General features: G+C 39.0%; 29 protein-coding genes and 1 long non-coding RNA gene across 59 annotated transcripts in view; 16 read left to right on the top strand and 14 right to left on the bottom strand.

The window, feature by feature from the left end:
• LOC135650010 (stress-response A/B barrel domain-containing protein At5g22580-like) overlaps window positions 1–250 on the bottom strand; it is a 432-nt gene extending 182 nt beyond the window's left edge. The window contains exons 1-2 of the mRNA XM_065169058.1: window positions 132–250; window positions 1–44 (exon numbers count right to left, since the gene is read on the bottom strand). The exon at window positions 1–44 is cut by the window's left edge and continues 182 nt beyond it. Coding sequence (XP_065025130.1) covers window positions 1–44; window positions 132–250 — 163 coding nt within the window. The remainder of the gene's footprint in view (window positions 45–131) is intronic.
• Window positions 251–9,684: 9,434 nt separating this feature from the next.
• On the top strand, window positions 9,685–10,305 carry LOC135648537 (stress-response A/B barrel domain-containing protein At5g22580-like). The gene is made up of 2 exons (XM_065166296.1): window positions 9,685–9,844; window positions 9,947–10,305. The coding sequence occupies exons 1-2, from the start codon at window positions 9,726–9,728 to the stop codon at window positions 10,143–10,145; spliced, it is 318 nt and encodes a 105-aa protein (XP_065022368.1). The 5' UTR covers window positions 9,685–9,725; the 3' UTR covers window positions 10,146–10,305.
• A 2,385-nt stretch (window positions 10,306–12,690) lies between these two features.
• LOC103997390 (uncharacterized) lies at window positions 12,691–21,006 on the bottom strand. Its single transcript, XM_009418588.3, has 14 exons — window positions 20,618–21,006; window positions 19,054–19,165; window positions 18,454–18,566; window positions 17,158–17,280; window positions 16,885–17,057; window positions 16,509–16,584; window positions 16,259–16,345; window positions 15,102–15,182; window positions 14,995–15,027; window positions 14,786–14,839; window positions 14,542–14,583; window positions 13,398–13,476; window positions 13,236–13,306; window positions 12,691–13,102 (listed from the first exon to the last, which is right to left on the bottom strand). The coding sequence occupies exons 1-14, from the start codon at window positions 20,795–20,797 to the stop codon at window positions 12,983–12,985; spliced, it is 1,344 nt and encodes a 447-aa protein (XP_009416863.2). The 5' UTR covers window positions 20,798–21,006; the 3' UTR covers window positions 12,691–12,982.
• A 657-nt stretch (window positions 21,007–21,663) lies between these two features.
• Window positions 21,664–27,520, top strand: LOC135649974 (protein ADP-ribosyltransferase PARP3-like). Its single transcript, XM_065168985.1, has 18 exons — window positions 21,664–23,246; window positions 23,545–23,849; window positions 23,940–24,135; window positions 24,221–24,331; window positions 24,421–24,478; window positions 24,550–24,619; window positions 24,740–24,914; window positions 24,995–25,128; window positions 25,214–25,451; window positions 25,551–25,678; window positions 25,771–25,847; window positions 25,927–26,087; window positions 26,176–26,385; window positions 26,458–26,560; window positions 26,641–26,723; window positions 26,798–26,941; window positions 27,015–27,197; window positions 27,286–27,520. The coding sequence occupies exons 1-18, from the start codon at window positions 23,241–23,243 to the stop codon at window positions 27,349–27,351; spliced, it is 2,448 nt and encodes an 815-aa protein (XP_065025057.1). The 5' UTR covers window positions 21,664–23,240; the 3' UTR covers window positions 27,352–27,520.
• Window positions 27,521–27,735: 215 nt separating this feature from the next.
• Window positions 27,736–38,903, bottom strand: LOC135649975 (probable apyrase 6). 2 transcript variants are annotated; one of them, XM_065168986.1, is made up of 8 exons: window positions 38,110–38,903; window positions 36,653–36,765; window positions 33,236–33,343; window positions 32,216–32,270; window positions 31,136–31,324; window positions 30,297–30,394; window positions 29,717–29,913; window positions 27,736–28,316 (listed from the first exon to the last, which is right to left on the bottom strand). In XM_065168986.1, exons 1-8 carry the CDS (start codon window positions 38,711–38,713, stop codon window positions 28,055–28,057), a joined length of 1,626 nt encoding a protein of 541 aa, XP_065025058.1. In that variant the 5' UTR covers window positions 38,714–38,903; the 3' UTR covers window positions 27,736–28,054. The 2 variants fall into 2 exon arrangements, with proteins under 2 accessions (XP_065025058.1, XP_065025059.1); XM_065168987.1 differs by having other exon boundaries at window positions 31,136–31,318.
• A 1,493-nt stretch (window positions 38,904–40,396) lies between these two features.
• LOC135582586 (probable arabinosyltransferase ARAD1) lies at window positions 40,397–46,307 on the bottom strand. 3 transcript variants are annotated; one of them, XR_010501010.1, is made up of 6 exons: window positions 46,134–46,307; window positions 44,878–46,048; window positions 43,822–44,489; window positions 43,027–43,356; window positions 41,593–42,945; window positions 40,397–40,740 (listed from the first exon to the last, which is right to left on the bottom strand). XR_010501010.1 is itself a non-coding variant. In XM_009418591.3 (3 exons), exons 2-3 carry the CDS (start codon window positions 45,814–45,816, stop codon window positions 43,968–43,970), a joined length of 1,461 nt encoding a protein of 486 aa, XP_009416866.2. In that variant the 5' UTR covers window positions 45,817–46,048; window positions 46,134–46,307; the 3' UTR covers window positions 43,804–43,967. The 3 variants fall into 3 exon arrangements, 1 of the variants encoding a protein (XP_009416866.2); XR_010501011.1 differs by having other exon boundaries at window positions 43,027–43,256; XM_009418591.3 differs by lacking the exons at window positions 40,397–40,740; window positions 41,593–42,945; window positions 43,027–43,356 and having other exon boundaries at window positions 43,804–44,489.
• A 1,709-nt stretch (window positions 46,308–48,016) lies between these two features.
• Window positions 48,017–54,102, top strand: LOC135649630 (glutamyl-tRNA(Gln) amidotransferase subunit A, chloroplastic/mitochondrial-like). Its single transcript, XM_065168193.1, has 10 exons — window positions 48,017–48,668; window positions 49,900–50,211; window positions 50,405–50,584; window positions 50,759–50,853; window positions 50,946–51,021; window positions 51,466–51,543; window positions 51,659–51,752; window positions 51,827–51,876; window positions 53,141–53,254; window positions 53,716–54,102. The coding sequence occupies exons 1-10, from the start codon at window positions 48,081–48,083 to the stop codon at window positions 53,791–53,793; spliced, it is 1,665 nt and encodes a 554-aa protein (XP_065024265.1). The 5' UTR covers window positions 48,017–48,080; the 3' UTR covers window positions 53,794–54,102.
• A 735-nt stretch (window positions 54,103–54,837) lies between these two features.
• LOC103997396 (uncharacterized) lies at window positions 54,838–59,804 on the top strand. Of its 6 annotated transcripts, none has more exons than XM_009418595.3 (8): window positions 54,838–55,215; window positions 55,543–55,781; window positions 55,898–56,035; window positions 56,237–56,315; window positions 58,918–58,989; window positions 59,133–59,205; window positions 59,286–59,354; window positions 59,505–59,804. In XM_009418595.3, the coding sequence occupies exons 2-8, from the start codon at window positions 55,614–55,616 to the stop codon at window positions 59,590–59,592; spliced, it is 687 nt and encodes a 228-aa protein (XP_009416870.2). In that variant the 5' UTR covers window positions 54,838–55,215; window positions 55,543–55,613; the 3' UTR covers window positions 59,593–59,804. The 6 variants fall into 6 exon arrangements, with proteins under 6 accessions (XP_009416870.2, XP_009416872.2, XP_009416869.2 ...); XM_009418597.3 differs by having other exon boundaries at window positions 54,842–55,215; window positions 55,532–55,781; XM_009418594.3 differs by having other exon boundaries at window positions 54,846–55,215; window positions 55,526–55,781.
• Window positions 59,805–60,913: 1,109 nt separating this feature from the next.
• Window positions 60,914–61,513, bottom strand: LOC135649156 (transcription factor ILI5-like). The gene is made up of 2 exons (XM_065167273.1): window positions 61,307–61,513; window positions 60,914–61,215 (listed from the first exon to the last, which is right to left on the bottom strand). The coding sequence occupies exons 1-2, from the start codon at window positions 61,406–61,408 to the stop codon at window positions 61,060–61,062; spliced, it is 258 nt and encodes an 85-aa protein (XP_065023345.1). The 5' UTR covers window positions 61,409–61,513; the 3' UTR covers window positions 60,914–61,059.
• Window positions 61,514–65,564: 4,051 nt separating this feature from the next.
• LOC135648736 (uncharacterized) lies at window positions 65,565–71,613 on the top strand. 2 transcript variants are annotated; one of them, XM_065166654.1, is made up of 10 exons: window positions 65,565–65,794; window positions 66,098–66,193; window positions 66,365–66,439; window positions 66,592–66,660; window positions 67,077–67,153; window positions 69,611–69,699; window positions 69,809–69,938; window positions 70,944–71,034; window positions 71,153–71,218; window positions 71,313–71,613. In XM_065166654.1, exons 1-10 carry the CDS (start codon window positions 65,627–65,629, stop codon window positions 71,430–71,432), a joined length of 981 nt encoding a protein of 326 aa, XP_065022726.1. In that variant the 5' UTR covers window positions 65,565–65,626; the 3' UTR covers window positions 71,433–71,613. The 2 variants fall into 2 exon arrangements, with proteins under 2 accessions (XP_065022726.1, XP_065022727.1); XM_065166655.1 differs by having other exon boundaries at window positions 65,656–65,794; window positions 66,063–66,193.
• Window positions 71,614–78,986: 7,373 nt separating this feature from the next.
• On the top strand, window positions 78,987–82,914 carry LOC103997399 (cationic amino acid transporter 7, chloroplastic). Its single transcript, XM_009418600.3, has 5 exons — window positions 78,987–79,485; window positions 79,964–80,186; window positions 80,732–81,083; window positions 81,382–81,613; window positions 82,148–82,914. The coding sequence occupies exons 1-5, from the start codon at window positions 79,059–79,061 to the stop codon at window positions 82,714–82,716; spliced, it is 1,803 nt and encodes a 600-aa protein (XP_009416875.3). The 5' UTR covers window positions 78,987–79,058; the 3' UTR covers window positions 82,717–82,914.
• Window positions 82,915–86,418: 3,504 nt separating this feature from the next.
• On the bottom strand, window positions 86,419–88,009 carry LOC135582576 (B3 domain-containing protein Os11g0156000-like). The gene is made up of 3 exons (XM_009418601.3): window positions 87,759–88,009; window positions 87,043–87,611; window positions 86,419–86,946 (listed from the first exon to the last, which is right to left on the bottom strand). The coding sequence occupies exons 2-3, from the start codon at window positions 87,596–87,598 to the stop codon at window positions 86,780–86,782; spliced, it is 723 nt and encodes a 240-aa protein (XP_009416876.2). The 5' UTR covers window positions 87,599–87,611; window positions 87,759–88,009; the 3' UTR covers window positions 86,419–86,779.
• A 4,589-nt stretch (window positions 88,010–92,598) lies between these two features.
• On the top strand, window positions 92,599–95,462 carry LOC135649384 (protein SMAX1-LIKE 3-like). Its single transcript, XM_065167670.1, has 3 exons — window positions 92,599–93,902; window positions 93,983–94,178; window positions 94,266–95,462. The coding sequence occupies exons 1-3, from the start codon at window positions 92,731–92,733 to the stop codon at window positions 95,406–95,408; spliced, it is 2,511 nt and encodes an 836-aa protein (XP_065023742.1). The 5' UTR covers window positions 92,599–92,730; the 3' UTR covers window positions 95,409–95,462.
• A 4,660-nt stretch (window positions 95,463–100,122) lies between these two features.
• Window positions 100,123–100,913, bottom strand: LOC135649681 (NDR1/HIN1-like protein 1). Its single transcript, XM_065168316.1, has one exon. It carries the CDS (start codon window positions 100,821–100,823, stop codon window positions 100,191–100,193), a length of 633 nt encoding a protein of 210 aa, XP_065024388.1. The 5' UTR covers window positions 100,824–100,913; the 3' UTR covers window positions 100,123–100,190.
• Window positions 100,914–103,886: 2,973 nt separating this feature from the next.
• LOC135649680 (NDR1/HIN1-like protein 10) lies at window positions 103,887–109,172 on the bottom strand. Of its 2 annotated transcripts, XR_010501365.1 has the most exons (3): window positions 108,171–109,172; window positions 104,465–104,564; window positions 103,887–104,330 (listed from the first exon to the last, which is right to left on the bottom strand). XR_010501365.1 is itself a non-coding variant. In XM_065168315.1 (1 exon), the coding sequence occupies exon 1, from the start codon at window positions 108,954–108,956 to the stop codon at window positions 108,171–108,173; it is 786 nt and encodes a 261-aa protein (XP_065024387.1). In that variant the 5' UTR covers window positions 108,957–109,172; the 3' UTR covers window positions 107,977–108,170. The 2 variants fall into 2 exon arrangements, 1 of the variants encoding a protein (XP_065024387.1); XM_065168315.1 differs by lacking the exons at window positions 103,887–104,330; window positions 104,465–104,564 and having other exon boundaries at window positions 107,977–109,172.
• Window positions 109,173–113,958: 4,786 nt separating this feature from the next.
• Window positions 113,959–118,969, top strand: LOC103997404 (two-component response regulator-like APRR3). 7 transcript variants are annotated; one of them, XR_010500894.1, is made up of 10 exons: window positions 113,959–114,679; window positions 114,763–114,924; window positions 115,382–115,512; window positions 115,630–115,740; window positions 115,874–116,006; window positions 116,105–116,552; window positions 117,394–118,105; window positions 118,210–118,379; window positions 118,495–118,588; window positions 118,669–118,969. XR_010500894.1 is itself a non-coding variant. In XM_065165838.1 (8 exons), exons 1-8 carry the CDS (start codon window positions 114,412–114,414, stop codon window positions 118,318–118,320), a joined length of 2,076 nt encoding a protein of 691 aa, XP_065021910.1. In that variant the 5' UTR covers window positions 113,959–114,411; the 3' UTR covers window positions 118,321–118,969. The 7 variants fall into 7 exon arrangements, 2 of the variants coding, with proteins under 2 accessions (XP_065021910.1, XP_009416880.2); XR_010500892.1 differs by having other exon boundaries at window positions 118,210–118,588; window positions 118,669–118,728; window positions 118,829–118,969; XR_010500893.1 differs by having other exon boundaries at window positions 118,495–118,969.
• A 3,699-nt stretch (window positions 118,970–122,668) lies between these two features.
• On the top strand, window positions 122,669–124,680 carry LOC135649219 (probable F-box protein At2g36090). Of its 3 annotated transcripts, none has more exons than XM_065167405.1 (2): window positions 122,669–124,093; window positions 124,209–124,680. In XM_065167405.1, exon 1 carries the CDS (start codon window positions 122,817–122,819, stop codon window positions 123,825–123,827), a length of 1,011 nt encoding a protein of 336 aa, XP_065023477.1. In that variant the 5' UTR covers window positions 122,669–122,816; the 3' UTR covers window positions 123,828–124,093; window positions 124,209–124,680. The 3 variants fall into 3 exon arrangements, with proteins under 3 accessions (XP_065023477.1, XP_065023479.1, XP_065023478.1); XM_065167407.1 differs by having other exon boundaries at window positions 124,206–124,680; XM_065167406.1 differs by having other exon boundaries at window positions 124,179–124,680.
• On the top strand, window positions 124,617–127,872 carry LOC135649221 (geranylgeranyl transferase type-2 subunit beta 1-like). The gene is made up of 9 exons (XM_065167408.1): window positions 124,617–124,755; window positions 124,835–124,988; window positions 125,064–125,180; window positions 126,287–126,353; window positions 126,518–126,666; window positions 126,894–127,027; window positions 127,101–127,199; window positions 127,307–127,382; window positions 127,562–127,872. Exons 1-9 carry the CDS (start codon window positions 124,702–124,704, stop codon window positions 127,654–127,656), a joined length of 945 nt encoding a protein of 314 aa, XP_065023480.1. The 5' UTR covers window positions 124,617–124,701; the 3' UTR covers window positions 127,657–127,872.
• A 3,968-nt stretch (window positions 127,873–131,840) lies between these two features.
• LOC103997408 (protein ORANGE-LIKE, chloroplastic) lies at window positions 131,841–137,681 on the bottom strand. The gene is made up of 8 exons (XM_009418610.3): window positions 137,437–137,681; window positions 136,728–136,842; window positions 136,530–136,643; window positions 136,369–136,455; window positions 134,198–134,274; window positions 133,991–134,118; window positions 132,771–132,907; window positions 131,841–132,098 (listed from the first exon to the last, which is right to left on the bottom strand). The coding sequence occupies exons 1-8, from the start codon at window positions 137,652–137,654 to the stop codon at window positions 132,021–132,023; spliced, it is 954 nt and encodes a 317-aa protein (XP_009416885.2). The 5' UTR covers window positions 137,655–137,681; the 3' UTR covers window positions 131,841–132,020.
• Window positions 137,682–138,092: 411 nt separating this feature from the next.
• LOC135649210 (protein TIC 100-like) lies at window positions 138,093–145,753 on the top strand. 2 transcript variants are annotated; one of them, XM_065167394.1, is made up of 11 exons: window positions 138,093–138,871; window positions 139,237–139,308; window positions 139,570–139,659; window positions 139,752–139,925; window positions 140,381–140,471; window positions 140,733–140,795; window positions 140,876–140,942; window positions 142,659–142,762; window positions 142,849–142,975; window positions 143,839–144,572; window positions 145,013–145,753. In XM_065167394.1, exons 1-11 carry the CDS (start codon window positions 138,219–138,221, stop codon window positions 145,358–145,360), a joined length of 2,523 nt encoding a protein of 840 aa, XP_065023466.1. In that variant the 5' UTR covers window positions 138,093–138,218; the 3' UTR covers window positions 145,361–145,753. The 2 variants fall into 2 exon arrangements, with proteins under 2 accessions (XP_065023466.1, XP_065023467.1); XM_065167395.1 differs by having other exon boundaries at window positions 138,095–138,871; window positions 145,016–145,753.
• A 1,536-nt stretch (window positions 145,754–147,289) lies between these two features.
• On the top strand, window positions 147,290–153,505 carry LOC135649365 (bZIP transcription factor 12-like). The gene is made up of 4 exons (XM_065167639.1): window positions 147,290–148,149; window positions 148,248–148,319; window positions 148,757–148,786; window positions 153,082–153,505. The coding sequence occupies exons 1-4, from the start codon at window positions 147,496–147,498 to the stop codon at window positions 153,160–153,162; spliced, it is 837 nt and encodes a 278-aa protein (XP_065023711.1). The 5' UTR covers window positions 147,290–147,495; the 3' UTR covers window positions 153,163–153,505.
• A 385-nt stretch (window positions 153,506–153,890) lies between these two features.
• LOC103997411 (uncharacterized) lies at window positions 153,891–158,671 on the top strand. Of its 5 annotated transcripts, none has more exons than XR_010501242.1 (10): window positions 153,891–154,306; window positions 154,404–154,502; window positions 154,632–154,791; window positions 155,026–155,205; window positions 155,306–155,440; window positions 156,507–156,589; window positions 156,892–156,985; window positions 157,081–157,180; window positions 158,066–158,107; window positions 158,240–158,378. XR_010501242.1 is itself a non-coding variant. In XM_009418615.3 (9 exons), the coding sequence occupies exons 1-8, from the start codon at window positions 154,029–154,031 to the stop codon at window positions 157,162–157,164; spliced, it is 1,113 nt and encodes a 370-aa protein (XP_009416890.2). In that variant the 5' UTR covers window positions 153,891–154,028; the 3' UTR covers window positions 157,165–157,180; window positions 158,240–158,671. The 5 variants fall into 5 exon arrangements, 3 of the variants coding, with proteins under 3 accessions (XP_009416890.2, XP_009416889.2, XP_065023710.1); XR_010501241.1 differs by having other exon boundaries at window positions 154,632–154,803; XM_009418615.3 differs by lacking the exon at window positions 158,066–158,107 and having other exon boundaries at window positions 158,240–158,671.
• A 1,081-nt stretch (window positions 158,672–159,752) lies between these two features.
• Window positions 159,753–172,944, top strand: LOC103997412 (uncharacterized). Of its 4 annotated transcripts, none has more exons than XM_009418619.3 (15): window positions 159,753–160,222; window positions 160,337–160,422; window positions 161,909–162,063; window positions 162,142–162,206; window positions 162,337–162,528; window positions 162,611–162,665; window positions 163,730–163,951; window positions 164,098–164,231; window positions 165,255–165,435; window positions 165,552–165,611; window positions 165,690–165,926; window positions 167,752–168,010; window positions 168,098–168,303; window positions 168,738–168,788; window positions 172,229–172,944. In XM_009418619.3, the coding sequence occupies exons 1-15, from the start codon at window positions 160,047–160,049 to the stop codon at window positions 172,517–172,519; spliced, it is 2,370 nt and encodes a 789-aa protein (XP_009416894.1). In that variant the 5' UTR covers window positions 159,753–160,046; the 3' UTR covers window positions 172,520–172,944. The 4 variants fall into 4 exon arrangements, with proteins under 4 accessions (XP_009416894.1, XP_009416893.1, XP_065023707.1 ...); XM_009418618.3 differs by having other exon boundaries at window positions 163,730–163,996; XM_065167635.1 differs by having other exon boundaries at window positions 159,903–160,222; window positions 163,730–163,996; window positions 168,741–168,788; window positions 172,229–172,654.
• A 5,957-nt stretch (window positions 172,945–178,901) lies between these two features.
• On the bottom strand, window positions 178,902–181,465 carry LOC135648811 (pentatricopeptide repeat-containing protein At5g16420, mitochondrial-like). Its single transcript, XM_065166778.1, has one exon. It carries the CDS (start codon window positions 181,211–181,213, stop codon window positions 179,570–179,572), a length of 1,644 nt encoding a protein of 547 aa, XP_065022850.1. The 5' UTR covers window positions 181,214–181,465; the 3' UTR covers window positions 178,902–179,569.
• A 214-nt stretch (window positions 181,466–181,679) lies between these two features.
• LOC103997414 (uncharacterized) lies at window positions 181,680–184,707 on the top strand. The gene is made up of 3 exons (XR_672652.3): window positions 181,680–181,871; window positions 182,083–182,332; window positions 184,428–184,707. It is a non-coding gene; the product is annotated as an uncharacterized LOC103997414 (long non-coding RNA).
• A 749-nt stretch (window positions 184,708–185,456) lies between these two features.
• LOC103997415 (tubby-like F-box protein 8) lies at window positions 185,457–190,567 on the bottom strand. Of its 3 annotated transcripts, none has more exons than XM_009418621.3 (6): window positions 190,323–190,567; window positions 189,491–189,547; window positions 188,924–189,365; window positions 188,617–188,704; window positions 186,521–186,653; window positions 185,457–186,440 (listed from the first exon to the last, which is right to left on the bottom strand). In XM_009418621.3, the coding sequence occupies exons 3-6, from the start codon at window positions 189,269–189,271 to the stop codon at window positions 185,711–185,713; spliced, it is 1,299 nt and encodes a 432-aa protein (XP_009416896.1). In that variant the 5' UTR covers window positions 189,272–189,365; window positions 189,491–189,547; window positions 190,323–190,567; the 3' UTR covers window positions 185,457–185,710. The 3 variants fall into 3 exon arrangements, with proteins under 3 accessions (XP_009416896.1, XP_009416897.1, XP_018673802.1); XM_009418622.3 differs by having other exon boundaries at window positions 189,491–189,509; XM_018818257.2 differs by lacking the exon at window positions 190,323–190,567 and having other exon boundaries at window positions 189,491–189,570.
• Window positions 190,568–194,116: 3,549 nt separating this feature from the next.
• LOC135650244 (actin-3) lies at window positions 194,117–196,384 on the bottom strand. The gene is made up of 5 exons (XM_065169507.1): window positions 196,295–196,384; window positions 195,702–195,771; window positions 195,222–195,615; window positions 194,527–195,140; window positions 194,117–194,374 (listed from the first exon to the last, which is right to left on the bottom strand). The coding sequence occupies exons 2-5, from the start codon at window positions 195,759–195,761 to the stop codon at window positions 194,309–194,311; spliced, it is 1,134 nt and encodes a 377-aa protein (XP_065025579.1). The 5' UTR covers window positions 195,762–195,771; window positions 196,295–196,384; the 3' UTR covers window positions 194,117–194,308.
• Window positions 196,385–197,709: 1,325 nt separating this feature from the next.
• Window positions 197,710–199,251, bottom strand: LOC103997417 (RING-H2 finger protein ATL78-like). Its single transcript, XM_065167497.1, has 2 exons — window positions 199,125–199,251; window positions 197,710–198,875 (listed from the first exon to the last, which is right to left on the bottom strand). The coding sequence occupies exon 2, from the start codon at window positions 198,577–198,579 to the stop codon at window positions 197,986–197,988; it is 594 nt and encodes a 197-aa protein (XP_065023569.1). The 5' UTR covers window positions 198,580–198,875; window positions 199,125–199,251; the 3' UTR covers window positions 197,710–197,985.
• LOC135649284 (serine decarboxylase 1-like) lies at window positions 199,104–201,990 on the bottom strand. Its single transcript, XM_065167496.1, has 6 exons — window positions 201,767–201,990; window positions 201,263–201,632; window positions 200,564–200,795; window positions 200,235–200,428; window positions 200,019–200,152; window positions 199,104–199,812 (listed from the first exon to the last, which is right to left on the bottom strand). The coding sequence occupies exons 2-6, from the start codon at window positions 201,570–201,572 to the stop codon at window positions 199,243–199,245; spliced, it is 1,440 nt and encodes a 479-aa protein (XP_065023568.1). The 5' UTR covers window positions 201,573–201,632; window positions 201,767–201,990; the 3' UTR covers window positions 199,104–199,242.
• A 2,036-nt stretch (window positions 201,991–204,026) lies between these two features.
• Window positions 204,027–223,496, top strand: LOC135650172 (serine/threonine-protein kinase STY17-like). 2 transcript variants are annotated; one of them, XM_065169364.1, is made up of 15 exons: window positions 204,030–204,426; window positions 204,736–204,850; window positions 206,456–206,538; window positions 207,612–207,684; window positions 211,722–211,832; window positions 212,804–212,854; window positions 214,570–214,706; window positions 214,806–214,913; window positions 215,170–215,243; window positions 217,376–217,551; window positions 219,527–219,622; window positions 221,178–221,258; window positions 221,363–221,413; window positions 222,095–222,235; window positions 222,389–223,496. In XM_065169364.1, exons 1-15 carry the CDS (start codon window positions 204,230–204,232, stop codon window positions 222,461–222,463), a joined length of 1,569 nt encoding a protein of 522 aa, XP_065025436.1. In that variant the 5' UTR covers window positions 204,030–204,229; the 3' UTR covers window positions 222,464–223,496. The 2 variants fall into 2 exon arrangements, with proteins under 2 accessions (XP_065025437.1, XP_065025436.1); XM_065169365.1 differs by lacking the exon at window positions 219,527–219,622 and having other exon boundaries at window positions 204,027–204,426.
• Window positions 223,497–225,522: the final 2,026 nt, after the last annotated feature.

Below are 225,522 nucleotides of genomic sequence, written 5' to 3'. Positions count from 1 at the left end.
TGAAGCCTTGGCCGAGCCTCTCGTCCTTGAGCACGTCCTCTCCCCTGAATAATTATTTCTGCCATCAGGAAAACAAGAGAGAGAGAGAGAGAGAGAGAGAGAGAGAGAGAGAGAGAGAGAGAGAGAGTTACCATTCGAAGGATTTGATAACGTCGATCTCCGAGACAAGATTCTGCAAGCCTTGCAGCAGCTCCTCCACCGCCGCTCCATCCTTGAACTTGGCGAGAACTAAATGCTTGATGTGTCCCATATGCTTTGCACTCTATGGATACTGAAACGAGGGATGGCGGAACACGAAGAGGATTGCATGGGTATTTATAGGCGAGCCAAGGCTTATCTCTCGACCAAGACGGACCACCGTGGATATGAATCACCTCTACAATCGCGCTGGTCGCCAGTGAACCGCAAGTGGTCTGAAGCACTCAAGTTTTCTTCGATTCCTTTAATGGTGAAAGGGATACATGAATGAATCACGTGCGTGATATTTGCAACTTGGCAATCAAACACTGCTCGTTACATTTGCATGCCATTAATCCATCATAAAACTGCTCTACCGAGTCGTCCATCTCTTGATGACATATAATTTCTCTCTCTAATATCGATACCCTTCCAAGAGAGAAGTTGGACGACAGCATTACGCAAAAATTCAAAGGGGACTAAAAGTTCAAATCAATAGGCCATAGAAGAGTCATATAATGTCCGTATATTGATGTGGTGGACGCCATGACGGATGACGTTGCACCTAATCCGTGTGATTCACGCCCTCTCGCGTTTCGTCTTGACCGCAATTTTGCGTACCACAGAGGTTTATAATACCTAACCTACTGTGCCAACGATGTTACAGAATCCACATGAATTTAATGCACTTCCTGACCTTTTCTCCACAAGGCTCCCATTGTTACTTGTCCGATGAAACGATGAACTGTTGATCCTCAGCTCTTTGGTTTCCATTTCACACGTCTCCGTAGAATCTTTTTTGAACTATAGGGCCATGCAATGAACTGTTCTTTGGCATGGAAACATGTGGATGTGATAAACGCGTTTTAGTCTAACATCAATTGAGAAATAGACAAACTACGAACTTATAAGAATAATATCTGATAAGGTCATTTAGTCTTACATTGATTGAGTAGTACGAGAATCAAGGGTTCATAAGTCCGTCAGATCTTCCTTACCCTCGAAGGCACTTTTTGAAACTCATATGCTTCGAAAGGATAAAATCGTGCGGGTATACCCTAATGAGATATAAAGTGAAATAAACTTTTGTATATGAACAAATACTAGCAGGCTATAACACGCAACGGAATTAAATGAAATTACAATAAAATAGAATACTAAGATATATATGAAAAACCCCTCCAATGTGAAGGGTAAAAATCACGGGGTAAAGTAGAGATAATCCACTATAAGAATAATGAATATATAAATCTCAATCTCTTGCCTAAAATCCTAGTAATAATCACAAGAGAATAACTGGGATACAAGGATCACGTCACTGTGCACAATATCTAAATCCTCCCTAATTCTCCCCAAGTAATCACAGTAAGAATCTACTGTAGATCTGATCTAACCTGAGATGAAAGCACTGCTAGATGATTGAGAATAGTCTCTCTGTGTTATCCTTATATTCTTCCATTTCTTTCTCTTCCTTTTCTGTCTTGTTCTCATCCTTTTCTTTGAAATTCCGTGGCTGTCAACCTTTTTTTTGAAATTCCGTGGCTGTCAAAAACTATCTCGTTGCTGTCTTTTTCTGCCTCTTTTTATAGCCACCACACCCTCCTAATATAAATTAGGGGGGTTAGGTTAAGAGGGGGTGAGCTGTGGGTTGATAAAGCCCACCTTGGGTTGAATATGGACTGTCAGCCCAATAACCTCCCCCTTCAGCCTATAAGGGGGGTTGTCCTATGACTCATCAATGTGAAGTCATGCCGATCAGTTGTCGGCATATCTCCTGTCATTCTTTTGGTAAAGTCTTTATCAACAAGTCTGCTCTGTTGTCATCTGTGTGAATTTTCTGAAACTAAAACTGCTTCTCTTCAAATACATTTCGAATCCAATGGTATCTAACATCTATATGCTTTGACTTGAAATGAAACATTGAGTTCTTACACAAATAGATGACACTCTAGCTATCACAATGCACCGCATATTTTTTCTATTTCACCCCCAATTCTTATAAGAATTATTTCATTCATAATATTTCTTTTCATACCTTAGCAAAATATTCTGCCTTTGTGGTGGAGAGAGTAATACACCTTTGCAATCTGGATTGTCATGACATAACTCTCCCTGTAAAAGTAAGTACATAACCTGATGTGGACTTCCTCGTATCTATATCTCTTGACATATCTGCATTTGTGTAACATGTCAACACAGGTGGTCTACCTCTAAAGCTTCAACAAACATTAGAGTTCCCTCTGAGATATCTCAAAATCCACTTCACTACTGCCCAGTACTCTTTGCCTGGATTTGCAAGAAATCTGCTAGTAACACCCACTGCATATGCGATGTTCGGCCTCATACATACCATCGCGTATATTAAACTTCCAACCGCTGAAGCATAAGGAACCTTTTGCATCTTTTCCTTCTCCTCATCACTTGATAGACTCTGTTCTGAGCATAACTTGAAGTGACCTGCAAGAGGAGACCCAACTGGTTTTGCATTGCTCATACTGAATCTTTCCAATACCTTCTCGATGTACTTCTCCGGTGATAACAAAATCTTTTTATTTTTTCAGTCACGAGAAATTTACATACCCAATATTTGCTTTGCTGGCCCCATGTCCTTCATTACAAAAAAACTCACTTAATTCCTTCTTCAACCTATTAATTTTAGACATATCTTTCTCAAGAATAAGTATGTCATCAACATAAAATAAGAGAATAATAAAATTCTCACCAAACCATTTGATGTACACATAATGATTTGAAATCGTTCTTTTATATCCATTTTCTATAGTAAATGAATTAAACTTTCTGTACCACTATCTTAGAGCTTGCTTCAGCCCATATAAGCTCTTCTTCAACTTACAAACAAAGTTCTCTTTACCTTTGACTTTGAAGCCTTCTGGTTGCTCCATATAAATTTCCTCCTCCAAATCACTATGAATGAAAGTTGTCTTCACATCTAACTATTCAACCTCCAAGTCTTGGCTAGCAGCAATACCAAGAGCAACACAAATAGAAGACATTTTAATAACAGGAGAAAAAATCTCTTCAAAGTCAATACATTTCTTTTGACTAAAGCCTTTCACAACCAATCTAGCTTTATACTTTGGTTGAGAATAATATTCTTGAGTCTTCAACTTAAAAACTCACTTGTTCTTCAAGACCTTCATTTCATTTGATAGTAGTACTAAATTATAAGTATGGTTCTTCTGAAAAGCATCCATCTCTTCCAAAATAGCAACTAACCACTTATCTTTCTACTCACTTTCAACTGCTTCTTGGTAACTCTCTGGTTCACTTACATCAGTAAACATCACATACTCATCTGTAGAGTATCTTATGGAAGGTTGACGTTGTCTAGAAGATCTTCTCAACTGAAGTTCTACGGGAAGTTGCTCTCCAACTTCTTCTTGCTCAACATTTTCCTACAGGTATATCAACATCAGGCTCTACACCATCTTCCTGCATATCTCCCCCATCACTCTGATATACTGGAGGAGTTACTGGGTCACAATCTGCTAATCCTTCTACAAAAGTCTTATCTGGTGTCTTCTTCTTCAAATCTTCAAAGGTTTGATCCTCAAGGAAGATTACATCTTTATTTCTGAACACCTTCTGTTTTTCTGGATCCCAAAGCCTGTAACCAAATTGATCATGCAAGTAACCAAGAAAAATATATTATTTTATCTTACCATCTAGCTTGGACCTCTCATTGTCTGGAACATGTACAAATGCATAACAACCAAACACTCTCAAATGCCTGTAGGAAATATCTTTCCCTGACCGTACATGCTATGTAACATCATCATCTAGGGCTATACATGATGACAAGTTGATCACATCAACTGTAGTCCTCAAAGCCTCATCTCAAAACTTTTTGAGTAGCTTGGCCTATGAAAGTATACATTTGATCTTTTTCATGATGGTGCGGTTCATCCTCTCTGCAATTGGATTATGCTGAGGTATACCAAGAATTGTAATCTCATGTTGGATCCCATGTGACCTACAATAATCATTAAATAATCCTATGTACTTACCACCATTATCTGATCTTATGCATTTCAATTGCCTTTCTATCTACCTTTCAACCCTGGCATGAAACTCTTTGAAAACATTAATCACCTGATCTTTGGTCTTCAAAGCATATGCCCAAACTTTCTTGAAAAAATCATCTATAAAAGTGATAAAATAAAATGCACCACTTATATCAGGAATATCAACATATCCACTCGGAGTTTTTGTCCTCAAAGGACCACATACATCTATATAAACACGGTATAAGACATGCATTTTTCTAGACACAGTAGGACTAGCAAATGAAACTCTATGTTGTTTACCAGCCAAACAATCAATACAAGGGTTCAAATGTGTACCTTTGAAGTCTAGTAATATCTCTCTCTTGGAAAGAGCTTGTAGCCCCTTCTCGCTCATATGTTCTAATCGCCTATACCACAACTCCATACTGTAGTCTTTCTCTTTAGCATTTAACTGCTCACCATAAGCTATAGCTTGCAACCTGTACAAAGTATGACATTTCTTTCCACTAGCTATAACAAGAGAACCCTTAATGAGCTTCCATTTACCCTTTGTAAAATCTGCTATCATAGTCTTCATCATCTAGTCTTCCAACTGAAATTAAATTCAGCCTCAAATCAACCATATGTCTCATATCCTTAAGTACCAACTTGCAGCCAAGGTTGGTCTTTAAATATATATCACCTATGTCAATGATATCTGCTGTGTCATAGTTGCCCATCTTGACAACACTAAAATTTCCACTTATATGTAGCAAAAAGCTCTCTTCGTGGTGTAGCATAATAAGAAGCACCTATGTCAATCACCCACTCAAGATCCTGACATACATAAAAAAAAGTATCATCAGAAGAAGACAAAATCAAATAATCACCACCCTGCACTATAGCTGTAGTATTATTCTTTGACTTTATAGACTCTACTTCTTTTCCCTTTTTCTTGCTCTTCTTAGGTTGCTTACATTGGTTCTTGTAATGTCCTTTCTCACCATAGTTATAGCAAACAATATTTTTTCTTGATCTTAACTTGCTCCTACGCGTTCTCTAAGATAAGTGCCTATGAATCATTCTGAGATGTTGCTGAATTCTTTCTTCTTAACTCATCATTCAACAAACTGCTTGTTACTTGACTCATGGTGACAACACCATCTGGCATAGAATTACTGAGGGAAACCACTAGTGTCTCCCAACTTTCTGTTAATGAATTGAGAAGTAATAATGCTTATAATTCATCATCAAGAGATATTTTCATAGAGGATATTTGGTTAGCAATACTCTGTATTTCATTCAAATGCTCAATAATAGAAGTACCTTCTCTATATTTTAGGTTCATAAGTTTTCTGATCAAAAAAGCTTTGTTACCAACTATTTTTCTTTCATAGAGACCTTTTAATTTTTTCCAAAGAGAATATACAGAACTTTCAGTAGAAACATGGTGAAAGATACTATCATCAAGCCACTGTCAAATAAACCCAACTATTTTTTGATCTAATCTCTTCTACTCATCATCTGTAATAGTTGTGGGTTTTGCACTATCCCCCTACAAAGGTTCATACAAATCTTTGAAATATAAGAGATCTTCCATTTTTGGTTTCCATATCATCTAATTGTTTCCATTTAAACTAATCATGTGAGAAACATTACTGGCCTCCATGTTCAAATACAAAAATTAAATCATCACAACTCTGCTCCGATACTAGTTGATAGGATATAAAGTGAAATAAACTTTTGTATATAAACAAATATTAGCAGGCTATAACACACAACGGAATTAAATGAAATCACAATCAAATAGAACATCAAGATATATGTGGAAAACCACTCCAATATGAAGGGTAAAAACCACGGGACAAACTAGAGATAATCCACTATAAGAATAATGAATATACAAATCTCAATCTCTTACCCAAAACCCTATGATCATGTCAATGTGCACAATATCTAAATCCTCCCTAATTCTTCTCAAGTAATCACAGTAAGAATCTACTATAGATCTGATCTAACCTGAGATGAAAGCACTACTAGATGATTGAGAACAGTCACTCTGTATTGTCCTTGTCTTCTTCCCTTTCTTTCTCTTACTTTTCTGTCTTGTTCTCCTCCTTTTCTTGGGAATCTCGTGCCTGCCAAAAACTACCTCGTTGCTATTTTTTTCTACCTCTTTTTATAACCACCACACCTCCCTAATATAAATTAGAATTAAGTTAAGAGGGGGTGAGCTATGGGTTGATAAAGCCCACCTTGGGTTGAATATGAGCTGTTAGTCCAACACGCCCATCGTCTAAAACGGACAATTCCTCGTGAGTCTATTGGTCGCATCAATAACCGAGTGACCAAATTATCCCTTATCAATATCATAAGGTAAAATCATGTTGGGCCCATCCAAAACAAATACTTGACTTATCGGAATACTAATAAGCTTATTTAGTTTCACGTTGTTTGGAAGAAAAAAAAGTTAAGATTGAGCAACATCATATGATACCCACCGAAAGCAAATTACTCACGATTTCGTATGATCGCGTTGATATCTATTTGTCATCTAATGAAATTTGTAGAACTTGATTACGTCAATTTAAGTCAAATTTATTGGGTTTAAGCTTGTGGAAAACGTGGAGAGCGACTTGCCTCGACTCGAGGCAAGTCAAATATTTTCGGTATCTCTTTGGTGTCCATATCTGTTTGACTTCTGACACGGGAATGCAGCTGTCTACTGTTGATAGGGTTATTAGTTTCTTCTTCTTCTTCTTCTTCTTCTTTTTCTGTATGATAAGGAAAGTTGATACATACGACAACTCTCCCTTCGTGGCCTGTCAAAGAGTGTGAGTCTAATACTGATTTCCATGTCCAATGAACAGCCTACAAAAATCTAAAAGTTGATATCAAAGTTGTGTCTGCTCGTCAAAACTTCAATGCTTTCCTTTTCCTTTCTTTGATACAATTGTGAATCATAAACTCTTTAAAAAAAGATTTAATATTTCTCCATAACTCCTTATCTATGTTTACGAAAAAGATCAAATTATTCGCCGTATGAAAGACTTACTTTAAATTATCACACTTTGGCATAATCCCTTTTTACGTTTCATAAATCATAAAAATTTTACTTATATATTTTCTCTTACCCTCTCTAAACATTTTAGGATGAAACTCGAGAGCACCCAAATATTCCTCGTATCTATCCCTTCATCAAAACTAAAAATACATATAATATTTATAGAATAATCAAAACCCTTATTACTATAATTTTCTCTCTTCACGAGGAATCATAAACTCTTTAAAAAAAAATTAATATTACTCGATAACTCCTTATCTACGAAAAAGATCAAATTATTAATATCAATTACAAGACTTACTTTAAATTATCGCATTTAAGCATAATCCCTTTTTACACTTCACAAATCATGAAAATTTTACTTATTATTTTCTCTTAGAGAGGCACCCAAATACTCCTCGCATCTCTCCCCCATCAAAACTAAAGATACATATAATATTTATAGAATAGTCAAACCCCGATTCCCTTATCAAACTAAAGATACATATAATATTTATAGAATAGTTGATTACTATAGGAGGATTAATTCTCATATTAGAATTTTTTTATTCTTCTAGGACACCCATTTCAAAAATCTCAAAATAATTATCAATCTCAGAACTAAACACATCTCTAATATTTTTAATTTATTCAATAGATATTCTTACGCTACATGCACACGTAAACATTTGAGTAACACCATTAATAATACTTTGATTCTCTCTCTTCCATTTATTGGCCTGAGACAGTAGACTACGTAGTCGCACAAAGTGTAGTACATGATTGCTACAGTGGCATCATTGAGAGCTTCCGGTCAATTAAAACGTGGAGCGAAAACTTCGTCCACTTCGGTCAATTAGTCCCTTTTTGTGGTGCATGCCGGACCTGTTTTGACTTCGCGTATGGCCGGCATGGCTGTTATGGGAGATCGGCCTCTTCGTTGTTGGCTTCTATACCTAATGCCGGTGGTGACCACCGATCGAAAGAGACGCATGAGAAGGGAAGTCCCTCCGTGGCCACTCATATAGTAAACGATAGGATACGCTTCCGGAAACTGATCTCCGTGTCGATGAAGATGTCGAAGCTGTCCTTTTATCAGAACTCCATGGCTCACTTTTTCCCGATCACACAATGTTTGCACGTGATATGAAGATCCCTTCGTCACCACTCATCGCCGTAATTCGAATAGACAGAAAATTATTGATATAGAAGCTGAGATAATGGTGGTTTTTGATTTATTTTATTAGAACTTCAAAGTTTTCTTTTGAGCGATTGAAAACGATCCATATTTGATTTACATAAACTTTATTGTCAAGTGCCTTCTTTTGAGGATGAAGCGTGGCATAGAGAGAGAAAGAAAAAGTAAGTGATAATATAAATATGCAGCCTTTAACTAAAGATTCTATAGTGGGATTAGGTAGGGTTTGCATCATGACACTTCCTAAGAGATAATATAAACTTACTTCATGCAGGACAACTTCTATGGCCTTACATGTTTGGCATTAATGGATCTCGTTCTTTACTAGCTTATGATCTGCATCGCTTGCTTTCTAATTTATTTATGTTGGAGGACATTAAAGAATTCAGGCTTGAGGGCTTCTTTTTCACTTGTCCATGGCAAATGCACTTAGAAAATATCATATCCACACTACACGTGTTATACATTGCCAATGTTTTTTTGTGGCCATTTCTGATATCCGAGTATACATTGCTATTGTAAGTCTTTATATTCGAAAGCTATTTCGTTTTCTCGAGTATAGAATAATGAGATTTACTGTGTGATGGCATATATTTATCATCTCAATTTTTTGGAAAACAATTTTTGATATTTATTTTTGTTAGGAAAGGATGGTTATGGAGAGACCCTCTACATCTTTCTTTTTTGAAGGTATCTTCCACAGAAAAATAACATAAATTCTTCTTAGAATCATCCATCACTCTTATCTTTTTTTTTTCTATATCAATTATCTTACCTTAGAATTGGGTTCAAAAATCCCCTCACCTCTTTTTTATCTGAAAAAATCGGTTAACATTAGCATATATGAGATATAATTTAAAATTGAAACTATTAAATTATTGATTATTCGACTCTCTTAATTCCTTTTTTTAATAGTAAAATATAGGAAAAAGATATGTCTATCGTGTTGAATGGATAAAATGCAGCAGCAGCAGACACACAGTGAGCGTCGGCCCCCTCTGTCAGGCAGAATAGTCAGTAATGGCACCATCATAATTGTAGCTGCAGGCATTATTATGAGAAGCATGATTGGCTCCTTTATTCAACATCGCCCGCTTTCTGGCTTCTCAAAGTCTCCTGCTCTTCGTACCATGGCATCCCCACCAGCTTGTAGTCGGAAGGCACGAGGGGCATTCCGGAAGCTGTGGCCAGCGACCTTCCACGGTGATCCCTATAGCCCTCTCCTTGCTTATAAATACCACTGCCATCCTCCCAGTCTTCCCCATCCCTCGCTCCAAGTATCCATAGAACACAATAACATATGGGGAGCATTAGGCATCTCGTTCTGGCCAAGTTCAAGGACGAGGCGGCGGTGGAGGAGCTGCTGCAAGGTTTGCAGAAACTCGTCTCGGAGATAGACGTCGTCAAATCCTTTGAATGGTAAGGAACTCATCCATAAATGCATTCCTCGTCTGTGCTATGTGTGTCTTAGTTAGGAGTTGCATGCATCGTTTAGCACATCGGTACCTGACCATTCTTCAGGGGAGAGGACGTGCTCAAGGACGAGAGGCTCGGCCAAGGCTTCACTCATGCGTTCCTCTTGACCTTCGGGAGTGCCGAAGACCTTGCCACCTACATAAAGCACCCCAGCCATGTGGCATTCGGGAAGGCATTCCGTGCAGCCATTGACAAGATTCTGGCCATTGATTTCCCGGTGGTCACCAACGAGATTAGCGCTTGAAGCCATCACTATGCCATGATTAGTTTGCAAGCATATGTCTACGTTGTCTCGAGTATTATTGTTGTCTCTGCCGTGTGTCAAAGGCTACGTATTGATAACGATGAAGTTATGTAGTAAACCGTGAAGTTAATACAGAATAAAACCTACCATTGTCGTATAATATTGCTTTAACCAAAACATATGATCATGCGAGGTTTAATTAAATCCTGTAACAGTTTGAAGTCATCGAAGTTGAAATCAGATATTACATGTATAACTATGCACTATGGATCTAATAACTAAAGATAAATCGTATCCAATACATTTCTTATGCTTCCAATGGGCAGATGAGGGTTCATACTGAGATCCAAATGGATTCGTCAGTAGTGTACAAATACGAGTTATAGGACTGAAGAGGGGCCATATTGAGACTTAGCCGCATGTGGAGAATGTGCTATACGTCATTGGCACGTGCAAAACATGTTAAATTACTCTTCAGACTCGAGATGGTATATGTCACATGTCAAATTCCATCAACTCAAGTAAATGAATCTTATATCATAAGTGGACTTTGTACCGTTGGTTGTTCAACAATCATACGCATGATTGTTTTTCTTATGCAATCAATAAAATACATGATAATACATGAACTTGATGCTTTGTTGAAAAGCATTTCCATGATTTCATGCATATTATGAGTGAGATTTACTTATTCTCTCACCATCAATTAATGGTTAGAATTAAAAATATTATTTTAATGATACCAAAAGTGAAACAGTTTATAGACTTTATGATTATCCTTCTCTTCAAAGAGAACTTTCACCTTCTCTCGTATAAGCTATGATTGATTTCTTTATTATTTTTAAAAAAATTATACCGTAGATCGGAAGTATTCGTCGTTACTTTTACTATCTTCTTTTCTTTCTTCTTGGAGTTCTATAGAAAATCAATATTTCGTAACCTAATGTGTTAGCTTATTCTCTTTCCGATAATTGTGTGATCACTAAAGAAATCAAAGTAATAAAAAATATTTCTACACATGCTCAGTTCACAATATAACTCAGAAGTAGAAATGATTAAGAGTATGTCGATGCTCGTAACACTGCAAGTCTTCTAATCCAGAATGGGAAGATTAGAACCATTTATTTCTGGCTCTTCTTTTCTTCCAAAGAGGTGGAGTTGTAAAGGTAACGTTGTTTGCGAAAGGCATGCACGACAGATTTGAGAGGCATCATAGCGTTTTCCAAAGAAGACTTCGCAAGGATAGGGCCGAGTTAGATTTGGAAAGACTATGGAACGCCGCTACATGTCCTATTCAAAATGATCAATGAGTCGTTGATGTATTCTTCTTTGTATCTTTTGAGTGCAACTTTTAGATCACGCTGCACGTATGAGAAGGATGGGAAGAAATGTACAGTACTAGTTTTCATTTTGTCTATTGAAGCTGAAGAGTTTGGTGGATCTCTATTTTTCTTTTGTTTTTTTAAATAAATATTTTAGATCAATGATTCAAGCTCGATGAATTTAATAATTTAATTATCCTATCAAATCTGATAATTAATATTGAAATAGACTAGAAAGGACTACTCTATTTGTGGCTGAGGGCTGGATAGCATTTCATTCATGACTTCTATTTCCACCCACAAAACAAATTGTGCATCTCTCCTCAAGAAAAACATGTGCTGCGACCTTTTATCTACTTCAACGATTCACTGACCTTTTTGTGCCGCATCTTTTCGAGGCTCGAGATGGCCGGGCCGGTTGGTGTTCGATAGATTGATGGGTCTCCTCGTTGTTGCTTCTGACCACCAACAGAAGGGAACACACGACAGGGAAAGTCCCTTCGTGGCCTCTCGAGTCGTCAAAAGTTGGCTTATGGCTGCTGGAGACTGATCTCCATGTCGAATGAACAGACAACAGATGAGTTAAAAGCTAACGTCAAAGTTGTCTATTTCTCTTGACTTACAATGCTCCCTTCTTTTTCTGTTTCTGATGGCATGATGTTGTTATACATGATATGGAAAGTTCTTTATGGCCATTCAAATTGTAAAGGATAATTTACTAAAAAGTCTTTGCCGATAGTTTCAATCTTTGAACGTCTTATATGTTATTTAATATATTTTTAATTTAAAAAATATTTATTTTCAAAAAAAATACTGGAAAGAAAACCAGATATTTTCACTTTCTCACAGCTACCATAGATCGCTCGTTTGATTTAAGAAAGATCTTTTGCCCTTAGATTATGGCCGGTCCAAGTTTATAATTATATTTTGGTCCGATTCAGTTCTCATTGATTTGTACGATATTTTCATATACTTTATTCTCAAAATTGTTTCCCATGTTTTCCATCCAATTTTCTTTATCCTATTGTTTATAAGATATTAAGGTTATCTATCCTTGATATATCAGATATATCAGTGGAGTAAAATTTCTATCTCTGCACTTAATCTCCCGTAAATGATATGTGATGTCACATTATATGATCTCATATAAGACGGAACAAATAGTCTAGTTTTTCTGCACTTAATCAAATTGATCATCATGAGATCTTTAATGACCTATAAAATGAATCTAAAACATGATAATAATATTATTCAAATAGAAGTGAAAATGTCCACCTTCTCTACATTACAAAACCAGGCAAAACCTCAATAGTCTACATTAATATGTACAGTATATTACTATGCTTTGACTAAGTTTACACTGGTCAATAATCACCCAGCGTGCAGATCCTTTTGCGTTTCACATGCATAAAACTCTTCTCCACTCTTGATAGAATAAAAGAATCATTTAAACTGATGACTTGCTTTGCTGAGATTCAAGTGATAGCAAAAGGCAAACTGCACAACTCAAGGAAATTAAGACTGTGCCAGAAGAGGTGCTTCTACAGCTTCATCCCCGCACTGGCTAGTCTCATGTTCAGGTGGTTTATCTGGATTCTCCGAGTTAAGCAGACAAGCATGGGCCAATGAGATGATCTACATACAAATGCAACTTTAGATCAGAATGCAAGTCTACAGTGTCGGTGCATACCTGAAATTTCTGTTGGGATGTTGAATCTGTGGAATTACAAGTGGAAATGTGTGTGCAGCAAAGGGAGATACAACATACCAAAGAAACTGAGGCAACCAGAATGCTGAAACCTTTGCAATTAAAAGGGGCCTTGTCCGAAATGAACAGAGCTGAATTCGAAAATTTTGCAGAGATAAAAATGTTAGATGTTAGAAATGCAACTCTGCAGTCTTACAAATCTGAGACAAATATTCTACTTACATGTTAGTGGACTCATTACAAGAGGTGATAGAAAGCTTGCAACTGACTGCACACCAGCAATAAGTCCTTGTGCCTTCCCCTGTAAATGAACCAAATTCCTCACTCAATCATGGACAACTAAATACTTGGACTGCAGGCAGTCCTTTTGTTCCCAATCAAACGTATAGCTTTATTTCTCATACAAAGAGATGGAGTGTTCCATTCACAATGAATATGTCTACAGGTCATAGCTTAAATCATGGTTTCAAATACTTATCGAACTAATGGACACAACCGGTATCAATCGGTAAACAATTAATGTTTATTCTATAATTGTTTTTGCAAGTAATACCGGATGTTATAGTTTGGCATATAACAACATATATGGGTAAGCCCAATTAACACCCCCGAACATAGCTTCCTACTTTCATTGTCCTCTCTCCAAAGAGGGGTGTGTAGGCCAGCTCCCTTGGGATTTTAGGTGATTAACTACCTGGTTTAAATTATTTAAAAATCAATAATAAAAATTACTTTCAAACAATTTGGGAACAACAAACTGGGCAAGAAAGACCCTAGCCCTGTGATTCTTAGATCAGCTAACCTTGATCACCGTTGACCAAGTTTGATCCTGATCCTCTCCCAGTTTTTCAGAGTCTCATTAGCCCTGACCAGAAATTGGCTGAAATCTACTGATGCCAGTCCAAACTGACTGAGCCCTGCTGTTACCAACTGACACTTCTGACTGATCCTGACAATTCAGCTAATTCCTAACTGATTGGGCAAAATTTGGTGAACTGTGATCTGGATTTCTGTTCCTTACCTTGTGAACCTTGTATAGTATCGTTGCTAAGAATTGAAAAAGAATTTTCTTTTTCTTTTTTATAAATGAGAAAGCCTCGTATTAAACAGATTTTTTGTTATGTAAAAAGCTAATTAGATTGATGTTAGATCTATAAGTTGAATGAGTACAACTTTTCTTTTGCTTTGGAATATCTACCTAACCATGCACCTATTTCACATAAAGGAACTCCATGAAATAAAAATTTTCAGTACTTGGCAAAGAAACCAGTTGATAAATTTATTTGGCATTTCCTTATGAACAGACATTTGCATTTTGCAATATCGTTAGAATATTTACTTAAAAACCAAAGTTTTAGCAATATACCTGATCACTTGAAATAGCTGCTTTTGAGATGATGGCGTATGTCTGCCAATGATGATATCTTAGCTTAGAATGTATAAGGTCACAAATATAAAACTATCCAAGCAGTGAAAAAAAAACAATTTTTACAAATAAATTTAATTAACAAATCTAAAGGTATAGTCATTAAATGTAAAGTTCTATGTATATTTAACATTTCAGTAAGACAAATTACAGAAACAAATTTTCTGAAAGTCGAGATGCTTACCGATGGTTTAACAAGGACATAGATGACTCCAAATGAAGCACTAAGATAAGGAACCTGTAGAAGTTATGTAATCAGAGCTAGAGATATCTTACACAACATGCAAATCACTTCATCTGCTAAATAGTTCTCTGCTTGAGTGGTATTTGGCTGTATAACAAAAACTGATAAAGGACACATAACTCAACATAAAGTATGGATAAAAATCATACCCAAGGCGCCCATGCCAAGCCATAAAGCATACCCTGTAAGAGAAAGATACATTAGGAATATGTAAACTAAAACAAATTCCAAAAGTTCGAAGAAGATTAAGACTAACATAAGCAATTGAAGCACCCAAAGCAATTAGAAGTACACCCTTTTCTCCCATAAGAGGATTGATAAGTGGAAGAACCAAGATCTACAAACAAAAGAATCAAATCAGCAACTTCAAGCACAACATAAAAAGTGATAAATTAATACATTATTACGTCCGGTTGCATTAGTAGCTGACTCAGTAGGAAATGTTTTCAGGAACTTACAACCTATCACAAATAAATCGTTTTGGCATTGAACACATCAATCACTTGAAAATAAAATTGATGCATAACATATGATAAAGAATTCATTGATCATGCCGAAATAGCCAATGCATATATGCAGCACAAATATAATATAACATCCTGTTAACTAATTAAAACAAAAAATTAGCTCCTCCTTTAGAGTATGTGCAATGATTATAAAATGCAAGGCAAAGGATGTTGTAATATGTCTACCATCTGACCAGAAGATATCTCCAATTAATGCGAAGATTTACAACAAATGATGGAGAATTATTATCAGAAGCAAGTGGATCAGAAAGAGAATCTCAAACCTGGTCTAGCTGAATAGTGACTCTGTGAAAATTAAGAAATTGAAATATCTACCAAATTTTGTTTTTTAGTAACTCTCTTTAAATTTCTCTGTAACGTAGACAGTTTTAGAGTTGGGTAAAATACATAAGATGCTTGCTGGTTCAGAAAACATTATGTTATACACAGCCAAAACTTGTTTGATGAACTGTAAATTACAACCAGCTATACTCAAGAAGTACATTTTTATGGTGATGGAGATGTTGCTATAGTGGAGAACTTCTATCTGCAAAAGACAAATTGATGTTGATTCTTTTTTATTGAATGACAATATAAATAAATTTATTACTATAACTCATAATATAAATTTATTGAATGACAATATAACTCATTTTCATGAATATATACACATAATTTTACATATATAGGCCAAGTTACCTGTCTGGTACTAGTCCAATCACTTGAAATATCTAATTCAGAGGATGACAAGTCATTGAAGATAGTAAATACAGTTTCCAGCATGAGAAAGTTCTTTCTACATCTAAAAGTTATATTTGATGCTTCACTAACAAAGAAAGGTAAAGAACTGATAGAGACAAATAGCAGATTAAGAATGAAGTGGTACAAACAAAAGCCATTGTGGCACCTGGGAAAATATAGACCCAAAGCTAACCATCAGTAGAATTTCCGAGAACTGGTTTTTGTTGAAACCAAAAGCTGACTTCAAATAGTACTGCAGAAAAAATTTATGTAAGAACCCACTTGTTCATATGTGATAATAGATCTAGAACATGAGAATATCTAGTGAAAGAATTTAGAAGACAAGGATGTAAACAAAAGTAAACTTTCACAAAAAGCTAAACAAATATTACTGGAGGACAATGAAAGAAATATACCAGTAAAACACTGCTTATGCCAGACATCCCCAACTCATAGAAGAAGGAAATGGATGAGATGCACTTGAGAGTTGCACTACATATTATATACAAGAAGATTAGTTAGTAAGAGATAACAATCATCATATTCCATGGATGTATCCATGAAAACAGATTAAAATTTAAGCTGCTGGACACACTAAAATTGTTGTCAGGGAGTCCAAATTGAGCAATGTTATTACTAAATACTAACAGACAAATGAATGATCAGTTCGTGTAAATTAATCATAAGAATGTGACCTGTACTCGGACACTGTAATAGGTGCAGCATAGAGGAAAGTTACAAAAATTGAATACACATACTTCAAATAAAAGGTTAAATGATCAAAATAATTACCTACTATTAATAACAAAAATATTATCTTTCATCGAATACCAACGTTCCACGAAGACTTTGAGAACAATGGATGAACACGATCTGTTTTCACTTTGTCTTGGAGACACCATGACCGTCTCGACGAGAAATATTTTCAAGTACAGTGTGGAACAAACCAACAAACATATTGACACCTATACATGATATCAAATAATAGAATGACAAATGATGGTAAACAAAGTTTCAATGCTGAAAAAAGAAAGTGAAGGCTTATAAATATGATCAAGAACATGCCTCAAATATCCACCCTTCAGGTAGAAAGCGAGCCAGGATATTTCCCAGTACATGTGCAGCAGAGAAAAGTCCAGTAATCCAGCCAAATGCAGCAGATCTCTTTCTGGCCTCAATTACATCAGCCTAGTTGAATTGCTGAATGGATCAATCCTTAGCATGGGCAGGAATATGTGCATGTATATGACACTTGAGATTCATATAGGAATCTATGTATATGTTCGCCAACTCAAAGCTTTTAATATGAGGCTCAACAGGAGATAGTTATATAATTCTTTATGTTTAGCAACAAGAACTTTTTTCTCAAGAAAGAGCTAACAAGAAAGATTGTTGATAGATAGGATAGTTATATATGTACCAACATTTTAAGTGAAAACACTCTTAACACACTTAATAGTTGATGTTAGAAAGTTAGACAATCTACACAGGAATATGGAAGGGATCTAGTGAATGAAACTGAAGAGGACATAATAAACTGGGATATACAATTTAAAAGATTTTAACTATCCCTTGCGTGTGAAATGGATTTGGCAACACACATGTAGGATAGACCTTTGTATATTCAGATATATAGATATTCTTATTTCAATAGGTGTCTTACAGTATGGTTTCTATTTGTTGGAAGAGTATTCTGAAGAAACAGGGGAAATTTTCAATTGTCAACTTTGCTATGAAGTAGTACAGCCCCAGGGTTTTGCATGAGCAGATAAGCACTTGAATTGCACTGATGGATGTGGCAAAATGAGACACAGTATTGCCAGATAAAAGTTGTAGTGAGGACTTTATTAATGATATATTTAAAAGGGTTAGTGGCCCATATAAGAAGGAAGCTAGTGCATAGGAAGTTACAAGGCTACTGCATATAACTTGACAAAACTTTTTAGGCTTTACCAAAGGCATCAATGGCCTCCAGCAATGGCTTGAGTCAGAAGCCGGATTCACCTTTGACACTCTAGCAGAGACGTTGCTAACCTCTAGTGGTGGCTCCACTAAAATTTTAAAATGAGTGCTTACTTGAAATATTGTTCAAAAGCGAATTAGTATCCCATTACTATGTTGCTAGTCTATCCTCTTCATTACCACAAAACTTCATTGTTGGATCACATATTAAATATCTACGAAGTTATTATTAGACATGCATGGAATAGAATTTAAGTGTTGTGAAAGATAATCTTTCATAAATTAGCAGAGTTAAGATAAGACAGTCATAAAACTGAACACCAACAGAAAACATATTATCAGTCTACTCTATTTGCATATAAAAGCAAAACAGAAAACCAAAGCAGGAGAACCTCTAACCGCATAAGCAATTGATATGCATAATATGCTTCCTTGACTTATGATATATGATATTGTGCGAAGTACAAAATACCAATAGACAGCTGCCCTGGAATCATCCCAAGCAAGTATGGCTGCAATTACAAGTACAAAGTGAATATTGAGAAATAAAAAGGAAAGAGATTTACCAAAATTCTACTTGATGAAAAATATTGACTAATTGGAAAATGAAAAGGTTAAAAAAATATGTGAGAGTTAACATAACAAATTAAGTTAGTTTAGGCATCAATACAACAATGCCATGAAATGTTAAATGAAATATCTAATAACTTCAAGTACTGTACTCACTGATAGTATAATTATGCTTCTTCATTTATCTTGGATGCGTTTATGATCATTAATAGACCATTAAGGAAAAGGAAAATATTTTTGACACTTATTTATCTTGGATGCCATGAGATGTGCTTATTTTCAGTCTACACTGACTGAAAATATAAAGCAAAAGGAAAATCTTTTTGACACTATGTTGTACACTAATAGACCATGCTCAACAACATAACTAAGTGATTTATAGTGATCGCCTGAATTATATGTCTAGGAAGGATTACAGAAGATTCATACCAAATGGGACTATAGATGTAGAAATAGTAATGAGAAGCAGCGGTTTACGCCCATATTCATCCGCTAGCTGGCCCAAAATAGGAAGCACCACCATTTTAAATACTCCAACAACCTACAAGGGCATTGAAGAATTTAAAATCAAGCCCAACAAGATATCAACCGCCTTTGATCTTAGAAGTTTCAACTAATCTCCTCAGAATTTATCTGAGAATCATGGATATATCAAATACCAAGCTTTATTTTATATTTTTAGATTCAAAAAGATGAGAAAAAAAAAAGAACGAAAACTCCAATGAACATCCAATAGCAAACATTTGTTTATGTACTGATATAAGACCAACTCCAGGAGACCATCTAAGTTGTATCAGACAATTCAATAAGTTCAAATTAATTTAATTCCATAATCCTACTGGAAGTACATAGCTATGAAGCAATGCTCATAAGTCTTACAGGGAGGTTAAATGATCCTATTCCCTACAGAAAATTATGCAAGTCAAAAATGGATTTTCTACTGCCACAGGTTGATTTGCAAGGAATATGCAACTTTGGAGTATAAATTGATTCCTTCTGCTTGCCATTGTGAAGTGTAATAATCAAGAGCAGAATGAGGATCTCATTTTTTGTGATCTGTTTCAGATTTCTAATTGTAATTTCTGATGAAGAAGCCACAAGGCTTCCCATACCTTTGGCCTTAACCACTTAACCTTTTGCTAATTTGTAATTGTTAGACTCGGGTTGGCCCTAAACCCCTAACGTGTTGGACAACCAAAATTTGTTGCGACAGCCTATAAAAAAAAGGAAAGAGTTTGCCTAACGACATTTTGTTTTGCCAATGTCAAGGTTATCATTGTAACTACAGAGATGGGAAGTGACTATTGACACATCCCGATGGTTAGAGAATTCATTCAAGTACAGGTAAGAGCATCTTGTCTGTAAACTAATGTGATTCTAACAGAAGGATATTAGTTTTTTCTTTAAAATAAAACTACAGACATGGGAATAATCCATTGCCAATCCAAGTGGAACAATGCTCTAAAGATTCACACAAGTGGTGCTGGCAACATATAAATTATAAGATTATTTATGAAAAGCTCATCAATCAAAGAGGCACTGTATGAGTTTAACAAATAAGAATGTGAAATCTTGATTCTTGAAAGCAGACTATATATTAACCAAATAATTCATCAACTTACAGCAAGCCCGTATTTTTTTATTCGGTCAACTTTGAATACAACTATAAACAAATCAAATTTAAAACGATACGAAAAAAAGTAACATAATTACGAGTGTCATCTAATCAAGTCACTTCTTGATCCAAGTCTGTAGTATAAACAGAGAACATCATTTACCGCAGGAAGCTAATCCCAACATAGCTAACTCACAGGAAAATTAACTCATGAAGCTATCCATCCCGTTTTCAGGGACATCAAAGATCTAACCCCAAAAACAGCTACTCGAGAGACCTGGGAAAATCGAAGGGCGAATATGCCCGGCGACTACAACTACAGTAAAAATTAAAGCCCGGATTCGGAAGAACAAAAATGATGGACATAAGAGAAGTCACCGTCTGTTGGAGGCCGGTGATGTAGATGGCCTCGGCACAGGACCTCTCACCGGGGCAGAGGGCTCCGGTGGTGACATCCACCAGCACAGACACCGTCATCTCCTCGGCGATCCAATGGATAAACAACGGCACCAACAAGTGAACCAACGGCCTCAAGATCCTGACATCACTCACCGCCATTATCAATCAACCCTCCTCTCCTCTCGTCTCCAACTCTCCTCCTTTCTGTTCCTTTTGCTTCTCTTTGTACTACTCCGCGCAAGAAGCGTCAAAGGTAGGGACGGCCCATTTGACGCTTAGCGGCTTCTTTCTTGCTCGGAGACGGCTGGTGGTTGGCGCTGATGATACAGATTTTTCACTTCGAGCTGAGGATGGATGTTACCAGATCGGCCCGGGTTGATGTGGCCTCCGCGGAGGGACTGCCACACCGCTCAGAACTCGTTTTAGGGATGACTAAGCATGACAAGTTGGCAGCCCCCACCGATGCGGGGCGATACCAGCCACGAGCGATCGCGTGGCAGACGCTGGACGGTGACCCTCGCACGCGTGGTCGCTCGTGCCCCGGGGGTGTCGATCGAATTGACGATGACGACGCACCGCCGCGAGCAGGGTTGGTGGCGATCATAGGTGATCACAAATTGCACGAAATTTGAATCTCCTTACGTGTCTGAACTCAAATCCGAATCCGATGTATCTTAGGTCGGTTCAAGCTAATGGAATAGATTCGGTACCAAAAATACTCACCCAATGCCTTTTACATATAATAATTAATTGTGGTGTATTTAAAATTAGAAAGTTGCATAGAGATGCCATCACCGTCAATCAAGTCCAATCTGCATTCAAGGCTGCCATACAGGTGGCCATCTTACAGTAATTGACCTTAAGAGTCCATTTCATATCGCACTCTCATTAATCTGACATTTGGGGACAGTTTTGGGAGGAAACTTGGTAGGCAAAAAATATCTATTTTTGATTTTTTTTTCCCCACAAAATATCTCTAATTTGATATTTTTTTCCTAAAACAAAGCTCCTACTATTTTAGTTAAAAATAATATTTTCAAGAATTAATTAATCTTTTTTCCTTGTTTCCTTCCATTCTAAGTCAGATCTAAATGAACAGTATGGTCTTCCGTTTCAATTGAGGCAGGAGTGCATGGTTCCGCTGGTTCAAGAGCTGTGCCTTCTTACACAGCCTCTCAGTCTCCTTCATCCCGCAGCAGTTCTGCCAAAACAGCAAGGTGTTGAGCCTCTCCATGACTCGTCTGCAGGAAAACATATGTAATGCCAGTTTAGAACAAGGAAAGACGAGTTTCTACCATAAAAATTGAAGCATGAGCAGAGAGTCTATAAAGATGCCGTTAAATCAACAGTGCTGCAAACATTAAAAGGCACTGCAGGCGCATGAAGATTCCATATAGCACGAACAGCACCTAACAAGAGGGGACATGGCGGAGCTTTATCTGATACGTGGATATAAGAATAGTAGCAGTGTGAGTACCACCTACTGGTCAAGAAAAGACGGGAAGAGTATGGGGGTGGTGGGGGTAGTGGCGGGACTGCTTATAGCGTGCAAGATGAGGAGAAGGTAACACCTTGCGTCCCATGCACAGTGGCGTGGCACCGGAATGATGCTAAAGGATAGGGGAGAGAGGGGGCTGGCGACCCGTGGTGCGGGCGCGAGCAATTAGTGTTGTACTCGTAAGCGAGCAGACGGTCATGCGGAGGATTATGTCTAAGTTTCTTATTGTGTTATCTTGTAGTATCCAACCATATTACTACATCAAATTCTCCAGTAAAAGTTGCTCGATCAAGGAGTGGAACAGGAAGAAAGCAGTAACGCAAACAGAGAACGGAACACTGTGCGGAGGATGTAATAGCAGATCCGGTATCAGGGTGTCAGCCGACGAGGCTCGGTTAAGATCAATTGTGGATTTCTTAGTTCGTCGTTTGAGATTGAGGAGACGTAGGTAGGGACTTTCCTGCACTCGTGGTTTGCGAGATTTGGGACCCTGCTTAAGCGTGATCCTGAACCATTTTGGATCTTCCTCTTCCTGGAGAAAGCCACTGTCGTTCTCTGCCATGCTATCCGCTGCTCTCCTGAATGCCTCGGTGACGCTATCAACCAAAAGCCCCGAAAGGATCGCCAGCTAAACTGCCCTTTGCGAGCGGTGCCTTGGGCGGGGTGCATGCGGCTCTTCCTCATGGCCCAAGGCCTCAAAAGGATTGGATATGAGGGCGGTAATTGGTTGGTATGTAGAGGGATTATGATGATGAGAGGACAAGGCAAAAGGTTTAAGACCATTCTGATGGATATCTCCAACACTATCCCCTGCGAATTGTGCACCGCTCATCGTCCGTCTCTTTACTCGAGGCGGTAAATCCTGACCATCTACCGTGTCGGGCGCCCGTGACCGCTGGCCACCGTCCGTGGAACACTCAGCGGCCCCGTGTCAGGATATGGCCGCAGGCGATACACTTGTTCGTCCGGGACGGGGACAGACACGAACGCCATAACAGGTGTCTCGGACGAGGATGTTCTTATTTATAGCCGCGGATAACGTTGCCGCTTGCCAAGCGTTGTTTCGAAGAGGGTAATTTTGGAGTGGTGTTTGCCGGAGACAACATGAAGGTGTGTCGTTTCTCCTTGTATATGCTTTGTGATGGTGGATCGGGAATGGACTTTGTCGAGGTTTCTCTTTGTTTCGTTTTTAGGAGAGTGCACCTAACGTGTTTTGTATTGGGAAGCCATGAACTGGTACTATAATTCAATTTCTACAGCAGCTACTCGGTGGCGACTGCGATTAATGACCGATAATATATGAACAGCAGCTTCTCTTCTTGTTTCCCTAACCATGTCGCAGTTACTTTTCCACTGTCGTGTACAACTGGAATAATACAATGGATGTTAATCGAGGACTCATGCACAGGTTCATGAGACAAGGTCCCATACACGCAGTTCCGCCGAGGAAGAAGGCAAGATCGGGAAAGGGAAACAGAAGGCGGAGAACGGAGGGCGAGATGGTGAACAGCATCAGGCATCTAAAAATAAGAAGGCGAAGGTCGAGGGGGAGAATCGAGATGCAAACGGCAAACCTGCAGTAGACGTTGCTGTCGAGTTTGAGGAGTTCTGCAAGGCTACGAGGCAGCATCTGTCGATGAACGAGATGCGCAGGATACTGGAAGCTAACGAGCAAGACCCTTCTGGTTCTGATGATGCAGTCGTCCCTCGATGGTAGTTCTGCATCCTAATACTACTCGAGCATTCTGATGTCTTGAGCTATGTATTCATTCTAACCCTTCTGCTTCCGTCGTTCCGCCACAGCCAAGATATGATGTTCTATGGGCCCTTGGAGAAATGCCCGGTCTGCCGTAACCAGGTGGATTGCAGCGGGAGCAACTACCTATGCAGAGGGGCTTACAGCGAATGGAGCACCTGTATATACACCACCACCGACGCGCGGAGGAGAGATCAGCCGGTGAGGATCCCCGAGGGGATTGGAGATGAGACGGTTAAGGAGGTGATATAGTCTCTCTACTCGCTTCATTCTCCTCTTCCACTTGTACGCACGAGAAACATGACCTGTTGGGTTCGTCTCATCGCAGTGGATCAAGAAACAAGAATCGAGAATCTACCCTCGCCGGGAGTTGACTTCGTCGAATAAGCCTTTGGCTGGATTGGTGATCTCCCTCTCCGGTCGTCTGTCTCGAACACATGTAACGTCTCTTTTTTCTCTCTATCTTTGAGTTCCTACGTATCCTACAGTCTGCTCCCCGGCGACCAACTTCTGAATTGACTGGTGTAGCAAACATGGAGGGAGGAAATTGAGAAGCATGGCGGAAAGGTCTCTAATAACATTATTGGTATGTAGGGACTTCTTCCTTCTCTCCTCTGCAAAAAAATGGTTGTGAACTCGGAAGTCTTGCCTTGACAGGTGCCAATTGCTTGGTTGTGTCCCCTGCGGAACGTGAAAGAGGAGGTTCATCCAGAGTGGCGGAGGCAATGTATACTCATCGACGAATCACACTCGTCGACTTGATTCTATTGTTTATTTTGAAGTCAAAACTTCAACTTTAGATGTATTATTATCTTTTACTCTGTTTCGTGGTGGAACATCAAAACAGGGAAAGGAACATTCCTGTAGTGAGTGAAAACTGGTTGATAGATAGCATCCAGAAGCAGCAGGCGCAGCCCCTCGATGCCTACGACGTCGTCTCTGATCTTATCCCCGAGGGAAGAGGAGTTCCATGGGACAAAATGGACCCGAACGAGGAAGCTCTCGAATCTTTGACGGCAGAAGTAAGCTGTTCTTGTTTCTTCTTCGTTTGGACTGAGAAAATGATCTCACCGCCAAGTGGAATTCCAACTGGTTTTGGCAGCTCAAGCTGTATGGAAAGAGGTGTGTCTACAAGGATAGCATGTTGCAGGAGCAAGGAGGGTTCATATTTGAGAAGGATGGAATCTTATACAACTGTGCGTTCTCCCTTTGTGATCTGGGGAGGGGAATCAACGAGTATATCTCGACCTTGCACATGATTTACTGGAAGCTCGTGTGTTTCGGATCATATGATATTCTCTGTCCATGCATCTTCTCGCAGATATTGCGTCTTGCAGCTGATTCAGGTTCCTGAGAAAAACGTGCATCTGTACTATAAGAAGGGCCGAGTAGGAGACGACCCCAAGGCAGATGAGAGGGTCGAGGAGTGGAACAACGTGGATGATGCGCTGAAAGAGTTTGTTCGCCTCTTCAAAGAGGTCACAGGGAACGAGTTTGAGACATGGGAGAGGGAGAAGAAGTTCCAGAAGATGCCTCTCAAGTTCTATCCTATCGACATGGTGAGGTTAATACTTGAGCTTCTTTTTGCGGCGATTTGTTGGTGTCCAAATCAAATTATTTCCGCAAATATATGCCAGTCAAGATCATTCGTGTTGCAGGACGATGGTATTGATGTGAGACGCGGGGGACTGAGTGCTCGGCAGCTGGGTGTTGCAGCTGCTCACTGTAAGCTGGAGCCGCTGGTGGCGAAGTTTATGAAGGTCTTGTGCAGCCAGGAGATCTACAGGTAGTTGTCATGCTGCTGGATTCTGTAGAACAGAATGCGAACTCCATGCATCAAAATCTCTGCCTTCCAACTCACAAGCATGTATTGAATAGATACGCAATGATGGAAATGGGATATGATGGTCCAGACCTACCCATGGGAATGGTCACCGATCTGCATCTAGAAAGATGTGAGTTAGCCATCCGACTCTTTTATGTCTACTGCTTCTACAAGATCCGATCATCCGATCAAGAATCTATTGCTCTCAGGTGAGGAGGAGCTGCTCAATTTCAGAGAGGACATCAAGAAAGCACCTGATTCGAGCGACAAGGCCAATGTCCTGTGGCTGGACTTCACCAACAAGTGGTTCACGCTCATGCACTCCGTCCGGCCGTTCATCATGAAGAATTTCCAGGAACTCGCGGATCACGTAAATGAACACGAACGCCTGTGTTGTATCGGGGAACGCTGTGGACGAGCGACATCGATTAACACGGCTTGGCTGCTGAAACTTGCAGGTGGCTGCAGGACTGGAGTGCATAAGGGACATCAACGTTGCGTCCCGCCTCGTCGGCGACATGTCTGGTGCGACCGTCGACGACCCCCTTTCCGATCGCTACGGCAGACTCGGCTGCTCTGTGGCACCTCTGGACAAGGAATCAGACGACCACAAGATGATCCTCAAGTACCTCGAGACCACATACGAGCCCATCAAAGTTGGAGACGTGGTTAGCAACTCTTGTGATTTCTCGAAAGCTTTCGTCGTGGATCTCACGCTGAAGATTCAATCTTTCTTACAGACGTACGGTGTATCGGTGGAGAACATATTTGCCGTCGAATCGGGCGCTGGTCCTTCGTACGAGGAAGTGAAGAAGCTGCCAAACAAGATCTTGTTGTGGTGTGGTATGTTGCAGTCCGATCTACGTCTGATTACGGAAAGGGAGCAATCGACGAGATTAATCGTTTCCCATTTACGATCGCAGGAACGAGGAGTTCTAGTTTGATTAGGCATTTACAGAAAGGACTGCTCCCATCAGTATGTCAGATACCAGCGCCTGGATACATGGTAAGCGGAGACTACGACTTCATGATCGGCAAATGGTGGGATCGGAATCATATTCTTGTTCTTTAATTTCTCAGTTTGGAAAAGCGATTGTTTGCTCAGATGCATCGGCCGAGGCCGCTAGATACGGATTCACCGCAGTTGACAGGCCAGATGGGTTCTTGCTCTTGGCCGTGGTTTCCCTGGGAGAGCAGATAACTGAGATGTCTACTGCACCAGATGTAAGAATGAGTCTTTCTTGGGTTTCTGCTGCAAGCTATCCGCACAATGAACTGATTCGTCTGTGGATAGCAGGACACGAAGGAACTGGAGGAGGAGAAGGTAAGCGTGAAAGGACTCGGCAGGAAGAAGCCCGATGAGTCGCAGCACTTCAACTGGGTGGACGACGTGAAGGTGCCTTGCGGACGTTTAGTTGCGTCCGAGCACACCGATAGGCCGCTCGAGTATAACGAGTATGCTGTTTACGATCGGGAACAGGTGATGATGTTTGTCTACTTCGGCTTTAGTTGCCGAGCAGCGTAAGTTCTCGACGGGGTTTGCTCAAATCTGGTGCGGTGACGTGCAGGTGTGCATGCGATTCGTGGTTGCCGTGAAGTACGAGGAGCAGAACGTGGTGATGGGTGAGGAATGATCATGCGGAGACTGTTGCGGGGGTCCTTTGTGAGGGAAACGTTTTCCTGTTTTGTAGAGAACCTGTTCTGTAAGAACTTTGAATGTGAATACGCTGCGGAGCAGGTGTAACGCTTGCTTGCTTCTGTACGGATGCTTACTTCATGTACTGTGGAGTAGATTTATGGCCATGCTTGGTAGAATGTAATGGCAAGACCATCGACCTACAGCAATGGCGAGAAATGGACGACTGCAATTAGAATGCATCGAGAAACTCGACACGGAAAGATAGGGCTACAGCTTCAATAACACACCGTTGAATCTAGTTTCACACGGTTACATAAGAGGAGCCTGTGTCAGCCAATGTTGGACATTGCCGAACTGGTACAACCATGTGAGTGCATACTGAATGCAAATGACTTTATATTCTATATTAAGAAATACAATGGACGTTACTACAACATTATCTAATAAATACAGAGGGACCTGTGAATCCCTGGCTACGATATGTCAATTCGCTAGGAGGGTAATACCCAAATACAATAATCAATCATTATTCGGTAAAGTGTGAAGCTATCTACCTCTTTTCAGGGACATACATCCACAAGTCAAGCAGGATCATCGGTTGACAGGAGTTAGGATGATACAATAATCACTATTTATTCGGTATAGTGTGAAGCTATCTACCTCTTCTTCAGGGACATACATCCAGAAGTCAAGCAGGATCATCGGTTGACAGGAGTTAGGATGTAACGGCCTCTCTCCAGGTCGTATATAATCTTCAGCTTTGGTTTCATCCATTTCAACACAGACCATGCTGTAAAGATTAGCATAATGGAGACGAATAGATAGAAGAACGCCGATGGGTCATCGCCTAATACAGCAAAGATCCAATCAGAGCTCTTTGGTCTTAATGCTTTTTGCGTTATGAAAGCACCCAATGCCCAGTCAAGTGGTATGTTAACAACCTGGTTTGCAAAAACAACCCTGCAGCATAGACAATATGTGGGTTATGTCTCCTTATTATATACAGCTAAAGTAAACCTAAATAAGATATTGTATCAACTTCAAGGTGGAATCTGCAAAGATCCTCGGGTGTCATCATCCATGTTTAAGCACACTCAACCTTGAATTGAATATCTACTTTAAGTCCCTTTTAATATGGAAAGTCTACAGGGCTTTCAGTGGATGATAATAGTCCTAAAATTTTAAATTTGGTGGATAAATCTCATGACATATGTTGTTTGTTCATGATATTATCTTAGACAATGATAGATAGATAGCATTTACTCGAAACTTCTGTAAAATTTTAGAAATTAAAGGTTTTAGATTAAGGAGTAACAACAATTACAAGTAACAAAGTTTTAATAATACTAAGAGAAGAATTGAAGTGTATTCAAGATGGATGAACAATTTCATGTAAGTAAAGGTTTTAGGTAAATTTGATCTATTATACAACAAAAAGAAGAAATTGACAAAGATATTATAATAAAGAAAAAAGTTAAGTGGTAAAAGTACAAAAAGAACTTTGAATTTTTATGTGATTCTTGTGTTTGTTAAGAACACATATATAAGGTAATTGTAAGATATATTATACAAATTTGATATATTATACAAATATGGGTTTTTAGGTAAATTTGATCTATTATACAACAAAAAGAAGAAATTGACAAAGATATTATCATAAAGAAAAAAGTTAAGTGGTAAAGTACAAAAAGAACTTTAAATTATGTGATTCTTGTGTTTGTTAAGAGCACATATATAAGGTAATTGTAAGATATATTATACAAATATGGGTTTTAGGTAAATTTGATCTATTATACAACAAAAAGAAGAAATTGACAAAGACATTATCATAAAGATAAAAGCTAAGTAGTAAAGTACAAAAGAACTTCGAATTTTTATGTGATTCTTGTGTTTGTTAAGAACACATATATAAGGTAGTTGTAAGATATATGCTCTATCGATTAGGGTATTGGGTAGTTAAGTAATTAATTATAGCCATATTGTCTTATATAGAAAAATGAACAGAAAACATTTATATAGTGAACCGCAAGATGTTACAGCTTGTTACTTTTCTTGTTGGTTGATGATGATATCTTCAGTTTAGAATATTAAGCTCATGGTAGATACTGCCTGGAACATAACCTCATGAGATTTTAGCATATATAAAACAAGAGCTAGAACTATGTACTGCTAAAATAAGTTTTTCTTTTTTTGCATATATGCAAGTTCAGCTAACAATTTAGAAGCTAAAAAAACCAAATTAAAGTAAAGTAACTTCAACAAGTAAAATATAATCTTACTATCTTCATGTTCTAATCTGAATTGGAAAAAGAACAAAACATAAATTACTCGCAGATATGCAATGGGCATAGCTCATATACCTTCCATCATCCATAGGAAATCCTAAAGTGTCATGTAGTAGAGCCACAATATATGCTGTAGAAAAGCAAAACCTCATGAGATCTTCCTCGTCATAAGTGTCATATTTCCTTTTGAGTCTCAGCCAATCTTCACCGCAAAATTGTTCCCCAGCCATTATCAAATCAGATAGTAATGGTGTTGGTCCCAAGCCCAAGAACTATCAAGTAGAAGAAAGAGACAAATGATGAGTCATAAACAAGCTTGGCCATGGAAAAACACCATAAAGAGCAATTTTCTCACTAAAACTTGCTGTAAGATCCCAAAATAATCACTGCTAAGCTCCAAAGAGCAAATGCATATCAGCACATGTGCACACAGAAAGGATACATATGCAGCCTATTTGAGCTTGCCATTGGGCAGATTCGACAAGAATCTTATTTTCCTTTCCATCATGTTCTATAGTTTTAAAACAAGTTTTGCAGTCATATCCAGCGTTATCTCATGCTGTTGGTTGAAGGCATTGCGGCATAAGTTGTTGCTGGCAAATCCTAGATTTGTCTATCGAAAACAATATGTGAACAGAAAACAAAATTAACTAACCTTTGAAGTATGAAAGAAATTCTCAGTTGCCAAAAATCTCCCTTGCAACTTGGGCATAGATGTCAGCCGAAAATGGCAGATCTGGGATAAGCATTTTTCTGCAGATATCAAAAAAATAAAAATTTTCTTTTACAAGAATAGCCACTAAATTCATTCTATACATAAGGATTTCTTCCCAAAAAGAAATCAATAATATGTGATTACTTATATATCATTGCTTAATATGGCATTCTGAACTGAACCTAGCTTAGTCTCTCTTTCAAAACTATACGGGAAAGAAATCAGATGAGGAGATAAAGAGGCCAGAATAAAACCTTTGACATCATCATGTGTGGTCCATAAGGCAAGATATACATTTTAAAATGGACTGACAAATCTTAAGATGTCCAAATAAGTAGAGAGCCCGTTGCTATTCTGATCATAATGATGGATACTGCAGATAACCACCCATTTTCCACATAAAGGTAATTGTGCCTATAAAATTTAATCTTCTTCTAGAAAAACTTGCAGTGGCTTTATTTCAAATGAGTCTTGAAAAATTGTATCAGAGAGTTCACAATTGTGAGGCTGTCAGCAAAGGCACATGACAGAACACCATTAATTTGACCTCCATAAATCAAAAGATCATGGTACAAATTTAAGGTTGTTTCTCTGATGACTGCCGTTGGAGTTATGGCAAACTGAAGTGGTAATCTCATATCTTAGTAGCTTAGGCCAAAAAAATGATATAACTAACTTAACATGGCTACATTTAAGAAGGTGAAAAAATAGAAAAAAGAAACCTTGTAAGATGGTGATAAAATGTGGTCTTCAGCAGTAGCAAAAAAACAACTAGTTACCTTTTTCCTTCTCTAGAAGCTTCAATGCAGCTAGTCTACATTCGGAGAAGTTACCAATTGCACGAGAAGACCTATATGTGGTCTTTGAATTTAGGAGACTGGTAGAAAGCTTTCCTGGTCCCCCACCACGCATATATCCTCTGGGAATACAAGGATCTATATAGGTTTCTTCCTGGATAAAAGCTGCAGCTGCATTCAGTAAACAAGTGTCCAAATATTACTATTTATCATTCCTAATATACTCATAGAGACACATGGCTTTAGAACCATAAACCTTAAAATTGATCTAACCTGAACTCTACATCTGCCAGAAAATGCAGTGACAGGTTGGATTATTGATTATTATCTATGCTACATGCCTTTTCATTTGTAACACTACTTGGATTAGATTGAGGGCATAACAAACATGATGAATCACTCTTATGTACATAATGCACTGCTGAACATTGAAGGATATCAAGATCAATTTAAACCTCAGAAACGAAAATGCATTGAACTTGCCATAACTTTTACATAGAGAAGTCCAATCATCCTCAAAATTCCGAACTTTCTTGTCATGGACCTTAAGGAGTCAAATACCTGGCATCACTTCCATGACAATTCTTTACCTAGAACTCTTCAAGATGAAGAGGGCAAACAACCACTAGAACAAGGCCCTGTTCATTCCTACAAAAGCTAAGGCTCATTTCAGGAACACCAGGTAGCAAGAATCTGAAATATGCATAAATTGCTTCAAAAGTTCAGCCACTCATTGAAACTTAACAAGTAACAACCACACATATTTTATGATATCTAAGGTATCATATTATCTCCAAATGTTAAATAACAAAAAGGACCAGCAAGCATAAGTAGGAAATGAATCCCAATATAGAAATTGCAAACTCCAACACTACTAACCCTCTATCTAGAGACCTATCTTTTACAAAGCATCAAAAAGATCTTTTAAGCTTATGCAAACCAATTTGGTAAGGAAGCTATGTTGTTATCATAGCAATAGGAAAAATCTGCATTTTCCCATGTAGAAACTCAACAAACAAAACTTAGTAGTAATCAGAAAGAAGAGTAAAAAAACTAACTTACATGATCTAAGGTCTCCTGAGCTAAGCAAGTTATGAAGTGAGTCATAAGCCACATTCTGCAGGATGACATCAGTTAGCTCCCTATATACAAGATTTCAATGAACGTATATTGCTGTACATATTTAACCCATCCAACATATATATAATGCCTTATGGAATAAGCAGCAAAAGTGGAAGCACAAGACTGGTTTCATTCAGCAATGTAAATAAAAAATTTAGATGAGTCTCTACAAGTACACGAATATTGATGAATCTCAGAACAGTGCCATTCTTACTAAAGAAAATTATAATGTGATTATGTGAACTCAAATAGCACCCAGATATCTTTTGGATAACATGGAACTGACATTTTTTTCGTTATTCAGAATTATTGATTAGCAACATCCAAATGGCTATACTCTCTGTCATTTATAATGTTTTGAAAGGAAAAGAACTTGGTAATACAAAGTTTTCTTTTTAATGTTATAGCATCTATGAGGATCAACCTTTTCAAATAATGGTGATGAGTTCTATGGTATCTTTTAGCTTTTCTCTTGTAGCATGGTTAAACTAGTCAATGGCACCATATTATCCCAAACTGACCAATGGTACCACAAAATGCCAGATTGATTGATGCACCTTATTCTGAAAATATGCAAATAACCTATTTAACTTTTCATGATATATTTCCATATTTGTTATTCAGAATCTATCACAACAAATCTTAATACTTTTATCTACTCAATTAAATTTGGAACACAATTTGATTCTATAAACTCTCCTGTGTAAATCAAATAACAAACATCTGAAATAGCAAATGCCTTATGATCTCTATTGACTATTCAAGTCATGACTTGTATGGAACTGTCCTGACAAAGTTTAGTGCAACTGGTCAATAGACTAACATATTCAATGTATAGATTTAGGCCATTAAGTGCATATTTGTGCACACAAGAATCTAGGGAAATAACTTCTCAAGTTATGGCAGTTATACATATTTAATAAGTAGAAATGATCAAGCTTATTATGGCAGGAAATTCACCTGACCGAGATACAGGAAGCTATTGCTGTAAAGGTTATATGTAATTTTTCCAAACTGAAGGACATGTGAGAGCTCTGGGGCCAAAGGTTCACTTGAAACAAAGGTTGCCTGAAATTGAGAATCAAGACAAAGTAACATAAATGGTGATCATAATTACAAAATTTTGAAACATTGAATGAAGGTCAATTATGCACTACAGAATAATTTTCATTCTGAAATACAATAAAATATTAATTACAAAAGTTTAAAATTTTGATCAAAGCTCAACCACATAGCATAATTTGCTTGTACTAGCATCTAGCATAATTTGCTTGTACTAGCATCTAGCTATTTACTAAAATTTCCTGAAATGAAGAAGCAACTATCATCATCCTACATCTGTTGTTTCAGGCAACATAATCATTAAAGTGATTATTAAAAATGGTAACTGGGCCCCTCTATCAAATACTTTCAATAATTTAGTGGTCATATTCATATTAAAACGAAAACTTTATTATGAGTTTAGCCTCCAATCAAGGATCCTAGCGTTCTCCCGTAAAATTGTCGAATTCCATCCTTAACAAAAATGTAGAAGAATTGCTCATCTTGGAATTTCCAGATTGTAGAATCTTCCAACTCAGGAATTTGCACAATTGCAAAATTCGCTCCTCAAGATGGAATGCTTGAAATGGCACCTTGATCTTGTTAGCTGTGTCCTTATGCTTAAGATTGCTTAGCTCTGAATAATTAACTGAACCTGGAAAAAAAATTGCATTTTCCAATGCAAAAGTCTGATGTAAGTTTGATGATCTACCAACAGCATCAATGGTGCAATATTGCTGATATTTGGTGTGGCCATCTGCTCAATTGTTTTGTTGTGCAGGCTGGTGAAGCAATATGTTTAGGATGTAGGCCAATCTAAAGGGACTACCATTGACTGCCCTTGACCTTTTTAGAGGCCATTCTAGGACTGGTGTTGCAATCGTAACAGATCCAGTACAGGCAAAGGCCAGAATTTACCATACTTGTGTCATGGGGTGTTACTGTAATTGGGTGTATGGATATATGGCATAGCTATCCTAAACGTGTTCCCTTCCCACCCACCTTTATGCACATAGATAAGAAGACCAACCTATTATAAGCAAGATCTTGGGAACTTTAAGGGCATAATCATCAGCATTATCAAATTTTTGACTTTTAAGTCGACGATAAAGAATCTGTTTATTACAAAATTTAAAATTTACCGCTGTTGATAATTCCATCTACAAATTAAGCACCACAACCAAGTTTGACGGGCAAGCCATATATAGCATGGCCACCTGCAGCTGTCTTAGTGTTTGTAACATTGCACCTTAAGACTGCATAAAATTTACAGAGATACAGCAATCAATTTGCCTCGTGCCCCAACTTTATCAGTGACAATGTTTGGGTAGAGCTAGCAACCATTGCTTTATAACAGAAGTAAATTGTAGCACATTCATCCATCAGATCCAAATGGATTGGAGTGAAAACCACAATCAATCTCTCCCTCTATCACTCAGCTTCTCAAGAAGATTGTCAGTCTTCATAGGCATCTTTAACCGAGATTAGGACTAATAGAATTGTTCAAGTTAGCCCTAGTTTAATTCCAAATAGAAGTTGACTGAGCTTCCTAGTCAAACCCTAACCAAAGCCAGTCTTCACTATCATACAAACCACAAGAGATTTACACTAGCTGTTTATGTGAGATGGACTAATGTGGCAAGCTCTCTCCCCTTGCCACCCATGACAGTAGACAGCAACAAGGCACTTGGCCACATGCATTGGGCCAATTAGGCCTGTGGCTTGGCTAGCCAAGCACCCTGCTTGGTTGGCCTTATCACATCAAAAATACAGAAACTATGACAACTCATGGCAATTCAGAGAAGAAAAGAAGCTTCTATGTCAACTGTCAACCCCGATGGCTCAGGAATAAGATTACAACTAAACTTCAACAAGAAACTCTCAAGTTCATAACAAAAGAAAATTGTTGACCCCATAAGGGACAAGACCAATCGGTGCTACTCCCACCTAAATTATGTACTAGCCACTGATATCCTAGTGCACCTGCACCAGCCCCATCATGGCCCAAAAAAGAAATCAGCTAAAGTAGGACAACATGAAGACTTATAAAGAGGCCCTTCCTATTTCAGTGAAGACAAGCATTTGGTCTAGAAAATGGTGCCGGAAAGAACCAACAGGTGATTGAACTCCTATTATTGATTTCCAGTACAATAGGAGCTTTATTTAACTCTAGTCAGGGTAATCCTAGACTAAGAACTCAAAAAGGGGAAAAGACAACTCTTGACATACCATCACACATAAAGGAGGCTATAAGCTGTGAAGCCCAATTGAACCACAGGCCTCCACTTATAATCTCCTTTTTGTGGAACAAACATGTAATCTGTCTGTAACAAGAACCAAATCAAAATTGAAATTATCTGTCATTTTCCACATAAAATGTCAAATGCCATTTCTCTAACCCTGAGGGTGTCATGCCTAATTTTCCTATATCTTGGATTACTTTAGTTGACTTCAACTGAGTACCTTAGTTCTTCTTTAAGCAACAGGATTTAACTAAATGGAGATTCAGTATTATAAAAAAAAAATTAACCAATGGTTGAAATTTTTTTACCTATGTTAGGGTTATTGTCACCTACCAGAGTCGAATGGTTTCAGTTACACATTAAATTTCCTAGAATCTTCAATTCCAGTCACACTGATAGGTCAAGAAAAAAGAAAATTCAGAAAGAGGAGAATAACCAAAACAAGGAAAGAAGAACAAATTCAGCAAAATAGCTGTTAAGAAAATAAACTTAGCTTCCTAAAAGAGTGTCCTATTACTGTTGTAGTTGTCGTTATCATTTTTTAAATAAAAAAAAAACAAATTTAAGATGTTAGAGTTTTTTAAATCCATTTAAGTTGCACAGCTTACATTTTGTATATATTTACATTCTTCAATGAAATCATGAAACCAAACTAAAGAACCAGTGCCTTAAACCAGGGATTAGGACATCAAAGAACTCAAAAATATTATTTACTTAAATTGCATATATAATGCAACTTATCCTTAATGGAGGTGAGCTAATATAGCAATTTTCACAACCCAGCAAAACATAAACAAATTGCAATACCTAGCTTATGTTTTTCTAAACTACCACAACTTTCTCTAAGAAATATAAGTCATAATGACAGAGAGTCATGCAAGTATTGCACTACATATTACTAACTGAAGTCGAGTACAAACCACATCTATAACGAGATTAACCTTTTTGAACAAATATCAGGCAGAACAACTTATTCGTTGTCTGAAAAACTTTTATCCATTAACCAAATTTTTACAATCAACACAGAAAATCCTAAGAAGAAAGAGCTTGCAGCAAGAGTTGATTTAGCTAACTTATGAAATGGTAAAAAAACCTGAATGGAAGCTCCTCCTAGTTCAAATATCCCAGTAGTTTTCTTAGGTTCACCTCCTAAACTACCCAGAGCATAGTTAGCTGCAACCCATGCATAGATGCCTTCATCAGAACCTGTAAGAAGATCGTTACAAGTTATACAACGTTACAAAACTAAAACTCATCTGGAGTCCTCCAAGAGGAGGATACTAAAGATATAATAATTTAGAGGTGTAATTTTCTAGTAAATGCAGGTTCACTTGACATTGAGTAGAAGGATAACCATAATATACAAAACAAGGCCAATTATGTTAGAGAAAATAGGTGACATTGAAACATTTTGATAACTAAAACAAATATAAAAGGAAATATAGCTTTCCTATCGGCACCTCAATAATGTTAGCCAGAGCAAGATTGTCAGGAACCCAAATCGAAACACACAAAGTATATATACAACCAGGGTGATAATGATCCAGACCATGGGCTTCTTTGACGCATCTAAACAAGCTAATCCATATAAGCCAGCTCAATAAAAAAATATAATCCATCTTAGTTAAGTACTAGGTTGACAACACGGAATAAAACCTAAGTCTTAAAAGGACAAGTACCATGACCAATTTTTTCTCTTAATAATGAAAGAATCATCAATAACAGCTTGATGCACCTTATGAGGTACATTTGGATCATTAAAATAGACCACTGTTCCTTTTCACAAGTTAGACGAAAGAAAATGTGTCATATTAAAATGCTTTGACCTCGGAGTTTAATCTTTTGGAAACTATGGAAGAATTAGCAACTTAGCATCTTAAGCCATTGAAACTTAAACTACTTGAATTTTACAAGAAACTTAGACTTCTAAGAAGATGATAAGTTCACTTGGGTCTAAAAGTAATTTAGTGAAGTTAATTTAGCACGGTAAGAAGGCAGCTAGCAGAAGAAGCAGCTGATATTTTGGGAAGACAGAGGTAACTCCTTTACAAGAAAAAAAAAACAAAAAAGAGAAAGCTAGTGACTGTTAGTTTTGCTTCCCGCTACTGGAGGCTGAAACATGGAGATGGGTCTCATGCAATAAGATTATCCAACTTAATTCAATTGAATTCACGTGAACTTCAGCTGCTTATACCTCGAACTGCTTTACTAGAGAACATATGCAGCTTATGCATTTGCATCCAAGTAAACAAAACGTTTATAAGATCCAGAGCTCAATAACAAGATTTGAATTTCTTAAGCCATAGTCTCACTTACAAAAATGCTTGTAAAGATTTGCACACTCAATTAACCATTATAAACTTGCATGCAAAAGAATTGAACTGACAAGCAATAGATAACAAACGTGAAAGGTAAAAAAGATAAATTAACAAATGTTCCAAAAGGAATGACTTGCACATAAATCTTCTGCTCTATACAACTTCTAATATGCTTAGAAACACCAAAAGAGCATTTCAAAAAGCAGCAATAGAGTTCTCTAGATTCACCTGCCTGAGATCACAGCTGCCCAATCATGCTGGAATTGGAAGCCCGAAGACCGCAGGACCTTTCTGCAAGACTCCAGTATCCTCTCCACAACTGCTACATCGAGCAACCTCAACCCTGCCGTTGCCATGAGTCTTACCTCCGTATCCTCCCACAGTTCCCCTGGAACTCTCTCCTTCGCAAACTCCAGCAGCTCCACCAGAGACTGCCCCGCGTTATCTGGGTCCGCTGCGTACGACGACAGCCCTGGGGAGACTTTCATGGACGCCGTCAGGCCAAGATCGAGCGTCGGCATCGATCCCCATCCGATCCTGTAGGCGAATACGTGGATCCGAGTCCCGGTGCTCCCGCCATCCAAAATGATCGCATATTTGCGAGAATCAGGGCCTCTTGTGACGATGAAGAGACATAGGAAGGCGGCCGCAAGGGCGATGACGGCGCAGCGGCGGCCACAGCCGTCGGCACGGCGGTGGTGCTTGGAATTCGAGGGAGATAAGAAGGAGAGGCGGGAGGATACGGATAAAGGGCGGAGCTGATGGGGCTTGGAGGCGCTCATCGTGTTCGAGGGCTCGGGCTCGACTGCCGGCGGTCGAGCATTCGATCGTCGCATCAATACGCAGGGTGAGGTCTAGGAAGTCTGGTCGGATCGCCAGAGTTCCTGGAAGAAGAAGAAGAAGAAGATGAAGAATAGGAACTTAGGGTTTGACCCTCCCTCCGCCGCCGATTCTCGCCGGAGCGCCTCCTCCTGCGGCGGATAGGACAAATGCCACGGATGGAGTTCTTGTAGTTTTTGGTTTGATTTTTGTCGCTGGAGAGGAAAAAGGACATGGACCAATTGGATCCAGCGCGACAGAGGGGACCCACGCATCAGACGGTCACGCTTTGAGCTGATGACCGCATTTCCGCAGTAGAGGATCTGTTATAACATCCGTCGTAGCAATTTCTGTCCAATGCTTACGTGGCCCTGCAAAGAGGGAAGCACGCGCCGAGTCTGAGACGGGCGTGACGCAGCACGTAATCGTTGGCAAGCGCAAGATTTGTGCCTCGTTGCAAGGAGCGTAAATTTGGGCATCCGAAGTGAACGGTGAATCCCCGCGCATGCGGCGCAGGTGCGGCTGGTGTGTGGTCTTTTTTATATTTTTTGTTTTATTTATCATTTATGGACTTTTAATGTTTTGGTTAATGATTATGATGTTGCAATCTCATTAATTACCAAATATAAAATATTTTTATTAATCAGTTATTTTACTTATCAACTATCTGGTAGATTCTTCAATCTTAGGGATCTGATTTTTGTAAAGACTCTAATTTTCATGTTTTTGCTACAACAATAGAATAAGGTGATTTTATTTTTTTAATTAATATATTTTTAAGAATATTATCATAAATATTATAATTTATTTTCAATAATATTATAAATTAAATCTTTTTCAAGGATTATATAAAATGTGGAATATAAATATTTAAAATTGATGGATGGTTTTGAAAATTATCTTTTTACAAATGTGATACGAGGTTTATATCATGAGTCCATTGACATCCCGAATGTAATTATAATTGTCAATCATGTTAGATTTAAATTTGAGAATAAACATTCTTTTCATTGAAGGCAATATTATAAGTATCTTAACTACCTTTCTCTAATCCTCAGGCTTTCATGAGAATCAAATATTTCTTGATTAAAAATTAAGAATTAGAAAGAGTTTTATGGAGTTATTTTCTTAGTTTTCATATGTTATATTTATAGTATGGATGATGTAAAGTTATATGATTAGTGGAGATACCTTTATTTGGGGAAGACAAGATAGTCGGAGAGTACTATGGTAGCGTCTCTTAGGAGGATAGTGGCATCTAAGAGAGGAATGTATGAGGGAAGTGATCTGATGTCAAACACATTATATTATCTCTACTAAAAAATAAAATTAGATTAGTCATCAATTAATAGGGTGAGGATAGAATGGACCTTACCACTAAGTTTAGCCCAAGCATTCGAGCATGGAATGATCAGCTTATAATTGCCATTGCAATTGATGAATGACTATAAATATAGATAGACAATCACAAAAGCTTTTAGATAAATATCCACGTAGCAGTCACAAAAGCAATGAAATGTGTAACCTTATTGTTACTCGAGAGCAATCCCAGACGCCTTTAAATTATCCAAGATGAAAAACATGAAATAGTGATTGAAGGATCCGAAGAAGATGATGATGCTTCCACTGATCCCAAAATCTAACATCAACGAGCATTACACTTAAACCATATCGACATGTACTTTTAGTACCTAAACAAGTTAAAAGAAAAAACACGAATTTCCTTGCGTCAATAACATATTCATACGATCGACTTGATACATACACAATTCAATCTACACCTCAAACTCCATTGAACATCTCACCCTCTTACATTTGCAATGATACTTTGTGACAAGATTCATAAAAAATGTTTACTAGTATAAACTCTCTGAACTGTGAGAAATTATTTGCTATGTGATATACGCCAAAAGATATCTTTTGGAGGGGGTCACTGCTTAGGCATCGCATTCCTTCCAATCTTCTTGGCATGGCAATTATTCGACTTCTTTGACAATGTGGAAACCCCATGAAGCTGAGATGATCATAACTTTGCACCTAAAAACTGAAATATCACATTGGCACAATCAGGACTCATATCACATACAAGAATATAATAAGCTTGTTCGGAGATCCATGAAGCAATTTTGTAGCTATTTGAACCTAATTAAATGATTAAGATCATGGTAGATGAGTGTACTAGACATAATTTAAAAGGGTTCACCAAAATGCCACCATAAATTCTCCATGAATATTGGTTTGATGTTCTTTTGGTGATGAGAGCCTCACCTCAAAGAAAATGCACACTTCTATCATGCTCTTCAAGAAGCATATGAAGAGGAGAGGCTTCAATATATAGTTCATGGAGCCTTTAAACTTCAACATCAATGGTCTTTCAACATAGGGCAACTAGAATTTTAATTTGAACCAAGCAGATGGCAAAATAAGAGGAAGACATGTTTTTATGGTAATGAGAATTTGGGAAATCATATAGCTAAGATAATTTCTAAAATATCTTGGAGTTCTGACAGATGGCTCAGTTCCTGTGATGATGCACATTAATATTATGAGTGCCTTTAACTATGCTAAAAATTATCACAGAAGGAGAGAGCCTATTGAGTTCAAATATCACTTCACGAGAAACAGACTCTGTTATTTTGGTTGATCACTTTTACACCATACAACTTCACCAAATATGAAATGGATGTAATTGATCCTATTTGAAGGACATCTGAGGCAAACTGGCTGAAGACCATGTGCAAATTCTACCTAAATTCCTCCAAGACCTGATATCTTTAGATCCACTCAATACTACATAAAATAGCTGTTAGGTAAATTAATGGAACAGTCAGCATTTGCACACTTGTTCTTTAGGGTGCTTTAAAACAAGTGTCCACATTAGCTAGGATTCACTTACTTTTCTGCCAGTTCTAATATAGAATTACTCAGTTGGGTCCCAAATATCTGATAGCCTGCTTCAAAAGTATATAAAAGCACTTGGGTGACATTAAGAAATTGCCCACTTTAGAAAACTAGTCTCCAGAGAGAAGACCAAATCATGATAATTCCCTGGATTTCCCTGCAGCTCTATTTCCTGTGTTCTTTCCTTCTTCTCCCTGTTCAATGATCACAAACTTGTGAGGTTTCCGAAGTACCATATATTAAGTAATAATAGATGAACACTTTTTAGCAAGAAAAATAAATAAATAAAAAGAACATCAGAGAGTTTATTTCAAAGTGACCAAGCATGCTTCTAGAATCAAAAATAAAATTGACATTGTGCATGATGTATGTATGAAAGGCACTTGAATATGGAGATAAATTTTTTATGTTGCATGAAACAATATTGTTTGAGTTTTTCTTCATGCAATGGGAGCATAGTCCTCCATGTGAGTTCTAGTCTTGTGCCCTTGGAAAGCAGCAGCATCCACTGTTGCTCTTTTGCTTTATTTCAAAGAGAAAAAGCAACAAACACCTGATGTGCGATACTTGAGTTGCTCGTAGTTTTTGTTGAAGTGAGGGAACCTGTGCTTTAGGAATCCTACGAGCTGCATGTGATACTGAGAAGCAATATAAATATGAAAAGAACAGTGAAAGAGGAATGTGTTCTCCATGGAAAAAGGAAAAAGAGGAAAATTAAAGAGTCATGGGAGAAGTAATGGATGAGATATAGGAAAAGTAGGGTATATAGCAGCAGGAATAACGCAGAAAAGCAAAAAGAAGCGCATTCAGCACGAGAAACCAAGTACTTGTTTTCTTTCATTTGGTGCATGGATAAGAGTGCTTCCTTGTTGTAAGAGGAAATCCTAAAGCACAGGATGATGATCACAGAAGAGAGATAAAGCAGGTGTTTCTTTCGCTGCTGCCGTACTCCCTGAACATCTCCTTTAGTGCTTGCTTAGTGAGGGGGGATTTGGAGGGGAGGGAAGGGAACCACCGGAAAGATACTTCGCTTCCCAAGGATGGCGTGCCAATCTCTTTATTCATACATGACAGAACCTTCTAAAACAGCCTTGGATTTGCTTGGGTTGCAGCCATATGATTGGAGTGAATCCGAATGCTCTAGGTGTTTTTTGCGTTACTGAGCTTTGTGCTTTTGGACCAAAACCCATATGCCGATGAATGAGAGGACTATATCTACAGGGATGGGGCCTTTTAAGGCCGAACCAGAAGGGCCTCTCACATCTCTGTGGCTAACTGGAGGACCGATGGGAATCTGCACTCGTAGGCTCCTCCTCCTTGTACTTCTCGTGTGCGTTTGGTTGTTTTCCTGCAAGCCAGAGGAGGTCTACGGCATCAGGTGGAACGAAGAAGAACATGCAAGGACAGTAAAGAAGGAACGCAGCCTTACCCATACTGGTGTCGTCAGCCTTGATGCGAGCAAGAAATCTGCAGCAGAGCCATCGCCTGTGGATCCTAACAAGATGAGCAAACGAAGAGTTCGAAGGGGATCAGATCCCATCCACAACCGGTGCTGAAGCTTCGTGAGCGCTCTTCCTTATCGTCGTCCAAAACTAGCTGGGAGGATGTTGCATCCATGAAGCAACTAAAGCCGGGAAAAGAAATCCATCACGCGAAGAACTGCAAGGAGATCATGAGGTTTCGTTGCTGCTTGTAATGCTTTGTTTCTTTCCTCATTTGACAGTTCAATCATCCAATGGTTTTGCTAGAGAGGAGGCATCTGTAAATAGCCGGTTAAAGGGAAAGAATGGAGGATTACAGTAAGACAACTTGGGCATCACAAATTTAGATCCCTTTGGGTCTGTCTTGCATTTCTTGGATAACACATCTTAAAAGCATGCATACATATATATAAAGACATTCATAAACAATTAAGACTTACTGTAAACTCAGCAGTGTGATTTTGTTCTAACAACAATCAACAGCTCCATGATTTATCATCTGAGAAACTAGATCTCAAGCATAGATTCCTACTCATTTATGCATAGGGACAGCTGAAGTTAGCTTTTAATGGCATTCATCTGTAGATCAGTTGATCCTCCTCAGTCTGATGTTTGAGTTTATTTATGAATAAAATTACAGGCATATTGGCAATGTCCTGTGTCAGTATTTCTCAGAGCATGGTTCACAATGGTTAGGAAAAGCAACAGAAACATAATGCATAGGATAGAAATAATAGACATACCAGAAAATTATATGCACTATTAACAAGCTTGCACATTCTTTATTGAACAAGTGAAGCACAATTCTATGATATTGATTTCCCCTGTGCCCAGAAAATAGCTTTCTAAGGTTTCAACCTGATGTACAAGAGTCCTCAAAAGTATTATCCTATTTGCTTTGCTTCACAAACTGTGATCTGTGTAATCTCTTCTCCTTGTTAAGGCTCAGACGAACATATGGGATTTTGCGAGCAACTTCTTCCCAGATCATCTGAACAGAATCCCCCTGCTTTGATGGGTACTGATACTCAAAGTGATGAGCTATTTGCTTCAACCTTTCCCACATCTTAGTCCATTCTGTTCTTTTGATTCCCCTGAGAAGGTCCAGAAGAAAACCCTTCTTAACAGCATCCGAGGTGCGTACAAAGATGCAAAAATCTGAATAGTCTAGGATATCTTCGAACGGGAGTTCAATGTCATCACTGATCACAATGGGAACACAATGGCTGACAATGGCATCGAAGAGACGATTTGAGGAGGGGGTGTCTCCAGCGATATTCAGGCAGAATTTCGATGAAGCCATTCCCTGACCAGAACTTCTTATTCCATTCTCCCTTACGCTACCATACGAAAAGTGCACATCTTTCTCATCTTTGAGAAGGTAATAGAGCTTTCGACGAATTTTACCGCCCTGATATATATTAGTCCAGTCAGGTATATCAAATTGACAAGGCAGTCAAATGAAATTAACATGTTAAAAGAACAGCATGTGCAGTCTGAAATGCTAAGGAAATGTTTGAAAACAAGTATCCACGACGAAAATAAGCTGCATGATGTAAGCACCAAAGGAATACCCTAACATGCATTCTATCATAAGATGACTTGCGATTGTACCTTAATTTGAGCTAATATGTTACCCTTGCCACATATTTGAGCTAAAATGCAAATTAAGTTTTCTAAAATTATTAAAAAGTTAATTATACCCATAGATGATTCAAACCGATTGATACCAACATATAAACCAAGATGTTAAAAGAAACAATCCAAAGAGCCGAATAAGGCAATTGTAATTAACTTACATCCTTCCTATTGATGGCTCCCTGGAAATATGCTAATATCGGACGCTCATCGAAGGTGGCAGAGTCATTGCCGACCGAACGAACTACATGCCTGTAAGGAGCAATGATATCCTTCTTGAGATTGGCTATCTTCGATGGGTACCTCCCAAAATCTGCAAGCAGAAACATAGCAGAACCAAGCTTCCTTCGAGCCTGCAACATGCTGTTGGGATGGTGAGCTACAATAACATGATCCTTCCCACCACCTCTATTCCACTCCTCTCTGCCCATTAAGTACCTCACCAACTCATCCTGCAAAATCCTGTTTTTGCTAGCTTTACCTTTCCCTTGTGGCTTCGAATGCCGGTTGTAACTCAAAGATGAGAAGAAGGGCACGAAGAACACATCCGCCGAGCTTGAATTTGTCACACGGACCACTGTGCAAGGCCTCGCCACAATGGGAACATTTGAAGCAAGAAGATCCAAGGTGAGCCAGTATTCTACACTATGCTGCAAATTTAATCCACCAGGGTAGGTCGGAATTCGATCCATTTCGGCGATATCCGGCCATGTCTGATCGGTTTTTCCCTTCCAACCCAACGATCCAAAATGAAACTCAGGAGGCAAATCATACATGTATACCTTGAGTAAAGACCGATCCAAGTCGCATCCTTTGCTGCTTGCTTCTCTAATGTCTTTCTCGGATCTTCCTCGTCTATCATTGACGACGATTGAGGAAGAAAAGGGAAATGGATCGGAATGGGGAAACTTGGTCCTATCTCTAGCTCCAAAGCTGTCATCTGAAGTCTTATTAGGAAGAACGAACATGAGCACTGTTTGAGGTACAAGGGGCCTACTGCGGGGCCTCAAAAGATCGGAACACGTAAACAACAACAAGAACAACGACGCAAACAGAACATAGAAGAGGAACCTTCTCGTCACCGAGATCGAGGGTTGCATCTTCCTCTCTGACACGGGTCCCAAAGAGCACGGTTTCAGCACTCCCAGATCGAGCAAGACATCAAGAATAAATGACGGTGACTTTATGATGAATCAGTTCATTGATATCTCATAATGCCCAACACGATCGGTGGATCCAAGAAGAAAAAACCAACATTGTTGCGAGGACAAAACCCTAAACCCAATTCCCGATGGATCTCAAGAATTTGTTAGACCTGTCTTCTTGTGAATCCTAATAAAAAGGTATCAAATTAGTTTATTCTTCTCATTCAAAGAAGAAGAGAAAAAGAAATAAATGAAAGATCTTGTAACCCTACCTCGAGCTGAATCACCCCCTCGATTCATGGTGATTTAGTGTTGGGAGGTGGTCAGGTGGAGGATACAAAAGGATGGGTGGAAAGAGAAACCTTCACCGAGGAGGAAGTACGATTGACCTGCAGTTGCGCCTCGTGGAGAGAGATCAACGATGCTACGTTGCGCCTCACTGGCGCGAGTCCCACGTGAATTGTCACTCTCTTTTTTATCATAGAATATTTATTGATGATATAATATATATATATATAATATTATTACTTAAGAAATATTGTAGGTTACTTTCATCCATGTCGATATACCGTGTGGATTAGATTCCAAACAAATATTACACACAGTATATTCAACGGAATATTCACCTCTTTTAACCACGAAATATTTTGCTAATATATAAATCATCACTTTCCATCTGTGTATCTGCATGGATAAAAATCCAATGAATATTGTATGGAATATTCTTACCTCGTAAAATATTTCATAGAATATTCAACCCCCTTAACACATCATTAATACAATGAGAAAATTATTCAACCACCTGTTTTAACCACGAAATATTTTGATAAGTATATATATAGTAGTAAAAAAATTTTAATTTTATTTAAAAATTTGATAAAGTTTCAAAACTGAATGTATTCTCACACAAAAATAGTACCATAAACTTTTGATTTAAATTTAATAATTCATAATCACATAAAAATTTTAATCCAATAAAATTGAATCAAAATCAAATTATCTAGATTCGATTTTGATTCAGTTTTCAACCGGTAAATTATTAAAAATTGATTAAATTTGAACGTATCAAATCCTAACATGATACATGTGAGACGTAACTCAATGATACATGTGAGACGTAACTCAATGATGACTCCATATCATGACGAGTCACTCCATTCACAAGTAATTATTTTCTACTCGGAGTCTTCTCATGCTTAAATACTATGTTAGCTATGATATCAAAAATTACGATCGGATGAGCTAACTAGTAAATCAATTTTGTTTGACCCAAATCACATACCTAAATATTTAAGTTAAAATTAAAATAATATATTTATCATATTCTTATAAATTAATTTTAATCTTACGCATGTGGACTAATTAAGATGTCATAGGATAGGAACAGTATTCAAGGTACATACTACTTTTAGCTTTAGGTCAAGAAGATAAGTAAAAATAAATATTTAATTTCATTTCTATTATTTTCATTCATATTACTTGGGAATCCGAGAAAATTCATCGTGGTTTGAATCAAAATCTTAACGTCTCGTAAATAAATTCGATACATCATCAATATAATAATAATAATTTTTTTATATCTTCAACTTTTTATAGATTGATACAAAAATTATGTGAGGTTTCCAATCATCGATATTTGACACGTGGATTTGGTACTTTCTCATCAGACCAATACTTGTACATGATAATGATAAATGTTTTATTATCAATATCACATTATACAATAATTTGGCCTTGCTGCAAAGAACAATGAATAATTCTAAATGCACCTTAATAATTTGTTTTTAGTGATATGTTAGGAACTGTTTACAATATATGTTCGTTCCTTTTTGTAATTTCCACTCTTGAATATTAGAACAAAATACTTTTTAGATGAATTATGCTTCAATTTTTTAAGGATTTTACTTTTTTTTATTAACTATTCAATTAAATAATTTATTTTGTTTACATAAAGTTATGTTATCTAAAAGGAAATATGCATCAAAAGTCGAGGATTCAGAATGTCAACTGATATATATTTTTTTAGGATATTAATTTAACTGATAAAGAAGTTAATAATTTATCATAAAATATTGAGATAGAATAAAAATAAATATTTTTATTTTTCTTTTTTGGAAAATAACCCCCAGACGCTTAACCGATCTAATTCTTGGCCCATCTTCATATCAGCCGACCTCGACCTATCCATCCTCTTCCCTTGGAGAGAGGGAGAGAAGACGATGCCGTGTCTCATTCAAAGCCCGCGCTTCCTCCTCTCCCACTGCCTTTCTCCTCTCCCACCGAATGCCCGCGCGGTTTTTTGCGGGCGCCTCTCCCATCGCTCCGCCGCCGCCGCCCTCTCGTCGGACGCCCAAACCATCGCCAGCAATCAGAGCTCCTCCTGTGCGCCACTGCCGCCTCCCCCTTCGTCCGAGATCCTTTCCGTGCGCGAATCCCTCCTCTCGCGGCGCAGGACGGCCGCGGAAATCGCTGAGGAGTACCTCGACAGGCTTCGCCGCACGGAGCCCCAAATCCGGAGCTTCCTCCACGTCTCGGAGACGGTGATGCGGGAGGCGGAGGAGCTGGACCGGTTGGTGGAAAGCGGGGCGGAGTTGGGGCCTTTGGCTGGGGTTCTTATTGGAGTGAAGGACAACATTTGCACTGTGGACATGCCGTCGACCGGTGGGTCAAGGATCCTGGAGGGATATCGACCAGCATTTGATGCGACGGCCGTGAGGAAGTTGAAGGAGGCGGGGGCGATTGTAATTGGAAAGACGAATTTGGATGAGTTTGGGATGGGGAGCACTACTGAAGGCTCAGGTTTTCAGGTTTGTTCCTAAGCTTATTATTATTGTTTTTGTTCTTCTTAAGAAGGAAAAAACGAGTTTTCTTTTAGGTTGGTGCATTTCTTCTTACTCGATTGACATTTCTGCCTCTGACACAAGAAAATCCCGGCTTTAAAATGTTTAATTTGATACTTATAGCAAATGTTGCTACTTTTCTGGTCCGATTTGCTCTAATCTGAATTTTAGAACGAGAAAATATTTGTGTAACAAATGATTAATTCAACTCAGAGGTTCCCGTGATGTGGAAAATAAGTCTACCGGAAGCTTCCGATAAATACATGCAAGAGAATCACTGCTGCTTTTGTTAAACTAGTAGTGGAAAGCTTAGCAGGAACAATATCTCAATTCATATGGATAAGAGCTGGCGATTCTCTTGCTGTAGACATGGAGGATGGATTGTCAGCTTGCCACATTGACAAACCCTAAACCTTTCAAATTGGCTAAACAAGACTTGAATACGGCTGGTTCAGCCCTAGGGCTGCACTTTTTGGCCAAATAGCCTCTGGCAAGGATTTATCCATTCCCAAATTTGGCCTGGCCCACCTATTGATATCAACGTCAATCATGTGGATGTTGAACTTGAGTCTTTAATTGTCTATTGTTTGATTTTATTTAAGGTCAAAGATGATGATCAAGTTGATTTCATATATAATTGTAGTATTGGTTGGACAAATTAGTGGTAGAGTTGCCAACCTAGACTTAAAAAATTATACAACCAAAATATTTTGGTATGATTAGATAAAGCTTTGGCCTGATTTGATTTGGTTGGGTAGGGGATGCATCATACTAGGTTTGTCTTCTAATCAAATTTTCATTTGAAAATTTCTAAATTGTTTGTAAATTTGTTATGTTATTTGTTACATTAAATAGAGTAAAAATTTTCATGTGCCCTTTAAAGTGGGTAATTCTGGTCTGACCCTTGAAATGTTAGGAGGAGTTGTATATTGCAAAAGATTATTAAAAACTATTATAGATATCCTTTTTCATGGGTACATATGAAAGTTCTTTTGTCTTCGATGTTTTTGTATATACCCCTGAAAAATGCTTTTTAAGGTTTTTCTGAAAGACATAATATTCGCTTAAGCATGTCAATGGTAAATCCATTATTCTCAACATCTGCAGGGTCACAAAGGAAACTACTCCTATCTGTGATGCAATAATGTTGCCAAATGTTAATATTTATGTTAATCTGCAGGCATCATTTTTTTGGTAGGTCACAGCAAACCCTTGGGATGTCTCACGAGTACCTGGAGGATCTTCAGGGGGTTCAGCTGCTGCAGTTTCAGCTCGGCAGTGTGCAGTGTCTTTGGGAAGTGATACTGGAGGTAGTGTGAGGCAGCCAGCATCTTTCTGTGGTGTTGTTGGGCTGAAACCAACTTATGGGCGTATCTCTCGATTTGGGCTCATGTCATATGCTTCATCTTTGGATGTCATTGGATGCTTTGGTTCATCAATCATTGATGCTGCCATCATTCTAAATGCTGTGGCTGGTCATGACAGATTCGATGCAACGAGTAGCATGAATGTGAGATTTATAAACTTTCTTTATCTTTATTCTTTCTACTAAAGTTGTTTATTATCAGTAACTTTCCTCGAAACTTGTATTCAAAAGCATGCAGTTGCTTAATATTTTATCAATATATTTCTTGTTTTCAGTGTAATAACATCTGATGATATACTTTTAATTTGAATTTTATTCCTTTTTCACTGCTGCGCAGGAAGTTCCTGACTACGCATCTTGTCTGATCTCAATCGATCAATTTGATTCTAAACCTCTAAAGGGACTAAGGGTTGGCATGATTATGGAGACTATGGGCGATGGCGTAGACATGGGGGTGGTATCCTCGATCAAAGCTGCTGCTTTACACTTGGAAGAGCTAGGGGCTGTGCTGACAGAGGTTACTAATTTGTGATTCATTTTCCATTCAGTTTCTAGATCTATCCTTCTAGAATGGGCAATGGGTACTTCTTACATTTGCTTCCAGTAGTAACATACTATTTACTTTTTAAGTCACTTATCTACTGATTTGCCTCCAGTATTGATATACAGTTCCTTTTTTATGCTCTTGCAGGTATCATTACCTTCATTTTCTCTTGGTCTTCCAGCCTACTACATTTTAGCATCATCTGAAGCTTCTTCAAATTTATCACGCTATGATGGTGTAAGGTGACTTTTTGAGAGTTACATTGGTTTATATATTGTCTTTGCACTAAGTTCTCTTGAGTATTTTGACCACAACTCTAGAAACTATTTACCAGGTATGGGAACCAAGTTGCAGCTGATGAATTAATTTCTCTATATGGAGATTCTCGAGCTATTGGGTTTGGGCCTGAGGTATATTACTATGTGCTTCTTTTATGTCTAATCTAAACCAGCTATAGTAGCAAACTGAAGATGCTGCTGAACTGCTTGGCCTCAGTTTGGTAATTTGCTTCTTCAAGGATTGTTTAATATGGAAACAAGCTGAATTCGAGCCATATATATTAATCAACCAAGCAGTTGCTGTCTAGAACAACTAAACACAAGGTCATTTCAGCTTGAGCACTCTTTTCAGTTAGTTGAACTGAAATTGATTGGATCCTTATCTGAACTTTATTATATTCTGCTTGACTGAGTTGAAGAATGCTCTCAGCTTTCCCAGTATATATTGTGTTCCCCAAAACCTATATTCTGTTTTGCCAGGATTTTAAGCTTGTCGTTTGAAGTTAAGATGCTCATCACACATTGAAAATGATGATTGGTTTCATTTGAAAATTAAGTCAAGTTTTACTTATGTAGGTCAAGATGAGAATTTTGATGGGGACATATGCCTTATCCGCTGGCTACTATGAGGCATACTACAAGCGTGCCCAGCAGGTAAGTTTAAACTTCAGCTGCCATTTTTAGGTTCCTAATTTCTATCATTACAAATAAAGACAAAATTTTAAAGAAGGCACATAGAGTAGAAATGCATGATTTTTAGGCCTTATAGGTGAGGACATTGGTTCGGAAAAGCTTCAAGGATGCATTGGAGACAAACGACATTCTTATCTCACCTGCAGCACCATCACCTGCTTTTAGAATAGGCAAGTTCGATGCCTCTTTTTTATGTACCACAGTCTTCTTTTTTGCTTGCTTATGTGTCATGTTATCTTTGCAGGAGAAAAGGTCAATGATCCTTTGGCTATGTATGCAGGCGATATCATGACTGTATGAATCTTGAATCACATTTTGTCAATTTATTCTCAAGTTAGACAAGCTTAATTTGATATTTTTTGTTGTTCTAAGACTTGCAGTGGTGCGTCAACATTCAAGACCACCTGCAATTTTGTACAGGAAACATAAATTCACAGAATGAATACACACACACACACAAGCATGTACAGCAGATGGTGGTTCGTTTCAACATAAGAAAAAAAGCACTCAACTATTGGAGATTTAATTGCAAGACTATATAGTTGAACGTTGTAGTTGAGGTAAGATTGGCAGGATTGTTATCAAGATTGGGATCAGCCTAGGTCTGAACTGGGATCAGCAAAATCTTTAAATCAGCAAGATAGGTTTGAGCTAGATTAGTAAAATGGCCAGATTGAACCACGATCAGCCATAAAAAGGTTAAAAATAAAGAAATTTGAAAAAAAATAAAGAAATAGGAATATCCAAATAATTATTTTTGTTATTTCTGATTTTGTGTTTTTAACCTCTTGTAGCTTCACTAATTCTAATGATTCACCTCATTCAATTGGTAGATCTATAGGTCCCCTTCTGATATGACAATACCAATTTAAACAATTGTATCTCATTATATGCTCAATTGAAACTCCCACTAATTGTTGACAACTTGAAATATTTCTTGTGAAGCCTCTCATTATCATTAGCTTTTAACTTAAAATTTCTTTGCCTTAGTTTTCCTTGTAATTTCCTGTATATTTCCAGTTTCCATATTTTATCTCACCAACAATCCCTCGTAATTTCCTCTCTTAATTTTTCTTTACCGTTATCATTGCATTTCAGTTGCTTTCAGCCTCCATTTAGCAAGCAATGAACAATTTTTTTTGGCTAAAGATCTAAGAGACCACACGGTTAGCGTGGTAGGTTGACTTGCACACCTATTACTAACTGCAATCAGGACAAGAATAGATGCATATTCTCATGACACTATGTAAGTATCAGAGGGCCAGTATCTGGTTTGTTTGGAAGGTTGTCTCATGATCTCAGTTGATGAGTATGGTCCTTGATAAAGCCTCACGCTCTGCTTTATATATTTGTCAAAAAGCATTTTACATCTTTACCTTCGTAGTATTTTGATCCAAAGTTTCTATAGCATTACATGATGAACACGCTTTGTTTTCTTGAATGTTCTTCAGTTGGTAGTGGCATTATTCAATGTAATCAGTAGTAGCATATCATATTTAAATGCCAGATTGTTACATTATTCTCTTTCTTCATAAGCAGCATCAATTATTCCATGCAGGTGAATGTTAACTTGGCTGGGGTTCCTGCACTGGTTGTGCCATGTGGTTTTGTTGAAGGTGGAATTGCAGGCCTTCCAGTTGGTCTTCAGATGATTGGCACTAGCTTCAGTGAGGTATGTAAGAGTTATGATCTAGCAATCCCATTGCTTGTAAAAACCAGTGGTCTCTTTGTGTCAATGTCAATAGTTAATACTGTTTGTTTTCCTCCATATCCTAACACCATCTGATTCTTTTAACCAAATGCCTTGATACATTACTTGTTTCAGTAGTGTTTTTATTTATTCATCCACTCTGAATAAATTTGTTCTTTAGCAGAAGTAAGAAAATGTAATTTCTATGGACGTTCTAATTGGGCATGGAAACACCTGTTGTTTTTTGCTTTTGTGACACTTGGGATGCAATTCTGCGGAGTTGTCTTGTTTCTTTCCATTCAACTTAAAGCAAGTTGGCTGCAAAATGTATAGGATTCCACTGGCAACTGTTGGAAAGCTATGTTCGATCAAGAACCACGAACTGTAGATATATATTTGAGATTGTCATGTCATTATCATTTAACCATCTGTCTCTTGTGCAGGAGAAGCTGCTGAGAGTTGGCCACATCTTTGAGCAGACACTGCAGAATCATAGATTTGTTCCACCATTGTTAGCATAGTGAAAGATTTGATCCCATGCAAACATCAGATACCATTCGCAAGTCATTCAATAGAAATTCCCAACAAATTATCATAAATTAGCCATGATGATTGCATAAAGCTGTCTTTGGTGGGATGTGGGTTATCCGAAGAATCAATGTCTTGTGCCCATTCAACATTAAGGTTCAGCTTGTAAAGAAGCCGATTTGTGTGTTTGATGGTCAATTAATAGGCATTGTAACCTACGATCTATTTATCTTGAACAATGCTTCTGTTTTGGCTAAAGATTCAATACTTGCAGCCCCAGCTGGTGGTTAGGCACCCATCAATTTTTGGCTGAAAGTAATTAATTCTACTTTTTTCGTACTCCTTGTTATTGTTAGACTGTGTCCTATCTTCAGTTAGCAGTGTATTTATATATCTAAGCTGACAAGATTTATTGCAGGAACTTTGTCCCAGTTCTTTAATTATGAATGCACAGCTCTTCTACTATGATCAATAGAGAAGCAGGGTTCTCCAAGATTGTCATTTTAAAAAGGTAGTATTTATTATGCTAAATTGGTATCAGTCATATGCATTTTAGATATTAATTCACTAGTGTGTCATAATTTTACTTGTCACTCGCGTAACTTAGATGAGAGATGCGATGAAAATTTACATGCTCTATGATGCTTGCATTTTATGGGCACAAATCCGTTCTTGAAGGCATGACTCGTTTTGTTTTTTGCTTGAGAACGGGAACATTTACTCCGCATTGGACAAAGATATCTACATACTAATAATGTTGTTGACAACGGGAATATTTCACCTTGCGTTCATTCCCATCTTGGGGGTGAATTTGATGAGACGGGACGGCGCATTCAACCCCGGCGTCGGGCCAAAGTCGCACCTTCGTCCAATCTAGAGCATAGTTTTGGGCTGTCTCGAATAAGCTGCATCGATTCCTATTTTGGATGGGCGGAGGAATCCAAACCTCCTTGGCCTGTAATTAACATTTTTGAAACATTACTTAAATATTTTTAAAAATATTAAATTTTTATTGAATTGGTTTTTGGAGTACAAGCTTTTTCTTTTCTATGTGTTTAAAGGAAAGTAATTAGGTGGCCAATTCGTTGCCCTAATTTTGTATATATCTGGATCGGGAGTGGCATTCGATGTGTTGGTTTCGATGTCTGTGATGCGAGAGGAGATTTCTCGTTCGCTCTGGTAATTGATAGTTTTCTTGTCTTTTCTTTTTCTGTTTCCCGGTCCTATGAATACGCGAGGATGACTCGCTGGCGGACGACGGCAGCACATCCGCCTTCTCCTTTCCTCTTCCTCCGAAGCGGGTGGTCGTATTTTGTAGCCCCTTTCTGTCGGTGATCCGCATGAGAAATAGAATACTATTAGAAATTAGGGTGCAGAGATCTCTTCTCTTCTCTTCTCCTCACGGAGATCTCGAGGTACGGTTTCTTCAACGATCTACTTCTCGTTTCGAATTTTGCGCTTTTATTTGAATCCTGTGGAACCAAAATTAGATTCCAATTTCCTCCATTCAATACCTTTTTGCAACTTTGTTCCGATAGCTGATTGATCCGATCATTCATTTGTTTCTCTTCGTCATATTACTGTTCTATAAAATTTACCTTCAATTTGACCTGGGTTCTATGGCTTTTTCTTCTTTTGATTATGTGCAGAGTGGCGGTTTTATTTGTTTGTGTCGTGTATTATCGTTAATTAAGAATCCAACCCGAATTTGTGTTTATAATGCAGAGATAGATGTTTTTCAGGGTATAGCTGCTCGCAAATATCCGGTTTGCAGGATCCAAACGGTTCGGTAGATCGGAATTTGTTGTGGTAGATGGAATTCCCCAGGAAAGTTCCCACCTTGGTCGAGCTTTGTTTGCAGACGGCAATCTCTAACCTTAGGTATATTGGAGATGTTGGAGAGGTGGACTTGTACCTATTGAAAGATATCTTACAGCACTGTAACATCGATCAGTTGACCCACATCGAGAACTCAACACAAGTGAGTCATGCATTGGTGTGGTTTTCTTTTGCGATTCTTTCTTGCTTCTGATTTCCATATTAATTTCTATGTTTATGGGTCACCATTCTCGTGGTTGTTTTACTATGACATTGTAGGGAAGAGATCTCAGTCCAGTGACAGATGCATTATGGAAAAGATTCTATGAGCAGCAATTTGGAGTGGAAAGTGCAAATACTGTGATCAAGCGGATGAAGCAGAAGAAGATAGTATTTAAATGGAGACAGCTTTTTGAGGTACTGTACCTATTTCTTAGAATTTTATGCTTTTACTGTGGTGAAGAATTGGAAAGACTGGCCAAGAATCATACCAACCACGTTCTTGGTGTAGAATCTTCACATGATGATAGAAAGATACTAAGTACCATGTGCTTATTGGATAAAAGATCTATATTATGATAGTAATTTGTCATGATGAATTTTGCATGACGCTTGTAGGCAAAGACAAAGGAGAGGGAAGAAGCTCAAAATAAAATGGGCGAGAAACTTAAACAGAGATATGCAGAAACACAAGCTAGTGAGTTGTCTACCAGTCTTTTTTTAATTTTTCTTTTACACACACATATATATATAGCTCACAGGGAGCAGCATCATGGTTACAAGATGCTGCTTTTATGATAGGTGATTTTTCATACTAGCACCATTGGGTAAATTGATTCACATAGATCAGATGCCTGTTTGCAAATATGTGCTTATATGTACCCAAGCACTTTCTTTGTTGTCCATTTCGTGATTATGCTTTATAAGCTTCTTGTTTGTAAGTTTCTTTTTAGCTGAACTTTTCCCTGTGGAAAAGATTTTGTTTCTGTTAACTGTCAAATTTATGAAGACTCTCAGGAATGAGAAATATAATACAACAGGACTTGAGGAGTTTCGGACCATCCATTCCTAAAGATCTTTCTCCTAAATACTGAATGGATCAGCACCTTCAGGAATTAAACAGTTCTTTCACGCACATTGTTTGGGACCAACGTAGAGAATATTGTGGCAACATGAAGTTGAACCATCATGTGGTCTGCACATACACACACAATACAGTTTCAAGATGTAGTTTCGGAAAGGCCTTTCTAGGTGTATGTGGCAATATCATATTTAGGAGTGCATATCATCCATTTTGATCAGTTTTTCTAAGAAGCTTTTCCTACTAGGTTAATAAAGTTTTCTTTCAATCATAAAAATGTCCTGTAGGCTCTACAAAATTTCTGTATTTACGTGAAATTCCACTTGTTGATATTCAGCGCATTTTGCCATCCCACAGAAGAGGAAGAGTATTAGTATACATATATAACTAAATTATATGAACAACAAAGACATGCATAGCATACATATCTAACTAAAATTTATGAACAATGAAGACATGTATAGCCTATGCTGCATAGATATTGGCTATGACGGTGTTAGGTGAGTCTGATTCAGTCATGATTAGGTTAGATTGATCTTCTTTAGGTCTATCTTGAGAGTTTTCTATTTTTGTGTTATTTTCCAAATGAGTTTTTGTCCTTTTTCTACTTTCAGTTTTTAGATCATATCATATTCAGACCCATTGTTGGAGTCGTATTGTCTCATTTGCTTCTTGCTTCCAATAGAGCTAAGGTTGAAAGGGTCTTCAAGTCACTAGGAGCCCTGCATTGAAAGCATCTTTTGACAGGATCTTAAGTAACAATGAGACTCCCCATAAAAGTTTTCTTATAAATCTTAGATTATGAAGTGTTTAAGTCTATAGAAAGATTTCTGTTGCCAGTCTTGTATGCCATGTTACAAGATGATTTTTGTAGAATTTGAGTTGAGCTTGGGACTGTTGTCTGGGTTTTCCCCTTTTCTTCTGTCTCTCCACTCTCTTTCTGTTCCTCTGCTCATTACAAAATTGGTATACTGCAGCATGGCAACAAGTAGAACTTTGCTTTTGTATAGATGATATTTATCATGAATTTTAGACTGTCTGAGAGAAGATCAAGAACATACAAGGAAATGTGACAATCAATGAAGACAGAGATCTTCAAACTATCCGAAGCAGTCCAAGCCTTCACAAAGCAACAAACACCATGCTCATCTATATGCAGAATAGAAGTTCTAGAGGTGAAAATTTTGCAGAAATAGTATCTTCATCATCAGTCCTAGCTTCATCAGTGTTAAAACACCCCTTACGCAACTTTCTCTTCAAATTCCTTTCCAAGCTTTACATGCATTCCTGTTTGTCAACAACAGGTAGACCAAGGCACCAAACTAGCAGTTCCGATATAATTGTTGAAATGCAGAAATTTCTTTGGATTGGGTCATTTACTATAAAGATTCTTTAGGTGATACGAGATTTCTGAGGATCAATTTTGTTTTTGTTCATGGCAAACTAAAATGAATGGATGAATCTGGAGGTCCAAGCAGCAATGGATCTATGGCAATACAATTCGTGCCTGGGCTGACATGAAAGCAGTCGTGACATGCCATTTTGTTCCTCTCAACTTCAGTGAGTATGGGTGAAGTTTTCTCTCGCGGTTGGAAACTACTCCCAAGTATGTATGATAAGTGACATCTTATATTTGAAGTTCAACATACAAGTTTATGCTGGTATCGACCAAAATCCTCTTGGTCCTGCTCATAATGTTATGTTATTTGAATCAGATCACTCTTACATAATCCTGTACTTTCTCTTTGAACTGGCTAGACTACCTTAAACGAATTTTCTCTTATCCTTTACAACAATGTCTCATGTTTACAATGCATAGCCAGTCGTTGCCTTTTCATCTCTATTGAAACCATTCAGTATTTTATGTCAGGTATACTAAGATTTTGCAACAATTTTTCATTGTTGCCTAAGATGCTAACCTACAAATTGTAGCTAGCCTCTTGGTTGTCTTTCAGTACTTCCTTTCTTATGGAGAGTATATGGAACTTGATCTTCTGGTGCTCTGAACTTCTAGAGGAATACTTTTCTGCAGAATTTAATATACAATAAATAACAAATAAGATTATCTTTTACATGTATTTTATAGAATGTGCACATGGATCTAGGGTAGTAAACTATCGTACCAAGTAATCTTGAAGTTATATTGCTAAAACATAATATTTTTACATTGTTATCGAAATGTTGTTACATGCTGAGTAATTGTTTTTGTTCCATGTAGAGAAGCAAAGTCGACAAATCCAAATCTGTTCTAAGATTCCACCCTCGGCCGGCAAAAGAAGCTACTGGGGAGGTAATTATTTTATTCCTACATATGATGTGCTATCTTGAGCCTTGTGAATGTCTAAACAAACTGCACTAAATGCCTATTGCTGAAACGTGTAGCTAAATTATGTGATCCATTGTCAAGTTAACATGTGTGATGACTGTTCACAGGAAGTGGACCAAGTGGTATGTCCAATGTGAAAGGTAACTTGATGAAGAAGGCAAAATTGGAGTATCTTAATAGGTGAGATACAAAATTGTTTTCTAAATCCAGATTTGATGTTGTATGAGTTCTAACAAAGCAACTTTATCTCGGGTCAACAGCCATGAAGCAAAAGTACATGCTCTGATGAGAAGAAATGCTTCACAGCAGAACAGCTTGTCTCAGACAAGGTGGATGACATTTTTCTAAATCTGTCAAAGCTTCCATACATCCTAGCTTACTAGATTGGTTGCAATTCGCCTTTTAAGTCATTGAACTACTTAAAATCATACATTCATTGCTTTTCTTATTGCTGATCATGTACTCTTCTTGTTTTGCAGCCTCCCTCGTTCTACAAGACAGAACAATTTTCTTCAAAGCAATTCTGCTTCAAGCTTGAAAAATGGTAAACCAGTAGCAAGAAAGTAACAGCTTTAGCTTGTCTTTCTAGATTTCTGCTGAGACGGAAAACCTTCGTTCCTATGGTGCTTCTCAGAGTTCCGACAGTTTTTTGCTGAGTCCCTCAGTTACCTTCTTGGCACTGACTTCTTATCTTAACATTCTCCTATGAGCATCATGTCTCAATAAAAGAATGTGTTCATTATAGTTATTCCCGTTTATAGCATTAAATTTTAGTTTTATGCATCGTAGCCTTTGTGTGTTTTTGACTTCAATTCACTTCCATATTTCGATTACAGCTAAATTTTCTTTTCGCAAAAAGAAATCTACTGCAACATTTTCCACCACATCTCAATATTTTAGGCTCTTGACAGAAACATTTCCCACCACAAAATAGCATGTATATCTAACAAGAACATATAGTTCTGTTGTCGTTCCATGACATTTGAGGTCCTTGAAACTCCCAATTTTCCAGGATTTTGAGGGCCAGAGCTTCTCCAGATGAGACTTATTTATCAAAATTTAGGGCTTTACATTGCCAAACTAACAAATTATTTTCTGAACAGAAAAATCGTCTTACCAAGTTTTTCTTCACCATGGAAATCAGATTAAATCATTTCTTCTCAGTTACTGAAGATGTCATCCGGTGTCTCCGATAAGATTAAGGGATAAAAATTAAAGATGTCATCTCTTATCCTTGAAATAAATCATGGTATTTTCTGGGTTACTTTTCAATAATTATTGAGTTTATCTTCCTTCGTTCTTAGAAACCTCGCTCATGTAATTCTGAGTTATTACGTTTCAATAATTTTTGCAAGTTCGCGAACTTTCTGGTGCATGACGTAAACATCGATGGCGTCTGGACCTTTCTCCTCGTAGATCGGGTAGATAAATCACTTCATGTCAGTGGACCATTCGCCGGTTCGTAAGTTTTTTCCACGTACCACCTCATATATGACAAAGTAACGCACCATTCCCATTACAACGCCATCATAAGCCAAATCCACAGTACAGCGTCTAATTTTAACTTCTTTCGGTCACTAACTTGCTCTTACTCTTCTTGTTTCGATGATGCACTTATCCTGAGAACAAAGACCCATGAGAAATGGATCTTGAAGATATATATATGGATGCTTATCTTCTTGATGGATCTCGTGGGGTGTCAGAAGAATAGGAACGGGCATATTATTCTGACCATAGCATGGGAGTCGATGCAGACCATCTTGTTAGTTAAGTGTTGAATAAAACAAGTGTTTCACTTGCCAAGGGATGAAACTGGGCATGAGAACAGGCATGAAGGGAAAGTAGATGCAGCGAGCAGATTATATATAGTGACCCAGTAAAAACTGCATGCATGGAGTACATGAATGCTTTTGCAAGTAGTGGTCGGTCGGTTGTTCATAGACAAAAGCAACTCGAGCCTGACCTCAAAGAAAATTTACATGAACAACAAGGAAGCAGCAGAGATGTCTCTTTTCTGATCACTCTTTAAGTAGCTCAGGAACGGAAGAGGCTCCGCACGATCTCGGCCTGGGCGCTGTCGACGTCCATGGTCGCCATCAGCTCCGAGAGGCGGTCGCTAAGGTCGTCCACCTCCCGGTGGAGGCTCTTGATGTAGTTGCACGTCTCCTTCAGTACCTTTGCTGCTGAAGCCTGCACCTCATGCATGCATGCGTGGAGCTCTCTCAGCTTACATGATAAGAAACAAGTTGAAAGTTTGGTGATACAGCGTTCGTGGGCTTACTCTGCTTGCGCCTCTGCGGCGGGTCTCGGGAAGAAGAGACTGGAGCTTGGAGATGAGCTCAGTGATCTCCTCCTCTGAGATCCTGGACCTTCTGCTTGACATCTTGGGACACACACACACACACACTCTCTCTCTCTCTCTCTCTCTTGCTTTAGCAAAAGGGGAAGTTGGAAAAGACAAGAGGAAGTTTGGGTGGGAGAGACAAGAAGGGAGAGTGGGAGAACTTTACAGGAGACAGACACTCAAGGGTGATATATAGCAGAAGAGGCTTGTGGAAGACAAACTAGGTTACGGTGAACATACATTAAGCAAGTGTGCACTGTGTATACTTCCAAGCCTCACAATAATCAACAACTTCTTACACACAAACCTCAAGAGATTCCCTGTCATGAGAGTCTTGTCTCATCCGTTGAACTATATCGTGTCATTTGGTGAGTGCATACATTTACTTGGACACTATATAATGTAGCTATTCGACGGAACAACAAAACAAAGAGTTTGGCAGTTGGTCACAAACCTTAAGGACGTAGCATTTATTGACCAAGTCAAGTCTGACATGGGAAGTTATCGTAGGTAGGAACGAGAATAAATCCTTAGTTGGATTAAGTCGACTAATCATTCACATACTTATACTTAATTCTCTATTTATCTATATTTTTTCGATCAGATTAATTAGTAGATAAACTGAAACGAAAAGAAGATGCGATCTGTGGAAAGGCTGGTCGGAGATGGATACGGACACCTGGAGTACATCCACGTGATTGGGTATGGCGAGCTGAGGATTCATGTGCCGTCGGCCATTAAGGCGATCATGTGATGCGCGTTTCAAGGCATGAAGAACAGTACCAATTTAGATCTGTCTTAAGCCATCGTTCCTGTGAGGTTTAGCGGCGAAAGGATGGAGACAAACCCCTCGTGGTCCTACGGAAAATTAAGTAAGTGTCAGGGGAGGGGAACAATCCCATTTGAAGCGCCTTACCATGCAATAAATTCCACCTGTAGGCACCCACATGGGGTTCCCTTCCCCACAGAACAACTCCGAGCGCTGCAGCCATGGATGATGATGCTCCATGAGGTGGTGGACATCGGTCCCATGTCACGAAGCTGTTCTCGCATGCAAATTTTCTTCTTCCAAAGAAGAGAGAACTCTGATACTTTTGCTGTAACTATCACTGCAAAGAGAGAACACAGTAGAGTCTTTGCGCATATCGCGCCTACAGAGACTGTACCTTCTGATGGGGAAGCATGAAGTCATCTATGGACTCACTCACATGGAGGCAGATGCAATTGGTTATGACCCTTCATTTTCCTAGGTACTGTTTCGCCTTACTTTTGGGGGGGAGAAGAGATCATATATTGTACATCTGGAGCGATACACCCTACAGACACGGCCATGTGTATTGACAGATGAGAATGGCAGTCGCTTGGTTTGCTAGAAATGGAGAACAGATCAAAGCAAGCTTTGGCAGGAGAGGAGGTGGTGGTGACAGATCAGATCAGATCAGGGAGATCATAAATGGTGCACCAAAACACATGAACGTGATTGCAGATGGGGGCGGCCTCTGGTTGCATGGTGTGGGCTGCTCCCTCCTCGTCGCCACCCACATGTGGTCGTGCCTCACGGCTGCGCATGCATGCATGCCTGCCTGCTTGCTCGCTCGCTCGCAGTACAACGGTGATGGCACCATTAATATTTAGTTTTCATGAAGCAGAGAAAAAGAATAGGATTCGGCATTGGGTTCTCAACCAAATTTGTACTCTACAAACTGTAAAAAGCTTCCAACTGACACTGGCAGTTGGTCACATTTTTAGATATATATATAATTGATTGTTGTGGAGAGTACAAGCAATAGCAGCTGACAATATCTTAAGAACTATGGGGTGTTTCTCAAAAATGAACTACTGAGATAAATAAAAAAGGAAAAACAAAGCAATGAACAAAAATTCAAAATTGAGTGATGCACCAAATGACAATCATTTCAGAAGTTCTGAAATAGGTAAAGGAAAGAGTAAGTGAAATGATTGATACATTTATACATATAATATATATACAATAGTTTCAGCTTATATAAAACTAAAATGAGATTTGAGTCATTGAAGTTTGAAATGGTGTGAAACTGAGGGTTGTTTATCATTTAGCCACTAACTTAATTTATGGATTTGAAGCCCATAAAGCTGGTTTAATATATTTATATAAAATTTTAGTATAAATTTGAACAAATAACTATTTATATTTAATAAAAATTCTTAATGAAAACCAGTGTAATTTAATCAATTTGAAGCAAAAAAAAAAAAAAACACTTAGCATGATCTAAAACTTTGAGAAATTAGTTCTGAAATAAGATTTGATTTTTTTTTTACATTTTTATTTTTATTTACATTTGATTTAATGGTCATATTTATTGGAAGTTCTAGAATAAATTTGAATGAAATAAAATCTTTCCAAGATAAGATCACATTAATTTTCAATTAGTTACACTGATCTCAACTGCTATACAAGACAACAGAAATATAAACTCCCATGAACACACACACACACACATGCATCTGTATACGTAAGATAAAAGATAACTTTTAGGTCAATGGTAGATCAGTAGGGGAGGGAAAGACTGACTAAGAAATCAATGCCCACTTAATTCAGGTCACTCAAAATTATCTGCTGGTATACGTAGTTAAAGTCAAACATAACTTTTCCGACATATGTAGTCCAACTTGCTCAAGGAGAGATGAAGACACTGTAATCTCAAGGTTTCTTACAGTCGATAGCTAGCAAGAATCTGAGCAATGCTGGCAATATGCATCCATCACTGCTCGGAAATTAATTTCTCACATTCAACAACAGTACCATGAAACATTGTCTTCGAATAATGTTAGGATTGGGCTAATGATGCAGCAGAAGCCTCAGAGACCTATCAAATGCATTTGACCCCACTGGATTCTGGTAGTTGGAGACATATAGCAGCCCTGCGCAGAGATCTTTCCATATGGACCACTGTGAGATCTGGTGGTCCTCTTCCCTGCTGAATATTTTGTGTTAGGAGATGCCCCAACAATGTTGGGATTGATACCAATACATGTATTTGACACTGGATCTCGACATGTATCGTCTCACTGGATTAGCTATCTTGCTTCAGTTGCCTTTGGAGAGACAACAGCATGGTATAAGTGGATAGTACCTATTTGGTCGATTCATTACAGTGATAATACTGGTCGGCACGTCGAACTTTGGCTGCAATCTTTAGAGGTCATCGAAGCCACCAGGATAAGCTGCATGGCTGCACATAGACGCAGTCTTCTCGACATTGCCATTTCATCGTTCCATACTCGGCAACACATGAACTGTCGGTAGGCTGACCATGGCGGCAAGATTCAATCTGTGGATAGGGATGCTGGATAGTTAGGAGAGCATTTCCCTTACGAAGTCATGTTCTCTGCATGAGTGAGTTAGCACAGACGGCAACCGATGCGGGGAATTGACTGACCCCAATAGTCGACAGGCCGAAGCCGGAGGCCTCTCTCCTGTGGTATTTGGCGGCCATGGATAACCTCGACAGCGGTGTTCACGTGCCACTGCCGACCATGCAGGCGAGTTCGCTTAGATTGCATAGAGGAGTAGACGTTATTAGGGTTCTTCGAACGTCGTCGGTTCAGATTACGTAGAAAATGAAACTCGAATCAGATCGATTCCAAGAAATCTCGAATCGAATTCTTCAGTTTAGATTCTGATTTTACGAGAATAGAATAAGAATCGAACCCTTCAGTGTCGATTCAATTCAAAACCGTAAAATCGATGATCGATTCTGATTTTGACTTTGACGGATTCGATTCTAGTTCGAATTGGACCGCGATCATGTCGTCTATATATGTACAATTAATTCTTTTTTCATATAATAGTTGCTAGGATGAGAAAATAAATTCAAAATAACAACTTTAAATTTTCTATCTGTCAATTTTACCATTTATATAATATAACATAAACCTATGTAATATCATCACGTAATATAAGACAGTCCAAATTTTCTTCCACGTTGGATATGGGTGTAAACAAGAATGTTACATTTTAATTATATAAATAACTTTTTTATATTTTATATGAATTCTTCTCTTTCAATTGCTTTGTGATGGATGAGAGGAAAAGAGTCGGTCAGCCGCAACATCGAGGGCAGCACGCCCCCTTCACGTGATCCTTCTCTCACGCACGCTGCACGTGAGCGGGTCCGTAAAGCGCCCTTACTGCCACATCGCGCTCAAACAACGTTATCCCTTCTTTCCCACTACCGACGGTCGGACGGCAACGAAGGAGAAGAAGAGGAGGGCGAGATGGTCATCCCCCTGGCCCCTCTCCTTCTTCCTCCGAACCCTCGTTCGTCTCCTCCTCCTCCCGATCCTTACCTGAGGAGCTCGCCTGTGCTCAAGAAATGGCGGATCGGGGCTTCTTCCGCCGCTCCTGGGGTTGATCTCAAGCCGCTAGAGACGGCCATCGCCAAGGTGGTTGAATCTCCATTCTCCTGAATTCCTTGTGGGCGTCATCTTAACTTAATGCTCTGCTCTTATTTGGGAATCCATAATCCCACAAACTCCTTGGGTTCTTCTGATCTTTTCTTCTTATCATGAATCTGTAAGTTGGATGCATGTTTCGGTCTACTTGATATCATTACATTAGGGCATAATGAGCTATCGACAAGCAGAGTGATATGTTATCTGAACATACATTGTTGAGAATCATGATTTGCCATGAGCTTCTGATGTCAAACAGGTCAACGATAGTTTGATAGAATTTTGCCGATGCAGAAGGATAGCGTTGCTGTTAAGGAGATTCTTGATCAGCTGAATCAAATAGGTTGGGCAAAGAAATGGAGCTCTCAGCCATATGTATCACGTCGTATGGTCAGTCCACCATCCCAGTGAAGTTCTGGGCAAGTACTGCTCAAACACTTGACACGTTTATGATGACATGTATACATAGCTTATCACACACACATATATATATTTGTTGATTTCCTTCCAACTCTTGTATGTCTTGATGATTATTGTGATGCGGTTATGGCTTGAATGCAGACATCCTTGCGGGAGCTTACCACTCTGGGAATAAAAAACGCAGAGAACCTTGCAATACCAAGTGTTAGGAATGATGTAATACTGTTTGTTTCAGCAATCACATTTGAGATTTCAAGTCGTGTGCATTGCAGAGTCTGAGTTCCTGACAAAAGGACCAAGTCCAAAAGCTCAATTCATCAGCTTGGCTCTTGTCATTTGCTGAATTGAAATTGTTGTTTGTGGTGCAGGCAGCTTTTCTATTCACAGTAGTGGGAACCACGAGTTTGCTTGCTGTCATTGCCGGTCAGCTTCCTGGGGTACTTCTCTCCACTCTTCAGACAAACTAACTTCTTATTTTGCTTGAGGGCCAGTCCACGGTCACCCTTTTTCTCAACATAAAATGAGTCTATCGCCTTCGGCACATCGGTTTTCAGCTAACTCGAGATCATTTTGGATGGTTACCTGTATCAAAGATCATGTTCAAGCCAACCCACTGAAATGGACTCACGATGTTCATCCAAAGCTGTCACTAAGAAGAAGATGCACCGATATGCTTTATTTGATACCGCACATTTGCAGAATTCTGGTTCTTCATCAGGCATCAGCTCACTAGTTATACTTTTAATGCAGCAGTTTAGTTGTCATCAACGCATTGCGTTCATATGCTTTAATTTTCATCGTCTCCTTTATGCTGAACTTGTATATCCTGCTGACTGACTCACGGAATTTGCAGGACTGGGGTTTCTTTGTGCCTTACTTAATTGGTAGCATTTCATTAATAGTACTGGCTGTTGGGAGCATTTCTCCTGGGTAAACACTTCATCCTGTCTATATCTTAATGCTCCTTCTGTTGTCAAGTAAATTTCAATTCAAATCATAACAGTTGGCTATAGAAATTTATGTTTAACTTTATTAAATAGTTTCAAAGTGGTTTTATGTAACCTTAAGAGAGAGTTGGTGGTGGTGGTGCAAGGAAGTTCAGAAAGTATTTTTTTTATTAAAAAATCATATTTTAAGGATTGATAAAATTATAAAAATTTAAAAAATATAATAAATCTTAAAAAAACTTAAAAAATGACTAGTCTGGTAAGATATAAAGCTTATGATAATTTTTATAATAAATTAGGTTAAAGAAGATATATATCGAATTGTTAATGCTAGAGAAAGAAAATGTAAGGATTTATATATTATTAGATTCATTAAAGGCAAAGATAAAATAACACTTGTTAATGATAATGACATTAAAAAGGATAGAAAAATTATTTTTATAAATTAATTATTTAATAAATATTTTATACAGGACTTAGATTTAATCATAATAATAATAGTATATTTAATAATCACATATTTATTCATAAAATTAGAGCTAGTGAAGCAAAATATGTATTAAAATAAAAAAAAAAGTAGCTAGGAGTGTGTGACCTAATAGTATCCCTATTGAGATCTAAAAAAATTTAGGGAATAAGAGAGTAACTTAGTTAACTAGCATATTTAACAAAATCATAAGATTAAGAAAGATATCTGATGAATAAAGAAAGAGTTTTTTAATATCAATTTACAAGAATAAGGATGACATACATTCAAATTATAAATGAATTATAATCATAAGTTATATTATCAAATTTTGGAAAAGAGTTGTAGAAAGTAGGATAAGACATGAAATAAATATATCTAAAAATTAATTTAGTTTTATATTTTGAAGATCAACCATAGAAGCTATTTATTTATTAAGATAATTAATAAAAATATAGGAAGAAAAAAACTTATATATATATATATATATATATATATATATATATATATATGAAAATTTATTATGATGTGTTTTAAAAAAGAAAGATGTGTCCACTAATTATATTGATGTTATATATATATATATATATATATATATATATATATATATATATATATGAACTATAAAAAGTGTGTATCCACTAATTATAATGTAGCTATCAATGTTAGAACTATAAGAAGTGTGTCTAGTGATTTTTTTATTAATATAGGATTACATCAAGGTTACACAGTAAGTCCTTATCTTTTCATATTAATAATGGATTAATTCACATTAAGTCCTTAACTTATATGATGAACCTCTAGTGTATATTATTTACTGATGATATTATCTTATTTAATGAGAACCAAAGTGAAATTAATTATAAACTTGAGTTACGAAGGTAATCCTTAGAAACCAAAGATTTTAAATTAGATAATACTAAGATTGAATATATGAGATATAATTATAGTAATATTAGAAATAGACAAGAGAATATAATTAAGTTAAATAGATAAGAAGTCTCTTTAAGTAAAAACTTTAGGTATCTTGAATCAATTATTCAACACGATGGAGAGATTAATGAAAATATTATTCATAATATAAAATATAATACTTAAAATGATCAACAACTTATGTGATCATTGGATACCTTTGAGATTATATATATATATATATATATATATATATATATATATATATATAATAATAATAATAATAATTATTATTATTGTTATTATAAGACCAATAATACTTTATGGATTTGAGTGTAGGATAGTTAAAAAATAACATATACAAAAAGTTTGTATTGTCAAGATGATAATATTGAGATATATATGTGGAGGTACTAGGAAAGACAAGAAAAAAATATTTTTATCCATGAACAATTATGTATCGCTTCGATAAAGGATATAATAAGAAAAAATCACTTAAAATAGTGTATGTCTGTGCTTAGAAAAGCTTCGAATACGATAGTCAAAAGATGTGAAATGATTAATACTAGTGATACGAAGAGAGACAGAAAAAGACCTAAAAAGATATTAGCAAAAATTATTAATAAAGATCTAAGTATTCTGAACTTGATTAAGCATATAACTTTTTACATATCTCATTATATTCAAAAAGATATCTTATAACTAATTTAATTTTTTTTTCTTTTTAATGAGACCTGAGGTGAGCTTCCTCATATGCAAGCCTTCCCGTTACTTGCTTTTTGTGAAATCCAATTGTGTGTTCCTCTTCTTTGAAGCTCTCCTTTATTTGTTTGGAAAAATAAATTGTTGCTCTGGTTTTAACTTTGTTCTGTCACATACATTGGCATATTCTCTTTCATTGCCTTGGTGAAATGACTGAATATATCTCCTCAAAAAGAAAAATTATATTGATGGATTAGATTAGCCCGAAAGTGGGACAAAACATGCCTGCTTTGTCCTTGATTCCATATGATCATAACAATTCTTTCGAACGATGAGCAATTTTTGTTCTCTTTGTTGTAGTCTTCTGCAGGCTGCGATTAATGGATTTTCTTCATTTTTTCCTGATTACCAAGAGAGGATTGCTAGACATGAAGCTGCTCATTTCTTGGGTGAGTTTCATCATATGTAAGACTGGCTACAGATTCATTTTATCCTTCTCTAATCATCTGTTGAGAATGTACGAGTTATCAATCTCACAAAGTGATTGCTGATTCTTAGTTGCCTACTTGATTGGCCTGCCTATCTTGGGATATTCGCTGGACATCGGAAAGGAGCACGTCAATTTGGTTGATGAGCGGCTTCAGAAACTACTATACAGTGGACAACTTGATGAGAAGGAATTGGACAGGTGAAAAGTTGAGCATTAGTAGATATACGTTTCAATTTAATCGCTATTGTTACATCTCATAGTGATGAGTTTTATAGTAAACTATCTCGTTTCATTTTGGGGTGCCTTTGGTTACAAAAGCATAAGTATTCCTTTTAATTGTAAATAAAATTAGGTCTTGATTATCCTTTACAGTTAGTTAATTTTATTCTAATTCTTATATTTTAAAAAGTTACATTAGTATCCTTATAGTTACAAAAATAAAATATCTAGATTCATTTAACATCGATTTTATCAATGAAAATATGAAAACAAATAACAAAAAGGTAATTTTAACGTTCCAATTAGTAGTGACGGATGACGACGTTGTTAGGAGCTGCGGGTGGCTATTGTAGATGAGGAGAGTGATAACGAGAGGTAAGGATCGCTCGGAAACGACATCAACGTTAATGCAGTTATCGAGTGGTGAAAGGGCTACTGATACAGATGCAAAGCAACAAAAGAATCACTCGGCAATTGCATCGGCGTTGACACAGCTGCAAAGCAACCCTCACCTCTTGCTGTCACTCTCCTCATCCATAATAGCCATCAATGGCTCTCAGCAACGTCGTTGTCCGTCACCGTCCATTTAAATATTAAAATTATCTTTTTATCCATTATCTTTTTTATTTTATTGGTAAAACTGATAACATTATGATTAATAAACCTAGATGTTTCACTTTCGTAACTATAGAGATGTCAATATAACTTTTTAAAGTATATGGATCAAAATATTATATGTAACTAAAATAATTTATAATTAGCACTCTTTTTTGACATATTAAAAATTGAGGATTACTCTAAACCATTCCTCATGTTGTCAATGGTGCTATGATAAACCAAGAATCTGACCCCATATAAGATATGAATGTTTCTTGCATAAGCAGCAGAGCCAGCTATACGTAATCAGCGATTACATGGAGCTCTGAATTGGTAATTATCTACTTCTTGATCAATTGTATTGGTTGGCGATTCAACCATCACCAGGTTGGCTGCTGTGTCGATGGCTGGACTTGCAGCTGAAGGTCTGAAATATGATAAGGTGATTGGTCAATCAGCAGACCTTTTCACGCTTCAGGTACTAAATATAGATAATATTCATCTTCAATTCATCTACTTGTGCTAAATCGTCCTCATTGATCAGCCACAGCTCAGTCTATTGGTCAGCAACTCACAGTGTCTCTTTGCTTCTCCAGAGGTTTATAAATAGGAGTAAGCCACGGATTAGCAAGGAACAGCAGCAAAACCTTACAAGATGGGCTGTGAGTCCCGTATCTTCTTCCTATACTCAACATAGTCGATTGATCGTAAGGTGTGACTGCAGATGTAAATCTATTGTGATGAATGACCATGCAGGTGTTGTTTGCTGGATCTCTCCTCAAGAACAATGCAGTAGAGCATCAAGCTCTTATGGCAGCAATGTCGAGGAAAGCTGGCGTGCTCGAGTGCATCGAAGCGATAGAGAATGCTGCTTAATTAATTTGTATAGCTTGATCATTCGTAGTGGAGCTCATGATTCATTCGTTGGCTATCAACTGTCTCCAGAAATTGAAAACTCTGCTGTGAGCCAAAATTCATAAGCTTCCTTTTTAGTTTGTAAATGACGATATCATATTGTTACAGTCGAATAATCGTATGTTTATACATTTACCTCTAAGATGTGTAAATATTTATATCATCATCTCAATGTAGGAGTGATCACGATTCGATTCGAATTGAAACCAAATCGATCCGCAACTAGAAGCGAACCGAGTCCACGGTTCGACGATAGCAAATCAAATTGGAACCGGGGTTGAAAATATATTTTCAAGAGTTCAAGATTTATTTTCACATCTCATAATTTTAATAGATCGATTAGTCCTTTCATTTGTGTTGCATAAGCTATTGTTATGTACTCTTTTGAAAATGATGATTTTAGTTCAAACTATACTAGTCCGTGCACGATTATAGGTTTCGTGTTCGAATCCATACGAGAATGTCGATCATAGTTGTCGATACCACATAGTTTGTTGATCGAACTCTATCTAAATCAAGCTTTATAATCGTAAATAAGCATTGGAAGAAGGAAATGAGTGAAGTAGTTATAGGGTATTTGAGAGTTTTTATGATGATGGACTTGATAGAAGATATCCCATCATTTGAAACGCCTATTGGCATTCGAATCCTTCCTTTTAGTTGTTTACTTCCTACCCTTTGAGGTCGCGGAATAACAATGAGGAGATCTTATTCCAACGCAATTCATTAAACAAACACTACCTTTATATCGGATTGGATATAATCCCGTAAACTGTTTCTTTATCTCAACTTGCAAAAGCATTTCTAAACCACAACGTCATCAGATCAGCACTAACTCGATTTGGAGTTGCACAACATAAGAATGGGAGCTTCTGCCGACATTATAAGTTGATCGTATGCACTGAGATGTAAATAATTAGATTAAAGGGCTTTAATTCTAATACACCAATAATTTAGGATGTCATGTACGAATTTTTTTGATACTTCATTAAGTTTTTCTCTTAAAAATAGATTAAACGTAAGCAAACTTATCCCCGTGATTTGTGACAAAAGATTTCCAAAAATTATAAGGGATACATTATTTGTTAATCATCCAAGTCATTGGCGCCCAAAGATAAAGAAGAAGACGAAGCTCTCTTTTTATCATTTATTACCATAAACATAATCATAAACTTCTTCTTATCCATTGAATATAAAAATTTATTTTAACAATGAGAAAAAAGGATGGTTGCGGCTTTGCCTTTTTAGATTATTTGTGTTTATACTCACACACCTCGGATTATTAATTTGTGTTAAATCTCGTATTTTGATGATGAAACTACTTGATATATGTTTATGATTTAATCTGCATTTTAAGTGACGTAGGATGCTTCGATCAGGATGAGACAATAAAAGTAGAAAATCATGTTGTGCCGGAGGAACATGTCAGAAGATTGAACGTCGGGCCGGTGGATCGGTCGACGTATCGACAGAAGGCTTCGGGCCGTGGACTCGGGCATCGGGCCAAGAAGAGCGGGTATTGTGCCAAGGATATCGGAGTTGCGGAGTCAACTGGTCGATTGGGCAATAGGCTGCAGGAGAGGACGATGCGCCGAAAGATCGGACGAAGCGTCGACGGACCAATGACATGCCGGACAACTTGGTTAATTGTTTAGGATTAATTGTCTCGATCGAAGTTTTGTTTTAAGTGTGCAGGATTAACTAAGATAGAAGAAAGACATGCAGCAAGAGTTGCGCCGAAGTCAAGACAATGATCACGTTGGGAGTTCGAGAGTTCGATGGAAGTTCGGACAGTCGTCGGAGGTTCTGCGGGAACAAATCCGAGAAGTCCATGAGCTTGCCAAAGAAGCTCGTCGGAACTCGCCAAGTGGATCGTCGCAAGTCCAGGAGTTTGCCGGAAGTCCGCAGGAGCATCACCGAGGGTTCATCGGATGATCGACGGAAGTTCGCCGGAAGCTCGCCGGAAGAAGCGATTGACGCACCGGAGCAAGTTGTAGAAAATGTCTTAGGAAAAATCGTAGTTAGCACAACGATTAAGTTGGAAATGGGAGGTGATCCCATTAACTTAATCTTGGGGCAATTGGGCCCCTGAAAAACCCAAATTGGGCCGAATGGATCAACCCATTCGGACCCTGATTTCTGGCGGGAGGTGCAACCGCCCAAGCCAGGAGGTGGCACCGCCTGGGCTAAGTCTCCGAGCGAGACTAGGCGGTGCAACCGCCCCAGCCAGGAGGTGGCACTGCCTGGGCTCAGTCTCCGAGTGAGACTGGGCGGTGCAACCTCCCCTGACAGGAGGTGGCACCGCCTGGGCTCGGTCTCCGAGCATTGGCTGAGCGGTGCAACAGCCTCAGTCAGGAGGTTGCACCGCCTGAGCTCAGTTATCGAGCTCTGGCAGGAGGTGCAACCGCCCCTGACAGGAGGTGGCACCGCCCAGAGGCTCAGTCTTCGAGCTCTGCCAGGCGGTGCAACCGCTCCAATTAGGAGGTGCAACTGCCTGATCCCGGAATTCCGGGAATTGACAGTTTTGAGCTCCAAATTTGAACTGGGTTGGGGCCTATAAATACCCCACCCATTCAGCACTGAAAGGGCAACGAACTAACACCGAAATCTTGATCTTGTTTTGTGATTTTTAGAGCTCAAAATTGTTGTAAAGGCCAAAAGTTCTTCTCCCTCTTTCTTCCAAGTTCTGAGTTGTAAAGAGAGGAGAGAAAATTCTGTAAGGGTTGTCTCCTAAGCCCGTCAAAAGGAGTGAAACTGTAAAAGGGTGGTTGGCCTTCGCCTATTGAAGGAATGCCTCTAGTTGACGTCGATGACCTCGTCGGTGGAGGAAGCCAAAAGTGGAGTAGGTCAAGATTGATCGAACCACTCTAAATCTCGGTTTGCATTTACTTTGAGCATATTATCTTTACTGCAAACCTCCTCTAAAGCTTACTGCTTTCTGTGCATATACAATCGAGTTTCAAGCTTTGCACTTGCCGAATCAGCGTTTAGACGTAAATCTGTTTTTTCGTACGATCACCATATTTCAGTTTGCGTTTACGTTTTGATTTCTATCATAACTGCAAACTGCCTTTATATCCTTGCTTAAACTGCATCTCGCCTAATCAAGTGATTTACGAATCAGCATTTAGACGTAAATCAGTTTCTTCGTACGAACGTCGTATTTCAATTTGCGCTTATATTCTGGTTTTCATCATAACTGCAAACTACCTTCATAGATTGACTTTAACGTCATCTCGCTTGATCTTAAGTTAAAGTAATATTAGAATCGGCTTTCACACCGAAATCGTTTTTATCGTTCGAAAGTTTTTTTTTATCGTTGAAAGATTTTCGCTGGACTAATTCACCCCCCCCCCCACACTCTCGATTTTCGTGCAAGTGATATCTTGGGAGATCAGTGTTTTTATCTTGGAGATACTTTGGACAATCCTGTGCATACGGATCCAGTCATATTAGACTGATCAAGATGTCAATAACTTTTTTCTAATAATACTTAAGATATTTTTATGTCGTTCTAATCTTTACTAGAATACTAAGATTTATTAAAACTTTAGAAATATTTGTCAACCATAAGAATAACATGCTAAGAATGTGTTTGAATGTGTAGTAGAATATGATATCCAAAAGTTTTGGATAGATCATATATTTGGTGATACTACCACGCCCGCAAAGATACCATCAAGTCTGCACCACCCACTTTGTTTTGTTCATACCAACTTTATGGCATGGATCTCTCCACGCCCGCAGAGATTACATAAGATCTGTTGCTAGAGATTTTCTCGAATATACTGCTGCAATATTCCTAACTTTGTCGATCTCCACAACTTAACACCGTTCATTTGGTCTTTTGATGGAACTTAAGTTTGGGGAACTTTCATGAACTATAGGTATAACTTTTCCTAAGGAATGTCAACCTTTCTTTCGATCTTAAATGCCTTTCAACATATCTTTTCGGTATTGTGATTACTTGGATCTTATAGCATTCCTAACTCGAAAGCAATACAATCATGTCAACGCATAGGAGTGTTGAAGGATCACGACGGATTGAAAATGAAGTATAATGTAAGTATAATCTATTAACGAAGTGTTAATAGATTGTTTATTTCTATGTTAAGTAGAACAATAATGTAAGTAATTGTATTCATCTCTTTTGTTCCTTATCTTTTATATTTTCTTTATTCTTAAACAAAATGAACCTTTAGAGTCAACGATAAATCTTCAAATTTTCCATACTAATCTCACTTTGTCCTTTTGGCTAATTCATCAACATGATTAAGTTAATCTAGGATTGCGATAGTTAAAGAAACCAAATTTGCACAAAATCAAATTAGAGTTTACTCTATTGGTTAACTTACGATCGACTTCGATCAGAAATTTATGTTAGCAAAATATTTGAAACGAACATTCTCTCATATTTTTTTCTTTCGAACCGAAGTGATTATAAGATAACAAGATACGAGCATTTTCTATCTTAAAATACAAAACATGAATTATTTTTTTTCGATCGATTAAACTCATTTTCTCGATGCAATGATCGGGGTATCAAAGATGTTGTAGGTGCAATGCAGATAGGGCGGGGCATGTGCCACTTTGCCTCATCAAATTAGAAATATAACTTGGAAATGGTTACAAAAGAGAAAGTCTTACTCTCTTCGTAATAAATGCTAAATACAGAAAGAAAAAAAGAAAGAGCAATTGCATGATCTCACATGTGTTCTTCGACAGTCTCTCTCTCTCTCTCTCTCTCTCTCTCTCTCTCTCTCTCCTCAGAAATTGTATGTTGACAGACAATTCCGTCACCCTGTCCCAATTGCAGCAACTGTTGTACGCCGCCGACCTTTATGAGATTAGACGCATAGTTTCCTGTGCCACATAGGCAGGTCTTTGAATCTTGTGCAAGCTTTCATCGCGTAGCTCTGCTGTCTTTTTATCCACCTCGTCGTCTTCCTGTATGCATGCGCCCTCATTACACCCGTGACGGTAGCACCGATAAGATCACCACAGTAGTAGCAGCTTGTCCTCATCCGGATTCTAGAATCGGTGCTTTCGCTTCTTCCCGGTTTGGAATTGGAATTCCATCGATTCCCCATAATTTTTATGCCGATTTTTAAATTAGATTATTGTTTTTTTAATTTAATTTAGTTTTTTAAAAAAATAAATAAATAAAATACTTCTTTAATTATTTTTTATTAAATTATTAAAAATAACAAAGGCTTCTGATTCTAAAATATCACCTTCATCTGATTCGAAATCGACCGATGATGGTAACCTCTTAAATCGATATCGTGCGAATAACGGCAGCATGCGGAGATGCCACACGCTGTGCTTGCACTGTAGCCCTCCGGCGCAGATGGAGCGCGGAAACGCGAACCCCGACGTGGGTCCCGCGGAATGACTACCAATAATATAAAAGGGTTGGATAAGATGGACCCCACGGTCATTACCAATAGCCGTCGTCGATGCTTGCTGTCCCCACCTGCTCCCTCTCGCCCTCACAGATCATGAGATGTGGGGTCCCTGCTTTTGTGGATACGTGGCATCAACGCGACTCTTGTTTATTACTGTGGCACCAAGGCCGTGGGTGGTAACGGAGGAAACCGAGTCAGCGTCCGTTACCGTTGAGTTTGCCGACCTCGAAACTTGAACCCGCTCAACGCGGTCTCACGGCGTCTCTGACACACGCCGCTCGTCACTCCTCCATTTTTTATGCCGTGAATCATTCCAAGTAGATATTGGATTTTCTTGTATGATAAAGATCACACATTTAGCTATTATATTACATCGGTTGAATCTAGATAGATGTTGAGGCGGAATTCAACGATATGAGCACTTCATATCATACGAGATCTTGGTCCGATGCTCGTTGAAATTGGAGATAAAAAAGAACTTAATGCATGACATGCGATTGTATTATTCACTCGATTGCAATGGTTATTAGCGATCGATGAAGGATGATGATTTGAGTCAGCGCCGCATGCTCTCGTATGTTGACTTTTGCTTTGGTTTGGTATTCTATTTTCTTGAGGCATCCACACAGATGTGACGATCCGAGTCAGTAAGTGCCAAATCGGGGACTATGCCAAGTAAGTTATCTCGACCGCTAAAATGTTTGTTCAGTCATGTCTCTCTTTCAATCCTGTCACAGTTAATGCACCCCTTGTCCTTTTCCTCATGTCACATTGTCTGTCACAAAACGTCTTTGGTAGCTGTCACTAAATATTAGGTTAGGCTTATAATTGCACGTAACATTTATTGTGCTCATAAGATGGCGTTAACTTTATGTATTTGAATCCGGTCCGACATTTTTTATCATACATTAAAGTAGGCACGAAGAGTTGACCCAATCGGTCACGAAAAGCCCTTCGCCACACCCATTAATTGGGGTCGACACTCTCACCAATCAATCCATGATCGTGCTGATCCGCGTACCCAACCCAACCCTACCGTCCGTCCGTCGGTCCGTCCACTAATCTCAAAGCACGGGATGAGCCCTTCGTACAGCCAGGAGACTTTGGCCTCTCCTTTTTCTGAGATGCTTCCGTATGCGCAAGTCAACTTCACTTTACCCTCCTCCTCCCCGTATTAAGTGTTCGGCTCCTAAGCCTTCTTCCCATGCCTCGTCATGATTAGGGTTTTCATTTGAATGTTTGCTGCACATTCAATCGTGCAATTATGGGATCAACAAAGTTACATCGAAAATAATCGATCATGTGTGTTGTGGTGCCAATCAATTTGTTAGAATGATCGAATGACTATGGAATAAATACTTATATTGTCCGATAGGAAAAGTTAATAGAAATCCCTCCATTTGCATAGTTTCCACATCATACGGTTGCATCATCGAATCCAACTCAGCTCAGACTGTACAGGAGTCTACTGTAGCATCACATTGCCACCGTGAATGATGGATGAGCGCATGATGTGGCCATGTCCGATCCTTAACTCGTTAGCATTCGATATAATTACGATAGAGACGCAGCAGAGCGCATCAACACACGAATCGCTTCGTTCTTTGCATTTGATCACAGAGGCAACGATCAATCGAAATCAGACGAAAGCCGAGGCACCAAATATCTACAGAGATCGTCGTGCGTATTACGTTTTTTACTCGCTCGCCAACTTTATGGCGTGGTGTACATGTAGCGATCCTGCACACCGAAAGCCTTTTAGGCCACTAAACTGTGTCTCCTTCTTTTCTCAGCTGGCTCGAACTCCACATTATAGCCTGCCTAAACGGGCAGGTGGGCCCCTCTTTCATTATAGGCTGTGGTATGAGATAATGGGGGGTGGTGCGTACGTATATGCGGTTATTTTTCGCGATTCACGTAAGCCTTGCCTCGTCGGGGAATCCATGGAGTCATGAGCGTCTTTGGACATGTATCATTCGCCTCGACGGACGCCAAATACCCTTTTTTATGTACGCGTATACTTCTGTTCGGTACTCTCTCTCCTTCGAAGCGTTTGCTTGCAGTCATCTCCCAATCCTGTCTATATAAATAAATGCACCCGCGACACCCCCCTCTCTCCTCACCCGCTCACGCAAAACACAAGAGTGAGAAGGAGCAGAGAGGAGAGGGAACAAAGAGGATGGAGAAGCTGCAGGAGCCGATCGCCACCTCTTCCTCTTCCTCTCCCTCGCCGCACTCGTCGTCGTTCGCGAGTCTCGGAGCGTACGGTCGGGCGCTGGCGGAAACGCACCGGAGGCTCGGGCGGCGGGCCGCGTCGGTGACGACGACGTACGAGGAGATGAGCCGGGTCCGGGCCCGATCGGGGGCCGATATGGCGCGGTCCCTGCGGTGGCCGGACCTCGTCGGGTTTGGGCTCGGTGGTATGGTCGGCGCCGGCGTCTTCGTTGCCACCGGCCGCGCCGCCCGTCTCTATGCCGGCCCCGCCATCGTGCTCTCCTACGCCATTGCGGGCCTCTGCGCCCTGCTCTCCGCCTTCTGCTACACCGAGTTCGCGGTCGACATGCCCGTCGCCGGCGGGGCTTTCAGCTACCTTAGGGTCACCTTCGGTGAGTAATTGTTTCGGCGCCGTTAAATGTTCTGATACTCTTCCTTCCCCTGCGGTGGCTCCTTTTCTTTTTTTTTTTTATCATGAACAATTTCCCAAGTTGGTGTCTTTTGTTTTTTTGTGAGGACGAAACTTTCAGAATTTTAGCTGGATTTTAGTTTTTGGTTCTTCTGTGGTTTTCTGGAAGCGAACAAGTCCTGCATCCTTCTTTTCTGCTTCAGCGGCCCCATTCACGTCTTCCGAAGATGACTTCTCCTTTCTTTAGATTGAAGACTCGACAGGGAATTCACTGGACACCTTCCTGAAATCTCCCTTTTCCTGTTACCCACGCACCAGTTCAATTCTTGATTTATTTTATTTAGTATTGTTGTTCCTCGTTGTTGGTGGTGGCGTTGCGATGAATCTAATCGAGTGTTCGATTCCGTATCTTTGTTTTCTTTCGGTGAATTATACGCTTCTTTCTATCGGTTATTATCCAGGGGAATTTGCGGCCTTTTTGACGGGGGCGAATCTGATAATGGAGTACGTGTTCTCCAACGCGGCCGTGGCGCGGAGCTTCACGGCCTACCTCGGCACGGCCATCGGGGTGGACACCGCCGCCAAATGGAGGATCACCATCATCGGCCTCCCTAAGGGCTTCAATCAGATCGATCTCCTCGCCGTGGCCGTCATCGTGCTCATTTCTATGTGCATATGTTACAGGTATACCGCGCCGCTCGCTCCTTCCTATTATATGAATCGAGGAGGGAAAAAGGGACCGGACAGTGCCCCCTGTGGCTGTCGTTGCGGCCTCCTTGTGTTGTCCTTTATGGTGGGTCACTTGTCACACCACCACACAGAGTTGCTCTGCCTTACTGTCCCTGCCGTTCCTCTTCAACCTCTATGCGCTGTCCTCCCATCTCGTTTGTCTCCTTTTCTCCACATATCATGTACAGTCTCTCAATGTTGTTTCGTGTCGACCTTTACATACAACCATCTATCGAAAGTCTCTTTCCTCGGTCGTGTCTTCCTCTGTTTTCTTTCTCCCTACGTTTTGGGTCGCGTTGTGTAGTTCTAGCTGGAAAGTCGCTTTTTATCCCAAGGAGCGGAAACGTCCTGCTCGATTTGCTTTCTTGTTCTTGAAAGACGTCTCACCATTTATCTGTGAAAGGCCAACTTTTTCCCCATTTTTTCCCTTGCAACCATTGTAGCTCTCGTGATTGCTCTGGTCGATTCCCTTTTCTTAGAAATTACTGAATTGGCTGCAGCACCAAGGAGAGCTCGGTCCTGAACATGGTGCTGACGGCGATCCACATCGCGTTCATCCTGTTCATCATCGTGATGGGGTTCTGGCGGGGGGACGTGCGGAACCTCACGCACCCGGCGAACCCCGCGGAGAGCCGGGGCGGGTTCCTGCCTTACGGGGTGGCCGGCGTCTTCAACGGGGCGGCCATGGTGTACCTGAGCTACATCGGTTACGACGCCGTCTCCACCATGGCGGAGGAAGTGCGAAAGCCCGCCCGCGACATCCCCATCGGCGTCTCCGGCTCCGTCGCTCTCGTCGCCCTCCTCTACTGCCTCATGGCCGTCTCCATGTCCATGCTCGTCCCCTACGACGCCGTAAGTTTCTGCTCTCCTTCACGCTTCTTGTTTTATGGTGGGACCACGAGGGGGGGGTTGTTGTCGTTCTGGGTGGTTTTGATGGAACGAGATGGTTTTGTCCACGGTGGCGGTGAACCCCCGTGGTGACTAAACCTCCTTGTATCGATCAATCTCAAACCAACGGTTGATCGTCCGTTGACGGGTGGGCCGGTGGCGTCTTCTGGGCTTTTGCTTTTCTGTTTACGAACGATGATGATCTGATAATGACAGACCGAAGAGGAAACAATAACAAAGTGGACATGTATTTCTTCATCAGATCGACAAGGAGTCACCGTTCTCGGCTGCGTTCAGGGGATCGGACGGCTGGGGATGGGTGTCGAACGTGATTGGGGCGGGGGCGAGCTTCGGGATCCTCACGTCGCTCCTCGTCTCCATGCTCGGCCAGGCGCGCTACCTCTGCGTCATCGGACGGTCCAGCGTCGTTCCTGCCTGGCTCGCCCAGGTCCACCCCAAGACGTCCACTCCCGTCAACGCCTCCGCCTTCCTCGGTTAGCACCTCCTCTCTCTCTCTCCAACTTATCTTTTCCTACGCCTCTCTGTTTCTCTAGATGCACTGTCGTCTACTGTTGTAGTCACATGTAACCCACATGCATGATTTATGTTGATGTGTTCTTTCTTGGACGAGACACAACAAAAGTGCCGTTCGATTGAGCGCATGTGAACGATAATTATTTGCATGGCACTCGAGACTCGAGCTGCGAGCCGAAGAGTGGCACCGCATTTGCTGCTCTTCGCTTTTAGTTAATTGCCTACTTGTGCCGGTGAGAGCGACGCGTCCTCCCATGAAAATAAGCATTCTGGGAGCCAGTCATAGTGGGAAGATACCGAGAAGTGGATCAGACAAGTTCCATCCACAAAGGTCCAACAGGTCAAACATCCCTTTCATTACAAGAACAAGAAAACGGGTTTCGAGGAAGGAAGGAAGGAAGTGCTTCCTGCTGTCGTCCTCCTTTATGAAATAGTTAAATTGTTTAACAAGTTGTGGACCTCGATTGATTTCCACTAGTTACCGATCCATGCAGGAGCCTTTACGGCGGTGATCGCCCTCCTCACCGACCTCGACGTCCTCCTCAATCTCGTGTCCATAGGCACGCTTTTCGTTTTCTACATGGTGAGCAACGCGGTGGTGTACCGGCGCTACGTGTCGGTGGGCTCGACCAACCCCTGGCCGACCATATCCTTCCTGCTCGCCTTCTCCTTCGTCTCGCTCACCATCACTCTGATTTGGCGATTCGCTCCTGCTGGGTTGGCCAAGGCGGTGCTGCTCGGCGGCTGCACCGTGGTGGCCGTCGCCGTGCTCCAGGTATTCAACTCCCTGGTGCCACAGGCTCGGAAGCCGGAGCACTGGGGCGTGCCACTGATGCCGTGGGTACCCGCCGTCTCCGTGTTCCTCAACGTGTTCTTGTTGGGCTCGCTCGACGGGCCGTCGTACGTGCGGTTCGGGTTCTTTTCGGTGTTCGCCGTACTCGTCTATGTCTTCTACAGCGTGCACGCCAGCTTTGACGCAGAACAAAATGGTCACCTAACAAAAGCGGCAGAGGGGCTGAGCCACCCCGTGGGAAGAGAACACGGTGGTGCTTCCGGGATATAATTTTGGGTGCCGGGAAGTACCATTTTTCTTAATTGTAATTTGGATTATATGGGCTCCCAATGAACGGAAAAGACACACTCGCAGTAAAAAAAAAGAGTCTAAAAGAAAAAGGAAAACAAAAAACCATATACCTGAAAGCTGTATCGTAGTGGCATCTAAGTTGATGATTTCTATACTGTTCCTTCTGAGAGAGAGTCTGTCCCATTTTGATTCTTTGTTGTTTCTCGAGTTACATCCTATGTCAAATGTGTGGCAATTCCACTTACAATTTTACCCTATCCTCTATTGTATACCTGCGCAGAAATAATAGTTGTTTTTATTCATATTATATATATATATATAAAGACAAAGAAATATAAGTCGTGCTATGGTCTTCCCAAAAAATAAATATCCATCAGAAGGAATGGGATTCTTGATGGGGAGTCATGTCACTTGTGGTGCGTTGGATTGATTGCTACCAAGAAAAGGTGTGTAGCAAAAGCTTCCTTTAAGATTCTTTCCCTTTCCCCAGTTTTAATTCTTTAAATTTGAGAGTTGATTGTGATTAATGAATAAGATTTGATCGAAGATAATCTTATCGTATGAATAAAATGGTCATCGTAAATTACTACCGTAAGTGATGAAAAGAATAGAAGATAAAAACAATCATTGAAACAGTTTTATTGAAGAAGTGAGGAAGCTTTAGCTTAAATACATTAACATGTTCAAGAATTTTCCTCAACAGAATAAATCCACAACAGAATAGAGAGATTTCTTGAGAAAATCTTATCTTCTATCAGTAAGTAATTAAAGAGAGTGCTTCACCTTCATCCATTTATGATCTTAATTATCGCATGCTTCGATCCGACGTGGATGGTTTACCAACAAGACAAGCATGTTTGGATAGAAACCACAGTGTGCAGTATCATTCCCTATCTCCTCCTCAACATTTACATCGCGAGATGCCATGGAGGATGGGATGATGGCCGTAGTTATCAGAGTGGTGACAGGTGAATCTTCCTGAGAAGCCATGTTCGGGTCCACGAGGAGGAACCTGATCTGATATATTAGAATCACCGCTGGACCACTCGAGGAATAAAGAGAAGCAAAAGAAAGAGTAGATCCACTGCCACCCATCAATATCCATGCACTTTTTCACCTTCCACTCCTCTGTTCAAGATGGAGTTAGAAGACGACGTCTTCTTCTTTTCTTGATTCCATAACTGTGCCGGCCGGCCATGATTGAGATGCGAAGTTATCTTCGTTTCTCCTCTTTTTTTTTTTTATTGTGAAGAAAAAGTTTGGTTAAACAAACATGTCTTCCTGCTTTTGCCCTCTTACGAAGAGGATTAGTCGAATGACCACCATTTATGGTTCTTTAGATCAGCACACATGATGACCATGGGCGTGGCGTGATGGGAAGGAAAGACTTGCCCTCTCCGAGAAGCAAAGTGCTTAACCACCTTTGTTCTTCTTTCTTTTCATCTTTCAGATGACTGCTTTGAGTTTTTATACCTTATTATAGACGAGGCTCTATTGGTCTTTTTATTTTCTGGCTTTATTACGAGGCCAAAAAACTTAAATATTTAAAGAAACCAATAAAAAAACAAGATTTATTATTTGTACCAATTCAATCACAAAACTAAGCTATGGCATTCTACAGTTGTGTGGACAGTTCTAATGTAGGATTAAATCGAGATGTCAATCCATGCAAAGTTTCTAAAAAGAAGCAATTTAAATTTTGGAACTAAATGTATAGTAGATATTCATATCTCTCGCACCCAATTACCTATTCTTATAGAAAGAAATATCGCGCATATATCGTGAATCGCACTATATTTATCATCACCCAAACCCCAAACAACGATTGCCTATCCCTCAAACATAAGTATAAGAAATGTTATAATTGGTGATGAAATATCAACATAATAAAACACCTTAGTTTAATTGCATTTATTTTATTTATTTATTCTAAAAAATAAATAATAAAGATGATATGATCTTACGATAAACTATCAAGGTTTTTACTCATCCTTTATTGCATCAAGCTACAAAACTGAGATTATGAATTCAATTTAAAACTTGCTCTTTTGTGTAGCTAATGCACGCATTGACCGGGCGATGATTACATAAGTCAATTTAAAGATTCCTAATTCATTCGTCAACCGACTTCTTATGTCCTCCTTATTCTGCTTTATCTATTCTCATCAGTTCGAGTAATGGACGTGTTGCTGCTTGGGCACCAAAGATGGACGCCATTGGCGGGGTGGGGCTAAAAGATTAGGGCAAAAGGAAGCCACTTGTTATCCGAGGTAGCGGATAAGGTCAACCGGTCCAAAGTGGGTTGGCACAATGTGTTGCTGATTTCTGTGAGTTCTCTTTCACGAGATTGTTTCGCCTCACTTCCTTTTAGAGTGTGTGTTACATTCTCTCCTTTACGATGGAAGTCGAAGACAAACATCGGTGCGTATAATGATAGATCAACGACTTCAGTGCTTGTGAATGCAAGTGCTTTAGTCCGCCGCGTGGGTCAAATAAGATATTTCGTTGTCAACTCTATTCCATTGTCGACGTCAATCATTTCCGAATGTTTTCATGATCTATTTACTTATGACCATCATACACTTTATCGAGCTATGAGTTGGTGACACATACAAGATAATCTCACAATATCATGTGACACATGAGGAAATAAAAATAATATAAATAAATCAAGCCAATATTCAAAAGTTATATTGAGATTTCTATACCAAGTATTTTGTTGATAAAAATATCTTAAGGTTTATCATTGAACATGTACGGTATTTTCGTTAACACAATCGACGACATGATAAGAAATATAATTAAATATTTTACTTTCATAAGTATATGAATATAATTTTTGAAAATATAAGGATTGAGATGCTAAGGATAGTTAATTACATGGACTAATTTCTAATTATCCCAAACAGATCATGAGATAAAACTATTAATTTCATGAAATCATAATTTAAAAGAAAATAATATAATTTAATATATTATAAACAATTGAATATACTATATGTGTGACACTTGAGTGATGTTAAACTTATGTTAATCTTTCTATCGCTTCGAAACCTAATACCAAAGGGAGGACTATAATGTAATGATAGTTTGGTATAACCCAATATATTAGGTCAATTCATACATCACTCTTTTGGCCTAACGAATGATTCGCATACTATAGTCTCTCCTACATCATTATAAATAATCACCTACCAAGAAATCATATATTTCCAATTTACTATTCTTGAATGGGTAATGCGTGACATGTCTTTTTAGGTTGCCTGGTAATTTATAATGATCAGGATGAACCTTCATCTTACTTTGATTTCACTATTTTTAAGCTTTATATATCTTTCCCTTTTAGTTAATTAGAGGGATCCATTGCTATTTCATACGTAACGCGATAATGATACTGATTAGTTTAGTTGATAAAGACTTCAACAATCCGTAGTGAATAATAGATTATAAGATCGGCGCAATAACTTGATGCAATTGATTTTTCGATTGAAAAAACCACATAATTTAGGTTATGGCACATGAGGTTATATTAAACATCATTAAACTTAAAAGCAAGCACTAAAGTAGGAGACAAAGGTCTCTAACCTTTTAGGCTTAGCCCGTTGGAATGTGGACTTGTTTCTTAGCCTTTAACACATTGTCTCGTGTGAACTCACACTCGAAGTCTTTCTTCCCAAAGAGTCGCTAGTAAAGACTTTGGCAATTCATGGAAGCAAAATCAAACAGGAAATGATCGATTACAGTGCCATTAGATCACTTTATCGGTTCTCGATCGGCTTACAAAATTAAGTACATGCAAATCGTGAGTAGCTAAAGCTAAGGAACCTCACGATTCTCTACTACTTCTACTGCCACTGCTACTGTTACTTTTCAATCCCTCCCTTGTTTTCTTCTCCTCACTTACTGCTCTGCCCTGGTTCTTGGGTGTCTGTCACCTGGGGAAGGAGAGAACTGGTCGGTAGGATGTCGGAACATGGCTTCAGCATCTTCCTCTTTCTTCTCCTCCATCTAAATCAGCTTGAATTACCGGGGATGCCAATCTCTAGTAGATATGCTTGTGGAGGCATTGGTGGCCGGAACGAGTTGACTCTGTTTCCGGAGCAAGAACCAGTTTTGTCTCCGGCTCCGGCGCCGGCGCACAGTCCAGATTAACGCCGAACAGTCTCAAACGCTTCGAGTGAGTGGGTGCCATCGACAGGTCTTGGTCACCTGGAAGCAGTGAATACGTATCAACAATCTGTCATCGTCATCATGTCATGCAGTCATTTCACATCGAGTAGTATGACCTAATATAGCAAATTCTACCTGCGTGGCTCGTCGGAGCATGCGCCCTCGCCGGGTAGCATGTGGGGCTCCATGGGACGGCGGGGTCGCCCGTGGTCGCAGTGCAAGCCGCTGGTGGTCTCTCGTTTTCACCGCGGCGCCTGCAACTGATGCAGAGACGGTCGCCTCCGCCCCGTAGACGCCCGAAGCTCACAAGGTCCCCGGCATCGAGCCCCTTTTCCTTGACGAAGCGGCTCCAGCCTTTGGTCAGCACGTAGCTCTGGCTACTGCTCCAGTACGAGTAGCGGAACCGCCATGGCTTACCCGACTCATCCTCGAAGCTCAGAAGAAGACCTCTCTCGCCCGCCTCGCCGTCGAGGGGGAGGTACTTCTCCGCGTAATGCTTTGGTATGACCAGCCTGTTGAGCTTGCCTACGTCGCTTGGAGTCAGGGACTTCTCGAACATGTGCTCTCTCTCATACTGGTCTCCTTCCTGCGACACTCGGTACGTGTGATGGCGGTACAGGTGGGGATTACCCAAGGGTGGCGCCCAAGAGCAAAATTGTGGGTGATGTTGAGATATAGGGTTCATGGACATGTCTGCGATGCAACTGAAGCGAGGAGGAGGAAGGAAATGTAAGAGAAGAGCATAAACAAGAAGAGTATGATGACGATGTTCTTGCTATGTTTTTATATAGCTTGTAACCTTCACCATAGATCTTATATGCATACCACACAACACACACAGAGAGGACTACCTCGTCGATCTGAACAGGTGAGAGCGAGGCTGGCAGAAGAGTGTTTCCTAAACGTAGGCGGACAGGAAGCATTAAATATCTTCTGCTCCTAGAATGCTACCTACACAGCATGTACTGGTGAGTGCTGCCATTTCGGCCTCATCAGCAATTGCATTCCATGTGGGTGGTCTGTGTAAGTACATCTGAATAGAACCGTGTTCGGTTTTTGTATCTGCTGGAAGACATCCTTTGTCTTCAGCTGGTGTTGGCCCCGTGACGAAGATGTCACTTTACCTGCCTTCTACATGCCAAGTTGGAAGAATCCAACCTCTTGTGCTCTCCTTCTCTGACTTCAGAAGAAGAAAACACAGCTGACAGATGCGTGTGTGACTCAGTTATTTGATTCCAGTTATATGGACTGGGATCACCTGCAAGAATCCCATGGCCGCCGTGGATGACCAAGAAACACTTCTTTGATTTCAAGGCAACTTTCCACGGGTTCACATCCAAGCAACTCTAAAGCAGGGAGACCTAAATCTCACCAGAATATATTTTATTGATTAGGTTCAACTTTTTCTTTTGAGTTCAAAAGGATTTCAACTTACGACATACTTTAATACGATAAATGCTGTCTATTAGATTGCCAATAATCCCGGCTATTAGGAATTGTTTGATTCCTTAGGTTGACATGACGAATATTTTCGTAATAACGAAGCTTTTTTTTATGACATGACGAATATTCTTAGTACCCAACCTAACCTAACCCATTTTAGGTTTAATTGTAACACTTATTATAGGAACTTAGATACCAAGTTAGATTCAAGACAATTTAGATAGCTACTTGGTTTTGAACGAGTAGGACGAATTCACGGTACCTTATTCCTTAATTCTATATGGTAGTAGTTGGATTGTGCATGACATGACATGACTTGGGGAGCTTAATTCTCAGAAATGCAGTAAAGTGATGTGCAGCTTTTCAAGAACAATTCCTACCGCGTCTGCCTGCTCACAAGCAAACGAAGAGTGCATGCATCCAAAACAACACCCGTATGGCGCCTGCATCGGTGCGTCAGATGGAACACGGGTCCTTAGGGCCTCGCTGGTGCAAGCACAGAGTTATCGCATGCGGTGTTGTGGCATCAGATGAATGCAAGTACCACCTGGGAATTAAAAATGTTGTGTCCTTGGGGAGGTGCACATAGCCTGCACAATGCTCCAGCTTAGGTTATCACTGGTGCATGGGTTTGGAGAACGGGCACAAGGCAACCACCCACCTTCGTTGTCCTGCGATCCGGGGACATTGCCGCTTCCAACTCTTGGAAGTTGCAGGGACGCGAGAGACAGGATCACAGGTAGTAGATGATGGCTCACCGGAAAGGCTCTTACAAGACGAGTGAGCTGTCTGATTAACTCGCAGCAAACGAAGTAAATGCGGCTGTACCAAAGTTACGCGTTTCTGTCGTTTGCATCTTAATGTACTTATTGGCATATCCTTTGTTGTACGAGTAGCGTCATATACGTCATTTGATGCAATAGATGTTGTCGCGATGAAAGTTAGTATTAATCGAAGATCGATTCTACGTCGGGGATGTTTGTCATCAACATCGTGAACTATTTTGGCATTAGAATAGAACGAGGCCTCAACATATCGTATGCTAATCGACTTCTCGAAACATCTCACAAATATCGAATAAACCAATTAATCAATGTCACATTGGGCCATGATCTTTTACTTTCATGTATACTTTTTGGGATATAAACAAAGACTCAAATAGCATCTCATTTATAAAACTATATCTTTCGGATTAGAAAACATATCAAAGAATAATGAACAAAATGAGCAAGTCACTAACCAAACGAAATACAAAGACTTAGACATATTGATGAAAAATGAAAAATAGGATGATCGATTCACATAAAATCTAATCCACACCAGACATATTAGAAGATTCGAGAAGTTCCTAGAAGTATTCCATCACTCTAGTAAGGCTTCTCACTTAGTTCCTTGTCTTTGAAGGAAGGACTTGATGTTACTAATCCATTTGACTTGATCCCATTGCTTCTACATTATTTCTTCCTTCTCCCCATCATGAAATGATCTCTCTTTGTCAATTTTTCTCAAGTTATCTTCGATCTCCTTGACAGCCTCCATCTCCTGGATTTCTTGCATTGATTGTAGATTTCGTCAGCTCATTCATTGTTCACCAACACATCACTTATTCTAGATTGGAGGCATTCACTACAGTCTATCTTCTTCGATCAAACAACTCCTATTCCATACTTTTCGTTGGTTCTCTAGCAATCATTGATGCCAAGTCTGAAAGATTCTGCGGCTCAATTATGACTACAAGTTGGTGTAATGAATGCATGGAGGAAACATATCGGACAAGTTGGCAGTAGTAAATGCCGTATTAAACCTTTTCTTTTATCAAAAAGATTATTCTTTTCTAGTTTTCCAAGTATAGGAACAATCTATTTATGGACTTGTTGTATAAACATCATTTTTCATTTGAATGTTCTATTTCCACAAGTACAAGCAAACCATGTATGGTCTTCTCTCCTCCATATATGCTAGAGCAATGGATTCGATTGCTCTTGATAAGCTTGTTGGTGTTAGAGCAATGTAATTAGCTTTGGGCTCGAATATCTCTGAAGATATCGTATTCCGATTAACTTAGCTAGTAAAGATCTTGACAGTTGATCGTAAGGTCTTAAGTTTGAATTCCGCTTTCACCATTTATTCTTGGCAGAAAAAAAAAATCTTTTCAAAAATTGTACTTTACCAAATAGCTTTAAAAAAAAAAAACTATGATACAATTCAGATTTAAAGTAGTCTTCCAACAAGAAGAGCCCATTTGGGTCATCGCTTTTGAACGGTCATGAACAGTTGGGGATGCAAAGGAGGCAGTGCAAGAATTTTATTGCATTCCAGAATACTTTCTTCCTTTTGAATTATTAGAGCTGTCCTCCTATTGTCTTTTGGACCATTTTAGAGCAAGCTTTTGACTGTGGATATGACTGCTCCTTTAGCATTTTGAACTGAACCAAACAACACGAATTCGTATAGATGCCTCACGATTTTTTCTTTTTAATCTTAGTGGTGTTCGAAAACTACTGTGAAATAGAGACGGATGGATCGAAAACACTAAGTTTTCTTCTTCATGTCAACTGCATAACATGTATATAATTCCAAGTTTCACATGAACTCTATAAAGATGTGTGTTGTTCCATCATCCATGACATAAAAAAGAAGGTAGCGGTGTAAGAAGATGCACAAGCGCGTCCCATTTGTTTTCTCTTTCAGATCGTTAATTGGTCAAACCTCTTTTCTCCTTTTCCTGCTTTTTACTGTCTTTATTATCGCAGTCTGCTTTCTTTGTGGTGTGCTACCGATAAAACTCGTAGAGGGATATGATTGAGGAATGGAGGGAGGAGATCTTTGAAAGGTGTGTGCATGAAGTAAATCTTAGCCTTCTCCTTTTTCCTCCACCTATCACCAAAGCCATGGCGGAGCGCTGCTTTCCATGCAAAGGCACGCTAAGCCCAAACATTCGATGCTGCTCCTCACAAGTTAAGTATCAGTAGCATTCACAGTATGTTCTGGCCACCGTAAAAGAGAACCAACCCTACATGCATGCATGTCTACATGACTGGTGCGGCTGGAAGTGAACGCAGTTGCTGTATCGGCTCGCTTTATGGAATTAACGGGGGTGGTGTTACCGATACGGCCGGAGGTCACTTTATTCCTTGTTCTTGGAGTCACCAGCGAAGAGCCGTACACAGTTCCCGATTCCTTGAGATCAGAGCTGACACTATGTTTAGAGAAAAGAAACTCCATGTCATGCACCAAATAGGATCCATCCATGGAAAGATGAGTGGTCTCTCAGGTCCCACTTCAGATGATCCATTTCATTCATCCAAATCATTGTTGTCGCCACTCCACCAGTTTCCTGTAGAGAAAAACAAATTTCCTCTCCCTACATATATATATATATATATATATATATATATATATATATATATATATGAACTGTTCTACTGTTCCGATCGACTACGCTTCTCTTTTCATTGTACTTCATGATTTGGGTCAGTACTGATGGAACTGAAGGTTCTGCTTACTGAACCCTAAAGGTTAAGATATGGTGAGTGATTTAGTGGGAATATTTTGCAAGGGGACGGCTTTTGTGTGAATTATTGGTAGTGACGTTACATCTGATGTCCAGACTAAAAAGATTTCGATAACTTCTTTGACGTAAAGTAAATGGCAAATAGGATATTGATAAGATCATTTAGTTTTATATTGATTGAGGAGTATGCGAACCAAGGGTTCATAAGTTCGTCAGGTCTCTCTTACCCTCAGATGTGCCTTTCGGAGTTCATATATTTCCAAAGGAGAAAACTTTACTAATACACCAATAGTCCAAAACAGATTTTATATATATATATATATATATATATATATTAGATGAAAAATTACTTACTCGATAAAGACTTTTATAATTTATAGTGAAATTTTGAGTTTGAATCTCGTTATTATTATTATTATTATTATTATTATTTATAAGAAAAAAAAAATTTCGATTATGCTTGTCAACACATGCATTGTACTTTCGAGTGTAAAATCGACTTTGGACCCCAAATTGTCCTCTCTTACAAGAAAAGCACAGCTAGAAATCCATTAATATCACTCTCCACCCGACCCCATAAAGCAGGTTATCTAAGAAAGAAACCATAAAAAGTAGATAACTACTTCCATACATATTCGTCCCCAACGCACCTTCACTCTCACATCCTTACATCAGAGACTGACAAGTTTGACAAGCCAACTACACTCGCCTCTCTTCCTTCCAAAGGCCCTCCTCATATATTGTCCACCAACCCCCGGTGAGTTCAATGAATTCCATCAAGATAAACCCCCCACAACCACTGCCTTGATCCTTGTTTGATCACCTGCTACCATAAATCCCTTCCGTAGCAACAAGATCTCCGCAAGATGAGAGCAGGTGGCTGCACTGTGCAGCAAGCATTGACCCCCGAAGCAGCAACTGTGGTGAAGCAAGCCATAAACTTAGCTCGACGGCGAGGACATGCACAGGTGACGCCGCTCCATGTGGCCAACACCATGCTTTCGTCTTCCACCGGCCTCCTCCGAGCCGCCTGCCTCCAGTCTCACTCGCACCCCCTCCAGTGCAAGGCCCTGGAGCTTTGCTTCAACGTCGCCCTCAACCGCCTGCCGGCCTCCACCTTATCCGCTCCGATGCTTGGACTACCGCAGGCTGACCACCACCACCACCTCCACCCTCCGTCCCTCTCCAACGCCCTCGTAGCGGCCTTCAAGAGAGCTCAGGCCCACCAGCGCCGCGGATCCATCGAGACCCAGCAGCAGCAGCCTCTTCTTGCGGTCAAGATCGAGCTTGAGCAACTCGTCATCTCCATCCTCGATGACCCCAGCGTGAGCAGGGTCATGAGAGAGGCTGGCTTCTCCAGTACTCAAGTGAAGAGCAACGTCGAGCAGGCTGTCTCCGTGGAGATATGCTCATCCACTCCTCCTAGCTGTACTCCTCCTCCCACGGGCAAGACAAGGACTTTAGTTCAAGTGAAGAACGAGGATGTGATGAGCGTTACCGATGCTTTGGTCAGCAGGAGAAAGAAGAGTATCGTGATAGTGGGAGAATGCTTGGCCACCGCAGAAGCTGTTGTTGGAGGAGTGAGGGACAGAGTGCACAAAGGAGAGGTGCCTGAGGTTTCAAGGAACCTACAGTTCATAACACTCCCACTCTTCTCTTTCAGGCAGATGCCAGCGGAGGAGGTGGACCAAAAGGTTGGGGAGCTCAGGTGCTTTGTGAAGAGTTGCTGCGTGGAAACAGGGGTCGTCTTGTACCTCAAGGATCTGGACTGGGCCGCCGAGTACAGGGCTAGCCGTGGGGAGAAGGGAAGAAGTTATTATTGTTCTTTGGAGCATATCCTGATGGAGATTAAGAACTTAGCCTTCGGTGGAACTGAGGGAGAGCATAGTAATGAGAGGATTTGGCTCATGGCCATTGCAACGTATCAGACCTACACGAGGTTTTGCCGGACTGGAAGCCCTTCACTGGAGACTCTCTTGGCTCTTCAGCCTCTCACCATTCCCGCCGGAGGCTTAGGATTAAGCCTCAACTTTGACAGGTACTAAAAGCATGTATTCCATTATCGCGCTATGTATATCAGAATGTCATCATTTGCTAAACGATGGTTATCGTCCTCAGTGGTTTAAGCGAAATCCGAAGCAAGATCGGTGGGGTGCAATTTCTGCCTCCAGCAGCAGATGAAATAGGGAGTCCTGAGGTTCCAAGTTTGCACATCAATTCTTGTGGTAGCCTCTGCTCAATGTCCTCTGGTCTACCTTCGTGGCTCAGAAGGTGTAAAGAAGAGGGCAATAGAGATCGGAACAGCGGTGATCAGGTATTTGAATATCTAATCAACACTCTCTACAGCTAAAACCTTTTTACCTACACAATCATGGAATAGCTTTTCTCTGTCCTCTTTCAGGGCTGTCGCCAATTAAAAGAACTTTGCAGGCAGTGGAATTCCATTTGCACCTCGACGCACAAATCCGACAACCATCCGTCTGAAATAACATTCAATTTCTCTTCAGTTTCTCCCTCTTCTTCTTCCAATGTCTCTTCGTACGATGGTCACTCTCGAAGCTTGCACCAGAACCAGCAACCTTCGTTACTACCTCGAAAGGCAAAACGTCCTTGGAACGAACACCATTTCTGGATATTGGAAGAAGCTGTCGATGAAGGCCCTGAGCAAAAACCAGGCAACAAAGCTCGAGAGAATGCAGGGCAAAAGCTGTCAACCTTTCCATTTCTGTACCTTAACTCACACCCTAACTCGAATTCTTCCGGTAGCACCATGGAGACGGAGTTATCTTCAAAGTTCAAGGAGCTTAATGCCGAGAACTTCAAGTTCCTCTGCGATGCGTTGGAGAGAAAGGTCACCTGGCAGCAGGACATTATCCCTGAGATTGCAAGCATCGTCCTCCAGTGCAGATCAGGATTGATGAGAAGGAAAGGCAAGTCGAAATCTTCGGAGAAAAAGGAGGAGACGTGGCTGTTGTTTCAAGGTAGTGATACCGAAGGAAAGGAGAGGATAGGTAGAGAGCTTGCCAGACTTGTGTTTGGTTCTTCCACCAACTTCATTACAGTCGGACACAGCAACTTATCGTCAACACAATCCGACTCCACGGATGTTCTTCTCCAAATCAAAAGATCGAGAGCAGAAGCAGGTCACAGCCGTCTCCAGAGCCTCTTCGAAGCGATACGAGAGGACCCACACCGGGTGATCATGATGGAAGACATCGAGCAAGTGGATCATTACACTCTAGCAGGCATCATGAGAGCCATGGAGAGAGGGAAATTACAGAGTTACGGTGGTGAGGAAGTCAGTCTTGGTGATGCTATTATCATCTTGAGTTGCGAAAGCTTCGATTCCAGGTCAAGAGCTTGCTCTCCTCTGATCAAGCAGAGGGCTGAGAGCGAAGACGACAAGGAAGTGGATACATGTGTTTCATTAGACTTGAATCTTTGTGCTGCAGACGAAGATCTCGATGACCACTGCTTTGACAGTGCAGGACTTCTTGAGTGTGTGGATCGAGCATTCTTCTTTAACTTGCCTGATGTACTATAATTTGTTTGTTTCATCAGTGCTGAATCTTTTGAAGTATAATATCTCTCTTTTGAAGATTGAGGTATTTATATAACATTGCACTAATCAATTCGGATGTCACTACAAAAACTAGAAAGTTGAGGTTTAGATGTACTGCGGCTTCGATTTGAGTAGGAACAAAATGTGCTACGATTCATAACTTGAGGGTTATGCAAAGCCAAAAAAAAAGAAGCACTTTAGAAGGCAAAAGCGCGCTACTTTTAATGCTTTGTTACGTGATTCGTAAAAGAATCTCTTTTTTCTCTGCATTAGATTTCACAACCCAACATTCTCATCTCCGGAAGCAGTGAAAGGTCTTTTAGACCTTTAAGTTGCTGCTTTAAGAATCCTAAAGAGATCATCTTCTCTATCTTGTACGCGCTCCAAGTGTAGCTGATTCAGTGCATCGCTTGGAATACGTTTCGATGAACATGGCCAATCATATTCCGTAACTCGGTGGCCCCATCAGAGCAGTGAACTACTGTTGGTGAGGCTCGATGGACTGCGTTCTTCGTAGAGCACCGGATGGGGATGAGGATCCCTCTTGAATCAAATTGGAAGTTGAGATTTTGTGGGTGTGATTGGCTTTGGGAAAAGATTAGTGCTTTGAGATTAGTGGATATGTCATATGTGGATTCACTTCTCACATTCTTATCCTGTCTTCTTTTTTTTTTGTTATTTTAATCCCAACCTTCACACTCTCCGATTTTGGTTCACTCCTCTTTGCTCTCTGTCGCTTTTGAAACTGTGGGTACATTCATCACCCAAAGCGGACAATTCCTTGTAAGCCTATGGGCCGCACCAATGATCGATCGATCAAATTGTCCCTTATCATATTGACGCTAGAAAGAGAGCATGATGCCTGTACCTCGGCTAAACAAACTCACTCTCGAGCCATACACCTCGGCTCCCCTACGGGAGGGAGCACTGATAAGGTTATTTAGTCCCATATTGATTGAGAAGTATGAGAATCAAGGGCTCATAAATCTGTCAAATCTCTCTTACCCTTAGAGATATTTTTTAGAGCTCACATGAAAGGATGAGCCGTTATCTAATCGGTATTCACTATCGATCTTCTACTAAATCCTAAATTAGATCTCTAATCTATATAAATAGTTTATAAATGGGAAGCATTAAAAAAAACCTCAAGAGAGTAAACGTGGGAAAGATTTCAGAATCTTATTGGATTCAAATATATTGCTGAATGGTAAAAAAACCCTATCTTTTTAGAAGTAAGATTTTGCCTATCTAACATTTTTGTTACACGATAGATAATAGAAAAAAATAGCACCTAATCCATCTACTAATCAAAAGCATCAATGACTTTGATGTCATAACACACATTCCATCCTACCAATAACAAAGACAAACAAACAGTGGAAACAAGTCAACAATACAATAATAATAGAAACTATTTTTTGATTCTCTATTAAGCTGTCAGCATTTGCGCATCGTCGCTAAGAAGATGCCTCCGGCACATAAACGTAGGTCGTGGTATTTGGGAGTGCGACATTGAGTGCGCACAGTGGGCCCGATCGACGTAAAAGGGAGGAGAGGCATGCATCTCGGATCACGTAAAATTTTTGGATGAGACCACGTTGTTGTCATTCCTCACCTTTCTTTCCATTTTGGGCTACGCTGCAGAAAGCACAGACTCTATCGGCTTCGCCAGGATCTATTAAGCTATTTGCATTGGCTATGGAGCAACAAAGCCTTCCTCTTTGCGGCCTTCATGGACGGTGACAAGAACGACATGGCCTCGAGCCTTGCCCCCAAATAAAGCCATGCGGTGCTCCATAACTTATGATCAGGTGTTCATGTGAGACCAACTCGTTCCCAACTTTACTTAAGCCAATGATTTCCACCTTCAATCGATGCGTTTGTTAGCCCCATCGCGCTTCTCCTTTCAAGTCTATCGATTGTTTCTCACGTAGCTTCTTCGAGTCCATCAGTTAACACGCGTCTCCTCATTTCAAACACAGCGTATTGGCATCTGCAAAAGATGAATAAGCATGGAGACAAAGTGGCCTTATCCTAAGCAACTTTGGCAGTCTTTAGAGAAAACGAAGCCTGCGGTCGCTTCTTTTTGCTTAGAATTGGTTCTCAGCCGAGCCTTTTCCTTTTTCTCCTCCCTCGCTAACCTTTAACGTGACCAATGCCTGCGTGGAAGGGAATTCTCGGATCCGGCAGCGCTGCAACCTGCAATCATTGCTAGTCGATCCAATGCAGATATCCTTTGGTTTGCTCCTGTCATCATTCGAAAGTGATGACCGGAGGAACAAAGGAGACGAGTGTGATGCTTTCAGTTGCGAGGAAAAGCGCAGCGGCACCGATCCATGTGCTCGCTAACTTTTCCTTTACCTTCTTTCTGATCCAAATCCATGTTCCACAAGAGCAGGAGGTTGACCGGTCAAAAAGGAAGGTTGCAGCATAGACTCCGAGAGCATCTCAAGAAACAAAGCTCTTTTCTCGATGTGCGTATTGATGGGAGGCCGTCGCCTCGGCAACAAAAGCGGGCAAATGTAGGCGCCTTCCTAGAGGAAGCGATCCCGAGACGCACACTGTTTGCCCTGCATGCAGGGTAGGGAAGCTACTCGACTCGCCCCAAACTCGTAGGCTCTGTTTACAGGGACACCAGCTGCTATCATCTCTGTAGAGGAGGAACAGCCGGGCGCGTGATGGCAGGTGGGAAGAATAATTTAGCTCCATCCTAGCTCCATCCTATACTCTTTTGTTTGCGACGGATCCAAGACGACAATCGATAGCAGAATAAAGCGTAGTGTCGGAGGGCCAAAAGATGCTTCTTTCCTTTGCCTTGTTAATTATTTCCGTATAATGTCACAGTAGATAGTGTACTTGGAATCTTGATACAGATCCGTCGGTAGATCCCACAAAGATTCCAACTAAAATCAAATTAGAATTGAGTTATGACAGTTGGATCGTAAAATCTAAAACAAGAATCGGAATCGACGGTTTCGATTTATTTCTGAACAGATAAAATAAATAAATAACATCACTTCTAAAAACTTAACAAGTGATTAACTGAAAGGATATTTCAAAAAAATTAAAATAGACGATTTTGATTAGAGATCGAAAATAAAGTTGTAAATTCGATGAAATCGGAATCGAAACTATGGGTTCTAAAAGCTATTGTGAAGCTATCTATCTATCTATCAACCGTTAATGGACAATTTCATGTACATTTCTTATTTTGTTTATTCTAAAAGTTATTAACAAATGTGTCAAAGTGGCTGCTTGTTTAGGCCTCTTATATGATGTGGGTGTCGAAGGCCCCAAAAGAGAGCTCGGCCTAGTGATCCAACATGCCAAGCCCATAGGACTAATGGAAGTCAAACTCGCTTGTACTTGGAAATTGGAAATTGGGATAGAAAATTACCATTTACCATTTATCATTTATAAAATAAATAAATAAAAAGTAATAGACCATAATCTCTCAATCTCTTGACCATGAATATATATATATATATATATATATATATATATATATATATATATATAAAGAATATGTTTATTCTCAATTCCTTTTTTTTTTTTTCTTTTTGATCCTTCTTTATTATTATTATTATTTTAATCGTTGGCTTTCTTTCCCTGGAGATCCCTAATAGCCTGATGATGCACATCCTCTCCTTTCCCTCCCTCTCTTTTTATGTGGGTATATGCATCAAACTTTTTCCTTTTCCCTGTGAATGTGATGCACACATCTCATGATTCCCATGCAACTTGGCATGATGGCAAGGTCCAATTTTCCATCCACTTCTTCTGGCACTTGAATTAACTCTATTCCCTGCGGCATCTCTGACCGCTTGTTTGTTTGACATCTAAATGGTACTAATCGGCATAAATGAAACACTAAAGCATTGCCTGCTAAACATGGCAGGCAATGAAGTCCATTGTGTTAGAAATTTGGCAAGTTTACTCACACATAGATCCGACCATCGATTTAAACCAAACCACAATTAAAATCAAATTGATTCGGAACCGGTTCTAATTTTAAACCGAAATCAAAACAACTGATTCTTAGATGGAAACCTAAATCGTCCAAAACGGATTCAGTTTTAATTTCAAATTCGATAAACTAAAATCGAAATTGGAAAGAGGGATTCTCGCGCATGGCTCAGTGTACTCATGGAAAGAAGCCTTGTTCGATTTGATGTCTCTTTCCTTGCAATCCACGTTTTCCACGCACCAATTAAGCTTGTACAGAGCCAAGGAGACGTCAACGAGTCACGTGCTACACCGACTCTAGAAATTACTCTTCTGACAGTTAGTTAAGCATGCCATCAACATTATTAATTGTCGGATTGGGGTAAGTCAAAGAGGCTGGCAGTGAACGCGAACGGGCTTCGTTTAAGAGCGCTTCTCTTTGATAATGAAAGAAAATGCATCGTGAATAATAATAATAATCACTGTTACAAGAAAATACGTTACACATTGATCACATAATAATGATAATAATATTAATTAAGATTATTAATATAAACAATTGCCTTGCAAATACATCATTTTTATATTGGTCTTTCTTTTATTTCTGCCCCCCTCTTTCAACCCTATATATATATATATATATATATATATATATATATATATATATATATATATATATATATATATATATATATATATATCACACAGCCTGGCCGCCTACTGGATCACATGACACAGAGTACGTCATCGCTAAGCCAAAAAGAGAAGCTAAAGATGGAAAGTGGAGGAGCTCGGCAACGCTGCCTGGGCCGCTCCTTGTTAAACCTCGACGCTGCAGGATGACATCTGCTGGAACTTGACGGTGCCGCCGGATCCCGATCCCCCGTTCTGGAAGGTGAGGAAGGCTGGGCAGCTGACGAAGAGGTGGTAATGGCCGGAGATCCAGGATCCGACCTTCCACCGGATGCGACCGTCGATCTTGACGTGGAGGAGGAGGAAGCCGGAGGACTCGTCCTGGGTGAGGGGTTCGCAGAGGTACGGCGCCACCGGGACGTCGGGGCCGTAGAGGTAGGGGGACCAGACGTCGATGTCGTTGTGGCCCTGGTACATCGGGGGAAGGGCGGAGGCGACGCTGATCTGCTGGTACTTGTAGGCGGCGTAGACGTCGAGGCGGTCGTAGTAGATGCCGACGCGGTCGTTGGGGTTGCGGGAGGAGAGGGTCACCTGGATGACGGTGGAGAGCAGGTTGCTGGGCGGCCCGGTGTAGTTGAACTGCAGCACCACCGCGTCCTGCAGGTAGAACCGGGGCTTGGTGGGGCGGAGCGCCAGCCAGACGACGAGGATGATGAGGAGGATCACAATTATGGTAGCGAGGATGCATCCGAAGATGCGCAGGTTGCGCCTCCGCCTCTCGCAACACTGCCCGTGCTGACCGCAGTCCTTGGCCGTCATCTTCTTCTTCCTCCTATCCGAGACTCACACCAGCTGATGGGGAGAGAGAGAGAGAGAGAGATGCAGGAGAAGAGAGAAGGCGTGGCAGCAGGGAAGCGAGTCAATATATAAGGAAGAAAAGAAGGTAGTGGTGCGGTGAACCTTCGATTGATGATGAGGGGTACGATCTTACATAGAATAAGTCATGCAATACATAGCAAAAATTACCACTCGGTCTTCCCAACGAAGGGGCCGTACCAAATTAAATGGTCAACAAAGAGGCATTGATGTTGGATCTCTACACTAAACAGTACTATTAATGCCGATCCCAAAGAAGAAGATTCATGGTAGGTGGTCTAATTCCAAACCTCTTGACATCGAGATTGAACCGGAAAGCGATTCCATGAGAGAGAGAGAGAGAGAGGGGGCACCTGATTGACAGTTAAAGGAAACAATAAAGTAAGTTAATTGGAGAGATGAGACCGATGGGGAGGGATTACGTGAGGAAGGGTGTGAAAACAAATGAGATTTCACACGCCTTATCCTGTGGCCAAAGTAACAAGGAGAAATTATAAATGAGGATAACGATAAAACAAGCAAATTAAATTGGATAAACAGGCAGCTATTAATTCCAAGCTGTATAATAACAAAGAGATAATGAATTATGTGGGTCTGACAACAACGACATCACGTACCACACATTGAAGACGTAGCAGGAAGTGCAAGTTGGGTTTGGATTCTCTGCCAGTATTTACTTGCATCTTAAATCTGCACCAACAGGGACGCCTGAGTTAAGAACTAGGACGACTCATGCTGACTCTTCTTCTCATTCTCCTATGCTAAAATGATTGTCATTCACCTTAAACCTTAATTTGGAAGATTTAATTCAGCACAAGGAGGTTTTGTCATGTGTTCCTGAAACGAAGTCAAATAATCGAGTAGGATTAGCAGGTGGGGGGGAGTGTGCAAGTGTGGAAGCGTACAACTTGGGGAGACGACAAAGTCACGTGCTTCCGTTTTAGAATCCCCACGCACCAAAAAAAGAGCCCATTAAGCTTTTACAACGCAGTTTGAGGTCACAAATAAATATTTCTCGAGTCAAGTCAAAATGCCTAGGAAAGGGGAAAGAAGAGAAGAGGGGAATCGATGGAGAGATTAACGTTCGCCATCCATCGTCTTCTATGCTCATACGTATATGTGATGGATCATTCATTGTATGGAGCTGAGAGAATGGCATTAGATGGTGGGTGGAGTGAGCAAGGAGAAAAGTAATGTCACTTTATATCCTCCACTATTGCGACGTTCCACCAACCTTTGGCTTCTTGCAGCCTAAGCACGCATCATTCAACACTCCTTTTTTCCTTTCAAGCCATCTTAGAACGAAACGCTCCACGGTCTAAAGACTCGTAGGGTGATGGGGCCTCCTAAGAGACAATTGAATATAGCGTAACATCAAAAGTTACATAATAGGGAAAACAATAAAAATAAAGAATAATTAATAACCCATGTACAAAGATAGCTTTGGAAAAAACCATCGAATTGAACTCACTTTCCTACATATGCTCTCTCCCTGACTTCTTGTAAAGATTTCTTGTACGAAATAGGGTAATCATTGAAAGGAGACATGCGATGTAGATATGGAGAATAACCAAGTAGAGGCAGTAGTTTATTGTTTCAATTGCCAAAGGGAAAGGGAGTCAGGTGACATGATTCCCAATAAATCTTGAAGACGTGTCGAAATCGCATAGATTTGTGGTCAAACAAAGACCAAGAATTCAACCAGGAAAGTGAGCCGGCGTGAATGTTCCACTCGGATGATGATCTTCGTTGATGTGATAACAGATCAACCGATCCTGTGATTAAGATGGCAACTGAATGATGGTGGTGATGCAATGCTTATATATGCCAACCATTGCGTTCTCATATATAAGTTTGTCATCCTCATAACCAAAACAACTCTATAAAAATAGTGATACGGTTTCTTCTAAATGGAATGTTACATTCTAATCTTCAAGAGCCCTATACTTGGTGAAGAATTATAATTGTAGTAATTCGTATGTTGAAAAAAGCCAACAAGTTGAACCCTGCACCAGCAATTTTAGGAGCGATAAGTTATTGATCTCGACGTCAATGAGCAACAGTTGTTCATGATTGGTATGATCATCCATGAGGACTATGATGTATCACAAAGAAGAACTTGCTATCCGAGTAGACGAGCTATATCTCTACCTAGCGAAGCCTCTCAAACCTTTTCAAGTTAAGGTGGAGTCATAATGGATCTGATTCAGAGATAGTGCTAACTTTGGCTCAATAATTAAAGGTTCATGATAATGCACAAGATTTTCAGAAGTAATAATGACTAGTGTGACCACCACTAAGGATTGTAATATCCATCTCATAAAGAACTTACTGGTAAAAGGCCTAGAAGGTCACATTATTGCTGATCTTTTGTTCAAAATGGTGGTTGAAATGTTGGACATGATGATGCCAGCATTGGCTCCATAATTGGAGTAATGGTTCATGGTCATGCTCTAAAGCCATCAAAAACAATAGCGGTTGGTATAGTAGTAACCGCTGGGTATGCTAATTCCTGTCTCGGTGTCATTGATTATATAGTACAAATAACATTCTTTCAGGCTTGCTTCCCTTGTTGGAACCGAGTCTCTATATATCTTTCTTTTTTTCTTCTTTATGTAAGAGAATGAATAGAGGTTGGGTCACCTTAACTTCGCAAGCAGTTCTATCCATCTCCCATCATCTACAGGATCCAATGTAGACAATGTGGGGGCCAACCACCTACCTACAGAACTCTGAAGCTTACTAGTTTCACATACAAGAGGTGGCCACCCCCAATTAGGGATGACCAACCTAATTTCCACCGCAATGGAATCCAAATCCCAAACTATAATAATAATTTGGAACTACTCTAATAGAGAAAACTGATGCTGGATAATCCTGCAGATTGATCAAATAGACTAGTCAGTTTATTAAATATTGGCTTCAATTGATGGAACAAACTTCAATTGAACTCTTATACAAATTATAACAGGCATCCATGAAACATGCCAAGCCACCCAGGACAGGGATTAGGAACAATCGGACTCCATACGAAAACCAATGTTACCTCCCATCATGACATGGCATCAATATATTGAACATGGGTGACTGAACGTAACGCAGACGTAATCTCCAGGGAAAACACAATTGACCATGTGTCTATATGATTTGAATACCGTACGCCATATCTGAAAGAAAAAGAGGAAGTAGGAACAGTGCCCCGGGAAAATAGCATTGACGCTATGACAAACACGATCCCATCCGCATCGCGTCGCGTCCCTAACACGTTAGTGAATCCTTTGGTAGTTTGCTAAAGAAATCTGTGGGCAGGCAAGGCAAATCGGTCATCATGAGACACCACCACATGTTAGGTGAGCCGCATGCTTCCAACTCCAGGAGACTTCACACCACTCACGTCAACTAATCTCGTGTATACCTTGACCTTGCTTTCGAATAGGAAGACTGACACAACTATCAGGGAAGGAAAAAAAAAGGAATAAAGGAAAAAATAGAGAAAAAAAAAACAAATGCAAAACGAAATAGTTTTTCCCATGTCTTATTGTGCAGCTAAAAGATAAATTTCAACAGAGTAGATATTGCAGTACCTGGTGTCCTCGTATGTTACTCTGCACCAACCATTTCACACCCAGCTTCTGTTGCACAGCAAAGGCGACAAAAAAATTGATGTGAACATTCTCTAAATTTCTGCACGAAGACGAAAGCCAAGACAATGCACATTCAGAAGTTTGCCTAAGGGCATCAAAAGAGTGACAAGATAGGAATCACAAACGAAAGGGTACAGATATTAGACAAATTAGCTGATGTTTCCGAGCTAGAGGTCGGTCACGGAGAAGCCTCCCCTTTATCTTATCAATCATGATGCACTAGCATACAATAGCACATGAGATGATGATGATCCCCATGGCCAAACCTCTAGGCTCTGGCCAAAGGTCTCATCTCTGGTGCTTGGTGTCAAGTTGGTGGTACATGACACCAAACATCACAACACACGACATGTCCCAATGATAGCACATGCAGAGTCAGCAGCAGAGAGCACAGAGACTAGCAACAGGATGATACAATAGTTGTCCAACAACGGCACACTCTCATCCTCATCCACGGAAACAAATAATAGTTAGGAAGCATCTCAGCATCTCGACCTTGGAATCATTATTCCCAAGCATCGTCTCATCTGCAGGTAAACCTATGTAGATAGAGAAGCTAATATCGAAAGAATAGAAAGATATCAAAAGCTATAACCTCTAATAAGTCAGCCAAGGATTCAGTCGTTCATAAATCGTTAGGGCCAGTAAACAAAGCAATATTGCAGGGAGAACCTAATACTGAAGAAAAAAAAAAAGAAGATAAAAGAATTCACTATAAAACCTCGGAACAATTCCATAGTAGGAATAGCCTTGACAGCAAAACCCAAAATGCCACGGCTTCAAGATGTCAGTGTGGCTTATCAGGCAAAAAAACCCCATCCCCTGCGTACACACCACACATCAAACTGGGAGGTACCAGCCTATAGAAATATTAATGGATTAGGAAACTACTCAGCCTATCATACAATTTGCCTGGCCGTTCTTCCAAAATCTCAATGTTCAAAAACCATAATTAATCTAACAACCAATTCCCCGAAAAATGTTCAACAGAGTAGCTGCAAAAAGATCTCTAGACCCTAGAAATCTTCAGATGTAAAACGTCAAGAAAAGTTCATGCACCCTACTCAAGTAAAATGAAAAATATATGTATTTGTTTGTTTCTGGCACTAAAAGACTTTTGACAACAGCACATGGTTTCCAAATGCATTCATGAGAAAACCAGATGCAGTTGCTATCATTTGAAAGCAAGGTGATTCACCTGATGCTTGCACTTATTAGTACGAATCTACAGAAAAATACTTATCCTTGCTTCTCCCTATCAGTATATCCATTTCAAATACATTAAAAAAAACTTAGTTTAACCAATTTCCTGCATCTGTTGCAACCAAGTGGAGACTAATTTCAGCTGTCCGGTCTCAAAACCTACTCAAGAAGTCAAATTACTTGTCAAATATATCCACCCATCGTCTTCAGACATATCCAATTAACGCAAACAGGTCCTTTTCAAAAAGTTTCTTCAAAGCTAACAAGAAGCATGATAACAAGATCAAGGGTAGAAAAAGGGGATAAAGTCCTCAGCACTTATTGGGCCAGTCAATATCATCAAGACTCATGCACTCTCACAAGATCCTGCCACAAGTAGGTTGGCATCCCAGCAACTGTCACAAACTTGGTCAAAGCTAAAGATTTGGTCAACATTAATTTTTTATTATACAAGATCCTGAGGAAGTCAACAGACCTAGAGAACCCAAACGAAGACTGTAACATGCAGCAGCTGGTAAACAAAAGTGAACTGAAAGAAACATCCAAGGCATATTCATAATAATATAGAATATAATCAAACCTCGGTACCTATAGATTAATATAAGGCCAAAAGTCATTGATATCAGTTTTGAACTGATTGCATTCAGTATCAACAGAAAAAAAAAATTGTAAGTAAAAAATTGAAGTGCGACAACTAACAAGAAAAAAAAAAGGGGGGGGGGGGGGGGGAGGGATGGGGATAAAAGGGAAAGGATTTTTTAAAGAAACTAAACAAAATGCTTGCAACTTAGAAATGCAAAGATCCACAATATCCTCTAAAGAATGATTCTAAACCAAGCTTTGACAATTAAAACTGAAACTATGAGCCATATTATTTTCATACTCGTAACTTATACTCGTAACCAAAAGCTCCTGTTCATGCAAGTGTGCTACTTTTCGACAGTTCCTGGATCAAAGGATGACTTTTCCAAGGCCACATTGGGGTCATTTTAATAGGGCCGAGATTTTCCCCACCCTGGGCAAACTGAAGTAGTGCACATTCATTTTGGTCGACATAGGCATGTCAAACATCATAGGATCTTAGTTTGACCTTTTTTAGGTTTATTATTTAATTTCTTTCATCTTTTAGGTCTTATTGGAGCATCAAGTAAGAAATTAAGATAATGGTGAGGATTAATCAGGGTCTGGAAAATCTCTACATTTTTTTCTTTAAGTTGATCTTTGTTCCATCCAAATAAGTGGGCACCTATTGTTTCTGTTCTTCCAATCAATGTCCATTTTTCTCTCACATGAATTCCTTTATTTTATTTTATTTTTTGTCTTTCTCTCTTGAAAAAATACATATATCTTCCCTTGTTGGCTAATCGCAAGTCCTAATTGGACTCAAATTGCTAAATACTATAAGTCTGTAACAAAGAATTCTTACATCCTAGAAAGGTCAGTACTTCTCTAGGAAATTTTCTTCTGATATAAACACACATACGAAAGACAAAACAAAGAGAACTGATCTGGAATTTCTTTGTGAGAATTAAAGCCTCCATGTGCCATTTGTGTTAAAATCTTCCCGTCTTCAATAATTTCACACCTACTACTATTTCCCCATCTTCGATCCTTGAAAAAACCAAAGAAAAGTGATCTGAAATTTTATAAGAAACTTAGGATCGATCTGCAACGATTCTTGATAGCTTCCCCTCTTTAATGTCCTCGCTCCAACTTCTCAATGAGTTCTTGGTTTCTTAACCCCTTGAAGCAGTTTGTTCAGTTTTGAAAGACATGGTTGCCTTGTGTTAAGGTCAGCAATATAACTTCTTAAAGGTATCACTAAGGTAGAACTCATTCATTTCGGTTGGCATATGCTTCCCTCACTTAGGCCTTCGTAAACTAGCTGCCTTTCCTATATGATACCCATTAAATTACATTTTTTCATTTAAGAGAAAAGAAACTGTAGCCTGGCAGTCCATAAATGAGCCACACTAAACAACTCCACCTTCAAGGTGAAAAAGTGAATATGATTAACACAATTCAGGAAAGAATCATATAATCGAACTTGTGTCACCTATTAAAAAAAACATGATTAACACAATTCAGGAAAGAATCATATAATCGAACTTGTGTCACCTATTAAAAAAAACTACTTATTGACGATTGACATTAGGAACTGCTGCACATTATGGATGCTATGATCCAAAATTTAGGGCGTGCTAAGAAATATACAATAATTAGAAGATAGAACGGAGAATACACACATGTAAGCAACAGAACTTATACTACATAACATCAACTAATAATTTACAGTAGAATTTCTCGTAGTTATACCTTAAATTTATAATAGATAAATCTCAGGCAATCTGTTACAAGACCACAGCAGGTTGCTCTTGCAATACCGGACGTTATCCCAGAAAAGTAAAGATGATCAGAAGAAGCTAACCATTCACAAACTTACTCAGAGATTAACCACGCATTTCTTTGGTGTCGAGCCGACCAGGTAACCCGTGGTCGCTGCAGTTGTCCCATTTCTCAAACCAATCGGGACATCATCGCAGTAGACCCTCATCGTGTGCCATCTCGTCTTCCATGCCCCGGGCTTAAACCTCACCCACGCCGAAACCCTAGCCTGGAAGCGCACAGCCCCATCGCCTCGGCCACGGTCCGAGTTGATCCCCTTCACCACGTTGGAATCGACGTACATCCCGACTGCCACAAGCCGAGCGCGGAGAGCGGTGGTCGCCCCTTTCGCCTGATAGAAAGGCGCGAGCGAGGTCTCGGACAGGGGGTCGGAACCATAGAGGACGGCAGCGGCGACGTGGTCGTAGTAGATCCCCATCTTGCTGTTGGGATTACGGACGGTAAGATCGAGATCGAAGTCGGCGGACAGCAGCTGCTGCGAGGTGGAAAGGTTGAAACCAGAGACGGTAGCAGAGGAGACGGTGAACTCCGGTAAGCGGGGGCGGAGGACGAGCCAGACGATGAGCGTGATGAGGCCGAAGAGGAGGAAGAGGGCAACAGCGATGGAGAGGAGGCGGCGGAGGAAAGCGGTGTTGTAGCGGGGAGGAGGGGCGGCGGCGGGGTAAGCCGCGGGGTAGTACAGCGGCTGGGGCGGGGGTGGGGGCGGATGGCCATTAGGGTAGTAGGAGGCTGGCGGCGGAGCCGGGTAGGGGTAGGATGAGCCGGCGGTGGCAGCAGGGTAGCCGGTGACGACGGTTTTGGGTCCACTAGCGGTGGAAATCATGGTCGCGAGGGCCGGAAGGCGAAGAAGGAGAGTGGAGCAAAGGGAAAGCGGAGAGATGGGGAAGGACGGCGTTGGGCAGTTGCGCTATCTGATCTGACGGGTTGGTTGAGGCGGCGAGAAGAAGAATCGCTGAAGCCGGTAGGCCAAGGCACGTCGCGTAAGGGGAGAGTAAAGAACGCGGCGCCGTTTCGCGTTAGTCGAAGAAGGACTTGCCAATTTTGCTCTTCTTATTTTATTTAGGGTTCACTCACAGGTGTCGATTATGGCTCGCGTAGGCTCGTCCGGAGCGGAGATATTTATTAATAATAATATAAATATATTTATTCAAATATTTTTCTATTTATTTGATAAAAATAATATTTTTATGACGTCAAAATTTTATAACTATTATTTTTATTGTGATTATCCCATCCTATTTATAAAAAAAAACTAAGCAATGCATTCATTATGAGGTTGATTGTGATGAAATTTGGTGTTTATATTTGATTTATGAGAATCTTGATTGAAAAATGCAAACTTGACATAGTGTAAAATATGTGTAACATAAGATAACAATTGTAACAATCCAAATAATAGCAATTTCTTGGTGAAAGACAATGATAGTGGTATAATTGCTATGATTCTTATTAGGTGAACCACCATAGGAAAAAAGACTCATCATATCTTTATGACAATGGAAATGGATGGTAGACTACCTTCTTTTTTTTTCTCTTTGATGTTGTCATCTTAGATTTATGTTAAGTACAATGTAGAATTCTCCATGGAGAAGCAATTAATTCAAAAGGAATAAATTAGATTCTAGAACATCAAAAGGTAAAGGGGAGGGGGGAGGGGATTACGGTATTTGTATTAAAAAAAATTACACAAATCCTTATAATTCTAAAAGTATAATAAATAATATTATTTGTCCTAATATTATTAGTTGTATTGATGAAAAATAAAATACATGACATAAAATAAATATGAAAGTGATGAAAAAAATACTTTTAATATTTCTTTTCTTTACATGACGTGATATGTTGAAATTATATTTTTTACCTATAAAATTATTATAAATGAAATGGACATTGAAATTATTTTTTTGTTAATCACATTCATATTGATTCAGCGTATGGTGACATGTGATATGTTTTTCATCAACGCAACTCACGACGTTTGGATAAATAATGTTATTTATTTTATTTTTAAATCTATAAAGATCATAATATAAAATTTTTAAGTATAAAAATTAAAATGCTAATAGGATCTGAGTACATACAATAATCTACAATTATCCTAAAATAATATTATCTTAATAAAGTTAAAATGAAATGATGAATCTCAAAATTTTATGACTCGTAGTTCAGCTTCAATCTTTGGAGATTCATTTTTCTCGTAGAATATTCTATATCTGACATTTAATTATATATATAAAGTTAAAAAAACAATATGGTGAATCTATAAACCAATTGATCATTAATTTCATTTCACATCTCATAGGGTTATTGTTTTGACGAAAGAGAGAGAGAGAGAGAGAGAGAAGGTAATGGAAAAAATCGATAATAAAAAAATAATGAAGATAAAATTTATATGGTTCAACCCTCCTTGCATAGTCAAGTTATTTATCGTGATTAATTGCAAATTAACTCAAACCCAAGTATAAAGTTCCTTATACATCATAATCTTTCTCATTATTTCTTTCACTCTCTTTGGATTCATAAAAAAGAACCGATTTTAATTAATCAAATTGCAACTGACCATTAGAGATCTCCTCACCCTTAGTTCATCCTTTTTCTTTGCTAATATTTTTAGATCTAACTAACGTTTTATAATTAATTCTATAAATTATTCCTTTGTTATTAATCTTCTTTCCCCTCCACAACCACTGAGTTCTTAATATTAATTCTTTAATTCAACAAAAGTTCCGTAGTCACTTCATCCAATTATTGCGTTTTTGTAAAGTTTCATCCTACTTTGTATGTTCTATTAAAAAAAAAAAACAAAGGAACAATATATTCTTTTTTTTTACTTTAATATAAAAAGTAAATATAGAATATGGGTATATTTGAGAACACATTTGAGATATACACCAAGAATCCAATATGTTTGATTTTTTCTTAAATTATATTTGGCCTAGATATTGTTTTACAAATATGCAGATGTTAATGTTACCTTTAGGTAGCATTCACATTTTAAACATTTGCGAGATGTTAATATAATTTTTTTTAATTTTCAAGAGACCCTATAATATTATCTAAAATTATAAGATTACCTATATCTTTTATCAGATGAAATTTTATTTATTTATATATTTATATGTATTATTTATTATATATTTAATCCATACAATTTTTTATAAGATTATATATATTTGTTTTCTTTATTTATTAATTTAAATAAAAATATATATAATTTTTAAATAAAATATTAGAAAAAAATTATTACATAATGAGAAAATATATTTTTATAAAATAATAATTATATCAATATGTATTTAAAATATAATTTTTATCTATTATTTACCTGATACTCAATAGTTTATGAATGTAACACCCTAACATTAAAAATGGAAAAGACTAAAATTGACTTACAAATGCATGATAAGTATACCACTAGCAATTTTAGATTAAGTATTTTAGTTAATGATTTAAGCTAAATAAAGTTGATATGTCAATTAGTCTATTAAACCTCAATCGTAATATTTGATATCAGAACTAATTTAATATTCGAGCATAGTGTGAAGGTTTAGATAGAAAAGAACTATTTGTTCAGAGTTATCATCCTACTATGCCGTTTTGATAAGGATTTCAAGCATGGGCCAAACAAAATTAATAGACCATTAACCCGTTAGACTGACAATTAGACATTCACTGAGTTCCATTCCCACATTGAAGAGTATAGATACGTTAGCAAGTATAATTTATATCCTCTATCGTTTTCTTTTGTTTAATCTCAAACAAGGTCAACTCACAAAAACGATGGTCAACATCATCTTCTCACGAGCAAGCAAACTAAGACAAACAAAGACTCTTCTTCCTTGAATGTTTCATGGCAACAATTTATCTCTGTTATCTGCATGCATATGGAACACTCTTTTGGTCTGCTGTTGGAGTGTCGATCCATGTTCCATTATTTTGTCTCGTCCTGACAAAAGCAATTTGTACCGCATTCATTGAATTGATTTCATTTGCTTCATCCACTTTTCTAGTACATTTTTCCTTGTATATCTCGCACATGTTTAGTGTGGATAACTTGCGAGAGAAATATAATCGTGTTTATATTTTTATCGTTTATGAAATAAAATCACATTTGATAATGTGAAAGTAAAATTCAGCGTCATGAAGGTTTTTTTTCTAAAAAAATATACTCAATAGGATTAGGCCAATTTAATTTGGATTAGAAGCTCTAAAATATTATTTTCATCTTCTTATTATCGAAGGTTCTCTTTCCTCTATTGTATGTCATTGGATGCGTGGGTTCGTCAATCATCTTCGTTGTTATTTTAATTCATATGGAAATTGATTCACTGAATCTAGAGATGGAATACAAGAATAAATTATGAAATTAAGATATTAAATTAAAGGTGATTTCTCTAGAAAATCTTGTTTTTCAGTTTTCTCTCAAAACATAGATATTTCCTATTTTTATTTTTTCCAAATGATATCCTTTATTTTTTAATCTTGTAAATACCTTTATCGTTCCCTACTATCACCTCCATCGTCATTGTTGTTGACGGAGAGAAAATGATGTAGAAGGGTAAATAAACAACAAGGAAGGAGGGGGAAGAAAAGAGGAGGATGCAACGACAAAGGAGATGACAGCGATGATCCACTGCCTACGAGTTTGGTGTCACTATATTTTCGGATCGCAATTTATGTTGAAGACAGATAACATCGCTTTGCTACCACAATGTCACGGTTTTAGTTGGAATTGCCTAAGGTGTGAGACACCCTTGCGGCCAAGACGCGAACTTAGCTTGCGTTGCCTAAGTCGTGTTTCGCCCTTGCGATATTGCTCCGCAAAGATCAGCCCACTTGCAACCTCTCGCAAGTCCCGAAGGACCTATAAAAGAGAAAGTTGATTAGTTCGAAAGAACGAGCAACGGACAAGTCTAGACGCCTCCGCTCACCAAAACGTCAGCCATCTCAGCCCCTTTGAACCCCTCGGGTGGCACAGGGCTGGATGGGGCTTCGGTATAGTGTCGGGCGTTGAATAACCTTTCACAAGTTCGCACGTTACCTTGACGGGAACTTATTGTCGTGCCTGGCACCCGGTGAGCAGCTGTTTGTGGACTTGCAACTGTTCGTTCAACCCTCTAAAGTCCTTATTTTCCCCCTCTCCCTCTTTTCTCTTGTGCACGCAAGGTGCTTGCTGAATTACTTGTAAAGCTTCCCCTTTTCGCAAGACGTTGGGACTTATCCGTCGCTCGTTCTTTCGAACTAATTAACTTTCTCTTTTACAGGTCCTTCGAGACCTGCGAGAGGTTGCAAGTGGGCTGATCTTTGCAGAGCAATATCGCAAGGGCGAAGCGTGACTTAGGCAATGCAAGCTAAGTTTGCGTCTTTGCCGCAATGGTGCCTCGTGATTTAGGTAACGCAAACTAAGTTCGCGTCTTAGCCACAAGGGTGCCTCAAGTCTTAGGCAATTCCAGTTAATACTGTGACATTGATGAGAAAAATCAAATGACGAAGATGGAGAAAACATTTTTACGGAATTACAAAAATAAGAACATTATTTACGAAAAACCAAAATAGGAGACGTCGAAAGTTTTTGTGATCGTACTGTATTGAATTCAGAGAATATTATATCACGATTAGAAAAGTCGGATCGTATTGATTGATTTTTATAAAACTAAATAACGAGAATCATAATACACACTCGAGATTCTCAAACAAGCGAGAGAGAGAGAGAGAGAGAGAGATACACACTCGGATTTCATTCCAACTTCGGCCATCGCTTCCATAGGCTGCACTTCCGCCATCATAAAAAGTCAAGCTGAGAGAGAGCGGCGGGGACGGGGAAAAGATCTCTCTCCCGTGGGAAGTGGGGAGGACGAGTGGCCGGTGAGCGCACCTCGCGAAGGAGCGGCTACCGGTGCGGCCGCGTCGGATGCTTTTAATTCCCGATCTCTTTCCCCATTCGCTTCCCAGCGCCGATGTGTTCTCCATTTCCTCTTCCACCGATCCACTGTAGCATGAAAAACATGTCACTCTCCTTCACCCAATCATAGCTGGTGCTTTTGGCCGTATATTGTGGACCCCAGGATGGTATCGTATTATGAGTGGTGAGTTCTTGCTGTCGCGCGTTGTGCGTGGCCTGCTGGATCCGTACCCGCCACGATCATAGGATATTTCTTCCTCCCCGCTCGAGTTGCCGTGGCCACCGGTTTCATCCCCACTCGACCAAAAATCTCATTTTGCCTCCTCCCTCACTCCTCTCTCTCTCCCTCTCCCTCTCCCTCTCTCTCTGTTGCACGATGGAGGTGGGGGTGAGGAGTGATCGGGACGAGGGGGCGCCAACGGCTACGGCGGATGCGAGGGACAGCGGGGGAGGATCGCGCGACGCTGACGATGCGGTGCGGACAGGGGAGAGCGCTGCGGTCGGTGCCGGCCCGAGATCCGAACTGCAGGTGGTTCGGTGGGAGAGGTTCCTCCCCCGGAGATCACTCCGCATCCTCGTCGTTGAGCACGACGACTCCACCCGGCACATCGTCATGGTGCTCCTCCGGAAATGCAGCTACAACGGTATGTCTCTCCACTTCCCCTCTGCCCTCCAATCTGATTGGGGAGCTTCCAGCGTTTGATTCTTTAAATTGGTATGGTCGAAGTTGTGGCGGTCGCGGACGGGCTCAAGGCGTGGGAAGTCTTGAAGGAGAAGCGCTACAACTTCGATCTCGTGCTCACGGAGGTGGACATACCTTCGCTTTCCGGGATTGGGTTGCTCTCCAAAATTATGGCTGCCGAGCAGTGCAAAAACATTCCTGTGATCAGTAAGTCGCTGAAACCAACCCAACGATTACTCCAGCGCACTTATAACTGACCTTCTTTCCGATTGTTTGGTTCCACCTTAGATGGGTCACTCAAAATGGCAACTTTAGGCTATGTGTTAGGGTTCACCCCGACACTATGATCTTCTTCTTTACTATGTCGGCAATTTATTTGGAGTATCCTGCTCTATAATGATTTCATATATGTAGGATTTCCCATGCTGTAAAATTGCCTGAATTGTCAATTTTGACATTGGAGTCAGTATCATTCTCACCATTGATTGGTTTGATCGATCTTTGTTTGCTAGTTTTTTTTTTGTTTGTTTTTATGATCTTTTAACATAAATAAACCATTTATTTGAAATTGCATGGTTAATTTGAAACCTAGAGACGAGTTATCTCTCTGTTAGATATTTGTTTATCTATCTTGATAAGTCTATGATGGTGCTTTCTGTTACAGTGATGTCCTCCCGAGATTCTATCAGTGTTGTGCACAAGTGCATGCTAAATGGTGCTGTAGATTTTCTTGTGAAACCAGTAAGGAAGAATGAGTTGCGGAACTTATGGCAGCATGTTTGGAGGAGGCGTTGGGTATGCTCAAAGTGCTAGTTAATATGGCGACAAATTAGCCACGCGCTCAGTCAGTTGATTGTTAGATTATTTGTGAAGCATCTGACAATGATTTTCTCGACTAAACTCTTGATGCAGTCAAGTAGGAGCACAGCTGCCTCGGACAACATTGCTGCTATCAATCATGTGAGTGTGAATTCTGGGAATGGATCCAAGACTGGGGAAAACAGTGATAGGGGTGATGCTCAGGTAAGGGAACCTACAACAAGTGCACTTCATTTATCATGGTTGTTTGATTATTTTTCTTGTTAAGAACATTGTGCAATCATGATCAATTATTTAGCTTTTCTGTGGTATCTCAAGTGGTTGCATGATATTTTAGCAGATTTCCGGTAGTAAGCCAGAGATGGAAAACAAAAGTGTCCAGAAGAACATGCCAAAAGCAGAGGATCCTGGTAATGGCACCGAAATTATCACAAATCAATCAAAGAATTATGATGATCATGAAACCAGAGGTTGTCAACTGTTCCTTCAATGAATTCTTTTTTATGGGATGAGAAATTTTGGAGCCTTATCATCAAGCTCTTATACTGAATAAATTTTACCTTTGCAGATGAAGCTTCTGAACCGAAGGCCCAGGTCAATCAGTCAATTCAAGAGGCTTTATTGCTGGGGCATAAGGAGGATAAAATTTTTTTGTATAATACATCCATGTCTAGGGAGGAAGAACTGGCATTTCTGAGACTCAAAAACCGTGAGGACATTGAACCAAAGCCATACTGTCAACCTGATGCTACAACAGATATTTTGCAGAATGTCATAAACTTCATTGAACCAAGAGCTAGCCGAAGATGTATGTCTGCAGCCTTGGGAAAGGTTTCATTTAGGGATGATGTCCTGTGTGAAACCCCAACATCTTCTCATGGAAAGAGTACATATGAATTTGGTTCCTCCCAGCTACATGAGCTTTCTTTGAGAAGACCACAAATTAATGGCTGTGTAAGTCTGGAGTTCAAGGAAAAGCATGTCCTGAACCATTCTAATGCCTCTGCTTTTTCAAGGTAATCTTTTTATGAAACATTCATTTTGCTGTAGCTTCTATTTTCTAAAAGGCTTGCTATGTTATTGATGTTATTGCTTACTCATCCTTTGTTGTTTTATGAGTCTTTTGCATAAACTTCGTGAACTGAGTTTTAGTATTTCTGGCTTTCGGCAAAACCTTAATTGTTTCCATCAATTTTGAGACATTTTTATTGCTCATGAACTGACACCAATCTTTCGAACTAGTTTGCGTGTAGGTTAAAGGCTTCCTATTCAAAAAGATTTTGATTCCACGATGCAATAATTTGTAAAAGACTCATTGTGATATTCTCACTAATTTTTGAAAGATTTTATGCTAATCTCAAATGGGAAAGCCAAGAAAAATCTGTTAATTTTGAAATGTACTCCTTCATACCAATTTTTAAATGATCAAATTACCTTTCCATATTACTATCTTCCAAAATAACAAAGGACAACTTCACTCAACTACTTGCACAAGTGAGTCCTATAATAACCATACTAATTATAATTTACACTTCATTACCTGTATTACCTAGGACCATGTGAATATACTCATTTTCCTTTTTTTCTGTCTGGTGCTGGTGATTTCATTTTAATGGGAAGAGAAACGAACTAAGGTTGAATAGAATTAGAAACTTGTAATAGATGCAGGCAGAGCCTGATGTTACAAATAAATTTGTAATAGATTTCAATAGCTCTATAGCTGATAGTTTGAAGCAGTTTACAGATTGTAATTAACCATTATCTTTCGATACTTATACTAGAAAAATTTTCAGTCAAAATTGCTTCTAAATTGATATAATGTCATGTCATTTTCAACAAGAGTGATGAATCTTGCAGGTATGGTGACAAAAAGATGCATCATTCTTCTCAAAAGCCAGTTTCTTCTTTATTCATTCACACCAAAGAATCCATCGATAAACCTCAGCTGCATGTCAGTACAAATAGCTCCTTTAATGAGAAAAGTCATTCCTCTTATTCAAAAGAAATGGTTCTATCTGATCGGGGTAAAGCAATTGAAGCTGCCATTTATCTTGATGTTTCTTCTGATATCAATAAGGAGGATGGTACCATTTTTCCTTCTCATCCTGTGCGAGAGAATGCTTCGGTTGGTCATTCCTCTGATGGGGCTAATTCCTTTTTTTGGCAACCCCAGTCTGGCATTTTGTCAGTGCCAGTTTCTGTTGGAGAGATTCCTTACCAAAGCATGTGTGCAGGATATCATACCATCCTGCAACCAATGTTCTACCCTGAAACCTCTCAACCACAAAATTTGTCTGCCTCAGAGGATCCAGGAGCAACCTCTTGCACTCCTTTGAAAAAATCCAATCAGACTGCCAGCTCTAACCAGGATATTTACAAGGTTTGTGGAAAAAGTGATTGTGACAAGACTACAGAAGCTGCTGCAAATGCAGTCAATTCGTTAGAAAATTGGAATGACATATTCATCCAGAACTCTGGCAGAGAAGGGTTGGATTGTGATCGTGCTCGTCGAGAGGCTGCATTAATAAAATTCCGCTTGAAAAGAAAAGACAGATGCTTTGAGAAAAAGGTACTGGGATGACTGACTTTAATTCGTGTGCATGAATATACTTCTTCATCGAACAATTCACGATGGATAGCACTAATGTTCCTTGATGCACTTTGCTTTGGCAGGTTAGATACCACAGTAGGAAGACGCTAGCAGAACAGCGGCTGAGGATAAAAGGGCAATTTGTGCGTAAAAAAGCAACTAATTCGGCAACTGTGACACAATCAGAAGACTAACTCGAGTGACTTACGATAAATTTTCCTTGAAACTTGATGTCCTGTCAAGTAATTACGAGGTAAATTTGACATCGGGTGTTCTCTTTTATCGATGTCCTCAATTACCCTGCACGGTTCTCGTCCATGTTGTTAGCTTGTAATCTGAAGGAGATAGGTGAGACAATATTTTCACAGGTTCTCATACTAAAGATGGGAGTAGCACAGTTATAGCCCCACATCTACACTGCTTGGAAATTGTCATCTGTTTGTAGACCCTCCTTGCAACAAGGTCTGGAATTGCTGATCACTCTGGAAATTAATACTTACTATGGTCAGATGGTCCGACATTCTTGAATTACCATCTTGCAGCAAATACAGAACTGATGATTTAACTCGTTCAAAGCTGACCACCACAGAATAAAACAGCAGGTAATGTTTATGTTCATATTAGGTTCTGAAGTGCTCATCAATTTGCAGTGTGATACTTATCCTCTTCTTTCATGCATCGTCTTGCCACGACCAAATCCAGTGAGCTCGAATGGCATTGCTGATCCTAAGCGTTGGATATTATATCTTGTTGAATTCCCATCCGGAAGATTCCTGTTTATATCTTGCCCTTTTTAGGTGTATTTGTACTTTTGTGATCAGAGATGAGAAACACTCTTTTTGACATTTGTCTGCCACAAATCTTGGGTTGACTACAATACGAATGACACCTGAATCCATAAAACATAGATTAGCCTAACATCATATATTTCTCTCTCTAGAAACTGTTGTTATTTCAAGAACATGTGGGATGTCATCGGTATTCAAAGATCTTTATTGCTCCAATGTGATAATACATTATCTTTTCTGATTTCAATGCCTCTAAAAATTATAGGGGGGAGAGAGTTATGATATCTAATAATATACTTCATTTTCGTTTAGCATTTTGGCACCTACAATCCTACAAAAGATGAACCTCTATTTAATTTGAATCAATCTTGATGAAGACATGTGCCAACCAATCCAAGCTTGGAGAGATGAATCTTCCAAGTCTCGGAAGAGCTACTAATCTAAAGAAACAAAGAGCCCAGCGAAAGTGACCGGCAAACTACTCCGTGGTTACCCACCCACTTTTTCCATGTGGTGGTGATCGGTCGATGGCGTCGGCTGCTCCAAGCCGTCGTCTGTACTTTGGTGCTCTTCGGCGAACGAAGAGACCGCAAGGCAATGAAACAAAGAGAGGAGGGTAGGGAAGTTGGATGTGAGCGGCTGCGTGCGTCCGCCCGCCCGCCCGTTTCCTTTTCTCGCGGTGAAGGGGAAAGCCGAACCATTTTGAGGCCCACTCGACACCATCTGTTGTTGTTTCCTTTATGTGAGCGCTTTAACGTGCACTTCTCGATCATGACAACCACGGGCTAATGTAGATTGGATACACTTGTGGATCTAAGAGGGTTGGAGCTGTTTCTTTGTCGACGATGTGTCTTTAAATGCTTTGATTTGATTGTATGTTTGACATCGGACACAGAAATATTTTGTTTTCCATTAGAAATAAAACAATTTAGGATACAGTATATGATATCTGTTTTTGGTCAGATTTATACAAAACAATGTCCTTAGTCAAATTAAAAGTTGACTTTGTCATCAATGCGTATTGGACATATGTCACATCGACTTTTAAAGATGACAGGACATGCTATACCAACATGATATTAAAAGGAATATTTTTTTTATTAAGCTAATAATAATAAAAATAATACTTTTGGTTCATTCCTAACTCGATAAATAAATACTAAACTCCTTATATGCTTCTAGGAGTATTCTTAAAAAAAATATTTTTATTTTTTTGATTAATATATCTTTTTTATTTATTATTTTAAAAAAATATCTTTTATTTTATAAAAGATGATATTATCCTTGAGCTTCATCCCATTAGTCACCATCACCTTTGCCCCTTATCATCACTCATATTCTATTATTATTATTATTATTTTTTTAATCTCGAATACACTAACAACACAATGACTATGATTGTGTTACTATTTACCTTCTACAATGTGTAAGATTTCACTCGGAAGAGGCCCTGACCTCCTTGATGCTCGAGTCGATCCTTATCGATACTTTCAAGGTGGCCTTAGCAATCGATGAGGAAAGGAGGGGAAGGGCAATGGGTCCTTATAGCAGCAGTGGGCGAGTGTGCGACCATGTGGGGTAATACACTCATGTTTAAAAAGTTGAAAGAAATGTAGAGGATGAATGTGAGGTTCATAGTAAGAGAGTTACAAAGTCATAGGATTTGTACGATATACTACGAAAGTCATCGAGGCAATGTCATGTTGCTCACCGGTGTCTTTGAGGTTGGAGGAAGATAGTAGGGGAGAAGACAGTAATGCAGAGGTGACAATTGATTGACGAGACAAAAGCGAGGGGTAATTTAATCTTTTTGAAAATAATGAATATTATATAAGAATAAATGAAAAAAATTGGTAAAAAAAAAGATATACTTTTTTTAAAAAAAAATTACCCTATGCTTTTCATACCCATGATAAATAGATTAATAGACAATGACAATTAAAAGAATTTATGAGAGGGTAATCTTTTGCCTGAACAAACTAAAATTAGACAAAGAACATGAGATTGAAGATATAAATATTTTCTATTAGAAAAAAACTTAGATAAGAGATACAAATAAATTTCATCATCTATGATTAATGACCAATATCAACTACATAATGAAAAATTGTTCGATCTTTCTTTCATATGACTACAACATTAACTGGCTATTTCGTTTATAGACTCATTAGAATACATTTATACTATATTAAATGACTATTTCGTTTCGAGACTACTATTAATTTGATAGATTATCTTCATCAAATTAGAAGCTAACAAAGATGATTATCTATGAATCAAACAAAATAAAAAATAAAACATCAAACCCGGACTCTCCAAGATTAGAGCAAATAGAATTAGTGTTCTTATTTTCCTTGAAAATTAGTGATAGGTAGAATTGAATATTTCTTATCCTTTGTCATGCTATCCCAATCATCATCGATCAATACGGTGCATGCATGATCAATATGTACCTCGTGCTCCTCCCGTCTAAAGAGCACACGGGAGAACCTTCATGAAACTTATTAACCATTACAAGTCTAATGTCTTAGTGATATGTATGATATTTTCTTATTAATCGATTTAGATAATATTCTTTAAAAGAGCACTCACTATAGGTATGGTTTTCAAAATTTAAATCTCTCAATTCTCCCATCAAATTTCATACCCGTTTGAGTGTCAATTATCTATCTTTAAGAAATAATAAACATTCGATTCTCATGCTCAAAAACTTTTGGAAAACAAATTATGTTGAATCTAATCAATTCTGAAATGTAACAATGAGGTGGCTTCCATGAGTACCTTATAATTCACACTACAAAGTTAATCATGAAGATGATGAACAGTAAACTGGTAATATCAAATTGAGTCGTGTCAATAACTTAATTCAATATAAAAATCCTAAGAGGTACGAAAAAGCAAAACAAAAACAAAAAACAAATAAAATACTATGGTGGTAACATTAAATTGAGTCTTACCATACATTGCCAATAATAATTCATTCTATATATAAAACTAATAAGCACGTTAGGTACGAACAAGACAAAATATAATTAGAGGAAGATTGGAACCTTCCATCCAAGTCTACCACTTCACTTCCATTTCGCATCATGTACCATATTTTAAACAAAAGAAAACAAGTGGAAAATAATGTAAAACAATAATTCGTCAATAGGATGCTTTCAACCCTCAATTGGCTCCTAACTTGCTACGCCATTTAGTGACCTATAAATAGTGAGACTTCTGAGAATTTGGCCTTGTGAATGATGTTTTAAGAGGTCAGAATTGTTTCTAAAGGATGTGCCGTGAAGACAATATATTTGATTCATGATGTTTACTTATATAACAATATAGACCTTTTGAAGGCGAGATATTAAATCCTTAATGATTAGTGAGATGAAATTTTGGACTTGTAATTTTTTTGGTAAGCGAATCTGATGTTAAAATTCGATTGTAATTTTTCTTAGATTCACTGTTTCATTCCTATATAATATTGACTTTTAGGAGTTCATTAGCAGTCGATCCAAATGATTAGAGACACTATAAGATTCGATCATATCCGTCCACTTAGCTTTTTCGTAGCCGTGTGGGGTTTTGTGCCACGTAAAGCCGGCCAACGAGTTTGTCTTCTTACATGTGTGAAACGTGTCATTCATTCTGATCCAAAGAGAAAAAGAAAAATCTTAACGACAAAAAAAAAAAAATATATATATATATATATGTATATGTATATATATATATATATGTATATATATATATATATCGCCAACTATTGAATATAATTGCCATTATCCCAATCTCCCGTCCAAGCTTTTACAAAACCCACACCTCCGTATCAGCCCCCACTCATCCTCGATCAACGCAACGCCTGCGCTGAGTTGGTAGCTTTCGAGTTCGAGCCTCCACGACTAGGTAAATTTCTCATGGCCACCCAGTCGCAGGCTGCCCGTGGCACAACCGCCACCGCCACCACCACCACCATAGAGGACCTCCACTCGGACATGCTGATCCGCGCCCTCCGTCACCTCGACGGGCCGGCGCTAGCAGCCGCCAGCTGCGCCACCACCCACCTCCGTGCCATCGCCTCGCAGCCCGATCTCTGGCGCGACCTCTGCATCACCACTTGGCCATCCCTCCGCCACCCCCGCCTCCTCCGCCTCCTCTCCTCCTCCCCCAACGCTCATCGCTCCTTCTTCTCCGACGCCTTCCCTTCCCCCTCTCCGCTCACCGTCCTCACCGACGACGATGCCAGCCTCCCCTCCGAGCTTATCTCCGCCGTTGACCTCTACCACCAGGGCGCCCTCGTCTTATCCCGCGTCGTCGAGACCGACACCTCCACCCTCTGGTTCAGGGGCGCCCCCTTCCGCATCGACGCCCTCGACCGGAAGGACCCACCTCCGCCGCCCTCGCCTGCGCTACCCGCTGCCGCGGCCGCAGCCGAGCCGGCCATCTCACCCGAGGATCTGACACTGAGCTGGGTCGTCATCGACCCGCACCGGCGGCGCGCCATGATCGCGACGAGCCGGCATCCTGTGGCGGTCGATCGGCACTGGATCACCGGCGAGACGGTGGTCCGGTTCGCGTCGGTCCTCGGCGAGGAGTGCGCCCTCGGGGTGGTGGTCACCTGCGGGGAGGAGACGGGGCACGTGCTCGAGATGAGTCTGATGGCGGAGGGTATCGACGGGGTCTGCTTGAACGGCAGGGACGGCTTGGCGGTATTCCAAGCGGCGATGGAGGGTGACAGGAAGAGAGAAGAGGCGGAAGAGGTGGAGAAGAGGAAGTGGGAAGAATTCGTCGGGCGACGGCAGAGGCGGAAGGAGGCGGCCGCGCGGCGGGAGCGAGTGGTGGACCTGGCCTGCCTTGCGGTGGGCGCCGCGGCGTTCTTGGCACTCTTCGCAATTGCGGTTTCGAGGTGGTTGGATCGCGCGGTCTAGCTGAACCGGGAAGAGGTTGATCCCCTCGCTTCTCCTTTTCACATCTCAACCGTGAGCGGGACCTTCCCTCATATCTCAGCCGTTCACTGAATGTGGAGACCATATATGTGGCACGTCACCATAGTTCTCAGGTGGGTCCTCCAGAAAATGGACGATCGATATATGAGCAGATGACCATCAGACGGTCCAGATATCTGAACTGATACTGCGAAGCGGTCAACGCAATACTAGTTAGAGAAATGATAGATACTTTGATGTAAAGATAGGTGAGTCACATATTATGAATGGTTATCTTAGGGTTGTTATGTAATCCCATCCGGTCTTCGCGAAGAATAACTCACCTAATAACAGGCATTTCCACATCCTCTTTATTAATAGCAGCAATTCGCTCGCCACAAGTAAAGGATTCTGAATACTGTCCAACTCCTCTCGGTATTCAACCATTCCACGCACACATCATCATCATGTCGTCTGGTATCCAAATATGGAAGAAGCAGCCTACGGTAGCTCGAATTGGGTCGGCCATGGAGGAGCCGAGGCTGGCCATTTTAAGGGCCCAACCGCCGCAACCATCGAGAACTTTGGGCTCGACTGGAGATCGCTCAAGGCCCACGAGCAACCTCCTCGCAAGCACGCGAGGGCTCCCTCTTGCTGATCGTCCCGGCGTCTTGACTCATCTGGTTGGCGGAATCAGGTAAATCACACGTTGGAGGCGAGGGCTTTTCTTGAACCCCGGACTGGAATAGGACTTCTCCGACGAAGACGCCGTAGCGGCCCGAGGCTTCGCCGAACCCTTCCTAGGCTCGTGTGCTACTCCGAAATTTAATCCCGAGGTTCGCGTAGATTTGGAAAATTGGATCGATTTGAAGAGAAGATGGGAGGATTAGAAGAAGAGAAGCATGCGCGGTACATCGTCTCGGTTGAAAAGGTTCTCTTTGTTTTCGTACTTGGATTCTTTTTTCTCTGTGAGACTGAAATTGATTGGGGAATTTGACGATTTGTATCAGAAGAAGGATGATTTCGAGGCTTTAGTGATAGAGCATTTGAGAATGAATGGTGCATATTGGGGTCTGACCACTCTTGACCTGCTCAACAAAATTGGAGCTATCGATGCAGATGCGATCGTGTCTTGGGTGATGGAATGCCAGGACAAAGATTGTGGTAAGTTCGTTACCCATAACAAAAGGTCTTTCTTATGTGGTAGATGCGTGATACATCTTAAAAGTGTGATTTCAGGAGGCTTTGCTGGAAACTTAGGGCATGATCCACACCTTTTGTACACAATCAGTGCTGTGCAAGTTTTAGCACTTCTCGACAGGCTTGATGTTCTTGATATCGAAAAAGTGTCGGATTGTATCCTTCTCGTTTGGAGTTTATAGATTATATCTCAACAATTTTCTACTTTTGCTAATTTAATTAATGGTTGATGTTGGAAGCGTTCTTTTTTAGCATCTTTTATGGTTGTACAATAGTTGAGCTATGTTTTTCCATTATTCATGTTGTTTATTTTATAATTTGATTAATGGATGATATCCATGGCATTCTTATCCAAACATTCTCATGGTTTTGCACATTTAGACTCTTCTGTTTCTTGTATGAATGTATGAAGAAAGTTGACCTCAAAGTATGAAGTACTTCATACCTTGATTTTTATAAATCACATAAGATATTTTTAAGCTACTAAGTAGGTTAGCAACTGAGAAGGAAGCAATACTTCTGATTTCTGAAATATGATGCAACTGGTCTTGAAGACTGTTGATCACAGAGTGGAAAAAGGAGGAGGTTTCTTGTTTATTCATTTTATGAGGCCTTTTTAGCCGCTAAACTTGAAGGAAGGAGAATTATGATGTTGATGGTGGTGGATGATTTGCTCTATAAGTCATATGTTCATAGTTAAAAGCGACTCAAATCTTGAATATGTTAGTTTATTAATTTGTGAAAATGTTTGGTTTTTGCTACCAGGATTAACAGTCATGGAATCAAATTAAATAGGAAGTTCTTAGTTTCAGGAGAATATACCTGTTGATGCTTCATGGATTGAAGATAATTAGCTGCGGGGAAGAGGAGGTTGTTACAGATACAAGGCTTGAACCCGATCACAATTTTGTCATTGTTCAGATTGGAACAATCGAATTCTCAGTAGATAAGAAGTTTTTTAATGCTAGTTGAATCAATTTGGATGTTATTTGGTTGGTTTATTTCCGTAAGTTTTTTATTAGATTGTTTTAATCGATTGATTAATTGGTGGTTTATAAGAATTTAGGAGCCTTACATATGTTAGTACTGTACAAGTGTCTTTAGCATGAATTTTTGCTACAAGTTTGTACAGTTTTGTGACCGATAACTTTTTTGCTAGAATCATTCTTGCAATTGTATTTATCAAGAAGGAGATGTGACTTTATAACAGTTTTGTGATTGAACTCAGCTGCATCTATCGTCGCACTTAATTTTTAATTCAGATGTGGCTGGCTTACAGAACGAAGATGGATCTTTTTCTGGTGATATGTGGGGTGAAATTGACACTAGGTATAGTTCTCTTCTTACCTGTTGTTTTAAATTGTCATGATATAAAACGGTTCTGGTGATATATGGCAAGGAATCGCCGCTAGGTGTAGTTCTCTGCTCACCTGCTATTTTAAAATGTCTTGATATAAAATATTCAGAGGACTTGGTATGAACTTTTGTTGTAGGTTTTCTTATTGTGCAATCTGTTGTCTCTCACTATTGGGCCGTCTAAGTAAAATCAATGTGGAAAAGGCTGTAAATTACATTGTCAGCTGCAAAAACCTAGACGGTGGATTTGGGTCTATACCCGGTGGGGAGTCACATGCTGGCCAGAGTATTGTTCTTCTTTGCTATTACTATATCGTGCTTGTACTTCATTTTAAGCCGCATTTGTCCACTAGTTTTTCTTGGTCTGTCAAATTATCAATTTCTTATCCCATACATATATTGTAAAACCAATGCAATCAGCTCTGCTGTAGTTGATACTGATGCTGTTTCTTCTTCATCCTTCATCAAATTTTGTACTACTTAAAGATACTTGTCTGACCGTTTGGCATGCAGTCTTCTGTTGTGTCGGTGCGCTTGCAATCACGGGTTCCCTGCACCATGTCGACAGGGACCTGCTTGGTTGGTGGTTGTGTGAGCGGCAATGTAAAGATGGAGGATTGAACGGCCGACCTGAGAAGCTTGCCGATGTGTGATTCTATACTTAAAGATACCTTCATCCTTTCTTTTTGTTGAATGGACATCTCATTCAAGTCAGTGCAGGTTTGCTACTCTTGGTGGGTACTATCCAGTCTTATTATGATCGACAGGGTTCATTGGATTGACAAGGAGAAACTCACTAGGTTCATCTTGAACTGCCAGGTCTGCATATCCTATCTAGTAATTTTTTGCTGTTAACAAGTTTTATCGTAAGTGAAGGATATTATTTCGTATATTATTTGGGTGATGCTATTATTTTCAAAATGCAGGACAAAGATAATGGAGGCATATCAGATAGACCAGACAACGCCGTCGATGTTTTTCATACCTACTTCGGCGTTGCAGGTGCTAATCAACATTTTCCATGTTCCTTTTTTTTATTTTCCCTTCTTCTTTGCTTAAACCTCTTCTGCCCAATATATTTGGAAATCTTCACAGTTGTCTTGGCTCTTGTTCTCTTTTTTATCATTTCAAGGTTATTTTTCTGGACATATTTCTGAGGCTGTGTTTATATTGATAAACAGGGCTCTCTCTCATGGAATATCCAGGATTAAAGACGATAGATCCTGCCTACGCCCTTCCCGTTGATGTGGTAAATCGAATCTTCTTTAGAAAGTGAATCTACTGCGATACGAACAAGCAAGTAGATGCTGCATTTGATTGCTGCCTCCCGTATGCATGCTGGACGTTATCCCCTCCCTCTCTTCCTAGTATTCATCTTGAAAGCTTTCGGGGAGTCGAATTCCCATCTAAATCTTTTATTGTGGACGTGACTACTGTAACTAATACCACCTCATCACTGGTTATATCATCGCATGTTTCCCTCTTCGCATCATTTGTTGCTTTAACACAGTCATTAGGACCAGCAAATAAATATGAATGAATGCCTTGATGCGTTGATGTTGACGTGGTGGCACACACTTTAACTTCTGTTCTCGCCCAAATTAAATTCACATCATGGAGGATGCAACAAAATTATACTCGTAGATACTTATTCCTACGTGGCGGTTCAAGCTGACTCGGAATTGTTTTCCTCGTCTACTCCGAAAGGAAGTCTGGTCGCGGAGAGAGGCGGTGCCTTTCACCGCCTTCCTTCTTCTCGACCGACGTTGGCGGTAGGCCTCCCGATCTTTTTTTTGGACGCCTATAAATAGGGGGACGACCGCCAATGCCCACAAACCTAGCGGCAGAGAAGATGGTAGCGAGGGGCGACGGAAGACGAAGGGCTCTCATCCTCTTTCTGGTTCACTTCCTTCTCCTTTGCGTCTTTCTTCTTCATGCGACGGAGGCCCACCGCTCCGTAATTCCATCAGGCATGCACTCTGTGTTCCTTTTTGTCTGAACAACCAACCACCTTTCTTCGTTTGTGGTGATTCCTTTCATAAAAATTGAAGAGCTCGACTTGCTTTCTTTCTTCCCTCTGTCGATAATTTAAATGATTATTGGCTGAAGTTTGAAGCATGAACGATCTCATCCGCCCGCCTTCCTTCTCTTTCAAGTAGACTGTTCCACATGGGGATGTGATTCGTCGTTGCTTCTCGACGTAGCACTCTAGTTTATACTGCTTCATCTTAATCGAAGCATGACCAGTCTCACCTTTCTTAGGTTGTATAATCTTATGATTTATTTGTTTATCATGTTCAACGCATTTTCAAGTCTCGGGCAATAAAAATAGAATTAGGTTGAAATAATCAAATCTTTCCAAACTTGTTAACTGGTGTGCTCGATCCGAAATAAAGACACAAATTGTTGACACATTATCCAAAAGAAAATTTAGGCTTTTAATTCTAACCATGCCTTCATGTGAACCTCGGTTTCATGAATAGTTGCTTAATCTCTGCCTTGCGGCCATTCATATGTATTACATGTTCACCGTGTTTTTCTCGACTTGCATCGAATCCTATTTGCCGTGTATTTACTAATTGTGTTCCTTGTTCTTTTCAGCAAATTTGCAGCATAACACAGGAGATCACGTTTCCAGCTCGAGAAGGATCACAAGAGGCTTCGGTGGGGGTGGACACGGTGGTGGCAGCCATGGACGTGGTAGCGGCCGTGCTCGTGTGGTGCCAGGCGGAAGGGGAGCTGCTGCTGCTTCTACTCGCAACAACGATGCAGCGAGTCGTAGCTACAGCTACTCCTTCCCGGTGGTCTTTGTTATGGTAGCTGCGGCTGCCATTTTTGCTTCTTTTTAGACTTCACTACTTGGATCAAACTTACCGTCGAAAGGTGACGATGAAACAGATACCGATAGAGTAGAACGTTAATTGTTTTGTTGGATTGTGCAAACATTGTTTATGTCGTCGACACCTAATAATGGCGAGTCTTGTTTATAATAAGATGCATGACATTAAGAGAGAGAGGTTTACATGGACCCAAGAAACCTTCCTCCGGAAAGCAGAGAGAACAACCATAGCATTACAATGGCGGCACATCGCTCTTATTTGCAACCCTGATCGCTACTAAACGACACTGCGTCATCTTCAACGGAGAGATGGCAAACGAGACTATTTGTATGGTGGTGGTGGTGGTGGCGAAGACGGAGAATGATAGTGACGCGGCGGTGGAGAGTGCTCAGGGATGTTCTTGTATGGTGGCGGGGCCTTGTATGACGGCGTCGGCTGAGAAGGCGGGTGCGTCGGATGGTGGGGTGGCGTCGATGGAGGGTAAGGACGGTGGGTCGGTGGTGGAGACTTGTAAACCGGCGGCGGAGTTCGGGGCTTGTGAGCAGGAGGTACGGGATAATCATGTGACGGTGGTGACGGGTGCTGGCCATGCGGCGGTGGGGAAGGCATGTAGTAGTACGGAGGGTGTTCTGCGTGAGTTGGTGGTGCAGGTTGGTGGTGGTGTTGGTGGTGGTGGTCGTGGTGCGGAGGGGGTGCACCGTAGATTGGTGTTGGGTGATGGTGGGACGGAGGTTGGCCACCATGACTCGGTGGCTTATGGTGGGTCGTCGGAGGGCCGTGGTAGGGTGGTGGTTCAACTGAAGGCGGCTTGGCCACGGGGGTGGGCGGTGTGATGGTGTAGTAAGGCGAAGTGGCATCACACAGAGGTGAGAGCGTCACCACGAGAGCGATGCAGAGGGGGAAGAAGGCCCTCAAAGCCATCTCAGCACTCGCTCTACGGCCACCAATAATGGCTACCGAAGCGGGAGAGGGAGGAGGTGCGAGATCAATACGTTTCTCCTCCCTCGCCTGCCTTTATATACAGGACAGCTTCGCGTGACGGAAGGAAGGAGAACCGAGTTGGTGAGGATACCACCACCCAAACCTGCCCACCATAATCGCCAGAGTTGTTCTTCCTTTTCTTCGATTGCAGCAGCAAGTCAAAAAGTTGGATGTCAGAGATCACGGGAATACGTGGAACGGATTGACTAATGTCCGGAACGTGACCATCAGAAGTGGGCCCTTCCCATTCGAATGGATTTGAAATGGGATCAATCTTTCCGCGTTCGTCGGTGTCTTGTTTCACATGCAGCCAAAACCAACGCTCCCATATTGCCCTTTTGTGAAATTTTACTTCCCCTCCACTCCAAAGATTGGGTGACTTTTCGGAGAAAACGTCTTCTTTAAGGGTTTTTCCCCAAAAGTACCAACATTTTTAAAAATTGTCAGATAATATTTTTTAAATTTAATACCTAAAGTATCTTTGATTGGACAGTAATTCATGTATTCCTCTCTCTCTCTCTTTAATACCTAAAATATCTTTGATTGGACAGTAATTCATGTATTCCTCTCTCTCTCTCTCTGTCTTTTTGGGATCAATCCAATCCATGGAGTGAATTGATCTATTTGTAATGGTCTCTACCATAAAAATATTATAATTAAACTAATTCACCTGCGTACTGATCCATAGGACAAGAAAGGAAACAAAAAAGTGACGAGGTATTCTGAATACTAGGCAAAAAAAAATTACGGAAAAAAAAAACTCAAACTTTTCTCGGAAATTTGCGATTTTGAGTGTTGATGGACAAATCATGATAGTATTGTGATGCAAATGTGCACACGCTCGATGTGGCAAAGTGCGAGTGACCCTTCTCAGTATTTTCACACGTTTAATCCTCTAGAAGGGCATCTACGTCGGATGTGGTACAACTGTGTATGATCGTCATATTCGTATACGAGAAATAGTTCTTAATCCAAAATGTAAATGTCAGTCACCTCAACGATCCCCTGACATACGTGTAACTCTAGCCAACCTAAACAACTCATCCCGCCAATGCAGTAACTGTACGGCGACTGAGGAGACAATTCTTGTGTGTTTGCAGTGTCAATAGGGCCCCAAGAGATAGGACAAGTATGGCCTCTCGTGCTCGATTCTTCGCTGTTTCTCCATCGAAGGTGTGGTTTGTTGTCTTGTGGCAGTGATGGGACCCATGTAATCCGGAGTATTATAGGAATCGGCCGCTTGCCCGAACCCAATCGAACCGAACCGTGTTTCCATGGGCGAGGTTCCATATAAGACCAGTATCGCTTCGAAGTTATGATTGCTTGGTTTGGTCAGGGTTAACCAGGTGGGTACGGTGTGCACCGGCTTGCTCCGTGAACACAGCCTGACGCGGTACCCTTCGCTTCGGTAGCCCATGTGGCTCGGGCTTTCGCCCAGGTCACACGGGCAAGCCGGGTCACAAGCCAGTAAGTACTTCTTGGCTCGGCTCGGCAAGTCATACTTCCTTGGACTCATGTGCTCTGATCAACGCTTGTCGTCCATGTGACCTCCAGCGGTCACTTGGGGCATGATGAGATCTCTCATCCCTCAGGGTTTTGCATGATGCATGGCCTTGTGTTTCGTCGTGCCTACGCCAAATTTGTGTGTCAAATGTTTTCTTTTCGGCCATTGCCAACCCTACTATTCGTGGTTACGATTTGATAATACAAAGCAAGTCAAGTTCGAGAAACTCTAATACGAAGGGCTACAATGATATAGCAACAACAGGCATACTAAAGCCGAACCTGCATCCGAGACAGCAGCTTCTTGTTCGAGGATTCAATCGAACGGATCTATACGCGGATCATGTTCACTTGCCATAGCCATACCTGTGCATAGGCATGTTGGGCACATGACCTGCAGAAGATACAGTTCCATAAGACGGAGGAAGATAACCAGGTGAATTGGTGCTCAACCGATACGCTTATAAAACAACATGTTTAAAGCAAGCAAGCAAATGTGTATAAACTGGACATCAATAAACCGATTGCCTATAGGAATTTTACATGTTTTTTAGCAAATGAAGACGATAGCAAGCAAGCTAGCAACACTAAACACTCGTGTTGTCTCTCAAAAACTTTTATGCATAGGATGCTAACTTCATCATCTCAAGTGATTTCAGTCCATACAAGTGATAAGAGTGTATGTAGCCTTGGCATTTAAGTTTCTCTCTGGATCCTCTTGGTGTTGCTTCCGATAAGGATGTGTAAATAAAAAAGTCATGAGCCGTGAACTAAGAAGCTAGTCCACAGATTCAGTCCAGTGTTCTTCATAAGGGAGACATGGCAACTAAATTTGCTTGATTAATTCTAATTCCTATATGCTCAATCAGATTAATTCTAATGTCGATATCCTCTATCGTATACAAGTAGCATAAATGTCCACAAGAAGTTAGAAGAAGATAAAATTGGAGTGAGCCAAACATATAATCATAACAAGTTGCAAGAAATATAAGACAGCAACTGTTTCACATGATGGTAACAGAAAACCTACATGTATATTACAAGTGCTAAGTTTCACAGATCATACCTTTCCAGTTCCGGAGCAATTTGTACACCTCTGAGTTGTAGGCGGTTGAAAAGGAATATTGCAACCATCAGGAATGGAATTCGGTTCAATGCTCAAGAAAACACCACTAGCAGAACATCTAGCACAGACCAAATATCCTGGACCGACGAAGACAATATAATGAGTAATATGCAATTATTAGTGAGACAAACTCACCAAGCATGAAACAAGCAGAGTAATATGCAAAAAGTAATGTTTATTTTCCTTATTAACTACTTAAATGGAACTAAGTATAAAAATCATCAAACCAGTCCATACCAGCAATTATTCATTAGTTTAAACGTAAACATGAACTGAGCCATTTCATCCGACATTGGTCCATATCTTATTAACCAGCCAGATCGTACCAAGTTTTAGAAAACTGATCGGACTGACCCGTATTGGCCAGTACTTATTAGTCTAGTTGTGATCAGTTCTGAACTATGTAATTTCATCAGGTACTAGTTCATATCGAGTGTACCACTGGTGATGCTTACCATACTAGACATGTTGACAGTCAAGGTTAAGAAGAGGAGAATGAGGAAGAAGAGGAGTACTGGGCAAGTCGACGGCAAGCAGCAGGGAAGTGGGCAGTCATGTGAGATCACATAACTCGGTTGTCAGTTGGGAGAGAAATTCATCATCTAGAGTTGCTCGAATATTGCTTCAATATCAATTATAAAAGTATCAATTGCACCGGAACTATAGCCACTGATATACCACTTAATGTATAGAGTTGCTCGATTATTTGCTTAATTGATTCACAATTACCACACAGAATGTATCAATAAGAAATGTCATGAGTAATATCATGAATGGGTTCTATGAAACTCTTGTCTTAATGTTCAGAAATAACTAACTCTGAAGCTACCATGGCTTTCCTTTTGGCATTAGGAGGGGGCCCTACTAAGAAGGTGCGGATTGTTCATACATAATTCATGCATCATGGTAATTGTAAGTTTGTAACATGTTTACGGTCTTTTTATGTTTATCTAGATATGATTTGCAGAGTCATACAAACATGATTCCTTATTGGCACAAATATGCAGAAGAACAAGGTTTAACACGGTACTCAGCATCAGGACAAAAACAACATCTAAAACCTTGGATAAATCAACTGCTTTTTGCTGGACATCCAATCATCTTAAACACTTCATAAACTAGCATAGCTTGGAGCTCAAGATGCATATATTATTACGTACCAGTGCCATGGCAGTACTTGCATCTCTTCTTTTCTTGTTGCTCAACGTTGTTGGCTTCAAGTAACATCAGGGCTGATATGACACCTACGGCACCACCTGAGAAGGATGCTACAATGGGATCGACCTGACTAAATCACGGTACAAAAAAAAAAAAGCTTTAGTCGAACTTGTTAACAAAATATCCCAGTAAATAATTTAAAAAAATACCTTAGCTGCAGAGGTAAATGCATGTTACGTATGAAATCCTCATAGGATGTGCCGCCAAGTCCTAATTTCAACTCCAGCTAGAGAAAAAAAGGAAAAAAATCACATGAAAAGAGACTCAAAATAACAAGAGAACGCTTTTGTGGGGATGAACCTTTGCTGCATTAAAGATGTCATCTCTTGATTTTGAACAGATTGCCTATCGCTTCTAAGAATTAACCAAGCACATGGTAAACGTAGGTGGATCTCATAAACACATAAAACTGTCTAAAAGCTCCCAAGAAACATTCAGGAACATTTACAAAGTTCATATAGTGTTGTCAATCGCAAAAAACAATTAATTCAAAATGGATTATTTAAGTTCTATAAAATTTTTATGAGCAAACAGATGAGCTAATTACGAAGCCAAACTTAGGCAAAACAAACTATACAACATATTTATGCAGGGGCCATTTTGTTTCATTTTCTTCGTTGAGATAATTTTATCAATTCTTCAATGCAATAAATTTCTACACAATCTACAAAAATTAAGAGGGAGATAAGGATGTTATGATGCAAAAACCATTTTATTCAATTTATTTTTTGGAATAGGTTATTAATTTGAGAATTTCTTTTCTAGAATATAACAAGTCCCTAAACGAGAAAGTTTTTAAACTTGAGAACTCTACACCCAACTTTCTACCCAAAGAAAGGAAGGAAACTGAGCTAAAAGAGATTAGATGACTGGATAGAAATGCCTGATCAAAGATGTTTATAATGGCAGGGAACCAATCCCAATCAAGGAACTTGAAAATAAAAATACTATTTCCTAAAGTGAGAATGGAATGTGAATTTTCTCTAAAAATAAAAGATGAGATAATGAATTTCATCGCAACTTGTTTTTTAAAAACTAGGACACCTTTGCCTTTTCTTTTATACTTAATTACAAAAAGAAAACATTTGATCAATGATATAATTGAAATAACCAAAATAACAATATTTTCTTATTATGTACTGTGATGTGTGACCATCTTCTTTCCTTCAAGATTTTGAGTCCCTTGTCCATGCATGAGACACATCTGTTTGAGACACCTTTGCCTTTTCTTTTATACTTAATTACAAAAAGAAAACATTTGATCAATGATATAATTGAAATAACCAAAATAACAATATTTTCTTATTATGTACTGTGATGTGTGACCATATTCTTTCCTTCAAGATTTTGATTCCATTGTCCATGATGAGACACATCTGTTTGAGACGAGAACCCCAAGTGCGATGCCTACAAACTAGAGTAAGTCCAGTTACCAACAAAAAATCCTAGGAAAATATTTTTTGCTATACAAGCCTCGCAATCTACAACATCCGATTTAGCAATGAGCTCTTAATTTTGAGTAAGATGTCTTCTCATAGAGGCTGATTCCGCAATCATAAGGCATCAGAAGATCGCTAGTTTCATCAACTGTAGGTCAATGAGAATCATTGGGTCATGTTGTAGGGCTACAGCTAAAAAATTGGATACTTTTTTCTAAACATTCGCCAAGAAAAAAAGCCATTGGGTACCAATGGTTACCTCCTGTTAGATGGACTATAGCAGCAGATAGATGCATTCTTTAGGATCGTACTGACAGCCATCTATTATACCTAGTGCCAAAGGACGAACTAAGGAAGACAACATCCTTATTCATGTGTTTCAAGATATATACCTTTTTACCACAATTATAGCTATTGCTGAAGGACCAAACTCTCTCTCTCTCTCTCTCTCTCTTCTTACCCTGCATCTTTCTTAATTATCCTTTTTGACCAAGATGGATCACATATCTACGGTGGATTTCCAAATATTCATCAGGTTTAAAGTAATTAAAAAGTTCTCCCAATCTTCTCCCTCTTTCTCATGTTTATAGAAAGAAAGCAAAGAAAATTACGTATTCCACTTTCTTTCAATACAAGTTTAGGTTCCTGTGCTCCTGATTAACATGTCCAAAAAGATCTGATATATTACTTAGACAACAAAATTTCTTATATGCAAACCATATATGTTTCTTCCACATGTGATATAAAAAAATCAAAAGTCTAAAGTTTACATATTTTAAAATATAACACAGTGCAATAAAAGAAATGAGTAGCAACTTTTTCATTGATAAAGAGATATTAAACAAAGTGCCATTAGAAAAATAAAAACATATACAACTTACTGTTGGAGCAAGAAGACCCCCAAAAACAATTATCCCAAATGCAAAGGAGAATGAGGTCAGGTAAAGTTGCCTCAATGTTTTCGGTGTCTGTTTCAGAAGTGAACAAACAGGTTAATAGCCAAAATATATTATAGTGAACTGGAATCATTGTTTTCTCACACCATATGAGGGAGAAATGGAATAGTTGATGGAATGTCAGGCATCTCATTGTCCTCGCAACTGTCACCGCTACATTCTGCACTCTTAATGCGCTGCTGGATCCGCAATCTCCTAACCTTTATTATATAAACACAAATGTTGGAGTTAGAAGACACTGCCCATCTTCCAACAATAGTGGATGCTTTAAGATCATAAATCACCTCTTCCATGAGAAGAAAGATTTTGTTGCGTCGACTCCTAATATTGTGTTGAATTTCTTGCAGCTGCATCTGGACGAAATCTTGGAGTGTCTCAGGGCCTTCTATGATGCAAAAGCTGACAGAATAAAGCACAAATGATCCCAAATACTTTGGTTTCTTTATAAAAACTTTAAACAATAAAATACTAGCAACCTCAAGTCAGTTTATCTTCATGAACTAACTTAATTTCTTTAAGTGTGATCTATAGACATGAAAATGGCACACGGCAAACGAATACCGAGCCTATGAATTGACCCCACTGATCTTGGGGGAAATTTGCCTTCCCATTCAACTCATCCCTCTTGTTTGGAATCAAGTGGCAAGCTCGACGTCCTAGAAAGAGCAACATATCTCTTGAACCCAAAGTGCTTTCAAACATAAAATTGAGAATTGTTTCAAGAATCCAACTTTTGAAGCATATGACTTGTATTCTAAAACTAATCCAACAAACGCTCAAGATCCATCTTTCCCTACATGTCTTTGCCATCGTCATGCACAAAAACTAGTAAGAAGGTGTGCAATTTAATCTAAGGGAAAATGATTTTAAGAGTCCAACCATATATACCAACTGCAGAAGCGAGTCCCAATCGATCCATGTACCTCATCGACTACAGCGTCGAATTAAAACCAACAGAAAATCAAGAATAAAAAGAGAAATCTCCATGCGAACCCTGAATTATCACCGGCATCGCTCGAGTTGTCGCCGGAAGAGGAACAGTGCACGGGGCCGAATCGAGGCGAAGCCACCAGGCGCCGCAGAGGTGGAAGCGATCTCCAGCTATGGCGAGACGAGAAGACAACTATGAGTTTCGAGGTTTGGCGACTCGAACCTGGAGGCGGGTGGAAAGGCGATAGAAGAGCCACCACCGCAGTGGAGGCAGCAGCCATCGATACCTACCTTGGAACCCCACGCACCTCGCCGGCTGGGTTCGAATACCCTTCATAGCGGATCTTTCCATATCGGAGGGAGAAAGTACGTCTGATGCGAAGGACGAACGCGGATATCGGAGCATCCAAACGCCGCATTCTCGTCGATGGTGTTATGTTGACTACTGTAATGAAAATTGAGCATATGTAAAGTGACTTTTAGACTATTAATGTTGGATTTAGATGATAAGAGTGATAAGTGATTTTAGCTTAATAATTAGACTATTACACTCGATATTTTTTTGACTCTTTTGGTCATTACAAAGCAGGTTGAGATGTTCGAGCTGAGCCGGCCCGACCGCAGCCAGCAATGAGCGCAAAGAACCGTAGTGTTGAGACGGGGTCGCCTTTCGGTTCCGAAGATGAACCCCACCGGAGACCACGCAACACAACCCTTTCTCGTACCAGCGATAACCAGAACACAATAAAGCAGGCAAAACCACAAGGCTGTACCTCACAGCATCTTATCCCTAAGGCTCTCCCTCGACGCATTCCTCATCTTATCCCCTCCCTGCTGCCCTTGCGATGGCAGACGAGAACCCCAATGAGCCGGCGGGTGAGAAGAATGAGGGGCAGCAGCTACGAGGCGTCGATGAGGAGGAGGATGAAAAAAGCGATGGACTGGAAGTAGATGATTCCTCCTCCTCATCATCTTCTTCTGATTATGACTCCGATGACTCGTCTGACGGTTACGGTGGCGGCGGTGGCTACGATTCGGATGAGGAGGAGGAGGAGGAGGAGAAGAAGGACAAAAACGATCCGGAGACCAACTTCCGCAAGTTCTCGGAGGCCCTCGACGGCCGCTACAATCGGAAGCGGGAGGAGGCTGCGGAACGCGCTTACGTGTACCATGAGGACCGCTTCGATTTTCCTCGTGACTCGGAGAAGTGGCGCGAGGAGGACCTGCGCGAGCTGTGGGCTGACGCCCCCGTTGAGATGACCAAGACCGGCTGGGACCCCGCCTGGGCCGACCGCGAGGACTTGGAGGTCGTCCGCAACGAGTTCGAGGCTGGGCACGATCCGCCTATCGCCCCTTTCTATGTGCCTTACCGCAAGTGCTACCCGGCAATTCCTGACAACCACCACGACATCTCTAACCCTAAGTCCGTCGTTGAGGAGCTCGACCGTATCGAGGAGTTCCTCAGATGGGTCAGTTATGTCTTCGAGGACGGTAGCTCGTGAGTGCATCATGCCCTATTCTCCACTATTTCATCTACAATACTTGTTGTTGAATAGCTTTTGATCTTGTTGAGATTCTTACTGAAAATAGTAGATGGGATATCTACATTTCCACAACGGAATGAAGCTTTAAGGGTTTTTCTTACTTGTCATGTTTCCCGATGCTGAGTTTTCCTAGCTCTCTTTAAGAATTTGGGAGATCACTTCCTATCCGGTGCATTTCTTGCTACATCGTATTTCCTGAGCTTTCTATCACAAAAACATCTTTAGGGCTATGTTTATTTTTATTTTTACTTTTTAAATCTTTCTTTTTAGTAAACAAACATGCACAGGAAATCTAATGCTTCAGTCGCTTTTGATGAAGGTATGAAGGAACTGTTTGGGATGACCTCGCTCATGGAAAAGGTGTCTACGTTGCTGAAAGTGGACTTGTCAGGTTTGATTAATTGCTTTGCTTTAGCATAGTCTATGTTTTATCCTTCTGAGGATGCTTATAAGTTCATCATTTCTATAGCGAGTCCGTTTTCCTTTACAAGGTCACACTGTTTTTTGTCGCCTCCAAGTGGACTTGTGCATGATCAATTTTCGCCTCCAACCACATATTTCTGTTTTTTGTATAATATATATCAGTTACCTTTTTTAATAATTTCAGTTAAGTTGCATATCCATTCTCATCGGTGGCTTTTGCTTCTTGTAGGTATGAAGGTGAATGGCTTCAGAATCAAATGGAAGGTCATGGAGTTGTTGAAGTAGACATCCCTGGTGTGGAGCCTATACCAGGTTCAAAGTACGTCTAGATTGATTTTCCTATTAGTGGTAGGATCCATAGTGTACATAATTGTGTTGTATGTCACATAGTCCCAGTTTGTCTTAAAACAGGCTTGAAGCTAAAATGCGAGCAGAAGGTAAAATTATATCACGAGATTTCATGTCTCCTGAAGATAAAAAATGGCTGGAGATGGATATAGAGGATACCTTACTTCTAGCTGGTAGACGAAGAGAAATTCCATTTTATGAGAGAAACGAATGGATAAAGATCTTTGGAGAAAAACCGTAAGTTATCTTTCCACTTGGTGTATTTTTGGTTACACAACCCATCTTCCTGTCAGATACTCATTTTATGTTTCTTCTAAACAAGGAGACTGTTTCTTGGCATTGCCATTTTCTGATGATCTTCCTTTTCACTCTTTTTCATCATTGTTACCATAGTAAGTTTGTTGGTTTTGGTCATCTTAAGTGGGTATTTTTCTGTTAGTTGATTTGGGTGGGTGCTAGATAAAGCCTCTTTATATTTGTGCTCACTAGTGTCTTGTTCTCGGATGCTTCATCTTGTCATTACAACTACAGTACTTCTTTTATTTCAGAACTAAAGTTTCTGTGCATCATAAAATTACAGGCCTTTTTGTTTTATTAACATGGACAGATCATTCAATGACATGCTGTCTCTTTCAAGCTTTCATCCGTAGGACAATTTATCTATTATTTTATTTGCTCGTGTCACTTGGCAGAGAAAAAGGTCGATACAGATATGCCGGGCAGTGGAAGCATGGGAGAATGCATGGTTGTGGTGTATATGAAGTCAATGAGCAGATGATATCTGTAGGTGTCAACTTCATATTGAAACTTTAATCACCATTCATTAGCTTCAGTGACCTTTTTCTGACTAATTTATAGTGCAATTAAAATATTATGATGACTGGTGATTACATTTATGCTACTATTAAGTGCAAAATAATGCCTTAGTATTAAAAGGTAAAATAGACTCTGAAGTCCACTTATTCTCGCCTAGCTAGCTTTTAGTATATTCCTTGATCAACCCTGTGCAGTTTTATATTTTACTGAAATAATTATTATATGCAGGGAAGGTTTTATTTTGGGAAGCATCTAGAGGACTCATCAGGTTGTGAGCATGATGTGTCAGCGGTATTCTCTCATCTGTGTTGTTTTGTTACTGTTTTGTTACTAGTGTCTAACAGACTAGCTTAATACATATGTTGTCTCAGTTACATGCAGGTATTGCTGAAGTAGCTGCTGCAAAAGCGCGGATGTTCGTTAACAAACCTGACGGAAGTAAATATTCGGAAATACTTTCTCCCTATTTCAGAAATTATCATTATTTATTATCATAAGTAAAAGAGCTAAGCTGCTCATTTGCAAATGTAACCTTTTTTCTGGTGATGAAATCCATTATGCTAAACCTGTGTCTTTTGTCAGAATAAAATATTTCTTGCAGTAACAGGTTGCATCTTTGCACCACCTAGTGAAAATATTAGTTCTTCTCATTATGCATATTAGTAATTATGAATTGAATAGTCTTTTCTACGTTTTGTGATTGATTGAACTAGTGTTAAAAACAAAATTCATAAATAAAACTAGTTAAATGCTGAAGTCGCTTTTAGACCTGCATTAGATAGAGTTGGAGAGCCAATCCCTCAGAAGAATCGATATTACTCCTCTATTCAAGATCACCTTAGAAGGACAATATAATGTGAGGTCCACCCTTGAGTGGACTATATACTTCATGGGCCACTAAGCCTGAGCCGGTGATGGCCTGGTGATTGATTTTGTCAGATGGTGACCCATGTAGGTTTGGAGGCCTGTGACTCAGCAACTGGGGGGACTCTGATGATGCAACATTAGTCCTACATTGATTAAGAGTTTTGGAGTCAAGACCTCAAGAGAGCAAGGGTTGCTCATGCTCGAGGTGCCTTTTGGAGACCACCCCAAAATGACACTCACCTAGATTGGACAATACCTCGTGGGCCATTGAGTCCGAGTTGGTGATGGCCCGGTGGTGGACTTCATCACTGAATAAACAACGCAATCCCACAATGCAAGTCCATCACATACATTTATATAGTTAGGTATACAAGCCAAAAGAAAAGTCATGTGCTTTAAAAGTTTATCATCTACAGGATTGTCCATCTCATATATGTTATCTGTACGTTCACTTTCCTTGAGTGTCTTCAATAAATTCTCTGCCATTGTACATGTTCTTTCCCTTGGCACATTTTGTCAATAAATCCTTCCCTTTTGGTATCAGCAGAATCAGTGGAAGTAATAAAGATAATTTTCTTATAGGAATTCATCACCAATGATATACTCATTTTCAGATTTATTTACCATTCAAATATGCATATTGAATTTGGAGTATCATGAATTTAAGTAAATGGGTATCTACTTGTCTATCAGAGCACCACAAAATTTAATGTGTGAAACTGTACCAGCCCTTGACATACGATCAACAAATGCTGTCCTTATTGAGACTGTAATGACTTTCATATTGATGCTGCATGGTTGTACCAAATTCCACTTCTAGTTAATCGGCGTTGCTTTATATGTGGGTTGCGCATTGTGAAATCTAGTATTAGAAGTTTAAAATGGTGCAACAAAGCTTATGTGCAAATGTCCAGTTGAGCAGGACATCTTTTTCTTGTATTTAGCTGATGAAAATTCACCTGCTACTCTATGAAAATTGTCTCAAAAGTGATCACTGAGATTAAAGGGTCTATCCCGTTTTGATTTTACTAATATCTTCGTGATGTTGTTGATTGATTTTTTATTGATATATTAAGCTTTACGTTTGCCTCTGACCCTTTTGGTCATTGCATATCTAACTGATGAAATAAGATGACTATCTAGATTAGTGTATGAAGTAAAGAACCACTACCAGGTCATCTATATCGTATGTATAGTACCAGCTGAAGATCTTTAAGTCACTCTTGTTGTATTAGACTATTTCATGAACTAACACTTTTATTGCCTTGTTCTTGCCTTTCCTCACAGTGCTAAGGGAATGGAGAGGTCCTTATGGTGATCCTCAACATCCATACTTCTATGAAGAAGATGATGTGTGGATGGCTCCTGGATTTATCAACCAGTTTTATGATGTAAGTCAAATCTTGGACTCGGCCTTTTCACTTTCAAGTTCAAATATTGTTATTAATTTTCACTGGGTATTGATTTTCTTGGACAGGTTCCAAATTATTGGAAGACTTATGTTCAAGACGTAGATCAGGAAAGAGAGTTGTGGCTGAACTCTTTCTATAAAGCACCTCTAAGGCTTCCAATGCCTGCTGAGCTTGAATATTGGTGGTCTAGAGGTATAATGTCTTTTTCAATTGAGTTGATTGTGCTTGTCAATATGAATGCCACTGATTCGTATCAAGAAGTAAAATCTTGGTCCGACGTGTTGTACTGTGTGTTGGCAGGGTTCCATATTGGTAAGTCAGTGTTCAATTTTGGTCCCTTATTACTCCTAACAGACCCTGTATTTTTTCTTTTGCCCCAGTGATCAATCAAAAATGTTTTTAAAACCTATTATGAACCATATGTCAAAAATACACGTAAGGAACTGCTAAAAATTTACAAAATTATCTTTGATACATGTATTACACTATTACTTATACATCAGAAACTGAGCGTTTATAAAATTCCGATCTGTGTATGTGTACATATATAATATGCTGACATGGGTTTAGACTCGATTGAGCTTTAGTGAACATAAAAATGAATCTAGCTGTATTATGCTTAATCCGGTTCTTCTAGTGCTTCCAACAAACAATTTGGATTAGTTAACTTTTTCTTGGTCAACCTGTAAACTAGTTTTGGATGGCTGATATAGGCTCATGTTTCATCACAACAAAAATAAAGCTTACATCATTCCATTTTTCTCTAGTTTTATTACAAAAATTAAAGAGAGAAACTGTCGCAAAGCTTATACTACAAAATTCCCTTCTTTGTATATGTATATAATATGCAGACATGGATTTATGCTTGATTGAGCTCTATCGAACATAACTGCCAGTATGCTTAATCCTACTTTCTTGTGCTCACATCAAACATCTTTGGATTATTAAAATGAGGTTTTACGTATACCCTCAGTCTTACCTTCATTTTCATTGTAAACAAATTAACTTATTATTTCAAGGTTTTTCTGTTAGTCAGATTATTTTTCTCTGAACAGATGATGAAGATCCTGAATTCGTTTTAGTCAACAAGGAACCTGAACCTGATCCTGAGGACCCATCAAAACTTGTATACACAGAAGACCCTCTCATTCTTCACACTCGAACTGGGAGACTAATTAATTATGTGGAGGATGAAAAATATGGTGTTCGCCTATTCTGGCAACCAGATTTAGAAGAAGAGGAGGAGGATGTTGATCCTGACAAAGCTCAGTTTTTGCCTCTTGGATTTGATGATTTCTTTGGTCGATCAGCTCCAGTTGTAAAGGAAGGAAAGGTGAGGGGCTTGATAACATTCCTCCAAAATGCTGTGAAGTCACTTTTTGATAGACTTGAGCGTTGGGCTGTGGAGAAAAAGAAATCTGGTGAGATGAATCTTAAGCTTATTGAAAATGAACTTGAGTTCATTGAGGCTGAAATAAGCCTTGAAGAAGCAATAGAAGACCTGGAATTGGAATTGAAAAGGAAACAAGAAGAAGAAGAAGAAAAGCAAGTCGTTGCAGAGATGGATCAAGATGATTCTTCTGCTGCTGCTGTTCAAGATGAGGCAGTTGCAGATGAAACTGAAACTGAAGATGAAGATGAAGATGATGATGAAGAGGCACCAACAAGTTTTGGTACAGTTAATCAAGGAAAAGCAGATGATGATACAAATCCAAAGGAGAGCAAACCTGGGAAATCTCCCTTTTCTTCTCTTTCTTTGTCCTTGTCCTCTCCTGGCCTGTTTTCTCTGGTGAGAAATTGTTATGATATTTTGGTTGTTTAGTTAATAGTTGTTTCTGCCTGTGTTTATGACATCACGCCACAGCTCCTAGTAGTTTTAGTTGTTTAATAGAAACCCTTGACAGGCTCCGAACTATTGAAGTTCCCCTTTGTGTTCTCTTTTGGATTGTAGACCAAGCTAGCTAGATCAGGAAGAAGAAAATAGATAATGCTTTTTTCACAGCAGGATTTACTGTATTTGTCATTTCGGCTTAGGTCTTGCAAATTTTTCTGAAAATTAGGCGTGATTTTTTGCTTATTTTTTCGTTGTTATACATAAGGTAACTACTATTCTCTCTCTCTCTCTCTCTCTTTTTTCTTCTGTGTTAGTTTCTCACGACGAGTTCTTTTTATTTACTTGTTTCAACTTTTTTTCTAGTAATTTAATGCATGCTCACATTCTGAGTGTAGCAGGTTCCAGCACAACTACAAGAGTCCTTTCTTTCATGGAGAAGTAAACGCCCTTCTGGTGCTGAGCAATCTGGTTATCAAAGGCTTGAAGTTATTAGTGTTCAGAAAAGATTTAACCCGGGGAAATTTCATTGTAGAATTAGTCAAAGAGCAAATTTGGGGGTGGTGCAGCAAAGGCAGAGTTACCTTAGAAGAAAAGACTGTTCTTCTCTTTTCTCTTTGGCCTCAATTCTTTCAGCTCAGACTGCTTGCCAGAGCCGAAGGGACCAGACCAAGGAAAGATCGGCTGGAATGAATAATCTCAGCATTTTATCTCTGCACATTCCAGTTACGGATGCTCTTGCTTGATATTACAAGGCATTTCTTCATCACAATCTGATTCTTCCTATCAGAACAAAATTTCAACATTACTGGAATTACATGAACTAGTAATTTCTTGTTCAGATTTTTATTTCAGGAAAATTGAGTTTTGTATGCCCGAATATAACAGTACAGCTGGAGGCTGAGTCCCAATTTTTCTTTGGTAACTTAAAGTTGTGTATTTTCTAGGTTTTTCAGCTGCAGCTGTGAAGCAGAGGGATGCCTTGTTGCTTGGAGTTCTGCTTCTTTAATTTGTTAAGGTAACTTGGATTTTCAAGGTTGGATGTGCTTTATTTTGCTATTTAAATGTGTCACTCTAAAGAAAAGCAAAATGTATCACTCTATTTTGGAATGCTGGATTCGTTGATCGCTTGGTTATTATCTTAAAGCTTCCTGAAGTCATCATAGAATCATGCAGTTCTCCGGAATTCAAAATATCCATACGAACTATAGTGTGTTGAAAATTTCTATGAACATGTTTTTGGAGTTTTTCCGTAGGAACATGTGTGAAATAGATTGTGTTTCAGGTTTTAAATGGTTTCGTATTATTTTTAATTTTGATAAATCGGAATTGGGATTGAAATCATTGATTTTTTAATTACAAATTATATTTATTTTAAAATCATATATCGACGGTTTTGATTCTAAAAAATAAAGAATTATAATAGTGAATTCGTTCTGGTTCAGGAGGATTGACGTGAACTACTACTACTAATTGAGTTTATGTGAATTTTTGCTATCAGTAACGAAGAGCATATGTTAAAAAAAAAAAGATATGCAATCAAAATCAGTTCAATACAAAATCTTTTTATATAAACAAAAAAAAGTTTTGGAAATTTGAAAGAATAACCAAACCAAAACAATTTTGTAAAGAAGTCATTACGAATAAAAATTAGTATAATAAATAATTCAAATTTCATCCGTGTGACAAAAGAGTAGCATTATGAAACGCAAAAATAGATGAAAATCAATTCAAATAAATAACTCAAATTTTTATTTTTTACAACAAAAATTACTGTTATAAAAACTTAAAAAATTAATGGAGTTTTATCACAGTAGTATCTGCATGAGAAGAACTATCCTACTATCTGTAACTTTCGTAAATAACATTTACATATATATTATATTTAATAAAATATTTATAACAAAATCACGCTCATTTTTAGAATGAATGTAATGCAATTAAAATATCGATATATGAAAGCCATTGATTAGTTTAATATAAAAAAGAGTACGATTAAGTTTGTTATCAACTTCAACTTAAATATTTTAATAAGTAGTTTTCGTCAAACAAAGATAATTAGCATATTAGACATGGATTGTGAATAAAATCAAAAGATTTATTATGACGTAAAGTCAATATATTATTATCAATTTTAACTTAAATATTTGATTAATGATTCAGATCAAACAAAATTAATGAATCAGTTAACTGATAAGTTGTGATAATAAATGATTATAATTGATGTTTCATTTCAACATAGACTCCGATTAATACAACATTCCTTGTTATATATTCTAATACAACAATTTTTATGTTTTTTCTTATTGTAGGTTACATAAAAAATAGACTAAACATAAATTTTATTAAATAAAAAAATATATTTATATTATGCTTTTGCCTTGTACTCGAAACATTTGTTTCAATGACATGTTCTTTATTACCATTATACAAAAAAGTCAAAACTTAATTTTTTTTTTTTGGGATAAATTGTCCGAAGTAAATCATCACAAAAGAAGAAAAATAAAAAAAGGCAACCCCACAACATTAACTCTCAATCTTCCTTTGAAAAGAGACTGAAAAATAAGAGATGCAAATGACCTGCTGCGGTTATCATTTGAAGTTGCAGCACCACTCGGTGACCACAACTGCGAACCCCCCCCACTCCGTTTCTTGCTTTGTATTTATAGCAACTGCCCCGAAGACCGCCTTTAAATCCCCTCCAGAAAAGGCCAAGCCCATACCACGCCTACCTCTCTCTCTCTCTACTCCACCCGAAGACCAAGCCAGTGAGAGCGAGGAGGCACGCCACGGAGAAGCCGTCTTCCCCAGGAAAGCCCCATCTCCGCGAGAAAAGGAGAGAGGAAAACCCTAACCCTCAAGTGCCCCGCGACCCCCGCGGATGGCCTCGTCGAGAGTGATGCCGTCGTCCTCGTCGGCGGCCAACTCGGATCTTGCGCGCCAGCCACCCTCCATGTACCCGCTCGCCGCCGCCGCCGATCCCCCTCCCAGCTCCGCCAGCGGCGACGACCCTGCCGGGAACCTCGGCTCCACCGCCATGGACGACCTTCTCCGGAGCTTCTATTGCGAGGCTGAGGCACCACCGCCGCTTCCCGCCAGGGAAGCCGCCGCTGGCGGCAAGATGGCGGAGCAGGTGCTTAAGGAGGTCGCTGCCGCCGGACGGAGCGTCGCCGGCGTTGATGGATCGGCGGCCGCGGGGTATGGGGAGATGACGTTGGAGGACTTCCTGGCTCGGGCGGGGGCGGTGAGGGAGGGGGACATTAGGGTTCCGTCGTCGGGGTCGATGCAAGTGGGATTTGGCGTGGATCCTGTGTTGGACGACCGGCTTGTGCAGCAGGAGCAACTGCTGATGGTGGAGAACCCGATTCTAGGGTTTGGGAATGGGGTGGAGGGTGGTGGGTCTGGTGGAGTTGGGGGAGGAGGGAGAGGGTGGAAGAGGCCTATGGTTGATTCTGTTGATAAGGCTACGCTGCAGAGGCAAAAGAGGATGATCAAGAACAGAGAGTCGGCTGCCAGGTCAAGGGAGAGGAAACAGGTCTGGAAAAAAAAAAATTTCCGGGTTAATTGACTAATAAGACCGCCAATTTTGGGGTTAGCAAAATAAGTTCTGCGGTCGTCTTCAAATTTTTGCAGGCTTACACTGTAGAACTTGAATCCTTAGTAAGGCGCCTGGAGGTGGAAAATGCTAGTCTTCTGAGAGAGCAGGTATTGATTTGGTTGGTTGTCAGCACACTTAGGATGGAAGCACTTGCTTTGTGATAATGTGATGTCTTTCTAGGTCTAGATTTGATGGGTCAGATATTTTGAATGATTTTTTTTGTTATCTGAACATATTGATTATGCATGATATTTGGATGTGATTTCATATCGCTGCAATAACATCAGCTTGTCTGTAAATGGATTTTAGCCATGGAACATTCAGGTATCTGTCGTGGTTTTTGAGATGAAATGTTCAGGAGGAAAACCTGTCTGGTGCTATGAACTTTTGTGCCAAGAAATTGAACTTTCAGTAAACAAAGAGCCTCCTAGGGCATGAGGATATGATGTTTGCTGCTCGTTAGACTTAATTGCATACTATATCTTGCTATTTTAGCATTCGACTCTTCTGTAATTTTAGGATCTAATCCTTTCTTCTCTTTCAGGAGGAGCACTACAAGATGAGGCTTAAGGAGGTAAGCAGCATATTGTCAGTCCTCTTATCATCATGTTTTAGACACCGTTGACAAAGATGAATTAATTTAATTTCTGTTCACAGACCTTGGAGAAACTAGTTTTGCACATTTTATGGTGTCACATATATATTGCATGTCTTTTGTCTGAATTTTTCTTCATATACCTTTTTAGCATCTCTATGTTTCCTCATTCATGTTGGCTAACACATGTTTGCCAAAACATGTAAACCCTGATAAACACAGGGTCGTGACTAGGATCTTGTACTCTGATAGTTCTTTAATAAACTATGTATCCATGGTTCTTTGATAAGCAAGCTTACAGATCTTTGTTAACTAAGCTTCATGAAATGGAACATTATGTTTATAATATGAGTGTATAAAATAACAAATAAATCAATACCATCATATTCAAGGCTATAGGAGTTTTTAGGTACAAAAATTTTAATTCCAATGCATTGTGTTGGACTTTAGCAGAAAATGATTACACTATTAAAATATGAACAACATATGCATAGAAGATTTTCCAATAGGCTTGATATTGTGATGTTACCCATACAACTGAGAAGGTCAAATAGTTTAGACATTTTACCACATGACATTTATCATTTGGTTCCTTAAAGTAATTTTGAGAGAGACCATACGACCACTTTCTTCTAAATATATGTCTATATGAGAGTATGCCTTAAACCATTGGTGAGATAATACATGAATTCTGTAAGGCCAGAGGTCGAGAGAAAATTAACAACCATTTGGTTGAGGGAATATTTATGAAGACTTCAGTAACGCTAGAAGTGGAGAGAAGATGGAAACTTATTTCCATACAGGTCTTGTATTAGCAATTGTTGATTGATGTCCCTCTATGTAATGTCGTTGATTCGAAGACATGATTGCACATAGTTGAAGCAAATTTATTTAATCCCACAATAAAGTGTTAGGTTTACATCTAGGATTTGAATTTTATTCTCATTGACTTCGCAATCAATATTTTATTTTTTTTCATTTTGGATAGTTCTCATCACTATTTCTTGGTAGTACTATGACAAATGTTTGGTTGTAAGATTCTTAAATAATTGGGAACTCAAGTTTGATAATTAATTTAAGTCTTGTCTCTTGAGTTTTACTTGCTCATAATCCTAGTTTAAGATTATGATTTTGATAAAGTTTATAGATAAAAAGATTGTCATTACAGAAAAAAGAGAGAGATGGTAGGAACATGATTTAGTTTCTTAAGTCTCTGTGTACATGGATCTTTTTTATGCCATTACAGCAATATCATTAGCCAAAATAAATAAGTAAAATTCTTTTTATTATATCTATTTAAATTCTAATAGGGTTTTCACCACTAATTTTCATTTATTCACTCGTCTAACTAAGGGATATATAAGTCTATTTTTAGACATAATTATACCATTTTAAATGAGTTTCCTTCATCTTATTTTCTATTATGCTACACTTATTTGTCCCCATATGATGTATATATGTCTAACTGAATAGTTGATCCTAATTGCATATTTCATTGAATCCTAGAGACACTCTTGAGCTTTTAAACACCCTCTTGTACAATTTAGTTTAAGTTGATTGTTGAATGTTCTTTCAAGGTGATGCACTAATTGAGACGAACCAATAAAAGGCTTTAAGTGTCATGACCTAGGCTTGATGGGCTAATTGACCCATCAATTTCGTTTGACTCAAACTACTAGTCAAAATATTTAAGCTGAAGTGTATAATAATTCACTTATCAGACCTTTATAAGTCAATCTTAGTTTTTGTGCACTTTCGATGTTGGGACTAATCGGGGTATTACGATTTCCCCCACTTAAGGTCTTGATGTCCTTGTTAAGCCCAGCATAGCCTAGATTAAACCCTAGCATGGTGCATGTGAGGCATACCCCAGTGGTGGCTTTATACCGTGATGAGTCTTTTGATTCCATCCACGAGTACTCCTCTTCTACTCGAGCCCTCTCACCATGTCTAAGTACTAGGTCAGCTCTGATACCAAATGTCACGACCTGAGACTGATAATCTAATTGGCCTATTAGTTTCGTTTGTCCTATGCCATTATCCAAAATGCTTAAGCTAAAGTTAATAGTAGTACACTCATCAGACTTTTATAAGTCAACCTTAGTGTTGCCCACATCTGATGTGGGACTAATCGGGGGTATTATAATCTCTCATATTTAAGGCTTGACACCCTCATCAAGGCCCAACATAGCCCAGATCAAACCCTAGCATGGTGCATGTGAGCCGTAGTTCAGTGGTGGTTCCATGTTGTGACGAGTCTTATGACTTCACCCGCCAGTAGCCTTTTCTTACTCGAGCCCTCTCACCACACCCAAATACTAGGTCGGCTCTGATACCAAGTGTCAAGACCCGGGTTGGATGAGCTAGGTGGCATATTAATTTTGTTTGACCTAAACCACTAGCCTAAATGCTTAAGCTGAAGTTGATAGTTGTACACTCATTAGACTAAGATTGGATAGTGGTTTGGGCCAAATATCACTACCTAGGCTTGATGAGCTAATTGGCCTATGAAGCTCGGGTCGTGATATTTGGTATCAGAGTCAAGTTATTATTTAGGCATGGTGAGGAAGCTCGAGTAGGAAATGCTACTTGTAGATGGAGTCAGAGGACTCGTCACGGTGTGATCGGCTATGCCTCACATGCACCATGTTAGGGTCTGATCTAGGCTATGCTGGCCTTGACGATAATGGCAAGTTCTTGAGTGAGGGAGATTGTAACACCCTCGATTAGTCCCACATCAAAAGTGGGCAACACTAAGATTGACTTATAAGAGTCTGATAAGGGTATTACTATCATTTTCAGCCTAAGCATTTTGACCAGTGGTTTGGGCCAAATGAAATTAATATACCAATTAACCCATCGGGCCTAGGTCGTGACATTAAGTATTGTGCTTATGGTATTCTCTAGTTAAGATTTTCACTTTTGGCAAATGCTGTTAAAGTTGAAGTGCTCCCAGATGTAATTATAGGTCACTTCCACATCTTACATGGTTTTTCTGTTCTTCGAGTCTCAAACATATGGTGCATGATCATTCACATTGGTTTTCCATATATAAATTATGCTAATTTATATAAAATTGAAGTGCTCCCAGATGTAATTATAGGTCACTTCCACATCTTACATGGTTTTTCTGTTCTTCGAGTCTCAAACATACTGTGCATGATCATTCACAGTTTATCATCCATGGAAACTGTCTTATCAAGATGGAATAGAGGAACTTCTGCTGAATTTGCTTGCTAATTTGTGCTCATCAGTAGGGTGTAGGCTTAAAAGCAAAATAATTGTGGCATGTTAAAATTAATTTTTGTTCATGTAATGCTTTTAACTGTCTGGACCCACATACTGTGATCTTAGTTGGTGGAGGCAGCTGTTTCATTGACCATGTAAGAAGACACTCAAGTCCATATAATATTATGGATTTACATCTATATTTTGTTGTACTTTTATTTTTTTAAATATTATATTATATGCTGCATTTTATATTATATAGTACTTATGCTACTGTTTATTATCTATGCTTTTATATTTTATTTTATTTTTGTATTATTTAATTTTTATATTTAATATTTATATTTTAATATCAATAGCTGTCTGTGTTATATTATTTGATATCTACATTATGTTATATTATATTATTTTTTTTTATCTTCATGACATATTGTAATGTATATATATTTTTTATGGTTATGTTATTTTACATTATATTAGTTTAAATGGAAATTATTTTATGTTGGAAAGAAGGCCATAGGTAGGAAGTCATTCATTGTCAAACAAAATAAAATATCTAGGAATCACTATTAATTCCTTAGGGAGAGTTGGGAATTAGATTCTTGGTTCTAAGAATAAGTTGATTCCATTTCACAATTGGGATGAGAACGAAAATACCTTAAATCAAACATGGGAATCAATGATTGTTATTCCCAATCCTATACACTTTCTATGTTATCAAATTAATTCTTAATCATTTCCACCTACATCAATAGTGGCCACACGAATAGTTTTTAAGATTATTTCCAAACTCTATGCTCTGGTATTTAGACACATTATTTCTTTATGGTTCCAAGCCTCATGGCATTCGAGAGATGTGATACTCTTGACTATGTTAGTCAAGTGAATAAGCTCCTGAAAGCATCAGGGACTCTATTCCTTCATTTGTTTGTAAACTTCACATTTGATCAGATTTATCGGAGGTGTTGAATATTTTTGAACATTTTTACAAGAGTTGATAGATACTATGATTATTTAGGTTTAACCTGTATTTACGACCTTTGCAGCTTATGGAGAATCTAATCCCGGTCACCGAGATGAAAAAACCTCCACGCATTCTTCGGAGAACGCATTCCATGCAGTGGTAGGGAGAGGAAGAAGCTCCTGAAGGAATCATTTGTCCGAAGTGAGCCTCTTGCTTCCGAGGCGGAGGAAGGTTTCTGACAGGATGAAACCAAACCTCGATGAACCTGTTTGCTGCCATGAGAGGTCTTTGCTTTATCACTGTCTCAGAGGTAATTACTAAATTGTATAGAGAGAATTTGCAAGAGAGAGAAGAGGTGTTGTTCTTAATGCCCTGGAGAAAGAAAGAAAAAAAAAAGAAGAGAAATCGTAATTTACTTTTCAGTGACCACTTTCTGTTATTTAACTAAGCAGGCAAGCATTTCACCGCTTACACATATTAGTGGCTTTTCATCCATTATTACGTTATTACCTCGTTTGTTCATCTTCCGTAATGGTCTTACAACTTGGTGAAGTTAAGTTGTCATAGACACTTTGAACGTACCCTTTCCGATAGATTGTTGCAATTTTTCCGATCATATCATCGTTGATGCATCATCATCATCATTCAGTGAAAGATCATGTGCCAAGTTACCCGTTCTTGTAGAATAAGGCAACCCACTCGTGCCTCGATTGCTGCGGTTCGGATTACAGACTCACGAGCCAGGGCACGACTGTAAGTACGTTTGATCAGACGGCCAAGTTTGATCAGAATTACAATTATTAGTCTGTATCAGTTGATCACTGACTATAAGTACGTTACTGTAGAATTGTTCCAACTCATCTCATATTCTCACCCGACTAGCGACGGTGACAATGAACGGCCTTTGCGTGTCGTGTTTGGAGCCCATAAACGGCCCATTCCCTCAAGCCCTAGATTGTAGGACTCTCACTTGATGTATGCTTCCGGCACGTCGACGGGAGACAGGAGCCTCGCCTCCGCCGGAAGACGATGGTTCGTTCCTCTCTCGCTGCCCTCAAGGGATGGAACTCCTCCTTCCTCCTCACTCCCCGGTCGCCACCGTCCCGTCGATGCTTTCGATCGGAAGCCGCGCTGGACGCCCTCCGTTCCCATTCTAGAACCGTTACCGCCGCCGCCCGCTCCCACCTCGTTCTGTACAACTACCCCTCCTTCTCCGGTGCCTTCGCCGCCCTGTTCGCCCACCTTTTCCACTCTCACCTCGGCCTCCCCTTCCTCGTCTTGCCCTTCTCCTCCGTCGAGCCTTTCAGGTAGGTGATCCCTCTGCCATTATCCTGCCACCTGCTCCTCTTTCCTCATTTTTTCTTTGCGTTGTGTCTTGATCTCGAACGGCATTGTCCTTCCAAGGGCGGAAGACTTCGAAACCGGAGCTTTCGAAACGTGCTACCTTCTCGATTTCATCGGTCCAAAACTCTTCTCGGTGGAGATGTCGCGGATAATTCCTAGGTAAAGGAGAAGGGAGGAAGAAAAAGGAATTTTGTTGCTCTTGCAATTAATTTTCCTTCCTTTTTGGTTTTGCCTTCAGTGCATATTGTAAATCTAGAATCTAAAATGGGCAATCTCGAACGATTTCAGAGTGATAGCTTTTGATCACCGAGAGAATACTTTGAGAAGGATTTCAAGAATAGGAGAATGTTTGGATAATCTGGAGCTCCGCATCGACACCAAGAAGAGCAGTGCTCTTGCTGTCTATGATTTCTTCTCGGAGAAGCTCTTTCAAATGAAGTACTCGCAGGTTACGCGAAGAGTAAAATTTTCTTATCTCTGTACGTTATTATCTACTTGAACCTATTGAAAGTCACTGTGTTCACTTTGAGTTTAAAGGTTATACAGGAATTCCGTTATGTGATCAACCTTTTGGATGTGTGCATATTTATTGGCTGAACTATATTTATCATTGTTAGATGTCAGATGTATAGCTGATTAAAACAATCACAACTTATAGCTTCTCACTGGACCAATGAAACAGGTTGAGATTGCAAACTTATTGAACCAAGAGGATGCAGAACGTGTTGCAACTGTTCTAAGACATGTAGAAGATGTGGATCTTCACCAGTGGAGGATGCCTGATATCAAGGCATTCAACATTGGACTTAGGGATGAGCGTGCAAGGCTGAATTGTATCACCAATCCTTTTATGTTTGAGCAGGTCTGTTTTCTAATGCCAACATTATTATACTGTATCCACGTTTTTTTTATGACAGCAACTTCTATGTTAAAGCATAAATTATGATCTCCTTATCAATCAGCTCTTGCAAATCGATGCTAGTGTTTTGATTGCCAAGGGAAATTCTTATACTCGTTCCCGTGAGGATGCAGCAAAGAAGTTGCTGGGAAAGGCTTTTAAAATCCAACTGGGAAGAGGATTATATGGCAAGTGCCTGGTATGACTTTTTTAATTTTTCTTTTACATTTTCTGGAAAACTTCTTCTCTCATCAGATTCTTTTGGCCGCTTGAATTTAGATTCTTCTATCATTTTAGGTAGGTTGCAATTTATAGTTTTATGTGAATTACAACCTGTAGTACTTGTTTTATCCGTTATTATTTTGATCAAATGACACTCATGATAAGAAATAAAAGGACTGCATGTCGCAGTAACTTAAACAAACCTGCCTTGTTTGAGTAATACTAACTGAAATAGAAGATTTTTTAACTCCATATGAATCAATGAATTTGATTGAATTGGTCTAGAAGTGTATATTCATCTTATTGTTCTTAATATAATTGTGATATGCAACTGTTGACTCTTTATATCTCATTCCTGCAAGGTGCAATTTTTTTTTTCCAGTTTGATACTTTTCCAATCACAGAAACAGTCTTTTTAAATATTTAAAGGTAAGGCTGCACACATTGACCCTTCCCAGATCCCGCATTGGAAGCCTCGTGCACTAAGTATGCGCTTTTTAATTTAATACTATTTCACCTTGTTCAGTATAGAGATTATAAATATTAGGATTTACCTGTTTGGTTCAAGCTTGATTTCTCCATGAAATTCCAAGTGGAAATTCAAGTTCCAACCAAAACACCATTTTGTATTTGGATACTTGTTTGATGCACCAACCAGAGATTTTTTATCTACTGTCAAATTCATTGCATCAAGTTGTGAAAATTCTACTTATGGATGATGCATTCTTAGTGATAGTTGTTTGTACTATTTAAGTGTTAATGTTACCATTATGCATGATCTGAACGCAACCATTAACCTAAATGACATAGAATTATTTGTGATCTGTGGCATGTGCATTACGTGAAGTTTTGTGAAATATTCTTGTCAAACCTTTTTTTATTTTGCCTTGAACTTTGATCACTTTAGTGCATAAATTACGTGAAGCAGTCCACAAATGTTATCAACACGCTGGATATAACTAGTGTCATGCCAAATCATCATAAACTTTTAGGGAATTTTCCTTCCTACTCTATTTAATAGTTTACTTCTCTGCTAATGCTAGGCTGTCAGGGCTGATGGAAATTCAGATCTAAGCCATGAAATTGGTGTTGAGCTTAGTAGAAGAAGTGCAGCGGCTGGTTTGAGGTAAAATAACTACTCCTATCAGTGCATTTTGATTAACAATTTCACTTAGTCTTTGACGACACTGATTGGATAATAGCTTGGAAGTTATTTTATGTGAATTAATCTGAAGGAGAATGCATGTTTCTTTGCCTGGCTTACCTCATTGGCCATGTCTTTGATGGGTTTTATTGACAAATTCATGATATTTGAAGTCAAAGATTCTTTTAAACTAATAAAAATTGAACTTATCTACATTTATGATGACAATTGAATAGTCTGTTAAATACATGGAAAGAACTGATTAGAATTATTTGTACCTTCAGGCCTATAGGGGCAGTTGTGTTCATGCAACGGTGTAATTTGAAGATGTGTTTGAGGAGCACAGACTGTGGCACTGATACTTCAGAGATTGCAAAGGTATGTATAGTACACTGGCATTTTATCTTTTTTTATATATTTTGAAAATGAGATGCTTTCTTAGACCTGCCTTGTCATGCATTTGAAAATTGCAGGCATTTGGTGGAGGTGGCAACCAGAGTTCAAGTTCCTTCATCATAAGAATGGATGAATATAACCGTTGGATCTCAGCAAATTGATTATAGATCCATGAAGGTAAATCAGGTTTATCCTTCTTTTAACTAAATAATGTTCATTTTTGTGCCGGAAGGCGTTCATTTTATTGTGTCCTCTTACTCCATAAAATACTTTAAGTTACACTAGGGCCAAAATCCTTTTTACATTAAGCTAGTCCCAGAAGCTTCATCAATGCAACAAATGAGATCTTCCTGTCAAATGGATCAAGCCTTGACATATGGTATTAAATGGAGTGGTGCATGTTAATATACAATGTTGCCTTTTTCTCCCAGAAAGAACCTGATAGAAGCTCCTTAATTCTGTTAGGACAAAACTAGAGTTCAATGTATAAGAAACAAAAAGTACTTAATGCGAAGTAAGATATGCAAGGACAAGTAGTGATAACAAAGAAGGTGCCTTTGCAGCAACATGTTTAACTATGACAATGAACCAATCCGTGAGGTATCAAAAAATCTCAAGCATCTTTTACTTAAGCATAGTTTGTATGTTTAGAAGCTGGAATTGTCATAATGTTTGTTACTGGAGTTCTTCTTCATTTGATTTAGTGGGATAAATATAGACCAACCAGAGAGAAGTAGAACCATAGACAATCTTTCCTAGAATCTTTAAGGAAGAGCTGAAAATAACCAAAACTCTGACAAAAAAAAAAGTAGAGTTCATATTCTGTCAGGCCTTCTACAACAATTATTAGTCAACTAATAGTTGAATGCCAATTCAACTGTCATAGTCTTGGGCCATTTGGAGGATAGTTCATGCTTTACTCATGCAAGGACACCATTTGTTTGGACAAACGCAACGAGAAGAATATATGTCATATATTTTTCCTCTTTTTTTGTTCCGGCAGCACAGTGTTGGCTTATCTTCATCTATTTGTTTCTTCATTGCTTTTATGTTTTATCGCAGATCCATTGTACAACTTGATCTTGATAGTGTCTTGATGAATGGGTGAGATACTAATTTTTTTTTTAATTTGAAAAATGTAGAATTTAAAAATTGTCCCCAATTTGTAGTTCAAGTTCTGTCGGAATTCTGCTATTCAGCACCCACTTTCATTCAAATTTGTATATTCTGTTCCAGATCTGCAACAAATATGCACCAAATCCACATGTTTTTTGAGTTATCGTGATGAAGCATCAAAGGAACTCGGCCAAAACTTCAAGATGATCTCTGTTGCCTCGAGGAGAAAGCTTTTGCTCAGTACAGCTAGGTCATCCAGTAGGTTCAATGGCATGAGCTGTCAGCCCTCCTCCACTCTTCATTCTCCCTTAGTAACACCATAACATTATACTTCCACTGATGCAGCATCAATTTACTGTCTCTCTGTTGAAATTTTAGGAGCAGATGACGTCCCAAGAGCACTGAGATTTAGTTGGTTGTAGGACATGTATACCTTGCGGGTTTTAGATATATATTTAGTAGGTAGTAGTACCAGCCTCACGTGGGTTTTATAGGGCTGCGTTTTCTTTTAATTACCAGTGGAGATACTAAACCATAATGATTTTTCTCAAATTTCCTATATAAATGTCTTATTAATAAGACTGGGATTCAAGTTCCTGCTTTAATAATTGATGAGATTTGACTGTAAACAAAGATTTCCATCACTTTGTTGTCAAAGGTAATATGAACTATCATGATCTTGATGTCACTGTAGATTTAGACATTGATGCATGAGCCTCTATTTTATTTTATTTTTTTATAATTTCTAGCCAATATGCTTCGCCAATACAAATGTGCGATTGTTCCCAACATTCATTTGTGAAAGATTTGCACCCTATGAATATTTATTTTTCAACACTACATATCATACGGCCAAGATCTTGCACCAGTCACCAATTTGTAGCCAATGTTGTAGAAAATTTTAAGACCATTAATTTAAGCAAAAGATTTAAATACTACCATATAGCATCATTAACATCAATTTATTTACCATTGTTGTAATAATATGTTGGGATAAATATCCTTATTTTTCTATTTTTAATCGTTTAGATAACTAGAAAAAAAAAATTGATTTGCAACTATCTAGAAACAATAACAGTATAATGCATGTAAATTTTATCCTATCAGTTCTGGAATCTATCTATTCACCCAAGTTTCTATAATTTGTACTGGTACTTCCTAACTCAATTATCATCATGAGCAGGATCATGTATCTGTGGGTAGGGAAAGATAGGGTTTGCTACCATCATCTAAGACGCCACTTTCCAAATCTACGATCGTATCAATCATATTTGATCTGTAGATCTCGGAATCCTTGCCGTCGACCTTCTACCCAGTGATTCCACGGACAACTGTTGATAGATCTACATCGGTGCTAGGTGCTGTTCGCCTGGTTGGACTCATCCAGGGTTCAGGAAGTCATCGTCAAATCGACAGCGTCCCACTCTCCCAACTAGTGTTATGCGAAGTCAGGAAAGCCTCACCGTCCAATGCACACGCGTCATGTATAAAGAACTACAGAAGTGCCACGTACTTAGAGTCTGCATCCATAAAAGCACAAGTGACGCGGTGGCTTCTTCTTGTTGGTCAGATCTTGGCGTGCATGGTGTGCGCGCACACGTGAACTCGCCTCACCTTCCGTCCGTCTCACGGGCAAAAGTGGAAGCGGCCCGCTGTCTCCGTCTCTTTCCTCCCCTGATCACGCCCAAAACCCTAGTTTTCTTCGGTGGTGGAATTAAGAAGAAACCCTCGATCCGCGTCGAGAACTCTCCATCCACCGGTCTTCTAAAAGGACACGATCCATTTCCTTGCCTCTTGGTTGTATTCCTGGGAGTAGGAAAAGGATCGGGTGGACTCAGATGAGAATTAGGCTGGTTTCCTCTCGCAAATCGTAGTTCTCGGGTGCAGGGATGCTAGTCCTGAGGCCGATCACGGTCGCCGGTCACATATGTTTCGGCGGATGAGATACCTCATCGGCCTGAACCCGAAGACCCCACCCACGAAGAGATTGCTCGATGCGAGGCCGCGGCGAGTTAAGTTCCAGCCGCCAGACATGCTAGAGACAGTCCACGAGATCGCCATCTACATTCATCGGTTCCATAACCTCGATCTCTTTCAGCAAGGGTAATGCTTTAAATTCTACTCCTTTTCCGTTTAATTTCATTGCGTGAGGAGAATTGTGAGCTTTTCAATCTGGACTTTTGGAAATACCTAATTTTGTTCTGGTTGGTTAAGCAGATGGTACCAGATAAAGATAAGTGCGCGGTGGGAAGACAGCAGCCTGCATTCTTGCGGTACTCCGTCCAGAGTTATTCAGTATGAAGGTACTTGTTTTAGATGCTCCGAGCAATGTTGTTGGTTTTCTAGATGCTACTTGAGTAGTCTCTTGATAGTGATGGTCGGTTTCGTCTTGTTGGTAGAAGTAGAACCAATATGATGCTTCATGTGGTTATGAGCGTAAATCTTGTTGTAGTATCTTCTAACAAGTTGGGTTGGTCAGCCGTTTGCATACATTTTTAGATAACGAGAAGTTGTGCCCAAATTTCAAGATCGAAACTTAAAAAATTGAAGTAATTAAATGTTTGATATATTGTGTGTGCCACTAATTGCGATAGTAGGCTGCTTAGGTCTTTGACAAGTATTGTTGTGTTGGCTATTGAACAGTAAAATTGCAGTTGTCATTATTATATCTGCTTATGAAGCAGATCCAACTGTACTGGATTTACATAAATCTTGGTCAGATATAAGTGGATCCGACTTAGAATCAAGTAGAACTATGCTAAATTTTCATAAATCCAGCCTCATTTCAACATGAAATTGGAAAATGCTTATCCATGGATCTATAAAGAGAGCCAAAATCCAAACATGGAATCATGACCTTAAGGTGAAGAAAGTTCCAGCACAATGCATTAATCAACAAAACTAAGTATAAAATTTGATTTGAGCTTCAGGTTTACGTTTCATTTGTGAAACACAGGGATGATTTCTTGAAACTTAAGCTTTATTTTCTTGTAATCAAAGTTATACTTGTAAAACACGAAGATTTGCATGTGAGAATGTAAGAGATTGAGAAGTTAGAGCAAATGAAAGAATGGAAAGGAGAGGGTATTGGATGATAAGAGTGGGAAAAAGGGATGGGAGTGTACTGGGATTTTTGGGTAGGTGGATTTCCTGTATAGCCTGGTACACTCAGAATGGTAAGCATACCAAGTGGTAAGTCATGTTCTTAACCAATTCAATAAAATTGTGTTTCAGTCCTTGAATAGGTAAAGATATTGCTTTGTACGGATCGACATGGTTAGTATTTCAGTCTTTGTCCCATAGTTTAATTTTAATAAATAAGAAACTTAGAAGTCTCTCCAGGATCTATATGTTATCTTAGAAATAGTTCTACTTATGACTCTGAAATCTAAATGCTTCCTATATAATTATCACTTAAATCAACTCAATTTTAAAGAAGAATAGGTAAAAAAATTCAAAGATTCATGTATGTCACAGTTCCCTTAGTTCGGCATTTTCGACTTATAGTAGAACCAACTTCCAAATCACTTCTAGGTTGGGATTTTAGTGGGTTAGCAACCATTTGACTACAACACAAATAGGTGGGTTTCAGGCATTGTTGCTGTTAGACATCTTTTGCACTTTAGTTCTATTTGTTGTCATATTAGTGGATCATTTAAATATCTTGCCTACTATATGCATAATCTTGTAATGTTTTACGCATATTTAACTCCAGAAAAGCTAATGGATTGTTTTCATGCATGATGTTTTTTGTATCATGTGTATTGACATTTTAGGTAAATTGTACAGCTCCCAACACAGTCTCAGATGACCTTTTGGGTGTTTGGAGAATTGATGATGCTGATCATAGTTTCTCTACCCAGCCATTCAAAATTAAATATGCTAGGCAGGATGTTCCTTTATCTGTTATGGTATCTTTCAATTTTGCCATAGGGAAGGATGAGGTTGGCATCACTCTTAACCTGTTGCTTGAAGTAATATTTATTTCCCAGATAATGACACCTTTGCACTTTTATTGCCAGAAACCATTAATATCTGCAGTTATACTAAAGTTTGAGCTCATGTATGCTCCAATTTTGGAAAATGGGTAAGCCAAAATTGTGATCATAGTTTATGAGCTTTGTGCTTGTTAGCTACTTGTTTTTATCCATGGTTAATTCATAGTGCTTATCATTGTTTCCAATGACAATTTAAATCTCTTATTTTTCTTCCTACAGCCATGAAATTCAGGCCTCTTTTGATATGATTCCAGTTGCTGTCCATGAATTCAAGATCCCTCCAAGAGCACTCTTTGGTCTGCATTCATACTGTCCTGTTCATTTTGATGCTTTCCATGCAGTGCTTGTTGATTTAAGTGTACACATTGTTTACCTGAAAGCTGGTGCTAGCACCCAAGAGAAGCTATCAAGGTTTGTGAAAGTTACTGTTTCATATTTACTAAAGTTTACTGCTATATTCTGTGTTATAATTTTGAATTTTGATGTATTGTAGTGCTTCTGTGACGATGGAACATATTTCTGATGAATACCATGAAGAACACAACCATGTAAGTATCCTTTGACTCAAGAAATTGCAAGTCTCTTGGTGTTATCTTTTATCTGGGATTTTCTCTTGGATTATGTGCAAGTTTCTTCTGAGGTTCTTGTAACCATTGATGATGATGTAAGATATATGAAAGGAGTAATCAGTTTCGCCATCAGAGAGAGATGCATGTTTTTTTTGGTGTAGTATTTTCTTGCAACATCAGTATGGTAGTTATATAAAAAATGCAAGGAACTAAGCTATTTTGATGCTTTTGGAATCCTATATAGAGAAGTATTAAAGAAACCATAGTGAGGGAAGTATTAAAGAAAAATGAGACTATTTATCTAAAGTCCATCAGCTTCTTTATGTAGAAGCTAAAGAAGCCCCATTATTTAGCATCGGGTATGCTGATCTTTTACTGCATGTTTGCTATATTGTGGACCATAGTATCTGTCATGCAATTTTTTTACAAATTTAAAGTTTAAGTGGCACATCCATGTTTGCTAAAATATCTTGATACAGTGATACCTAATTATTCATCCAAGTAAATATGTTCCTAACATGTTGAAGGTTTTCTTCTCCAACTGTTGAGTTGCTACAGTGGATATCATATCAAGCAAATGTTGGTGCATTGATCTTAAACTATAGAAGGTTAAGATGGATGGTTCTGTCAAAGGATGAATTTAGCATTATCTTGTATCTCTTTTTTTACTTCATTATGAAACTTGAAAGTTTATGGTTACTATGTGTTCTTTGGTTCACCTCAGTGGTAGGTTTTGAGGATATTAAAGTTGGATGGTCCATGTTCTCGTTCAAGCCCGGACTGGTATGTACCAGCCAATATGTACTGATCCGGGTGGAACGTTAAGCCTTAGTGTAAATTTTGAACATCATCGTGTGGTCTTTAAAATTTTGTTTAGTTTATTATTACATGCACATTTCTGCCCATCAAGTTGAGAACTTATCCTAAATAATTTGTGAATTGCTCTGGAATAGTCCCATGCATTTATCAACTGTGCATATATTTGTCATGCTTTTTTGCTTCAGATGTCCTGCATATGGCTGAATCATGGTATTTCTTTGCAGTTAGTGGGTCAGGGGTGGAGCTCAAAAGCAGTCGAAATTATTAAATCACTGTTAGTTTCACGCGAGCTACTTCTTGAAGAAATAAAAAACTTAAGCAAAGCATTGGGTCAAAGTATTGATGATTTGCAGTTTGCTGACCTAAATCTTGGAAGATTTGAGTTTATAGATTCTTCATTAAGGAATGATTTATCTACTGCAAATTCAGTCATTTCTGGATCAAAGGTGGGTGTTGGACATTTAGCTGGCATGCTACAGAATATTCTGGAGGTGCTTGTTTTGCTGCATTTCAATTGGAATTCTTATTTTACAGTGGAAAAACTCTTTATTTAAGATTTCTTACCAGTTTTTGTATCTGTTTATTTATGCAGAAATCAAATGGTACTGTTGATTTTGGCAATGATGTCATTTTCTACTCGTTGTCCAAGGATGAACTGTTGGATCTATTTTTCACTCTCGGCAACCAACTATCTTTTTTGTGGAATACGTTTTTGAAGTTCCATAGGTATTGTGGACTCAACGACTTCTAATCTTTCTTTCCCATTGGTTGACACAGAGACTTCTGGCCTCTGGAATGAATTGTTCTGAATTATGCATGTGATATGTTGAAATTGCATCTTTTACAATATCATCAATTTTGTTTTTTCTTTTTCCTTGACTTTGGAAATATAGTCAAGCTTTCTGTTATAGAATGAAGTGATCTAACATTTTCTTAGGGACTTTAAATGTTGATATGCTCGCATATAAGCTTTCTTCAATAGCTTTAGTGATAATTAGAGTGCAAAATTTATGTCAAACAATAGGGTAAAAAAATTTAAACAACAACATGAACCTAGTCAGGGTTCTCAATTTTGAAGTGTACTGCCCGGTATGGGTGGTACGTACCAGTCCGAGAGGATACCGGTATGCGGACCGCCCTCTATCAGGTGGTACCAGTGTTTTGATCGGTACCGAGGCGTATCGACCGGTGCTACCCCGGATTTTGACCATTATCGAGGCGTACCGATCGATATGCCCTGACATGGAAGGTGAAGGTATTTTTAAGGTTTTAGGGTGTACTGTCGGTATGCCCTGGCGTACCAACAGTACATACCGGTATGTACCGTACCGAGCAGAGCTCGGTATGCTGTTACGGACCGGGATTCAAAACCCTGAACCTAGTCAGATTATGTATGAATTTATCTGTTCGTTAAGTTTTATAGCCTGTAGAAGAAAAAAGAATGCTAAGATTTTTCCATTCTAGTTTTCCCAACATACAAGGAAAGCATGTGACATGTTACTGATGGTTTTCTGAATGTGAAATACTAATAATTAGAGATTCAAGAAGTGGAATGTTAAGTTCTTTGGCTTTAGTTTTAAGTTTTATGTCTTTAGTTTCATCAAATGCAATTTTGTTTCAGTCAATTTTTGGATGCATGTCAATTCAGAATATCAAGATGTATGTTACAAGAAAAGTTTATATCTAAAGATCGACAATGTTTACTATTTTTTAGAACATATGCAAACAAGCTTGTTTATTTTGTTCTAGGGTAAATAGAATTTCAATACTTGAGCATCTCCATGGTGTCTGGGCTATGAATCGTGAGGCAGAGTGGTCTATATGGTTGGTTTATTCCAAGATAGAAGTTCCCCATCGTTACATGAGAAGTGGAGCTGATGATCCTTCTCACCATGGAAAAGTAGTAGGTTTGAGGAAGTCCAGCGATGAGGTACTCTGCTATTTAATGTTTTAGCAGTTTCACTTAATGATAGACTTGTAACTATATCCAAGACTAATTTTGATCTATTGAAGATATTAAAAGAGTTCATTTTCTGTTATGTGCAGCCAGCTCAAAGTGCAACAACACGTGCTGAACTTCATCGGAAAAGTATTGCACAAATGAAAGTAAGATATCATAATTTTTTAAATCTTTAGTGCTTAACTTTATTTTGTTGAGATTTTAAATTTCATAGGTGTATGCAGATAAACAGCCACTCTATTCAAGACATGCATATATTTGGTGACCCTTCACGTGTTCCTGTTGTTCTAGTGGAACAGAAAGTCATTGATCTTCCTAACAATTCAGCCTGGCAGTCTTTGAATCAGAATGCTGCTGCAATACCTACAGCTTTTGGAAAAAATGGTGTACCCAGATTCACTCTGGAACCTAAGAGGAGTAATCGTGTGCTACGAGCAGTTGTGTTTGTGCATGGATTTCAGGCATGTTCTCCATCTTACTGGTAGTTATTTTCTTTATATACTTGTCATGTTAGCTTAGTAGTTTTCCTTGATATGTTTACAGATAATGTGTCTTTACTTTCATGGTCTTTTGTAACACTCCCAGAATCATGTTCTAAACTTGTAATAGTTGACTGTATGTGCATGTTTATGTGCTTCCTATTTGTTGTTGTCGTCAAATTCATCCTCTTAACTGCCTTCTGTTGCAGGATTTACATTAGCTGTCCATCCTATGCTCTATCCTAAGAACCAGTTTGACAATCTTCTTCCTCCTGTAAAATACTTGTTGCTATTTTATTCAAGTAATCTTTGTAAAGCAGGAACAAGAAACTTGTTGCTATTTGTGACTAAACCTTTTCTGTTATTGTCACTGTGTAATTAATGTCACTTCCATCCAGTATAATAAGTAATTAAGAATCACTTTGTATCAATATAACCACTAATGTCACATATAGTTTATCTTCATAAAACGTGATTGCTATATTTCTATCTAATGGCAAATTCCTAGAATTGGTGATATGGGAAAATTTCACATTTAAATACTGTTTAACTGCTGTTTACTCTAAAGAATGCTTGCGGACTTTAACTCCTCCATGGAAGGCTTAAGAAAGAGTAACTTTAGGTTGACATTAACAATTCCTTTGTCCATTCAGAATTGTGCTTGTCAATGTCCTCAATCAATGTTTTCATGGAAGTTACCTCTGCAGATTTTGTTATTTAGTTATTTAGTATCGAAGTTCTTTTAGTTCAATTTTTTAGAATTAGTGGAAAATTGAAACAAACTTATTGAGAAGCTTTGAGTTCCCTAGTCCTGGTTGAAATATGCTTTAGTCAATTGAAGGATTACAAGTGCATGGAATATAATCTGCAAAGAAACGGATCTAAAAGAACAAAGTTCATGAGGCTTCTGCCAATATGGGGTTTAGGTTCGATGTATGCAGTATTATCCCTAGAGATAGATAGCCTATTTCTGTGACTCAAACTTTAGTCACTCAGGTCACAGAAAAACAGCCTTACCAATATACGAAGGTTTGTCTTTTTCGGAGATACAGAAATTACAACTTGAAATTTTGGTTTAGCCACATGCTTGTTGTACATGGTTCTGCTATTAAAATCTGCTAAACTATTACCTTTGAATCCTGAACTAAAAAAATGGAGCTCAGAAAATCCTTGGATATCACTTGGGAAGGGCTATAATTCTACCTAGTGTCAGGATCCTGTTTTTTACCCGAACTACAATGATCTGGCTGTCGATAGATATTGTCACTGGACTATGCAGAGTTCATTTTCAAGATTTCTGTCTTCTCTTATTGACTTTGCGAGTAACAAAAAGATGAAACCCAAATTACTGATGACAACTCTCATAAACCAATATCTAAAGACAATAAAGATTATTCCGAAAATTTTATATAATTTTTTTAAAAAAATCTTAAAATTCATCGAACTAAAAGATAAAAGACTTGACTCTTGGATTGTGATGCATTAGTTGCAGGCCATATCAAACTAAAAAATATAGAGTTTAGAAGATCCTAATGCAATGCAGTGATAGTGCTGATTGCAAGAAAACACAGAAAGCATGCTGATAAACTCAATCTTTTAGTTGAGTTGTTTTATAACCATGATCTCTGTTTATCCTAGATTGTATTGAATTGTATGATTTGTTTCGTACATCGTACTGCATATGCAAAATTGCAATCTTCATGTGTTTTAACCACAAAGTGGACTCTTAAATAAGATTAAGATTTCTCTGCATCATTAGTCTAGCAGGTTGGTTGACTTTTTGTACACTTGATCTATGCCATAATAGGGGCACCATCTGGATTTACGGCTTGTTCGGAACCAATGGCTTCTGATAGATCCTGGAGCTGAATGTCTTATGTCAGAAGCTAATGAAGAAAAAACAACCGGAGATTTTAGAGAAATGGGTAGTAGGTTGGCTGAAGAAGTAATCACCTTCCTTAGAAAGAAGATGGATAGACTTTCAAGATATGGAGGCTGTAAAGACATAAAGCTTAGCTTTGTTGGGCATTCTATTGGAAACATCATCATAAGGAGTGCCTTAACAGGTAATTACCCATACATCCACAGTTCTGTGTAAATATCCATTCTAATACAGTTTTCCTAATAGCTGTGTGGCATTTGCAATTTTGCAGAGAGTGTAATGGCACCTTTCTTGAAGCACTTGTATACATATATATCAATATCCGGGCCACATTTAGGGTACTGGTACAGCTCAAATTCATTGTTTAATTCAGGATTGTGGCTTATGAAAAAACTCAAGGGAGCTCAGTGCATTCATCAACTTACTTTTACTGATGATCCAGATCTCCAAAATACATTTTTTTATAAGCTTTGTAAGGTAATAAAGCACTACAAAATTTAATTATTGCAGGAAGTTCCACATAATATAACAAACTATAGTAGAGAGGCATGCTTTTTAACTACAAAGATTTTGAAATTTTACTTCACATGCTTTGTTGATATTAAACTTTGAATGTAACTATGTTGTTTATTTTTCTGTTAAGTGTATTTATCTATAAAATTTCTAAGAAAGACAAATACGGACACTATACAAAATATGCTAGCCCTCATAAAAACTTGGTTATTACTGTTTCTGTTCCTTTTATCACTCCTAGCTATTGTCATCAATTAATTATTCTCCACTGTTTCTGTTCTTTTTCTCTAGTTCTTGGGTTATACATCTCTTTTTCTCTAAATTAAAGAAGCCTCATTGTTTTCTTGCATGTGCTTGTAATTATCAGGTCTCTTATATGTTTTCTTATCCTTTTGCAGCAGAAGACACTAGAAAATTTCAAAAACATTATCCTGTTATCCTCCCCACAGGTAATATGTTCTATAAAATATTTAAAATACATATTTCTATTTCCATTTGAGTTGGTCGTTGATTTATATAATCATGGAATATTGTCAATTATACAAAGATAATGTGGGTTTATTCAATTGAAATTTATATGATCTGTCACATTATACGTCCAAAACTATGAATTGGTTTTATATTGACAAAGGCCTAGATAAATGGTAACAGCAAACAAGGTTTGAAATTTCGTACCGTACCGGAGTTTCGACGATCTCTCGGTACGGTACGGAACGGTATACCGCTCGGTATACCGAGCGGTATACCGAGTGATATATGTATATATATATATTATATATATATATTTTTTATTGGCCGACGTCGCATCGCCTCGGCGACGTCGCCTTTTCCTTCCCCACACGGGGCGACGTCGCCGAGGCGACGTTTATTTAATATATATATATATATATATATATATATATATATATATATATATATATATATATATATATATATATATATATATATATATATAGCGACGTCGCCGAAAAAGGCGACGTCGTGTCGCCTCGGCGACGTCTCCGAAAAAGGCGACGTCGTGTCGCCTCGGCGACGTCGCCGAGAAAGGCGCTGCGTTACCGCCCGTTACCGAATGGTACCGGGCGGTAACGGTCGAAATTTCGACCGTTACCGCCCGATATTACCCGTAACGGCCGATACGGGATATTTTTGTGTGTACCGCCCGGTAGGGGGCGGTCCGCGTACCGGTCGCCTCTCGGACCGGTACGTACCGCCCGTACCGGGCGGTACGATTCGGTAAGTAAAACCTTGACAGCAAACACCTTGATTTGCAATTCGTAGCAAAAGTTCTAGTTCTCTCTCCCTCTCTTTGTATTTATCTTTCTCTTTCTTTTTGAGTGAAACCTTTTTAAAATACTTACTGGAATTAGAAGTCTAAAGTTGGTGCATGTGAATTTCGGATTCTCCATTTGGCTACATTGTCTTGATTTGGTTTTAGTTTTCTGCATTATGTGTGATACAATAATGACCACCACATTGGGCTATTTTAACACTTAGCGCCTTGGCTTACGGATAAAAAACAGTTAGGTATATAATTAAGTCCAGCTTCATGTTTGCAAAGTAAGTGCAATCTTCTTGCAACGCATTTCATGGTTTCAAACCTCAGTGCCAGTCCCTGTGCCACTACCAAATTTTCTATAATGCATTTCAAGGTTTTGATTTTCCAGTATGGGTCTCATACCACTATCCTGTTGGACCAAGACAATCCAACCACTACCCTATTAGACTAGTATGGATGAAATGGTGGTTCATTTGCTGTATATAATAAGAGAAAAGGAGCAAAAGGCCCTCTGCTGCCTCCTCACAATATTGAGAGAGTTCAAAGGCCCTAATCACTGTTGTAGCTTTTGCCTTTGCTACCACCACCTCATCCCTTTGACATCGCCTTCACCAAGGTCATCAGAGTGAATTGAAAGAGTGGGAGGGAGAGAGCTGTAGGTCAATAAATTCAAATCGATTGGTTGACACGGAGCAGTTGAAACTTGAAAGTATATAAAATTTGAATCGGTTTAAGGTCCATTAGCATATTGGTTGGCATTAGTCGGGCTAATTATACTAGTTAAACCTCTTTAGTATTTTGGTCTCTAGATTTAAAAATTTACATTAGAATCCATATAGTTATGAAAATGAAACATCTAACTCTATTTATCCTAACGTCGTCGGTTTTACCAATAGAAGCACGAAAACGATGGAAAAAAAAATAATTTTAACATCCCAGTTCTGTTTTCGATGGTGACGAAAGGTGGTGCCATTGAGGGCTGCGGGTGGCCCTTGTAGATAAGGGAGAGCGGTGATGAGAGGTGAAGCAAACGGAGAGAAGGAAGAGAACGATGTAGATGTCAACATTTTCATCTACGTTGGCGTCACTTGGCAACTATGTCGGCGCCAACGCAGATGCAGATGTAGAGCGTCGCTCAGCATCTGCATTAGCGTCGACGCTGATGCAGATGCAGATGCAGATGCAAATGCAGAGTGACGTCCCTCTGCATCTGCGTCGGCGTTGACAACGATACGGGGAACGGTGGCGCCACTGTACATTTGTGTCGGCACTGTTACAGATGCCAAGTGATGCTCTACATTTATGTCGATGCCGATGCAGATGTAGAGCATCGGCATCTACGTCATCCTCTTCCTCTCCCTTTGCCTCACCTCTCACCACCTCTCTCTACTCAACCACAATAGTCACCCGCGGCGTCCAACGGCACCATCATCTGCCACCACCAATGTCATCCGTCACCACCAAAAACGTAACTGGGACGTTGAAATTATTTTTTTGTCCATCGTTTTCATTCTTCATTGATAAAACTGACGGCGTTAGGGTAAATGGAGCTAGATGTTTCACTTTCATAACTATAGGGATTCCAATATAATTTTTTTAAGTTTGGTAACCGAGATATTAAAGAGGTTTAACTGTAAGGGATAATTTGTAATTAGCCCGCATTAGTTAGTCTGTAGTTAGATCCATGCTCAAACTGGTATGAACATGTGTACTCACTGATAGACCAAGTTAATTGAAACCATGATATTTTTATTTTGTTTTACATTTGATGGCACCATTATTCCCTATTGCTATACTTATTCTCAAACTAGGGTTTTTGACAGTGACATCAGATTATCGTGTGTGATAGCTTATTCATTGATTATAATTTTTTAGAAAAAAATGCTCATTGCTTAAAGTTTTTCGAAATGATGAAAATGTTGTTTATTGGACGAGTGATCTAGGCATAAACAACTCATATCGGATTAGTTCATCATAGATACAACACCAATATTTGATCTCATTTATTTTTAAGAATGAGCAAGATGTCTTTTACTTAATAATAGATTGATGGATGAGAGTTTGACACCTACGTCAGTGCTTGGCATGTATATTAGGAACACACGAACATAGTCTATTGGTTCTTTGCTTTCTGATGGCAGTCCAGATGCCTGTCCTATCAATCCATTAACTTTCCATCTTTTCCATTATGTGCCCAAATTGTATGTTTATTGAGGAAACAGTTCTTTTTTTTTTAGTTTCTCACATTCATACATAATGCCAATATCGCATTTGTTTTCCTCTCTCAAACCTAAAAGGAAATGATTTTCTTATTTCTTTTTCCTTTATACCATTTAACAAATAATGAGTCTTTCCAAACATATTGATCTTTAGTCTTCTGTGTGCTTGCATTCAACAAATAATGAGTCTTTCCAAACATATTGATCTTCTGTCTTCTGTGTGCTTGCATTCTGTGGAAAATAACAACATGAAAACAAACTGCCATTTCTTTTGTATCCACTCTCTGATCTTCCTCCAGTCCTAAGCTGTATCTGTTGACACGATGTTTCTCCATACGCAAAATAAATGATTACACCTTGAGATTGCCTGAATATGTTTTCTATTTGCCAGGATGGTTATGTACCCTACCATTCTGCCAGAATTGAATCATGCCCGGCTTCCTCTTGGGATCAGTCAAAGAAGGCACATGTCTTCATGGAAATGCTCAACAATTGCTTGGATCAGATCCACGCTCCTTCATCTGAAAGGCGAGTACTTATGCGGTGCGATGTGAATTTTGACACATCTTCTCAAGGGAGAAACTTAAATACATTCATTGGGCGAGCAGCACACATAGAGTTTCTTGAGACTGACATGTTTGCCAAATTCATCATGTGGTCCTTCCCAGACTTCTTCCTCTAAAGACTGCGCTCGATCTTCTGTTCTCTCCTTTTTCCATCCGTCCCTTTTCCCCAACTAACATTAGGGAAGTCACTGACATGAAGAGCTGAGATGGCTTTTTGCAACTTGCTGGATCTGAAACGCATGGAGTGCACGGAGCTGGAGATGAAACACAAAGCAGTCTAATGTAGGTTGTATGGAGGAATCTTTTCCCCCCGAAAGCCTTGTATGTTAGTTCCTTCTTATATGAGTGTACATGTTGTAGCCCCACCTTTCTAACATATCTTATTCGGGTATAGGGTTCTGCAGGTGTTGTAAGGTAATCTGCGGCTGGTAAATGTAAGTATCATGTGCTTGCATAGGTAGCACAATTTCATAATAGTCTCTTGTTTGTCAACCAATTTGCAGTCGCACAATTTCATAATAGTCTCTTGTTTGTCAACCAATTTGCAGTCGCACAATTTCTTAAGTTATCGAAGTAGTGACAGCATCTTCTGATCGAGGGTTACTCCTCTCTCGTCGCCGTGTTTTGTGCCTTTAAATTGTTCTCTTCATATTTGAAATGTTCACAATTTTCATTGTTCTTACAAGGTGTTCTTTATTTATCATAATTTCTAAAACATCGAGTAAAACTGTGATCGAACTCATTGAGATGCTATCTTATTGTGCGTGTCACTTGCACAAATGGTGATGTATAGACGATTGCTATAATAGTAACGAACCACCACATATCATGCTTCGTACTGGAACTTGCTTTTAAGGCGACAGCTCGGCACACAACGTGAATCAATACAAATGTGGAATAATTCCGGTCGTATGCAAAAGTACATTAACACCAAACAACAATGTTCCTTAAATTTGATGTCCCCTTCAAATTGTAACCACAAGATATAAATAAAATTTTTTTAACATAATAAATAATTATTTTGTGTAACTTTTATAATATACCGACAATATTTAACAAGAATCGATATATAATATTTTTTTAAAATGACAATGCAACTAATCAAATTTCAGAACTATATCAAAATTAAATAATCAAATTTAGAAAATACGTTAAAAAAACATAATTTTATTAATAAAAAATTTAAAATATTAATAAATTATAAATTAAATTATACTGAATATAAATTTACTTACATTGTAAATATTTTAATGCATATGAACTTCAATCATGGATCGACCTTAAAATAAAATCTTTGCATACTCCTCTCTTGTAATCAACATGATAAAACATTAATTGACCTTCTTAAGGATCATGTAAAGTAATTTAAAAATTAAATGAAATGAGTTTAAAAAAAATTTAAAAATCTTCCATAAACATTGAAGGATCAAATTAACCATTTAAAATTAATTATTCAAATATTATCTATTTAAAATTAATTATTTATAAATGGCTTTTTATAATGAGCCCCTTCACATGCATAAGACGAGAACCCTATAAATTGCACGACACAAACAGTTAAATAGCTTTACAATCTATTTTAATCTTTGCATACTCAAACAAATTACTTTGGTTCTTGAAAAAAAAATTTTAAAAAAAATTGGTACATAAACACTACATTCAACAATAATCTTCTCTGTTGTGATACAAAATTTATCCTTCCATTTCCTATTACGATAGTAGGCTATTGCACTAGTAGTGGAACACAATTACGTTACTGAAGACATTCATGGACATCTTGATTTCTAAAATTCACCATGTCAGTCATGTACAAATACAATAAGATCTATTAGCAATATCTACCAGAATCACTAAAAAAGCAAGAAAGAACAACCAACAAGCATCAAAACCATACGATCAAGTCGCTCTGCACAACTTCGTTTCCTTCCAAGGGCGTTTTAAACGTTGAGAATTTTGTTAGGAGCTGAGAAGCATTACAAAGAACACATTGGCATCAAATCCATGCATAAATGTCACAAAAATACACATTGGCAACAAATACATGCATAAATGTCACCAAAAAACATAATAAATTTCAAGGTAATAGTTATACAAAGACTTTGGGCAAATAATAGAAAAGTGATCCTAATACTCGCATTAGACTCTAGCGACATCCATGGTGATGACCCCAGAAGGCTCCCTATAGAGAGAGGTGCCACAAGGTCCATGGATTCTTCAGCTAGGATACTCAGGATTCTTATATAATAAAATTCAAACACTAACATCGTTGAGGCCCTCAGATCTCATAGCTATAAAAGTTCATGGCAGCTCAAGTCATGGTATTTCTTGATGAGCATTTCACATGCATAAATGACAATGAATTGGCGATGATGATTATGATAGTAATGGCAGCAGTGATGGACAGGGAGGTGGAGATGGTGGTGGCAACGATGGTGGTGGTGGTGGTGATGACAAGATGAAAGCATGTAGAATAATGCTCAAAAGAAATAGCCATGTAGCAGCTCAAAATTAATTGGTTTCCATCATTGGGCCTCGTAAAATTTCCAACATGGCACAAACAAAAAAACAGTATCATGGTAAATAATCAACAAACACCAACTAATCATTCATAAAACTGCTATTGAATTCAGGTATATCATGCATCACCAAACTAGTGAACAGCATAAATCACTCAGCTAACCTTATCATACTTGAATGTTGACACAGTGGGGCACTAATTGGCCCATAGTATCACGACATTGGTTAGCGCAGACTGATGGTTGAATATTGACACTGATAACAGAGCAAAGATTGAAGTGTTTGCATAGAGCACTTCATACACAAAAGTGATCATAGTGATTTACTGAGCTAAACAAGAAGCATATTAATAAAACATTCAAGCAAGAAAAAGTTGTTATAAAGCATGACCATGTGTCAAACATAAATGTAGAATTGAACATCAACATTGTCTGATGCATAATCTGTCGTGAGTTTAATCACCTTATGATTAATCAAGTACTATAAAAATAACACCAATTAAAATGTCATGGCTCCAAACAATAAAGTTGTTGATAAAGCAAATGAATCTAAATAGAGTATGAATGTTATAAGAGGAACAGAGCAGTCATGTTCTTACCAATCCGACGTCAATGCTAGTAACAGGATAAGAACAAAGGGATACAATAGCGATCCAGAAGCTGCCTCAGACAAACAAACGAGAGAACAGGTAAAGCCATGATCGGACTGCCTAACGCATATTACAAATCATACTGTCATTTTCAGAGCAGTTTGCTTGAAAAAGAAGCAGACCTTGCTGAAATTAAAGTACAACAGGCAGCACTACAATTTTCCCAGAAATAATCTTTTCTAATGTAAAAAAATCATTTAGGTGCTTAATAGCCCTCAGATCTCATAGCTTTTTGCATTCACTGGCTCAATGTATGGCTTTTCATATGGAGCACCTTCGCACGCACGCATAAAGGGAAAAAGAGGAGAAGAAGAAGAAGAAGGAGATGATGATGATGATGATGATAACGATCATCGTCAACAAAAACAATGAGGTGACGAAGCGGCATGCGTCGATGCTCAACACTGAAAACCCACAAGCCTCTAAAGATTATTAGATTTTCCATCATCGGGCATCAATAGAAATGGAAAAAAGATATTAGCAAAAAGAATCGAAAGTCACATCAACAGAATCCATTAAAACTTATTCGAAGAATCCATTGAGTGATGAATCGCAAAACTTGTAGATAAACACACAAACAAATCAAGCAATAACCAAGCAAAATAACATGTTTTTCTTTATTTTTTATGACAAAAGAAGAGCAAGAGCCACATCAACGAAAATGTATAAGAAGCGAGAGAAAAGAATCAAAACCACATCAAATCTAGTGGAACCTATTCACGAAATCCATTTGTAAATGGATCCTAAAATGTCTAGATAAATACGTAAACAAGTATGCCATAACCACAAAAACAATTTTCTTTACTTTTAGAACAAGAATGGAATCAAAGATAGAATGTGAAGATCAAAATCTGGCTCTTCAGAAAATGAAATTAGATCCGACGGAGAAACGAAGAAACAAAAACTGCGGCAGGTGAGGGAGGAAGAAACCAAAAGACACAAGCCTAAACCCTAGCCGAAACGGTGAGTCTAACAACTATATAAAGATCCCTTTGATAAACTGACCCAAACCTTGTCGATATTCGCCAAACTGCCATCCACAAATACTTCAATGTTAGGAAATAAAAATAAAAATAATATCAATATAAATTTCGAATTATGATATATATATATATAGAGAAATATATATCAAGAATTATTTATGTTGACCCAACGACGACGAAATCCATGTGAGGATCCCATACATCAGACGCGGGATCCAAAAATAAAGAAAATTCTATATATCTGTGGAAAAGCAACATATTTTACCCATTAAATTTCAGTATACGATATATATTATTTTCAATATTCGAATACTTCACGAAAGGTGCTCTCTTTAGCTTTTATCTAACTAAACTCTACAAATTATAGTCGTAGCTTGAATTTTTTCTATCGATAGCAACTCGAGTAGACTTTTCTCATCATAGGGACAAACTCAAGGGACTCGTAGATTCTTGCTTCATTGATTCATTGGTTGAATAAGTGAATCAATCAAAACACATAAATCTTTTATTATAAATGAACAGCAGATGATATTTTAAACTTTTCAAGACCTAAAATGATTAAATTAGGAAATCACTTTTTACAAATTATATATATATATATTGCTAAATAACAACTATTTAATACAAATCAATTTAAAAAATACAGACCAGTTATACCACTTTTAGAGAAATATACAACCAAAGTGAGTCATTTCCTATAATACTTTTCACACCATAATATAATTAAATATTATTTTTTAAAAAAATTGACTGTATCTTGACACATTTTATAATCAAAATATGCAAACAAAAAAAATCTGAAAATGAGATTATATTTTGAAAATTTTACTAAATATTTGAAAGCACCTTAATATAAGCTGGATGTATGTGTTGCTAATACAGTATTTAATATGGTTTACATCATTTAAGAAATAGTATATCACTTAATTAAATATAAACCAACTAAACACAAAATAATAATCTACAGACATTTGTACAAAATATTCAAAACAACAAATGGAATGAATCAGTATAGAAGATGCTACTCATAGCTTCCATTTCTAATAGCATTCTTCAAATTTGATGCAGTTAGAAAATAATGACAATTTTTCTAATGATGCTACAAAATTAACAATAAAGTAAAAAAAAAACAATGTGTATAGCTGTGAAATCAAGAGTCTATGTTGGTTTCATATATGTTTTGGCAATAAAATGCCAATAAAACAGACCTTAGCATGATTACAGAGTTAGGAGCAACATTGTTAAATCTTATTCAGACTCCTTTTCTAGACAATGCTCCACCAAAATGTGCATATATACAGTCAAACAGAGAGAACCAAAGCACACTATAATCCTGACTTCTTGTGTGGCCATCCATGATGACCCTGCTCTTCTGAAAATTCTTTAATTGGTGTGATGCTAGGATTGCTCTTATATGACTTGGGTGAACAGAATTCAACTATGGAGTTAGACTCTGCTCATGGGAATAGTTAGCCCTCCTCGAACTCCACATTGATGGGAATTTCATACCCTGGCCAACCTCTTCCTCAAATATAAGCTCAAGGTACTAAAAGAGCTTCTGAATCTTAACAAGACAGAGGACTCAAACAACATTTCTAATCTGGCATAAAACTAAGGCACAGAATAATAGCGCATAGTTGCCATGCAATATCATCCGAACAAATTGACTGTCTTAAGTTCCAAAAAAGACGATAAAGAACTATTCTGGCACTTTAAAAAATCAATTTATATTTCATCTGAACTCAATACAAAGGCAACAAATAAATCGCTGATTCAAGCACAGTAGTAACCTTATCACACAAAAAATAATATGCATGCAGAAGTATTATTGGAACAGGAACAAAATTGTGTCATAACCATTCTTTCCTAGATGAAAGAGTCCGCTTAAAGAAGTAAAAAATAATAATATTATTAAGGCTAATTTAGCCAGAAAAGGATATAAGAAAAAAGCACCTGAGTTGAGACATTGGATCAGTGGTCAAAATAATTAACCTTTTCCATCTGCATAGCTCTCCTTTATAAACATAAGATCCTCCAAAAGCTCTCTAGCATCAATAACATCTTGGCTGTTGTCCCCGTTTGAAATTGTCACTAACAAAGAAATACAGTCATTGTACCTTACCAATACTGCAACAAAATTTACCTTTTTTAATAGCTCCAACATCATTCAAGAGATTTCACAATGGATTCAGCAGCATTTTCACTTTTGCGTTTCTCAAACTGTCAAAAAAATTTATTCTACATGACCTCAAGAGCTGCTACCACCTAACTAGCAGCCATTATCAGTATATATGTACAATACATAGGAGAAATGCTTACTGAAACAAAAGGAAAAGAGGCATCTCGACATCCAGCCTACCCAGTACTGTCATATTGTATTAAGTATTAAAAGGAAAATCACAGAGTTATAATTAACAAAAGTTTATATTGTTGTCATCACTATCTTTTGCCAATAATTGAAGAAGCCACAAGTCATGTTCCCTTATGTCTGAACTAGTACTTCCAAGCAACAAGTAATCCTCCATCACCATATTTCTCCTCACAGAGCTCCTGCAGCTGGGACAAGCTACTTAGCAACTCCTAATAGCCCAAACCAAAGATTTTATTGAAGAGGTATTTATGATGTATTTCCACTCTTTCCACTAAATGAACTTCTTAAACATGATGTTAGGCTGAAAGAACCCAATATTGAGAATGGTCAAGGTCAGAGGCAAGTCATATTCCCATCCATGAATCACCTCTTGATCATGGTCCGATCGAATGTCTGCTGGGAAGAAATCTCCACAGTGATGGGTACCATTCCAGAAGATGGCTCCTCATGGGATCTTTCATGACTATTGTTGACTCGAATTGACAGATTATGAAGAAATCTAGCATACTGCCATGATCTAATGTCTTCAGATACCCCTTTCTACATCAAATTTGTGTTACCAACTGAAACATTTCCTCATGTTTGGCCACAAAATAGAATGCCACCTAAAGCTTTTCAAAGAAAAGATAACGGCCCGATTCAATGATTATGTCTTCAGTACTGCAGAAATATGCTCTCTGACATTCTCAGAACCAGTGACAACTTTCCTTACAAATATATCCCAAACATCCTCATCAAAAACATTTCTTCTACTTGAATCGACAATTTGAAGAATCCTATCAAGTTCTTCCTCATCACCAGAATCAGGAAGTCCATCAACCAACATTCCAAATGTGGACTTATTTGGCAGGCATCCTTTCTCCAACATTTCATCCAAGATCCTAACCCCCTCCCTTACGTTCCGTGCTTTGCAAAACCCTTTTATAAGCATGTTGTAGGTGAACACATTAGGTGAACATCTCCTCTCGACCATGTCATCCCATAACCTCCCTGCCTCCTGCAGCTCCCCGTTCTCACACATTCCAGAAATGAGAGTGTTATACGTCAGTAAGCTCGGGATAAACCGCCTCTCAAACTCGTCGAATAGCTTCCTTGCCTCCAAGACCTTCCCTTCCTTGCATAGCCAATAAATGAGTGTGCTGGAGATGGAATTATCAGGAGTGACGTTCTTCTTCAAAAGCTTCCTCCACATCCAACAAGCATCTTCCACCTTTCCATCCTCGCACAATGTGTCAATCACCTTACAGCACAATGATGAGCTTGGTATGTACTTCCCTTGCAGCATGTCATCGAGTAAATTCAATGCTTCTCCTGACCTTTTATCCTTGCAGCATGCCTCGATCACAACAGAATAGGTGATGTCGTTTGAGGTGATACCTGCAGCCTCCATCTCATCCATCAATTTGGTGGCATCGACGAGGCGGCCCTGGCGGCAGTATCCGTCGATGAGGACAGTGTACGTGGTGACATCTGGGGTCCAGCCACGGGCAATTATCCGATCAAAGAGCTCCCGGGCGGCGGGCAGGTCGCCCTTGACACAGTAGAAGGCGAGAATTGTGGTGTAGGAGACAACGTTGGGGACAATGCCCCATCCGGGCATGTCATCAAGGACGCGGAGGGCGCGGCGTACATCGCCAAGCTTGCAGAGGGCCTTGAGGAGGATGTTGCAGGTGCAGACGTTGGGGATGATCCCAAACTTAGAGCGACAGTTGCGGAAGAGGAGGGCGACGAGGTCGAGCCGGCGATTCTGGACCATAGCGTTCAGGAGGGCGTTGAAGGAGCGGACGGACGGGCGGAGACCGAAGGAGGGGATGGAAAGGAAGGAGCGGAGGGCGGCAGCGGGGCGGCTGGCGAGGGAGTAGGCGCGGATGAGGGCGATGAAGGCGTCCTCGGAAGGGCGCAGACCGGAACGCCGGAGGGCGGAGATGACTGGAGGAAGGAGAGGGAAGGCGCGGGCGGAGGCGAGGCGGAGGATGAGGGCGTGGTAGGGAGGGTACGAGGGGGAGAATCCCGGGGTGAAGCGGGCGGCGTGAAGGAAGGCGCGGATGGCGAGGTGGGGGTCTTTGAGGCGGCTGATGAGAGCGGCGAGGCGGCGACTGGTGAGCGGGGAGGGCCAAGGCCGGACGGGAGGTGTAACAGTGTAGGACGCGAGCAGGTCTGGCGTCGACCAGACGGAGTCGAGGTGGCCCAGGTCCACTGGAGTCGGCAGGTGCGCCAGATCCACCACCTTCGACAAGCACCGTCGGCCCAAATCAAGGAGCCTGACCTTGTTATCATTGCGAAGCATCATTGCGGCAGCACCCCCTCCGTTGCTTCCTTCCTTCTGTCTCAGAGAACTTTCGTCGAACAGAAAAGATGACAAAAGTAGAAAACCTACTTGCACGGGGAAGGGTGAATCAATTGGGTTGCCCTTCCCTGCCGGCCTTGTGGCTTGGCATTCGGCCTTGCACGGCGGGAAGGGTGAACTACTTGCGCCCCATTCCTACGTTGGCTTGTTTAGATCTGACAGAGCCGGCCCAAGACGGGGATGGGAGACGTCAGTGGTGGGTAGGGTAGGAAAGATGGCAAAGGATATCTATCGAAGAAAGTAATAAAAACTCCTTTCCTACCCAGTTGTTTACCTGCTCATAGGTCTGCCTCCAGATTTGGATAGTTCGATGTAGGGCCACATCACACGTCATGAGTATTAGTCGGGTTAACGGGTCGGATACGCCCACGGACTATGGGTTTTTGGGAAACCCTACACGAGCTGAACTCTTCCCTTTGTTTGGGGTTTCTTCTTCCCTTTGGGGTGTCTTGCGTGGTGGCTAACAGGTGTGTCGTCCGACAATGATTAGACACAGATGTGAGAGTGATTTATGGCGAACAGTGTCTTCTCCTGAGGCGATTACACACAGATCTGAGAGTGAATTAACCAAAGATTGATCCTTTATTTCAAATTACAAGAGGTACGATCCGATTCTCTGAGATCAGATTCAGGTATCTGGTTGGTTCCATTTGCTCATTTATGTTTTAGACATTGATGAAAAGAATTATTGAACATTAGGTTCGAATGCAACTGCCATGTACGCTAATTAGTAGTGTCGTCATGGGTATTGGTAATCTGTGGCTGAAGTTTCGAACTCTGGTTTACCCTTTTCCAATGGTACTGATATCTAGGTTGGTCTCTGGCCGTGGAACGAGATCCCCGCCCATGGGTGGTGGCTTCCCGCCGGAGGTGGATGAGGAGGTTACATGGCACAAGACTACTGTCGTTGCCAACGAGATCAAGGAAGAAAGAGGGTGAGCTGACTACGTGCCGACGGTCTGGTCATCGCCACCTTACTTGCAAGCAGGGATTTGCGATGCTGCAATTTATCGTACTAAAAGCTCCAGCCTCAATCGCAAAGCCTCTTCGAGGCATACTCTGGTGAGCGCTTCTCCGTAAGATCTGTACATGACATTTTGAACTACTCTCAATTAGGATTTGTAGATTGCGATTATTTACTTCGTATCAAATTTTCAAAAATCTTGAATTTCACATAAGCTATAATGTCTTGTAAGTTCATGATATGATCAATGAGAATCACTATGTGGATATCAAATACAAAGAGAACAAATTTGTCATCTTGTCTCCGTATATTAGTCACATATTAGAAGTTTGGAATGATAAACAAATTGTCAAAATTATAAAAGACAGGAAAAATGCTGCATATATTTTTAGTGTAAAGATCTAAACAGATTAGTCTTAAAAATTATCAACTTTTCACATGAATGTCAGACCTGGAAAGTAGTAGAACACATATATAAATGTTACAGTGCAATCTCATTGACACTCCTGTAGCAAAAAGATCAATTCCTAAGCTTTGAGATGTGTCCAAAGACTCCAGAAGAAAGAATAAAATGGCAAAGTACCTTGTCTTTGTATTGTTAAAATTGGAACATATGCTACCATGTCTACGATGCCAGCTATAGCTTATGTTATAAGATTAGTTGACTGCCATAAGTCCAGCCCTGGAACAAAGCTTTGGAAGGTGATAAAAAAAAAAATCCTAGATATTCTTAATATCAAGAAACAATTTATAGTTAGTGACACATGTAAATGTGGATTGGACAGGGGACCTAGATAGTCATAGATCTACTTGTTTTGCTTAATAATTCTGTCATGTTCTAATTTTGCAAGAAATAAAATTTCATAATATTGCCGACAATGAGAGCTAATTTTGTATATTGTTCAATTCGAGCAAAGAATAGTTTGGTGGAGGATCTCTTGGGAATAGTTAAGGATGCTGACAAACTAGTAACCACTCATTGTAATAGTCAAGCTGCAATTTTCATGAAAAGGACCCTAAATATCATGGAAGAACCAAGCGTATCAATGTCAAAAACATATTCATAGGAAATACTGTAGTGACGAAAAAGGATGTGATCTTATCATATGTTGCAACATATTTGATGGCGGTTGATCCATTTACACCAAGAGATAGATGCATATCACACTTTGAAACATTTGCTTTATGTAACATCATCGGTGCTCACCAGACTTACATTCGACTCACCCATATGACCGATAATTTGACACTAAGACGTGCTGAGATGAAATATACACATATTTACCAAGCCAAATATGTTTTAAGTGTCGTCTTGACTGAAGTAAATATAAATAATAAATATGATGAAACATGATATTTCCACAATCATGTTAAGACAGATATTGGGTTGTGGCATATAATAGAACTCTATTAGAAATTGACCATTCGGTTTGGATGCGAAAATGTCCGATGAAGATGTATACAATACTACGAAATACTGAGTCATCTTACACCATAGCACATGTTTTTTTATCAGGTGTGCAAAAGAGAACAAAAAGGTGAGGCATAAAACTTGTGTTTTTTAAGTCTCTACGAGGTTCTCATTGTGTGAACCCTTCAAGGTTATGAATTCTTCATAAGCCTCATGATGTCCTTGCTAGTGTTTACAACTTCAGCAGGCTATAAACTGTGCTGAAGATTTGTCACACTTTCAATATCTCACACATGGTTAAAGGAGCTAATCTGCCTGCAGAGGCTTATAAGGAGGGACTTGTGGGGTGTAAACTCTCTTCTTTTGATGACTTCCTTGGAGAGCTGTAAGAGCTTTGTTCATTTACCATAGTATTTTCATTATTGAGAGGCTATTTGACAAGGTGTAATTTAGCTTTTGCCTTTGTTACTCGGGAGAAGCTAAAAACATAGTTGTAGATATATTCATTCTGCGGTTTTTTTCATGTGTGTATTATTGCCAGAGTTGGGTGAGGAAGCACCTAATGGCCGACAAGAGGAGAACGTAAGAGCAGCAAATGGACATTATGAGTGCAATATTATATCACAGATAACGTAGTAGTGCTTTTCCCACCATGGCACTCTCTGACGCGACCAATGAAAAATATATTTGGCCTCATGACTCATGATCCATGTGTCCCACCTAATTCTCCCTATATCTGCTCATGCTGCTTTGCCCTGACTTAAGTTATCTTTGACCTCCAGGAAGATGCAACAGGGGAGGCAGTGCTCACTTCTGTGTCTCTGTCAAAGCAACGATGGTTCTTTCTGGCATGGGAGTGCGATGGCAAATCATGAGGGCTCAGCGCAAAGCTGGCTGCATAAAGATTCTTCCATGTAATGATGCACCATGTGGTGTTCTTGATGATGATGATGATGGATCTGGATCTTATAGATTCAGGATTGCTTGTCAACAGAAAAAGAAAGGTTAAGACTTGTTAAAATGATGCTTCCATTGATTATATAGTTCATGTTTTTGCTCCAACTCAGTTTTCTTCATTCTTTTCTTTACTGTGAACATACCAACTTGGTAGAAAGTGGCACATGTACCCCAATTGTTTGATCTTTCTATCCTGCTCAAACTTTTAGTCGGCGATTAGTGGATCTATGGTTGATTTGATGATCAAGTTATGATAACCAGATGTTTTATTTGTTTGATCAACTTAATTCTCTATCTATCACTCCTGTTTCATTTTGATTGGCTTGATTTGATTTAATGGGTAAAGGAACACAACTGGATTCTCTCCAATGTTCTCCTTCTGTGGAGATTTAACCTATTAAATCTCCAATGAGATTTAATAGGTTAAACCATTTGCATATGGAGCTCACTTGTTCTTCCTGGACTAATTTAGGTAGCAAATGTTGAGGTTGCCCATTCTTCTTCTCATAATCACATGTCATGTACTTTGATACTTTTTAAGTTGAATGTACAGTTCATTTCCCTGTGCTTTTTATAACATGATCAGCAGTTTCAACAAAGATGAGTTGAAGAAACATATATCTCTCTCATACATGCTGCAAGAACACTTTCACCATACTGTACAATCTCTCTCATCATGGATGCCCTGCCTGCTGCCTCAGTTTCTATAATAACCGGGAAATGACAGGAAAAGATAACTATTTAATAATTGACAGCCTTTGCTTCAGCATCAGGCCCTCAAACAACCATCCATTTCAGATTAAGAAAAGATAACTATTGAGAAAAAATTAGAGGGGACCAGACAAATTTGTGGATTGAATAGGAAAAGGCTGGCCACAGAAGGCATAGCCATAAACATGTGAACTCAATAAAATTCATTGGTTACCACATGGAAAGGCTGTTACAGAAGCTGAAACTTGGAAAGAAAAACAAAGATGAGCAGAGAATGGATAACAGTTAATTGAGTCAGAGTGATGGCATTAAAAGCAGGAACAGATAACATACATTAAGAGCAGATTTTTGCCCCCGAATCTGGTACCAGATATTGGTTCTTCTTCCAAGCCATTCTCTATTCACAAGCCAATTTGGTGTCAAAGCTACTCAAGCAGATGGCAAAGGCCTGGAAGGCTGACAATGGGTACCGGTAATCCATGGTAAACATGTCCTTTGCAACCTTTCCAAATTGTAGTATGACCTTGTCATGCTCTGGTGGCACTGACTGTGATGGAGTTGGAACCCCTGCAGATGGTTGTATCGCAGCAATGAGCTGGAAGTTTTTGACTGAGGCCACAGTCACACGCCCCCGGAAATTTAGGCACCAACACTGCAACTGTTCGTGCCACCTGGGAGCCTTGTTACGAAGAATCAGAGGCCTCTCCTTGGCTTCGTCGTCTTCAGCATCTGCCACTCTAGCTCCTCCAGTAATGTCTGAGAAATGTGAACTGCTGACATCCATGGATTGATCCATAATTGATGATTTGGCAAACGATATGCTCCGAAAAGAATCCTCCAGAGAGCGGGGAAGCAGATTCTCTGGTTGACCGGGGACTGTTCCACCAGCATCGAGCGCTGAGGCAGGAATGGAGTGCATAACACAGTGCATCCGCCTAGGGCCCCTTGTTCCCAGCACATTCAGCTCATATGTCACCTGGGCTACATTGTAGCTGCCAGTTGGCACTTTTGGTGAGACCTTTCTGGAGTAAAATCTCTGGCTAATTTTGCCAGGTTGGGAGGAAGCTGTCCCATTATATGGCGGTTGGGTATCATACATTACAAACTTGGTACCGAGGAAATTTGACCTATGAAGCAAACATAAAATATTAGTTGTTGACAAACATCTGTTGGACACGAAACTTCCAAATCATATCACTTTTAGTACCTCAGTTTTCCAATATAAGTGTTACTTGATCTGGTTATCTTGCAAGCATTTGTAGATATTATGTATTCTGTACAAGTTGCGCGACGAATTCTCTTAGCTGATAAAAGGAACTTCCCATTCTCAACAAGCACAGCTACAGATTAAAAGATCGATAAGTGAACTTGAAGAGAAAATCTTATTAGTAACAAGGAAAAACAAACATTGCACTTAAGCTCAAAATACATAATGCAGAAACTACCAGTGACCAGTAGCATTTGAAAGCAATTTTTCCAAGAAGTAATAACAACCCTTACCACTTCCATCTTTATGACCATAGGCAACAGAAGCAACAAAGACATCACTCTAGAGAATCTTCACAATTATAGTAATCAATGTACATCAACAAGAGCAAGGTGCATGAAGTAAGACTGATATCAATGCACATCAACATAAGCAAAACGCTGAATGAACTAATTTCAGAATTGTTGAAGGTTCATGGAAAAATAACATGTCTAGATATCTCGAAGCCGATGCATGATATGTATGGCGAAACAAGGTGTGCCACTTATTGAAGCAAGGCAAAAATACTTGACTAACTTATGAAAGTTAAATTTGACTATGAAATGAACTTAAAACTAAGATATAATTGTCACTCAATATTTTCTAATAATAAGAAATAAAAATCATTAACTCAAAGGATAGAGTGTTATATTAATTACAAAACACAGCACAAGTAAGTAAGTGAAAAGAGATGGAAGCAACGGATGGAATTAAAAAAAAAAGTAACAAACAGAAAAGAAATAAGGAAGAAAGAGGAAGAAAGTTGGTATTCCAAAACGAAGTATCCAATTTCCTTCTGTTTGGGAGGAAAAAAGCTTTTATATTGTTTAATAATTTTTCCAATCTCTCAAACAAATAAAATTTCGTCACTTTCACAAATAAATCTAATTTGATCCCTTAAAATGTACAAATATCATGGTAAGCATTAAAAAAAAACCTAATAAAATATGTACAATGCTGTAGGGTGGTCCAACATGACAATCATGTCCTCTGCCACAGGATCCAAGGTTTCCGACATGGCTCCATAAAAGACAGAGGACCAATTACCAAGTACTGCCTGCAAAGCAATTGACAACCACCCTAGTTCTCCATCTTGGAGTCTTTGGAGGTTCAATCACCTGCCAGATATGAGCCTTTTTCTAGTGCACAGTGTTACCATCACACCCTGGCACCCTATAAACTATAATATATGTCAGGTTCATAGGTGATCAAATTTTGGGCTTGTTTCCTGATGCTTAAAGACACGGCAATATTTTGGGCTTGCTGGGGCCCTCACAACTACCCAAGGTACAGAATCCACACCCTTAGCTACCTTCTGCAGTTGCTCTCTACTTCCCTAGATCCTTTTGTTTTCTTCACCCCTTGGTTGACTTGGAGATCAGAAGCTCCCCATGGGGATCAATTTTAGTGATCTCTTTAGTATGTTCACCTTGTCTTGTAGGAAAGTTACCTGCTTTTTCCCATGTTGGTTGATGTCTTAGTATGCTGGGCAAGAATGAATAAAAAAGAGCCACACAAATAGCTTCTCATTGACCAATCCCATCACACTGAGTCCATGCAATGACATAAAACATTACAAATGTGCACCTTTAAGGCACCAAACTTATTAGAAAAACTAAAGACATTTACTTTGAGGCCCAACTTAATGAACCATGAGACTCATCTGAAGCAAATATTTTGAGATCCGACCCTCACAATCTTACTATGCAAACAATCACCTTAAGTATTATCTTACACTTAAAAATCAAATAGCAAGTTCAAGAGTGAAAACATCCTCCCTGGTAGACATAGACGTAAAATAGAATATCAGGAACAAAATGCTGAACGAATCAGAAGGAACCCAATACTAAAACTGTCAATTAATCAGGGGAACATGTAAATCTTGCTATAACTTCATTGATAATGCTCGAGCCTCAAGCTATCCAGAAATTTTGTTTCAACTTCATCTTGCATTCACATGAACCAAATTCAAGAAAATAAATGACCACTTGAGCTAAAAGTCCAAAATGATAAGATGAAAGCATTAATAAAAAAAACTGAGAGGAAAGTGAGCTTGCCTGGGCTAAGACACAGGTAAAGATGATAAGTAAGAGCTGATTTGTCCCTCTTAATAAAGCATTGGATGGAACCATCCCGTGGACCAGGCTGAAAAATGCAAAACACTTTTAGTTTAAATTACAAGCAAATATGGAACATATAGTTTGTATAGTACTTTGCGTACAAGGCAACTTAGTTTTGTGGTCTCTAACAGTCTGCTTTACCACATATGATAACAACAGGAGAAGATAACACCAATATCTTTCTATGATCCAAAAGCAACAAACTATTTTTTAACAGAATAAAAATAAAGAATATGAAGATCACCTGCTTCAGGGAGACTGGAAAGGTGAGCTTTCCAGAGAACTCGGGACTCTTGACAATCTCTTTACACATTTCCCTCCATGACCTGCAAACACCTGCACAAACCACTACATTTGTACGTGAAGGCCATGTGCTTTCGCTAGCTTCCAACCTGGTGATCACATCACGGAGAAGCTCAGGAGGAAGACTAGCCCAGCAGCTATCCTGAACCACCAGACATTGGTCGAGCACTTCATGCACTGCACCCTGAGATTTTCCCCTGTGATGGCCTGAGAGCCGTGCCTCAAAACCACGCCGAGATAAACTCCCAAAACTATCTCTCACATCACGAACAATACTGCGGAACGACATTTAGGCAGCCCAAGGCCGAATGTAGATCCTCCGAAGAGGCACAAAGGCCAAACACTACTATACCAATGGCAGTCACCCAGACCTAAACAATGAGCTGCACAAAACATAAAAGACCTCATTTGAGAAATGCCTCTCAGACAATTTATAGGCCCATATATTGAAGTAAGCTTCGTAAGTACTACAAAGCAACATTTCTGCTTTTGACACAACTTTCATTACCTTGTCACACCCTGGGAACCTTCAACCAAGCCGTTGCACCATAGAAAAAATTAGCGGCTGCAGAAGACTATATGATTAATCTGTAGAAAATGCAGAACAAAGACAAAAGGAGCAATATACTTGATAAAGCGACATCTTTAATCTGAATGAAACAACAAAGTGCTGTGGCGGACACTTCTTTGAATAAGCCAATCACAGAACCATCAAACCATTCTATCATAAGAGATGTCAGAAGCACAGAACCTAATCTAACTAACCAAAAATTCACTGTTGCGAATCAAGCTCTGATTTTCTACATGCCGTCGCATATTGTTTCGAGCTAAACCTTCGTAATAAATTTTCATGCTACGCTTAAACTGAAAACAGACAAAGGTATTAAAAAAGTGAGGATCTCATCAACATAACACTTTAGGATCATGTGTTGACTACACATATCGGATCTCGCGGTTGGAGAGAGATAGTTTCCGAGGCAAAAGACGACAACCAGAAGGGCACAAACGCTGAAAAGGTCAAGTTCTTCCTCTTCACGACGAAATGCTTCAAACACACAATCACATAAAGAGAACCTTCGCATTAGGTCAGCAAAGGAGTACTGTTAATCAAGCACAAAAAAGGACGCCTTTTTCCATCTCCCCTTCCAATTTCAAGACAGAAGATCCCGTGGAAACTCCAACCCTTCCAGATAAAATAGATAGATCCACACCAAACAAAAAGTAAATCTATGGAAACTCAACGGCCCAAAAAAGACAGATCCTACGGAAAACCCATGAAAACGTATCAAAACAATAGAAATCATCAGGAAATGGAGAAGCATCGCAAATTTACAACGAACCTCTTAAATCGAAGAGGAAACCAACCCAAAGTGCCTCAGGAACGAGCGCTTATAACCCCACCGCACTCCAAGATGGAAAAGGGAAAGTAGTCCTCCGTCATCGGTATCTGTTACTTCTGCATCACCAGATCTAAGTGCCACCCGATCTCACTTCCGATCCCTTCCCCCCTCTGTCGCCGGGTTCCGACTACTCTTTCCTCCTTACCTTTTTTTCTTTCGCTCGATGGGCTCAAAGGGACGTGCGAAAAAGATAATAGACATATTTATTACTCCGTTTCTCGATCTACCCATGTGCTCGTCGCAGACTCGTCATGGCTCTTCTGTCGGGCCCACATGCTCGACGAAGCGAGTTAGAGTTTTTACGAGAAGAAAAGGTACTTGTAATATACAAGTGTAATTTTTGCGAGTGTCGCATCGGTCAAAATCGACCTTTGACTTTTTGCCCGTTACGCAACGGCAGTTGTGCATCGACGGGCCGTAAGTGTGTTCTACGTTCTAATTAAGTCATTGATTTTTATCTGAAATAAATTTAGACAATAGAGTTCTTTAATTTTAGCTAATTATCATGCACACAACATTATCCGGGATGCAGTCAAAATATCAAGGTTAGTAACCCAATATAAATGATTGTAGAGATAAGTGGTCGAAAAGTAATCTCCTCTCTTTTATTATATTGAAGATGATCTTTTATACTTAGTCGTAAATAGATAATATACTAGGAGGTTGTCTCCCCTTGGTCTCTTATCAATATGGGCAATAAAGGTTTATAAATATCTATCTTGAACCTTTGCCTATGTGGGCAGACAGATGGAGGGTGGCCTCAGTCTTCTCCTTTCACTATAGATATTACATGACGGTCATATGTTAAATGATGATTAGCTGACAATGTGTTATCTGTCATTTTGTGCCCTCAATGCGTGTTTTAGGGCTCTCATAAAAGGGATCTGAAGTACGACGCCTAGTTCCTATGACACGTCAAGCTTATGCTTTTTTTATTGGTTCTCTAACTTTGTGAATTAGGTGAACACTGACAGGCTTGAAGGGCATTCGCATCTTGAAGTGATGACTCCTGTCCCTCGACAAGGGGTTGATCCTCGTCGATGAACCCTTATCGATAAAGGATCAATCTCTATCAACGTGAATTGCCCTCCTTCGAGTGCGAAGGACTACAGGTGAGAGGCATGAGCACTGACGATAGCGATCCATCACTGACCTATCCCTCCTATCATCAAAGGATGCACCTTTGTCAAACGAGGTTAGATTTCCTAACCTCTATGTCTCTTCCCCATCTAGTTAGGTTTGTCAACTATCATTGCTCAGGTAAAGAAGGGGATCGAATTGATTAACTTCAATGCCTTCCTTGGCAATGACCATAGGTGAAGATAGGACCTTGTGCCTTTGAATCTACCATTTTTTTATTCTGTAGACTTTTCCACTTAGTGCTTCAAGCAGAATTTGTCTTACTTATCAAAGACTTGACTACTATTTTAACCCGTTCCGCTTGGGCTTCATGCCTGAAAGGAATCCTTTAGCTCTAATCTTAAGATGAACATCATTTTTGACTTAAGAATATAAACTTAAGTTCAATTGAAGGGTTTCTTCAATGACAAGAAACAATCACCCTTGTGAGTTTCCCGATCTGCATGCCTTTGGCGAACACAAGGGTTGAGTTTTCGAATCATTACAGCTTGGGTTTTTCAACCTCTGTTAATGACCATAAGCGATGAGTTGATCACATGTCGGATGATATTTGATTAGTGATGTACTTCCTATCGACTCTAATACTGATATTTAATTTAGTAAATTAAATAAAAAATAATATTATTTACTTATTTTTATTTAATTTAATAAATCATTATTACTATGTTCATTTAAAAAAAATAGTATCGTGATAAAATGAATAAAAAACAATAATAGTTAATATTTAATTTAGTAAATTAAATAAGAAAAACTAATATTATTTACTTGTTTTTATTTAATTTAATAAATCATTATTGCTATGTTCATTTTCAAAAAACAGTATCGAATAAAAAAACAATAATAGTTGATAGAATCAATTACTTTTGGTCGTAATAGAACTTATCAAACAAAATCACATATCTTGAAATTTTTGAATGATGATGATGGTAAATGACAAGATTTGGGATCGATATTTATACGCAAAGAGGATCAAATAACAGAAATCAGCATTAATTCAACAATATCTTGATTTTCTAGAAAACAATGGACGACTATGGACTGGATTTGCTGATGTTACTCTCGCTACGAGAAGAAACAACTTGCATGACCATTGGAGTAAAGACATTAATGACTTTGCTTGCGTTGGCAGCTCAAATAAAGACGATGACAACTCATCGAACGAGTAGGTGAATTGATATTCAGTTTAATATATATATTAATTTTGATCTCAAACTCAACAGGATTTTATTTCTAATATAATAACAGGTGGGGTGGATGAAAGGAAATTATTGTAGTACACAATTAAGTCAAACCAATTGTCGAACACATTCCTTAGCCACCTGATGGGTTAAAAAAGCACGAAAGGATAAAAAGAGGAAAATTTGATCTTTCTCAAGTCAAACCAATTGAATATTTGTTTGCAATTGTTTTCCAAGTTATTAAGAAGGATAAAAAGAAGATGGATGATGGCTTGCCGTCATGATGTTTCGGCGAAAGGACTTGTGTCTGTCAGCTGTCTAGGCTTCACAGAAAAGGTGTCGTAAGAAAGAGGAGCTCATGTAAATGAACAGCTGGCTGAAGCTGCAACACGCAATAGACCTTTAATGGCAAGCCATGCCTCGCATGCCTGCATCTATCTCCTCGAGACCATGCAAACCAACAATCTCCAATATCAATAATCAACAACCTTTGCTAGATATGTCTTTATGAAGTGGGGAGAGAGAAGGATGTAATCCGAAATACAAGCCAATGCTGCAGAACTATACAGTAAACTTCCACTTGATGAGTTCCTCAACCCAAAAGATTTTTTTTTTTTTTTTTTGAGAGAGAGAGAGTTAGCATACTATGTGTTTTTCAAATGTATAAAATCTAGGTTAGAATATCATAACTATTTCGTTAAAGTTAGCATAATTTTACATGAATATACACCCAATGGTTTCATACACATCTTGCAAATGTTTGAATGGGAATGGTTTATATGTATATATATATACACACAGGAGCGCAAGCACGTACGCACACCTATGAATATTATACTCGAAACATATTATATCTATATGGATCAATGTCTAATCCTCTTGAGACTTCCTATAACACACACGATTAATCGTATAACATAACATCTTATGAACGACTAAGATATTTGCTCCAGACAACAGCAGCTTTAGCATAAAAAAGTACACATGTGAGTTACTTCAACAACAATCTTTAAAAAGAGTATATACCACGCAAGGAGCGACAATGGAGATTCTCATGGAACATGTGATCCCTGGTATTTGAAGTAACCATTCCATTACCTCCTTGTCTACCGAGAGGCCTTTAGCCACAGCCTGGAGGCCCTCCTCCAGTCTCCCCACGAGCAAAAAGGGAACAAAAGTGGCCTGGAATCTCACATGGTTGACAGCATTTTTGAATCCCATAACCCATTCCTCCACTTGTTTCAGATTTCAACAATACATAAAAAAGCTCTCTCTCTCTCTCTCTCTGAAGATCAAAAGTAGCTGCAAATGCTAGTTCTCCAAAAGATATATTGAAAACTTCCATATAGGATATCTACTACTAAGCAATTAATATAACAAAAAATACATTTCACATTTCATTAGACACACAACACAGACCAAATTATTTATCTTATGATAAATGGGTAGTCATTGCATATATGTTCATGGTATCTAAAGTACAAATGTAACTCGATCAAACCCAACATGTCCCCCAGATAAAACCACATTAATTTGGAAAATAAACTTACATAACTTAGATTCAAAAAACAGTCTGAAGAGTAAACATAATTTGAGGACCCATGAAGCTCAGAAGCACTTCCTGTGGACAATCGATGGACCAGATTCTTCATATTCACCCTTGGAAATCCACATCTGTCATTAGTCACAAAAAGAAAAAAGAAAAAAAAAACCATTACTACCATGCATAGACTCGGGCAAATCAAGTCAGATATATTTATAAACATATAATGTAACATAGTGATATGCATGAGATAGCAATCAGACACTACTGATCGAGACATTACCTGCTGGAATGTGCTGAGGGAAGCCAGGATGGAGCCTCCAATCCAGACACTGTACTTCCGCTCTGGTGGAGCAACCACCTTGATCTTCATGCTGCTTGGTGCAAGGGCCGTGATCTCCTTGCTCATGCGGTCAGCAATTCCAGGGAACATAGTCGTTCCACCACTGAGAACTATATTGCCATACAGGTCTTTTCTGATATCCACATCACACTTCATGATCGAGTTGTAAGTCGTCTCATGGATACCAGCGGCTTCCATACCAATCAGAGATGGCTGGAAGAGAACCTCTGGGCATCGGAATCTCTCTGCACCGATTGTGATTACCTGTCCATCTGGCAGCTCATAGCTCTTTTCCACGGAGGAGCTGGTCTTAGCGCTCTCGAGCTCCTGCTCATAGTCCAGGGCAACATATGCAAGCTTCTCCTTGATATCCCTGACAATTTCTCGCTCAGCAGTGGTAGTGAAGGAATAACCTCTCTCTGTAAGAATCTTCATCAAGGCATCCGTGAGATCACGACCAGCAAGGTCCAAACGAAGGATGGCATGAGGGAGGGCATATCCTTCATATATAGGGACAGTGTGGCTCACACCATCACCAGAATCAAGCACGATACCTATTAAAAAGGGTGCCACAGATCAGCATTTACATTCGATGCATGAGACATCAATTACAATTACGTTTAAGCGAGACATACCGGTTGTACGACCACTGGCATACAGGGAAAGAACTGCCTGGATTGCAACATACATGGCCGGGACATTGAAGGTTTCAAACATGATCTGGGTCATCTTCTCTCTGTTTGCCTTAGGATTGAGAGGGGCTTCGGTGAGCAGTATAGGGTGCTCCTCAGGGGCAACACGGAGCTCGTTGTAGAAGGTGTGATGCCAGATCTTCTCCATGTCATCCCAGTTGCTAACGATACCGTGCTCAATAGGATACTTCAAGGTCAAAATACCTCTCTTCGATTGAGCCTCGTCACCAACATAGGCATCTTTCTGGCCCATTCCAACCATGACACCGGTGTGACGAGGTCGGCCCACGATGCTAGGGAACACAGCCCTAGGTGCATCATCTCCGGCGAAACCGGCCTGCAGGAGGACCATCGTGTTATTCGCAACATTATGAGTGCAAGAAGAAATTTGGAACATGGGATGGGATCAGGATGACTACTAACCTTGACCATTCCAGTACCATTGTCACAAACAAGGGGCTGGATATCCTCACCGTCGGCCATTTCAGAAGATCTGCAAAATGCAATTTGACATGAGCTCTTTACACGCTTTCAACTTCAACGTAATCTTCTATTTGTAATGAACGAGAAAATCTAACAAAGCACTGAGAGCATCAAATTATTGCAGGACAAGAAACCTAAGAAGGAAACCGTAATCGATTTATTTAAACATTAAGATCGTCTAAAGCACTAGACTTAAGCCTTTAATAACCCTTCAGATCTGATACGCAAGCGCACTATTTACCATCACACGCCAAGAAATTAGGCAAATCCAAAACCGATCGCGATGCAGAGACGGCAGGAAAAGAGACGCTTCGGCATCCACATCAACTGAGAACATCGAAGGCCGATGACTTACCAAATCTTCGCTCGATACACAATTAGACGGTACCAAACAACAGCAACAATCTTCAAGATCACATAACAAAGCACACATCTACGACGTCGTAGATTCTAAAAGATGACTCAGAAAAACGTAAGCATCCACCAAAATCGATGGGATTCTAGCGAAGAAGATGAAAAAGAGATCGACTGACCTTACACCGCGGCCTGTCCACGATTCCGAGGATGAAGGGAGAGAGAACGGGGGGCGGAGAGACGACGAGAGGGGGAGAGAGAGCGGATGGGGGTTTTTAAATAGTGCGAATTCGAAATGGGATTCCACTTAATTGTATGCCACTAAAATTTTGCGGGCATCATTGGGGTCGCGAGACTAAAAGAAGAAGTTCTCGCCGATGTGGTTCCTGTGTCTCGGAAGAGCGACAAAACAGACTACATATGAGTTCTATTGGCTTATCCAACATGGAACCCACCGAACGATGAGTTCAGACCCAACTGATATCCAATGAAAGGAGTCTATTCTGTGCTTTGCCCCGTGCTTCAGACACAGGATCTCGGCGGTCTTCCATGTGGGTCGGATCAAAGCGATGTGGTCCGTCGGATCGGGCCCGGCATAACGTGCGGTGCGCAAAGGTGAAGGAGCGGAGGCGGGCGTGCACCCACGCCAGCCCATCAGCCACTCGTCATTAGCTGGCGAAGCGGAGATTTCCGTTTCTTTTTCTTGTTTATGTTCTTTTTTACTCCGTCAATTGGACTCGGCCCATCGCACAATTTAGGACCGGCCCATAGCGCAATTTAAGGCCGGCCCATCCACAAAGAAAGAGATAACGTGGCAGATCACTATTGGCGAATGACAGCACTGAACCATAAGTCTTCGCTGTCACGTGGTACGCGGGATCAAGAGAACTCGAGCGTCCCATGTGCAACCAACAACTTAATTCTCCGTCCCCATTGGGATCTGCTACTCGACAACATCCATGGGAATGTGTGACCAACGAGTTATATTTTTCTACGCACTGTTTTAATATGTAAAGAACGTGTTGGATGACAAAGCAATGAGATTCTTCCGATTGATTCTTCACCAATTATGTGATTTCGAATGCATTGGTTGTCTTGTTGATCTAACTTTGTTGACTCGTCGAACTTGGTAATTTGAGGCGATTTCAGTCCTCGAAATAATATTTTAATCGGGCTATCATTGATCTCAAAAGCTTATAATACGAAGATGTTGTTCGTCCAAAGTGGAGATTTTGAACTTAAGATGGAAGCATTTGCAGAGAGGCTGGCTGATATTGTTGTGAATCATCTCAAAATATTTCCAGTCAAAGTCTTTTATGAGAAATCAAGACTTGTCTTCTTCTGTTCAAAACAAATTGAAAGGAAAGGACTTTTCTGTTTTCTGATGATTTAAGAACAAAAAAGTGTTTCCCAAGTTTCTTTTTAGCTTTCTGAAAGCAGAAAAAAAAAAAGGTGGGGGGTGGAGAAGCGTTCGAAAAGCAAAACGTTTTTTTTTTTTGTGCCATCAACTCTTCGAAAGCTTTTTCTGTGTCCTAAAATGGAAGTCTCGAGCTTTTGTTTTCTGCAACTCGAAACAGAAAACAAAAACAGATGAGGCGGGGATACGTCATGCTTCGACTCGGCGCACGTTGGATATATACACTTAGAGAAATCTTGGTGGACTTCGCTTTGATTCCATTGCCACTTCCTCGTAGTTGGAGGCCACTTCTTGACCTCGAGGGCTTCGAGATACGGAGAAGAACATGAAAAGTGCCCAAAAAGATTAGTGGAAACCACATCGACTTCACTGGATTATCCTTTGGAAGGTGAATTATGTACAGACCACGCCGTGTAGTTGGCAGACGGAAACCGAAATGGCCAATAACACTTCTTAGGAGTGGTGGGTCGCGGCGAGACCTTCGGGTTCCAAGGGCACGAGGACTGCATGAACCGGCTGCGGACCCGGTTGGCCTTCTCCGGCGCAAGCCGCGGTCTTCGCCACGTGCATGCACCGGCGGCAGGTCGGGCAGGAGGACCGCGCCGTCAGCCACCGGTCGATGCACTTGAGGTGAAACCCATGGTTGCAGCTAGGAAGGACCCGTATGTGCTCACCTGGTACGAACTCCGAGAGGCAGATGGCGCACTCGGGGACTGCACCGGTGAGCCTCACCCCGGCGGAGTAGACCAGCCTCGGCAGCCGCTGCAAGGCCTTCCTTCTGAGTCCGGTCTGTGCCGGCCGGTTCGACCACCGGAGCGCGCAGCGGAGGATGGACTTGAGGCCCAGCGCACATATCAGGGCGCACAGTAGGGCGGTGAGGACCACGATGACGGCGGTGGGATCGACGACCCTTCCTTGCGAATCTGAGCGGTCGGCGATCCCGGGGGTCGGCGGAGAGCGCTGCCAGGGGAGTGCAGCGTGGAGTAGGAGTCTTCTGGAGTAGATCTCGAGCACAAGGGATTGGATGCGGGTGGAAGTGGAAGACATGCCTGTTGGATTCTTCTTTGGTGTGGTGTGCCGACGGAAAACTACCGTCGGATTGTGTCCAAAGCAGTATACATAAGGAGAGAGGATGTGAAAGGAAACTGACCTTTTTCTAATTGTTTATTTTAGATTTCAGATGTGATGGAGGCTTTGGACATCACATTGCAAATGTGGCTGTAATCATTATCATTTTGAGAGTAATTTGTGAACACTGATAGATATCTCCATTGGCAGAGAGTCCATCTTCCATTTCCAAGTCCTTTTAGCTCGCGGGCCCTCCACACTTCGCCTGCAAAGCACTACGACATGCAAATTAATTATGATTGGTCGTGTTTATATTGGAAGATTATTGCTGCTGCTGCTGTGCTGCTACTACTAAAGATATTAAGGTTACAATTCATGCGGACCTCAAAGAAGTAATAATCATGATAAACTTTGGAATAGAGATACAATTACGGTGAGGGATCTTCATATAAATTTATATGGAGAAATCAAATCAACCAAACAAAGATAAGAATGCGAACCAATGAACAAAACAGAACACTTACATCACGCTAATAGCAAATCATATGTATCACAAGTGTCAAATGTTATTTTCCGGCTAAGATAAGCAACCAAAATATTTCAAGCAACAATCTCCAAGGAAGACCGCGGTAGAGGAAAACATTATCTTCTATGCAAAGCACAGCAACAGTTCTCCTCGCCTATATCTGCAGCTATACAGGGAGGTGAGATATTTCCTTCCTGGTACCAGCATGAACGGTGCCGAAGTAGTTCATTCAAGAAACTATCAAGCTTATCGATGGTGACATTGGGCATCACTACAACATGAGCAATGTTTCCCTCACAAGCAAGCTGCCACTGCCGGACAAACTCTTCGTCTTTGGGTCTCTCAAAGACCACAGTGCTACTAAGTTCGTTAAGCATCACACTGATTCCTGCGTCTTTCAGACGGTCTTTCAAGTAGTGTGCATTTCTTAAGCATTTCTGAACTTCCTTCTGAAACCCTCTGTAACCTTTTCTGTTCAGGGTGTACCAGAGGAAGATCGGGGCATGGCCATTTCGGCTCCCCATGATGGTGGCATCCCTGGAAGCAAGATACTCGACATTACTTGAAAGGACATTGATGTGCTTCAACCTTGTTATTTGCACACCACAAGGCATAGGGCAACCCACAAACTTGTGACCCGACACACTCACACTTCCGATAGGCTTTTTAAATGTCACTTTGGGTGCCTGTCGAGTATAGACAGTGTTGGAAACTTTAGCACCGGAATGAAAATGCCAACATAAACAAAAGAAGAACGATAATTGTAAATGATCTGAGATGAAGATATTTCGATTGAAATATAAACCTTTTTGAAGCAGCATTAGCATAGTTGCAACTATATGTAAACTTGAATGGGAAACTAGTGCAAAAAATGAAACATAGAGGAACATACACGTTTGACAAATGGCATCATGAGCCCAAAGAGAGCTCCGTCACAATGAATGTAGAATCGATCTTTAAAGCCATTTTCTTCAAGTGTTTTTATTACCATGTCAAGATCATCAACTGCTCCCTTTACGGTGGTTCCTACATGAGATAATAGTTAGAGATCAACAACTTCTACCTTTAGGCAAAGAGTGGAAGAGAGTCAGTACAGAAAATGTCTCACCAATGTTGACATTGACAATGGCCGGTCTCTCCATGTTCTGGAGTAAACTAGATTTAAAGTGGGTGCAATCGATCTCACCAGAGACCAAAGTGTCAACCATCACACACTCCATCCTATACATCCTTGCTGCTTTGAAAATTGAGTAGTGAGATTCCCTCGAGGCATACAAAACACCATCTGGAAACACTTCCCTCCTGGCAAACCAATTTCAAACACTTCAAATTATTGCTATGATGAAATCTTGCAGAATTTTCATTGTTTTTACATAAGTAAATATCCCAAAGCAAGTTCACAGTCATAGTGAGTTTTAATGGGAAAAAGGCACTAACCCAACAAGAATACCATGCAAATTCCCTTCGGTACCACAATTGGTGATATAACCCCAGTATTCATTCTTTTCCAATTCCCAAAGCCGAGCAAACCAATCCAACACCCCAACTTCAAACTGCCTAGAATGGACGCCATAGTTGCTCTCGATGAAGGGGTCACCTAGATTGTTGATGGAAAAGTGTTGCAGCTGCCCTAGAGCACCATAGTCAAAGTCCAGATTGTACGGGTAACCTATAAAAGAAAAGCAAACATTAATATGAGAAATCTAACTCTGTTAAACGTCAAGTATTCAGATATTCCACTAATGAAATATCTGAACAGAACACCGTATAGATAGTTTCATCACAAGATAGTGCAGAATTGGTAGAACACAAAACAAAAGCAATGGTGGAAGAAATGGGATCAGATCTTTGCCCAAAAAAAAAAAAGAAAGAGAAGTAAAAGACATTATGTGATCCACAATCAGCTTAGTTTTGCATTTGAATCATAATAGACATGAACGATGAGAAATCCGATGATCTGCAGCTTCCAACGATCGCACCACCACCGAACAAGAATAATGGGATCTATTAAAGAAATAGATCGTCAAGTCGGGTCCGTTTATTTGTTTGTTAACGAAAAATTGGACAACATTCTCATGCAGTCAATATGTGAAGTTTCCTGAAAAAAATTAGTAAAAGAAGAAGCTCAAAGTATACCCAAATGGTGTTTGGTTCTGTCGATGAGGGATCTCCGGTACCTCGCCAAGACACTGGCCATGTAAGCCTCCCTCTCCCCGGTGACCTCGTCATCGGCCTCCGGCTCCTTAATGGCGAAGCACATTGTGTGCACGTTCCTCCCGAGCACGATCTCCCTGCTCTTCCCGCTCCCCTCCTCTCCTCCAACTCCCTCCGTCTCTATCGGCGGCTTCGGGCGGACGATCTCCTCGGGATCGAACTCCCTGGGCAACGGCTCCACCTTCTCCTTCTCCCTCAGATCCATCAAGCCATTCCCCACGCTCCCCACCATCTCTGCCTCAAGAAAATTGACCCAATCCTGCGGCGGCTTTTCCAAGAACTAGATCGGAAACTAGGCCACCGGATTCAACAAGAATCAGCGAAATGAGAAATCTACTTAAAAACAACGGAAAACAGAGGGGGAAATGGCAATGGATACACGGAGATGCACGAAAATAAAAGAGAGGAGGAGGAGGAGATCATCACCACAGATCCTCCTCCTTTCTCGCTCGCTCTCTCGCTCTCTCTCGCAGAGGAGAGAGAGATTCTTGCAACTTATCGGAAGACTTCCAACGCGCGTGCATGATATGCTGATGACCGATCTGGGAGACATCGAGGATAAGAGCGTCACGTAGGTCACGCAGAGACATTGATCGGTGATGGGATGGACTGCAATTGTGCAGTGAGCGTTATGCGAGAGCTTGTGTTGCGTTCCGCTCAAAGGGTAAAACTGTGGCTTCATCTTCGTCTTCATAATTTGGATTATGTATGGCCTAATAGCCTGATGAGCCCAACTCGATTATTTGGGTTGGGCCTCGTATTCGCATGAACACAGGCCATGAGGTCCGTCTAGATGCATGCTTCCGTGTAGGCCATCATCTCGATCGGCTTCTCGCAAAGATACTAAACCACCGGTAATTCGTCGATAGCAAAATTTAAGCGAACAAAAGTTGATGCAGGGAAGCCACATGGATTTTTATAAGTGCCACCAAATGATACAGTTGCATCATAATCTTGATCTTTGAAGTCTTATATGTGTTTAATTATATGATCCTATATAATTGGATAAGATATATAATAAAATTAATTAGATTTATATTACTAAATAAAAAATAAATTTATATTATGATTTCTTAAGGAATGTCATGGGAGGAACTCTCCTAATAATTTATCTTAAATCATCTGCTCTTATCTATAAATTAATAGGATATCTAGGGAGTAAATGACACATCTCATAGAGGACATAGTTGAGAGATTATAGTTTCTCTTTCAACCTTTATAATCCAACAATATAAATGATTAAGAAAAGATAGGATGAGAAAAAAATGAGTGTATAGTTCGATATTTGGATATAGGGATAGTGGTTTTGCATATCACACAAAGATTTTTTTTAGATATTATCAAAAATTACACATCGTGAATTCAATCTAATATTATTTTATTTTAATCTTGACATAAATTTTTTTTCGCATTTCATATAGCATATAACCTTCTCGTGATATACGTGTGAAGTAGGGCTACGTTTCTCATATTATTATTGTATATTTATTATTTTTATAGTAAATATATAATTAGGTGTTTATATATCTTTTCTCTATTCAGTCCGTATTCTTAATTTATATATACGATGTATGATTTCTTAATCGTCCACTTTTTCGAAAAAAAAAATTACAGCATTCGTAAAATCCATGATAATCCTCACATATTCCTCAACGATGCGTCGCACAGTTTGACGAAACCGGCATAGCACCGTCCTTTGCCCTCTGAAAGAAGGAATCTTGCAGCGACTACAACTTCGCAAGCTTTCTTCCACCTTACGACGACGACAACAACAACACAAACTCTTGTCATCTTATGCTCCACTTTAACGCGGTCTGCTTTATTAAGCATAACGCATCTATCGGCTCATTAGTTTCTCTGACATGCTGACGTGGACGAGCCGACGGTTCTTTAAAAGAATGGGTCGGTTTGGTTTCGGTTTCAGTTTCAGCAGACATGTTCTTTTAAGCATAGAAAATACATATCTGTCGCGATGGGATATACTGTTCACAAGCTATCGAATGATTTAGATTTCGGTTCGGTCGCAAGTTACAGTAGTTGAACCTTCTGCGTCATCGTATATCAGACAAATTTATATTTCGCATTTTACACGTTTATATGTCACATTACTTTATTTTCTTTTCTTTTGCTTATATTTCAATACCGAGTCGATGTCTCCAAGTCAAGGCAGCGGTTCAGTTGTCGACCGGTTCAGCCTGAAACCAGGTGGACCTGCCGCGTTCCTACACCTTCATGGTTCGGTCCCGTTGAGCCGACCGGTTTCTTACGTATTGGGTTCTATGAACCAGAGGGTCGCGGTTGATCAGACGGCGCAGCAACGTTGACCGGACCGGCGGGACCACGTATTCCCCACGTGGCGTGATATAGATGAGTAGGATCAACGATGTGTGCTCCTCCTGAACTATCCTATCTGCGCGTACGAATCAACCAGCCTGGCCGATTTATTATTTTTTTTCTTTTCATTTATCCAGAATCATATTTTCCCCGTTTATGGATCGTATTCCCTTTCAAATTTTCCGCATGGCGCTCCAAATATGGCAAGGCGAGGAGGCGATGCAGAAAATATAAAATGGGACAGCGATGTCAACAACCTCTGGTAATTTCGAGCGAAATCGTCCTCTATTATACGCCCAAAACTTTATGCGAGTTGAAACCGTTTGGCGCTTACCCCACCCTGTTTTACTTGGGTCCAAAAGACCATTCTGCTCTTACATCTTCGCCTTATTTCTTCTCGTAACCCTTCGCCGGATACCGTAAGGTCCTTCTCGCTTGTTCCCCCCGCGGTTACTCTCGCCCTCGAAACCCTAGCTGCGGTCTCGCTTCGAGCTTGCTCGCGACGGATGGCGACCGGGCGGCGCTTTTGAATCGTATCGAGGGGAGGAGCAGGGAATGGACGGCGGAGCGGCCGAGCCGATCGAGGAGGTCGGGGAGAGCTCGTCGCCTTCGAGGGGGGCCGGAGCTCAGGCGGCGTATGACATCAAGAACGAAATCTACGAGAGGCTTGTAGCGAGCGGGTACGAGGAGGCGCGGTCGAATCCCTACTTCAAGGAGCACTTCGATGCCCATTTCAACCGGTTGCCGGCTAGGTGATGTTCGTAGGATCGTCGATCTCGGGTGCCTTTTCGGTTTTCTTAGGGTTCTGGGTGCGGAGTTGGTATGTTGCTTTGTGCTCGGGTGGATTGGTCACTTCTGATGTGTCTTAACCTTCGAATTATTTGAGCTTCCTGTAATTGGGTTTCGCAATTATTCGTGGTTATTTGTCCTTGATTCTCAGTAGATATCCAAACGAGCAGTGGTATTTCGTTACACACAATCAAGGGATTTTTTGGTCCTTTCTATGGATTTATACTTCTTGCTTGTTCATAAATTGTGATTGGTTTTGCACGTTTATGCAGCTACAAGCTGGATTTGGATGTTGAAAGAGCAGAAGATGTTCTGATACATAAAAAAATTCTGGAAGAAGCCAAGGACCCAGACAAGCGGCCAGTTTTCCATGTTCGTTTCCTGAAGGTACCCGTTCAAACGAAGTCTTCATTAGTTGTGTTCAGAAATTCTGATTAGAATGGTTGTGGTGTTACAGTTCTTGATATATGACCTATGCCTTAGGTACTTAATGTACTATAATGGCTATTTAGCTTTTGGTTATGCTTTACCTACAATTTAGCTCATTAGAAAATTTCAGTTTCTTTGGCTAAAAAGTTGTGTTAAGATCATAATGGCAGATCCCACATTTTGCAACTTAATATTGGAGTTTGTTACCGGGTAAGAACATTGAGATTTGGGAAAATTCTTGATGTCCCCTCTTCTGCTTCAGTTTTTCATGATGTATGATTGATAAGTATAATGTCTCCCCGAGTATTTTGTGATTTTAGACATATAAGACATAAATCAATTGAAAGAATTGTTGAATGCTCTTGTAAGGTCTGCTCTTACTTATTACCTTTAGGCATCATTTCTAGTGGAGTCTCATCAAGGAAAAGAAAATTGAATTTATTTATGGTCCATAAAATTTTAGGGATCTTTTCTTGATTTTCTGCTTGCTCGATGCTGCATTACTGCAATAATAGCTTTCTGTTTGAACGATTATCACTTGAGGAGAGTGGGGAGGGTGAAATGTTTGATGGGTTTGGTTATATCTTGAAGCTAAGCTTATGAATATAAATTCTGCAAAGATATAAATCTAGGTAGGTATAAGTTATACTCTATTTGATATATAAGTTTTACTCTATTTGATATAAATTCACAAAGCATCAAATAAATTAACCTGATTTCTCAGGCTTCCCTCATGTACGATTTCTAAAGCTTTCATATTGACCTAGTAACAGAAAAATTATTTCTGACTGATACTGATAGGATCAATTATGTGATATACAACTGCTAGTCCATTCTACCAGTGGAGATTATCTTGATTAAAAGAGAACATATAATACAAAAAAGAGAGATATATAAGATAGATGGAGAAAGAGAGAATGGGAAGCTCAAAATTTCACTATAAATACTCAACTGCAAAATTGTTTCTCTGCGCATACCATACCCTTCGGTCTTATTGATGAGCTAAACAGATGATGATTGCAGACTCCTAGTCCTTTCCATACTCGAGAACTCTCATTGATGTAATCTACAATTATAGCTTATTAATCTTGCAAAGGGAATTTTTGCATCCACCAACTATTGTAGGCTGCTTTTGGGGGTAAGATAGTTGTCTATTATGTTACTTGCAAATCTTGGAAGCACCTACTACTAGTGGCTGTTAATTTTATGGATCACATTGTATTTCTTTTTCAACTTAGGTGCTTCAAAAACACCTTCCTATTTTATTATATATTGGGAAATTCCTTCCCTGACTTATTTTTCTTTCCCTGTATGAGTTGAAATCATGTAAATGCAGTATTTAGGTTTAAACATTTCCATCTTATATTTGATTTGACCATAAGTAGTGTCAAACTACAAGTTTTAGTTGCATCTTGTTCTTGGCTTCTCTATTTAGTTCCAACTTACTATGTCCTTTGTGTTCATTGTAAGTGCTTATTTGACTTGTCTATGCATTTATAAAATTTACTTACTTATGTGATTAGAAGTGGGGATTGTGGAATTAATTTTGAAACTTGCTCAAAGCTAGAGGAACAGAATTTGGACATGATAATGGACAGTGACGACACTGAAGACGAATCTGAGTTTGGAGATGCTCTTTCCGCAAGGTGTCTACCCAGTCTTAGTTTCCAAGGAATTTTTCAATTCAATGATATTGGTTACAAACTGCATGGTCATGAGCATGAATCTCAAGTTGCAATCAATGTGAATCCTATTGAAAACCCATTTGAACTTGTTTAAGGTTACTTGCTAATGATAAGCCATCTACTTGTGTTGTTCACCTTTAGACAGGTGAACTACACAAGTAGATGATCCTTGAATTTCCTCTTTGTGAATCAGATTTTGATCAACTTGCATAAACTCAATAAGTATTATTATGACTAAGTCATGTTCTAGCTGGAACTATGCTTTAATCATTTTTGCAAGTTTTGCTAGTTTTCCATGTCCTCAGTTTTTCGAGGTTTATCTAAATTTTACTTTGCTATAGATCTATAAGTTATCAGCTACAATTTTACAATTAACAGTGAGTTTTATAGTTGATCTTGCATAAAGAGATAAAATAGCTAAGTGTCGTATGGCTCAATCCTATATGCAAATTAAGTAGAGGATGAAGAATTAACTGGTTTATCTGTAGGACTGATGTATATTTATTTTTGAAGAATTCATGATGATGGTTCTCTTCTTGTGTCAATGCAAGGAATCAACAAATGAGTTCTATTTATTTTCAGATGCATGCTAGGTGAACAGGATTGGATCTTCCCTATGTGTTAAAAAATGAGAATGGGTTAATATCCTTTTACATGCCAGCAAGAGATGCCCTTATCCTATTTTTATAGCTTATTGGAACTATATCAATGGATTTCTTGTATTCTTTTGGAATTTAATTGACCTCGACAAGAAGGAAACTTGAAGAGCTTCATTAGGTTACATGGAATAATTGGTACTTCTCTATGATAGCTATATATGTGTAAAAATTGCAGTTATGAAACTTGAGTGACTAGGGTTAAAGTCATGGAAACAACCTTATTGCTTGCAAGGGTCAGGTTGTACACTGACCCTCCCAGACTGCAATGGCAGGAGCCTCATGCATCCAATTGTCCATTTTAAGTGTGTAAAGTTGAAGTCATACACTAACTTTCATAGAATAGGAACTGACTATTTTGCACATCCAAATTTGCAGGCGTGATGTTACATGTGTCGTGGTTCATGAAATTATCTTTTCCACAATCGACAAACCAAAGCTACTTAGTGAGGTACTTGAGATGCATATTTATAAATTTTGTTCATTGGAGCTTAATAGAACATTTTTTTTCGTATTACATGCTTGAAGCATGCTTTTAGATTGGTAAAGATGGCCAATCACTTTGGATAAGTAGCTAAGCAAATGATTACCTGCTTGGCCAACTATTTTATGTCATTAATATTCATTCATGTCTTAAGGCTAAGAACTTGTAAACTTATACATTTCTTTATGAAATTTGTTTGACAGTTGATGAAGCATTTATTCTTCTTGTTGATTCAGGATTTTATTGTAATAAAATCATATGATACTGTCATTTTATTACTTAAGATGGCAGGACTTGGTGGAGCGGTTATGTTATTTCACTGCCATCACGGGTTTGAACTCTGAATATGCAGGGGTTAAGTGTATGCACATTTGGTCCTCTTTAAAATCTGCAGTGGGTTGCGTTTGTTAAAAACTACTTGAGTACATTGCTTTATTCCTAAAATTATGTATTTGATGTGTGCGCTGTCGTACAGAATATAAGCTTAATGTTAGATTGAATTTCTGTTAGTGACTTCTATAAAAGAACTTAGTACTAGCAACTGTGTTTATGATATATTGTAGCAACTTACACAAGACAGGGAGATGCACTTGCCCCTTCTGAAAATTCTATCCATACAATGAGTTTTAACTTTCTAGGCAACCTCATATACAAGTGATATTGAGATATGATAAAAATAATAAAGTGAGTTAATTTAAGTGGAGAGCTAGGTCGAGCATTGGATAAGCAACGTTTTCCTCTCTTCCTAGTTAATAATAAAACTGTAGTAATGAGGTTTTTAATACTGGTCCAATATCAGTACCAACCTTGGGACAGGTTGGTGCCATACTGATACCCACCATTTTGGAATGTCAGAATGGCTGAGTGTTGATTTGTATAGACTGGCTCACCTGGTATTATAATGAATCAATCGTTTCATCTTCTTTGATATTTGTAGAACTTTTTTTTGCTCTTCCTCTCTATTCATATGACTTGTAATCAATCCTGCTATGGAAAAGATAAATGGAAGTAACTAAATACATAGAACTGCACACAACATCAGCATATACTCAAATGCCAAACATAAGTTCAATCATAAAACATCACAAACTTTGGTGCCAACAACATACATATCCTATTGTCCTAATACCAGGAGGAGTTTGCATTGTCTTGGAAGCTGCTTGTGATTGGAGGTCAACATTGTACGAGTCAAAAACATGTGATATTGCTCCTACCTTAGGAACTTATATGTATTATCTGCAATAGTTTGATAATCAATTTGGTAGACGATCTCTATATTCATTATATCATATGGGTTTCTATCCCATAAAAGTGAATGAAGGTCTTGTGGTATAAGTCATTTAAATGATGGCTATGTGGCCAATAGGATCCTCTGGCTCGAACAAATTGAGACCATGGGTTATTGTCATGCTTTGATCCATGCAACCCATGCCAGTAAGAAGGTAATTACAATTACAAACTTCTACCAGGCTGAATCTCGGCAATGCTCTTCCTTATGTGCTCAAGGTCATGATCTACTTTTTCATGCCCTTTTCCTTCCTTTCATAAACCTTTTTGGATTGTCTTGGGCAAATGATATTTACTCAAGGTCATGATCTTTGTCCTAATGCCATGTCTACATGGCCATCGTTATTGCATCTATTAACATCGTATCATTATTCCAAATCTTATGAAGATCAAGATTAGAAGCAGTTTCATCCATTGTCTTAGAGAAAATATTTATATGCTTCCAACTTAAGCAAAGCAAAGCTTGCCTTGAGACCTATTTTCCTTTGTTGGATGGACTCGAGGTGATGGTTGCTGGTAGATCTTGCCACCCTAGGCACCAAGAGCTCACCTTTGATCTAATTTCTCGTTAAGAATTATACCCTACGATTGTTGCAAATAAAACAGGTAGTCTTTTGCCTTGCTCACTATCTTCTTTACCAATGGTATATTACTAATGTCCATCATTAGGTCAGTACGGTGTTGACATCTCCATTAATTGTTCACTGGCCCTAAAGTTTACTCTACTGTTTGGCACCTCTGGATCACATAGTAATCTTCCATCTATTTAGCATCATGGATATAGTTTGATGTATCAAGAAAGCTCCTCCTATCTTTAGCTCAGTTAAAACTATTATTGAACATGATGATTTAATTGAAAATTGGTAGCTGACTGGTTACTACAATATAGAGGTTTGTTTCTCACTTGAGGAAAATTACAGTGTGAATCCTATGACAGATTGCATCATCTAGCAATTACAAGTTTCTTTTTTTAATATATATTGCAGTTCGCAATCGACTTTCATAAAAATGGTTGGAGAATCTGATTTATGTTCAATATCAAATGCATCTGAGGTTGCATTGACTGGAATGGGCAAAGATATGAAAGCCCCCCAACAAGATCAATTTGATAGACTATTATTAGGATAATTTGGATTTGATGATACGTTAAGTACATATGGCAGATAACCAGGATGATCCACTTGTTAATGATACAAGAGGTCGATCTTGTCCATGGAGGGTCGAGAAGATGAGACTGTTCGCTATTAAGAATAGAGCCTGATGTTGGGATGTGATCAGATTACTGACTGTCAGTCGTCCATTGCTGTCCTCAGTTATTATGCCATGTTGGTACATTGACGCCTTGGATGCTATTGCTGAGCAACAAATGATTTCAATGACAAAACTTCTCCATTTGATTATGGTCTTTGTGAGGTCCTCAACGATGACAATGAGATAGATGATAGCATATTTGCAAATGATGGTGGCTGACATTATGGATCTTATGTTCCCAATAAACAGACACAGAGGTGGAGTGTGGAGAAAAAGAACTTTTTACATATACACAAGATGATGTTCATAGCCTCAGATCATCTACTATATTTATGGTTGTAAAGACAATGGTAAGTTGTTGATCTTGAGGAGATGAGAGATAGCTTGTGTAGGAGCTTATAAGTATGGATTTTATGGGCCATTGTATGATGTTGATGATTGGTCCCAGTTTATCATATCAGAGGGTTCATAGAGCTTATGCCACTAGTACAGTGCGGCAGTGCCAGTGGTGACAATTTTATTGCTCAACAGTCAACGTAGCTGTACTTTCCCCAGCCCCACTTTGCACTAGCCTAAGTTGAATCTCCATTCTGGTAACTACCTTAGCTGTACTGTATAATCAGGAAACCGTGTGTTTTGTTATTTACCTTGTCAGTATCACACAGTGTACTAGAATCAAACGTAAAGAGAGTAATATCACACGTAAGTTCTTCACAATATAATATTGATCAACAACCGAGCTGGACCTACCTCCCACCCTACTATCATGATTGTTTGGTGATGTTAGGTATTTACATGTATGCTTTTGACTTGGCTACACGTTTATAATTGTTTCAAGATTTCAACTATATAATTGTAAATTTGTAATACATGCATAATGTGCCTACTCCAGCGATTTTATAAGTTTCTTGACGTATGGGTTTCAGAAGATCTTAGAAACATTTCAATCTTCTATTAATCATTTTAACTAGGCTCGGAACAGGAACCAGCTGGATTGAATCATATCAAATCACCATGAGGCTTGTAGCAGTACTGTACTGGTCTGGATGCCAACCATTATCAATATGAACACTGGGATTTTATTCCTTTTTCACCTGTATCGAAACCTTCCTCTTAAGCAATCCTCATTTTGCCATGTTTGGAATTGGCTGCAGAGCAATGAACTATTCATATGGAATTCATAATTTAGTCGTTTCTCCTGACTAACTTCTTGTGTATGAGAGCGTCTGAGCACATGCTTTTGACTGTGTGCCAGCCTGCCACTCACTACCTTGTAATTATAACCATTGATATTTGGTGCTAAAGATTGGGGCATCTTTTTCCTGTGAATTACCGGTTCATCAAAAAAATATACTTTCGAAGTTTTAGTACATTAGTTGATTTTTTTGGATACTATAATAGGTGTCTATAGTTTTTTTTGTTCATTAACCATCCAACGCATTCTAACTGCAACTTCATCTTTTTAGCTTTCCACATTGCTGTCTGAAATTGGACTCAATATCCGGGAGGCTCATGTCTTTTCAACAACAGATGGATATTCTTTGGATGTATTTGTTGTTGATGGATGGTCTGAAGAGGTAGGCTTTTATTGAAAATCCGTCTGTCAGATTCATATTTGTTTTTTTTTATGCCCAGACATGTCTTTGTATGGAAAGAAATTATGAGAAGACGACAATTTTTAAAGCTGACTGAAGGATAGCATACACCTGAACTAGACAGGGTCAGCCTACTCTGTGCATCTTGTAGCTGTGTAAACTAAACTGAAAGTGCTGCATCACGATGAACACTGGAAGCCACTTAGTTTGTCCATTTAATGCAATGCCTGTCCTGTTGTGATGGTGATAATTTTGGTCATCTTTGACTTTCTGTTGATGTGCTTTGACTATTGAAGTTCCCTTAGAAGATTTTGCGGTTTTTCATCTTACTAAAAGCACTTAATTTTGGCACTTCAAAATTGGCTGCCAGTTATGATATGAAACTCCTTTTGGAATCTTGTTTTGGATGATTTAGTAGTTTCTGCCAATTCGGCAAAATGCTAGTAAGATCTGTTGAATGAGGCCAATGTGATGGGTTGACTCCATCAAAACTTGTGAAAAATAAGCCTCTTCTAGAGGAGTGAATGATGATTAACTGTACAGTCCTCTGAAGATGACCTTTGTCTTATTTGTCTTCAAATCTTTGATGATGGTGTGATCCAATCCTAGCAAACCTAATATTCAGTTTGAACTTATCTAATACCGTCAATGATTTTCTCTTGCTAAGATGAAAAAAAGAGCTTCTATGATACTAACTAAACTACGTCTCTCTCTCTCTCTCTCTCTCTCTCTCTCTCTCTCTCTCTCCCTTCTCTTGTTGTCTTGCTAAAATTATGCAATCCTTGTGCTTCGTAGCCATTGGACCAATGAACATTTCTCTGTTCTCTAGTTGGCAGCCATATCATTTTGACATATCTAGATAAATAAGTGGCATCATGATTCTTATTTCCTTTATTCTATGCTATTTTTCCCGTTTTTGTTTAGAATTGATGATTTTGCAATACTGTGCTCAGCAAACAGATGATTTGCACAAGGAGATTGAGACAGCACTTAATAGAAATGAGGTATATAGCTCCTTCCCTTTTTTAATTACTGTTACTATTGTCTTGTTTTCCATCAAATAAATAAATAAATTATTTTTGCTATATCTGTCATAGTTTTATTTCTTATAAAAACTTATATCAGGTGCTGGTACTTGCTTTCTGTTCTTTCCCTGATTAAATATGTTATCTAAGCTTTGAAGAACTGTTGCAATGTTTTTTTTTTTAATTCTTAATTAGCTTACATCTTTTCTTTCTGAAAATCTACAGCATATATTGGGTCATCCGAGATATGTTGTGGTTTTAGATTGATAAAGTTTTGATGTTCTAATGTGGAAGTACTTTTGTGCACTATATAAAGAAAAGGCTTGAAACTAGCTCTGACTTAGTGTACATTTGTCCTTGTTTATTTATGGCATGGTTTGTCCTCTCTTTCACTTGTGACTTCACTTGTTATAAATTATAATGAAATGATCTCCAAAGTGCGTACAAAAAATTAGAGACTTCCAGATATTAGAGAATTTATACTTTAATGTAACTATTGATAAAGCACCATCCATTTAAAGCTATGACCTGCTTTCACATCACCAGGTTGCTTCAAACAGATGAGAAAGTCCAATCTATGAGAAATTGAACAGCTTTCTCTCACACTGTCAGTTCTCTTTCTTTAGAAGCGTCCTTCTGTGTCTCTCTCTCATCGGTTCCTTACAAAACGGTCCCTCCCCATTTCTCTCTCGTTCTTTCATCTAGGTTTCTCTTTTGTTTTCATCCTGCATATTTTTCCATGAGCATGTTTTTTATTTAGCTTTTGTGACCCTGAATACAATTAAACAACATGGCATACGGTATGCATGAATGACACATTGGCTGGTAATGGCTGCTACTGAACTGATGTCTTGTGCTGACCTGGAGCATGGTTAATACACCAATCCTACCAGATACGCAATGAAATTGATTGGCACAGAGTGTGCAACTGATAAGACAATCCTTGATGTGTTCTGTTTTCAAGATTCTTGGCTCCTTTTTCTTTTTTATTACAGAATTTTGAACTCCTTTGGGCCTTGGAGATGATGGAAGCTCTTTGCATCAAATGAATGGTCCTCCAACCTTGTCTTTTATTGTGCTAAGGGTTTATTGGAATCTTTATGTAACTGCTTTTTTGGTTGTATAACTGATTGATAAGGTATGTCTTGCTTTTGCAAATAAGATGTAGGTCCACTGAGGTTCTTGTCTATCATAAGTGTTGTTTGTCTACTAAGAATTTTGAGGTTTTGCTATAAGTTGACAATTATTTGGAAAACATTTTGTTGGTGTGTTCTTATGTGACAGTGATATCAAACCTGAAGTGGATAAATGATGTTTAATTATGGAATATATTCTGTGTTAGTTCCTAACAATTAAACCATGCTAGTTAAAGCATTATTTGCATTTCAGTGCCAACAAAAAATAGCAAACTTTAGTCCTTGATGATAGGGTATATAACAGGATTATGATTGGAAAAATAGGTGTATAGCATTATTTGCATTGCTATAAGTTTATTGATTTTTAAATCTCTTTCTCTGGTCTTTGCTTCAGTGATAGCTTGTTATTTCTATGAAATTTAGTCCATGTCCATGTTTGTCCTTTAGATGCGCTAATAATCGTGGGTACTTGATAGCTATGCTTGCTTCTTTGAGGCTTCATCTTAATTTGTGGTGAGAACAGTTTTCATCTTGGTTTTTCCTTTTTGAGTTTTACAGGGTTCCTGGTCAGATTCATCTCATTCTTCAGATACAGAGAGGATGCTTGCTGTGCAGTTGAAAGCTGATGAGTGGGAAATTGACAGAAGATTGTTGAAAATGGGAGAGAAAATTACATCTGGATCCTGTGGAGAACTGTAAGTCAAATAACATACTGTATTTTTCTGAAGTTTATATGATGGGCCAGAAGTGCACTTGTATTGATATATTATTACTATTATTATTTATTGTTACAGGTACCATGGCAGCTACTTGGATCAGGATGTTGCGATTAAAGCTATTAGATCTGATCATTTAAATGAACCTCTTCTCCTAGAGTTCCATCAGGAAGTGTCCATTTTAAAGTAAATGCTATATCTCTGCCCGTGGAAATTTTATCATGTCCTGTAGTCTGGTAACTTGCTACTGGGTGTAGCAACTTACCATTGCATTCTCTGATAGACAGTAATTCTATCACAACAATTAAATTGCTTTTTTTGGTTCTTTGCTATCCTTTGCTAATCCCACACATCACTTGATCTATTCTTCTAGTGCTCATTCTATATGCTGTTGTGATGCTTTCTTGGCCAAGGTTCTTATGATAATTGTGAATCCTCTCAGGAAAATCCAACATGAAAATGTTGTTCGTTTTATTGGTGCATGCACAAAGCCCTCACAGTTTTGCATAGTAACAGGTAATTGTCTATTGGTGTCAATTCAGTATTCTGAATGGTTAATCAGTATATATGGCCAGCAGATCTCATGGGAGCTAGAGTATCTCATTACTGTAAATGATTGTTCTGTCTTTCAAGAAAAACCTGAAAGTGGAAGATTTTTTGCTATATTAACTTGCTCTTTTTTTCCGACTTTGCTATTTCTTGAAATAGGTATTGAATCATCCAGACTAATTTATCCTGGCCTATATATGATCTGTTCTCTCTAAGGACTTCCACTTCAGGAGTGTATTCTTAAACTGTTATTCATTGACATTTCACCTTGTTACTTCTGTTTTTTTGCTTTAAGTTTTCACTTTTAAACAATATAAGGTTTTTTTTACATGTAACATTTCTGTAATAAGAAAGTAAGAAAAATATAAAATGTTTAATTTCACGTCTAGTTGAATCAATATCATAAAACCATTGGTTGAACAAAGAATAATTCACAAGGTCAGTTTTTGATACTGGGATTGGCTAGGGACAGTATGACTAGGTTTGGCTAGATCAAAATTTTTCATAAAATTCTCACTTCCATGGGACCTACAAGATTGACATGAAAAAAGATATAAAAATAATGAACAAAAATGGGGAACTGTTTGTCTAAAAACAGACATCGCATATCTAGTATCATATCATACAAAGGAATTGCTTTTGTAAAGCACTATTATATATATGCCATGAAAAAGATTAGCGACAAATTTCATTGTAGCCCTGGTTTGTAGCCACTATGGGTGTTTAAATTGAACGGGACCCGAACCATATCTGAATTGTACCATTCCAAACTAGTTTTGTCCGAATTAGTTCATCAATAATTCGATTTTGAAGGCTATAAATGGTTCTAGTTTGTGGTGGTATTCTTCTTTGGTTTGATTAACCGGTTCAAACCGAATCGAACCAATTTTAATTTAAAAAATACCAACTCAACCCAAAGGCCCCAAAACCCTAAATCCCTTCCTAGACTTGGTGAGTTCACTGCTCTTCCTTCGTCTCTGTGGCTCTTCCTCCTTGTCCCTTTCTTAGTCTTGCTCTCTCGTATCAGGTATGAACCCTATTTTTTTATCATCATTTTTGTTAACAATCCTTTTGTTGATTTGTATGCATCACTGCATATCCTCATCATCACCAAAAAAGGATTGCATGTGTAGTCATTATTCCTTTATGACATCTTTCAGTAAAAAAAATAAAAAACCACTTGTGCATATGTTCAATTGTTTAGAATGTTTAGAATGATATTTGTGGTATAAACTTTATGAGAATGTAAGTCCAATTGGATCAAAATTCTAGTTTGGTTCAATTAAACTGAACTAGTTCATTGAACCAAACCAATTCATTTGTTTATATATATATAATTATTTAAAACAAAAAATTGGATTACTGGTTAACCAAACCAGATTAATCAGTTTTGAACCGGTTCAGTTAGGTAGGTCCAAAATGGTTATGGTTCAAACTTCAAAGTACCTTGTTTTAACCGAACCAAACTGTTTTTTCAATTTGGTTTGGTTTGACCCTTAATGGTTTGGTTCAAACATCTTTGAACACCCCTAGTAGCCACTATGCGAGTGAAATATTAGGTAATGCAAAAGAAAATAAAAAAAAAACTTTAATCAAATAGAAAGCTCATGGAATTTGAGGTCAGTCACGAGTTTTGTCATCTCCCTTTTTCATTCTGGTATTTCTGTTATAGAAGCACAATCACTAGGGTTAGTCATATAGAAATGCCCTTTGCCCTATTAGTTCCTCAGGGTATATTTCTGTAACTGAAATGTAAACAGTGTAGGTTATGTTGCTAAAACATATCATTGTCTATAATAATTAATTGTATTCAAATGCAGAAGTTTGTCGATTTCTTGATTGTGGATTCATTTTTGCACACTTTCTGGTCATCTTCAAAAGGCTGCATCTAGCAGATCAGTAAACTTAAGAAACTTCCTTAATTATTATGAGTTTGTTTTATCTTGGAGTATCCGTTAATGAGCCATTGTTAGAAGTTTGTTCTCATTCTCATGTTTCTTTCATTTTAGCAGAACTACTTTCATTGTCTTATTTTTATGCTTATTCTCTTTGTATTTTGCATTGTGCTTATACTGTTGCATATTGAATTTTTGTTTCAGAGTACATGCATGGAGGAAACCTGTATGACTATTTGCATAAGCATCATAACATCCTTGAGCTCTCTATGTTGCTGAGGTTTGCGATTGATGTTTGCAAGGGAATGGACTATTTACATCAAAATGACATTATTCATAGAGATCTAAAGACAGCCAACCTCCTTATGGATAGCAATCTTGTATGTACTCAGCTGTTTGTGCTATAATTTCCCAGAATATGGTCTTCATTCTGGTCAATTGTAATTTTTCACAATTGTCTAAATGTGTTTCCCTTATGAATTCAGTCTTTGATCAAGTTTAACAGTGTTGGTAGCAAGGTTCGCAATACCGTACCGTACCGAAGTTTCGACCTGGGCTCGGTACCGGTACGGTATACCGAGCGGTACACCCAGGTGTACCGAGCGGTATATTCAGGCGTTACGAGCACTGTAGCACTGCTACAGTGTTACAGTGCTGCTGCAGTGTCGGACCGGTACGAGGCGGTCCGCGTACCGGAAGCCTGTCGGACCGGTACATACCGCCCATACCGGGCGGTACAGTCCGGTACTGCAGACCATGGTTGGTAGATATCTAATCTTTGCAATAAATAATTTGTGGCAACAACTGTAAGTGCCATTTGTCTGCACATTGTGTTGAACAATCAGCTCTGGTATTACACCAAAAGGATGGTACTGTCAAGTGTGAACAAGGTTCTTATCAATGCAAAGTCTAGGGAGGGTTGATATACATGATATGAGATATCTAAGAAGTTTGTTTCTTTGGTAGGTTAATAAAGAACAGAAACAAGTAAACCAGCATAGGAAATATGTGAGGAATACTGGAGCTAATATGACAAACGTTATTCAACAGACCTAAACCATTAAATTCGGTACTGTTATTGCTGATATATGATCTTGGATTCAGATTTGTTTAGGTTAAACCTTCGGAAAAAGCTGTTTAACAGGCAAATATATATATATATATATATATATATATATATATATATATATATATATCATTTTATCTTTTACTTTTAATGTTGAGGGTACACACACACACACACACACACACACACACACACACACATATATATATATATATATATATATATATATATATATATATATATATATATATATATATATATATATATATATATATATATATATATATATATATATATATATCATTTTATCTTTTACTTTTAATGTTGAGGGTAGGCCTTGGTACAACGGTAAGATTGCTCTATGACCTAGGAGACCAATGTTTGAGTCATGGAAACAACCTCTTTAAGTATTTAAAGTAAGACTGTATACATTGATTCTCCCTATATCTCATATTCGTAGGAGCCTCGTGCACTAGGTATGCCCTTTTAGTAGGTTCTTGTGTGCCTGACAACTGCACTTCTTGTATAAGAAATTTAATATTACTTTATGGCCTTTGTTTTTAAGTCTTAATTTTAATGATTTCATTAAGGGTTTCAGAAGGCATATTGTCTCTATGTTGTATCCTGCAAGTGATTTAGTCCTTGGATTTGTAAAGAACATAAATTCAGAGTACACTGGTCTTCTAAAATCTAGACAGGTCTCAAGTTGTGAGATCATGTTGGTTAGATCATAGATGAACCAATAAATTGTTGGAATAACTAAAGGGACTTTATTACAAATTGTAGAAATGGATTTGCTGTTTCTTAGTTTGACTAGTGATATTAGTAGAACTTAATGATGGACAAAAGTCCATGTGTCTTACTCCATGACGTTAAAATCTAAGGCTGCTTATTATTTTTCATGCTGCATTTTCTCAGAGAGCTGTGATGCTTCTTTTATTTAACTTAGTTGTAATGCTAATGCTTAATGATATATCTGCTTTTTCTCCATTCACATGTAGGCAAATAAAAGGTTACTTTCCTTTTTTGTCTGTACTCCAGTTTTCTTTTTCTTTAATTCTCAGCAATCAAAATAGAACCTTATTTCATGGCTAAAAAAAATTTCAGTTACATTTAAAAAATGAAAATCTAATTATTTGAAACCTATTATTCCTTTCCGCAATATGTTCATGTTGGTGTTTATGCGGCAAGCACATGTTCACAAACATGTGATGCTTTCTTTGACCAAAAGGTGCTATGAAGTAGTCCTTTTATTCATTAAAATTTCTTTCTACCTATTGGTCATTTAGGTTGTGAAAGTGGCAGACTTTGGTGTTGCTCGAATTCTGAATCAAGGAGGAATTATGACAGCAGAAACTGGAACATATAGATGGATGGCACCTGAGGTGTGCCTTTAGTCTTTTTCTGCCTAAACTTAGATTGTGTAATGGAAAATATCATAATTTCAAAGATGATATGCATTCAAGAACTAGATGTTTGATTTTCTGATTCTTCAGATTTTATGTATCATGACCACAACAACAACATCAAGTCATAATGTTCCAACTAATTTTGGTTACGTAATAATGTTCTCATCTCTATCAGGGTGTAATAATGTTCCGACTAATTTTGAGTACGCAATTTTCTAATTCTTCTGATATGCTTTACAACTTGTTTCAATAAAAAGAATTCATCAAGTCATAACATTCATATTATTTTAGAACTTGTTTTATCCTCTATTGGGGCTAGATCTAATGATTCATAAGTGAAAAATTTTGTTTCTATGTTATGTAATAAGTCTGTACATCCATCTCAGTATTCTCATCTCTTACATATTCCTTGCATGGCACTATTAGAATTATACTTCGAAATTTTTTCTCTTAGTGTCACTAAAATTCCATTCATGCCCAGTCTCAGTGCTATTCAATACACAACTTTTAATTTATAAACATTCATCTGCATAATCATAATTTTCATTTATCATGGTTACCAATTTTGGGTCTGCAAGTATTCCGGAACAAGACTTTCGGTTATGGTTGGATGTGGGTGGATAACTAATGATGCAATCACTTCTCACCATTCGCTTTTTCTATCATATGCTGCTACAAGTTCTGCTTTTACATTTGAATTTGTGAAATAGAAGAACTAGGAGAAACTAGAACTTCTAAATATGATAGTGAATAAATGTCCAATTGCACTATTTACACATTGGCCTAGAAATAAGTGCAAACATTGATTTCGTTTCTCATGGTGGTTCTTCAATAAATTAAGCATTTTTTTAGCATCATTCTTCATTCGCTCTCTCTCTCACTCACACTCTCTCTCTCTCACACACACACTGGGTGCCCATCTCATTGGGCCCAAAAGCTCAGGAAGAATGAAGATGGAACTTAGAAGAACAATGTAAAAAAATGAACAACAATTCCATTTACCTAAAATTTTAATGCCAATTTTATTGTTATTTATGTAATATATATCAGGTGATAGTGGTTCTGAAACATATAGTGTCTATGGAGAATCCTTTAAAGATGAATGTGGCGGGCATTGCAATTGTTGTCCTTTGATTTTCATAATTAAATGGAATTTATTTTGAAGGATGGCATATAAGGAAGAATGTGATTAATTATGTGGAGACTGAAGATTATTTAACATTAAAAAAACAAAGGTATTTGGTAATATAAAAACTTAAAAAGAGGGGAAATTGCATATTGTACTTCATATATCGGAGTATATAAGCCTGTCTTGTGTCATAGAAGTAATGGAGATAATAAACTTTCATAGTGATTGAGATCTGGAATATTATATATGTTCCCCTTTTCAGGTCAAAAATGGCTGTTATACATGTCAGCATTTTGCTTTTCTAAAATATGCATAGTTCTCTTATTTCTTCCTGTTGTACTACTTCAAATATTTGGTCCATATTCTTTTGTGATTCATATATTTCTCTATGTATCTCTCTAGGTCATAAATCATCAACCATATGATCAGAAAGCAGATGTATTCAGTTTTGCGATTGTGCTCTGGGAGCTCGCAACATCAAAGGTGCACTAAAGTTTTCCCAGTTAAACTTACTTCTTAGGCAACGTCAATCGAGGGTCATACCATCTGATTTATTGAGGTATTGTTATAATTGTGTTGATGTACAGATCCCATATGAGTCCATGTCGCCTCTGCAAGCTGCCCTAGGAGTGAGGCAGGTCTGTATTTTAATAAATAAAACCAGATTAACTCATGTGATTTATCTAGGAATAAGTGGTTTTTGTCATGCAAGTAATATTGAATTATTGAAAATTTGGCAATGTGTCCTGTATTCTTGAATTGGATACCAAAAATTATGCCCGATATGTCTTAATATTGGGGTTGTCACATACCAAATTTATCATCTATGGGTTTAGCATCATTAGTAATGACAATTAAAATTGACCCATTTGTCTTTTAGAGAAGAGTATTCATATACTCGAACACTATAAAAAATGAAACATGGACTAAGGGAGATTTGTTGCCAACCAGGTCAGGACTCTTTGGCTGAAGCTCATGTGTATTCTTGGTTGAAGCTCCCATGGACTTGTATTTTCTTCAGAATCAGAACATAATCCCTTTATGGCAAGCAAAATTTCTAGTATCCATAGGTCATCAATCTTTTGCCAAATGAGATATATTAAATGTCCAAAGCCAATTTGCAAGTCCATATCCATGCAACATCAATATAATCTCTCCCTTTTTTCTGTGATAAATTTCTGTAATTGTTTTGAAGCGCCCATATGTTTTACATGGTTTAAAAAATTATTTAGAAGTTGGTATTGGACAACTTAAATATGCTGTTGATTGCGGGTGTTCTGTCATGTAGAAGCTTATATCGTGTTTACTTCCAATACCAGGGGCTTCGTCCTGTGCTTCCCCAGAAAACACATCCTACATTGCTGGACTTGATGCAGAGATGCTGGGAGGCAAATCCTGCTAAACGGCCTACATTCTCAGAAATTACTGTTGAACTCGAGGAACTTCTCCGACAGGTTCAGGTACCTCAACATTGATAATATATGTAAAAAGGCCAATTACCACATCCATATACGATACAAAAGGCTTCCTTTAATATGTAAACATCAGATTCTACTTCATATTATATATGTGGACAAGTCAGATAACTCTTTTATCATACCCCGCTAAAGCAGGAACCTAGAGCAATCAAACACTCAGGAAAACATGCCTCAAAAGGATCTGAGCAACAAGTCTTCCTGGAAAATTGATGGTACTGACAACAATTAATGGGTCCATAGCCACAGAAATCGGTTCTGTAGAATGATTCAGTAGTAACTCTCTTTGAACATCTTGCCTTTGCTTTGTTGACATTCTAGGTTTGTATTGGAAAGGCAGGTCAAGCCTTAATTTATGTCCTTTTAGTTAACAGATGCTGTTGGCCACCGTGGATATTCCTCTACATCTCCATCTGAACCAAGAGGTAATTAATCCATGGAGCAACAAGGGCAAAGGCTGTGTTCCTTTTGTAGAGGATTGTAAATGGGTGGTTCAGCCACCCAATTTATGTGATTTGCACTAACAGAACTGCCGTGGTCACGGTTAGGGATTCGGTCTTCGTTTTGTTTCGAGAAGGCCAAAGTAATCTTGCATTGTCAATGTTCTATTGTTCTGTTTTAACAGGCGGTCTACTTTGGCCTTTCATTTTAAGCACTGGTGGATAGTCCAACAATGAGGAAAGATGTACTTTCCCGGAAAATTCAGGTGCGCACTAAAATTAACGCCGGCGTGAGGCTGCTCTCCTGTCCGTCAGAAGCGGAGCAAAGTGGTCACACAAATGCTTGCCTGGGTGTTTATGATCTTGACTCGGATTGTATGGGTTGATTATAGAAGGCTTGCATGGAGATCTTTTACACACTGCTAAAGCCGACGGCAGTTACGAACTCTCGTGCTACTTCAGCCAACGGAGCAGAGGTATCGATCAATGTTGGTCCTAACTGGCTCAGGTCCTAACGACTACTGATGAAGGTCAGAATGCTGTCTACCGGTCTCTCTCCACCGGGCAGAAGATTCAACCTCCCTTATTTGGTAGATCTCCAACAAAGGGTTGGTGAAGGTGGCAGGGTGATTTGAGAAGGTCAATTCCTAGTTGTATTAAGAATTCGATGTTTATTTCTCCTAGGCAAAGGGAATGGAAATTTCTGTACTCGAGAAGGTCAACTTTTGGTTGTTGCCGGTCCGAGAGAGTATATATATGTGACATTAGAGTGTGATTTCTATACAGTAAGTACTATTCGGGTTTCACCACAATATGAAAATCAAAATAGATGTTAAATGAATAGAAAAATAATGAAAGAATATAGATAAATATAAAAGCAATATTTACAGATACTATGGGGAGAGAGAGCTGAGTCTCTCGTTAGAATAAGTAGACAGAGAGATGCATACAAGGAAAATATGGAATAATTGGAGATGTGTATCGTTCATGAGAGTAAACTTGCAAGAGCGTATTGACACGGGTCATGACACGTATGACACGTGGACAGCTATCATCGTGTCCTCCTCATCTGTCCAACACTTACAACATCTTATTGTTAGTTGACATGTGATTACCGCAGTCGATGCTTCGCCCCCTCTCTGTCGGCGTGGCACATAGGGGGTAGAACGTATAAAACAGGAAGCATGACACCAAGGAGGGTAACTTAATCGACCACGTGGCATCAATGAAAGGCTGAGCTGATACACCATTACTCGTATGCCTCCGGACTTAGTGCATGACTTCATAGTCCCATTTATGACTAAACGATGTGCATAATTATTCATATATTAATCATAATTTTTACCTGTCAATCGCGTTCCACACTATATATAGGTCCACAATTATGCTGTTATGCTGTTAGACATCTTATTCTCTTGGATTAATTATCCTCTAAAACTCAACACTGGATCAAATCCTTCAAACCTAAATTAACTTAATCGAAAGGGATCTTATCTTATCGGGTTAATGCCGCCACCCGCCCCCCCCCCCTCCCGATGTAGTTCTGGCAAGATTTTAGACAGTAACATTTCACTCTCTTGACATCACATTAACGTATAAGACAAATTCTAAAGTTGATCTGGGTTAGCTCTGAATACCCAATCATATTAGACAATCAAAATTTGATGGTAACAGTTATAAAGAATATGTCCTCTTGTTATTAGTAAAAATTTTAACAGACTAATTACATAATAGCTCTTGGAGTTAGACCTCTTTAGTATTCTAATCTTTAGACTTAAAAAATTTATATTGAAATTCCTATAATTATGAAAATGAAACATCAAACTATATTTATTTATTTTAACATCAACGGTTTTACCGATGAAAACATGAAAACAATAAACAAAAAAATAATTTCAACATCCCAATTACGTTTTCGATGGTGGCAAACGACGACACCGTTAGAGGCCACACATGGTTATTGTGGACGAAAAGGAAGAGTGACGACGAGAGATGAGATAAAAGGAAAGGAGAAAGAGGACGATGCAAATGCTGTGCGATGAAAGATCGATGGTCTAATACGAGCTGAATGCAGCCTTCCTTTGTTAGGCCTGTGACGCATCCGTCCATAATGTCAACTTCCTCGTGGCTCACCATGTCCGCTCACCATGTCCGCCAAGCCACCTGTGTCACTTGCCGCTCCTTCAATGCTAGTTGTTGCATCTCTAACGTAGGTCTGTAACGAGTCCACCCCCTTTGTATGTCTTACAATCTCGATCCTATTGTCCCCCATTTGCACCCTATGGCCTCTTCGTCCTCTAACTCTGGCCTCTTCACCTCCAAGTTTATGACAATCCTCGAGCGCAGAAGGTTATAGATCCTTGATGAATGGGCACAAAATGACAGCACAAGGTGGTTGAGGAGAGGGTGGAGACTGTCCTGCTAAGTTGGAGCTAGAGGATGGGGTTGCGAAATGACGTCGATACAGATGTCGAGCGACCCTTTCGTCGCTTTGCATCGATATCAATGTCGCTCAATAATTATATCAATACTAACATAAATATAAAACGACGAAAATATCACTCGACATCTATATCGATGCCAACAAATATAAAGCGTCCGTATCATTCTCTTCCTCCTCTCCCTTTACCTAAACTCTCATCGCCGCTCATCAATTATGACCCCCAATGATGACACCATTTACCATTACCGAAAATATAACTAAGATGTTCAAATTATTTTTTTGTCCATCATCTTCGTACTTCCATCGATAAAACCAACAATACTAAAATAAATAAAATTAGATATTTCACTTCATAATTATAATTATAGTGATTCCAATATAAATTTTTA

Source organism: Musa acuminata, chromosome BXJ3-9 (genome assembly GCF_036884655.1).
Source record: "Musa acuminata AAA Group cultivar baxijiao chromosome BXJ3-9, Cavendish_Baxijiao_AAA, whole genome shotgun sequence".
In the NCBI taxonomy this organism is placed as follows: domain Eukaryota; kingdom Viridiplantae; phylum Streptophyta; class Magnoliopsida; order Zingiberales; family Musaceae; genus Musa; species Musa acuminata.
Note: the sequence above shows the minus strand (reverse complement) of the source record. Positions and strands in the feature narration are given on the sequence as shown.

Bases quoted from the DNA above. Each gene is read 5' to 3' on its own strand.
- LOC135648537 (XM_065166296.1), top strand. From the start codon at position 9,726: ATGGGGAGCATTAGGCATCTCGTTCTGGCCAAGTTCAAGGACGAGGCG. The intron at 9,845-9,946 runs GTAAGGAACTCA...ACCATTCTTCAG, and splicing joins GTCGTCAAATCCTTTGAATG to GGGAGAGGACGTGCTCAAGG.
- LOC103997390 (XM_009418588.3), bottom strand. From the start codon at position 20,797: ATGGCGGTGAGTGATGTCAGGATCTTGAGGCCGTTGGTTCACTTGTTG. The intron at 17,281-18,453 runs GTTAGAGGTTCT...CAATTCAACTAG, and splicing joins GCATATCAATTGCTTATGCG to GCTGATGTAATTGAGGCCAG. The intron at 15,028-15,101 runs GTTAGTCTTAAT...TTTCTCTTACAG, and splicing joins TGGGTGCTTCAATTGCTTAT to GGTATGCTTTATGGCTTGGC.
- LOC135649974 (XM_065168985.1), top strand. The intron at 24,479-24,549 runs GTATGTAGGGAC...TTGCCTTGACAG, and splicing joins GGTCTCTAATAACATTATTG to GTGCCAATTGCTTGGTTGTG. The intron at 25,679-25,770 runs GTAGTTGTCATG...TGTATTGAATAG, and splicing joins TGCAGCCAGGAGATCTACAG to ATACGCAATGATGGAAATGG.
- LOC135649975 (XM_065168986.1), bottom strand. From the start codon at position 38,713: ATGCGACGATCGAATGCTCGACCGCCGGCAGTCGAGCCCGAGCCCTCG. The intron at 36,766-38,109 runs GCAGGTGAATCT...ATCTTCTTACAG, and splicing joins TTGGGCAGCTGTGATCTCAG to GTTCTGATGAAGGCATCTAT. The intron at 30,395-31,135 runs GTAACTAGTTGT...TGATATCTGCAG, and splicing joins GCTTCTAGAGAAGGAAAAAG to AAAAATGCTTATCCCAGATC.
- LOC135582586 (XM_009418591.3), bottom strand. From the start codon at position 45,816: ATGCAACCCTCGATCTCGGTGACGAGAAGGTTCCTCTTCTATGTTCTG. The intron at 44,490-44,877 runs GTAAGTTAATTA...AATATATATCAG, and splicing joins GAGCCATCAATAGGAAGGAT to GGCGGTAAAATTCGTCGAAA.
- LOC135649630 (XM_065168193.1), top strand. From the start codon at position 48,081: ATGCCGTGTCTCATTCAAAGCCCGCGCTTCCTCCTCTCCCACTGCCTT. The intron at 48,669-49,899 runs GTTTGTTCCTAA...TTTTTTTGGTAG, and splicing joins CTGAAGGCTCAGGTTTTCAG to GTCACAGCAAACCCTTGGGA. The intron at 51,753-51,826 runs GCAAGTTCGATG...TTATCTTTGCAG, and splicing joins ATCACCTGCTTTTAGAATAG to GAGAAAAGGTCAATGATCCT.
- LOC103997396 (XM_009418595.3), top strand. From the start codon at position 55,614: ATGGAATTCCCCAGGAAAGTTCCCACCTTGGTCGAGCTTTGTTTGCAG. The intron at 55,782-55,897 runs GTGAGTCATGCA...ATGACATTGTAG, and splicing joins ACATCGAGAACTCAACACAA to GGAAGAGATCTCAGTCCAGT. The intron at 58,990-59,132 runs GTAATTATTTTA...GACTGTTCACAG, and splicing joins CAAAAGAAGCTACTGGGGAG to GAAGTGGACCAAGTGGTATG.
- LOC135649156 (XM_065167273.1), bottom strand. From the start codon at position 61,408: ATGTCAAGCAGAAGGTCCAGGATCTCAGAGGAGGAGATCACTGAGCTC. The intron at 61,216-61,306 runs GTAAGCCCACGA...CATGAGGTGCAG, and splicing joins GCCGCAGAGGCGCAAGCAGA to GCTTCAGCAGCAAAGGTACT.
- LOC135648736 (XM_065166654.1), top strand. From the start codon at position 65,627: ATGGTCATCCCCCTGGCCCCTCTCCTTCTTCCTCCGAACCCTCGTTCG. The intron at 66,194-66,364 runs GTCAGTCCACCA...GCTTGAATGCAG, and splicing joins CATATGTATCACGTCGTATG to ACATCCTTGCGGGAGCTTAC. The intron at 69,939-70,943 runs GTGAAAAGTTGA...AACCATCACCAG, and splicing joins GATGAGAAGGAATTGGACAG to GTTGGCTGCTGTGTCGATGG.
- LOC103997399 (XM_009418600.3), top strand. From the start codon at position 79,059: ATGGAGAAGCTGCAGGAGCCGATCGCCACCTCTTCCTCTTCCTCTCCC. The intron at 79,486-79,963 runs GTGAGTAATTGT...GTTATTATCCAG, and splicing joins CTACCTTAGGGTCACCTTCG to GGGAATTTGCGGCCTTTTTG. The intron at 81,614-82,147 runs GTTAGCACCTCC...CGATCCATGCAG, and splicing joins CAACGCCTCCGCCTTCCTCG to GAGCCTTTACGGCGGTGATC.
- LOC135582576 (XM_009418601.3), bottom strand. From the start codon at position 87,598: ATGTCCATGAACCCTATATCTCAACATCACCCACAATTTTGCTCTTGG. The intron at 86,947-87,042 runs GTAGAATTTGCT...CACTGCTTCCAG, and splicing joins TGCTCCGACGAGCCACGCAG to GTGACCAAGACCTGTCGATG.
- LOC135649384 (XM_065167670.1), top strand. From the start codon at position 92,731: ATGAGAGCAGGTGGCTGCACTGTGCAGCAAGCATTGACCCCCGAAGCA. The intron at 93,903-93,982 runs GTACTAAAAGCA...TATCGTCCTCAG, and splicing joins TTAAGCCTCAACTTTGACAG to TGGTTTAAGCGAAATCCGAA. The intron at 94,179-94,265 runs GTATTTGAATAT...GTCCTCTTTCAG, and splicing joins ATCGGAACAGCGGTGATCAG to GGCTGTCGCCAATTAAAAGA.
- LOC135649681 (XM_065168316.1), bottom strand. From the start codon at position 100,823: ATGACGGCCAAGGACTGCGGTCAGCACGGGCAGTGTTGCGAGAGGCGG.
- LOC135649680 (XM_065168315.1), bottom strand. From the start codon at position 108,956: ATGATTTCCACCGCTAGTGGACCCAAAACCGTCGTCACCGGCTACCCT.
- LOC103997404 (XM_065165838.1), top strand. From the start codon at position 114,412: ATGGAGGTGGGGGTGAGGAGTGATCGGGACGAGGGGGCGCCAACGGCT. The intron at 115,513-115,629 runs GTATGCTCAAAG...CTCTTGATGCAG, and splicing joins ATGTTTGGAGGAGGCGTTGG to TCAAGTAGGAGCACAGCTGC. The intron at 116,007-116,104 runs GTTGTCAACTGT...TTACCTTTGCAG, and splicing joins TGATGATCATGAAACCAGAG to ATGAAGCTTCTGAACCGAAG.
- LOC135649219 (XM_065167405.1), top strand. From the start codon at position 122,817: ATGGCCACCCAGTCGCAGGCTGCCCGTGGCACAACCGCCACCGCCACC.
- LOC135649221 (XM_065167408.1), top strand. From the start codon at position 124,702: ATGGGAGGATTAGAAGAAGAGAAGCATGCGCGGTACATCGTCTCGGTT. The intron at 127,028-127,100 runs GTGTGATTCTAT...AAGTCAGTGCAG, and splicing joins GACCTGAGAAGCTTGCCGAT to GTTTGCTACTCTTGGTGGGT. The intron at 127,383-127,561 runs GTGCTAATCAAC...ATTGATAAACAG, and splicing joins TACCTACTTCGGCGTTGCAG to GGCTCTCTCTCATGGAATAT.
- LOC103997408 (XM_009418610.3), bottom strand. From the start codon at position 137,654: ATGGCTGCTGCCTCCACTGCGGTGGTGGCTCTTCTATCGCCTTTCCAC. The intron at 136,456-136,529 runs GTGTGAGAAAAC...CTTCTGAAACAG, and splicing joins TTCCATTTCTCCCTCATATG to ACACCGAAAACATTGAGGCA. The intron at 134,275-136,368 runs GTAAGTTGTATA...TTTTTTCTCTAG, and splicing joins GGGGTCTTCTTGCTCCAACA to CTGGAGTTGAAATTAGGACT.
- LOC135649210 (XM_065167394.1), top strand. From the start codon at position 138,219: ATGGCAGACGAGAACCCCAATGAGCCGGCGGGTGAGAAGAATGAGGGG. The intron at 139,309-139,569 runs GTTTGATTAATT...TGCTTCTTGTAG, and splicing joins GCTGAAAGTGGACTTGTCAG to GTATGAAGGTGAATGGCTTC. The intron at 140,943-142,658 runs GTAAATATTCGG...CTTTCCTCACAG, and splicing joins CGTTAACAAACCTGACGGAA to TGCTAAGGGAATGGAGAGGT.
- LOC135649365 (XM_065167639.1), top strand. From the start codon at position 147,496: ATGGCCTCGTCGAGAGTGATGCCGTCGTCCTCGTCGGCGGCCAACTCG. The intron at 148,150-148,247 runs GTCTGGAAAAAA...AAATTTTTGCAG, and splicing joins GGTCAAGGGAGAGGAAACAG to GCTTACACTGTAGAACTTGA. The intron at 148,787-153,081 runs GTAAGCAGCATA...CGACCTTTGCAG, and splicing joins ACAAGATGAGGCTTAAGGAG to CTTATGGAGAATCTAATCCC.
- LOC103997411 (XM_009418614.3), top strand. From the start codon at position 154,029: ATGGTTCGTTCCTCTCTCGCTGCCCTCAAGGGATGGAACTCCTCCTTC. The intron at 154,804-155,025 runs GTAAAATTTTCT...CCAATGAAACAG, and splicing joins ACTCGCAGGTTACGCGAAGA to GTTGAGATTGCAAACTTATT. The intron at 156,590-156,891 runs GTAAAATAACTA...TTGTACCTTCAG, and splicing joins AGTGCAGCGGCTGGTTTGAG to GCCTATAGGGGCAGTTGTGT.
- LOC103997412 (XM_009418618.3), top strand. From the start codon at position 160,047: ATGTTTCGGCGGATGAGATACCTCATCGGCCTGAACCCGAAGACCCCA. The intron at 160,223-160,336 runs GTAATGCTTTAA...TTGGTTAAGCAG, and splicing joins CTCGATCTCTTTCAGCAAGG to ATGGTACCAGATAAAGATAA. The intron at 162,064-162,141 runs GTTGGCATCACT...TTTTATTGCCAG, and splicing joins TTGCCATAGGGAAGGATGAG to AAACCATTAATATCTGCAGT.
- LOC135648811 (XM_065166778.1), bottom strand. From the start codon at position 181,213: ATGATGCTTCGCAATGATAACAAGGTCAGGCTCCTTGATTTGGGCCGA.
- LOC103997415 (XM_009418621.3), bottom strand. From the start codon at position 189,271: ATGTCGTTCCGCAGTATTGTTCGTGATGTGAGAGATAGTTTTGGGAGT. The intron at 188,705-188,923 runs GTGATCTTCATA...TGCATTTTTCAG, and splicing joins TTCCAGTCTCCCTGAAGCAG to CCTGGTCCACGGGATGGTTC. The intron at 186,654-188,616 runs GCAAGCTCACTT...TTTAATCTGTAG, and splicing joins TTACCTGTGTCTTAGCCCAG to CTGTGCTTGTTGAGAATGGG.
- LOC135650244 (XM_065169507.1), bottom strand. From the start codon at position 195,761: ATGGCCGACGGTGAGGATATCCAGCCCCTTGTTTGTGACAATGGTACT. The intron at 195,141-195,221 runs GTATGTCTCGCT...CCTTTTTAATAG, and splicing joins TGCCAGTGGTCGTACAACCG to GTATCGTGCTTGATTCTGGT. The intron at 194,375-194,526 runs GTAATGTCTCGA...GACTAATGACAG, and splicing joins CCCTCAGCACATTCCAGCAG to ATGTGGATTTCCAAGGGTGA.
- LOC103997417 (XM_065167497.1), bottom strand. From the start codon at position 198,579: ATGTCTTCCACTTCCACCCGCATCCAATCCCTTGTGCTCGAGATCTAC.
- LOC135649284 (XM_065167496.1), bottom strand. From the start codon at position 201,572: ATGGTGGGGAGCGTGGGGAATGGCTTGATGGATCTGAGGGAGAAGGAG. The intron at 200,429-200,563 runs GTTAGTGCCTTT...TTGGTTTGCCAG, and splicing joins TTGCATGGTATTCTTGTTGG to GAGGGAAGTGTTTCCAGATG. The intron at 200,153-200,234 runs GTGAGACATTTT...TATCTCATGTAG, and splicing joins CATTGTCAATGTCAACATTG to GAACCACCGTAAAGGGAGCA.
- LOC135650172 (XM_065169364.1), top strand. From the start codon at position 204,230: ATGGACGGCGGAGCGGCCGAGCCGATCGAGGAGGTCGGGGAGAGCTCG. The intron at 215,244-217,375 runs GTAATTGTCTAT...TTTTTGTTTCAG, and splicing joins ACAGTTTTGCATAGTAACAG to AGTACATGCATGGAGGAAAC. The intron at 221,259-221,362 runs GTGCACTAAAGT...GTTGATGTACAG, and splicing joins GGGAGCTCGCAACATCAAAG to ATCCCATATGAGTCCATGTC.